Here is a 283,672-nt window from a genome sequence, read left to right as displayed (position 1 = left end):
AAACCACCTAGCAACCGGGCAATGACTCGGGGTCAGTATTGACCTCAACTGGATTGTAAAGGGCAATCTAGGAGCAAATGGCTCTGTAGTCCCTTGGACCACCTGTCGCTGCTTCTTCGTCTTCTCTCTTTCTATCTCTCCTCCTCTTTCTTTCCCATGTCCCCCCCTTTCCCATGTTCCAAGTGTTGTAACATCTCAAGCACCGGGTTGTTAAGTGAATTTGGGAGCAGAGCACGGTCGGGGAGGGGATGAGAGAGCCAGGGGCCTGGGTCTAGTCTCATTTATGGCTGTGTGAAATTGTTGTAACCCCACTGACTTCAGGGACGTTACGCTTGATTGACTGCAAGCGTTCAGTGCCTGATACAAAGCCCATTGACATCAGTGGGCCTTGGATTAGGCCAGTGGTTCCCAACCTTTTCGGCTCGAGAACCACAGATATCATTTTTACAACCCTGAAGGGCCACCTCTCTCCACCAGCAGCCCCCCTCCTCCTCCTCCCGTCACAGCCAGATGAAAGGAGTTCCTCGCTGATCTCCCATCCCCCGGCTGCAGCAGGGAAACCACGTGTGTCCTGTAGCCCCGTGAGCTCCACCTGGGTCCGTAGGCAGTGGCTCCCTTCTGCAGCCAGAGGGATGGGAGATCAGTGCTTCCCTCCCTCTGGCTGCAGCAGGGACCCCAACGCCTATGGACCCAGGCAGAGCGCTTTGCCATGCTCCCTGCTACAGCCAGGGGGAGGGGAGCACTGATCTCCTAGCCCCTTGGCTGCAGCAAGGAGCCTGCACCGGTCTTATAGCCCTGTGGCAACGTGCTCACCTGGGTCCTTAGGCAGCAGCTCCCTTCTGCAGCCAGTGGGCGGGGAGCTCCAGGCCACTTTGAAAGACCCCATGGGCCACTTTTGGCTCCTGGGCCACGGGTTGGGAACCATTGGATTAGGCCCTTCATAACAGGAGAATTAGGCACAAGGGATGACATTTTCCTGTGTAGATGCTGACAGCACATAAGTGACTTAGGAGCTTCAGTCCCATTGAAAGTCATAGAATCATAGAATATTAGAGTTGGAAGGGACCTCAGGAGGTATCTAGTCCAACCCCCTGCTCAATACTGGACACAATACTCCAAATGTGGCCTCACCAATGCTGAATAGAGGGGAATAATCACTTCCCTCAATCTGCTGGCAATGCTCCTACTAATGCAGCCCAATATGCCGTTAGCCTTCTTGGCAACAAGGGTACACTGTTGACTCATAGCCAGCTTCTTGTCCACTGTAACCCCCAGGTCCTTTTCTGCAGAACTGCTGTCTAGCCAATCAGTCCCCAGTCTGTAGCTGTGCATGGGATTCTTCCGTCCTAAGTGCAGGACTCTGCACTTGTCCTTGTTGAACCTCATCACATTTCTTTTGGCCCAGTCCTCCAATTTGTCTAGGTCACTCTGTATCCCATCCCTATCCTCCAGCACATCTACCACTCCCCCCAGCTTAGTGTCATCTGCAAACTTGATGAGGGTGCACTCTACCCCATTAATGAAGATGTTGAACAAAACTGGCCCCAGCACCAAGCCCTGGGGCACTCCGCTTTTTACCGGATGCCAACTTGACATCAAGCTGTTGATCACTACCCATTGAGCCAGATGATTTAGCCAGTTTTCTATCCTAATCCAACCCACACTTCTTTAACTTGCTATCAAGAATACTGTGGGAGGCTGTATCAAAAGCTTTGCTAAAGTCAAGGTATAACATGTCCACCGCTTTTCTTATATCCACAGAGCCAGTCATTTCATCACAGAAGGCAATCAGGTTGGTCAGACATGACTTGCCCTTGGTGAATCCATGCTGACTGTTCCTGATCACCTTCCTCTCTTCCAAGTGCCTCAAAATGGATTCCTTGAGGACCTGCTCCATGATTTTTCCAGGGACTGAGGTGAGGCTGACTGGTCTGTAGTTCCCTGGATCCTCTTTCTTCCCTCTTTTAAAAATGGGCACAATATTTGCCTTTTTCCAGTCATCCGGGACTTTCCCCAGTTGCCACAAGTTTTAAAAAATAATGGACAATAGTTCTGCAGTCACATAAGCCAACTCCCTCAGCACCCTCGGATGCATTGCATCTCGCCCCATGGACTTGTGCATGTCCAGCTTTTCTAAATATTCCTGAACCTGTTCTTTCAGCATTAAGGACTGCTCACCTCCTCCTCACACTGTGCTGCCCAGGGCAGTAGTCAAATGGCAGCTGCAGGATCTCAGCATGTCGGAGAATCAGTCTGCTTAGTTAGGTGCCAGCAGGCGGATTCAGGTGAAGAGCTTTCGGCAGCCACCTTTGCAAAGATCACCAAAGAAGATTGGGTGTGGTGGTGCTGTCACCGTCATGCCCAAATGGCATTACAAAGATCCCCATACGGTCCGATCTGACCCTCCAGCAACCACTGAGCTGCCCTTTCGACCTGTTTAGCTTCTGTCTTTCACTCACTTGATCTCTGCATAATTTGTCTAGCTCCAGCAAACCAGTAAGAAACTTTCTTAATTGCATTCAGGACAAGTTACAAATCCTAGCCCCTATGAGCCCTCGCTCCTGCTGAGACCTGCTCTTCCCCCATCTCCCCTCCCATCTTTTAATCTCTCCTTCCCTCCCATACTCTCATTCTAATTCATTATTGTTATCGTTTGATCATAGCCCCTAAGAGCCCCAGTCGTGGGCCAGGACCCCGTTGTGCTAGGCATTGTAGAGACACAAAGCAAAAAGACGGTCCCTGCCCCAGAGAGCTTACAGTCTTGCTCCCCCATTTTCCTTCTGTCTGCATCCCTGTTTCTCTACTCGTCTTTCTGTCTCACCATAGCTTCCCCTTCCAGGAGACATTGGATAATTTCTCATTAACATACAAAAGAGTCCCAGGAATGACAATGTCCAGGGAAGTTCCACTCCATATCCCTTACCAGGATTTTGGGACAAATGAATGAGAGACTGAGCCCAGTGCCTGCTGGGACAGGATTTGGAGAGTGTAGGGTCCAGTCCTATGAATAGTCCCAATGAAGTCTCCACTCCTGTGAATAAGAGCATCCCTTAGTTAGGGCTGGGTGAAGATCCAGGCCGTGCAGAGATGTTCAGCTAAGCTTATCACTATATACCTCATTAGCAAAGTTGAAATCCTTTCCCTGTTGAAGTCAATGGCAAAACTGCCACTGGGCCAGGATTTCACGTGGAATTTTCACTACTTTAACTCAAGAAGATCCTGGTGACAGATGATTTTACAGACCGCTTTTCCAGCCACTCTCCTTCAACAAATCACCAGCCATAAATATATGCTAATGGTTCCAGGTCCTTCTGACTCTGCCTGCCTTGCTCTCTGCATGTGAAAATCTTGCTGCTGGGTATTTGCTCTCTGAGTTGACAGCAATTAATGCACCAGGGACTGGAGTGCTTTGCTGTTAGTGTGTGTGTTTAATTTGCACACGTGCTGCATCTCACAGCATTGTGTTAGACATGATTTCAAGCAACTTTTGTGCCTCTAAACTGATGCAATATAGCACACAGATAGATCGAATGGTGAGAGAATTGGTACATAGGCAGATGATGATGAGAGCTGGATAGATGATGATGATTGGCGGATAGATATAGAGAGAGATGATAGATAATGATAATGGGGTTGCATAGATAGATGGATAGCTAGCTAATGATGATGATAGGGGAATAGCTAGCTAGATATAGATAAAATCACTTGGCTTGTGACAGAACCTTTTGGCTATTCCCTGCTGATCCCCAGCGTATGAGTACAGATGACAGAGTTGGACAGGTATCCAAAAGCAGTTTGTCATTCTCCCGGGCCATCTTTGAATGACATCTAGTTTCCTCCTCCTCCAGATCTACCCTAAAAGTTTCAGAGGATCTTAGGGCTCATGAAAGAGACACAAATGCTGGTAAAACATTTGCTTAGTTTAGCCGAAACACTTTGGCACTAGCAAAAGGTGATATAATAGCTTCATTCTGCTAATAAGCTCCTGCTATTTGCTTAGCACAGATGCAGGTCTGTCATACACTTGCTCCGGGATATTTATCAACAGAACACTGAACTGTGAAGGTCTCTGGACAGTTCTGCAGCTTTCAAGATGAGAAAGGCTGCATTCTTTCCCCCCCAGCCACAAAAACTGCCTGTAAAATCCCCTTTGAAGAATATTCCTTTTGTAGGGCTTTCTCTCAGCAAGCTTTCTGGAAGATTTTTTTTTCTTTCCCTCACCCTCCCCTTTGGAAGATTTACTCCTGCCAGATGCACCTGGCTTTTTAGCAAGATGGCTTGAGATTTCTGATAGAAATGTCCTCTAGCCATGGCTGCAGATTAATAATCCGCAGCGGCCAGCACAGTGAGTCATACGCAGGGATGCGGGAGGGTCACAGAATCCTCTGTAAGTAATGAAGCTGGAAAGCAGAGAGAAAGTAGCATCAGGCCACAGCAGCAGTGACTGGAGGATGCCTCGGGGTGGCTGGGATATACAAGGAGAGTGCTGGGGATCAGCAGGGAAATAATGAAGATGGTCAGTGACTGAGTGATCGAGTGAGAAGACAATGGCGCGTAGGTGTGCACTTCCTTGGCATGAGATGGATATGAAGTGATGGAGTGGGGCCTAACAACAGACTCCTAGCTGAGCTTAACGTAAGAACATAAATGCTGCCATCTGGGTCAGACTATGGGCTGTCTTGCCCAGCATCCTGTCTCTGACAATGGCCCATCCCAGAGCTTCAGGGGGAGTGCAATTTACTCCCTACTCTACAGGATTAACAGCCACGCACCTCTGCCTGCTCCTATAAGGCTCCATAGCCAGGGGAGATGAAGGTTAAACATGCCCCAGCGTGACCCAGTAGGCAGAGCCTGTAAGTTGCCCATGTATTTCTCAGGGGTGGTTTGGAGTGTGGGACCTAGACCAGCCAGTCTGTTCACTCCTATCACAGTCCATCTCCACGCCATACTCAGGATGCTTCCCGAGGCCCACTCAGTTCATCTCGCCTGTCAATCTCTCCTGCTGCCCCTCTGTGATCCAAGTGGTGCATTGGGCAAAGGAAGATTTTCTTTCAGCAGATCTGAATTTGCCTCCTTTCCGTTTCATTCAATGTCCCTTTGTTCTTGCCTTCCAAAAAACGCAACAAGTGCCTTTTTTGGGCATCTGGGATCACTTCCTCTTTCCTATGTATTTCAGTCAACACACTCCCCTTTAAGTGCAGATAAGAAATCTAGATCAACAGAGCCACTTTTACTCTGGATCATCACACAGACAAATCCAGCTTTTCAGGGCATGGCATTTAAATTCAGGTGTGTGATGACAGCAAGCTTAGGTCATATCTGAGGAACTCTGCATTTATGACCCTGATTCACAAGGATACTTATGCACTTGCATTCTCTGAAGCACAGGAGTTGTCCGATAGGAGTGAGACTGCTCATTGTATTTACATTTACGCATCTGCTAAAGAGCCCTTGCTCAACTAGTACCTATAGCCTGACACAGATCTGATCTTCAAAAGCACTCATCTAACCTTTAGACATCAAATAAGTGGTCAGGGTCAAGTGTGACTGGCCAAATTGAGGTAGAGGGTATTAACCTGTGTCTACACAAGGGAAAAGGTACTGGCTAGGTTAGGGCTAGCTGGCACATGTTAGCTAACCCCAACCTCTTTTCCCAATCTACACAATCCCATTAAGGGTTTGGCAGCTGGGGGATTGGTTTGTTCTAGCCAATGGAAGCAGAATCCTAACAAGGAATGTGTTCAGCTGGTTAATTTCTTACTTGATTTTAGAACCTCCATGGCTCCTCCTAATAAAAAGAGATTAAAAAGCAAATAAACTTTAGGTTTGTGCCTGCATAAATGGGGATAGACCTCGGTGTGCTATCCTCCCCACATGGTTCATTTACACTGCCCCACAGATGTGCCCCATCCTGGCTTGAAATACCTCCCCTAGGATGAGAAGGCCCATGGCCCATTCAATCACAGGACTCACTACTGTGTCTGCCAGAGATTTAGGGTCGCCCCAAGCATGGAGATGCTTCCCTGACCATCTTGGCTAATTGCAATTGATGGACCTATCTTCCATTAAATTATCCAGTTCTTTTTTGAACCCAGTTATACTTTTGGCCTTCACAACATCCTGTGGCAATGATTTCCACAGGTTAGTTGTGCATTATGTGAAGAAGCACTCGCTCTTGTTTGCATTAAACCTGCTGCCTATTCATTTCATTGATTTTTGTATTGTGGGAAAGGCTAAATGGCAATGATCTCTAAGATCTAAGACTGAGCTAGAGGTGAAAGGCTCCCCCATCTCCATCCCCTGAGCCTCCATCCAGACTCCTTGATGCATGTTCTAAATGTACCAGACAGCACATTACTGCGCCAGTTTCTCAGTATAACCCTATTGACTCCAAATTGAGCTGTGCAGCTTTCCACCAGCTGAAGGTCTGCTCTCTTGACTTCAAAGGAGTTGTGCAGCTTGACACCAGCTGGGGATCTGGCCCCCGGTAGATCTCCTTCTGTCATGCCACATTTCCAAGTATGAAAACTAAAGACCCGGGGAACCATCACAGGAATTCATGTCAGTGGAGGGGTTCCTCGCAGCTGGCTCTTGACAGCATAAGACAATGAGGTAGCGTTTTGGCCTTGCCTACGGGAGTGTCTCCTTCCTTTACTTCCATCTCTTTACTGTCTTTCTGTCCCTCTCTCTCTCTCCTCTTCCTGTCTCTACAGTCCCTGACACTCTGCTCCTGTTCGTTGTTTGGTCCACAGCTCTCTGCCAGGCTTCCTCCTCTGTGAACAAGAGCTCATCTTCCTTTGATTGCTGCAGGGATCTCCCTATGCCCTGCTCCTTAGTCAGCTGGCACTGTGTGAGAGACGGTCCAAGGTAAGGGGACTCGGAGGGTGGCCAGGCTGGTGAAATCTCACAGCCGGAGTCCTTTCAGCAGCTTCAGGCTAGAAGTTTGTCACAAATTAACTTCAGGTTGTTTTTTCACATAGCTGGGAGGACGGGGTGGGGGAGGGAAGCAGACATTAGCATAAAAATCAACCCCTCCTCCCAGGTCTCTTGTGCCTTGGCTAATTATCCCCTGATGATCGCCCCCAGAGCTCCAGGCACATTACCAACAGTACAATGGACTTGCCTCACAGTGCCAGGACAAGTTGCTAATGAAAGATTAATTAAAGTGCCAGTGATCCTCCTCACCTGGCCTTGCTGACTTTAACCCTTAATTTGCTGGCAGCTCCATTGCTCTGGCAGTCCCCCTCAAACACAACAGATGACATCAGTGTTGCAATGTTGTGGGGGTGATTGGTGCAGACTACACCTGAGGCTGACCACTTCCAGGGTAAGGTGAAACCTGCATGTAACGAGACAAAGCCTGAGTCTCGGATGGAGATCCCAGTGCTCTGAACTACGGAAACAGCTTATGGTTGAAATTGACAAAGGGTAGGAAAGGAAACAGAGGGATCCAGAATCACACAGTTAAGTGGTGGCAGAGCCAGGAACAGAACCCAGGTCTTCTGAGTCGTTGTTAAATGTCCTGTCACTGGTCTCCTGCCAGGGAAAGAGCCAACGTGTTCTCTGAAGTAGCAGTTCATCCTTTTCCAGAGAGATGGTCATCGTGTACTGCACCTTTTCCATTACTAATGGCATTGTCAAAAACTCCCCTTCAGCATAGCGGTTGGCACAGTGTTGGCCACGAAAGGAATCTCACTTTTCTACTGGAGCCAGCTTGAGCTTGTTGCAGACAAGGAAAGCAGGAGGTTGGGACCCAATATCATCGGTACCAATTTTAGAAATCTCACTTAGTCTGGCTGCTCGTTGACACGCTTCACTGGAAGAAGAGCAAGATTTTAGCATTTATCATTTTGAGGCGGCTTAGAATGGCTTCAGCGAATAAATGGGATAAGACTAACTAGTATTGACTGGAAGAGAATGGAAATAGGAGAGTAAAGCAAAACAAAAAAACCCAGAGCCTCGCTCGTGGCTGCTGCAGACTGCACTGTGCCTGAATGCCTATGTGCTGCTTCCACAAGCCTTTGGAGCTGCAAGCAGTTTTTGAATGTATCCCCATGTTCAATGGGACAGGACAGAAGTCTGCTGGAGTGCTGGATAGATGCAGATTGTACTCTGCTTTTAGCAACGTCAGCGCCCATTGCACCCTGGCCAGAGGTCGTTCCATTTCTTAGGGAAGTGATGCTCCAGAATTCCTAGCACACAGCTGCTAGAAAACGTTTCCTGCCCTAGTGCAGAGCCATTGCAATGGGAGAGTAGGGTCCCTCTCCTATAGCCTGATTGGTGACTGGGGGGAGAGAGGCCAATGACTTTCTAGCTCACTCGAAGACCCTTGGAGTTGGTGAACAGTGACCCTCATGAAGACAGACATGAACCTCACACTGAAGAAGGGCTCCAAGCTTTGCTGGAGAAATGGAGGTGACTGGGAGAGGCCCCTGCAGGGAGGAGGGTCAGATGGACCCCTGGAGGTTTGAGTTCTTCATCTCCAAGTGATCATAGCCAGGGTGGCTTCCTGCCAGACCATCCCTACTCATGCTGCCAGGTTCGGCCTGCACCCACAATGTGAACCAAAAGGTGTGTGATTTTCACAGCTTTGGGGTGTGGTAACCTGAAGGAAGGAGGTGGCTGGAGTGTAGATGAGATCTGTGGGACTTTTCCAGCACCATGATAGCTGAATAAAGTCTTGTTTGATACTGGTCACTTCGGCACTTGGCTGAAAAAAGTGTGGCTTTATGAAATACTGTCCAGCGCTGAGCAAATACTGCAAGATCGGTTCCCATTTCAAGCTGCGTTTGGTTAGCCATGTTCACCCTCCTGCGTGTTCACGCTCTGCAGACGTTGGTGTGACTGGCTTTTCCCAGCACTGATGTTCGTGGAAAGGAAATTTTAACCTCAAATACTCAGAGAAAGCAAACTTGACACTTCCCGTGAGATCTTGATCCAGGAACCTGATGATATGCGTTCCAGTCATCCACTCAGTGAAGAGCAACGGTACCATGTGACCAACCACAACCAAACAACACAGCTCAAAAGCAAAGAACCCAAATGCAGAGCCCAGGGGCCTATGAATTGGTAGAACAGCACAGTCACCTGATGGCTTCTGCTATTGAAACTCTGGCACCCAGCTGCTCACTCCTCAACACTGACCAAGGAGATTAGCACAGTTCAGTGATGAACTCCGGCAGATGAAGCACAAAGGGCAGAAATGTGGAAGCAGATGGTCCAAAACCTTGATCCGAATCCATCCACCGACAGCACGAAGACGTCTCACAAGTATACACCTTCTATTCCTCTGCCATCACCACAGCAAAATCCTGAGGGAGCTATTCCACAGAGAGAATTGGCTAATCTACCCAGATTGTGCAATCCAAACATCAGCTCCAAGCATTAACCCCTTCAGGTAGAGCACATCCTGCTTGGCTGAAAGGATGGACCAAGAGAAGCGGCTCTCACGCAGGCAGAAAACTCACCTGGCCCAGATCTTGGTAACTGCCTGCCTCTGTCACCCCTGATGGAGCCTGGCACCATCACACACACGGATGCTCCAGAAGCCCTGAGAAATATTAGACCACTCCCTGCAGTGTGACATCCCCCTCCCACCTGGTAGGAGCCAGTGGGGAATGACTGTACCCAGGGCTGATGGGAATTATCGCTGGCCAGCAACTCACCTGCTGACCTCCTTGGAAACTGTTGTGGTCTCCCCGAAGCTCAAGGATGCAATGCTAAACACCGGAGACCTCATCAAACTCCCCTCGTTCTCCAACTTCCCATCCCTAGGCAAAATCACTCCGGAAGGAGTGACAGCCAAGCGGCCACAACACATGGCATTTGCATTTTGCGGTCAGGCTGCAGGGCAGGGTGAAGCACGTGCCTCTAGGCCATGTCTCTGTGATAATATGACTCAATCTCTCTGCAGATTCAACACAGCCAACCACAAGGAGCTGCAGAGCCACCTACCTGGCTTGCCTGCAGACAGCACAACACTAAAAAGGTCCCAGTTGTGCTTCTCCAACAGGAATCAGAAGATAGCCATGGGCAGCTCCTCCTCGTTGTCAAGCCCTCACTCAGGGGTCCCTCGGGGAGCCATCCTCACCCCCATCTCTTCAACATTTCCTCAGTGAGAGTGTGAGATGGCATAGACTCTGCTGCCCACAATATCCTGATGACACTCAGCTGCCCTCTCAAACCCTGAGAGCTTGTCTAAATGGAGAGTGAGTGTGGGGTGAGCTGAGGTGTAAATCTACAGCTCGTCAGCTTGTTGGGGGCTCACTGGCTGTGTGGGCCCAGCTGCCACTCACTAAAAGTTCTCTAGGGCACTTTGACGTAGCAGAAGGAGATAAAAACACACTAGGAAACTTTTAGTGAGTGGTAGCAGGGTCCACACAACCCGGGAGTGCACAGCGGTTTAGTGCGTTGTAGATTTACGTCCCAGCTCACCGTGCATATCTCTGTCTTGATGAGCCCTCGTTTTCCATCACAAAGATGTCGCAATGCTTACCAGAGGTCAGTGCCGGGATGAGAAGCAGCTGGCTGCAACTGATCCAGGGGAAGCCGGCTGGAAGGAGGGAAATGCTTTGAAGAAGTAGCATAGTACTGTTGGCGCCTTCCAATCAAGGCATCACACTCTTCAAAGCTAGGAGGAGTTTTGGGATCATGTTGGATTCATCACTGAGTCTAGACAGCCACATGCAATCAGTGGCAAATGACTACCTTCTGCTTGCAAAGGATGAGGTCACCTTTGCTCTCAGACGAGACTGTCCATAGCAAGTGGGCCATTCATTCAGCACTCTGGTCCCTGGGGTTGAACATGGAACCAATGTACAGCTTCTGCTTGTGCAGAATGTGGCCATCTAGCACCTCGAAGGGATGGGCTGCTGTGAGCATATCACCACTGTGTTCTAGCAATTACCCTGGATCCCAATCTAATTCCTTCACCTGGTCCTGCTTTTCAAAGCCATTAACAGTCAGGTCCCAGCTCCTTCAGCACTGTCCATGACCCACCATGACACCTGCGCTCACATGGGACAATGCGACTTACAACATCCAGGAGGCAGCATGTGAGAGCTGGAGATAAAGCATCCTCAGTGGAGGGGACTCAACTGTAGAACGAGCTTCCCAAGTGGAGTAGATGAATCCAGAGCCATGGGCCATGCAGTCTTCCCATTTGAAAGAAACTTTCATAGCCTAACCAGAATGAGATTTTAAAATAATCATAATTACCAGTAGCAAACCAGGACACCCGTTGCAGGGAAGGGAGAAGAGCAGAAGGCTTCCCGATGTCCACTAGGTACCTCACTGTATAGGTCAGCTTTTAGATACTGTGGTGATGGGCACCCTAGAAAACACTAACATAGGCCCTGCTAGCAGAGATGAGGAGGTGGGGGTGGGTGGCTTTGCCTTTTGATTCGGGCAGTGTCGTTTGAATGTGTGGCATGGTGATTAGGACCGGGCCACCTTTACGGGGAAGGGTGACTAGTGATCCCACTGAATGGAGGGAGGTTGCATTTGAGTGCTTCCATCCAAATGGAGTGTTACCCACAAGGGGTGAGTGGAGATAGGACAGAGGCTCAAGCAACAATCCCCTCTTTCCCGCAAAAGAAGGAGGATGGATTTGAGCAGTGCTACCTACAGGAAGGAAGGGGAACTCAGGCAATCCAATCTGGACTCTGTGATAGATGGTCCCGGACACCAAGAATCACAACAAATATTCAGGTTACTGCCAGTCCCAAAGGACCAGTCATTTACCCCAGGTCAATTGCACCTAGGTCTCTCACCAAACAAGGCTTGTGGCCAGTCCTGTAACAAACTAGCTAGGAAAAGGAAAAAGAAATAGCGTTATTTACAAGTTTAAAGCAGGCAGCACACACCAGACAAATGAGTTACAGTCTTAAATTCCAAATGATAATAGAAATTTCTATAATAAGCAAATTTTGTATGTCTTTTAGGGCTAAGCCAAGCTAAACAGTTGGGGACTCCTTGCTTATGCTTAGGAATCCTAACCCGCCCAGACTCCAAGCAGCATAGGAATAATAAAATTCTCCTTCACAGGCATTTTTATTCCCCTCCCCCCAGTGTTCAAGCTGTGATGGGATGAGGGCTTGGGCCTGTCAGGGCTGTGGGGGAAGCAGCCAACAAAGTCTTTGTTCCACAGTGGCCTGTTTGGATTCCATAGTCTGTCCTTATGATGGGCAGAAGACGACACCTCTTGTGGTGAACGAGTATTTCGCACTTGGTAGTGCTTCTCCCCTGACTGGAGGGGATTTACAGCCTGAGCAAACATGGTTATCGTTATAGAGCAGACATTTAAACATTATCTTATACTGTGGGCTACGGAGGCTACAAGTAGGATTGATACAGGCAGCGTCCTACAAGCATCCCATAAAGTCTAAACGCAAAACACATTCTTATAACACTGTCTATTTTAGCTCTGCTAACCACAGGCAAGCCAGACTGCTTTCCAGCTCTGCATTTGTTAATGTTCAGTGAGCCCGGCACGAGCTGGCACCTGGTCTGCCAGCATCACCCCTGTAACCACTTAAAACCCTAGCTCCTGAGAGCTGTGTCCCCGGATGCTTTCAACCGACCAGGGAAAGGGGCCTTGTGTGTATTGCTGGGTGTATCTCCCTGTCCCGGAGCTGCTGTCAATCTACTCTGGGCATTCAGATCTCCAAGTCACTTGCTGTCCTGGGCTGGTGTCCTCCTACTGCACTGGCTTTCCCATCTTTGTCACTTTGCTGCACTCTCTGGTCCCAGCCCAGCACTATTAACTGCTTCTCACTCCCACTTGGGCGGGGGACAGAGGAAGGGAGGGGTAGACTTGGATCAGCCTGGCACTGGGTGAATCCCTCAGCCGACCTGACCCTGACACCCCTCCCAGCGGCCACAGGGATCTGAGGCACTTGCATGGCCCAGATCAATTCTCCCCTCTTCCCCCTTGCAACCAGACTTGCTCGTTAAGGATGCAGGGATGGCAGAGCCTTCTGACGGGCAGGAGGAAGCCAGGCACAGCCACTCCATCCATCAGGGCCCCCGCTTCTGCCAAGCACATTAGGGGATAATTAAGTAAAAATAGGCCTTCCGACCAGTGTAGCTCATTAAGGGCTAATTAAGTTAATTAGTGCCAGGTGTGGATTACGGCGCTCTCGCGCTTGGCTGTTGTTTGCTATAATTGCATTTTCTCAGCAGCTTCCTCCATCAGGCTGGAACGCGGCCAAAGGGAAAGGTACTCAACGCCTACCGCTGTTGGTGCAACAATGACTGGCTAATGGACATCTAATGATGGCTGTGCAGTATGGGGCTGTTAACCCTTTCTTCCCCGCCCGCCTGCCTGCCCACCCGCCAAGAACAATGTGCCATGAACAGAGAGCAGGCCCCAGTCTGAAGCCCCAGGCCTCAATACCCCAGAACTGATGGGGCCTCTGCACTCTGATCCTAATCAAAGGCTGATCAACCACCTACAGACAGGTTTATGGTGGCTGCTGGATCTTAATGTGGTGCAGACGGGCACTGCACCTGTCACTGGGACAGGCCGGCTGGCTCTGACATGGCTGGCTGGGAGCAAGCCCTCTGCGCAGATTGCTGCGTCGGTGTGCTTTGGCTTCTGCAGCCACATTTCTTTCTCTTTCTCTTTTTTGTTGTTTTTGTTTTTTGAGTTTGTAAAATAATTGTCGGGCTTGGTTAGCAATCGACCTCTTTTCTGCAGCTTTCAGCCCAAACACAGCAAGGTGGTGCAGAAGAATAGGGGTTTCTTCCCAGTGCCCTGGTCTAATCCACGGGTGAGTGTGTATGTGTCTCCCTCTGTGCCTGGTCCCCAGAGGATGGGAAGCCCAGATCATCCAAGATATTTGATGCCTAACTCTTAGATCGATACCTTTGGGGATCTGGTCCTGAGTCTCTTACAGCCCTGGCTGCAGAGCCTGGCTCCTAAGCTCAACCTGTAGCCACTTAGCTCTGGAGGTCCCCACCTGGGTCTCCCCCTCCTCCTGTAGAACAGAAGAGGGCAGTGTGCTGCCTCAGTTGCCCCATCCCTTCTTCCTCTGGAACCCTGCTGTGGATCTCTGGCAGCAGCGGCGGATGCAGGAGTTGGTGGGTTTGATAGAAATTAAAATGTTCTCTTTTTTCTACCAAGTTATGCAACAACTAAAGATCTTTCCTGGTCTCCAAGCTCCTTGCAAACGCACACACAGCTTCCTAAATCTTAACCTCAGCCACGAAGGGACCTGCTAGAGACTCGGCCCTCCTAACTCAGCTCAGGGGCCTGCCCTTAGTGGCGGCTCTCTTGCTAACTTCAACCCCTTCCCTCACCCCCCAACGTGGCATGCTTCAGATTCCATGCACTCCCCAGCAAGAAACCTCTCAGCCAAGATTCGTCATCCCATTCCCCAGCTCAGGCTGCAGATTAACCCTGTTGACCCTGGCTGGTTTGGTCTCCCCACACGCTGGCGCTTCAAACGGTTGTCCTGCCAATGTAGACAGGGGCAATCATGTATGGAAGCGGTGTTGACCCCCTCAATCGGAGTCTTCCATACACCACTTCTCTTTATCTGTCTGGGAATGCCTCAGGACAGGAATTGTCTGTTTGTTTTGTCTTATACGACACAAAGCACCTACATAACGGGAACTGCCCAGACTTCTGTGAAACAAGCGTTAAATGTGGTTACCCCTGTCCTCAACAGAGGAGCAACCATTTTCACACCGGCTCAGGAGATGTCAAACGCAGCAGGTCTCCCAGCATCGACATAGCCAGAAAGGCACACGCTGACGCAACAGACCATGCTGTCTTGGTCCAAGCCTGGCTCGGATGAACTGGATTTCTGTGCCCAGCTGGAATGGGACACCAGCTGAAGACTCCTAGGAAGAGAAAAAGAATTTGTACGGGGTTTCTGTGCCCCGCAGGCATGGGTTCTGGGGCCCTAGCTTAACTTGTGGCTTCTGAGACAAACCTGCCAGTTCCGGCTCTGAGCCTGGCCTGCTGGAATCTGCTCTGCTTGCTTCACAACAGAGATACGTATTTTCCATCCAGGAGCCTGTCACTGTGCACTGCTGGAAATGTCAGATCAGGGGAATATCACATGCTCCCGCTTATCTACCAGGAAACATCCAGCAAATGTCACAGGCTGACCACAGCGAGCCTCTGAGTTAATCCAATAATGGGGAAGGCGCAGGGGGAGGGAGGGAGGGTGCTGGGAGGGACAAACTGGAAAGAAAGGAGCAGCTAATACAGCAACTCTGCTGCTGCCCTCATTAAAATCAATGGGAGCTGCAATTCAGACAGGTTTGGACCCACCCAATTTATTTTGCACACAAATACCCTCTGCTGGCAGGGCGTGGGGGTCCCCTCACCCTGCTGGAATCGGGGATCCGTTTGCTTTGCAGGAGTGGAGGGATGACGTAGTCACAGTGCCTCACGCAGCTGGAGCTGGGGGTGCCAATGCTCTCAGGGACCCTGCTCCCTTGCTGTTGATGCCCATGCTGCTGGGCATCTTTAGTGCCGCCCTATGGCTGCTGCAGCAGCCGGGGGAGATGGGACAACTTTGGGGTTTGCCCTTTGCAGTCCCAGGGCACATCCGGGTGCAGAGAATGCAGGGCTCTTGCCAACCATCATGTAGGCAGAGCTAGAGTGTGTGAGCTGGGAGAGGGGTCACAGGTGACACAAAGTCTTCATTTAGGGCCAGGCTGTGTCTTGAAGCAATGTGAAGGAGCTCTGTGTGTGCTCTAGGGGATAGAGCACTGGACTGGGACTCAGGAGACCTGGCTTCTGGACACAGTCCTGCTACTGATCCACTAGGTGCTACTGGGCAAGTCACTTCCCCGCCTTGTGCCTCAGTTTCCCCCTCACCCTTTTTCTGTCATGTAATTGCTTTCGAGCAGGGACCAGCTGTCACCACGTGCATGTATCCCGGCCCTTGGGCTCAGCTGAGGCCTCTAAGTGCTACAGCAATAATGAAGCGGGGAAACTTACCTAGGCCGCCTGCATGTCATCTGTAAAATGGGATAAGTGTCTCTAGCTCCCTCCCAGGGCTATTGAATGACATAAGCGGCAGCTTCAGGTAGCACCACTCTGTGTCCCTTCACACTCACTTCACACACACCAGCCAGCCCCGGAGAAGGAAGGGTGGCATGCAGCATCAGCCATGCAAAAAGGGTCTGCGTGGAGAAGGGACCGAAGGCAAAAGCAGCCCTGAAAGTGGAAGCCAAGATCTTTACAGGGTCCAGGGCAGTTACAAAGTGCATGGAAGGAACTTTCAGAGCCTTTCTAGGAGAGTAGCTCTGGAAATTTGCTTTGGTGGTGGTGACCAGAGAGCAGAAAAGAGAAAGGGACAGAGAGAGAGAGACGATGGAAAAAAGCTGGAGAGTAAACCTGAGAGAAATGCAGAGAGTGTGCTGGTTTCTGCTCTCAACACTAGTGTGTTCCTGGAGTGACAGCCACAGATGTCAATGCAGTCCCTTATGATGCTGTAACTGAGAGCAGGATCTGGCTGATATTTTTAATATGTGCAACTTTCACAAAAGGTACAGAAAAGGGCAACAAAAATGATTAGAGGTATGGAACAGCTTCCATATGAGGAGAGATGAATAAGATTGGGACTTTTCAGCTTGGAAAAGAGCTGACTTCTCGTCTCACAAGAACTAGAGGTCACCAAATGAAATTAGTAGGCAGCAGGTTTAAAAGGAACAAAAGGAAGTATTTCTTCAGACAGTGCACAATCAACCTGTGGAACTGCTTGCCAGAGGATGTTGTGAAGGCCAAGACTATAACAGGGCTTAAAAAAGAACGAGATAAATTCATGGAGGATAGGTCCATCAATGACTATTAGCCAGGATGGTCAGAGATGCAAAACCATGCTCTGAAGTGTCCCTAGCCTCTGTTTGCCAGAAGCTGGGAATGGTCGATGGGATGGATCACCTGATGATGACCTGTTCTGCTCATTGCCTCTGAAGCACCTGGCATTGGCCACTGTCAGAAGACAGGATACTGAGCTAGATGGACCATTGGTCTGACCCAATCTGGCCGTTCTTGTGTTCTTATGTTTCACTGATGAGCCCCATCAGCCCTTACCACATATTTCGTGCCCCTTCCAGCATTAATGGCATTCTAGAGCCCATCCTCAGTGCTGCATGGAGCACGGCTGTGCTGGTAACAGCCCCGCTCGGCATTGCTAACGCTCCCTCTAAAGAGAGAAGATCAGAAATTATCCCTTGAAATATTGCTCAGAGCCAGTGAGGAGATGAATAAGCCGGGCGCGACTGCCATTTATTCATCAGCATTCTGCAGCTCTCTCCCCATTACCCCTGCGATGAATCAGAGCGAGATGAGGCAAGAGCCGAGCAAAGCTCCATCCATAATCTGTGCTCTAGTGCCGATGCACACATCAGCTTCCCAGGGGGGTGACTTGTCTGCAGGCTCAGACCGATGGAAAGTTACTGCTTCTTGCGCAGATGTGGCAGTGACAGGCCTGCAAGATCGAAGGGAAAAGGAGGGGAGGGGAAGGGGGACTGTGGGGGGGGGAACATTGGATTGTTACGTTGGCAGGCCGCTATCTCTCAGCAGCCAGATAATTGCCTTCCAGTGACAGCCGAGGTCAGGCGTGACTGGCATCTCTGGGAGCATCTCCCTGCTCCGGGACTCCTGCCTGTCATTGCCACACTTTAAGGCTACAACATTTCAAGGCAAAAAATAACCAAACCCAAACCCTTGGCTTAGTGTCCCGGTAGAGCTGGGGATGGAAACACAAACACAGCCCTGAAGTTCAGAGTCACGGCGCTCGATTCATCTGTGCCCCATGGAGACAGGAAGCTGCCAAAAACCATCCCCATACTACAGCCCCTGGGGTACCCCAGTTGTCGGGGGAATCCCAGCAAGCATAAGTCAGTATAGCTCGCTCTACATCACCTTGTTCAGGAGGCATCTCGGGGGCATTCCTATACCTGGGTTTAATCCCTGACTGCTGGAAGAGCCACCAGGACCTGGCAATCAAGTGGATGCCAGGGCAGCCCTTTGGTGCCACCGTTGCCCCGTCCACGTGCTGTGCTCAGCTCCATTGCAGGGCTGAATGAGAGCCTTGTCCATACACCTCCTGGCAGTCAGGCTCAGGCTAGAGCAGTCTGGGGGAGGCAGAAGCTCAGCCCCTGGTCTCAGGAACAGCTCCATTCCAATTAGAAGACAATCAATACCTGCCTTGCTGCTGCTCCTGCCCACCTCCTCCCCTCCAGGGCCAGCTCACGGCACAGCTGCCATCCATGCTCCCTGGTTTGTGATCTTGGGGTGGTCTCCTGTTGGGATGTCTGAGTCCTAGCTCCCTATTTCCTAAGGCCTGGCTCCTGCCTGGCTGCTGTTTTGCTCAGCAAGCCACCTGCTTGTGGTTTTACCATAGGGAACAACTCCTCTCTGACAATGCTCCCATGTGCCTCCTCTTCTCCTTGCAAAGAACAGCGGAGCTGGGGGTGCAGGTGGCCCTAGGAGGGAAATTCCCCCGGCTACAGAAGGCCGCAAGGGTGGGATGCAGTGGGACTGTGCAACAGAGCAGTGCAGTGACTGACTGGCTGCACGACGGAGGCCAGAGTTGATGCTCGTCCCAAACAAACTCACCTGGAGCAGAGATGGGGAGGGGAACAAGGGTGCCCAACTACAGGGATCCAGTGGCCATAGCCCCCCATGTAGGAGACGTGGGGTGGCAGCAGGGCTGTGTCCCCCTCGAATCCTGAGCAAAGCCCCAGTATTCAAGCTTTGTGCAGGAGTGGTGAATTTCACCTGGGGTGAACAAACACAATAAGTCCCGTTGGTGCTGCTGAGTCCCGAAACCTATGAATGCAACCTCTGAACAGCCCCAGCGCCATCTGATCTTGATTCCCTTGACGTTAGCAAGAACAGATTCTAGTCCAATGCCTCTCCTTACCTCCCAGCCCCACTGCATTCCCAAAAAGGATTCCAGTGGAAAATGTGGAAGTCAATCTCTACAGCAGCTGAGCATCCTGCTCTTTCCATGACAACAGCTGATCTCAGGTGCTCATCCATCCTTGAACAGCTGATCTGGCCACCTCCCTCCTTCCTGCCATGTTGACAGACATATGCACCTTTTTTGCAACGATGCAAGCTGAGAACTCAACCTTTTCCAGGTCTCTGGCTACAGAAAGCTTCTTCTCTGGCATTTGGAGTAGATATATTCTCCTGGCTGAAGTTCTGTGGTTCGGGTTTACATTTAGGTCCTGTTTCCACTGCAGGAATCAACCATGTGGGGATTTCTGTCATGGCCTGAGTTGTGTCTTAAGGAGCAGCCTGTTTTGTCTCTCTCTGTTTTTGGTCACTGGGTGCTATTGTTCTGGATTCTAAGAGCATTTTGTTGCAACCTTCCAGCAAGAGCATTTATGTTTTTAGCTGACTTCTCAGCATGTATGCTGTGAACATAACAAATGTAAGCGGCAGTAGGGGCGCTACCTGTCACTGGTGAACAAGGGCTCAGTCCATCTCAGCTGTCCTTTCCCTCACAGGTGCTGGCTCTTGGTTTTGCCGGTGGGTAGGGAGCCTTGGGGGAAGAGGTGGAGTGGGGGCAGGAAGATGCAGGGCAAGGGCAGAAACAGGTGGAGTATTGGAGGGGTTACTGTCAGGGCTGACCCTGATCAGCTGATCCGCGGTGCTTCCTTTGCACAGGTGCTCAGGGGCAGAGGCCATAGGAGTGGCTGCTGTTTGAGAGGGAGCCATGAGAATGCTTTCGGGAAGGCTCATAGGGCAGGGCTGTCTCTTCTTCCCAGCTCATTTTGATTTCTTGTTACAGACACTATGCCTTGAAGAAAAGACCTCGCTGCCTGCAGTCATGTTCTTTCCAGCTACGTCTTTCCACCAGCTCACCCCAGATTTATCCAGTTCAAGCTTGTGTCAGTGGTTACCATCCCTGGCAGAGGGAGATGACTAGTCCTTGCCTCTCTCAAACTGCGTGGGGTGGGGTATCGGGCCTAGATGCAGCCCTTCTGAGAGGGAGAGCTCTTCACAAGGACCCATGAGAGAGTAGGTGTGGTAGGTAATGTGGTGACATTGGTGCTTTTCCAGTGCTGTGAATTTCTTCATATGCCGGGAGGGGAGATGCAGGGAGGTTAAAGTGAACAGAGAGTTGTGTCTCTGATGAAATTCACCACCTCTGTGGAGGCTACTCACATATCCCTGCCAGAGATGATTTACTCCTGGATTGGATCAGGCTGCGTCACATGGCAGGTATTTAAATACCTTTTTCATTATGATTGTTTTTACAGCATCCCAAAATGTTCTTGGCCTTTCTCAGTACAGATGAATGGCTTGATCCCTGCATTCTGGCGCTTGCAGTATGAATGCTAGACAAAGCACAAGAAGTAAGTGTTGCAAACTGGCTGGAAGGACAAGGTTCCTATAACTAAGGTACTTGTGGTGGCATTCAGTTATCACTCAGTACTTACCGTGCTTGAAAGAGCTTGGCTCTTTTCTGTGACTGTGATCCGTTCCAACTGGCTGGGCATAGCAACAGGCGTGTTTGCAGCATCCCGCTCAGACTCTCCTTCTGGGAAGTCCAGCCCTTAAAGGCACAGTCCCTAGTGCCATGCTTGTCATGAATGGACACCCCACATGTAAAAGGCCTGATCCAGCTCTTGTGCACACTGGGTTTGCAGGCAGCTGTCTAACACCATTGACTCCAGTAGAGTTACTCCAGATTTACATCTGCGTGAGAAGAGAATCGGGGCCATGCTCTTCACACTCCCATTTCAAATGACCCCTCAACACACTGGGGAGATTTTTCTGGAACGAAGTCCCAACCCTTCCAGCAAATATACTTAATCTAGATGCATTTGGCATATGGCGCTGGGTTGGGAAAAGGTTATCTCAGTTATATAACAACCCCCCAGGAGGATTGAACCTAGCACATATAGAACTGAAAGCACAAACCTTTAGTGTGTGTGCTAAAGGGCTAGGTTGCACTCATAAAGGTCTTTCTTTACATGGTGTAACCAGGAGCGTGGGCCAGCGCCCCTCTGTGGGTTAATGTTGGTTACACAAACTGGTCTCAGTTCCTCTCTTCTCCTGGTCTGGGGATTTAATCACAGGCAGAGGGGGAAGCCTCTTATTTCAGATATTGGCCACACTCCTGTTTCGTGGCTGGAGCCATGGCTCTATCCGTGGCCCTGGAGAAGCTGGCAGCGCTGTTCTCTGCCACGTGGGTGCAGGGGGAGCTCAGGCCCCAGCCTAGAGGCTCAGGCTCAGCTCTCTGTTCCAGAGGTAATCTTCAGAAGTTGCCCACTGTGTTGGTGATAGGGCTGAGGGCTGTGTCCAGGGAGAACAAGCATATGCTGAGAGGCATTGGCTGAGGCCCTGGTGGCAGAGCTTCACTCCTGCTCTACCCATTGGGATCTAGGGGGTGCTGTAACGTCCCCTCTCTCTAGTGACAACTGAAGCAGATGTGTGAGCACCTTGGCATGACCCCACCCCCTCAGTCCGTGCCACCTGGATTGGATTACCCCGGCAGTGGGAGAGATCATGCTAACCTGCTATTGTCTCTTGTTCCTTAGAGATCATAGGACAGCTATTTGTTTCCTTTGTTCTCTCGCTTGACCCACCTAATGAGATTAAGATGCAGTGAAGGATCCTGGCTACATTCCTTGGCTTTCTGCTATGGAGAAACCTCCCAGGAGCGGAGCCAGCCTGTCCTGGTACCAGAGAAACATCTGGCTGTGCAAATTCCCAGCACCACGTGACCTCTGGATTTATACTTCCATCCTGGTACCAAGCATCAAACGTAGATCAGGAAGTGCTGGGAGGCAGGTCTGTTAAGCAGGCGTCTGGGTGGCAGGTGCTGGGCAAAGCCAGCAAGGAATGTTACTGCAGCCCAGCGTCTCTTTGTGAACCTGATGGGGTAGCAGAGAACTCGGAAGTGCCTCTGGGAGCCTGACTTATTGAAGGGAGAAATCTGGTGGGAAAGGCTTCTGACACACCTCCCAAACTGGAGGGTATAGGGGAGCCATGGGAGATGGGTCCAGGGTGCAGGTGAGTTGAAGGGAGGGAGTGGTGTTGGGGAAGCTCTGATAAAACAGGACCAGATTGTGATGCCTTTACTCATGTTGAATAGGATCATACTCAGCAACTAATCCTGCTGTAAGCTCTTTGAGGCAGGGGCTGTCTTTTTGTTGTGTCTGCACAGCACCTAGCGCACTGGGGTCTTGGTCCATGACCGGTGTTCCTCGGGGCTACGATAATACAAACAATCACTAATAAATTGAAACCTGGGCAGTAAGCTACCACTTAACACGAGCAAGGGTGTCAGAAACTGGGCTTTGCTGATCACCTCTTAGATGTCATTCGAAAGGATGCAGAAATACTTATTTAACTGGGTTCACTTCCTTCAATCCTGAACTGCAACGATCTCTGGGGTGGTGCACAGCAGCCATTTAAAGTGCGCCTGCACAACTCTTCTGCACTATAGTTCAGGACAAGATATGAGGAAGAGTACATCCTTCAATGGAAACTGCAGGGGAAGTTTAAGGACAGTAGAATAAATTACCCAAGATGGGATTTGACCAAGGCGGTAGCCCTGTGCAAGTGTTTTGGGAGTTTGACCAACCACAAACGGTCCAGATCTCGGTTTTTCAGCTCATCTATATTATACAGCCCCTTAATTCCAGGCTGGGGCATTGCTTCAGTGCCGACTCAGAAGGGAGGAGCCAGGCCAAAGCCGAGAAGGACAGGAAAGCCGTGAGCAGTGGGAGCATAGCTGATCGAGCCCAATGGCGGCTAATAAAGAGCAGTGGGCAGCAGTGAGTTCTCAGTCCAGCCAAACATGGCAGGAAAGGCGATGAGGCCCATTTGTTTAATACAGAACTGTTAACATTCTCTATAGTAAGGTCAAGTGATGGAATGGAAGATCCTCATTTTGTGCTTCAGCTGACAGAGGAGAACTGTGGGTATTTCAGATGGCCAAAGGCATGGGGCCCACCTGCGTTTGGTCTGATGGCAATGTCTCAAAGACCCTGAAGTGAGTGAGTGAGTTAGAGCAGGGCCTGGGAGTCAAGATTCCAGTGTTCTGTTCCTAGCACTGTTGCTGATTTGCTGGATACCCTTGAGAAAATCATACAATCCTTCTATGCCTCAGTTTCCCCACCTATAAAATGAGGATAACAATGCTCATGCATCGCTTCTATTATTACGAGGCTCCTATACTTGGAAATGCAATGGTGGGAGGCAGCTGTAGCAAAGTATAATTCCTGAGGGGTGTTTGGAGAAAAAGCAGGTGCATCCCAGAATAGTCCATTCAACAAGTGGAAGATTCGGGAAAATGTGGGCCCCTTAGAGAATGAGGGAGGCGACCTAGTGACAGAGGATGTGGAGAAAGCTGAGGTACTCAATGCCTTTTTTGCCTCTGTCTTCACAGACAAGATCAGCTCCCAGACTGCTGTACTGGGTGGCACAGAATGGGAAGGAGGCGAACATCCCGCAGTGCTGAAGGAACGGGTTCAAGACTATTTAGAAGGATTGGACATTCACAAGTCCATGGGGCCGGATGCAATGCACCTGAGGGTGCTGAGGGAGTTGGCTGAGGTGATTTCAGAGCCATTGGCTATTATCTTTGAAAGCTCGTGGCAACAGGAGGAGGTCCCTGAGGACTGGAAAAAAGCAAATATAGTGCCCATCTTCAAAAAAGGAAGGAAAGAGGATCCAGGGAACTACAAACCGGTCAGCCTCACCTCAATCCCTGGAAAAATCATGGAGCAGGTCCTTAAGGAATCCATTTTAAGGCACTTGGAAGAGAGGAAGGTGATCAGGAACAGTCAACACGGATTCACCAAGGGAAAGTCATGCCTGACCAACCTGATTGCTTTCTATGATGAGGTGACTGGCTCTGTGGATGTAGGGAAGGCGGTGGATGTGATATACCTTGACTTTAGCAAAGCTTTTGATACGGTTTCTCACAGTATTCTTATCAGCAAGTTAAAGAAGTATGGGTTGGATGAAAGGACTATAAAATGGATAGAGAACTGGCTAGAGCATAGGGCTCAACGAGTGGTGATCAATGGCTTCATGTCTAGCTGGCAACCGGTCACAAGCGGAGTTCCCCAGGGGTCGGTCCTGGGGCCAGTTTTGTTCAACATCTTTATTAATGATCTGGAGGATGGGGTAGATTGCACCCTCAGCAAGTTTGCGGACGACACTAAGCTGGGGGGAGTGGTAGATACCCTGGAAGGTAGGGATAGGATACAGAGTGACCTAAACAAACTGGAGGATTGGGCCAAAAGAAATCTAATGAGGTTCAACAAGAAAAGTGCAGAGTCCTCCACTTAGTAAGGAAGAATCCCATGCACAGCTATAGACTGGGGACCGACGACCTGGGCAGCAGCTCTGCAGAAAAGGACCTGGGGGTAACAGTGGATAAAAAGCTGGATATGAGTCAGCAGTGTGCCCTGGTTGTCAAGAAGGCTAATAGCATATTGGGCTGCATTAGGAGGGGCATTGCCAGCAGGTCAAGGGAAGTGATTATTCCCCTCTATTCGGCATTGGTGAGGCCGCATTTAGAATATTGTGTCCAGTTTTGGGGCCCCCACTACAAAAAGGGTGTGGACAAGTTGGAGAGAGTCCAGCGGAGGGCAACAAAAATGATTAGGGGGCTGGAGCACAAGACTTATGAGGAGAGGCTGAGGGAACTGGGCTTGTTTAGTCTGCAAAAGAGAAGAGTGAGGGGGTACTTGATAGCGGCCTTTAACTACCTGAAAGGGGGTTCCAGGGAGGATGGGGCTAGGCTGTTCTCGGTGGTGGCAGATGACAAAACAAGGAGCAACGGTCTCAAGTTGCAGGGCGGGAGGTCTAGGTTGGACATTAGGAAAAAGTTTTTTACTAGGAGGGTGGTGAAGCACTGGAATGGGTTACCTAGGGAGGTGGTGGCATCTCCATCCTTAGAAGTTTTTAAGCTGAGGCTTGACAAAGCCCTGGTTGGGATGATATAGCTGAGGTTAGTCCTGCTTTGAGCAGGGGGTTGGACTAGATACCTCCTGAGGTCCCTTCCAACTCTAATATTCTATGATTCAGTCCTTCCTCCTGCCAAGGCAGAGAAGTTGAGATCTGAGTTTATTTTCTAGGAATCTTTCAGAGGAAGCCTTTAAAAATTGGGGTGCTGTCTGCTATCTGTGGTCACTAAAAACCCCAGGACACATCTTATATAGGGAACTACAACTTCTACTACTACTACTTTTGGGCTGTAATTTCCCCTGTTGTGTCTCTGGTTACTAGCTCCCGCTCCAGAGCTGGCTGCATTTTTTTAATGACTTCAGGCCAAGAGTCCGACTGCTGCAAACGCCTCTCAGTGCATCAAAGCAAAGCGAGGCTGGGCATTGTAACTCTTGGTGTATGAAGGGGGGGCTGTGATGAGCTGAGGTGAGGAGCAGACAGGTGGCTCATGCTAAGATCTAACGCCACAACCTCCCTGTGTATTAACGGCTCTCGCTCCTTTCTCCACGGAGTGCGGCACAGATGCTGACAGGATCATTACAGCTACTATCTGGGCTGCTGTCTCTCCCCTCTCCCCTTCTCCTTTTGCATAATGGATAGGCTGTGAGTAATGGGAAATGGCAGGCCAGCCGAGCTCTCTGGCAGCCCCTTAATGAAGAATATGGAAATCTCATCAGTCCAATCAGGCCAGCAAATGAATCTGCCTTCCCCTGCTGATGTGAGCAGAAGGCTAAAGACCTGTGCTCCCCAGCTCCCTCCCTCCCTCCCCAGGGCGCCCCCACCTTTTGTGTTGACAACTGAGCTGTGAACTTTATTTTATGCAAGCGAAGCCTCCGCCTCTCCCCAACCTTCTTCCCATTTGCCTTCCCAGGCCTGTGCCAGCAGTTAGAGCTGGCTTGAGACTTTGTCCTGCTGTGCCAATGATTTTGACTTCCCCAGGCGAAGTTAGATTTGGGGGGATCTGCTGGTGCATAGCCCGTCTTGTCCTGCTGTCTCTGCTCCCCATCTATCTGCTTTCCCCAAATGCCATGTGCACTTTTCTCCCCATCGCTCCCGCCCTCCTCGGGTTCAGGCTCCACTTCTGTCTCTAGCAGCTGATTGCTCCAGAGCAGCTTGTTTTACACTCTGACCCAGGCTAATGGGAGTTGATCCATTGTGCCAGCACTGAAGGAGACTCATGGGAGCCCAGCTCCCCAGAACCGCTCAGCACCCTGCCCATCAGCGTTCTTGCTTTCACCTGCTAGCGCCCAGCTCTGTCTGATACACTCCACAGTTCAGTGGCTCCACCATCTAGTGCCATTTTTTAAAGGTCAGGTCTAAGGCGGCCGCACCCGCTCCAATTTATCCCTTTCCCTCCCTGTCCTTCACCTATGGTATCTTTCATTTGCTTGGTTTAGCTGGTGAGTCTCTAGGGCAAGGACCAGGTGTTCAACCCACACCTACACAGGGAGACCCTGGTTCTGAATGCAGGCTCTGGGTGTCATGCTCCTGTCGCAGATATGGACTGGCTACAGAGCTTGCTTCTGAGTGAAATACACACCAGATACTTCAGCAAAAAAACCTTTAATTGCCCTGCCCTATGGTTGAGGTTAGCTCAAAGAAAGTCTGTTATACACAGTGCCGTCTAGTGGCTGAAGAGTATAATACTCTTTAGCATTCCATTACATCTCCCCCTTTGAGTTCTACATTCCTGCCATTTACAAAATAGACATTAGCATGTTATAGCTGAAGTTCAGTGTCTCTGATTGGTGCTGGGTTTTTTTAAATTACATAACCAGCTTTCCATTAGTTACAATAACAGGCTATACTCAGTTTAGAAGCCTCATAAGGGAGCCTGCAAGTTTAGAACCTAGGCCTGGGGACTTTGTGACTGCTGAGGCCTCTACAGTGCTATTGGAAGCTTAGGCTAGAAGCTGATGGGAGAACTCTGAAGCTAGGCTCAGCAGGAAGTACCGCCCAACAGGGCCTGAGTGGCAGCCCTCACAGCCCACTGATTGGCCCATACTGGTATATAAGCCAGGAATCCATGCAGGAGAGCTGTTTTAGCAACAATGTAGACTTCCTGACTGCTTTCACTCCAGACCTAGGGTGATAGACTCTAGACTCCAGTTTTTGACCCTGGTTCATCCTTGACTTTGCTAATCAGTTGCTATCTGTAGCCTGGTGCCTGACCCCAGTTGCTTGGTAAGCTGACCCTGCCTGCCTCCTGATGCCTGGCTCTCAATCTGTCCTCTGGCCTGTGTTGGGCTCTGACATGACCTGACTCGTACTCTGACCAGTAGGTGAGACCATCTACATCCCAGTTGTCATTGTCTTGTTTTGCATCTGCCATCTGTAGAGGTTGCTCTGGTGACTGTTCTTTCTGAGGAACAAACTGTAGATGTCAACAGTTTTCGCTGAATGAACCACTATCAGACTTGATCACATAATGTGGGCCCTGAATTCTTTTACTGTATATTTGTCCATTTTTTTTCTCCATCTGGTTTGACATGAACACAGTCTTCAGCTTCTAGACCCGGCAGATCTCTAACTGAGTGATGTCTGTTGTAAAAGTGTTCATAAGCTCTTCTAGCCTTTTTATCCCATTTGGCTACTCGCTTCATGTCTGCCCACTTTGGAAAAAGAATGTGTCTCCAAGTTGGAACGGTAGTTCTGAGTTGTTTTCCTGTCAGGAGTTGTGCTGAGCTATATAGAGTAGCTGTTATTGGGGTTGATCTGTAGTTCAGAAAAGCAAGGAATGGATCTTCCTGCTGTAGGATTTTCTTGGATGTCTGTACAGCTCTCTCAGTCTCTCCATTCCATTGTGGATAATATGGGCTGCTAGTAATACGGTCAAAATCATATTTTGTTCGGAATGACTTGAATAGTGGCCCTCTGTCCATCACTAGTTGCTTTGGAATACAGAAGTGAGCAAAAGTGCACTTCAGTTTCTTGATAACATTGACATATTATGTTTTTCAAGTAGATTATTTCTATATACCTGGAAAAATAGTCCACTCTGACAAGTAATGATGTCCTCTGAACTTGCATAAATCTGCAGCTAGTCACTTCTAAGGTCTGTCTGGTAGAGGTGGTGTTTGGTCTATTAGTTCTGCAATGTTCACCACAGTGACTGGTTGGCCCATTCACGGCATTTAGTTAATCCTTGATGTCCTTCATAGATGAGGTTTTAGGATTGCTCCTCTCATTTCACTTGGAATGCAATTGCCTTTAATCAGGAGCATATTTGACTCACTTAATTGTCCGCACAGGGTAAAGTAGTTGGGCCAGCCAGCCATAATGGAATGTAGAAGTATGTATGTATGTCTGAGCTTTTTGTCTTTTTTGCTTTTTGTAGTTGTTGTAGTCTCTTTTTTGATGCTGGTCTGTATGTATGCACAGCATCCATGTATGCCTTTACATCCTTTTCAAGCTCACAGTCAGTTCAGTCGTGACAGAGCATCTGCTACTAAAAGAATTTCCCCAGAAACATATTTAGCAGTTGGGTTAAATTGCATAATGTTATCAAGAGACTTTGACACCTCAGCAGTGCTTGGTTCAGGTCTTTTTGCTGATGAAGGTTACAAGTAGTTTATGGTCGTATCTGGGGGGATTGGATTCACTTATACTGATATCTGTACAAGCTCTCACATGCCCCTACGCTTGCCAGACACTCCTTTGCAATCCTGTTTTCCAGCTCCTGTGAGTGTGCAAGAGCAAAATCCAGCTGGCTTCCACTCAGATCCATGTTGTTGCAACAAAACATCACCTAGGCCATAGCTGCTGTCATCCACATTGACCATTGTGGGCTCGTTCGCATCATAGTACTTGAAAACTGGAGCTGTTGATATAATTTTTTACCTTTTTGAAAGCAATGTTTTGATTTGGCCCCCACACCCTAGAGGTGTTGAACTTCAACAGCTGATTCAGTGCTATTTCTTCACTGTAGAAAGGTGATGTAGGTATCATAGAATCATAGAATATTAGAGTTGGAAGGGACCTCAAGAGATCATCTAGTCCAACCCCCTGCTCAAAGCAGGACTAACCTCAGTTATATCATCCCAGCCAGGGCTTTGCCAAGCCGCAGCTTAAAAACCTCCAAAGATGGAGATTCCACCACCTCCCTAGGTAACCCATTCCAGTGCTTCACCACCCTCCTACTGAAAAACTTTTTCCTAATGTCCAACCTAGACCTCCCCAACTGCAATTTGAGACCGTTACTCCTTGTTCTGTCAACTGCCACCACCGAGAACAGCCTAGCCCCATCCTCCCTGGAACCCCCTTTCAGGTAGTTAAAGGCTGCTATCAAATACCCCCTCATTCTTCTCTTTTGCAGACTAAACAAGCCCAGTTTCCTTAGTCTCTCCTCATAAGTCCTGTGCTCCAGCCCCCTAATCATTTTTGTTGCCCTCCTCTGTACCCTCTCCAACTTGTCTACATCCTTTTTGTAGTGGGGGGCCCAAAACTGGACACAATACTCTAAATGCGGCCTCACCAATGCCGAATAGAGGGGAATAATCATTTCCCGCGACCTGCTGGCAATGCTGTTCCTAATGCAGCCCAATATGCTATTAGCCTTCTTGGCAATCAGGGCACACTGCTGGCTCATATCCAGCTTTTTATCCACTGTTACCCCCAGGTCCTTTTCTGCAGAACTGCTGCCTAGCTCGTCGGTCCCCAGTCTATAGCTGTGCATGGGATTCTTCCTTCCTAAGTGGAGGACTCTGCACTTTTCTTGTTGAACCTCATTAGATTTCTTTTGGCCCAATCCTCCGGTTTGTTTAGGTCCTGCTGTATCCTATCCCTACCTTCCAGGGTATCTACCACTCCCCACAGCTTAGTGTCATCTACAAACTTGCTGAGGGTGCAATCTATCCCATCTTCCAAGTCATTAATGAAGATGTTGAACAAAACCGGCCCCAGGACCGACCCCTGGGGAACTCCGCTTGTGACCGGTTGCCAGCTAGACATGGAGCCATTGATCACTACTTGTTGAGCCCTATGCTCTAGCCAGTTCTCTATCCATTTTATAGTCCATTCATCCAACCCATACTTCTTTAACTTGCTGATAAGAATACTGTGAGAGACAGTATCAAAAGCTTTGCTAAAGTCAAGGTATATCACATCTACCGCCTTCCCTACTTCCACAGAGCCAGTCACCTCTTCATAGAAAGCAATCAGGTTGGTCAGGCATGACTTTCCCTTGGTGAATCCGTGTTGACTGTTCCTGGTCACCTTCCTCTCTTCCAAGTGCCTTAAAATGGATTCCTTAAGGACCTGCTCCATGATTTTTCAGGGATTGAAGTGAGGCTGACTGGTCTGTAGTTCCCTGGATCCTCTTTCCTCCCTTTTTTGAAAATGGGCACTATATTTGCTTTTTTCCAGTCCTCAGGGACCTCCCCCTGTTGCCATGAGCTTTCAAAGATAATAGCCAATGGCTCTGAAATCACCTCAGCCAACTCCCTCAGCACCCTCGGGTGCATTGCATTCGGCCCCATGGACTTGTGAATGTCCAATCCTTCTAAATAGTCTTGGACCTGTTCCTTCAGCACTGCAGGATGTTCACCTCCTTCCCATTCTGTGCCACCCAGTGAAGCAGTCTGGGAGCTGATCTTGTCTGTGAAGACAGAGGCAAAAAAGGCATTGAGTACCTCAGCTTTCTCCACATCCTCTGTCACTAGGTTGCCTCCCTCATTCTCTAAGGGGCCCACACTTTCCCTAATCTTCCTCTTGTTGGCAACATACTTGTAGAAACCCTTCTTGTTCCCCTTCACGTCCCTTGCTAGCTGCAGCTCCAATTGTGCTTTGGCCTTCCTGATTTCATTCCTGCATGTTCAAGCAGTATTTTTATAATCCTACCTAATCATCTGACCAAGCTTCCACTTCTTGTAAGCTTCTTTTTTGTGTTTAAGTTCGCCAAATACTACTTTGTTAAGCCAAGCTGGATGCCTACCATATTTGCTATTCTTTCTGCACATCGGGATGGTTTGCTCCTGTGCCCTCAATAAGGTTCCTTTAAAATACAGCCAGCTCTCTTGGATTCCTTTCCCCTTCATATTAGCCTCCCAGGGAATCCTGCCCATCAGTTCCCTGAGGGAGTCAAAGTCTGCTTTTCTGAAGTCCATGGTCCGTATCCTGCTGTTCTCCTTTCTTCCTTTTGTCAGGATCCTGAACTCGATCATCTCATGGTCACTGCTGCCTAGGTTGCCACCCACTTCTACTTCCCCTACCAAATCTTCCCTGTTTGTGAGCAGCAGGTCAAGAGAAGCATGGCCCCTAGTTGGTTGCTCCAGCACTTGCACCAGGAAATTGTCTGCGACACTCTCCAAAAACTTCCTGGATTGTTTGTGCTGTGCTGTATTGCTCTTCCAGCAGATGTCAGGGTGATTGAAGTCCCCCATGAGAATCAGGTCCTGTGAACTGGAAACTTTCCCTAGTTGAGTAAAGAGAGCCTCATCCTCTTGGTCTGGTGGTCTATAACAGACACCCACCATGACATCACCCTTATTGTTCTTACTTCTAAGCTTAACCCAGAGACACTCAACTGGCTTATCTCCAGTTTCATACTGGAGCTCAGAGCAATCATAGTGCTCTCTTACATACAGTGCAACTCCTCCACCCTTTCGCCCCTGCCTGTCTTTCCTGAACAGTTTATACCCATCCATGACAGTGCTCCAGTCGTGTGAGTTACTCCACCAAGTCTCAGTTATTCCAATCATGTCGTAGTTTCTTGACTGTGCCAGGACTTCCAGTTCCTCCTGCTTGTTTCCCAGGCTTCTTGCATTTGTGTACAGGCACTTGAGATAAGTAGTCGATTGGCCTACTTTCACAGTATGAATCGGGAGGCCTCCCCTGCTGCACCCTCCTCCTTCTGTTTCCTTGTGGTGTCCCTCTTCCCCACTTACCTTCAGGCTTAGGTCTCCGTCCCCTGTCGAACCTAGTTTAAAGCCCTCCTCCCTAGGTTAGCCAGCTTGTCTGCGAAGATACTCTTCCCTTTCTTCGCCAGGTGAATCCCGTCTCTTCCTAGTAATCCTTCTTCCTGGAACAACATCCCATGATTGAAGAATCCAAAGCCCTCTCTTCGACACCACCTGCGTAACCACGCATTTACTTCCAGCGTGATTTACCATCCCCAGTACATGTCTCTGTTATGGTATATTCATTGGTGCACTCAATTCTCCTCAGGGCTAGGACTGATTCCATCTTTGTTCATTTTCCCAAAAACTCAACTCAGAAAACACACTTTTCCTTGTTTAGCTTCAGTCCAGATTGACTGGGCTAAGGACTTCATTGAGGATTTTATTGTGTTCTCCCATCGAGATCCATATATTAAAATACCATTCATGGAAACTACAACTCCATTTGTATCCATTAAGCGTTCTGCCATCTTGCTTCAAAAATTTCAGGTGCACTGGTAATCCCAAAAGGCTTTCTTTGAAAGCAAAATCTCCCAAAGGGTGTGATAAATGTAATTTGTTTAGCATTTTCTTTGGCTAAAGGAATTTGCCAGATTCTGCTTGAAGCATCTAGCTCAGCGGATATTATAGCTCCTTTTGCTTTTGAGAGGAAGCCATCCAGTGCTGGGAGGATATAGCTTTCTCTCATAACTGACTCATTAAGGCTTTTAAGATCCCCAAGATTTGTGTATTCCCATTTTTATTTATACCTGGTACTATTGGGGCTCACCGTTCTATCAACTCAGATTTTTCTCAGTTGTGCCAATTTGTTCCATTCTCCCACTCAGTTTCCATGTTATGAAGCAACGGGATAATGATCCTGCTAGATGCCTGAACACTCTATTGTTCAGCATTTTCTCCTAAGGTTATTTGTACTGGAGCTTCTCTCCAAAGTCTAATCAAATATTCCATCAAGTTCTTTCACCTGCCTCACTAGGCGCATCATGGCTGCCATGCTGCAGCTGAAGGTTCTTGATTTGTGATCCTTTGATCACATACTCCGAATGCAAATCTCTTGTCTTTTTTAAATTGTTTCTATGATGAACTGGACCATGCAATTGAGAATACCTCCAGAATTAGTCATAGCTATTTCAGGTGATTAAGTCCTTTCTGAGATGACTGTAAAGTTGACTCAGGAGCTGACATCAGTCAATAGTCTTGCCATAAATGTTCAATTTCAACTCTCCAGGCAGGCTCTGTCACATGTGATAGATTGCAGAAACAATGGCTCTTGACTGTCTTCAATATGAGTTAACCCCTTGACAGCTTTAGTGTGGCAAACAGCTGCAAAATATCCATATTTTGCACATTTACTACACCTTGTGGCTTTGGTGAAACATACATTTGTTGGGCAATGACATTTTCCACACCTTGTGCGTGTAAGTTGCAAGGCTTTGGTTTTGCCTGGAATTTGTCACTCTTAGTTTCAGGAGTCTTATGAAGATTACAGCTTCTGAGCTAGTTTCAGGTTTTTCAAGTTGCTTCTGCCTTTTGTTCTCCTGTTTTGACTAGAACAGACTGCTCTGCTATCTGTATAGCTGTGTAGGGTTAAATGTGCCTTTAATTGTAACTGCTGTGAAAGGGTTTAATCTATTGACCCAATAACCAGCCTGTCTGATATTTTCATGTCTTGCCGGTCCAAAATCACAGCTTTCAGCCAGTGCATGTAGTACACTTAAAACATTCAACGTTTCCCCCTTTTTCCCCCCACGGTTCTTGAATTCTCTGGTGAAAACATGCTCTGTCATAAACCATGTTCCTCTGTGATATAAAGAATGCATCAAACACAGCCAGAACCCTTTCCTAGTCATTTTTTGACTGTCTTTGGTAAAGTCAAAGGATTTAAAGATATGCTCTGCTTGCTTCCCTATAGCATAAATAGGGATCATTTATGAAAGAAGATACCCAAATATCTCCAATTTCCTGGCACAGCTTTGTCGCAATTAAGTCTTGCAAAATACTGCTTCCAGTCTGTCCATTGTGAAGGTTTGTCAAAACTGAGGTTAGGCACATCTTGCAGACTGCAGATTTTTTGTTATTTTAAGTTATTCTCCAGATAACCTCAGCAATTAATTGTTTTGATTCTGCAGCCATCCTGTCTCTGTCGTGGGCCAGACTTAAAATCCCAGCTCAAAAAAATCCCCAGCTACAGCCATACTTTGTAGCTCAGGCCCACTTCTGAATGAAAGCAGGAATGTGTGAAAGCACTTTTCATCCTTCAGGAACTCTTGCATCCCACCCTAGGTACCTCTGTTTAGCCAACCCATTGACCCGGCTGCACCCCAGAATCAACTTAATACTGCCAGAGACTTCAGCTTAGTTTTTCTCTTTCCTTTTGAAAGTGACAGCCCTGGAGACTCAACTGCACTGCAAAAATGTCCCACAAGACATTGTGCCAGATGGTGGCATGGGGGACACCTACCCTTGGTGCATGTCAGTTGACAACACTGCCTCTCAGAAGGAGGGCACCTGGTACTAGCAAAAGGAATCAAATGTGCGCACACTTTACCAACACATCAATGTCAGCAGCTGTATGCTGGCAAAATTTCTGCTGGTGAAGCTTTCTAGTATAAACATGGCCTTGGCCATAACCGGTAGGGGTAGTACAAGCTTCACAACTTACAGCCTCCCAGAGCTGGAAGGACCCAACATTAGGACAGGGAAGACAGATCATACCAATGGGCCATTTGGTCCTTGGCCTCTCAGCTGAGGTTAACAAGGGTTCTGGTTAGTGTCCAGCATGGCAGTCATTTCACATCCACAGTAAAAGCCCAATTTGTCATTGGATTGCACCTCTGCACTGATGTAAACAACTGCATAAGTGGATGTTAAAATCTTGCTATTCTGATTGGGTGGCATTTGACACCCACTCTGCACTGGTGTAAATGATTACACAGGGGGCAGGGGAATGCTGAATCCAGCCCTGCGAAGTAGGCAGAGATCAGAGCTGGGTGAATATTGCAATAACTATCCTGCAGAATTTCTAAACCCATTTGCTTTTTCTGTCTGGGGCCCTTCCATGTTGGCTCTTCACAAGGGTTCTAGCTAATGCAAGTTGGCTGGAAGGGATGTTTGCCAAGAGTGAAAATCTATGGAAAATGAATTTCAAATCTGTAATTGTGCGGCATCACACCAGACAACCAATTCTAGGGGCCATTCCTATCCAATTGGGGAATGGAAACAAGCTGTGTGACCTATGTGTCCAATGAAAACATTCCACATTCTGAATTTTGCAGACTAGTTATGGACTGACATACCAAGAATGAATTGCTGAGATTACTTGGAGAGTAACTTAGAATAAAAAAGGAAATTGCAACCTGATCCTAAACGGTCTGTGGTAAGGGAAATTCATGGAAGAAATTATCTCCTGGGAAAGACTCTCCCAGGTCTAAATTAGAATGTAAGCTCTTTGAGGGGCAGGGATTGCCCCTATATACATGTACAGCCCCAGCACAATGGGCCCTTACCATTGCTGAGGTCTTTGGGAGCTAGTGCAATTTGTGATCAGGAAGTGAGGATGTTGCAGAGAAGCTAAATGAGTTCTTTGCATTGGTCTTCACTGCAGAGGAAATGAAGGAGATTCCCACTCCCGAGTCATTCCTTCTAAGTGACAAATCTGACAAAACTGCCTGTACTGAGATGCCTCCTGGATGGAGGTGCCAGTAGCAGAGGTTTTGGAACAAATTGGTGAATTAAACAATAAGTTCTCCCAGATGGGATTCATCCAAGAGTTCTGAAGAAATTAAAATATGAAATTGCAGAACTATTAACTCTGATGTGTGACGTATTGCTTAAACCAGCCTCTCACTGGCGGATAGCAAATGTAATGCTGATCTTTAGAAAAGGATCCAGAGGCGATCCTTGCAATTACAGGCCAGTAAGCCTAACTTCAGTACCAGGCAGACTGGTTGAAACTGTAGTAAAGAACAATTATCAGATACATAGATGAACATGATTTGTTGGGGAAGAGTCAACACAGCTTTTGTACTGGGAAATCGTATCTCAATCTATCAGAATTCTCTCAGGGGGATCAACAAGCATGTGGACAAAGGTGATCCAGTGGATATAGTGTACTTGGATTTTCAGATAGCCTTGGCTAAGATCCCTCACCAAAGGCTCTTCAGCAAAGTAGACAGTCATGGTATAAGAGGGAAGGGCCTCTCGTGGATCAATAACTGGTTAAAAGACAGGAAAGGGGTTAGGAATAAAATGGTCAATTTTCACAGTGGAGAGAAGTAAATACCAGGGGTTTCCCTCCCCCCCACAAGGATCTGAATTGGGACCAGTGCTGATCAACATATTTATAAATGATCTGGAAAAATGGGTAAACAGACTTTTTATATAAACTTGCAGATGATACAAAATTACTCAAAATAGTTCAAACCAAAGCTGACTGTGAAGAGTTGCAAAGATCTCACAAAACTGGGTGACTGGGTGACAAATTGGATGAAATTCAGTGTTGATAAAGGCAAAGCAATGCATAGTGGAAAACAGCCCCATCTATACATACAAATTAGGTCTAAATTAGCTGTTACCGCTCAGAAAGATCTTGGAGTCCTCATGGAGAGTTCTTTGAAAACATCAGCTCAATGTGCAGCAGCAGTCAGACAAGCTAACAGAATGTTAGGGACCCTTAGGAACTTGTTGCCAGGGGATGTTGTGAAGGCCAAACTTATAACTGGGTTCAAAAATATTCTATAAATTCATGGAGGATAGGTCCAGCAATGGCTATTAGTCAAGAGGGTCAGGGACGCAAACCCTCATGCTCTGGGTGTCCCTAAACCTCGGACTGCCAGAACTTGGGACTGGATCATGGGTTGGATCACTAAGCGATTGGCCTGTTCTGTTCATTCCCTCTGAAGCATCTGGCACCAGCCACTGTCAGAAGACATGAAACTGGGCTAAATGGACCATTGATCTGACCCAGTATAGGCCATTCTTATGTTCTTAATGCTTGCTGAGTTGCCGGAGTAGCTGCTTTTCTTTCTAATCTCTGGAACAATTCGCTTCTCTTCGGGGGAACTGCTGCCTATCATATCAGAAACACTGCCCATAATCTGCAGTCTATATGGGGCACACAGATAACAGCAGCACAGTTCTAGCTGCCCCTGGAGCCAAGGCTGGGCCAGGGTCTATAAGTAGTCAGTTACAATTCACTCTGGGCTGCAACTAAAACATCTCTCCCAAGGAATAGACTAAAACGGGAAAAATTAAGGTGGAAGAGCCAAAATCCCCCTCCCCCTGCCCAGCTTCCCTAGTATCTGTCCATGTTGTGAACCTGTAATACCGGCGTGAAAGGGAGCTATGCAGGCCTGGCAAGCTGCATGCTCCACACTGAGGATAGGAGTTTGTCTCTCATGTTCATCTCTTGCTTCTCAGGCTAGCAGGGGAAAATGGTGCTATGGAGGCAATGTAGTCAGTCCTCGGGGGAGGGAATACCTCATGTCTGGTCAACACTACCCCAAGCAGGCTCAGGTATGCCACTAAGGGTATGTCTCTGCTGCATGAAGGCATACATGTACTAGCTTTAATCTAGCTCGCATGGGTAACAGTAGTAGTGTGGGTGTCCACAGCACTGCATCTTCATTGCTACAGTTACCCCTGCTAGTTCAGTTTGAACTTGGTGGGATTGAAGATGTTATCAGTGCAGGGTTCTCAGTGAACCCTGGAATTCAGAGAAGATGGATGGCCTTTGGGTAAAGAAACTGGACTGGAACTCGGGAGATGTGCTGTCAATTCCCTGCTCTGCCACAGACTTCCTGGGTGGCCTTGGGCAAATCACTTGATCCCTCTGTGCCTCGTGATAGTATTTGTCTACTTCGGTTATAAACCCTTTGGGGTAGGAGCTACGTGTTTGTGCAGCGCCTAGAACAAAGTGGCTCTGTACTTCCCATTCTTGTTAAATTCCGAATGGGAACAGTGAGCCAACATTTCCCATGAAACACAAGTTCTGAAATGTCTGTTTTGGACCATCGAATGGTGTCATTCTGGCTATCGTTTTTGCTTCATTTTTTTACTTATAATGAAATGAATCCAAACACTAGAGCTGAAACAAAACATTTGTAACCTTATTTTCAATATTTTCCCACCAACAATGTCATTGAAATTGGCATGTTCCCACAAAAGTCTCAATTTTGATGAAACCATGTTTTTTGATGGAAAACTGCTCTATCAAACTTTCTGACCATCTCTAAGAATAACTCATTCCTTTTGTTGGTCCAACAGCACCTGAGTCTGCTGACTTTCAGGCAATGTGTAAAGCCCATCTGTTTACTTGGGCCTTAGCCTGAGGAGTCTTGGTTAGGAGAATGTCTGTTATTGAAGCATTAGTGTTGCTGGTTTAGGATAATGTTTAATTGCTGGCTCTTTCAGCCAGCACATGGCTGCTAAATTGATGGTGTTCTTAAGCTGTGAATTTGCCCACAGGGGCTCGGGGAGGGATAGATGTCTTTATAAATCAAAACCACTGAAATAAATATGTACTCATCCAGCATGGTATAAACACACAAATGTATACACTTTGTATAGCGTGCAATGCTATCTCAAGCTCGGGAAAGCCATTCATCTTCATGAGTTAGATCATGTCATAAAACACTTCTAACAAGCCATGACTGGTGCTCTGGCCTAGCTAGAGCTAAGCTATTCTCCTGCACGTGCTGGCTGTGTACAACAGTAATGATCAAAATGAGCTGCCACTCAATGCTCATCAACAGAAAACCATTGAAATTAAAGGCTGAGGAGGCACAGAGCATTTCAATAAATGTTTATGGCAACACTCTGTATCATCAGCTGTTTATTTCCATAGTGTCAAGATCTGCAGTCAAAATAATGGGAGTTATCAGAGGCCAGTATGAACAGTCCTTGGCGGGCAGCTATAGCGAGGCTGAACAATGTGCAGTGTATCGTTTGTGGCCATTCTTTTTTAAAAATTAAAGGAATTTGCTGCCATTATAAACCCTAACAGCAAAACTGGAGTCAATATAAACCTCCAAAATAAAATTGCAGCCTAAGAAGGTGTACGATTCAGACGGTGCATTATAAAATCCTATGTGCTCAAACAGCAATAAAAAAAATGGCAGGTTCCAAATGCAAAGTGTGTAACAAGTTGACGTAGTTTACGGTTTGTCTCAATATAGCTTTCATTTGTTTGATCTCTAAATTTTTAGCTCTTTTCTTCAGACAGAAAATCAAGTGTAGGAACATCCGAGGCTGTTTCGCTGTGGTGAGACAACTCAGCATCATTAATGATGATCTTAGGTTTATAGACCAGAAGCATTTATAAATCGTTCCATCCACCCCTGAAATGCAGGCACCTTTGGGGGTGTCATTCAGCTGCTTTGCTAACAGCAAACAACAAACCTACACTACAGGTTTGAGCAGGAAATGAAGACGCTTATAGAGTCCAATTGAAACTGCCTAATTGTCTGTGGTTGGGTTGGAAATATATAGGTCTACCAATGGCTATTAGCCAGGATGGTCAGGGATGGAACACCATGCTCTGAATGTCTGTAGACTCTGTTTGCCAGAAGCTGGGAGTGGATGACTGAATGGGTCACTCAGTGACTGCCTGTTCTGTTCATTCCCTCTGAAGCACCTGGCATTGGCCACGGTCAGAAGACAGGATACTGGACTATATGGACCATTGGTCTGACCCAGTATGGCCATTCTTATAGGTAATGCTCTTCCATGTATCTGGTGGGAGGATGAGAAGGAGACTTGAAAACCATCTTAAAATAACAAAGCAGTTGAAAATTGGGGATCATCTGATGGATTTTTTTTTATATTGATTTGAAAGTTCAAGATACTGGATTTTATTTAAGGGACTGCTAGGCTAATCCATTCTCTCTTTCAGAAGAATGATCCCAGTCAAATATTCCCATGCAGGAGCTATTGACCGATGTGCATACAACGTGTTGGCTGGTTGGTTAGACAGAATGGTTCTCATTAAAGCACTGCAAAAGACTTCAAAATTTCATTCAGGTTTTAAAAACAAATTGACATTGATTGTTTGTACCCGCATATCTCTCTTAAGCAACATTGAATCTGGTCCTGGATTCCTTTCACCCCTCCAAAACTCACTAAAGTCAGAGGGAGTTTTAGCTGCACAAAGGGATAAACTGTTGATCACTACTGATCTGTCAACATTCAGTTTTGTTAATATTGTAATATTGTTGTTGGGTTCCAATGCTGATAGCAGAGGACGAGGGAGGATTCCACTGCTGATGGCAGAGGATGCGGGACGGATAAAGCACAACAACCAATATGATTGCAAGCAGAATCGTTTATTCCATCTTGTTCTCCAGCTTATATACCTTTTTATCATCTCTGCATACAATGGTCACACAATTGCTGATTGGCTATTATATAATTTCACACACTTAGCAAGGGAACAGCTTACATATTATTGGTAGCTGTTTACGACCTTGGATACTTTCTACTGTGGATGGCTGTCAACTCGCCGCCAGTGACATTCAGTTTTGTTACCACCAGGCCTATTTCCACTTAAGTAGCCATCAGGTCAGTGTATGGATAATACACTCCCACATATTGTAACAAACTGGCTAGCTTTACTGCTCTCTGCGATCAGAACTCTCAGAGTATCATTAACCTTATATAACTAAGAGCTAAGGAGAAACTTCCTCTAGTTCAAGCAATAATGGACTGTTTCAGGGACAGGGAACTGAAGTCCTGTCCCAATTGGTCGTGAATGCCAAGTAGCCCCGGTATATGTCCTGGTGACAATCTGAAGTCCTAGATAGCCATAGAATGGTAGAATGTTGCATTGATATCAATCTATTGGTCTCCTTGACTTCAGTCTTCCTCCTCTGTAGCAGCTCAGTTGTGAGGAAGAGGTGGCTATAAAGAGGAAGGCTAATGTCTCATGTTTGTTTTTTTTAAAGAGTCTCCGAGCGACTTGGTGAAAACAGAAGCAACACCAAGTTGGAGCTACCTAGGCTGCGTTAGTTCAGGGGAAGGTGGGAGAGGGATCACTTTGGGTTTCCTGCTGCACTGGAGGTCCTAGGAAAGAAAATAAATTTGTGCTTTCTGTGTTCCAGCTATCTCTCCATCTGGCAAGTTGAATCTGCAGCAGCATGACAAGATGTTAATAGCTGCAGTTCTAACACTGCTTGCTTGCCTGGCCGCTTGTCATAGCTTCCCCTGCCTGCGCACCTGGTACTGAATTTCAGGAACAGAAGGCACTAGGTAGCCAGTGAAGAGCAAATGTCAGGGACAGGCACTTCCTTGAAGGGAGGTGTGATGTAAATATATTCAGTGTCTCTGCATTGCACAGATCACCTGGCACTTTGCAGAGTGCCATAAACGAAAGAGAAATGGGAGGTGTGGAATTAAGAGATGGAGGAATGTCACAAGGCCATGCACACTGGTGATCAGGGCTGAGTTGGGGTACTGTACTGGCATGGATTGGTTTAAAGACCAGTGGAGAGGTGGATTGGGGAATGGAAGATGGACTTCTAGGCTTTGTCTAAACATTGGTACAGTGGGTCCATGCTGGTCAGGATGTTCTGGGTGCAGGTCAGTTGCAGTTCTACCCTACATTGGCACTGAGGGTGCCACAGGGGTGTAGCACAAGAGTATTTAACACAGTTCCTGGCATGGCTGCTTGAAGGAAAGGCTTCTAGAATCCACCAGGCCTTCCAGGAGCCCTGTTGGAGAGGTGGCACTTCCATAAGTTCCTTGCTGACAGCACTATTTCCTACTCTTCCTCTCAAAAGCAAGGCCCATGTTCTTGCTCACTTTTTCTGCGGGAGCTCTTGGAAAGCAGTCATGAGGCATCTGAAATGGCTGTGATGCAGCACTGGATGGTGTCCCAGCACTATATTATGCCTTCAGAGAGCCAAAGGCTGAGCTGAGCGGTTGAGAGATCGAGATGTGATGGTCATCATACCCACTGCTGCCTGGATGATTGGCTGGGTGCTGTACTGGTAACTTTGAGTGGGTGGAGTGACACTTAGGAGGCATTCCCTGACCAAACGGATGGCACAACTTGCTTCTGACATCGTGGGTGAACAGCAGTAGGTGCAGAACTTCAGAGCGAGGAAGGAGACTCTTCTGTATTGCTGTGATCTTGCCCTGACACTGCGACACCAGATCCTGAGGATAAGATCTCCTCCTGGCATTCTTTCCATGGTATCCATCCTGGAAAGGAATGATGGCCCAGGGGTTAGGGCACTAGCCTGGGGCTTGGAAGACCTGGGTTATTTTCCCTCTTCCTCCACAGACTGCCTGTGTGATCTTGGTCAAGTCATGCTCTGTGCTATGGTTTCCCATCTGGAAAATGGGGATTAAAGGTTGTGGCATGCAGATACTAGAGTGGTGAGGGCTGTATAAATACCTCAGATCTTGTGGGAGCTGGCTATCCTGGATAGATACCAGTGAGTAGGGAAGTCCATGAGGGGCGTTGTAGTGGAGGTTTGCATGGGGCAATACACTGTGACTTGCAGGGACATACATCTAAGACAGCCAGTGTCCTAGATTAGTTAGAGATTGACCAGGAGCATGCACAGGAATAAAAATTTGGCTGCTTTTGGAGGGGCAATTTCTGTGCCCCCAGTAGCCATAGGAGCTGGCTCTTCTCCTTCCTAGCAGTCAGAGGAACTGGCTCGTTCCCAGCCCAGCCTGGGGTTGGAGGACCTTGCTTGCCCTCCCCCCCAATCCCTCCTGCGCACGCCCTTGGAATTAACCCATCTGGGGTAGCCAACTGTGAAGAATGCTGAGGGGACCCAATTGCTCATTCTGTGTTCTGCCCCCTCACTCTCACCTGCCAGCCCTAGAATGCGTGAACAGGAAAGGTTACTAGCCAGTGGTGATGCAGGCCTGAGGGGCTCACCAAGGAAGATTTGTGAAGGTGTATGTTGGATGACCAAGCAAAGTCTGTGATATTGCCCGCATATCACATTGGATTTTTTGTGAGCAGGCAAATGGGAACTCTGCACCTACTGAACAGCATGGACATTGAGGGATTTTAACATGCTGCACAAACTAGGCATGTTAAGGGTGTGCTTGGGTGTGACCCAGAAAAGTAACCCACCATTTCCTTCATTATGTATTGAAAGCAGTTATGATGGGTGTGGTGTACTGAGGACTGTGTTGGAATCGCAAATGATCACATTAAGTGTGGAGGGATTTCCTGATCTTGCATGCAGGTTAGGGGGCTCTTTAGGGAAGTGTGCCATCAGAGTCAGTCTGGGAAGAACCAGCCTAAATAAGGCGGGGTGAGTTATACCCCCCTTCCTTAGGGAGTAGCCTTCTTTCTGTTCTACTCTTGGTTAATGTAGGCTGTTCTGGATTCTAAGACGAAAAGCAGTGCTAAGTGGGCCTTCCAGCAAGAGTATCTGATATTTTTATCCGACTCCTCCGTGTGTATGCTGTGAGTGTAACAGGAAAGACTGCTACTCGTGGTGCCCTGCCTGAAGAGGGTGGCAGCTGAATAAAAACCTTTGTCATATGTACCTGTCCAGAAACCCAGCTTGCAACCACAGCACCCTTTTTTAGTCATCCAGCTCTTTATTTGTATGGCCAGGAAGCTTATGGAGGAGTGAATGGTTGAGATTGAACTTTTCAGGTGGTGGGGTTGTACTCTGTGGTTTTATGCTCTGGTGGTGAAGGGGGTTTATGGAGGAGTGAACTGATTGTATTGCTACTAAAGGACTGTGATGTGCAGAATATACGGTCTTTGTTTACCAGCTCATGATCCAGCTGCGATATCAAAAGTGCATGTACGAGGGCAATATAGATATTCTCTTGCAAGTGGCTGGAGTGCAACTCATTAGGATACACTTCAGCAGAGGGGGGTGTAGCCTGGGGAAAGGTTGTGAGGCAGCTGGAAAGTATAGAGTAGTCCAATAACTACAATCATTGTGGCTGATGCCATGGTATTGGTACAGGCAGAGTGGCAGGATGTAGTTGTTAGGTAAAACCAGCAGTTTTTTTCTTGTGCCTTGAATGTCCTCAGTGCATATTTCCCATTGGACCTGCCCTTTGCATATCCCCCTTGTTCCTTAAGAATCCCCCTAGCAGGGTCCTAGGCCCCAGGTCCTGAGTGCTTGCTGACCAGAGCAGACTGGTTTGTGTGTGACTCTCGGGGAGGGGGTTGCCCAAAAGTTCTTAAAAATTAGGCTGTTCAAGCATCTTAGGATCCTAGTTATTTCTGTAAAATCCTGCCTGTCAGAGAGACTATGGGATTTAGATGCCAGTTCCCATAGGGAGTTCGATGCCGCTTTCTTAGGTTCCTTTGATCCTGGCCTGGAGATTCCTGCTTCTGCCAACTGACTTGTTGTGCAAGTCACTTAAGCAAAAGGTTTCAAATGTCTGCTAATTTGGGGGAAGGGGTGACAGCAGCTTCAGTTTTAGGGAGCCAACACGGGTCACTTGGCAGGGGCTCAGAGGGGTTTAGTTACCCGCAGCTCTCACTGGCGTCGCCAGGGTTTGGCAGCCATCAGGAGCCCACTGGTTATGACGTGCTTCGCTTTGTCTGGTGAAGGTGCCACGGAAAGGCCAAGTCCTCTGCTGAGTGAATGCGGCTGAGTGCGGGGGAGCATGAGGCGGATCGGGAGGGTTTTGTTGTGTCCGGTAAGAGCAGCTGCAGTGGGTGTGGAGAGGGAGTTGCAGAAAATAAGAGATGGAAACAAAAGGCTCTTTTCTGATCGGTTTTTGCATTGGGAGGGGGGCAGGGTGGAATTTCTTTTCTTCCCCCTAAAGTGCTTTCTTTAGAGCCGCCTTCCCTGCATGGGGCCTTGGTCAATAACATTCCTCGCTCTGGCCTCGCGGAAGGAGACTGGCTGTTCAAGCGGCGGCTGAATGAAATTCCTCTCGCCTCACCCCTTAAGCATCCCGAGAGTCTGGTCCCATTATGACTGGGCACAAAAGTCTGGGTCCACAGCCGAACAAAGGGATGTGGGGGTGGGGGGGAGAGAAAGTGCCGGTTGCCATGGCAATGCTGGCCAGGCCGGCTGTTTCTATCAGCAAGGGGCCATGGTTTTCTTTCTGAGTTACAGGAATCCGAGGGGGGTTGGAGAGCGGAGGGAGGGTGGGCAGGGCTGGAGGAGGCCCTGGCTCAGCACTGGCGGGTGGGATTTCCAGCTGGGCAGGTGAGGAGCAGGAGGCTGACTCAGCCAATGCAGGGATCCCTGCATGGGATGGAGCCGAATGTTCCCGTCACACACACGGCAAGAAGTGTTTTGAGTAATCGCTCCTCATGGTGAGGGGAAAATGGCTGACTCAGGACCTGGATGGTTAGCACATTGGAGTGACGCTTTAACAGAGTCAAGTCAACTTCCCCCATTATACAGCACCTGATCCCTCCCTGCCCACCCCTCATACAACACGTGCTTCTTCCTAGCCTCCCCCTGCTCCGTAGCATCTGCTGTGCTCCTGCCCTTCATTTCCCCACTGATATAGCCCCTGTTCCCTCTTCCCCGACCCTTTGGGCTTTCCAGAGTCCCTCTAATCTACTTCTGCCTTCCCCCACACCTCCCAGCCCTTCCTGAGGGAACCAGATGCTCCTTCTAATGGCCAGCTTACTCTGAAGCATCTTGGTCTCATGTTAGTGTACCCCACTGTGCTGTGGGTGAGTGGGCAGCACTTGTCCCTGGGAGCGTATGGAGAACACCTGAACCAAGCATGAGGAGAAGGGGTCACTTAAGTGCCTTCTGAAGCAGCAGATGGTAGGAAGGAGCCAGCAGGTTGCCTGCTAAATAGGGGGTGTGGGTTAAAGTATCCTTGAGTTTCTCCGTCGGAAGATGGTGCAGATGAATGAGGTGGGAAGGGAGTTGTTGGACAGCAAGTTCATGAGGAGGGAAAGGGAACCACAAGACCTGTAGGAATGAGGGTTTCATGGTTTGCACATCCAGAATGAACCCTAACTCTCTCCCACCTCATGCCACTGTCCTTCACTTCCTCCAGCTGCTGTAGAACATCTCTTTTCACCTCTCCTATAAGCTCTGTGCCTTTCTATGACGGTGACCCTGGCCTTGGTGTTGTGTCCCCCGCTGTGCCCAATCCACAGAGGATTTGGGGCTGTTCCAGTTCACACTATTAGAGCTTGGCACTGTAGCAACATGCTTTCAGATCTGGAGGTCAGTGAATCAGTCCCCGGTGTTGGCCAACGTGGCGGTTGTCAACCAAGCTCCTGTTTGAGCAATTCCAGCCTCAAGTTAGCTTAAGCTGAAGGAGGTGGCAGTTGGTGAACATCCGTGTTTGCCCAGTCCATGGAACTGATTGGGAGAGGTGTACTCCCGATGGTGTGTCTTTGCACCTTCGCTGGCACCTAGCTCAGCCACCTAGAAAGACAAGCTGTGCCCTCTCCTCCTCACTTCAGAGTGACTGCATCTGCCCTCCCCTTCCCCACCTCTGTCAGCAGCTTCTGCCCTGCTCTCAATTTAAAGAGAGGGAAGAAAAGGGAAAAAACACCAGCCTGGGTCTTATCTGCAGAAAAGCAGATTAGGAGCCATGACATCCCCAGCTGGGACTTGAAAGTGGTGCTCAGTGAAGGGGAAAAGCCGGGGAGACGTTGAAGGAAGAGGTCGGCTACTGGGAGGAGCTGGGGCACTCGCCCAATCCTTGCTGGTGGAGTACAGCCCTGCCCCTTATGTCTGGCTTTCTCAAGTAGTCTTCCATCCACCCTGGAGGGTTTTTCTGCCTGACATCTTGCATCAGCGCTTTGGGAGCAGAGACCTTTTCAGTCCCTTTGATTTTAACACACACACAGAGCACAGGTCTCCTGATGAATCAGAAAAGCACTTGCCCAAACAAAAAGCCAAATCTGCCTCCCAGGAACTCCTTGGCAGTGGTCACTGAACTAGTGACAAGTATTCCTTGGTGTAAGGGCTGGGCTGAGATTAATAACCTCTTGGGCAGGGAAACAGCTGTGGATTGAAGTGAGGGGGATCAGTTTAAACCTATGCAATGCAAGGCACATGGCTATGGGACTGAGCAAATGCAGGGGATGAGCTACACATACCACTTCTGTTCATTGTTGCTATCCACCCACCTGAGCTTCCCTCTGGTGTCTTTGGCCTTGACTGATCCCCAGAACTCTGTTCTGTGACCAAGTCCATACCACAAAGGCCAAGGCTGTTTCTGGGCTCAGACAATCTGAATCTGCTGAGTTTGATCTGGCTTCCATTTGCAATTGTATCTTGGATCAGCTTTTGCCAAAGACGACTCCCCCGGCTGCAACAACATATCTTCAGGCCCAACTGATGTCAGTGAAAAGACTCCCTTAGATTTCAGTGGGCTGCGGAGCAGGCCCCTGCTAAATAAGGTATACTTGTGCTCCTGGGTGCATACAATCGTGTATGCTTATGAAATTAGCAAGGCACTGGCCCAACTTCCCTATCAGATGAACACAATGTGATCGATCACTCTTTGCACTTCTCTGCCTTGTTGGCAAGCTGTGTAGCTGAATTGCAAGTTCTTCAGAGTAGACACTTCTCTGTAAGGGACTTAGCACACTGTTGATTTTTAAGTGGAGGTTTTAGCCCTGGTGACCAGGCCAGATTCCAGTCTGGGTAACTACATTTGGCCTCTCTCTGAATTCCCCCTGCAGTTCCAAGCAGATACATTTCCCTTGATTCCCTGTCCTAAAAATGTCCAAATGGGTGTTTGATGTTGGTGAAGCTGCATTTCATTGGTGAGTGAGTGATCCTTCCACACAATGCCAAACTGTGCTCAGTTACACCTGTGCTACCTGACTGATTTCAGTGGTACTGTGCCAGTAAGGTGACCAGACTTCCCGATATTAGGGGCTTTGTCTTGTACATGCAACTATATCTCCCTGAAAGTGTCCTGATTTTTCAGCCTTGCTATCTGGTCACCCTGTGTGCGGGTGTAAATGAAGGTAACATTTGGCCTGTCTCTAAAGTCTGTTTAGAGCCTGCTGGTTGAAGAATGTCTCTGTCTTCCCCCGACCCCTATTAAAAGAACACTGAAGTTGCAAAGCCAAGCAGTCAAAGTTAGGAAATGCCAAAATTAAGGTTACCTGCACAACCATATTTCATGGGGGGAGTGCACATTATGAGACGCTCTCAAATTTTATTACCCCATCCTATTTGTTTTTGCCACAGGACCCCAGCTTTATTCAGTGCCTAGAATGGACCTGCTCTGGAAATGAATCAATTTTTTGTATTGAAGAAGGCTGTATGGAGGAGGCCCTGCCTCATCTGTTGCAAAAGATGGAAGGTATGGAGTAAATGAGGCAATGGATTGCAGGAAGAGAAAGGATAGACTCATTCCCAGTCTCCCTCCCGACCCTCAACACCCCACCAGCTTCCAGTCCCAGGCTCCACACACTTCCCTTTTCCAGCTCCTTGTCCTACTCCTCCCGGTAGGTCTGGCTCGTGTCTCCTCTGCATCTGAATCAAATGGCTCCCTCCTTCACTCTGCTAGAAGGGGAGTTATTGAGAACACAGGAGAGATGAGCTCCCTGTTCTCCTTTCTGGCACCTGGTCCTGGACCTCAGCAGCTCAGAGCTGTATTTCCAGAGAGGCCTGCTCAGCCCTGGTCTGAAGCATACTCATTGTGGACAGAATCTTTGGGGAAACTGTCAAGTCTCTACTGAGCATGTGCAAACTGCAGTTTTTCAAAGGCTTTTAATTTGGCCAAATGTGGGTTGATTTTTCACTGAGGTGGCAAAAGGCACATCCCGGACACAAAGGCCAACCCTCTGCTAAGTTTCATGTCATTATTCCAAAGTATGGAGGCACTGGAACTTTTCAAAGAAAAGGCTGCCAGAATTTAACCTGGGCAAAACAACCTCTTTTTCCCTAGCCTTCTTCTCAAAAATGGCTGCACTGATTTGGATCCTTTTTTTACAAAGGAAAAAAAATCAGCTTGAGGCAGACATGCTCCTTGGAAAATTTCAGCCAAACAATGTTGGCAAGTTATAAGCAACTGGAAAGAACCTCTTATAATGGGACCTGTACAGCAACCTTAATAGGTGGTGCTCCCAGCCTGCCTATAATATGGTATTATTAATTAAAACTGGAAGGATCTACATTCCTTATACTACCTTAGATGTCAGAGATGCTATTTGCTGTAACAAAGGAAATGCAACACTGTGATCTTGGGTCTTTCCAGGTACATGAAGGAGGAATTTAAAATGGCTTTTAAATCTGATTTCAAAACATTAATAGGTCACTTTTGTTTGGCTTGATCCTGTAGGCAGCAATGGATGTGATGCTTATTATTGTGAATATTCCAGTTAATTGTGAAAATGGCCAATTTACCAAATTTTGCAGAAAGCAATATTTCAAATGGCCAAAATACAGATTGGCAAGAGCTTTCACTAAATTATCTTTGCCAGTTTCTTAGCTCTTCTGCATTGCTGTCATCTTGCTACAGGGTTCTGGCTATCTTATATTATCCCTATATATTTATCACAGTATGGCCAAGGCATGTTAACATGCTTTGGATGCAATAGCATTTCCTAGCTATATAATGTGTTTATAACATAGGATTTGATAATATAACCATCTGTTATGCTTTATCTAGGCAGTGATATCCTGCTGTGTCTCACTATGCTATGAGATGTGACGTGCAACTTTTGCATGTTATATTGTGCACTTTCTCATGTCCCAGGCTGGTTCCCATGCTATGTGTGCATGTCCATAGACATCTGTGTATGCCCATGAGTAGATGCATGTGTGTGTCAGCATTTGTGTATGCATGTTGGTGGACGTGCAACTGTGTTTGAGTGGAAGAACCTGAAGACTAGACCCTAGGTCTGCAGAGCAGGGGGGGTGGCTGATATTCCTACAGTGCCATCGGAAGGCTTTGTAGAAGCACAGCTGAAGAGTAGGTGCTGCAGGAAGTACCACCCCCAAGACTAAGTGACTGTACCCTGCAGCCCTCTGATTGGCCAGGCGTCCCTACTTAACTCCAGGGGTTGCCCCAGGAAGATGTCTGGGCAAACCACACAGACCTCAGCCTGCTGCAATGCCAGACTTTGCCTTGTCTCCTGATCTCTGGTCTCTGACCCCAGCCTGACCCTTGTTTACAGGCCCCAGCCTTGCAATTCGTCCAACTCCTGCCTGGCAACTCCCATCCCTGTGGATGTGGGTAATTGTATGCATGTAAACACATTGGCATGTGTGGTGGGCACGAGCATATGTGTGAAATGTATGTGCCTTGGCCACACATTGCCTCTTATCGGGAGAAGATGAGTTTGCTTCTAACCTTCAGGAGTCCTGGCCTGTTTGGTTGCCATGGCAGCCTGATCATCCAGATTAAACAGCACTGGGCCTGGAATCTCTCTCGATTCCAAGGGCACGGTGACGCCCTGTGAGGCAGCAGAACAATAAAAGCCTCTTCTTTCTGTGCCTTAAATCAAGTGGAAAAGACAGTGGCAGCAGCGGGGCGTGGATTATGGTTCTTGTGGCCATTTCCTGTTGCCAACAATAACAAGGGGGCATCATGAGTTTCCTGGGCAACAGGCTTTGTATCTGTGGCTTTTCAAGGCCTCTTGCACTGGGGTCTCTATTGAGGACCCTATTTTTTCCCCTTTTGTCTGTTACACCTATTACTCTAGCTGATCCCACTCAACTCGCCCTTCTCTGCATCTTTGTCCTGCTCTTGGTGGCTGCTAGCCTTCCCATCTTTCATTCACAGGAGGTGTGGGGCAGGCTTTTAACCCACTCTTTCACACTACCTGCTCTGACCATTGGACTAAAACAGCTGCAGAATTCCTCCTCATCTCCCTGAAACGTCAGCTAACACCAGCTTCTTCTGGAAACCATGACAAAGGAGGGTTGAGAAGGCGCAGTGAAATGGCTTAGGGGTGGATTGGAGAATGGGGACAGCTGCCCTTTTGAAATGAGGTGGACCTTTGGAAACATGAGTCTAAAAAAAGCCCATTCCTACCCCCCATAATGGTGTCTAAGTCCGACCCTCCTCTAATTTACAGTGGCGTGACTGCACTGAACTCCATGGACATTCAACAGTGTAAATCAGAATCAGGCCACGCAGATGCAGAAGCCTCATCTGCTTATTCTCCGGGCACAGGCAAATCTTCACGCCTGTAAGCCTGCCGCAGCCCGTTCAGCTGTGGGATGCTTCCACTGCAGCTGGGAGGTGCAATCCTGGCTCAGGTAGGTAGCCGTGCATTAGCTCTGCTCAAGCTAGCATGCCTAAAATAGCAATGTGGCCGTGACAGCATGGACAGTAGCTTGGGCTAGCTGCCCGAGCATAACCCCCTCTAAGGTGCTACTTGTGCTCTCTGGTGCTAGCCCAAACTGTGTCCATGCTGCCATGGCCACACTGGTATTTTTAACATGCTTGATCAGAGCTCGCACATATACATCTACTTGAGCTGTAAATTAGACATCCCGTCAGAGCACAAGCTGGGTTCTGTTTTGTACCACGGTGCAGTAGTGTGGTGTGAGAATGTCCCAGAAGCTAAAGGACACAGCATAGCCTCATGAACACTGGACAGAATGGTAGATTATCTAAATGTTACATTTATGGGGCTAGATGTCTTGGCACTTTCTAAGGAACCGGCAAAAAGCTGAAAATAGCGGCCTTTGGGTAAAGTTGAACAAAGCTGAATATTTCAGGGGGCTTACTGAGAGAAATTTTCTGGTCTGTGTCATACAGGAGGTCAGACTCGATGACCTTAATGGTCCCTTCTGTCCTTAAAAATCTATGAAGCTGTTTGGTTTTTGTGGGTTTCGTTTTGCTGCCAAGGACCAATTTTGGGGCCAGAATAATGTGCAATCTCATCTTGTGGTTGCGCTTTGCCATCCAGCAAATAGGAGCGGAGCTTAGCCCTGTTGGTGGCTCCTGGAAGCAATGGCCTGTGAAAACAAAGGCACAAAAACTACAATCATTAGCAGGGACGTGCAGGGGCTGATTACCCCCTGGGATTTTCCCAGTACCCTTTCTCTCATAGCTTTATTTCCGTAATGGGGGAGGAAACAGAGCAGGGAATCTGATATTTCAGAGCGACCCCAGGAGACACAAATAAACATTCCAAATACACATACCATGAAATTGGATCTAAAAGAGACTGTGGGGGGAGGAAGATAGTACTACATCAGTCAGCTTGAATGGACCCAAACAGTTCCATATAATGTTACTTCAGCGACGCTGGCTAGGAATGGCCACCACAAGGATGGCCAGCTGTGCCCATTTAAGAGGCTGCCGCATAACACAGGGCAATTGAGAAAGCCATGAGTCTTGCACCCCTCTCTGCAGTGTGAAGAAGAGGAAAAATAGGGCAGAAACAGCTCCCCCCCCCAGCATGTGGGAGGGTGGAACTGTTTTTCCTTGGCATGCTCCCCTTGATTCCTTTGCAGGCCTCAGCCGGAGATCAATGGGGTTGGAGAGGGCATTGCACTGCTTTCAGAGAAGGGCGGTCAGATGTAGGGCATGAGTACCAGTGGCAGCACAGGTCCAAAGGAGGCTATGCCACTCAGCTGGCGAGAGCCCAGAAAGCCGCTGGAGGGGGCTGCGCTTCCACCAGGGATCCGTGCGTGTCTATGTTGACTTCTCAGTGGATACATGGGATTCTTGAGGGTTTTACAGTTTGTCTCCTCCTTCCTCTGTGTCGATCAAATCTCCTCCCCCCAAAACGGTCATTCTGGTGATAAGTCTATGAACTCCACAGTATGGAGACCATTTGACCCTCCCAAACATGGACGTGCAGGATGGCTCCAATGTGGCGCTTATGGCTATGACTTCCTAGCTACCTTTTCATGGATGACTTTATTCTGTCACCCAGTCATAAGGGATTTTCTCTTCTTTGCTGCTTTGTCTCTCCTTTACTCTAAAGACACTGGCAGGCTGATTTCAGTGTGTTTTGTGCAGCTGGATGGGTGAGCAGTGGCCGTTACCATGCTTTGCACGTGGTTGCATAATGCCGAGTGATAGAACATGGAGGCTATCGCATAGCGACTCTCCTGGAGAATCTGAGGTTTCTGGGCACTTGGGGTTATGACTGTGAGTGCTGATTTGGCTGTATACTGTTAGGGACATTCCCATAGCATATTGCGGTATTCTTTCAAAGGGACGGGGAGGTGGATGGCTGGGAGGGTAGGGACACAGTGAAGAAGTCTAGCTGGCAACCGGTCACAAGCGGAGTTCCCCAGGGGTCGGTCCTGGGGCCGGTTTTGTTCAACATCTTTAATAATGATCTGGAGGATGAGGTAGATTGCACCCTCAGCAAGTTTGCGGACGACACTAACCTGGGGGGAGTGGTAGATACCCTGGAAGGTAGGGATAGGATACAGAGTGACATAAACAAACTGGAAATCTAATGAGGTTCAACAAAGATAAGTGTAGAGTCCTCCACTTAGGAAGGAACAAGGAGCAACGGTCTCAAGTTGCAGGGTGGGAGGTCTAGGTTGGACATTAGGAAAAAGTTTTTTACTAGGAGGGTGGTGAAGCACTGGAATGGGTTACTTAGGGAGGTGGTGGATCATTGCTCCTTGTTCTGTCATCTGCCACCATTGAGACAAGCCTAGCTCCATCCTCCCTGGAACCCCCTTTCAGGTAGTTGAAGGCTGCTATCAAATACCCCCTCATTCTTCTCTTTTGCAGAGTAAACAAGCCCAGTTCCCTCAGCCTCTCCTCATAAGTCTTTTGCTCCATCCCCCTAAACATTTTTGTTGCCCTCCGCTGGACTCTCTCCAACTTCTCCACATCCTTTTTGTAGTGGGGGGCCCAAAACTGGACACAATACTCCAAATGCGGCCTCACCAATGCCGAATAGAGGGGAATAATCACTTCGCGCGATCTGCTGGCAATGCTCCTACTAATGCAGCCCAATATGCTATTAGCCTTCTTGACAACCAGGGCACACTGCTGACTCATATCCAGCTTCTTATCCACTGTAACCCCCAGGTCCTTTTCTGCAGAACTGCTGCCTAGCTCGTCGGTCCCCAGTCTGTAGCAGTGCATGGGATTCTTTCATCCTAAGTGGAGGATTCTGCACTTGTCCTTGTTGAACCTCATTAGATTTCTTTTGGCCCAATTCTCCAATTTGTCTATTAAAATACGAACCTGGAGAAGATGGCCCCTGCCTCAAAGAGTCCCCAATCTCATTGTAAGATGAAAGAACAAGTGGATCCACGAAAGAGATGAAGGAGCACAAGATGACAGTGAGATGATCTTGTTTAGTGTAGTAAGTAGTGGCCAATTCAATGGGCTTTGGAGCAGGCTCATACGCTTTGCACCCTGTTACACGACTTCTCCAGCTGAGACATTGATGTTTGTGAAATTTATTAAATTGCAGTTTTTCTTCCAGACCTTGAATGAAGATGCTAAATAAGATGGGACTGAGTGGTACCAAGCTATGTACCTCCACTACCCTCTCCCCCGTTTGACATGCATTGTCAGTTATTTCTGTTCCTTTAGCCTCTTTCCAACTCAAGCGCCAATGTTTGCATCCACATTGATTTGCATTCACTCTGGGCCTCTTCCTGTGAGGTACAGAGCACCGTTGGCTGCCAGGGCCTTCAGTAGGAGCTGAGGGTGCTCCATGCTATGCAGGATCAGTCCTGTATGAGAGTAAGATTTGGTGAGATTAGCATGCGTCACGCTAATTCAAGTATATGGTGACTTTTGTTTTCCCTTCAGTCCTTCATTTTGTAGTTCTAGCCAAAAAAAGGCAATCATGTGTCTTGCAAGACTCATCCTTTATAAACTCTTGCTTATCACATATGGTTCTGTGTTACCTTCTAGAAGGTTATAGATTTCCCTCTTAGTATTTGTTCTGGTTTATTCCTAAGGGCAGGAGTCAGATTTGTCAAACAGCAACTGCCAAAATCCCCTTACCTATTCTGTCTATAGATACCACGTTCACTCTTCTCTAATCTTCTTGGACCTTCCCAGTTCTCTGTAACTCTTTAAATACCATTGCCAATGGTGCAGTGAGGGCCAAATACTGATCTGCTTCCCCATGCAAAGTGGCCTCTTGGGCTTTATCTACTCGGGACAGAATTGTGCAGCAAGCTAGAATGTGAATCTACAGTCCAGTAGCTTGCCACATAATAACATCCCTTGTAGATAAGCCTTTACTTCACATCTTCATCCTTTGAAGTGGATGGAGGCTGGGAGGGTAAAGTACTATCCAACATGAATAAGGATCAGAATCTGGCTCTAAATTTATCTAATTCCTAACATCCTACACTGCCCATCATCCAGAACTAGACTGGTTTATGTATTTTTTGTTGTTTTCATGTGTTCCCTTAACTGCTCTTATCAATAGCTTTTTTTTTTTTTTTTTTTTTACAAGGCCTATCTCCCCCCTATTTCATTACCCCAAAAGTTCTTTTTGATATTTTTGCTGTAAATAATTTCAGCCATTTTTATATTATCCATCATTTCATCCTCCCTTGCTTATAAACATATTCTCTCTCTAGTTCTACTTTGGTATATTCTTAGGAATCCCTTTTTATTTCCTTAAATCTTTTGACTAGCATTGTCATTGTATAAAACGAATTGAAACACACACTGACACACACACACAAAAATGTACACACTGACACAAGTACTTCTTGCTTATGCAAATACTCTATCTGTGTCAATGGGCTTTCTCAGATGAGTGGGGATTGTAGGATTGGCTTTGCTAATTATCCTTGCAGGTGATGACACCAAATTATTGTGCATTGTCATGCTGTAACAAAGGAAATCTCAGGTTCAGACACACTGGCTTGGAGCATGGCCTATGCTCTGTGCTCATTCTGCCAAGCACTGCAGCCAGAAGCACTTAGTTCTCACCTGGAATATGCTGTGCAGTGTATCTGGAAATTAAGTTTTTAATTGCACTCGGCTTTTCTGATCTTCCTGCTGGTGGTTGGCTTCTTGTTTAAAAAAAAAATGCCACCCAGCAGCATGTGGACCCAGTGTCAGACTGTAAGCAAGTCACCATCTGGCTTTAATTACTAGCTTCACACTGGCAAAAGAATGTACTATTCAAACACAAATGTTTGATGTTTGCATAGAAACATTGGGATGGAAAGAAAGCTCTTGATGATCTCCTTTACTGGGTTGTGGGTTAGAACTGAGGTGCATTGTCAGAGCTATATCTACCTACTCACATCATAGTGTGAGTGCCTTGCTCTTTAACGTATTTAACCTCATAGCGCCCCTGTGAGGAAGGCCAGTGCTATTAGCCCTATTGTACAGATGAGGGAAACTGAGACACAAACTGTGACTTGCCCAAGGTCACACAGCAAATCTGTGGCAGAGCAAGGAATCCTTCGCTAATCCCTTTAACCATTGTACCACCCTTCCTTTATGAAGGGAAGCCCAGGACTGCAACAGCAAGAGATGCTGAAAATCAGGACTGAGATGCATTTGTGGAGCTGGGTCAAAACTCAGGATTGGAGTACTAAGAGGTGTACAGATGAGGAATTAATGTACATTAGGAGAGCTATTGCCTGTGGAGGGGACAAGGTCAGGAATAGGAGATAATGCAGGTCCAGACTTGGATGCCGGGGGCAGAGCTGGGTAGAGGAAAGTTGCATGGTGCAGTGAGTCCTGGAGTTCTGAAATGCACTTGGTGTGGACAGAAGGGACACTTGAGTTCTTACAATGAAAGAGCCACTCTATTAGGACATGGTCTGGGTGGGGCACTTAGAACAAAACATATGGACTATCTGAACGTGTAACTCTATACCTGGCATTATTGGAAAGCTACAAGTAGGGAAAGGTGAGGACAGAGAGGATGAGATGAGGAGAAAGAAATGAATGGAATTCCCTTCTTTTAAGCCAGCCTGTCTGATCCCACAGGCTGCCACCTATATGTCACATGGTTGTCCACGCCAGAGGCTGATGAAAGAGCTACTAAAATAGTATGGAGGCTTTATTTCTGTCCATTGCTTGGCTTGATCGTATCCCTACAATGAAGTGCAGTCATCATGCCCCAAACCTAAAGGCATTAATACACATCCAAGAAGCTAGAGGAATCAGGTTGTTCTTGGACTTGGCTTGCCAGCATGGTCTTGGTAACCTTCTCCCAAGAAAAGAATGTTAGAGACAGGGCAGGAAATGGAAGGTGTTAAAGGATGGCTTCTCGAAGATGTTCCAATTCCATTCCCACTGAAGTCAATGAAAGTCTTTCCGTTGACTTCATTAGACTTGAAGGGTTTAACCACTGCTTGTTTAGGGTGACAGTCAACTTCCCCTTGTGAGGCAAAGTGCTGATAATGGACCCAAAAGCCAGTGGAGAGCTTACTAGCCATGAGGGATGAGAGTCTGGTTTCACTAATTTAGCAGCCTTTGCCATCTTCTCCCCTCCCCCCCCAATCACCTATGGGTAATATGGGACTCAGGAGCTTTGGGTGAGAGAAGCAGACAGTGGCATGATACATCACCAGACTTGCAGCTAGATTGCCTGGTAAAGGTACATAGGAGCAATTGCTCCTAGGCACAGATCCCACGCACAGTCAACATGCATGTTGGTTGTGGCATCCCTCTTTAGCATTGCACAAGCATCACCCAGAACACATGGCCAAATGACGAATGGTGGGAAGTACAGCTCCTGGACTACCTCCCTTTGGGGAAATGGTGCCCAAGCTTACCATCGCTGGGAAAACGGATTGAGTTTCCTTTCTTTGCACTGTCTGGTGGATGCTAGCTGAGGCTGGCAGGACAAGCTCTGACAGCTAATTGTGACTTGTCATTTACTTTAGCTTGGGTGAGGCGTGGGGCATGTGTTACAGAAGATGTCAGCATAACAAATGTCTCCTCAATATATCGGCTGGCACCAGAGCGTCTGAATGGCAGCATGTTTGCCTGGGTTAGGATAGCCTTGTTGTTGTCCTCTCCAAGGAGCACTGCTTGGCTTGGCAAACTTTAAAGACAAAATGTGACAGACCAAAATAAATCAATCAATAAATAAATTGTCCGTCTCGTCTCTGGGATTCTGCAGTTTATTTCCTCAGCTCTGATGAAAAATAGTTGAATGCTTAGTAGCTTCATGAGACTAATTATGATAAACGGCCCCATCACTGTTAATATCCGGCCATTAATTCTGAGATGGCGCCGCGGAAAATGCCAGGAATGGAAATGTCAGCTCTGTAAGAGGACCTGGCAGGTGCTGAAATGGGGACTGTAGCATCAACACATGGAGGGGGAAGGGGCGAGCCAGAAATCAGCATGATGATGATATACAGTAGGAATTTGTAATTTTCTGACTTGATTTGCCATTCCTTTCCTATAAGGTGCACTTCCTGCAAGTCCACGACTAGGGTTTACTTCAAATCTTGGGTACTGTGCTGTTCCTTGCATTCAAATAAAAGAGCTTACATGCGTTGAGTGGGTGTGTTACACACTCCCTGCCAGCTGGGGAAGCTCATCTTGAGCTTCAGAAGTCCCCCAGATTCAAATCCCCATATGGACCACTACTTGTAATGCTGCACTTCACTCTGGGTCATCGGCAGTGGGGAGGGACCTGTGACCTCTAGATCTTAAAGAATGACTCTCTACTGCCTGAACTAAGAGTTCGTAATTGTGTCTCAGCCACCACTAGAGGGCGACAAAGCACTACACAGAATGGGTGTGCATTACCTAAACTTGTCACAACTCTAACACAGCAACCAGAGTTTGCTGAACCCTGCAGCTTGCTGATGTATCCTCTCCAGGCCTCTGCCTTCCAAGAAGGTGGATGGCCTTTGACAGGCACACTCCACATATGTGTAGACCAATGACATCTGCTGCATACAGCTATGTAGTAGGGGAGGAGGGACAGAGATTAGTTAGACTTGTAATATGGTTGCACCCAGGGACTGCATTGTCAGGCGCTTTGCATGCGTACACCCACTTGACCGTCCCTGCCGCAATTCATGTTTATTCCTTTCAATTGCGTATTGTAAGCACTGTTACAATGATCATTTGTACAATAGCCAACCGGAATGGTGTATAAAATTCCATTTATTGTATGCTTTCCTCAAATATTCTCCTCATAATTTGTGTGTGTGTGTTTGTTTCAAAGGGAAGCTCACCAGAAGATTCACTACTGAGTAAGCAGTAAGGAATTCCAAATATGCATTAACGTATACAGGTAAATGATGAAAAAACAGGGATATTGACTATTCAGTATTACTGATCATAGAAAACCACGCTGGTAATTGGTGCAATATATCAAGTGATAAGTAGCTGGAAGAGACACTTGGGATCCAGTCAATATATAGGACCTAGAATGGCGGCATACTACTTGAGTCAATTCAGCTGTTGGCATTGCTCTCATATTCCCCTGTAATGCTGGGATATTTCTGTAGTTCAAGGCAAAGCTGTGTTTCTGTAGATGCAAATAGTAGCTCTGTTAAGATTCCGCTCTGAACTGGTCCTGGCTGTGTCTGCTTTGAATCCTGGTCTATTCAGTATCTTGGGCCAGATCTTCAGCTGGTGTAGGTGGGTGTAGTTCTATTCAATTCAAAGGAGAGGTGCTGATTTAAACTGCTGAGGAACTGCTCCCTTGCATGTAGGGAGGCACATTTGCATTGTAGGACTGTTTAAGTCCCAGTAAGGCGATACATTTCCCTAGCAGCTACTGTTAAGATGTCATTTGGCATTTTAAATGGTGTGAGTGGCATTTCCTAGAAGAGAGCATATGTTCTATTTGTATCTTCCTGTGCATCACATTCTGCAGCCTGCATGGGTGGATGAGCATGGATCTTTTTGTGAGTTGCGGGCAGTGCCAGAAAATGCGACCTTGCTGGCCAGATTCTTTCCAGCAGAGACTGGGGGCACCTGGGTCCATTGTAGGCCAGATTGTGAGACTCTGATTTGCAGTGAATAGTACCTTACCACATGAATAATCACACTGCTGGGGAGCACTACTCGGTGAGAGTAAGGGTACTGCAGTCGGACTTTTGCTTGATGATCCATGCTTCTAGTCGCCAGTGATAGTTTCAAGGAGGTGGAGAACTGTCTGGAGGACACTTTCTATGGGACTCTGGAATTCTAATCCCCCCCCCACTCCTCTTTTTTCTTGGTGCAGTGACTTTTCTGTGCATCATCTGGGGCTGCATAAAAATCTGGCCGTTCATCCTTTAGGCTGGGACTTTGAGGGAACTAGGTGCCCAACTACCATTGAATACCCATAGTATTTTGGCTTCTAAGGCCAATGGGTGTTGGGCGACTGACTACATTTGAGGATCTGGGCCTTTGATCCCTGTAGGCTATCTTGGAATATCCCAGCCTCAATACTTTCTCCTTGCTACTAAACCTTCGCAGTTCAGTTTGCAGCGTGGACCTCAGCTGATGTCTGTTCCCAACTGCAGCCATGCTGGGAAGTTACGAAAACCTGACTCTTAGTTTGCATGGTCTGTAATCCAAAAGAACTGATCTAGGTGCTCTGTTCACCGTGGTGTTGTGGTAGAGATTGGGGGTAAAGTCTTTGCTCTATTTAGTTAACAAACCCATCTTTACAATTTCGTCATGATTGCAGTTTCATCATTAAGGTTGCATTGAAAAAGGTAGTTAAAGAAGAGGACTAGTTCCACTGATTTTTACACAGGACAAAACAAAAAGGGTAGGTCACCACTGCACTCTGGCTGCTCAGTGCTGCTCCAGCAAAACACAACACACATCGACTCATTTTAACTGGCTGGTTTATGGCTTCTTTTATCGTCAGAGCAGTTGAAAGCAGCTGGAACATAAAAGGGAATCTGGCTTAATATTGCCTTCCTAAATTCAAACAACCTCCTCACTGGAGAGTCTCTCTCTCTCTCTTTCTCTCATATACAAAGTCAAAATTGACATAGCCTTGACTCTTTCCTTTTCTAGATGACTCTTCCTGGTGATATTGTATCATAAAGTATGATTAAGTAGCTTCTGTCAGATGTATTGTTAGGGTGTTCACATGTTCAGCTGTGTACTCTAATGCCGTGTCTTGTGTGTGGGAATGCATGTAGTTGTGTAGATGGCTATCTAGGGCCTGATTCTCCAATGGCTTTGCACCTCATGTAGTCACTTACACCCTCTGCAGAAAGAATTTTGGGTGGGGGTGGGGGTGTGTGAGAGAAAATGCTACTATATCTGAGTGTTCTACGCCCACTTTCCCTAGGTGTAAAGGATGACACAAGGCAGCAGAGAATCCAGCTCAGCATATCCCACCTCATCTTTAAAGTTCATGGAAGTCAGACATTTTTATATTGAAATTTCTTTATTTTACTCTTATAGGAAGGACATTGTTAAAATTGTCTGGCAGTTTCAGGAATTGCTTTGAGTGGTGATGGTTTTCAGATACATCCATTACTGCAGTGTCATTCTACTGTGTGTGGCATGTATAGACCTGATACGCTACTGCTGGAGAATAGGAGTAAGTCAGTGGGGAGTTGAGGCCAATGAGATTACACTGATTTTTTTTTTCCACCTACCTGATGAGAATCAAGCCATTCATATGCTGCAGGTAAGCAGTGATTTGTACAGTATCCACTCAAGACAGAGGTTTACATGCTTGTTTCATGCATTTCTCCTCCAAGACTTGGGTTCAAATGCTGCACGCAATTCACACTGGCTTGATGATTCTCAAACAGAACCTTAAAGTTCTAGGCTAACACAGGAGTCTTAGCTCTGTTACAGGCTGGAGGGCCTACCCTAATTCATGCTTGCACCCTTAGTCTGCAAATCATCTCCTTGGAGCCAATGAGGCGACTTAGACCACTGTACCTGTGCAATCCAGCCTGAGTCAGGGGCAGTGAATGGCTGTGACAGAGTCTCGGGCTGGTTCCTGTTTTTCCCCCCACCCCTTACCTTGCTCTGTGGGTGATAATCTGCACCAGTCCTTTTGATGGCACACATTACTTCCCCACCTCCTCTGCATGGGCTGTATTGGGGCAGAGCCAAGACTGTATCTGCACCCTGCATGGAGGGGCAGCAAGAGTCAACTGGCACTGTTCCCACGTGGAATTTGGCAATGTGGGTGGCTCATAGAGGGGAGTCAAAGGGTACTGACTTCTCTGGGTGGACATGGACATGCAGCCGCACTAACCACTGAGCCCAGGGTAAGGTATTCATAAACACGTGTCTAGGGGCTTCAGACCAATGCAGCATTCTGTGTAAATATCATCAGACCCAAGACCCAGACAAAGAGGGGGCAGGATAAAGAACTGCAATCTGAAACACAATGCTAACGCTCCCTGCGGAGCCGCGCTGGAGCTGCCATTTGATGCTCACACCACATATCCCAGTCATAGCAGGATGATGTGAGAATGATAGTGCATTACGATGGCTAATGTGTCAGCTGCCAATCACCAAAGCTTTGTGTGATTCTTGCACACCCATTTCGACCTAACCTTCCTCTGGTTCAGCCAGGCCGGGCCAAAACCGCATCAAAGGGAAAGGGGACATCTGCTCAAGACTGTGGCAATCACAGTGGCAAGCAATTGTCCTGGGTGTGTATCTCCCCTTGGGGCATCAGGCTTTGCCTCTTTCAAAGGAGAGTGGGGAATAGGAGCAGTCAATACACAGACTTCGTTCGAGTACTGTCAGTCACGCACCCGTCTGATCTCTGTTATGGCTCGATAGCTTCTTGAAAGCCTAAAAATTTAACCAGCTGGGCCTTCATCTTCTGACTCACTGAAGCATTTTGTATCAACCCTTGAAATGCATAGTAAAGGGAGATGAACTGAACCATAGGGGCAGGACAACCTGCTGTGAATTCATTTTCTCCTTTTGCTGAGGAGACTGGGCCAAAGCTAGATCACCTAGGCTCTCTACTGGGAATACTCAGCCAGTGTTTACCTACCCAGCCTCTCTACCACCTTTCAGTGAGATGTGAGATCCAACTGCTCGGCCATGTAGAAAGGATATATACTGATATCAAAGACAATCAACCCGAGCCATTGCACTCCCTTTTAAATAAGGCACACGACCTGGGGTAACCAGGGGACACATACATCCGGGACTTTCCTAAGCACCCTCTGCTTTGGCTGGGGCATGGGGTAGCTCAGCTCTGGGCATGTCAGCTTCTGTGACCCTTTTTCTTCTGGGGAGTTGATTGTCAAGCTGCTGCATGGCAGGTGTGTGTTGCTGGAAGGGGAGCCTTTGTGCAGCAAGAGGCTGATGTGCCCCTTGCCTTGGGGACCACCCTCTGAAGCTCTGCCTGACCCTGTTTGCAGTGCGTTTGTAGCTGTGTCAGTCCCAGGATATGCAAGGGGCAAGATGGGTGAGATAATATTTTTTATGGGACCAGCTTCTGGTGGAAAAGCTCTTGTGTAGCTTGTAAGCTTTGTTCTCACTAATAGACGTTGGTCCAATAAAAGATATTATCATACCCTCTTTGGGTCTGCCTAACCTTGATGTTTTCTTGCTTGCACATTTTACAAATGCACCAATGTTTCCCTGGCTGACTCAACTACCCAGTACCAGCTGGCTTTGTACACAGCCCAGCTCCACTAGTAACATTTTTTTATGCTTGTGCCAGCTGTGGAATCCTGTGTTCATTGTGTGAGCTCTGCTGCCCCCATGAGGCCAGATTCTCTGCCCCCGTGATCTAACAGATGCCCCTGTCTATAGGAGCTGGAAAGGTCTGAACTGTTGCAAGGCTTAGATGTTTCCAGCACACTTTGTGTCCACACTATCCAGCGTATGGGGGTAGAGCAGTGTAGGCAGTCTGCTTGTAGCTCTCCTTTCAGCCGTTGCAGCTGTATATTATGGTACCTGTCACTTAAATTCTAGGTACAACTCTGAGTAGCTGAATTGCATGGTAGCAGCTTGCATATGCCAACAGCAGCAACTGCCCATGTAGCCAAAACCAATAGGGGAGTGGGTGAAGGAATTTGTACTACAGTATTATATGGAAGGTTCTAGCCCCAGGAGCAACACTGACCTTCTGCCTCCAGCCACCTACCCATCACCTCCTTTGCACTATGGCTTCTGATCCAACCTTGTATCTTTCTTCCTCCATGCTCCTCTGGAGCCTCTCTACTCTTCCATCATCCCCTTCCCATCTCTCCTCTCTTGCTTTTTACCCCGTTTCCCTTCTATCCTCCCCTACACTCCCAAAGAAATATCCATGGAGTTAACAAAATAGGTGGCAATTTTCATCTTGCTTGCTTGTATGTTATATCTCTTTTCCAGCATTTTCTGCCTGTTTTAGACTGCAAGTTCTTTGGGGAAATGGCCATATATTGGTATGAGCGGGCACAGCTCTATGGGCCTCTGATCCTTCTTGGAGCCTTTGGATGCTGTTACAGTATAAATAATAATGGCTGGCATGTTCCATGTCTTACACTTGTAAAATGTGTACCTGTTTAAAGCCTCTACAGCTGCATTTCAGAAATGAACCTATTCCTGGGGTCATTGCAGGGGGAGATGGAGTCTGTGCAATAAATGGCAGAATCCTGAGAAATTAATTAATCACATACTTTTCTGCTTCAGCTGCACTTTGCCTATGATTCCACTTCATTGAGTTTTATACTAAATTTCCAAATCCCCTGATCAAGTCCAGGAAACCCCCCCCCCCCTTTTTTTTTTTTTTTTTTTTTTTAAATCAACCTGCCTCCAGCATGTTTTTCCTTCCTACATTTTAAGGCCAGAAGGGACCATTATGATTATCTACTGCACCCATAATACAAACCAGAAAGTTTCACCCAGTAAGTCCTGTATCAAACCCATAACTAACTGATGGCTGAATAAGAGCATAGTTTTCAGAGAGACATCTGATCTTTACTTATTTAGAGAGTCTGTCCCCTCCCTGTAGACTTCCCCCCACTCTCAAAATAGCATTGGCCTGGAGTACAGGATGGGCAATGATGTGACCCGAATCAGCAGCAGATTTTCTTCATTACTTGTATTACAGCAGCTCCTAGAGGCTCCAGATGAGCAAGGCCCCACGGTGCTAGGCACTGTATGAATTCCCAGTGGGAGACAGCTCCTGCCCCACATAGCTTACAGTCTAAACAGAGAAACCAGAGTGGAGGGTTGCGTTAGCCTCATTCCCAGTGCCCCCCCGTGCCAGTGCAGTGCCTGAAACCCACATCTCCAGAGTGCCAGTCCAGTGCCTTAACCACAAGGCAATGGCCCAGAAACCCTTGGGCACTAACGCTGCTGGATGCACTAAGTACCCCTCTTTGCCATACAGACCAGTAGGCTGCACTGACCACCGAGTAGCCTTCCTAACGGCAAGAGAGGCCAACTTCCTGGTTGTCATGGGACGTTCTAGCCTGCATCTCTGCCCCACTCTACTCCTCTTCCACACTTCCCCTCCCATCCAGGGCTCTCTGCTGGGACGCAACCAAATTCACTAAAGGGGGGAGGGCGCAATGCACATTCAAACACCATACAAAGTGTCGGGAGGGGGAGTCAGACCTATGGGGGAGAAGTAGCGCCGGTAGGAACGAACCACTGACTTTAGGACTGTTAATATTTAACATGCGGGGGGGGGGGGCGGAGTTGAACCCCCCTCCCTGCTGGAATGGTTTTGTCCCCTAGCAACGGGCTCAGGCGTCTGAGGCTTGGCGACGAAGCCGTTCCACGGCAGCACCTGGAGAGGGAAGCTGGGCAGGCTGGTGCGTGCCGCCTGCCGCCGGCCGGCCTCAGGAGGGTCGGAGCGAGGAGGGGAGGCCTGGAGGACAGCCCACGGTTCAGGCCGGGGGTGGGGGCGCCGCCTTATCACGGCCTGGCTGGTGGAAGCCTCAGCATGCAATGCGTCCTGCCCCCAGAGGACTGGAGCGGGGCCTGGGCCATAGAGGGCAGCCCGGGCCTAGGTGTGAGACCTGGGAATTGCTCTGGGCCCTGCCACTGCCCCTGTCCTGCCCCTCACGGGGGCCGGCTGGCCGGCCGGGGAGAGCAGGCGGGTGGCGGCCTGTGTGGGGCCACGCTCTGCCCTCCACGTGGCGTCCTGGCTAGTCGTCGCCGGGCCCCGGAGGAGTTGGGGCAGGCCACGCTGGGGGTTGCCAAGGCCCCCCTTAGGCATGGAGGAAGCGGGTGGGAATGTTTTCGGAGGTCGCAGATGCCGATGCTGAAAAGTGTGGACGTTTTTTCACACCCATCTCACCCATGGGTACCACTAGATGCAGGAGTCAAATCCCCCCATCCTTCCTGGAGACTTCTAGACCTAGGACTCCTGTGTGCCCATCCCCCAGATGTCCATCCCGCTCCACATTCGAACAGCCGCTAGAAACAGTCACCTTGCAGAGAAGGGTGTTTTTACCAATCTTTGCCCCCTCATGAGGCCCCCTTCCCCTTTGGGTAATGACGGCAACTTGACCCTGTTTTGTATTCTTGATGTTGCATTTGGTATGATGTGCTAGGGCCCAATCCAATGCTTGTTGAAGACAAAGGCACTGGATCAAGTCCTTAATGCTTATTACTCTATTTTTTTGGTTTTGCAATATTCATAAACACCTAAGCAATGGAGTGAAGGGATTGCACTTTATGAATGAAAACAGTATTATTAGCGGCACTGTCTGAACGCTTTAACAAATTTTTGTTACAAGTAATACCCAAGACTGGTATTACTAAAGAAAGTGCTAGCTAGCTAACTATTTACTCTATTTTTTATTTCTTTGGGGATTTGGCAACAGTTTTTGTTTATAGTCAGTTTCACGGTTTCCCTTGTGTAGTCAATTTCCTTTGTTGTTTGTGCCAGTCTTTCCTTTAGCAACAGAGAGGGAAAATGCATTTAAAAACCCCTAGGAAAATGTGATGGTAAAATCACAAACATTGCCAGGGGGACAGGAGATAGTGTAGTATTTGAAACTATTTTTAACTCAGGTTTTTAAATGAACAAGATTCAAGTAGATTTAAGTTTAAAGGTATATGTAAGGTGCCCATCTCTTTCTTAAACTCATCTTATGTGGCTTATATTAAGGCAAGAAACAATTCCCATATATTTAGTTTCTAGAAACTGTGGTGACTGGGGCATTAGGAATGCATAAATAGATTGTTTTGAGAGAGATGAATACAAGTTTTCTATCTATCTATCTTTCATTTTGATTTTGTCCTTTTAACTTTTGTTGTTGGGATTGATTTTTTTAAAGTAATTTTCTCTTTGTTACAACCACTGAAGCCTTTTTAACCTGATTTTTTTTTAAATGATGGTTTTCTTAGTTGGTTTGATTGAAACCTTGGATCAAAGAATAGAAGAGGAGGCAATAGATCAAAAGCTCATACCAGTCTGAGAAAAATGTGTGGGAGTTTGACTTCTTGGATATGTAAAACCTGGATTTATTGAGAAATTGTAATTATAGTTTTGCCATCCTGCCATGCACACTGTAGCTAATGTTGTGTCAGCAGTTCCAATCTAATATGATCTCATTTTGCATAGTTCTATTTAACCACTTCTGCTTAACACAGTGATATACAGATATAGATAGATCCAGGAAATAAAGTTTCTAGGTGTGAAATGATGATAGGTCTTTGTTTTGCTGGATGATGAGTAGTGAACTGCTGCAAAGATGTGTTAAAATGCTTATTGTAGTTAAATGATTTAGGACTTGACAAAACCAGTTGTCAATTTGCCAGTGTTCTGCAGGGAAACTTTCCTTGACAAGTCTCTGGGGACTGGATGGGGGACTGTGTGCACATGGGTGTGGAGGCTAAACCATTAATTTCTGCACAACTGATGCTTTCAGGAGGAGATTTAAAAGGTACACATGGCAGTTAGGCACCCAACTCTCATTGACTTTCAATGAGAATTGTGTGCCTAACTCTCATTTGTGCCTTTGAAAATCTTCTCCTCGTCCTCGAAGAAAAGTTTTCCAGCCCTTGTGGTTCCAAAGACAATCTTCTAAATATGAAGTGTAACTTGCTGAGTCTGCATACCGATGGCTTCATTGCTTTAGCTGCAACAGCAGGAAAATGAAATTAACAAAACAACGGGCAGTTTCCTTGCTGGCATTCAGAACTCTTTTGGAAGCAAGGAAGATGTTCAAAATAATGTTAGTTTCACACTGGAAAAGCTGTGAAGAGCAGCAGAGGCAACTCTTGAGGAAAAGGATCCAAAAAGCAGAGGTTGAGGGAGGGTTAGAATATATCTTTGGACCCCCTATTCCTCATTTGCCTCAGTTAGGAGGCTGAGAGAGAGGTAGAGTATCTGAGAATCTGAGTATCTGGATGGGGAAGAAGAGACAGACTGCTACTCCCACTTTTCAGTAGCTGGGAGTGAGCATCTGATTTATCAAAGATCTAGTAGCTAGAGGCTGATATGAAATATGGAACCCCCAAGCAATATACAGAAAAAGTACTCCGGTATAAATCCCACGTATCCTCCAGCAGCTTGGGTTGCAGAGGACTGGATTTCCTCTGGATTTGTTGTTGCCCCAACCTTCTATTACCTGTATCAAACTCTGGCTAGTCATTTTAGTTCTCTGTTTGGTAGATGGCTGGAACATTTTTCCAAGATCTGATTTTGTTCTCTTAGATTTTGGACAGTGTGTCAATGTTGCATTAACCAGGCATATCATCTCCTGTGCATCTATGAGGGCCTGACAGATGGATGTTTTTGAGCAGGATGCCGAATAGGGGTTTATTTTAATTGGTGAATAAATTTAGTGATCATAAAGGACAATCTGGAGGTGTAAATGACTACGCAAGGTGTAAAGCAGTGGAGAATGAGGCCCATTGTGGGTAGGTGTGGTACACACTTCCTCCACACAGCTGTCAATGGAACTCAGCCCTGACCTGCAGCAGCTCGAGCTATTTCAGTCCTGGGCAGAAATTGCCAATTATGCTAACTTGTGTGGGGTTTTGTGATGTTTACTAGTATCGTCTATGATGAGACTTCCAAGATCACTTTTGCATTACACAGGCTTTGAACTCCGGTCTTTAGAGGTGAAAGGCTAGTGTGGTAACTTGCTATGGCACAAGCCTTCCCACAGACTACTGAGCTGACATATCAAGAAAGCCTCAGCAGGGTCATTTTGCATTACTCTTGTTCTACTGTATTAGTGCAGTGGAAATAAGAGTCCAGCAGTGATTCATCAGGAGTCCTTGGACGTCAGCTGATACCAATCAATCCTGCTGTGCTGCTAACACAGATATGGCCAGAGCATAAAATAACTAATAAAAACCAAAATCCTCCATGGAAAATCCATTCTTCAAGCTATGAACTCCCAGTTGCCAAACAGAAGAGAGGCTAGGAGGAGAAAGTGATGGAGTTTTTTGGGTTGGCGTGTTATTGATCCTCCCTCCAAAGTCTCCCCACTTCACTCATTTACTCACATCAGAGTCATCTTAATTTATTATCTGTTGATTTTTTTTTTAAAAAAAGGGTCACTCAGAATTGTGCACTGATTTGAACACTACAATAACAAACCTCTGTGCATTTATTCTCTGCCATCTCAGGTGTGTATGCTTTCCCTGCTATGTGTGCTTGGTTCATTCTTGTAGGCAGGCAGCTAGTTGAAATTTACAAAATTCATGCTTTCTGAACAGAGCAGATAGGATGTTTGTAAATTTCACTTCACTACCTTCATTGGAGAACAGAGCAGAGGGTCTCAGCAGGGAAATGTATGTGTGCTGTGATCTTTGACTGACAGTGAAACACAAAACAGCGACAGCACTAGTTTTGACAAGATCTTTTAAATAAAGATCAGCTATGGCAAGTCTGAAAACTCTAAACCAGCAGATTGTTGGGCAAACATCTTATCCCCCAGGATTAAACCAGACAGAACTACAGGTCTTTCATAGGATGCAGAACAGGCATCTCTGTAAATATGGGGTATTCCTCACTTATGGCTAGACTTTAGCTATGTGCGAAGATTGGTGCGTAAGCTGCACCACCCCAGAAATAGCCGTCAGAGGCGTTATGATGTAGAATTTCTCTTCGTTTATGGTGATGAGCTATACCAGGATAAGCATCTTTGTACCTGGATAACTGCACCAACACTAGGGGAGTTGTACTGCTTTAACTAGTCCAGTTAAGTTAGAGTAGTAAAATTTTTATATCTAGACAAGCTCTTACTGCAGGGGCTGAATTTTGCAGCCCTTGGTTTTACATTAGCATCTTGCCAGGAGACTGAGGGGTACACTTCATTAGCACCTGCAGTTATGTAAAGATTTTTTTTAACCAAAATTAAATGCACATACCTGTGACATTTGCCTGTGTTTATCTGTCCCCTGATGGAGGAATAGAAATTGTGAGTGTGAGATCACCAGCAAAAAGAAATCCCCTGCAGTAATAGGGAAAGGGGGAGCTTCTGGCTATATTTTAATATTCAATAGGCCTCACTTACACACCTCTGATTTAATTGTCTGAGGCGGCAAGTCAGGACTTGCATCTGGGACTAGCTGGGTGGCGTATCTGGGTTTAAGCTTGCTAGAATAAAGTTAAGTTTGGAGGGGACTGTCGTCCTTGAGGAATTTGGTAAATCCCCTACATACCTGACAGAGGCCTATAGCTCATACAGGTTTATGTGCTAGTTTCAGTACAGGCTCTGGTTGTTCCAGTTCTGCCGGCAGCCTCTTGGATGCAGGGAAGTCCCTGCTGTTTCAGGAAAGCAGCTTTTCACACATCCACGGTTGAGTTTTCTCCTCGGAAACCTGTGTGGAATAATGAAGCTCCTTCTTTGCCTTGGGCTAGTGAGCCATCCAGTCAGCTGTGCGAGACAGATGCCACCAGGCCATAAAAGTAAAGCGTGGTATCGTGGCAGGGGGTCAAGTGCACCTCGTTACCCACTCATCTGCTTAGCAAAAATCGCCGAGAGGTATTTTACTAGTGGTAGAGACACAGTGTTAACAGTATCAATTTGTTTCCTTTCCATAAAGGCCCAGGATCATTTCACAGACTCTCTCTCCTGACTGGTGGAGAGGATGGATAAGACAAAGAAAGAATTGACCAACTCGCTGGGGAGGAGCCCCTATCCTCCTCATCCCAACAGCCAGGCTCAGGTCTTGGACTCCAGCCCGGGAGCCAGCTCATCCCCAACAGAGAGCATCTACCGGGCAACCAACAGGAAATATCCCATGATAAAACAAAAGGGATTTTACTCTGATGTCCTCTATCCAGGAGCCACAACTCTCTTGGGGGTAAGTGCAAAGAGCTTCCTCTTTCTTCATCTTTTCTACTGGACATCCATGAATCAGCCTAGATGTAAGGATCCATGTGAAAAGCAAATCATCTGCAAGGCTTGCTCATGCGGAAAACAGGACTGCAGCATAGAATGACACCCACCAGTCGCAGAACTCCTTGGCTTTCTTGTCCTCCTTTTTTCTCTTGCCCATAATTCCCCCCCTCCCCTTGCTTTTCCTCTGTTCCATCTCTTTACCCACTCTGCTCAAAGCAAGGCAAGGAGTAGGCAATGATGCCATGGCCCCACATCCTGTCGCCCATTCTGCAGCTGTTCCCCTTGCACAGGATTTGACCCTTGCAGAGTAAAGCAGCAATGCTTTGTCTATCACAATTCATGATTTCCTTGAATTACTGGGAGGCCTTGCCCTCAATGCAGTCTCAGTGTTACATGTATTATAATTTTGTTGTGGGAATAGCACAGAACTCCATTGGACTAGCAAACATATGGGGCCAGATCTTCAGCTGGTGGACATAAGCATAGCCCTACTGGCTTCTTTGCTGTTTTGTTTTCTCTAGAGATCTCTGGTTACTTTCAAGCTGCATTGTCTTAGCAGTCCCCTGCCTCTGTGTGTGTGATGCTATGTGCCCTATTTCTTTCTGGAGGATGCCCCCTTTGCCTCTTACAGCCTTTATCCATGATGCTCTGCATTTCAGCTTTTCTCTAACTCTGGTACTTCAGGCCCTCACCAAAGTTTTTTCTTTCTCTCCTTGTACGGCCCTCTCTGTGGATCCCCTTATACCCTCTTTCTCTCTTACCTCGGTCTCTCCCTGATGATCCTCTTCTGTGCTGAATTTGCAGGATGTGTGTGCTGGCCCCAGTGTCTACAAGGATTTACTGAGACAGGCTGATCTTGAGCAGCACACACCAAAAGGTAAATGCACTGAACAGAATAATACCCCTCGTTTTAGGCATGCTGGGAAATGAGGCCTTAAAGGGTAAATGTTGGTTGCACTAGACATGCTAGGAAATTAGTGCTTCAGCTGATTTACCATAGGCAAGTCCCTAATATAGAAGAGCATTGGCAAGTCTCCCATCATTCTGTTCTCAAGGCCAGGGATGATCCCAAGATAGAATCACTTGGGAATGTGGGAGTGAAGTGAACCACTGAGTCAGAAGAATGATCCCATTCATGAGCAAAAAGCGATTTACCAACTGTCAGGGTATATCTGTCCCCTGTGATGTCCACAGAGTATTTGGGTCCATACCTAATCTTAGGAGGCGGCTCTTGTAGCTAGACCTATGGGGTACCCTGGGAAGAATAACAAGATTAATGCTACTCAGCGCCCTGTCGTTCATGGTGCGTTACAGTTGAATACAGGGCACAACCCTCACTCCATGAGCACAGAGGTTACCAAAGGCAGTGGAATGTGCCCAGTACTGCTGTGGGGTGAGGGGTGCAGGATTTGATCAGACACAAATACACCCCTCTTTTGCATGCTGTGGAGTCCAGCTCCACACTCACTGTTTAGTGGAGCTTTGTGCATTGTACAAAGGGATCTGCCAATCCTGTCCCACTTGCAAATGGTGCACATGTGTTGGAGGCTACTGCTCCAGCCACAAGGCTGGAGTACAGTCTGTGGCAAGTAGTCGGCTCCCCTCTAGTGGGTCTCACGCTTGTACTGTTTGTAGTGGGCCAGGGCATCTCCAATCACCCCAGCTTCCCCAAGGAGGGGGTAGGGACCCAGGCCCACCCGCTCCTCCGGGTCCCAGCCCAGGGGCCCTATGAGAAGCAACTATGTACTGCTGGCACCAGGTTTCCAACTGCACGCTCTTCCCCTGGGCTAGTTTTCCCCCTCCTTCAGTCCTCCTGGCTTCTTGAGCCTGGTTCCTTTCTCCTGGCTGCTCCTCTGCACGACACGACACTCCCACTCCTCCAGCTCACACAGTGACTGTTTGGAGCAGAGGGCTTTTATGAAGCACCTGGCTGGTCCTTAATTGGCCTCAGCTGCTCCTAATTGCTCCCTAATGGCTCTTAGTTAGTCAGCAGGGAACAGAGCCCTGAGCATTCTGGGGCTCCCATCCCTCCCTCCACCACTCTCCGACTGCCCTCGCTATATCATAGGTCATAGAGACTAGCTATGAGAGGAAAGGATCTTTTCCTTCTCCAGAGCCTGGCAGACCCCCAAGACACAGTCTGGTTATTTGGGGAGAGATGGAAGCCATATACCACCTTACTGTGCTTTAGATGTGGCATTTATCGTCATGAGTAAGGGAAAATGACTTCATCCACAAGTGAATCTTGACAAGACCGACTCATCCCTCACAAGTGGAGATGAATCTCTATTTATGATGTGCTGCTTATATAATGGGGGAAAAAATCAGGCTGTAAGTATAGATGCTGATGATACACTAAGTATTGACATAAATAACTGATAATGCACAAAGTGCTGCAATGAATAGCTTCATAGATTTCAGTATAGTGGAATGCCACAATGGGAATAATAGCATTTACAGACAATAGATATAAACTAGGGCAGTTCTGTGAAGAAACCAAACCAACATTTGTGCAGGGTTAAAGATATTATTTTCAAACCTCTGTGCTTTCTCGACTCTTCAGTAAGAGCAAATCTTCAAAAATATCATAAACCTGTACATTGATATGGGCAGTTCACAAATTCTGTAAAATATTTGATTAATGATATGAATAAAAAGGAGATTAAATATATGCAGCGGCCTGTTTAGGACTGAGCTCCATTAGTCTAAAGCAGGGGTGTCAAACTCATTTGCTATGGCAGGCCAGATTTGAATTAAATGTATTTCAAGTGGGCCATACATACCATAAATCGAAATACTAGGGACTTTTGGAGCGCTGTGTCTTGTGCACACAGCACTCCACGCACTGCCACCAGAGTACACAGATCTCGTGGCAGCACACAATGCCACAAGATCTCATGGCATCATACTCTCTGGCAGCAGCGCGCGACGCTGCGACATCTCGTGGCAGCATGCGCTGCCGCCGGAGAATATGACACTGCAAGATCTCACGGCAGCGTGCGCTGCCACCAGGGGCCGGACCAAAAAGCTTGGTGGGCCGTATCCAGCCCGCAGGCTGGATGTTTGACACCCCTGGTCTAAATGTTCTTTTCATAAAAAGTGAATGTGTGAGTGGTATTCTGTATTACAGAGACTTTGATCCTGAAATATCAGTGACATCAACATTTTTGCCTTCAGCAGAAGCTGCAGATGCTCTGTGCCTCACAGAATTGGTTTTAAAGGCCCCGATCCCACAAACTGCCCTGCACATTTGCTTTAATGTCTGTAGGGCTCTGTATGGACACCAAGATCCAAGTACACAGAGGAAGTTGCAGGATTGGGTCCAAAGTTATTAACAGCGTTAATCATGTCCCGGTGTCCAATTTAAGACCCCAAATCCAAAGTTTCTCCTTGACCAGTATGAAAGTTTCTCAAGAAGGAGATGAAAAGAGCCCACACTCCCGCAAAGTCCTTTATCTTATTTTTAGCTCTGTAATAGGCTCTCTCCAAGGGGATGATGCTCTTTACATCTTGCAGCCAATTACTTATTTCAGGCAAAACATCAAATTCCCAGCTTTTATTTGCAGCTAATGATGCTATACTTAGTCGTCTAAACATTTTTATTTTATTTATTGGTTATTGAAGATGATTTTCTTTGGGCCAAAGCCTTGGCGATCTTTACTCTTTGTTAAAGCACAATTCCCACTGAAGACAATAGGCCAGAGTCCTGAGATTGTCAGTCAGTTTGTATCCTTAATCAGACAAACTCCTGTTGAAGTGGATGGAAATTTTGCCTGAGTGAGAACTGAGTGGCTGACTCCTTTTGAGGTTTGCCTGAATAAAATATGAATAAGCACTTCAGAATTTACTGGTTATCTGACTTGCTCTCTGTCTAGATTTATATGCCTCTCATCGCCATAGTATCTGAGCGCCTGAGAATTATTAATGGATCTTACCCTCACAACAACCCTGTAGGAAAATATCTTCTCCATTCTACAGATGGTGAGCTGTGTCACTGGGTAGATTAAGTGTCTTGCCCAGGTCTCCTGAGTCCTGATCCAAAGCCCTGTTCACAATCCACATGCTTTATAGTAATTCTTAATGCACGTTATTGCTGTCACTGAGCCCGTAGTGTTATTTTCATATTATATAAGCACAAAAAAACAATAGAAAGCTAGGAAGAAAACAAGTCTGGCTTCCACTCACCAGGACAACTTGACTCGGGGCCTGCTTGACTCCTGCACTCACTCATGTAGTACCATCGCTCTACCTCCTGCAGATTGCCCCCAGGTGCACCCAGGGGGGTGGCATAGTTTGTCTGTGTGTATGGGCATGTGAATGTAGATACATTGTTTTATGAACTTAGGACTTCGCTTGTTTTTTTGGTTGATGTCAGTCACAACATTTGAGACTCCGGAGAACATTGGGTCTTATCTGGACAAACAAGTGATTGGACCAACCACTGAGATCCTGGCCAAGTCAGACTTCCCACTGCAAGCGTTTAAGCCAAAGGTGCAGCTTCCCTTTCAGGGGCTGCCAGGACAGTGCCCTCGGAAGATTGAGATCGAGAGGTAATCATCGGGAAAGGGGACAATGTGATGACTGTTGTATACAAAATAACTATCTAATGGCCACAGAAGTACTGGGTATTGAATTTTGTTTTGAAGATGCTGAGGTGCTATATAGATAATGTTTTGAGAGGGACAGTCTTTTATTGCTTTATCCTTGCCATCTGCACATCTCTGTTGATCCAGGCTGCATAAAGAGATGATCACATGTTGCCAGAACGATTTAAGCTTAGAATGCTCTGTAGATGTTAGAGATGGCAAAGACCACTAAGATCAGCCAGCCCACCTTTGACAATGCAGGAATGATTCCTAATATTGGAATTTTCAAAGTGCTCAGCTTTGGCCTAACTGGGCTTTCACTGGGGTCAATAGTAAAACACCCACTGAAGTCAGTGGGTGCAGTTAGGGCAACCCTGAGCACTTCAGAAAATCCCACCCATAATGTGGTGTTCAGTCTAGTTTTAAAAGTTCCATCAATCTGTTCTGCCTTCTGGGTAGTGTCCAATCATTACTGCATTGGTGCCATATTGAACCAATAGTTAGCGCAGACATCCTTTCCTGTAGCAGACTGAAAGCCAATTGAATAATGACTGTTCATATAGCTTCATTAAGCATAACCATTCAATCCCATTGACTCCTAACTAGGAGAAGACGACTGTATCTCAAACTAGATATTGCTCAGCTCTTAGCCAACGAGGGGATAGATTCCAATCAACTGATGCCCAGACACCAAGACCCTGACAATATGCCAACCATTGAGCAAAAGAGAGATCCTCTCTTTCCCATCTACCTCCCACTACAGGTAAGCGAGAGCCTCAGAACTGTCAACTGCATTACTACTGATGCTGTCGGGACTCACTGAAAATAGCAGGGCACATAACTACTTTTGATTTAGTAAGAAACAGAGATGAAATGTGAATATTTTAGAATAGAAGTCATGGGGGCTGGGGATTCTTTGGGTTCAATCCTGCGCAGTGCTGAGCACCTCCTGCAAGTTAATGAATGCCCACAATTTTCATTAGAGTCAATGGGACTTGAAGGTGCTCAGTGTCTCACAGGACTGTTCCAAAGACAGTTATTTAGGCTTTTTTAATATAATTATTACACAAATTCAGATTTCCTTCTGAATGCAATTGTCGACAGCCCTGGCTGCTTGGGATTTCTCCAGTTGAGAGTCTCCTCCCCGTTTTCTAATACCTAGAAGAAAAGGAGGAGTCTAGATGCCACTCTTGGAAGTAAGTCCTTCATAAGGCAGCACATTGTGATTTCTGCACCTTTGCTGTTTTCCCCCGTTCTATAAAAGTCAGGGAGTGTGTGTTTCTTTTCCCTCTTGTAAATTTCTATGCCATATTATTTTCTTCTTCCCCAAGCGGGGATTCATTTCCATTGCTTACAATGTCTTGCCTCTGTAGATATTTGATGATGAAGAGTATGACTGCCGAACTCCAGATGAGTGGCTCTTGCTGGGCTTGGAGCCAGGATCTCAAGACAGAAAACCAGTTCCCGGAAAAGCACTTTTACCTACAGATGATCTACTGGGACATGGTAAAACATGAATGAGCTATAGTTCAGGTGCTCTACACAGTGACATTGGGCTAATGACATTTACAGGATTGTTGCAGAGGAATGGTTAGCATTTGGAATGGAACATTCCAACTCAGATTAATGTAATGCAGATGAATGAAACAGAAAGATAATTAAATCAAAGTGAGTACTTGGGTAACATTCTCTAGTGGTTAGAGCAGGGGACTAGGAGTCCGAAGAACTGAGATCTGCTCTCAGATTTGCTACATATTCACTGGATCTTGTTTTTAAAAGTGGCCTCTGCTTTTGCATCCACATTTCTGTGCCTGGAAATAATTGCAGGCTAATTTTATAGTACTTAAACATTTACTCCCTGATCGGACCTGCAACTCTGCTAAATACTATGAAACATGCCTGTGTTTATTTGTGGGTGCACAACTGGAGGCCAAGTCGAGGCCCTTCTGTGATTTGGAGCCACTGGGTGTGTGATCCAGTCCTGTTGTTCCAGAGTTCAAAAAATTGGAAGAATACATGGAGCAAGTGTCAGGAAGCAGTTGAATGCATGACTATTTTGCATGGTTGTGCTGGGATACTTTATTTATTTAAAGAAAATCTGCGGCTCAGAGCAACTGAGGTTGACCTCAGGGGATGTATAACAGTGAAGAGGAATGACTTCAGCCCAGTTATTTTGATTGGGAAATCTCACCTGCCACACTACCTTGTGAGAATCAACTAAACCCTTTTTAGAACATAAGAGCCTAAGAATGGCTATATTCACTCAGACCAATGGTCTGTCCAGCCCACTATCCTATCTTCCGTTGGCTGGTGCCAAATGCTTCAGAGGGAATGAATAGAACAGGGCAATTTATCGAGTGATCCATCACATGTCATCCAGTTCCAGCTCCCAGCACTCAAAGGCTTAGGACACCCAGAACATGGGGTTGCATCCTTGTCCATCTTGGCTAATAGCCATTGATGGACCTATCCTCCATGAGCTTATCTAATTCTTTTTTTAACTCAGTTATACTTTTGGCCTTCAAAACATCCCCTGGCAATGAGTTCCATAGGTTGACTGTGTTTTGTTTGAAGAAGTACTTCCTTATGTTTGCTTTAAACCTACTGCCTATTAATTTAATTGGGTGGCCCCGATTTCATTGTTCATGTGTTATATGAAGGGAAAAATAACACTTCTTTATTCACTGTCTCCACACCCTTCATGATTTTATAACCTCTATCATATCTCCCTTATTGTCTCTTTTCTAAAGTGAACAATCCAGTCTTTTTAATCTCTCCTCACATGGAGGCTGTTCCATACCCCTAATCATTTTTGTTTCCATTTGCTATGTTTCTTCCCATTCCAATATATCTTTTTTGAGATGGGGTGACAGGAACTGCATGCAGTATTCAAACTGTGGGCAAACCATGGCTTTATATAGTGGCATTATGATATTTTATGTCTTCTTATCTATTCCTTTCCTAATGGTTCCTAACATTGTTCGCTTTTTTGACTGTCACTGCACATTGAAAAGATGTTTTCAGAGAACTATCCAATTCACAATGACACCAAAATCTTTTTTGAGTGGTAACAGCTCATTTAGACCCCATCATTTTGTATAGTTGGGATTATGTTTTCCAATATGCATTACTTTGAATTTATCAATGCAGTATTTCATTTGTCATTCTGTTGTCCGATCACCCAGTTTTGTGAGATCCCTTTGTAATACCTCTCAGTTCAGCTTTGGATTTAACTGTCTTGAGTAATTTTGTTTCATCTGCAAACTTTGCAACCTCACTGTTAAACCCCTCTTTCCAGATAATTGAACAGCACTGGTCCCAGTACAAACCCCTGGGGCCTCCCTGCTATTTACCTCTTTTCACTGTGAAAACTGACCATTTATTCCTACCCTTTGTTTTCTATTTACTGATGCATGAGAGGACCTTCCCTCTTATCCAGAGCTTTTGGTGAGGGACCTTGACAAAGACTTTCTGAAAGCCCAAGAACACGACATCCGCTAATCTTACTGAACACCCTTGTCCACGTTTGTTGACCCCCTTCAAGAATTTTAATGGATTGGTGAGACATAATTTCCCTTCACTAAAGCATGTTGTCTCTTCACCAATATATCATTTTCCTCTGTGCGTCTGATAATTCTGTTCTTTACTATAGTTTCAACCAGTTTGCCTGGTACTGAAGTTACGCTTACAGGCCTGTAATTGCCAGGATTGTCTCTGGAGCCTTTTTTAAAAATCAGCATTACATTATCTATCCTCCAGTTAGAGGCTGGTACAGTGGCTGATCTAAGCGATAGGTGATATACCACAGTTAGTAGTTCTGCATTTTCATATTTGAGTTCCTTCAGAACTCTTGGCTGAATACCATCTAGTCCTGGTGACTTATTACTGTTTAATTTACCAATTTGTTCCAAAACCTCCTCTACTGATACCTCAGCCTGGGACAGTTACTCAGACTTGTTACCTAAAAAGAGTGGCTTAGGTGTGGGAATCTCCCTCACATCCTCTGCAGTGAAGACAGATGCAAATACTTCATTTAGCTTCTCCTCAATGGCCTTGTCTTCCTCAAGTGTTCCTTTAGTACTGATGACTTGTCAGGCTTCCTTCTTCTGATGCACTTTAAAAAAGTTGCTATTAGTTTGTGTCTTTTGTTAGTTGTTCTTCAAATTCTTTTTCGGCCTGCCTAATTATACTCTGATGCTTGACTTGCCAGAGTTAATGTTCTTTTCAGTTAATGTTCCTTTCTATTTTCCTCAGTAGGTTTTGACTTTCAATTTTTAAAAGATGTATTTTTGTCTCTAACTTCCTCTTTTACTCTGTTGTTTAGCCATGGTGATTTTGTTGTTGTTGTCTTACTGGGTTTTTTTTTTTAATTAGTGGTATACATATAGTTTGAGCCTCTATAATGGTGTTTTTAACAAGTTTCCATGCAGTTTGCAGGTATTTCACTCTTGTGACTTGTAATGATTATATCTCCATCAGAGGATCCCAAAAGTCACGACTTGATCTATAAGTGGGTTAGTGTTGGCATCCTGGATTATGACAAGAAGACAAAACTCTACTTGGTACATAAGACAAACGAGAGGGGCATGGTGCGGGATGAAGAAGGGAGGCCTATCCTAAATGGAGGAGTAACTCCAGAAGGTGTGTTCTGACTAGGGGCCATAAAGGGATGGGAGGCATTCATTTACCCCCGTATGCTTTCTTTTTCACCACAAGGGACCTGCATTGTGATAATACTTTCCCCCTCTCCGTCCCCACCCTGAGGAGGTCTAAACATCATTCTTCCTGGAACTATGCCATTCAGGGGGTAATGTCGGTAATTTAAGGATATTTGAAGTTCCCACCATTTGCAGGGGTTGATGATGCCACCACTTCACTACTGGAATCCCCTGCCAACTGAGACCTAAACTCTGATCCCTCATTTGACAGCCTCTTGTACTGCCAGTACCCCATCAGCGTGACCATGGTTATATATTCAGTCTATTGGCTATAGTAAATAGGGAATCTGATTTCTGCAGTAGTGGATTTCTACATGAAGGGCCCCAGTGTGTTTTATTCATGTCTTCCCTTTTTCCCCTCAGGGAGAACCCCTCTTATGCCATGTCAGTACTGGGTGCCACGAGTCCATCTGCTCTTTCTTGCGGAAGACCCCCGTGTGTTTGCTCAGCGAGTGGTTTCTGCCAATAACCTGCGTAAGAAAACGCAGGCATTGTTGCGGTACAATCTGTATGTGGACTGCATGCCTGTGGATGGGCTGAGGAGGGTTGATGAGAAGAGCCTGGATAGAATGAAGAAGCTGGCAATGAGCACTTCACACCTGAGAAAGGAGACACGGTGAGTATCCCATTGATTCTTCCCTGGGGACTAGAACAGGCTCACTGAAAGACTAAGATCATGGCTGTGCTTTCAATGTACTGGACTGTATGTCTGCATAGTGGTACAGTATAGGGTAATCTAATGCTCAGAGATGGAAACTTTCATAGGGACTGCACACTTTGTTACAGAGACTGGAAACAGCTTCCAGAGCACAGATTGTCAGTGGTTTCTAAATTAATCTATGGACCACCAACTCTCTGAACAGTGCTTCTTGGTGGTCAGCAGAGAGCTGTCCAATTATCTGATGCCAGCTGTCTTTGTGCCTGGTCATAAAATTAAAAGAAAGTATGCATAGGGATCTTGTGTAATCAAATAGGAAAGGAAAGGAGCAACCTGGTTACAAATCAGGTATGAGGTGCCCATAAGGCAATTTCTTTGCTGAGATACAACCTACGCTAGGGAAAAGTTTGAGAATGCCTGGGCTTGCTGAATCCTCATCTACCAGTGGTAGTGTTGCCTTCAGTTCCTAAGAATGAACGACTGCTTTCACCTCATTCAGAAACGTGGAGGTGTGAAAGGCTGTGTGGTCCAGCAGCCTAGACTGCAGAGTAAGGTTCCTGTTTATGAACCGAGATGTAGGCAGAGATAAGTGCTCTGTGCTTGAAGTGAAAGAAAATAACATGAGAGAATAATGATAGCTGGAGTTCAGGATCAGGAAAACCAGGACTTTCATACGTTCAGTAATATTCTGAGGGGAAGTTTGGAAGATTGCACATATACCCCCAAGCATTCCTAGCATTCACAACAGCTTTCTTCAGTTCTCTAAATTGTCTGTCTTCCTCCTTTGTAGCTCTGGTTCATACCTTATTTCCCTGCCACTTTCTTCTGTAGCAGCAATTCAGATATGATGATCCTAATCAGCTGCTAGTCAGTTTCACTTTGCTGCAATCAGTGCAAGCAGAACAGAGTGGTAAAGAGACAGCTTAGCAACTGGAGGGCAAGGAGGAGAGAGAAAAAGGAGTGCTAGTTCTGGCTTGGAATCTGGTCCTCCTTCACACTCACACTCACATCCCACCCAGCTGGCTGAGGCACCTTTGCAATTTCACTATTTTGTCCTGTCATCCCACATAACTCGACCAATGAACCTCAAACCTGCAGCATCATCTGCTGTTCCATTCCTGGACCTCCATATAGCTCTGCTAATGTAATTCAGATCTTTTCAAGCTAAGTGTAAGTGAACCCAGGAGAAATAAATTGATGGTAAGATCTTTGAAGATTCATGCAGATCTGAGGGGTCACTATTAATTCGTTTTATAATCATAATCAGTGTATTGAACTGTCTGCAATGCCTGGAAAAGGAGGTGAGCCTAGACTATGAACGCACCATGAACAAGATCGTCTTTGACGGAGTTGTCACATCCAAGCCCCAGACATTTTCCTACATCACTCTGCCAGAGAAAGAGGAGGAGAAGGTGCCAGAGAGAGGTACAGGATCTGGTTGAGAAAGTTGGACTCCAATTGGGTTTCAAGGATCCTTCTGTGAAATGATTGCTTCCTTATTGTGGGAGACTTTCAGACACACATTGGTTAAGATTTATAATGCAAGAGTATATACAAGGTGGTAGGTTTACCAGTTATTCTGGGGGACCAACAGACAGCCGAATCAGAGGCATGCGTGGAGAACTCATTTACATTAGTGGGTTAGGCTATGATTCTTGGAAACTGGCCATGGAAATTCTTGACCTTAGTGCTTTGGGTGGGATTGCCCAAACTGAGGCTTTCCAGGGAGAGTCCAGCTTTATTAACAGTGGCTGCAACTGGGAGCAAACAGTGGAGATTTGAAGGTGATGTTTGGAAGCGAGGAGGCCTTTCCTCTTCATTCATGTGCAGGATCTTGATTTCTTCTTTGTGGCAGCCTCTGCGTAGTCCCATTGTGGGACCACTCATGCCATACCAAAAAGAACCTCATGATGGAGGCCCTATGAGCCAGACCATCAGATCTGTCCTGGGGTCAAGGTTCCATTTCTGTGTGGGGAAAGAGCAGATCTTTGTCAGTTTTGAAGTCCCCTAAAGTGAGGAAGTGGAACCTTTGGTGCCAAGACCAGCACTTTCATCCAGCTTCTAATAGGTAGAACACTTGGTGTCTGTTGGGACTACTTATGTACATAAGGACTACTCACATGAGTAAAGTGGTGTGGGATCGTGGCAGATGTTGGTCAAAACCTAAAAACGTACTGCAAATGCTCTTCCTATTAAAATGATGCTCTCTCTTTTTGCTGGCAGGGCTGGTCCAGATCCCAGACTATCCATTTGATGAGCAACGGGCATCTTTTATTTTTGTCTCACTCCTAACCAGGCCAGAAGTCATCCTCGCCTTATCACAGGTGCGGGATGAGTGCAACAAAGCTGCAGCCATGTCTCTGTTTCATTCAACCTTGTCTAAGTATGGCCGGCTAGAGGAGTTTGAACAGATCCAGACGCAGACCTTTACCCAGGTAAGAGAGGGCAGGGAGAGAATATATGCTTAAGGGGAGGGGAGATACTGAATGTTCAACAGGACTCTTAGCATATACCAACCAGGCCAGGCCAGACAGATCTTAGTAATTGGTGATTTATTGCAACTGGCCAAAGCTTTTCTAGAAAATATGGGGCAAAATCTGCATCATAAAAGCTCATACAAGCACCCACAGATTTCCAATTTTGTTATTATTCCTTCTCCCCTTATTGCGACAATGAACTAGAGCTTTGATTCCACTAAAAATACTGATTTTTTTTTAAGATCCTCTCTCTCTAACCAAACGGATAATGAAAAAATATAATTTCTCTGAGTTCTTATGTGTTTAATTAGATTTTTTAATTTAGTGAAAAAGCTTTGCTTACTAACAACAACAAATAGAGTGAAACAATAAAACCTTATAAATCTCTTTATCTTTCATCAGAGGATTTTCATACACTGTATACAAGGCTGCTTAATCCTCATTTTACAAAGTTGAGAAGACTTGGACAAGGCCACCCAGTCTGGGTTATAGACCAACCAGCAGAAGAGAGAGTGTCATTTTAATAGGCAGAGTGTATATAAGAACCCAACTCTTCTGACCCTCAGTCCTGTATTCCAACAATGAGAAAATGCTTTCTTTCATTGTACTGTTGAAATTTGATTTCTACACACACATAGCAGAAGTCCATATAACAAGTTTGACTCTTAGTAGCATTTTAATAAATCAAAGCACTGCAGGAGTCTGCTACCCTTAGCTCCTTCCCATCACTTTAATCAGTTCCAACAGAAGGCAAATTTGCATCCTTCGTTTCTCACTCATATTATACAGAGTTTTATGGCGGACCTCTGTGATATGCAGTTTTTGATACTGTTCTGTAGGAAACTAGGGAGTGGTAAATAATGAAGAGGACTGATCCAAAGCAATCTGGATCGCTTGGTAAACTGGGCACAAACAAAGAATGTGTTTTAATATGGCCAGATTTAAAGTCATGCATATCGGAACAAGGACTAAGCCATATTTACAAGATGGGGGGACTCTGTCCTTGGTAAGTTGTGATGGATGCTCCATCGCTGGATGTTTTTCTAAAAGACATACTCTAGTTCAAACAGGAATTGTTTTAGGAAAGTTCTGTGCCTTGTGGTATGGAAGATGTCAGACTAGATGATCATGGTGGTCTTTTCTGGCCTAATGTATGAAAACAGGGATAGAAAGCAGAAGTTAGGTGAAAAGGAGAAACACCGCTCTGATGTTTTCTTAACAGAAGGCTTTTTCATGACCCTTTGTTAATAAACTAGTATAATATGTTGGATGTGGATGCCTAAATATGAGGGTTATATTGTTCAACAGAAATGGACTGGAGAGAGCAGGGCTTGTTTCATAGCAGATTGGTATTGGATGGGCTCCAGTGGTCCCTGCCAGTGATCAGTGGTGGCCCTACTGCTTTCCCATCAGTACTCTGAGGAGAACGCATTTCACTGTATGTTTCTTTGTTCTAGGTTCAGATGTTTCTCAAGGACACCTGGATCAATACTCTAAAGATAGCAGTAAAGAGCAGTCTGAGGGAGATTGGTAAAGGGTGGTACAATTTGTATCAGTCCAACTGGGGCGTGTACCAGATGTCCAAGCTACATAAGCTGATGGAGCTCATCAAGTTCAACTTGCAAGACTCTGTGCGTTTCCTGGTCCAGGACTCACTGGTCAGCTTCACTCAGCTTTTGCTGGACGCTTGCTGCAGTGTCCTGAATTGTTCGGAGGATATGGAATGGGGAGAGGACCTCATCAACAGCCCATACAAGTAAGGAGGGGAGAGATGGGCAAGTCAGGCTGGGGGAGAACTGAGGAGCAGGGAAGAGTAGCTATCTCTTTGTATTTGTAATTACCATAGATATGTACAGCCAAACTTTGCATTTGGGTTGGGATTTAATGATGCTTCTTACGATGAAGAGCCACTCAGTTCCATCCCTCCCTCTTGCCATGTCTCCAGCACATACCCTGAAGTCTGGGGTGGATGGCACAGAGTTTGGAGAATCACCAGCTGCCTTATTGGAGGCCAGGATCTGGTTCAATATTTTCAATGCGCTTTACTAATGTTAGCTAATGAATTCTATCAACACTCTGGAGAGGAAAGCAGCTACTACTAGTTCCATTTTTAGAGCCTGGGAAAGTGAATTAGGCCACACAACTGGTCAGTTTCACTGTCGGGATTTAAATACACAGCACAATAGCAGTGTTGTGGGTGACATTCTTTCTACAAACAGCCACATACCATCTCATCTCCTCCCTCTGCAGACCACGAAAGAATCCTCTCTTTGTAGTGGATCTGATTCTGGATAACAGTGGGGTTCACTTCAGTACACCTCTGGAGAACTTTGAGACCTCCCTCGTGACTTTGTTAGACAAGGGAATCCTGGCGACCCACACCATACCACAACTGGAGACGGTGCGTTACTCTGAGGAAATATTTATATGACAAAGACTAAGTGACCTGGAGACCCAGAGTGTATGTCAGCTGGTGAAGATGGAATCATGAAGGGAAGTAGCATGTAGACTAATGGCCTCAAACCTATTTAGGAAAGTTCTTTTGGAGTATATCTTCTTCTCCCTGTTGAGAGGGATATTTATCTTTCCACATCCTTCCATCTTTCCTCTATATTTATCTTTTTATTGGGAGTGGAATAGGATGAATGAAGTAATTCCTGGTGGAATGCGGAAGGATGGACCACATAACCTTCTAGAGGTCCCATCCCTCCAGATGATGATTGTAGACCCATTTTACAGAACAATACACCATGGAGAATGAGTTCTTCATGCTGTAAAACCTGTGCCAATGCTGGAGACCCAGAAGCAACAGGGCTATCCCTGGTTATTTTGATTGACCTCTCCTTTTGCATTCTTCCAGTTTGTGCTAGAGAACATGTTTATCAGAGGCACACCACTGCTGGAGTCGGTGGGTCTGCATGAACCTGCTGTGGAAGAGCTGCGCAACACTATCCGATCTGCCATCCGCAATGCGGTTATCCCTCTCCAAGCTTATGCCAAGCAGTATGAGAGCCAATTAGAACTGAATAACAATGACATCCAGTCCTTTCTAAAGTAAGTCACATCAAGAGGGGACACCACAGATCTGACTTGCGTGTTCTTTAGAAACGTATTACTACAGTACAGCCCCATCTCATGTATCATTGCTTAGGTGTGTGTGTATGTGTTTGCTGTTCCATGCTCTCAAAAGGGTGTGGGAAGCACTTCAGTGGACAGGTACATGGGATTAGCCATACCAAATCGTAACACTGGTGCATCAAATCCACCCTTCAGTAGTGGGAAATAACTGATGCTTTCAGAGGAAGGCAAAAGAGCTACTGGTGCAGTGCTGCACATTGTTGCTAGCAGTGGGAATTCCTATCTGTCCCTGACAACAGTCAAATTCCTTTCTGACCTTCTTGGTCATAAAATTATTGATCCCTTTTGAAAATCCAGTTACTGTGTTTGACCTCCTGCAACTCTGCCTTTTTAGGCTGATCACATGGTGTAGTAAGTAACATTTCCCTTTGTTTCAACCTGACTGTTCCCACTGCTAAAAACCCCATCCACGCCTCACTCATCCTTTTGCCTCAGTTATTTTCACCTTCTTTTCAGGCCTCCTGTCCTCTCCAGTCTTTAAACAAAACTTTAAAATGCACTTCTGCCAGGAATCCCACTTTCCTGCTTCTCCCCAGTAATCTTTCCTCACTCTCCTTTCCTTGAACAGTTGTCCATTAGCTTATTGTGTGTTGCATCTCTATCATAGATTGTAAGCTCTGAAAGGCAGGGAATGTATCTCATGTTATGGTTCTAAAATATGTAAATTCAGAGAAATCTGTGGCTTTTAATAATAAATGCAACTGTCATTAATTTAATCTCCTGATCTTTTGGACAGAGGTCTGATGACATCTATGTGAGTGTGTATATATGGCCTATAAGGATGAGTGTTCTTGTGCACTGTATGGTATGTGTTGGATTGTCTTTGATTATATTTCTGGTTGTAGAGAGTACCACAGCCAGTGCCCCACTGCCCAGGATGTGAGAAACATAGTAAACCTGCACTTGTCTGAAAAGGAGAAGCTGGACAATACTCTGCCAAGCTCCATCGTCATCGGTCCCTTCCATGTCAGCGTGGAAGGTGTAAAGCAAAATCTCTCCAAAAAACGCAAAGCCTTAGCCACCTCTATGTTGGACCTACTGGCTAAGAACTTACACCTCCAGGTAGACAATGTAAGTTTCACAGTTCTATGGCTTGTCTTGCATCTGTCCCTCTACTTTGGGGGACACCACTGTAGAGAATTTGGGATAGCCAGCTTTTTTACTTACTCTTCAGGCTGGCATACTAGAGATTGGTGGCCTGATTTTCAGAGGTGCTATGCACTCACAATTGCCATTAACTCTAATGGGAGTTTTGAGCGCTCAGCTCCTCTGAAAACCAGGACTTAAGTCTCTGATGTAGCCCACTGATTAAAGGTAGTGGCCCCATAGGATTGAAACCCTGTAGACCATTAGAGAAGGCTGCAGCTGTTCCTCTATTCGGTGTGTGCGTTTATGCATTCTTTGTGTCCTCCTGCAGATCTGTGAAGCATTCAAAGCCATCAGCCGGAAAATGTATGAGAAACCAAACAGCATTGAGGAGCTGGCTGAGCTGCGGGAGTGGATGAAGGGAGTCCCTGAACAGCTGAAAGTGCAGGAAGTAAGGCATGCTTTTCTGATCAAAAGGTGGTGCCCAAGAGAGCTAGGGGATAAAAACTTAGGAATAGAGTGGATGGAATCTTGGAGGCGGATCTCCTACTATTTTGACATTTTTTATTATCCAGCTCCAAGTTCCTCCTGGGACAATAGCTCATTCCAGAAGCTGGTTCAGCTTCTTAAATTAATCCTACTTTGAAGAAATCAGATCTGGCCAGTCAGTTCAATTATCTGTTTGTTGCTTCGGAGATCTTGTCTCTGATCCAGGCTGTTATGAGGCTTTGAGAGTTTCTGTGGTGTTCATAAGCTTTGTAGCTACCCCAAGCCCCTTACATCCAGATTTTCAGCTGACATATGAAATTTCATCCCAATGTCATTTATGCAACTGGGCATGTGTGTATAAAACCAGTGTGTCTATGCAAATTGGGCAGTCAGATACTAGCTACCAGACTGGTATGCCATCTTCTGTGCATGCGAATGTCTGTGCAGGGCAAACTTGCAAAGGCAACTGAAAATGTTACATAATGTGTACTGTATATCCCTTCTACTTCTTGGTTATCCAGTCAATACTTCTGTGCAGATATTGGATCTTGACTTAGTCTGTCTTCTGAAAATTAATTACACGCTTTCAAACCATAAAAATGTTGCTATGATTTTCCTCTCATACCAGTTATACACTGGTGTGGCTTCAGGGACTTCAGTGAAGTTACTCCTAAATAGTACTGGCGCAGTATATTAATATTATCATTTAATTTGGCAGTAATACCACCTGTTATTAGATAGAGCTTTTCATTTGTAGATCTCAAAGCACTTAACAAAGGAGGGCTGTTTCATACCATTTTTATAAACAGGGAAACTGAGGCACCGAGCGGTGAAGTTATTTGCCCAGGGTCACTGAGGAGGCCAGTGGCAGAATAGAACTGGGTCTTCCAATTCCTAGTCCAGTGTCCTACCCATTGTCACACTCCCTTTCATATATGTAGTACGAGGTTCACTCAATAGCATAAGTGGTTGGAGACTCATACCCATTGATTGTATGGTATGGAAGTCCTCTGTGTTGGGGTAAGAGTGTGTGACGATAGCCTCACAGTGACTTATAAAAATGCAGTGTGTATCCTGGCAGACAATCCCAATAAGCAACATGTTCACTACATGTGATTCGGAGGGTGTCTACTTTTCTATCTCTGTCTCCCTGCATAGGAACTGATAAGTAAGGTCATGGAAGATTATGAGGTTATGGAGGAATTCCTTTACAACCTTACCCAAGATGATTTCAACGACAAGTGAGCATTTCTCTTACTGTCAAAGCAGTGTATTTTGGTATAATTACCATTCTTAATGCCTCAGGGTTTGATTTGTATACCAGGTGCTTCATTCAGATCTTTTCATGTGGCAGTTCAAGCTTAGATGTGCATTCAATGCCTTGTTCAGAAATAGAGTCTGTAGAGGTGTGCACATGCACACTGCCTCCTGGCCTGGCGTGAGGCAAACTTGTAGTGATTGACCTATTCAACAGACAGAAGACCTTATCTGACAGCTTATTTTTATTTATTGTTTCTATTACAATAGCACTGAGAGGCCTCAACCAAGATTGGCACCCCATTTTGCTAGATGCTGTGCAGACACATTCTGAGAAGTCCAGTGGGACTTTGTTACAATTATTTAGCAATCCACTCATCTTTTACTAATGTACTGGATTTCTCTTTTTTTTTTTTTTTTTTAAATTCCTTTCCCTTTCCTGGGCCTCTTGTTACTAAACAGGTTAGTCACAGAGACTGCATATCAAATACTAGAGCCCCCCAAAATATACTTTCAACCATGCATGTTTCTGTTGCTGGTCAATCTCCTTCATCGGTGTAATCTGGTTATGTAATTGTTAGCATCATCTTCATTCCAATAATATGCCTCAGATTGCTGCTTCTCATCTTTTTTGCATTCTCATTCCATTGGAGCTCAGGTGGGCTGCAAGTAACTGGCCTCTGAAGATCGCTGCGCAGACTGAGATGATTCGGCAGCAGCACCTGGAAGACGAGGAGAGGTTCCGCAAAATTCAACTCATGGATCAGAACAACTTTCTGGAACGGCTGGATGGTCTGCAGGTACTAATAATCCAGCAGTGTCCTAAATTAGCCATATTCACAAAGACTTGAATTTATTGCTGTCAGTTAGCTGGGAAATGTTCTTCAGGACCATTTGCAATTCTAAGCTCAATGGTAGGGCCAGTTACTTTTTTTTTTTTTTTCTCAAAACTGCTTTTGGGTGAGAAATTGGGGGTTTCATTGAATTAATTATTTTTGCTAGAGGTGTTTGAATTCCATGGAAGACTTTTATTTTTCAAGGAGAAACTGAACACGCGAAAACAAATATTTTGATTCTGAAATGCTGCCACGGTGCCTCAGGGGAGTTGTCGTTTGAGTGCCTCATTCTGTGCTATGGGCTGAGCTCCTCAAATAGACATCATCTCCCATGATGCACCATGGGCATGTCACTGCCCTGATTCACCACCTCTCCGCACCAAGAGGGAAGACCATGGTGCACCATGAGAGATCTAGTATGGACAGGGAACCTAGGCTAGAGAGGAATATGATACTCTGAGGCACCTGAACAACAACTCCCAGAAGATGCAATGACAGTATTCCAGAATTAAAATATATTTCTATTTTCTGCCAAAATATTTCAGATTTGATTTTTCACCAAAAGCTTGAAATTATCTTTTGGAAAAACTCCCCATTTTTGGACCAGCTCTAATCAGCTTGCTAACTTATTTTAAAGACTCTCTCCAAATGGGTATCACTAGGGGTAATGGGTTGAAATTAAGCAAAGAATTTCCTAACCATGAAGACTGGTTGTCTGTGGAATAGTCTACCAGATGAAGTGATAGAAGCCACCGACACTTTAACTTATTAAGAAACAAAAATGATTGGACAGGACCCTGGAGAATATAATATAGCAAACTATTTTGTGGGCTGGAAAAAATGACCTAGTAGATCTTTAATTTTTATTTATTGCTGGTGGTACAGCTCAGTACAGATACATTTGGGCATGGATTGATGGCTCTTATCTAGGAGGGTGGCTATTGGTTGCCAGAGAAAGAGGCAGCCAGTGCCCACATTTGTTCTTTCTGTTAGTTGATATTGATCGGATCTTATCATTGCCTCCTCATCACCTTCTCCATGGCCTGAAGAGAGCTGGAATTAGAGAAAATGTGAGATTTAAAATGGGTTTTAGTAAGAACTGTCCGATTCTCTGTGTGTCGGAGAGCAGCAAAGTGTGAGCACTGAAGCTGAGGTCCTAGAAAGCAGCATTCAGTGTTTGAACCTGTGTTCTACAGACTGCACCTGCCTTTTCTTTTCCAGCTGGTCGTGGCTGGATTTTCCGTCCATGTGGACATTACCCGAGCGCATGAAATAGCAAATGAAGCGAGAAGGGTCAAGAAGCAGTTGAAGGACTCTCAGCAGATGGCACTGCTTTACAACAACAGGGAGCGGATATTTGGATTGCCAGTTACTAATGTAAGTATCAGCTCATGGGTTCTGTTGTATTAGGCCCTGTGCAAATAACAGGGCTCTGGTCCTGAGGGGCATTCGGGTGCTACTGCAATGCAAACAAATTAAAATCCCTAGGTAGGACAATGCTTCCCATAGGTAATAATATCCCAGTTGTGAGATTAAATAACTTCTTCACTTCTCTATCATTTTGTCTAATCCATCAGTCCTTATGTTGACTAGAGAGGACCAGCAGTCCATTCTGATGGTCACTTCATTCCAATGCTCTTCTGCTCATCTTTTCTATGTTGTGGAAGAGCTGGTCCAAGAAGACATGGAAGGGTGAGCAATTCATAGGGCATTTTATAGCCACTTCTGTGGCAGAGCTCTACCTATCCATGCTCCTGATCAAGAGCTAATAGGGCAGTGTTAGCCAGGTGTATGGAAGGTTGGTTCCCAAATGGGAAAGCTCATGATGCATCAATTAGTTACATGCATTCATTAGTGTCAGAGAGTTACTGCACAGAATATGGGCATGAGTGGCTGTGATTATTTATATCAGTAGTGGTTTATAGTGACGTGCAGGAAAGTGATTTTGTGGGTTTGGAAGGCAGAGTGTTGTCTTAAGGAAATAATTTTAGTCACACACCCTAGTGGCTCTAGCTACTCATAAATGCCCATGCACATTTTCTCTCTCTTTCTTTAGGGCTATTGAGTAGAATTATTGTAGGCAATCATTTTATATATCTTAACTTTCAATAGCTTAATGTGTATTTTTTCTTTACTGTTAAGGACTCAAGTTGCAACTTGAGTCCTTAACGGGTACGTCCTCAAAATGTGCATGGGTCCTTTGCGCTCACAAAAAATCTGAGATTACTGATGCAAATGAGCATTTGCAAATGAAAATCAGCTAACTGTTCTTCAGACTAAGCGTTTGCATACACAGATATGAGCTTCTGCAGGTGCAATTGGAATGTATGCATTTTGGCCAGTGTGACTGTTGCTTCCTCCTTTGAGAAGTTGGCATGAAATGTCATAGGAATAAATTAAGTCATGGTTTTAACTTGGATTGAAGTTAAATGGAGTTGTGGCCATGTTTGCCAAGGTAGAATATGGCCCAGAGGGTCTCTGTTTTTCTGTGATTGTCCTGTCTCTATCTACAATTCTGTATCATTTCATGACTGATTAGTAAGGGCTAGGTTGTGTCTTGGGAGAGCACAAGAACTGCTCCCTCCAAGCACCCCCAGGGGAGGGAGCAGGCTGGAAGTGACACTATAGCCATGTGTCTGTCTGCTGTGGCCAGCAGTGCAGAGGAGAACCTAATGAATAACCTTAAAGGACATTGTACCATGTGCTTGCTTACTCAGGGGCTCCCAGGTGGGATTGTGTCTTTTTGCCAGGGCAATGTGGTTCTGTAAAAGATGCCCATTGTTCATTGATACTCTTTTTCTTCACAAAGTATGATAAGCTATCCAGGATGGTTAAGGAATTCCAGCCATACTCGGATCTTTGGACCACAGCATCAGACTGGATACGCTGTTCTGAGAGCTGGATGAACGACCCCCTCTCTGCAATTGATGCTGAACAGCTAGAGAAGAATGTCAATGAATCCTTTAAGACAATGCACAAGTGTGTGAAGCAGTTCAAGGATGTACCAGGTAACTGGGAGAGTTTGGTTTGTGCACCCCCCACATCAGGCTCCGTGGAGTTTCATGAAAATCTCATTCCTGTGCTGTACTGTGTGTGACGTGAACTTGGATGATCACATGCAGCTCTGCAGATCTGTAAAACTGCTTCAAGTAAATGTCCCCGCACAAAAATGAAAAGAGATTTCAATTTGTAGGTAAACTTCCCTGTGTGCCAGTCCAGGATTCTGAAAGACACATCCACCAGTCTTCAGAAGTAGTTCTAAAACCATCTTCCTGTTGGGTTAGAGTGAAAAATATGCTGCAGTGGGAGATTTTGGCTAATCCTTTTTAACTTGATCTCTCTCCTGAACAATGCAGTAAATCAGCCCCAGTGGAGGAGATGGCGAGTGGATGTGTGAGTGAGTGTGAATCATTATGATAAGTAGAAGCAATAAGAATACTTGCTTTTGTAGTGGAGTCTGATCTTTTCATTCCACTGTTCCTCCAGTATATGGTACAGTATCCGCTAAGGCCATGAGTCTGCCAGTCCTTGTGTGACACACAGCAGAGAGTGCAAAGTTGTTGCACCTCCAGTGTAAGTGCAACCAGAGGGCACCCGTGGCTGCAATTAAAGATAAGCCCTAGATGTAGTTGACATACTAAATGGAATGTAATCTTATGACCCTTCCATGCTCACCGCCTAGCTCTAAAGGTGCTAGAAAAGGGCAGGGTATGGGCAGTGAATAGGTGTGTCTGGGGAGACATGGGCTTAAGTGTGATTTCCAACATGCAAATTTGGCACTTGACTATGCTCTTCCCTTTTGGGCCCTTTATCTGCTACGAGGCAGGAGTATGGCCAAAAAGGGAAGAGCATAGTCAAGTGCTGTGAGGCAGGAGTAACTTTGAGGTCACACAGCTGCATCCTCATTAATACAAGCTTAGGTTCCCCAATGCCCTGTGTCCTGCTGCTCTTTTTTTGTGTTGTGTCTGAAGGCCCGGCACCCCTCACCTGCACTTTGCAGAATCCAGCTCTACATGTTGTTGATGATATCTTTTTTGGTTGTTTTTTTTTTTTTCCTATTCCTTTTAAGCATGCCAGGATGTGGCTGTGGAAATCCGGGGCAGGATTGAGGAATTCAGACCATATATCCCCCTGATTCAGGGCCTGCGCAATCCTGGCATGCGGAACCGGCACTGGGAGATGCTTTCCAAGGAGATCAACATCAACATTAAGCCTAAAGCCAATCTGACATTTTCTCGCTGTTTGGAGATGAAGCTGCTGGACCACATTGACAGCATTGCCAAAATAGCAGAGATAGCTGGCAAGGAGTTCTCCATTGAGAATGTGAGGAGAACATCTAATGAGGCTTTCCTTTCAGTGTCAGTTCATGCCCCAAAGTTGTCTCTAGATAAAAGCTCTTCTTATGACAGCTCCATACTTTCAAGGGCATTAAAATTCACTCTGAGTGTTACAGAAATCCCAAATAAAGCATAAGTCAGCTGAGAGTATTGATGTCCTCGCATGACTGGACAAATCCTCTATATCTGTGTCATGGAGATTAGACAGTGGTATGGTAAATCATCTACCATACAGTGTGTGTATGGAAACGGGTGGGGACTGGATGACTCAGGGGATTCATTGGTTATATAGATGTTGGTCTTTCCTCTTCAGGTTACCAGTTCAGATGGGACCTAAGATGGTCATGATTGAAAGTGACTATCATCTGGCAGCTTTTTGTTCTATGAAATGGGTTGGTGAGCTCAGTCCAGTGCCCAGTGGACAGATATCCATACTGCAAAAGCCACCATTACCCATGTCACTAATGGTGCTCTGCTGCCAGTCTCAGTGGAGGTGCCATGGCATCAGTGTGAATGGAAATGAAGTTACTCTCCTTTGAAGGTGGTCCTTCAGGATAGGGTGGAAGCACTTTTTCGGGACAGGGCAGAGGAAATCTACGCTGCTGCTGAATGTTCTGTGGATTAAATAGATTGCTGGTTTCCACACTGGAAACTACAGCCACTTTCGCAAGAACTAACATTCACTTAGTTTTTTAAATGATGGCATTTGAGAGATGTAAGTGAAGGAAAGCATTGTGCACCACCCATGGATTGAGACATAAGGTTAAATTGCTTATCCCTGTTTCTCAGGCACTTGATAAGATGGAGGGCGAATGGATCTCCATCCTGTTTAATGTGCTGCCCTATAAAGACTCAGGAACCTTCATTCTGAAGAACCCTGATGAAGCATCTCAGCTCCTAGATGATCATATTGTCATGACTCAAAGCATGTCCTTCTCACCGTACAAGAAACCCTTTGAAGACAGGATGAACACCTGGGAAAACAAGCTGAAGATGACACAGGTACTGATTTCCCACATGCTGCTGTGAGGTCAGGGGAGGGATTGGGGCTGTTCTGCTCTGTTTGAATAGAAAGAATATGCAGTTGCAATGAAGGAGCTTGGTGATATGTAGATATTCATAGCACATCTGTGTCCAGAGAATCAGAGGGACTCTCATAGTTCTTCTGCCTTAGTAAATGGAACAAACCAGGGGTCTGATCCCACAAATAGCAGGTGAAATCCTGGGCCTATTGCAGTCAATGGCAACGCTCCCGTTATCTTCAGTGGGATTCTAGATTCTACCCCAGGTGCAGTTCATCTCACCATGAATAGTTCTGTTGAGTTGCGTAGTAGTTAGCACTTTGCCTAGTGATATTCAGGCCCTACCACAGTCAAACTGCATGTTGAGGGCTTGATCCTGCAAGGTGCTATGCATTCTTGAATTGATCTTGCAAAGCACTGAAAGCACGTGCTTAACTTTCATAAGTAGTCCCACTGGACTTTAGCGGATTACATACATGCTTAAAGTTAGGCACATTCTTACGTACTTTGCTGGGTCAGGGGTAAAGAAAATGCTGAGCACCTAGCAGGGATCACTCTACTTGATATGAGTTGTAGCTGGGAGCAGGAAAAATATCCTAATTAGCTAATGTTTGTAGAGTGCTTATAAATTATAGAAGTGACAGCATTGTTGTCTGTTGTATAATGATTTCATTTTACTGTTGGGAGCTTACCCGCCTTTGTGTGATTGGACAAGGGGTTGCCCAACCTGCTGTGCTTGGCTAAGAAGGACACACAGAGGCACTTTAGACCCTATGGAAGCAGGTGATGTGGGAATCTGGCTATATATTGTGTGGTTAGCATGTGTTGGTTGTGTCACTGTGTGTGTTTTGTCCCTAGCTGTTCTTCCTTTTTGCCATTTATTCCTGTCACGAAAGGTACAGGATTCCACAGAGTGACTGTACTGGCATTTCTGCCAGGATAGCAAAACTTCTCCACATCTTTCTCTTTTCTCTGATGTAGCAAAAACTGTCTCTGAAGTCTTGAGAGTGAGGGAAATGGCCTTATAGACTTGAGTTGATCTAAGGCTTGAACAGCTTAGCTATTACCAGATGTACTTGTTATGCTGTCTGGAGTGGTTCATGACCATGAGTGCCAACCTCAGGGCAGATTGTCAAAAAGCAGGGAAGATCCCCCAAACTGATTGTATGTTCTATAATTAGATTTCACCAAGCCAGTAACAAATGTAAACTCCTGAAACATAAGGTTCAGGTTGCTTCCAGTCCCAAGAGACTAGTCATTTACTCCAGGTTAATATGTACCTCAGGTCTCTCACCAAGGACTGCCTGTGGCCAGCCCTATAGTAAACTAACTAAGGAATTATTAACTAGAAAGAAGAAATGAGAGTTATTTACAAGTTAAAGCTGGCGGACATGAGTTAGTTTATGGTTTTAAAAGGCAACAGTTGTAGCAATGTGTCAGCACTGAATGTCTTTTAGGGTTAACCCATGTTGACTCTGGGGATCTCTGCTTCTGTTCCCTAGTCCAGCCCTGTGAGAGTCCAAACAGCAAAGAGATGAAAATATTTTGTCTTTATTTCCTTCTTCCAGAATTCAAGTGATAGGATAAGTTCTTTTGCACATAGCCTGTACAAGGGCAACTAGCAAAGTCTTTATATGGTGATGTTCCACAAAGGCCCATTTAGTTTGAATAGTTCTTCCTGATGGCAAGAGGTAATACCTTTCAGAGGGATTTAGCACTAGGTAAAGTTTCTTTTTGTTTGGTGAGTTACATAGTTCAGGACAAACATTTTGCAGCTATATAGCAAACACTTAAGTATTACCTTATAGCATGGGACACAGACATTATAAGTAGGATTAATACATGTAGTAACTTACAAGCATTTTGTAAAGTCTAAACACTAAATACATTGTTATATGTCCAATACCTATCTTAACCATGCTAATATACAAGTGAGCTGAACTGGTTTCCAGCAATGAATTTGTCAGTGCTTGACTGAGGCCTAAAGTCTTGGCAGGAGCTGGCATCTGGTCTGCCAGGATCACAATACTGACTACACTTAATTGGGGTTGTGTTAGTGGTTCCCAACCTTTTTGGCTCGCGGGCCACAGATATAATTTTTACAACCCTAAAGGGCCACCAGTCTCTGCCAGCAGGGAGCTCCTCCTACCCCACTGCAGCCAAATGGAAGGAGGTCAGCGAGGAGGCTGCCTCCTTGCTGATCTCCCATCTCCCTGGCTGCAGCAGGAAAACTGCATGCGTCCTGTAGCCCTGTGCGCTCTACCTGGGTCCCTAGGCAGTGGCTCCCTTCTGCAGCCAGGGGGACAGAAGATCAGTGCTCCCCTCCCTCTGGCTGCAGCAGGGACCCCAGCACCTATAGACCCAGGTGGAGCACTTTGCCGTGCTCCCTGCTACAGCCAGGGGGAGGGGAGTGCTGATCTCCTATCCCCTTGGCTGCAGCGAGGAGCCTGCACCGGTCTTTTAGCCCCTCGGAAACACGCTCCATCTGAGTCCTTAGGCAGCTGTTCCCTTCTGCAGCCAGCAGGAAAGGAGCAGCAGGCTACTTTGAAAGCCCCGTGGGCCACTTTTGGCCCCTGGGCCACAGGTTGGGAACCATTGTGTTAGACTATTAAAAGACCATCTGCACCTTGAAAATACTTGGTAAATTCCATGACAATTACTGTGAGATTCTATTCAGCATTCATGGGAATTCTAAAAGAATTCCTTGTTGATGGGATCACAAACCAAAGCCAAAAGGGGGAATCCTCCTTTAATACTTCAGCAGCTTTGAAAATCTCAGCCTAGGAGATTTGGCCACTGAATTCCTAGCAATTTTAATTGGAATTACCTAAATCCTTTAGGTGACTTGAAAATGTCATATTTAGTGGGTTTCAACTTCATCTACACATTTATTTTATATATAGCTATGTGAGTGCTCACAGAAACCTCTCTTCTGCCTATCTTTATAGAGAAGACACTTAATTATACCCATCTGCCCATTCAACATGAAGAGCAGTGAGTAAAGTGAACCTGAGAGATCAGGAGCACCTGCAGCTGCCAGTGACGTTGAGTGCTCAGAACTTCTCAGGATCTGGCCCCCATGCTGTGCTTTTCTATTTTTTACCTGGCTAAAACACTTTACTGCATTTTTTTTGGGCCCTCCTGTCTCTAAGTAGCTCCTTTGTCCAGCTGCTCATATAATGCTTTCATATAAATGCAGGCATCTCTGAAGTTAATGGGAGTTTGGCCAGTGATTTCTGTGGGAGCTGGATCAGGCCTGTAGGCCCAAACTGTACTACCCTTCCTGCCACTGAGCAGTGCCATACGCCATGAATAGTCCCACTGATTTCCATGGGGTTATGCATGGCTTATGGTGCTAATCGCTGGGAGCAAGAGTGGCAGAGTCTGGCTCATTGCTTTTCCATCGCTCCCTTAAACTCAGTATTTTGACTTTCTAAATGAACACTAGGGGAGGGTATTTTCAAAAGTGCTCAGTCTTGGTTCAGCTCTACTAATGGGAGCAGAGTTCAGCCCATGCTGGTTCTGCAGATCCCCTCTGAATGGGATGTAAGGAAATGACCCTTGCTCTTTATACCCATGGTAGCTTCTGTCAGGATGTGGCTGGCACTGCTGCTCTTGCTGTAGTTGCACTCTCAGCATGTCGTCAGGTTGCATTCCCTTGCTCTGTCTCTTATATACATGGAGGATTTAGGTGGGATGAATAAATGGTTATTACAGACACAACTGATTTTTGCAGGGTGAATACACTGTTTAGCATAGCGTGCTCTGGAAGACCCAGGGTGAAGTTTCTTAGCCTCTGTGATCTTATATTAAAACCTAAGTCGCATAACACTTATGAGTTTCTTCCTGAAAGCGGCCATCTGCCTGAGAAGTGGCTTTGTGTGAGAGAATAGCAATATGGAATGGTCAAGTGACAGAGATAGTAACCAGAAAGGCTTGTCTACACTTAAAAAAAACCTTGTTTAACCGTGGCTGACAAACATGGTAGAGACTGACTAAATCCATGTTATAATATGACTTATTCTTGCCTATATGGATAGGACCATGTTTTAATTTAAGAATCTGCCAGGGTTAATATGTGGTTCTTTAACCTAGATATAAGATGGCTTTTTTTTTTTTCCCTGCCACCCAGCTGAGGAAAAACCAGGGTTTGACTGCATCCACATTTAATCAGCTTTTTGTAATTTTTGTCCGTCTTAGCCACTTAGGTCTTGTCTGCATTGAGAATGTTCTCTTCCCAACTCCAGTGCAGCTCCCCCAGTGCAAGTGATGGTGGAAGCACTGGTGTGGGTCAAATGCAGGCATTCTTATCATTGTGTCATTGACATCTGCTCTGATCAGGATTGGCTGACAGTAATAAAACCAGCAGTATCTGGTCTACAGTAGCAGGTGCACCATTGCTAGAGTTAGAGGGGCTGTATTGGTACCAGAGGAGCACAAGGAAAATTTAAGAACATTTCCTTGTGGACGCAGCCTTCAGTATGTATTGCCATCAGCTGAAAGCATGTCATGTCCTAGGGACACTGTACAAAGCTTTGCAGGATTCTGTGGAGCTTGGAACATCAAGTAAATGAACGCTGAACAATGAGATGATGTTTCCATTTCTTAGCTGGATCTTGAACTGTGTTCTGAATCCCTTTCAAGCAGGATTTCCTGTGTGTTTTCTTACCTTAAATGTTTGGAATTTATCCAAATATTTGATTTGAGATGTTCTTAATTGAAGTTTTCAATGAGCGTTCTGTGTACAAGGTCAGACTGAGGCAGTATTGATTAGAGCTGTGTGCCAGCACTTCTCTGGTAGCCACATAAGACTCTGCAGAATTTAAGATTTCATCTTAAAACATAGTAAACGCTTTGCACTTTTTCTTGCAAAGAAAACCACCTTAGAGTTTGCACACGCTGGGGGTGTGATTTCTAAAGTGCACTGTGTTGCACATTAATTGGTCCGTGTAGCTTCTGCTGGTATGCATTAAAGGTTCCCTAGTGTGCCTTAACATAGTATTGTTTGAAATAGCATGTTGTTAAAGCGCACTAGGGACTCTTTACTGTGCACTAGCAGGGTTTACAAAGACCAATTAATGTGTGACATGTTAGTGTGCTCCAGAAGTTGCACCCCATAGGGCACACTGCCCCAGCTTGTACACAAGTCTTAACGTGATCTAATGTAGTACTGCTGTCTGCAGACAGACCAACAGAAGGAATAGCTCTAGCAGCTTAATGCTGCACCATTACGTTCGTGGCTGGTTTTAATGTTTACTTCAACAAGAGAAGGATAGGGCCTTTGTGTAGATGTGAATTGCCCCCATTCATCCCAGTGGGTGTTGACTCTGAAGCCTATTAATAAGAATTTAAATAACAATGTTGTTGGCATGAAATAGGTAATTATTTTAGTAGAAACAACTCTGGGATTGTGGGTGGATCTTAGTACTGTGGGTGACTTTGAGGAGATCATCTTTTATCTCCAGTCTGAGCCCAGGGCATGTATAAAGGCACTGTTTTAGCCACTGTACTTACTGCAGTAGGCCTCTTGACCTGATTATGTGACTTCCCACCAGGATGTCCTAGAGGAGTGGCTGACATGCCAGCGCTCCTGGCTATACCTGGAACCCATCTTTAGCTCAGAGGACATCAATAGACAGCTGCCAGTAGAAAGCAAACGCTACCAAACCATGGACAGGATGTGGAGGAAGATCATGAAGAACGCTAATGAGAACAGAGAGGTGAGGTTGTGTGTGCATGTGCATACTTGTATACTGTATGCACGTGTCTTTGCCTGGGTATTTCTGTAATAGCCGCTTGAGTATGAATTACTGTTTTGTCCTTTTTTCCTCTTGGATTCTTTGTTCACATGCTTAGATTGCAGACTGCTCAAGGTAAGGACTATGGGTCAAATTCAGCCCTGATGGAAACAGATGCAGTGATAGTGACTTCCCCGCAGTTGTGCCAACTTAAACCAAAACTAAATTTTGCCCCTTTTTTTATACTTGTCTGTAAAGCACCATGTACCAATGTATGGCACTGTATAAATAACAACAACCTAGGTCAGGGGACCATGCTAGGATTCTTCTTTTAAAATGCTGCTTACATTCCAGAGCCAGGTGGTGTGTCTAAACTGCGTGCTGAGCCACTAGCCCTGACTCTGGCACTACAGTAATTTGCCCACATTTTCATCTCCCCACCTAGGGTGAGCTGCAGAGACCTACACCTCAGATCTGCCCTATGGTATACGGGGGGGGTGCATAGTCTGTTTTTTCCCCCCTACCCTCTTACATAGCAGAGCCACAGTTTTTAATCTGGTTTGGGTCCTTATACACAGGGCATCTTGTGACCTTGTTCCATAGGTTAATTCTGTCAGGTGCTTTTGCGGCATTGCCTGGCTGTCTCCCACCACCCACCTCCTGGTGCCTGATTCCCCATTTCACTTCCTCTTGTTGCCAGGCTCCCTCCCGTCACCCCAGCCTCTGCTTCCTCAGCCACTCCCCTGGTGCTGATACCACCATTCTACTCTCTCCCACGACCCGGCCCTTTCCTCCATAGAGACTGTGTCAGTGTTTGTATTCAGTGTTTGAATGTTGATCATCACTGTTTGTTTGGTATCTGGACAAATCCAAAAAATGTGGATTTGTCTTAACCCTGAACGTACCTTGCCCACAAAATTCATGTCTCTGTAGAGAGAGCCATGTGAAAAAGCTCCTGGGAATGAGCCATTTTGATCCCAGCAATAATATCTCTCTCTAATCAGCTTGCCTCCAATGTGATTATCTAACTAAGGCTTGGTATACTGATGCTTTTTTTTATTTATTTATTTAATGTTCATGTCCTTTCCAGGTGATTTCTCTGTGTCCTGATCCCAGGCTGCTGGAGAGCCTTCGGAAATGTAATCAGCTACTTGACCTTGTGCAGAAGGGGCTGAGTGAATACCTAGAGACCAAGAGAGGAGCTTTCCCCAGGTAAATCCCAAGACTCAAGGCCATTCTAATGTTCTACTGAATCATAGGTGTGAAGTCAGAGAATCACTCTGGTTACGTCTTCCAGGAACAAGTGCATCATTCTTTCTCATCTAAAGCACAATCTTAAGAACCTCTCATTAGTTTTCAGATCTCAGGGAAGCTGCTCCTTTCAACCCTGAGCTCTGATGGAGAACAAATAGGGCAGGCTGTGTGGAAGTGACAACGTGCCATGGCACAGGGTGGAGGCAGGAGGTAGTCTGATAGCATCATCGCCCACTTGCATCTTTAGCCATCAGCATGTCCCGGAAAAGCATGAGGAAGGGGGAATGAAGTGAAATAAGGGGAAATTAAATACTTTGGGCCTTATTCTTTGTAGACCTATGCCTAGAGTGGTGTTTACTGTGCAGTACAAAATGGGAGTAAAGTATTGCCATTCTGATTGGGTATCATTTTACACCCCCTCTACACTGATATAAACGACTACTCCAGTGGAAGGACAGCAGAGAATCAAGCCCTTTTTCTGCAGAGAGGCTTATCATTTAACTGGGCTACAGTCACGGCTCTTCTGCACCAAGGCAAATAATCCATGGAGACCAGCCGGATATCGTGAAGATGGCTGCAATTGCACTCACCAAACTGTTGCCCAGTACTGCCAGGATCCAGCACCAAACCACAGAACTTAGCCCAAAATGAGCTGCTCTCTCTCTTTCTGTTTTCAGGTTTTACTTCCTTTCGGATGATGAGCTGCTGGAGATACTGTCTCAGACAAAGGACCCCACTGCTGTACAGCCTCACCTCCGCAAGTGCTTTGAGAACATTGCACGGGTAGGTAAAGCAAGTTATTTCCTCTGAGGCTACCAGGCAGGTCCTGATCTTGGGAGTCATGTATTATGAAAAAGTAAAACTATTCCCAAGCATTGCCGTAAGGAGTGAAGAAGGGTAAGACACAAGCTCACTGCCCTGGGAAGACAGCACCTGGATTCTTTCAAATAGTCACTACATCTCCACGTGGAAGAGGAGGGTTGAAAGGGCTTTGTTCTCTTCTAAACTGCATTAAGGTGGCAGGTGGCTGGTGCATGGCTGGGGTAAATTCTGCACTTTTTCTCAGTTGGTGAATATCATTACAACACAGTTCCTCCATTCTCAGTGGAGAAGTGTCCACACCACCATCACCATAGCTGGTCACCTTATAGATGGCCTCAGGAGAGGCCAAGAAGTGAAAGGGCTGCAGAAGTTGAGTTACCGTCTTAGCCCTGGGTGTCCCATCTAAGTCATGGTTGAACTCACTAGCTGGGTCATAGGGGGAAGCTTACACAGGTGATTTGCCTGTTTTATTATTTCTAGAAGACTTTAAACTCAAGGATGGTCAGTCCTAATCTCACACCAGCACTAAAAATACATGTGATAGTCATTAGCCTGGGAAGAAGTAGAAAGGAAATGTAGTTGGGTGCCTGATGTAAATCCTCTTGGAGTCAATAGACAGACTTCCATTGACTTCTTTTGGGTTTTGGATTGGGTCCTTACACTTTTATTCTTACAACAAAGAATTCTAGCCACAGGGGCGGTGAACTGGAAGAACAGAATTGAGAGTTACAAGGATTTACTGATTCCTAGACATGCAATGAGACAAATTCATCCCACATGTAACTTGCTTCACTTGAGTCAAATTATACCAGAGATTAACGCGAGCCCCATGTTGTCATGTAATCCTCTTTCACTTCATGGAGAGGCATGATGATTTTGCACGTGTGGTACATTTAGTATCAGTAACCACAACCACACTGTGGGCCAGATTTATATCTAGCCTAAATCAATGTAACTCTATTAACTTCAATGAAGCTACACAGCTGTGCACTAGGAGACAATCTGGCTCTGGTCCTGAGTGGTTAATTTTGCTGTAACCTAGAGGCACACGGTTTTACAGTCAGCAGGACAAAAATATTGCAGGTATGCATGTGGAAACAATGTCTCAATTCCTCGTCTCTTGTCCTGTGTTGATAGGAAGACAGGGATAGAAGGGGAACTCTTCACTAATATCGTGCTGTGATTCTCCCATTAGCTACTCTTCCAAGAGGACCTAGAGATCACACACATGTACTCTGCAGAAGGGGAGGAGGTGAAGCTGTTTTTCCCTATTTATCCCACTGGCAATGTGGAGGACTGGCTGCTGGAAGTCGAGAAATCTATGAAGGCTAGCGTGCGGGACAATATTGAAAGATCCATCAGGGCTTATCCACATGTGAGAGTCTAATACCCCATATTGTTCTTCTGCTCTTCACCCACAAATACAGGTGGAGTTCAACAGGTGGTGTTTGGCATGTCTCGGCTCAAGAGAGAGAGGTTGCTGTTGACAGCCAGCAGAGTTTTTTCTTATGCTCTTTTATCTTCTCCTCCAGTGCTTGGGTCGATCACATAGAGCAATGAGATGATACTAGTAACATAGGGCCAGATTAATTCCTGAAGCCAATGGGAAGAATCTCAGCCATTGTCTCAATGTCAGATGGATGCAGGTAGAAAATCGACATCACACTTCAGTTGGTGGCTGGGAGAAAGGAAGATAAAAAACGATGGGGCATCAGAAATCTTAAGCATTATTATACTCTAGGAATCTGAAGCTCCAATAAACTGGAATTAGCTGTAGGAGTGGAAGCCTGTTCTGATGGCTCCCATGGATTCCCAGTCTTCATCTGCATTTGGCAGTTCTCCACTCAAATGCTTTGCAGCAGCATCTGGCTATGCAAGCGGAGACTGCAACTACAGCATCCATTGTATAGATACCCAGCACTGTGGGAAAGCTTTTTCATGGCAACTGGAGAAAATAGGGTAGACAACTAAGTAGAAATTTTTTTGTCTGACATGGAATTGGATAGGGGGCACATGGGGCATGAGAAGATGGGGAATGTATAGAGACAAGGGATCATGAAATTAAAGATTCATTGTGCTTAGTACTAGTATAATATTGTTGGTTTTTTTTAAAGACACCACGTACTTCGTGGGTCTTGCAATGGCCTGGGCAGGTGACCATCGCTGGCTGTCAAACTTTCTGGACAAAGGAAGTATCTGAGGCCCTGGAAGCTGGGGATTTGTCCACCAGGCTGTTTCCACAGCTGAGCGCTCAGGTAGGAAAGATGAATACGTGCAGACCAGGTTTAGATTTCTCCACGAAAAGCCCTGGTCTTATATCACCTTCTACATGGAAAACAATCCTGACTTCAAATCAGTCAACAACATAACCTGAGATACTGATGCAGTTGCACACAGAGAAATTTTCCAGAGTTAGGTCAGCTGTTTTCAACAGTTATGTTTCATTAGTATTTGAAAGAGTTGAACTTCAAAGGTAGTGGGGGAAAATAGTGAATGCAGTAAAATGAGATTTCTAGTAGCTCTTCCATTCTCCTCTTAACCTGCATATGCCCCATCTAGCATATGACCTTATCAGAGCTATGCTCCCATAACCTATGGGATACTTGCCATCTGGAGGTGTGGTCCTATGTAACAATGGCCTATTTCATCAGTGCATCCACACCCAGCCCTAAGTCAGAGTTCAGCATCTCATACGAAGAGTGGTACCTCCCATCATCTGAGTGCCTTGCAATCTTGAATGTATTTATTCTCACGACACCCCTCTGAGGCAGGGCAGTGCTATTATCCCCACAGTACAGATGGGAGCTGAGGCACAGAGAGACTGAGTGACTTACTCAGGGTCACAAAGGAAGACTGTGGCAGAAGAGGGAATTGAACCTGGGTCTCCTAGGGTTCAGATTAGTGCCCTAGCTACTGGATCATCCTTCCTCTCCTCCTACTTCCCTTGTTTAATACCTTATTGGTTAGAGAATTGGAGCCAGAATGCAGTTCTGAGCTGGTTCTGACTAGCTTCACTTTCCTTGCACAGCTGAGTGATCTGGTGGCCCTCGTTCGAGGAAAGCTGTCTCGGATGCAGCGAACAGTGTTATCGGCTCTCATTGTGATTGAAGTCCATGCCAAGGATGTCGCTGCTAAGCTGATTGAGGAGAATGTGATGAGTGAGAATGATTTTGAATGGATCTCTCAGCTCAGGTAAGGGAAACGGCCGTCAAACCTGGTCCAGATTCACTGGCTACCATCCATCACCATTACTGATTGGCATCATTAGTAACACAGGGAAATCAAGTGTGTTTGCATAGTGTATCTATGTAGTAGTATTTAAGATTAATCTTCGAGCCAAGTGGATTGAATGTCTTACTAAGGAGTAAATTATAGTCTGTTCCACCATCTTGATTGCTTGGCTGTAACCCAGCTCATGCCTGCCTTTGTCAGGGTGTGTTAGGACAGACCCAGACTCTGGGGCACATACTCCTGCATGTGATATATGGATTAGTCTGTGCCACCACATGCAAAAGGCATTGATCTGCCTCACCACTAAGAGGTGTGCCCATGCCCAATGGGGAGCCATGATGTTTGACAGTGTCATCAGCTGTCAGGACCAGTGAGGGTTGTCGACATTCCCATTGCACAGCACCTCCTGCTTATAATTGTTCCATGGCATCAGAGAGGTCAGGATTGTCCTTCCAGCAACACCACTGCCTTTCTAAAGCAAGTATTTATGATCTCTGATCCAGGGCTGAGGTGATGCCTGACCCTTAAGAGCCTGCAGTGCAGTGAATTTTATCAGCCACAGACAGTGGCCCTTTTGGCTCTTGCTATTATTGTACTCCTGCTAGTGCTTGTTCGTCTTTGAGATCCTGTTTTCACTCCTCATTAGATACTACTGGACAAGGAATGATCTGTACATCCGAGCAGTGAATGCTGAATTCATCTATGGCTATGAATATTTGGGAAACAGTGGACGCCTGGTGATCACGCCTCTCACTGACAGGTTACAGAGATTATTCTCTGAATAATAACTAAGCATCTAGGTAGTTCAGGATGAACAGATCTCATTGAGTTTAAACCGAGGGTCTTACTCTCCCAGCCTTACTCGTGCTGAGCAGCACTTCATTACACAAGTAGCCTTGGGACTGTTTGTATAGCCAGGTGTTACTTGAGATGAGGTAGACTGGGCCCTTATTGACACTGGACTTAAAGGATTCCTAAGTATCCATGCTCCCACTAGCCAGTTAAAGATTTATTCTCTGGCTTGATTCTTAGTGAACTGCTCTGAGACACACACAAAAAATCCATCTGAATAACAAAGGGACCATTCTATTCCTGGTGGTTACACATGCTTAGACAGGTAAACCAGTACCATGTAGTATGCCTATTTCCTAATAATGATGATGATAACTAACCCTCTTATAGTAATCATCCTCCTGACAGACAGACAGAGAGAGAATTTTCCATCAGACTATACAAGGGTTTAGCCATGCATCTCCCATTAATGTTAACAGAAGCTGCTTAGCTAAATCCCAGTGTGGTGTGCTGAATAAGTAAAGCTCTGAATAATTTGGGATGGATTTCCCAGTGATCATGCCAGGCAGATAGGCAAAGCAGATCACCTTAAATATTTGAAACGGGATCTACAGTTCTTAAGCCCAAGTAGAAATGCTTCTAATGATCATCGGTTTCTTCATTGCTGTAGGTGCTACTTGACACTTACTGGAGCCCTGCATCTAAAATTTGGAGGCGCGCCTGCAGGACCTGCTGGAACAGGCAAAACAGAAACAACTAAAGATCTGGGGAAAGCTCTAGCCATACAGACAGTAGTGTTCAACTGCTCTGACCAGCTTGACTTCATGGCTATGGGAAAATTCCTGAAGGGACTAGCCAGGTGAAGAAAGTGGTTTAAGAAAAATAAAATGTCACATGTGCCTTACAAGTGGGTGGGAAGGGGGCGAGTTGCTGACAATCAGAGTGGATGAGGGCGTTGCTGTGATAGCCACAGGGATAGCAGTCTGGGGCATAGCAGTCTGGGGGAATGAAGGGCCTTTTTGTGTTGTTTTAATTATCTAGGAGCTTTGCAGTTCCAGAACAAATGAGTGATGGGATGACCGCAGGTTGTCAGTGGTAGCCTTATGTCTGTTGGAAGGAAGGATAGAGGCATGTATAAAGGAACAGTTGGATTCTTGTCAAGCAAAAATAAAATGCTTTGCACCATTTTCATTTGGGGCTGTCTACAAATGCTACCCACTCAAATGTACTCATTTGACCCTTTACATAGTATCTTACATGTCAGACTAGGGTCAGTCCTCAGACATCTCAGATCTCCAGAGGAGAGAACCTGCTGAGCATAAGCAAGATTAAATAGCCCAGAGAGCCTGTTGTGATTCCCAAGGAATCCTTATAGAATTGGCCCCATTCTCTGCACAACAAACAGAGCTGGTTCAATTGTTCATTGCACACGTTCAGTGAATGCATTCCAGTATATTTTGTCAGACCTTTTTTTGCAAGTAGTTTTGTGTCCTTTTTTGACCATCCCTAATGATGAAAGGAACTCTCTCACGCACAGACTTCTCTTCTTGGAATTGCAAAGCAGGAATCTTAGATGTCTAAATTATGCCAGCTGCCCCCGCAGCATGGGTACAAAATGAGAGACTGAGTTGATGTCCCTTTTGATAGCAAGCCTGCAATATGCTGTGTTTGAATCAGGCTGTCCATGTGGTTACCTCCTCTGGTAACCATGGTGTAGAATCCTAGCAGCAATGCTGAGGACTGCTGAATTCATTTCCTGTCTCTCTCTCTCACATGGCCACCCACACACAGATATGATATTTAGGTCTGATTGAACTGCTAGCCACTGTGAATGTCTCCCTATCTCTGTGTACTTGACTCTGCCTTGGTTTTCCTTTCCCTGCTCAGCTCCGGAGCATGGGCTTGCTTTGATGAATTTAACCGCATTGACGTTGAGGTGCTGTCTGTAGTGGCCCAGCAGATCACAACCATTCAGAAGGCCCAGCAGCAAAGGGTGAGCCAAGAGTGTATGTCTTCAAAGATATAGAATGGTAATTTAGACTCTGGATTGGAAGAGTCCCTGACATTGTCCTTTATTTCTCTCCTCCTATATTTGGTTCTAAACGTAGAGCCAATGTGGATTGTGCTGCCATTCCTGTTGGTTTCCACTGCAATGCAAGAAGTAAGATGTACCGTTGCAATAGGTACAACCTAGGATGGTTGCTCATAAATGATCAAAGGAATTCACAGTGTGTTATCCAGCCTTCAGATAGTTCCAAAGGCCCCTCCCCTCCCCATACACACACACTAGAAGCTGAATTCTGGTCCCCATATGGAGACTCAGATTACAGTCAAGCACTGTGCTGTTCCTGGGAGGATTGATAAAGGTTTAGATCCAAAGCGATTTGACTTTAGCTTGGTATTAGAAACTTGCTTGCAATGAATTCTGATGCTTTATCCACCATCTGAAACTGGATTTCAGGCTTTTTCTTGCCTCATGCCACAAGTTAATTCTGCCCCCAATTCACAGACAGAATAAATATGAAGGCGGCTCCTTGTTTATAGCTGGGGGTTGGAAGCCTTTTCATGAGCAAAAGAAACATTGTAAGTGATCAGTAAATCATCTGTGTAAGAGCTGGGCTCTTCAGAAAGGGAGAAGAAATAGTGCTTGTAAGACTGGGTTTCTGTGTGGGAGGTGCTTTTTTTCTGGCACAGTGGAAGATACTGTCACCTGCTTATTTAATTCCAGAGTCCCTACCTTTGTCTGTTCGCATGGCCATGTTTTGGTTTTCTAGGTGGACCGCTTCATGTTTGAAGGAGCTGAGATCCCACTGGTCCCATCCTGTGCAGTCTTCATCACCATGAACCCTGGATATGCTGGACGCACTGAATTACCTGATAACTTAAAGGTAAGTAAGCACCATCATTGCACTAGCACAGAGAGGAAGGATGGTTCTGTGATCTGCTAGTCTGGGACTTGGGAGACTGGGACCAATTCCCTACTCTGCCACAGACTTCCTGTGTGACCCTGGGCAAATCATCAGAGTGTCTCAGTTCCCTATCTGTACAATGGGGCTATTAGCACTGCTCTGTCTCACAAGGATGTTGAGAGGATAAATACATTAAAGATTAATATGATAGGGGCAATATAAGGGCCTAAAATATCCAGATTATTACTGAAAAATGAATATATTCTGTACCTCACCCTCCCACCTCACATAGTATGGGAGATGGATATAGCTGTCCACTTGGGATTATGGCAAGTCACAGGAGTTGAACAGACAAAGATTTAAGGGGTGGAGAGGCCTAACATTAATAAGGGAAGCCTGTGGCGGCTGCTCCATACAGTACAGAGGCAGCTTAGAATGGGCTGGTCTGGGGATTTAGGAGCAGCCCAGCATGAAAGACTCAGTTTCTGGAACAGCTTAATGACTTTTTGGTTCTGTCTCTAGAAGGGATTTAAAAGAGTGACACAGCTAATGATTACAGTGTCTACAGTGCCTTTTGTCCATGCAAACTGATTGCCCAGGTATTGCGGAGATTTCTGGCTCCCTCCAGTGAAATTACACCACCTAAGCAGGAGTGTTCACATTATCTCCTGCTGGACCAGTACCTGCCGGTGTATACAGGAGGCCACGTGCATGGCAGAAGTCCTGGTACAGCTGGTCCGCATAGCTCCATCTCTCAATTCCATACCCCTTTATCAGGCATGAAAACTGAGGTTGGTCTCTGTCCTGCTGGCCAAATGGCTGGAAAAATACTCAGCACACAGTGGATGCAATAAGAAAAATAAAATGTAGTTAGAAACATCCACATCTCCATCTACAAAGAACCCAGCAAGTTTTTGGGGCTCAACTGGAGACACCTTAAAAGACCTGATTTCCTGAGCATGCTGAGTGCCCCCCTTTGAAAATCTCGAAAATCTGATCAGGCGTGTCAAATTGAGCTCCCAAAAATGGAGGCACCTAAAATCACTAGCTTCTTTAGAAAACATAGGCTCTTAACTTTATAATCTTCATTATGATTGTGAAAAAGGCAAACAGGTTTTCTTTTTGCTTGGACCTGAGCTGAGTGTGATCTGGCCTGGCTGATGGGTCCAGGGTGAGTTTGTGGCACAGATTGTTATAACTGACTAATTTTTAACTATCTGGTGGTGTTGAGACAGAGACACTAAACCTGCACCTCTATAGCGCCATTTTTATGCTGTACCTTTCCAGGATAGAACTACACCTTGGTATGTACTCTGTTAATGGTGAAACTATGGACGCTGCAAAGTCTGAGGCCAGAATCACTGAAACTGTAAATTGTTCCTCTCTGCATCATCTGGTGCCCCAAGAGAGCTGCTGCTCTCCTTCAGCATTTTGATTGGGGCAGGGCAACTATCAGTTGTGGTTGGGGAGCCATAGGAGCCCCTCCTCCCCCGTGGAAGCTGCCCGGGGGAGATGAACTGAATCAGTCTGTTCTCTGGCTGTCCAGACCATGCCTTTTCCTCCACCAGCATTGTGTCCTATGTGAATAGCACCAATCTCCAGCAGATCTCTTGGCAAAGGGGAACTTGCATGGTTTCTTTGTGCCACTGCAGCTTACCCACCCCAGCTTAGCCAGCCTAGACTGCGCGGTGTTAATCTGAACCATAGTGTCCTCCCTAGAGAACAATGTATCCAGTATTATAAGAAATGGACAACGCTGTGATTCTGCCAGTCAGTGCACCAGGATGGTTGGTGATCTGGGCATGCCCATGTCACAAGAGATAAAAGAAGATGCTTTTGGTAGGATTCTGGGATTGTTTCAATGTCAATAATCACATCTGTGAATAAACACTGAGACTGGGACAGATCTCACAGAAAGCTCCTTCTGTGTCCCCAAGCAGCAGCCTGATAGTACAACTCACACAGCTCTAGACCTGCTGGAGGAGGGAGCAGGGAATAAAGTGGTGTCTTCGTCCCGTCCTAATGGATTTGTATATTCCAGGCTCTCTTCCGTCCTGTGGCTATGATGGTTCCAGATTACTCCATGATTGCGGAGATCTCACTCTACTCCTTTGGGTTCAATGAAGCCAAGGTCCTAGCGAAGAAGATCACCACTACGTTCAAACTGTCATCGGAACAGCTCAGTAGCCAGGTCTGTGACTTCCTGACATTTAGCCTTTTCTAAAATTGGGAAGGCCCTGGAGTGTTGGGGTACCTCTCTAAATTCAAAACTCCTTAATAGCCGAATGGTCCAGAGACCTTTGAGCCTTCCCCCTTTCATAACCACATCAGTGGCCATCCTTCATCCATCTCATTCTTCTTTGATGCTGATTTGCATCCAATTGTGGCCCAGCTATCCCTCGTGCTGTACTTTCATTTACTTTACACGAATGTGCAGAACTTCTCTCACATGACTGTTGGACCCAGCAGCAGTTCCTTTCAATATCCCTCTTCATCCAGTTACCTTCCACCGCCTCATCCAGGATGAAGTTCCTGGGGCGTAAGACTAGCTGTTCAAAGAAGACGACTTTTCTAGTTTACCTATCAAACAGATTGGAGTGAGAGGGCTGCTGTTCCAAGGAAGTATCCCCTTCCCCTTACCTAATAGATTGAGATTGCAGGTTCGCTGTTCCAGGGTGGTGCTCTAGTGTCTAATTAGTAATTTCCTCCATGCCTGCTACAGGATCATTATGACTTTGGAATGAGAGCTGTGAAGACTGTGATCTCAGCTGCTGGCAACCTAAAGAGAGAGAATCCTACCATGAATGAAGCAAGTACACTCTAGTTTCATCCTTAATGGTTCCACGCACATTGTCCTATATTCACTGGCAGGGGTTGCTGCAGTCATTACGAATTCCATGGAGATAGAATTCTAAAGGGGCTTACAGAGGTGCAACCTGAGAAAAAGAACAAAATAGACATGACTTCTGAAGTGAAGACCCTGGTACGCCAGGCTGATGATGAGGGATGTATGTGACTGGCATCTTGTAGAAGGAAGCAGGAAGGCGAGTAGAGTCCGTTTAACTATTGGTCCTTAATTCTTTGCAGGAGCTGATCTGCCTTAGGGCCATCCGGGATGTCAATGTACCCAAGTTCCTCCAGGATGACCTCAAGCTGTTCAATGGTATTGTCTCTGACTTGTTTCCCAAGATCAAAGAGGAGCCTATTGAGTATGGCATCCTGGAAGAAGCAATCCGCAAATCGTGCATCAAAGACAACCTGAAGGATGTTGACGGTGAGTGGGAAAGCTCTTAACAGTGAATGGCAAAGTAAACTAAAACATGCGTGCCTGTGTGTATATACACATGCATGCGCTCTCTTCTCTATGGCATGTGAAAATAGCATCAACTTTTTCCCTAGTGTTTTACTCTTCGGTACAACAGAAATATCAGGCCCTGACTTACCTCTCTTTCACAGAGCTCCTAAGCAATGTTTGGAGGACTTGGAAAGTGACATCAAAGTTGGAGGTCAAAGCCCAAGTAGCACCCCTCCCACTCCCTATTGAATATGTGAGGGGTGTTGACTCTTATGGTGGGAGATCTGCACCTTGGATTTTAATCTCCAGCTATGGTGTCTCATTCCAAGGTCTCCAAAACTTGTCAGCGGCCTCCAGAAAAATGGAATAAATCCCAATATTTCCAATGCAAAATAGAAGTCAAAAACGTAAAACAAACAAAACACATCTTTGAAATCTTTATACATTATAAAGAAGCAAGCAATAAAGGGCTCAAAACAATTGTTTTATGTTGCTTTGCCATTTTCCCCTTAATACTACAGATGACACCAGGTATTCCCTTTATTCAGTGCCATGCTGCACAGGGAGACTGCTGAACAATGAAATGAAGGGTTCCAGTGCAGAATGTGGTGTCATCTGTTGTTATTGGATGCATCGCTCCTTGATGAGCTCTTGAAATATGATAGAGATGTTAAGTTATTGCTTGGTTGCTAGGAGCTGAATTACTCTAATGCAGCAATACTCAGACTGAGGCTTCTGAGCCGCAAGTGGCTTTCTAATGTGTCTCCTGCTGCTCCTTGCTCCATATGATATTAAAACACTGGGTGATGTAATTATTAACGGCTCTAAGTTATTAACCAATCAGGATGCTTTTATTAGGTTATTAACCAATTGTAGTTGATACAATAATAATACTTGGTCAGTCATTTTGCTGTGAAAATAAATGTGTGTGTGTGTATGGAAAGAGAGAATAATAAACAGTAAATGAAACAATGAATTCACACACACACACACTGCGACTCTTTTGGGTAATGTTGGTGGCTAATTTTGGCTCCTGAAGCACTGAGCTCTGAGTATCACTGCTCTAATGATTATGGCTAATGACTGTTTGGCCAAAAGAACCAACGATATGCTCACCGCTGTTGGGGCCCCGATCCAACTTAATTTTGTGGCACCTGCTTAACTTTAAGGATAGGACTAGTCTTCAGAGGCACTGCTTTTTGCTTAAAGTTCAGCACATATGTGAGTGCTTTGCTGGATTGAAGCCATGGTCATTACAGGCCAGTAAAACCACACTGGTTTATGAGATGTGGGCAATAAGTCCATTGCTCTGCCAGTCGGAGCATGCAGTTCTTGGATTTGCTGGCAAGTGAAATAGGTTACACTATCCATAGTGAGAATCTTGTTCCTTCTCAGGTTTCGTGATAAAGTGCATCCAGCTGTATGAAACCACTGTTGTGCGCCACGGCCTCATGCTGGTGGGGCCAGCAGGCTCGGGGAAGACAAAGGTAAGGGTGATTGAGAGGCTGCATTGGGTACAGTGTCTATGAATATCAAGATGGGAGTGGAAAGGGGAATCAGAAGTGTGTTAAACCTTGCACAAAACCCTAATGCTGCAGCATTTCCAAGCCTTTCTGTGCACAGGAATCATGGGAGTGAGAGGTTTTTGTTCTGACTTTGAATAGGGATGAAAGTATGGATTTGTAGCAGTGGTGAAGCATATTAGCAGCCTGCTCCTTTGGGCTTTGAGATCAGACTCAGGTTTACTAGTGGTGTCCTAAACTTCCACGCAAACATTTGAGGATGGCTTTGAGGCTGCCCAGCTTCAGCTACTATCATTTGGGGCTTCCAGATATTTCACCAGCCTCTAGTACTGGTGATTTAAGTTCCTTCCCTTCTTTTCTGTGATCGGCCTCTTTCTTATAGATCCGTTTCCCAGGCTACTTGCACAGAGTATCTCCTTCTTCCTCACTATCTTCTGAATCATGTCACTGTGAGTTACTTCCCCTCTGTGAATGCTGTTATGGAAGCCATACGATTTAATTCCCTTCCTTCCTTTCTTGGCAGTGTTACAAAGTCCTGGCAGCTGCAATGACCTCTCTAAAAGGTCAGCCTTCGGTCAGTGGTGGAAATTATGAAGCGGTCAACTACTTTGTACTGAATCCGAAATCCATCACTATGGGTCAGCTTTATGGAGAGTTTGACTTGCTAACACATGAATGGTAAAGGACAAAACCCACCATCCTCCCTCTCGTCTGGTCAAGGGCTTCTTGTGATCCCTCTAGACCTATGAACTCTCTAGGGGCTGATCTACGCTAGAGTTTTGTCGACAAAACAGTGGAGGTGTTCACCCTGAAATGCTCCTCCCGCCAGTGTAACTCCCCTGCTATGCCAAGATAATATAGCCACCTCAACGAGAGGTGTAGGGCTTATGTCAGTGTAGTTAGGGTGGCGCGGGCTGTGTCAGTGTAGACGCGGTGTTCCTTACATCAGCTGTTGGCTGTCATTCTTGTCAATTGACAAGAAAGCTCGGCAGCTGCCCCGCACTCCCTTGGAGAGCTCCCAGTGGAGAACGGGATGGGGAGAAGCCCCCAGGAGCCTATGGGGCAGCCATCCTCCTGGCCTGGAGCTGCCAGCGGAGCTGAGAGACCGGGCTCTCAGCTCTCCACACTTGCCCCTCTTAGGTGGGTGGAAGTGCCCCTGGTGAGGACGTGCACCACGGACCCAAGGAGAGTTGTATGGACATCAAGCACCACAATAATTAATGTGGTGGCTGTAAGTCGACCTATCTTGGTAATGTAGACAAGGCCTAGGATATAACACCTCAACGAGCTTTACATGCCTTATAGGCAAGCGTGAAGAATGCCTTTTGTGCTCTGTAAATCTGGTTTGTGCTGATGGGCTTCTATAATTAAGGGGAAATATTCAAAGAGGAGTTAGGCTCCTAATTCCCATTGGCAGTCAGTGCGAGTTGGGAACCTATCTTTGTGCCTTTGAATATCATCTTTGTATTTATTATTTCAGTGGCTCTCCATCCTCATTCTGCAGACCCCTGAATGAGAACTACTTTCTGATGGGCCATTTCCCCTTTCAACAGCCCAATTCCCTCTGGTTGGGTTTCTAAATGTTCCTCTCTGAGGCTGGTTCAGAAGGACATGGCACATTGCTGGAGATCCACATGCTACAATGCAAGATCCACTTGTGTTATTGTAACGTGTCCTGTCATACCAGCCAGATGCTTAGGAACAAAGTTAAAGAATGTGTGTTCCAGAAAACTATGAAAACCAATAAAAAAGGAACTCTGAGGAAAGCTAAAGCAAATAAATATTTCTCATGCTGTACCCTGAAGTTCACAAGCTCTGGGCTCCAGTGAATCTTTATTGAAGGATATTTCTATAGTATATTCCAGTTCAGCTTGACAGCTTATTTACGATGTGGTTCCTGCCCAAGGGCAGCACATAGACACATCAGCGTGAAAAAAAATACAGCCGCCATATAAAACACATTTAGAGACATAAATCCATCTGTTTTAATCAGCTGGGCTTCAGACCTAGTCTGTTTTCTTTTGATCTTGGTAACAATGGCCATGAAGATCTGTGGTGCTATATAAATAACAATCATTATTTAATAATGAGTGTGCAATTGAGGGTCTGAGCAGCAATTGCACTGTAGACTTTCACGTGCAGATTAAATCCCAGACTTCAACATCCCTCATGCTGTCCTCCACTGTCCCACTGATCTCCAGCAGTGCCACTGGCAGTGTGTGCATTGTTAGTATCTGTGTTGTACTGTGTACATAGGAGCAACAGGAATCAGGAATTTCATACGTAAAGTTGGGTTCATTCACCCATTTACTGCCTAATGAGATTATCCTAAGAAGCTGTGCAGATTCTAGAGATTTACTGGGGAAGGAGAGAGAGATCTTTATCTGTTCACATTAATAAACTTGTGAGGCACCCAGATGCACAGTATATGACCCCAGAGCGAAATCCTGGCTCCAGGGAAGTTGATGGAAATGTTGCCATTGACTTCAGTGGGGTCAGAATTTCACTTTGAGATAAGATATGCAGAATGTTACAGCTTCTCTTGCCTCTTTGCTCCCATGTGACAGGACGGATGGGATTCTTTCATCACTCATCCGGGTGGGAGCTATCGCCACTGATACGAATAAGAAATGGTATGTGTTTGATGGACCAGTTGATGCAGTCTGGATCGAGAATATGAACACTGTGCTGGATGATAATAAGAAGCTGTGTCTTAGCTCTGGAGAAATCATTAAGCTAACAGAGGTGACTAACCCTTCTTCTCTTGCTGTCCTGTTTCTCTCTCCTCTCTGTCTGCTCTCTCTTCTATTCCCTCTATTTCCTACATGGAGAAGAATTGTCTTTGCGTTTCCAGTTAATGTTATGTGCAGGATGGATTGCTGCAGAGAGTCTCATCTGTATAGCGGTAATACCTAAGAGCCTCATCATGGACCAGAACCCCAATGTGCTCGGTGCAGTAGAGACATAGAACAAGATGGTCCCTGCCCTAAAGAACTGACAGTCTAAGTCTGGTTCTTCCTCTTTGACTTCAGTGCATACTCCGATTATCCAAGGAGAGTTAGACAGGCCAAATGCTACAGACATTCAAGGGGAGTTGGGAACTCTTTTGCTTCTTGGACAATCCCAGTTTGAGTCTGTCGTTTGTTTCCCTGGTCCACTGAGATGGAAATACCAGGAAGCCCAGCATTAGCTTTACTGCCTGTGGCATTATCTGCTTCCCACCCCACACCAGTGGCAGAGAGCTGCACTATTAATGCCACATCCTTTGAGCGAGATAGGTGACATTATTGCTGAGCCATGCTAAGAGTCCCTATGAGCCTGTCTTTCCTAAGGCTGAGCTATGCTGACAAACCTTTGTTTTGTGTCCATGGCTTTCAGATGATGACCATGATGTTTGAAGTACAGGACCTGGCTGTTGCCTCCCCCGCCACAGTCTCCCGGTGTGGCATGGTTTATCTGGAGCCCAGCCTCTTGGGGCTCAAGCCCTTCACTGGGTGCTGGCTGAGGAAAATTCCAGATGTCATGAAGCCTTTCGCAGAGCAGTTAACATCCCTCTTCAACAGATTTCTAGAGGTGAGCTCCTGTAATGTTCCAGATCTCTCCCAGTCTGTCTGACAGACCTGGCTTTAGGATGCCAGTGCCTCAGAGCTTGCTGGGTTAGTTTCAGAGTAGTTTGTCCTTCTAAAGATCTAAGATTTTGGCCTCCTCTCAGATTAAATGCCCTTAGAGTACATTTCCTGCTACCAGTACTCAGAGTGAATCTGCTGGTCTTAATAAATTATTTACTCGCCGATTCATATAGATGTGACTTCTTCAGACTGGCCTGAAGGACTGTGTGTTTTTTATAATCAGCATGCCAAATTCTTTCCTTGGTAACTCTGTTTCCTTCTGTGGAGTTATTCCATGGAGGAATATGGCTCTGAATTATAAAACCAAGTCTCGCTATTTCTATCATTTTGATGGAGAACAACAGAGTACTGTCAGAAATGTCTTAAAAGCTATTTATCAGCAATGACTGCAGCATTGCTGTACAGACCCAAAGAGCAGGGCGGCATTATAATCTATTCAGAAGAGGTTTACTCAGACTGTCTCCTGGGCCTTCATTCTGTGGCTGAAGTGAATGGTATATGGGGCACAGCTTGACATGGCAGAGTTTTCAGCTGTGTCCTCCCTGATAAATGTAACATGCAGTGAGAAAAGGGGAAACTGAAGCCCTAGGAGGTAAATAAACTTTTGAAAGGAAGGTGACACAGGAGCTGAGCTGTGTTTGCCTGATCCTTGCAGGAGTCCATCAGCTTTGTCCGGAGATCAGTGAAAGAGATAATTGCCTCAACAGACAGTAACCTGACGATGAGCCTTCTCAAACTACTGGAGTGCTTCTTTGAACCTTTCATTCCCATTGAGGTAGGAATTTCTGTATCATCTGTTTGTTGTTCTCGCTGCTCCTGGCACTAGAGAGTTAAACTGTAGAGGATAGGAGGAACACGGGAGCTACCAACTGGTGCACAGTACAGGATGGAAGTTACAGGGAAACAATATGTTCTGCGCATAGTGCTGGAGGGAGCTCGGTCCATTACCCTGAAGCTCATCAACATACTGCATTGCCCTGACTCATGCTGAATGCAGGGCTATATTGAGGATTATCTGCAGTATACCAGGGAAGGATGACTCTGGCTCTGTACACAATAGAGAATTATACCATAAAGCAGGGGTAGTCAATTATCTTTTGTCAAAGTCCAGATTTCTTGGTCAAGGTCCAGATTCCAGAGAAACATTTTTCACATTGCAAGAGCCCCTATTCAATGAACACATACAATGCTGTGTAATAGACCCAGGCCCTGTTGCAGGGAATCAATAGGTGGACCGTGGGCCAAATCCAGACCGCCAGAGGCTTTTGACCGGACCATGACTCTAGGGGGCGTGGGCAGGTAATGCGGGAGGAGAGCTAGTGTGGGTAGAGGAGTGACGGGACTCATGTTGGCAGGCTTGGGGGATCCAATGCCCTGGGCTGACAGGTAATTCAGGGTGGCAGCTGCCCTCTTTAAATGGAGCCCCGCCCCCACAGGGCTGACAGCATGATTCATAACTCAGAGAGCAGGTGACCCTCCCCCACCCTTGCTCAATAGACCCCTGCCAGGTTCGCGGGGCTTCAGTCCCAAGCCCTGGTGCACCCCACGGTCCAGTGAAAAGCCTCTGACGATCCAGATTTGGACCACGGGCCACCTATTGAGTACCCCTGCTATAAAGCAAGAGGATAATCTGCTAAATACAATAGCTCCACAACTAAAGTGCTGGATGAAATAGGTTGCATATTTATATTTAGTAATATATCTAGGACTGTAGTTTCTTTCTAGTGATATTGAAGGAGACAGGAAATTCTAACATTAAAATCCACAGGCCAAATTCTGCTCTGAGTTACGGTAAGAAAAACCCAGAATAACAATGGCGCTTCTCCAGATTTACACCAGCGTAACTGAGAGCAGAATTCGGCTCACAGTCTGTAATAAATGGACCCATCTAAGAATCATTCAGAAAAGCAGTAAATAAACTAAATGGAGGAGTCAAGACTTTCAGTGAGGTGCACATATTTAACCCCTGTTCCGGATGAACTGTGTGTGAGGATTAAATTTGTGCTGTTTATTGGATGTTCAGGGAATTAGGAAGCTTCCCCTTGAGAAGACTGCTCGACTCGAAGAGCTGATTGAACCCTGGTTCATATTCTCTTTGATCTGGAGCGTGGGTGCAACTGGAGATGCCCAAAGTCGTGTGGCCTTCAGCTTGTGGTTAAGAGAGAAGATGGCAAGTGAAGCGGTAAGTGGCTGTAAAGGTGATATTAACTCATGCTGGTAGCACCTGTTACCAACTGCTACCAGACCTCTCTGAATTCCCAGAAGACTCATGAAAGGGTCCGTCCTGGGGTATTGTCTACAGGGGGAAAACTTCAAGCTTCATCAGATCATCTGCATCAAAACTGTAGGAAAGAGAATAAAGAGACATGAGCCATGTGGGCTGGACAGAATTTCATTGCTGAAAAGCAGTGTTCTCCACGCTAGTCTGGTTCATGCTGGTCAATTCATCTGGACCGGAGCTAGGTGTGGCATTCATACTCTGCTTTATTTCCCCAGATCCAGTTACTTTTCCCAGAGGAGGGGCTGGTTTACGATTATAAACTGGATGATGCTGGGCTCAGCAATCCTGAGGAAGATGTAGATGAAGATGTTGTCAAAGAGGTAAAGACTTTACCCACCTCTAATTTGTGGATTAAAAACCCGAGCAATTAATTAAACTAAAGAATAGAAAGGAGGGACTAGAGGGTAAGGCTAAGGTACTGCACACAAAATAAATCTACTTACCAAGGGCAAGCAGGAGCCTTGCCATCCTGATTGGAGATGTGTAAGGAGAAATTGAACGTTTTGTTTTAAAAAAGTTTTCTTACCCTTGTGATTGTGAAATAGGTCTTCCAAATGCAAACCAAGCATAGTCCTCAGACAGCTCCTGCTTCTGCCACTGTTCAGAGTTTTCCCATGATTGGGAAATATCTAAGGTCTGATCAATTTCGCTGCTGTTACTCAGAGCCCTGGAGGGGAGGGAGGGGGAGAGAGAGAAGTAACAATGACAAGATTCGTGTGGGTTTCATTGTGTTAATGCTTGGGAAAGCCATGAGTAAACTGAATATGAGTCCTCAATGTGATGCAGCTGCAAAAATGGCTAATGTGGTTCTGTGGTGTTGTATGTAAGACACCAGAGGTAACTGTCCTCTTCTAATCGGCACTGGTGAGGCCCCAGCTGGAGCACTGTGTCCAGTTCTGGGCACTTCAGTTTAGGAAGGATGTGCACAAATTGGAGAGAGTCCAGAGGAGAGCAACAAAAATGATAAAAGGTTTAGAAAACCTGACCTATGAGGAAAGGTTAAAAAAATGGGCATGTTTAGTCTTGAGAAAAGAAGACTGAGGAGGAACCTGATAACAGTCTTCCAGTTTGTTAAGGGCTGTTGTAAAGAGGATAGTGATCAATTGTTCTCCATGTCCACTGAAGGTAGAACAAGAAATAATGGACTTAATCTGCAGCAAAGTAGATTTAGGTTAGATATTAGGGAAAATTTTCTAACTATAAGGGTAGCTAAACTCTGGAATAGGCTTCCAAGGGAGGTAGTGGAGTCTCCATCACTGGAAGCTTTTAAAAACAAGTTGGAAAAACACCCGCCCAGGATGGTCTAGGTTTACTTGGTCCTGCCACAGCTCAGGGAGCTAGACATCATGACTTCTCAAGGTCCCTTCCAGCCCTACATTTCTGTGGTTCTCTGAGCAGTGGCAGAGGCAGCACTGGAGTTATTTGCACAGGGGAAGAACCTCAGAAATGGGATCTGGAGGAAGACTTGCTGAACCTCTCTGGCGGACCCCTGCCCTCATCTTTGGACTGATAGCTTTTGGCCTCTGACATTTTTCAAGTGGGATGGGATTCATTTCATGCACACATTTAACCTCCCTGCCTCATACATTTCAGGTAAATCTAGGAACAGAGACTGCATCAAACACAGAGAGAGGTTTCCAGCTAAACAGTCTTCATCCTTTTCAGTCAGATCTGTTTTCCCCTTATGGTTCAGGTCTCAGTATAATGGTACTATTCTTGCAACTATCTCAAATGTTCTGTCAGCATTTGAACCAAGTTTTCAGAAATAATTCAAGAGAGAGTTACTTTTTGGGCAACAATCTCTAACCCACAGGCTGCCCTTAGTCCACAGTAAAAGTGATAGCTGTTTGGGGAACAATAATAGAGATGCTGTAGAGAGGAGAGCAAGGGATTGGGAATCAGGAGTCCTAGGAAATACATTCCTAATATATGCAAAGAGCTTTGAAGAGGGAAAGCACAGCATAAGTGCTGAGTTTTATTATCACCGTTTTAGAGGCAGTTGCTTCTTCCAATAACTACTCTGTCTTTCAGGTGAGCTGGGTGAATTGGATGGATTCCACTGCCCAGTTCACCATAGTTCCTGACACCAGCTTCTGTGACATTATAATCCCCACAATGAATACAGTTCAGATGGCCCATCTGCTGGAAATGCTGCTCACCAATCGAAAACCAGTATGTGTCTTGACCTTGTTTTTGCTTTTGGATTTAACCTTTTTCTCTTTGCCTGTGATCTCATTTTCTGTCTCTTCCAAGGTGATAGGTGCCTTAGAAATACCTAATATAGTTCGATTCTCCCCCTGTTGCAGACACTCAGTCCTGTGGTTGGATGTGGTACCTGGCTTACAACCATCATTGTTCCATTCCCTCAGCGTCTCAGGTGGTGCCAATAGAGAAATACCAGCCTTCCATAAATAGACCAAGGCAGTGCAGATGCTGGGTTCTGCCTCACTTGTTCTAACAGGTCAAATGATGACCAGTCACCACCCAAAATTTCCCCGCTCTCTAGGGCTGCCTCCCCTACTTCTCTAGTTTGGTTCTTTCCATTGTGAAGAAGATCTGTTATCCTGATCTGCCTCCCTAACTAGGAAAGTTTTGTCCTTGACTGGTTTTGGCGAGCCCAGTAGGGTTGGAGTCTGCATTGTCCCAACTGAGCCAGTGAAGCAAACCAGTTGGCAAATGAAAATTCTGTCTGCCTGGGTTCACACTGCAATGGTGACTATATTTCATTTTTCTCAATGCAGGTTCTCTGTGTTGGTCCGACTGGCACTGGGAAGACTCTCACTATTTCAGACAAGCTGTTGAAGAACTTGCCTCTAGAATACATCACTCACTTTCTAACATTTTCTGCTCGCACCTCAGCCAACCAAACCCAGGACCTCATTGACAGCAAACTGGATAAAAGGCAAAACTCTTGTGTTAGCAAAGGCAGCACTCCTGTTGTTGATACACACCTCTCTGTGTATGCCTTTGCCCTTTGGTTTCATCGTGAGCACTGAAAGGACACAGTCCAAACATAACTCTGGCTCAGGGAAACAACGGGCATTCCAATCTTAGCTCCAGATCAGTGAGGGCTAGAAACATTGGATGCAATGTCCAATAAAAGACAATCAGTGGTGTGAGTCTGTTGATGTTACACCATTTTTAGTTATCCCACAAACACTACACAGTTTGGCTTAATTAGCAGTGATTATTCCTAAAAATCCAGGTGCTGGATCTTCAAGGAAACTGGTAAGGGTAGGAAACTTTTGCCATTGCATGCCAAGAATCTTCCAGCACTGGCTAGCAGCATTAAGTCTTAACCCCAAAGAGACCTGCTGTGGTACTGCTGCCCTTCCTTCATCATTCAGTCTGGTTTGATGCATCCAGTGATCAGTACTATGAAGCCCATATAACATATTCTCTCTGAACATGGCTCAGATTCACTTCAAGTTCTCCTGACTGATAATAGAACATGTAGGGGTATATTTCGCTACTTGAGACATGCAGGTGACTCCTATCATCATTAATGGGTCAGACTTGCATTCATCAAGGGGGCAAATGGACTCATAGGACCAAATTCTGGTCTTTCGTACACTAGTGCAACTGTACGGGCTTCACTGGGATTGCACAGGTGTAACTTGAGACAAACTTTGCCCCCTGGAATTCTGAAGTAAGCAGAAAGCTTCTCCTGAACACTGGGTGGTGCTTTTTCAGGAGATAAGTGGGTGGATGCAGAACCAGAGAAGGGGTTATGCAGTGGGTCTTTGGGACTGGTTTGTGTTAGGAGTGCTTTGGTGATGGAAGTGCTGGCCAATGCTCCCTTCAGCCATCTCCATTCTCAGATGCTTTCTCCGTCCTTGCAGGAGAAAAGGGGTGTTTGGACCTCCTCTTGGCAAGTACTTCATATTTTTCATTGATGACCTAAATATGCCAGCACTGGAGACCTATGGCGCTCAACCACCCATTGAGCTACTTCGGCAGTGGATGGACCACCAGGGCTGGTACGACAGGAAACAGATTGGTATGATCCAGGTTCTTTGCCTAACACTGTTTACATTCTCTAGGGTTGGCATGCTAGGCTAATGTGGAAGTAGCCAGCCTCTAGTATATATACATAGCTAGCGAGTGAGACATGGAATTCATATACGACATTTCAGGTTTAGTTTTGGCATGCAGCTATGCCATTACTCTCCTCTGGACTGTTTTTCAGGTACCTTTAAGAAACTGGTGGATATTAACTTTGTCTGTGCCATGGGACCCCCAGGCGGAGGAAGGAATGCCATCACTCCACGCCTCACCCGCCATTTCAACTACCTCTCCTTTACGGAGATGGAGGACAGCAGCAAGAAGACAATCTTCTCCACCATTCTTGGCAGCTGGATGGGTAAGTTATGAGGACACAAGGCTTTTCCTCTTCACTTCACAAGTCTCTGTCCACCTGTATTTCCATTTGGCTAAGAATTAAGCTAATGAGGTGATCAAGAAATGCTGGAATCTGTACTGCTGGGGGAATTCTGCACCAAAACCTGAAAATTCTGTGCACAATATTTTAAAATTCTGCATATTTTATTTGTCGAAATAACACACTGTAATCACGCCATTATTTTCGTAATTTATTTCAAAATACTTGTCAGCAAGTATGTCTTTGACAATACAGACCAAAAACGATTCAGGAAATGTTTTTTTGACAAATCGATTCCTTTCTAGGCATATTAATAAAGAATTTGAATAATTCATTTAAACTTCAGTACAGAAATGTATTTTCCTGCACCCCTCAAAAGCCGTGCAAAGGCTTAGGGGAGTCAGGGTTAACGGAGGAGCTGAGGGAGAGGAACGGAGCCTGGGAGTAAAACTGGAGGGTTGTTGGGTGTGGATGGGAGAAGTATGGAACAGGGGATTTTGGGGTTTTTGTTTTTTTTTTTGGAGGTGGTGGGTGGGAAGGGATTATTGGGGAGCCTTCCCCAAGCAGACCCTGGCTTAGCTCCTGGACTCTCCCATTCAGTCAGGCATATCTGCCTCTAATCCTGTGTGTCCCTGCATCTTCCCCAGTCCTCCTATTCCCTGCAGCCCCCCTCCCATTCAACCCATGGCTCAGTGCTGTCACCTACTAGCTCCTGAGCCCGCGCCCCAGTCTCTCCCCTCCTGTCCTTCTGAACCCCAGTCTGTGACCCCCCATTTCTCTCCCATGTGCCCTGCTGTATCCGTCCTGTGCCTCCTCACCTGGCCCTTCTGTGGGGAACACAGCCTCTCCACCAGCTGACTGCATTCTCTTCTGGTGCCACAGCAGCCCCTGGTGGGCAAAATCTATATTCTGCAGAGAGAAAAATTTGGGGGGACATGAATTTTGTGTGCACAGTGGCTCAGAATTCCCCCAGAAGTAAATCTGGAACGTTAATTGAAAGTGCTTCTGAGAAAATATCATTTGATTCTGAGCAACTAGGGAGCATTTCAGTCTTAGGACCAAATTCCCCGCTGGTGTAAATTTGGTGTAAATTTGGCACATTTTCATCATATTCAATGGAGATGTGCCACTTTCCAACCACAGAGAATCTGGCACTTAAAAGTGTACATAAAATCTGACACAGCCTAATCCTCTGAAAGAGGGTTTCGTGTGTGTTGGATGGAGTGCTATAGGGTATCATCTATCTCAGCAAACAGAAGAAAATTTTTGTTTTTCTTCTTTGGTTTTTCTAGCTGGACTCCTTGGAGAAAGAAGTTACAGAGATCCAGTCCGTAAGTAAGAGCAGCAGAACACAAAGCAAATGTTGTGAACAAGACAGAGCTCAAGGAGTGCACAGAAGGATTTTAAAACTATGGGTTACTTGTATCCTTCAGTAGACTCCAACATTTGCCCAGATGACTGGACAAGATGTGCTGCATGATCTCTGCAGTTGGCTTCAGACTTCATAGAAGAAGCAGGGGTTTCTTTTATTCTCCATCAGCTATAGCCTGTGAAGAGCTGAGCAATGAGTATTTGAGTCTGCAAAGGTGTTGTCTCCCTGGAAATGATTTTCAAAGTAGAACAGGTCACTTAGAATTGGTTTCATTTAGTGTCAAAGATTCATCATCATTTGTCAGTTTCCAGTTGCCTTCTTTCCCATCCATGGGCCTGAGCTGAGTGGTTTGGGTCCAAGATGTGAATTTGAGGTCACATCCACAGAGCCGAGCATTTTAGTGTAAACACTAGAAAGGAGAATGAACATCAGGCTATAACCAAGGACCAGAGCAGAGATTTCTGGGCACCTGCAAAGGGATTCTAAATAATGACAGGATATGTTGGCACTTACCTATGAATTCAGGGCCGTTAGCATGGCATGTGGATGTGAATTAAAGGGCTGTTATCAAGGTATTTTTAATAAGAAACTGGATAAAAAGTGTTTGGTAACTGGCATGCTTTTAATATTGCTATTCACCACCACATAGGGAAATCTTTCCTTAAGGACCCCACATGAACTGAGTTTAATTAATGGCAAATGTATCCCAGAAACCCACAATTACATAGTGCTGGTTAGGCACCCTATTCTCTTATTGGTGACATCACCCATTCATTTCTACTCCCTTTCCTTTATTCTGGTCCTGCACATAAGATATTTTTTCATACATGTTCAGTCTCCACGGATGCTTCTTAGCTTGACCCTTGTACTGCACCTGCTGCTTAGCAGGTCTGGGTTGTCCCCTGGGTAGGACAGGATTAATACTTCACCACTGATCTCACGTGGGTGGGGACAGTCTGGCTATGACTGGTGGACAGTCTCTCTTTGAGCAGTGGTCAATACCATGCCTGGCTGCAGATTCAGCAAGTGTGGCAAGCTGCAGAGATGGCCTGGGCCTCAGGCAAGGTCCACAATGGAGACTTGTAATGAAGAGGCTTACTGAACAACAGCATATCGTGTCAGCCTGCCTGCCTGCCGGCCTGTTGTGCTTGAATTCTGTCCATCCTTCACACCCCAAAGATGCTGCTGCCTTGTGTTTCTGTAGCGGGAGCCCCTGGAGTCGAGCACTTGAACGACCCCCTTGTCGACGCCACCATTCGAGTGTATTCAACCATCACATCCCAACTGTTGCCTACTCCAGCCAAGTCGCACTACACCTTTAATCTGAGGGACCTCTCCAAAGTTTTTCAAGGGATGCTCATGGCTGAAGCCTGCAAAATTGAGGTGAGCCCTCCCATTGTTTTTGTCTCCCTTTGCTCTACCTGTGCTGCCTGGGGAGCTCCACTTCACATTGTACAGAGGTCAAGGTTCAAAGTGGACATAGGAAAAGAGGCCTTGCATTATTAGCAGGGACTTGTTGTACTTCCCAGGTTATTCATACTTGTGCATGTTGACACAACGTTGGGTACAATGTGCAATGGCTGCGCAAAAATACCCTATTTGCTGGATCTTTCTGCACAATTATAAATCTGAAATCACCCCTATAACCTGGAATCGATGCTGCTGGAGGAGTTCCAACATCCAGGGTGCTGTCTTAGGTCAGTTCCCCTGGAGGGAAAAGACAACTTTCCTAGGGGTGTGGTGGATTCTCCATCATTTGGAGGCTTTAAATCAAGACTGAATGTCCTTGTAAACAAGATGCTGTAGCTGAGCCTTAAAATATGGATTTATTACAGGAATTACTGGCATAAATTCTTTGGCCTGTGTTATGCAGGGCAGGTTAGATTATCATAATGGGTCTTGCCGATCTTAATCTAGGAACCTGTGAAAATAGTAATAAAGGAAGAATTAAAATCTAATAAGAGATGGCAGGACTAAGCTCTAACAATGTGGATTTTAAAATGACACCAGTGTAGGGAAGAATAGCATAGATATTTATTGGAGCGGTAATTAACTCCTCTGTAGAGCACAGAATGCTGCTAAAAAGGGGCTTAGCGGCGTCCTCCCAAATTCTTCTTCCTTCCCAACAAACCTGTGAGTTAGAAAATCACTGCATGTCCTGGAGGTAACCTAGCAATCCTGCAAGAGGAATGCTTAGCTTAATGGGCATCTCCCTGGGATTCTCTGCTAGGACAAACTGCACCTGCTCAGGCTCTGGTACCACGAGAGCTGCCGCGTGTTCCGTGATCGCCTTGTTAATGATGAGGACCGCAGCTGGTTTGACGATCTGATGAAGAGCATGATGGCAGAGTGGGGCACTACCTTTGAGGAGGTGATCCCCTATCAGCCAGTTCTCTTTGGTGATTTCATGATGCCTGGTGCTGATGTCAAAGTGTATGAACTAATTGATGACCAGGAAAAGGTAGGATGCTTTTGATTTCTCCCCATTTTTATGACTTTCTTTTCCTTTTACTCAGCCCCGATGAACACTAAGAAGGCATAGCTAAGGCAGGCTATGGGGCTTCTCTAGCTGAGTGTCTGGAATATGTCACCTTTCCAGTGTTAACATTGCAGGGCTGTATTGAAGGGGCTAGGCTATGATCCCATACCAAGTGCCAGCCCTGTAAGGCTCTACTGGGTCAAGCTAGGCTGTAAATCAGAGGTCCCCAAACTGTGGGGCATGCCCCCCCTAGGGCGGGGGGTCGCGGCAGGGCCTGGCTCCTAGCCTCAGCCCCTGGCTCAGCCATGGCCCCCAGTCACGGCGGCTGGCTTCTATCTCTGAACGTGACCTTGTGCCCAGCTGCAGCGTCAGCTGTAGGGACCTGCCACAACCCTGGGGCCCCTGGCCACCGTGGGCTCGCTCCCAGCCTCAGCCTCACCAGCCCCATTCTCAGCCTTGGCCCCTGGCCCCAGCCGCAGCTCCCTAACCCTGGCCCTGCTCCCAGCCTCCGGCGGAGGGAGTTGCGCGGACAAGGATAAGGAGGGCACAGGGTAAAAAGTTTGGGGACCACTGCTGTAAATGCATGATGGGCACAATATAAACACCTGAATGGAATTGAACTACAAGGTGATGTCTTTCCAAATTCCCCTACTTCTTCTGGTATTTTGGCAGGTAATAAAGATCCTGCAAAGAGCTGTGGGTGACCTTCTGTGCCACCCCTCCTAAGCTGAGTGCAGTACTCAGACCTGGAGAATGGAATTGACTAGGAGGAATCCCAGCTTTATGTTCAATAGGACAATGCTAGCCAGTAAAGTCGTTACAAGTAATTATCATTACCGCAGGATTCCCTGTTTGGGGGAGCGTGGGAGTACTGCAGCAATGTTAATTAAGCAAAAGACAAAATTATAAAGATTTTAATGATGAGCAATGTAGTTTGCACTCGCTACTGGAAACAAAGAATGACATCATCATCCCCTCTGATCTCATGATTGCTAAGTGAACTACACTCATTAATTAATTTAGCCTCACAACATCCTCTCTGGTTGGTAAATGTTATCCTGCCCATTTTACCAATGGACAAAACACACAGTGAGGCCCAGATCCACAAAGGTATTCCAGCTCCTAATTTCCATTGATTTCAATCGAGGCCCAAGAGATTAAGTTACTTGCCCGAGTTCACACTGTGAATGCATGTCAGAACTGAGAGCAGAACCCATAAAATATTAACCCCGGTCCATTGCATTAATCCCTGGGCAGCATTGCTGAAGAAGGTCCTGATAGAATTGGTACAGGATACTGTTTAAGTAATCGTGTGTGAGACATTTTGGCTAGGGAGGTTAAACTCAGTGTTGTATTTCCTCTTTTCTAAAGGGGTAGATTCAGGTGCATCTGTCTGGTTTATTTCTCCTTTTCAGCTACTTTTTGCATCATGAGTCCAGAGAATGAGACCCAAGTGGCCCCTAATACACCACTCTGTGGCCTAGACAGCAGGAAATGATCAGATGTAGTGCTGATCACCCCTTTTTGAAGTGAGCACCACATCAGGTGTACGTTAGCACCAGCTACATGTGGTTCTTGAGGATGATCTCTGCCATGAGGGGCTGGTCATTCCCATGGATTGCCTCTGGGAAGCTGATGTGCTTGCCATGTTACTTATCTGTCTCTGTTTGCCCACAGCTTATGTGTGTGATTGAGGAGTACATGGAGGAGTACAATCAGATCAACATCACCAAGATGAAGCTGGTGCTCTTTATGGATGCTATGCAGCACATCTGCCGGATCAGCCGGATCTTGCGCCAGGCGCTGGGGAATGCTCTCCTCCTGGGTGTCGGAGGAAGCGGAAGGGAGTCTCTCACCAGGCTGGCATCTCACATGTAAGAAAAAGACTTCTGTGGAGTTAGCACCGAGCAGCCAGGGCTGCCTTTCTATGAATCTCACAGACTGTTAATGAATACCATAGCCGCTGTGGTAGTGCTAACTCTTTTCTGTCCCGTGAGAAAAACATCAAAGACCAATCCAGCCCAGCCCAGTGGTCTAGTGGTGTGCTCAGCATGAGACACACAGGTTCAATTCCTGCACTCTCCCATGCCACCAGGAGCTCTGGACAGCAGGAAGGCAATGACATGAGTTACAGAGTAGTAACCCCCTGGTAAGGCGTGGTATTGGCAAGCTGTGAAAGCAGTATCAAGCTGTCTGTCAGAGCCAGGGGCTGGGAGGTAGTGATCTTGCGAGCTGGGAAGTGTAGACTTGGGGAGAAAGGGTCCTCGGGACTGATGAATACAGAGAACAGCTATACATAAATACACATGGTGGTGTTTCTAAGAGGAATGGATTTAATCCTCTTGCAGGGTAAATGCATGTTTTATTCCAACCCTATCTTTCATTTATCTCTGATTACAATACAGTATTATGCTCCTGGTGGAATGTGCAATAAAGATAGCCACGTGCTCATCATTAGGAGGTATAAGAAAACATTTGCAAGATGTTCATTTCAATACTTAGGATTTCAAAAAACCACTGGTTTTCCCACTTCTTGTGAAAGAAGTGGAGTCCCATTTAGAGCATGATTTTGTGGTTTTACTTTGTCTCTCTCCCCTCTAGGGCTGATTATGAATGTTTCCAGATTGAACTTTCCAAAAACTATGGCATGACAGAGTGGCGAGAAGATGTCAAGAAGATCATGCTGAAGGCGGGCTTGCAGAGACTGCCCATTACCTTTCTATTCACAGACTCACAGGTATCAGAGTGGAAGGGCTGAAAAAGCAGGCATGGTTTTGAGCACTAGTTCCTGGGAAATTCTCCTATAATTTTAAATAAATGATGACCCCACTTTGAGCCAATCAGATCCTTCTTTTCCTTGGCATCACACCACTCTTTTTATGGTGTCATCACAGGAAATGAAAATTAGAACAGTTGTTTCCAGAAGACTCTAGGGTTCATTGCATGCCAGGGCTGATTGTGTCGCTGTGTGGAATTCTCTTTGACGTCGGTGGGTTCCACTTTTGGGGCGACTGAAAAGCTGGACCTGTTGGTCTAAGTTTTCAAATCTGGGTGCCTGAAGTTAGGTTCCTACATCCATATTTAGACACGTCCTTGGGAATTGATGTTCAAAGCTGCTGAGCAACATCAGGCTACTTCTGTCTCGGTGGCTAAATATGGATTTAGGTTCCTAACTTGAGGGACCCGAATTTGAAAATATTGGCCCATTTCTTTAAATGGTGGTTTAATAATCACAGGGCCATATTTCAGACTTTCCCTAGGGCTATCGGCTCCCTCCCATGGTTCTATGCCCTCAAGGAATGGTTGAACAGTGTTGTTTACATGCCGATACATCCCAGGCATTGTAGCACACTCCCCTGGAAGCCAATCAGCTTTACAAGGGATCGCCTGTCATGGAAGCTGAGCCATCCAGTTGGGATTTGGGGGGTGACTTAGATGACATCTGGAGAACCAACTCTGTTATTACCAGGGACACTTTTTTCATTCTTCCTTCTAGATTAAAAGCGAGTCCTTCCTGGAGGATATCAACAATGTGTTGAACTCGGGAGACATCCCCAATCTGTATGCCCCAGATGAGCAAGATCAGATCATGACTACTATGAAGCCCATCGTTCAGGACCTAGGGCAGCAGCCCACCAAGGCCAACCTGATGGCTGCATACACAGGACTAGTTCGCAGTAATATCCACATGGTCCTGTGCATGAGGTATGAGCCCTCCCAGCCTGAGGGAGTGAAGAGATGCTGGGGACCATAGAGCTGCCTAGATTAAACACAAGGCCTCCTTTTCACTCATACACAGTTAATCCTTTTGTTCAGGGTAATAACATCTCCACATAACACACTAGTGTATTTGAGCTCAATTACGCCACGCTTACTCACATAAGTAGGACTTTATCCATTGATTTCAATGGGGCCACTTGAGGAGTAAGGAGTAAGGTGCTGTGCCACAGGGTAAGGATGGCAGAATCAAGGCCTAGTGATATGAACTCTACAGTAAGCTGCTCCAGATAGACTTCATGTCAGTTTTGTTTCTCCGATACCATCTTATAGGCTGAATATTCCTCTACTGTTGTTATACTTCAGCAGCCTTCTGATGATCAAAGGAGGATTTCCCTGAATGCACCTTAAACCTTCCAATAAGATACCTACCAGTATAGCCATCCCTGCCAGGGGATCAGTAGTAACCCGAGTCTTGGAGACCTGTAGAGCACTGTATGTGCTGATCTCGCTTTCTCACCTCACAAATTATCCTGTAGCACACTCCCTTGCTAACTGCATCACCTCCTCCTTACGCTGTAGGTACATAGTATGCGTTTAAGTGAGAGAGGTGGTATTTCACCCAATTCTTTGAAACCTATCATAATGTGCTGTTCCCCATTCTGTCCCCATCGATCCAATTCTTGCTGCCTAGCCCTATTGGAGAGGTCTTCCGTGCACGGCTGAGACAGTTCCCCTCTCTAGTGAACTGCTGTACCATTGACTGGTTTAATGAGTGGCCTGCAGAAGCCCTGCAGTGCGTTGCGTCTTCCTTTCTGCAAGAGATCCCAGACCTTGAAGCCACCTCTGAAATTATAAATGGAATGGTAAGTGATGTCCTTAAAATGTAAAGCAGAGGTCCTTGTGTTCAACATGTATTTGTGCTGGATGGTTGTAGACACAAGCAATGCAGGACTCGTGTAAAAAGTGCTTATTTACCTTGTGTGGAGAAATATTTTCTGGCTGTCTGAGTCAAATCAGGAACTAACTTTGTTACAGTTTAAGATGGTCATCTCCTTTCCTTTTCTTACATTTCTGTGCTATCATGGTCTCCAGATGAAACTGCTTGGCCTTTGTCTCATTGTAGGCCCAATTGTGTGTAAGGAAATAGTAGTTTGGCTACTTTTGTGCTCCTCTTCAAGTTTCATGCCACTTCCTCCAACTTTGCTGGTGCCTATTCCCTACAGAGGACACTCCTAATAGGTTGGTTTCCCTGCTCCTTGTAGATTCAGATGTGTGTCGACATCCACCAGAGCGTAGCAATGAAGTGTAAAGTGTACCTGGCGGAGTTGGCCAGACACAATTATGTCACTCCCAAGAGCTACCTGGAGCTCCTTGGCATCTTCACAGCCCTGATTGGGAAAAAGAAACAGGAGCTGAACACAGCAAAGAAGAGGATGAAGAGTGGCTTGGACAAGGTTGGTTCCTCAGAATCAGGCGAGCTTTGGGCTCCCATCAGCTATTTAACCGGTGTACACTTTATAGCTAAATACATTGCAGCAATATCCCCTCCCCCCAAGCTGCCACACTGCTCTTTACTCATAGTTATGTAGCAAGAGAAAATATCTACATCAAACTTATGCTAATATAGCATGGATCCTTCCCCACCTCCTCTAGCTGCTAGGCCCTATAGAGGTAATATGAACCTGCAAGAGCTGGCTTTTTAGTTCAGTAGGGGCTCGTATTTTTGGATCCAGAACCCTGGGTTCAGGCCTATCTGCCAGAGGCCCATCTGGGATGCATACAAGGGTGTGTGTTAAAGCCTAGAGTTGGTTCTGAATTTCCTGGACTCACAATAGAACCTGAATGACTGTGGGCCACAAAAGTGCCTTTTGAGAACCCTGAGCCATATTACTGGGTTCATGGCTGTGACACACATGGGCAGTAGCTGCCAGAAGCAGTCTGCCTGGAGAGGAGAGCAGCCTCCAGGGTTGCCAGGAGGACTGCAGGTAGATGTGGCAACTACTAAACCTTTGCAAAGATGTAGTGTGCTCTCCTCTGGCCATATAACCTTTGGGGGTGTTTAGAACTGGGGGTTGCCCTTTCCGTGCTCTTGTGGAGTGCAAGCACGTCCATTCTGACTGGGCTCACTTTGTGTGGAAAGGACAAAAGAGGGATATAAAGGGGCTTCCTCTCCCCTTCACTCCCTGTGCAACTGTTTGGGGTAGCTAGTATCTAGCCCTGTGTCCTCCTGCCCCACCACTGTATGTAAACTTTATGCAATAATGGAGCAGATTGTGAGCTTTCGTGGACACACGCTTATCCTGCAGGCTTGAAAATAGGACCAGCATTTGAACTATAAACTCCCCCACCACAGCTTCAGGTCATTACTTCTGCTTCCAGGAGCGATACTGCTTGCAAGGCATGTTTTGCCAAATGTTCATAAGGGCCCTTTTACATAATGTGTGTTCCTGCGCAACAGACAGTGACTCACACAAGTGTTCATAGCACCACACAGATGCGAGTGTGTACAGCAGGAGCGCACATAGTTTGCAGGCAGCACTAGGCACTGATAGCTGAAATGTGACCCATCAGTCAGATACCGTGAAGTGATTTCACAGTAAGATTGTTAATTAAAAATGGCATTCGCCAGCCCCCTGCAAGCACCGACTCATTGTCAGACTCCGTGCAGCCAATACCATCCCTGGGAGCAGTATTCCTGACCTTCACTTCACCTTTTCAAATGCTATGGCATCTTATTACCTTGGAGTTCACTGAACACTACCTGAGGGACTGAATCTCTCTCGCTTCCTTTAGCTACTGCGAACAGCAGAAGATGTAGCAAAGATGCAGGAAGAACTAGAATCAGCACGTCCTCTTCTGGCAGAGGCAGCCAAAGACACACTGGCAACGATGGAACAAATAAAGGTACAGGATGCATATAGAGAGAGACAGCCTTTCCCCCAACAAACAGTGCAGTGGAGGACATGGGAAAAGTTAGATGGGGTATTTTACACTTTAAAAATAGATCCTTCTTCTTTCTCCCTCCCCACTCCCTGTAACACAGTGTAATTGACATGGGAGGCTGTACAAAAGAACCTGCCCTAGGGATTCATAGATTCTAAGGACAAAAGGGACCATTGTGATCATCTAGTCTGGCCCCCTGTATAACACAGGCCAGATAACTTCCCCTCAATAACTTCTAGAGCAGGTCTTTTAGAAAAACATCTCATCTTGATTTTAAAATTGCTAGTGATGGAGACTCCACCACAACTCTTGGTAAATAGTTCCAATGGTTAATTATTCTCACCATTAAAATGTATGCTTTATGTCCAGTCTGAATTTGTCTAGCTTCAACTTCCAGCCACTGGATCATGTTATACCTTTGTCTGCTAGATTGAAGAGTGCATTAGTAAATATTTTATTCTCCATGTCGACTGCAATCAAGTCACCCCTTAACCTTCTCTTTGTTAAGATAAATAGATTGCGCTCCTTGAGTCTATTACTATACGGCAGGTTTTCTAATCCTTTAATCATTCTCGTGGCTCTTCTCTGACCCCTCTCCAATTTATCAACATCCTTCTTGAATTGTGGGCACCAGAACTGACATAGTATTTTAGCAGTGGTCACACCAGTGCCAAATACAGAGGTCAAATAATCTCTCTACTTCTACTCGAGATTCCCCTGTTTATGTATCCTAGAATTGCATTAACTCTTTTGACCCCAGCATCACACAGGGAGCTGAAGTTCAGCTGATTATCCACCACCACTCCCAAATCTTTTTCAGAGTCACTGCTTCCCACGATAAAATCCTCTATCCTTTAAGTAGGACCTACATTTTTTTGTTCCTAGATGTATACATTTACATTTAGCTGTATTAAAATGTATATTGTTTGTTTGCACCCAGTTTAACAAGTGATTTAGATCTCTCTAAATGAGTGACCTGTCCTCTTCATTATTTAGCACTCTCCCAATTTTGTGTCATCTGCAAACTTTATCTGTATAATACTATGTTTTCTTCCAGATCATTGATGAAGATGTTAAATAGTATAGGGCCAAAAACCAAACCCTGCAGGACCCCACTAGAAACAGACCTGCTTGACGCTGATTCCCCATTTACAGTTACATTTTGAGACCTATCAGTTAGCCAGTTTTAATCCATTTAATGTGTGCTATATTATTTTTATTTTATTCTAGTTTTTTAATCAAAATGTCATGCAGTACCAAGTCAAACACCTTACAGAAGTCTAAGTATATTACATCAACACTGATACTTTTCTCAACCAAACTTCTAATCTCATTAAAAAAAGATAAATTTAGTTTGACAGGATCTATTTTCCATAAACCCCTGTTGATTTGCATTAATTGCATTACCCTCTTTTCATTCTTTGTTAATCGAGTCCCGTATCAGCCGCTTCATTATTTTGCCTGCAATCAATGTCAGGCTGACTGGCGTATAATTACCCAGGTCATCCTGTTTATCGTTTTTAAAAATTGGCACAACATTCGCTTTCTTCTAGTCTTCTGGAACTTCCCCAGTGCTCCAAGACTTACTGAAAATCAACGTTAACGGTTCAGCGAGCTCCTCCAGCAGCTCTTTCAAAACTTTTGGATGCAATTTATCTGGACCTGCTGATTTAAAAATGTCAAACTTTAGTAGCGTCTGTTTAACAGAGCTACTAGTGAAATGGAAAGAGTGTTATCACCATATGATGAGGCTGTATCATCTTTTTCCCCCAAATGCAGACAGAAATGTTTATTGAACACGTCTGCCTTTTCTGCATTAGAATTGATAATTCTATCATTTCCATCTAGTAAAGGACCGATACCATTATCAGGATTCTTTTTGTTCCTAATATATTTTTAACACCCTTTATTATTCAAATGTGTATTGCTGGGAACACTCCCCCATTTGAGCATTCTCTCCATACATCCCCAAGTGCTTGGTATAGAGCATACAGTGTTCTTTTACTTTGACCAGGACCAGGCACTTTACACTTAGAAGCCTTGAAAGTTAGGCTTGCCCTCTGCTGGAGGCCCAGTATAGATGCTGAGCTCTGTAACTCTAGCTCTACTTTTCTTGGAGAGAGACAGGTGCTCCTCCAATGGCTGTGTCCCATTTTGCCTATGGCTATACCAAGCAAGATCTGATCACACGTAATAAGCTGCTGAAGTTTGCAAACAAAGCAAGATCCAGAGTGGCCCTGTGTGACAGTCATTTTCAATCTGTTTGTTTTCCCCACATCTCTTCCTTTGTTGAGGGGGATTGATCCACTCATAAAGGCCCTGTCTCCATTATATTTCCCCCCCTTAGCCTTCCCAAACCATGCAAAACTGAAGCTGTTAAAAAGCCTAGGTATGATATTATGTGTCTTAAAAAAGAAGCACTTTGTTACTCAGAGCTGTTGCCTAGCTGTGTCCCAGTTCATGCAGTGGCATACAGAAGGTCTCCGGCACCTGGGAACCAAGCCGGCATTTGTGCCCCCCCAGTCCCCATGCCTTGTGCCCTCCCCCCCCCCAGGTACAGACACACACACCCCTGCAGGGCAGGAGGGGTCCTGGTGCTGCCCCCCAGCTGCCCTGGGGAGAGGGTCTGTACCTGTGGGGAGGAGGGGCATGAGCCATGGGGGGGGGCACAAATGCAGGCTTGGCTCTGCCGCCCCTGCACTTACGTAGTGCGTGACTCCCGCCTCTCGCCAGCTTGGATGGGGCAGCCTCACCCCCTGGCCTGGGGAGGGGGGCTGGTCCGGCCCTTCACAACGTGCATGGGGGAGGCAGTGAGGCGTGCCCCTCAGAGCCTCCTGCGCTCCCTGCCCCCCACCCCTCACAAAGGACCGGCCCAGCGCACCCCCGCACTTACCCACCGCCCCAGTCCCGCAGCCTAGCGCTGGCTCAGATGGGGGGCGGCCTCTCCCGCTGGCCAGACCACCCCTTCATGATGCGCTGGGGGGAGGGGGGCCCGGCAGGAATGGAAGTGGGAGCAGCCACCCCTCAGCCTCCTGCGCCCTCCACCCGGCGCCCTGCCTTGCACTTACCCGGTGCCGACTCAGATGAGGGGGCTTCACCCCCTCCCCCCTTGGTATGCCACTGAGTCCGTGTCTGCTCACTGTGCTGCCAAAAAGAAGCATTTACTGCCGTCTACTCCTGCCGAGTGAACGCAGCTAGGGGAGAGTGAGCTGGAGTCTCTTCTGGCTCATCTGTCAACAGAGCAACGGCATAAATGTCAACTGAAAAAATCTGTACTTTAGGCAGTGGTGCACAAACTAGAATAGACTCCCATGCTGCCGTTCAGATCCCAGCATAAGTCTGTGACGCTGGCAGTGGGAGACCGCTCTTGTAACCTGTGCGGATTTGATCAGGCAGCAGCGACACACACATGCTGTCGTGGTAAATGCTGGATGATGGTCAGGATGTTGTCCATGAAAACCAGGGCCTGACCCAAGCAGCGCAGGTGCTTCGACTTAGGTCTTTGGAAACTGGTGCCATTGTTCTGAGTCTGTGTCTGGCACTGCAGGTGGACACGGCTGTGGCAGAGGAGACTCGGAACGCTGTGCAGGCCGAAGAGATGAAAGCCAAAGTGAAAGCGCAGACAGCCCAGGCCATTGCAGACGATGCCCAGAAGGACCTGGCTGAAGCTCTTCCTGCACTGGATGCTGCTCTAGCCAGCCTGAGAAATCTTAACAAAAACGATGTCACGGAGGTAATAGAAGGTGGAGGGGTTAATGCTTTCCTAAGTCTTTGTGCAGCCCTCTCTGACTCGCTGTATCAAGAAGAGCGCCCCGAGGCAGCGGGTGATGGAGCACAGCTGCATCGTAGTTGTAAAGGACGCTAGCTACAGAACCCACGCATACGCACAAACGTACATTACACTTTTTCGTGCAGAGAAGCTAAGCTGCTTTACAGGAACGTTTACTAACGTGAATCCTTTGATTAAAGGAGATGAGCCAGGGAATAACCATGGGACATTGAAGTCACCATTTCAAAACCTGCCCAGGGAAACAATGGTCAAAGAGTTGGCTACTAGGTGAAGGCCTTTTAGTGGCCTTTGTGCTCTGAAGGCAGACACGCCCCCAGCAGCAGGGCAGAAGTAAGGGTGGCATGGCATGGCGGGGGGTTGTCACAGCTTGAAATACTTTCACAGGGGGTCCCAGAAAAAAAAGTTTGAGAATCCCTGATCTAGATGCAGACTCTTAAAGAACAGCTTTGGTCACTGTCATCTCACTCCTAGTTGAGACATGCAGTTGGGCTACCTGCCGTGTTTTAAGCTGTCTATGTAACATCAGGGATGATGTGTTCTTGTGGCCAGCTGTCCACACCATGATAGGCCCATCATTCAGGTTTGGAGGGTTAGTGGCAGGGCAGCGTAATGTAGCTTGTGCAGCTGCTACAGGGGCTCTCTCTTCTCTGGCCAGAGAGGACTTCAGTGTAGATGCAGGCTTGAGAGGGTGGACACTAAATGTCCTTTTATAAGGAAGAAGAGAACAGAATTAAGGGGTTTAACCGAGTTCAGTAACTGTCTTTGCTTTAGAGTGAACCACACAGAGAGGAGACTCGTTCCCACTTTCAGTAGGTGAGGAGTGCCAAGCGAATTCATAGTCAAAAAAGCTATGAGCTAAGCCACTCAGTTCAGCTCTGAAGCATTACACGAAGGAGGCCTTTAATAAGTGACCTTGGCTGGTGCCCAGGAAAACAAAGGGAAATAATCTGACCTAGAAGCCCCTGTTCCCCCCTCCCACACTTTCCTTCACAGGGTTGGGTTTGGAGTAGTGGGGGCGTTGCCAAAGGGGTGATGAGACAGATCCAAACAGGAAGGCCAGAGAGAGAAATGTGCTCACACCCCTGCCCCATGATTATGAATCAAAATCTCATTAGGAAAATACCATGAAACATGCCTTTATTTTTACCTGCCCATCACTGCCCCACTCATGTCATCTTGCCAGCAAATTCTTGCCCACCGCATTGGGGGAGGAGCGGAGAATTTCAGACACAACCCCCTCACCTGGTCTGCCCACACAGTGCCCTGCCCTGCTCTCCCCTCCCCTCCCCACCTTCTACCTGCATGCGCAGAATCTGGAGTCCTCCTGCATGGTTTCCCACTGTGAATCATGGAAGAGTGTTATCGTCTCTTCCCAGTCACCTGTACACCGTGACAACCCTTCCCCCCTCCCCCCCCCCGCACCCTCAGTGCTAGAGTTTTTATACATGGTGAGAGCAGGTTTCCATCCCAGTATCACCCCCTGGTGCTAGGCCCATGGGGGGATTTGATCTTTACACTGTGTGGAGGACAAGACAACATAATACACAACTTATCATCGTAGCACAGATCACTGGGATTCTCCTCCCTTTGGGGATAAACGGTCCAGTCCAGTCAGATGAAAAGGAAACAGGCAGCGAAAACCTCCTTGACCTGCCCCCTTGAGTGCTGGGTGGGGTTGTTCCATTAGTGGGCCCTCGGAGAAGGCTAAGGCCTGTTTCTCCAGCTGCTGCACCACCTCCTTCAACCGGTTGGCGTCATGGAAGAAGTGCACGTAGAGGTGGCGCTCCGTCTGCTGGAAGTGGCTCTGCAGGGACTTACGCTTGGCCTTCAGGTTGCTCAGGAGGTCCATCACCATCTGATAGAGTTTGGCCTGGGTGGCGTAGAGTTGCTCCATAGGGTTAGCCAGCTCCTGCAGGAAAGGGGGGAAAACCCAAACAACCGTGTGGTGAAACAGAGGAAAGGAAAATCCTCTTCCCCTACTGTAATGAAACAATGGAGCCTAAGGAGAAAGCAGCTCCACACCAGACTATCAGGATCCCAAAGAGGATGCTACAAGCAAAATAAAAAAGCCTTTGCAAATGACCCATGGCTGGCAAGACCACATGATTTTAGAAGACCCACAGAGAGGTCATGTGGGGGACGTAAGAACGGCCATATTGGGTCAGACCATGGTCCATCTGGCCCAGTATCTGGTCTTCTGATAATGGCCAATGCCAGGTGCTTCAGAGGGAATGAATAGAACAGGTCATCATCAAATGATCCATCCTGTCGGCCATTCCCAGCCTCTGGCAAACAGCAATCCCTGCTTATCCCAGCTAATAGCCATTGATGGACCTATCCTCCATGAACTTATCTAGCTCTTTTTTTGAACTCCGTTATAGTCTTGGCCTTCACAACATCCTTTGACAAGGAATTCCACAGATTGACTGTGCATTGTGTGAAGAAATACTTCCTTTTGTTTGTTTTAAACCCGCTGCCTATTCATTTCATTTGGTGACCCCTAGTTTGTATTATGAGAAGGAGTAAATAACACTTCATTTACTTTCTCCACACCAGTCATGATTTTATAGACCTCTATCATATCCCCCCTTAGTCATCTCTTTTCCAACCTGAAAAGTCTGTCTTATTACTCTCTCCTCATATGGAAGCTGTTCCATGCCCCTAATCATTTTAGTTGCCATTTTCTGTACCTTTTCCAGTTCCAGTATATCTTTTTTGAGATGAAGCGACCAGATCTGCACGCAGTATTAAAGATTTGGGCATAACATGGATTTATAAAGAGGCAATATGATATTTTCTGTTTTATTATCTATCCCTTTCCTAATGATTTCCCACATTCTGTTAGCTTAGAAAAACATGTGATGACACCACCCAGGGCTGGGGTCCTTGCACACCTGGGCATTCAGCAGCAGTTGGTTGGAGTCACTGTACATCATCCGATACAGCATCTCATTATCAGACTCCAGCATGGGGAGCTGGGATGGGGACACCGCAAGCTGCACCTCCAGCATCCTCTGTTCCTGGCACAGGCGTGAGCCACGGCTTGCCAGCGTCTCGTAGGTGCGGAAGAGTTGTTTCTCCTGACCTTGCTTCTCCAGCATCTCCCAAAGCCTGAGAGAGGGTAAAAGTCAACACAGGAAGAGTGAGGGCAGCAGCCAGAGCTAAGGAGCAATGATTCCTTTAGGGACTGGATGGACTAGCGTCCCCACCATCTCTGGGAGCCCACCAGATTTTGCAGAATTTAAGCTTTCATTTAAAAAAAGAGTGACTAGCTCTAATGGTTGTGAATAGGCATGTGCCCTGACGTAGTACTGTCTGCCTGAGCCTCTAGACAGAGAAGATAACAGCTTCAATTGGAGCCGCTCCCATTCATGTCAGTGGGGAGAGGCAGGACATGATCTCACAACGTCCCCGAAAGCAAATCAGACACACACAGGGACTGACAGACTGGATTGGAACCATGGTCCATTCACTCCATTGTATTGTTGCTAACAATAGTCAGCACCAGGTGCTTCATAGAAACTTCAGCTGTCCATTACCCAGTTGTCTGCCCACAGCAGAAGTTTCTGTATTGCCAAAGGGGTTCCAAACAGCTGTAGTACCCACAGGCAGGAGCATGCCTTAGTTGAAGCATAGGGAGGGAGGAGATGGTTGTGGAAGGTCCACACTCCTCCCCATGTCCCCAGCTCTGCATCCATCTGACCGAGATGTCTGCATCGTTGGCACTGAAAACTGGTTTTGGTGCAAACCTGGCAGAGGAACAGTTTCATTTTATAAGACTGATAAGTCAAACAGGGAGCTTAGCACTGCCTAGTTTCTGGCCCTTGCCCTTGTATTATGAGAGGGTAAAAAGAAGCAATGGATTCATCTTTTCTAAACTATTCATTGTTTTGGATCCATCATGCCCCCTCTTATTCTCCTCTCTTCTCTAAACAGTCACCATCTCTTCATATGGCAGCATCTCCAGGTCTCTAATAATTTATGGCTTATTCCCCCCGACTGACACAAGCACACACACCTCTCCACCTCCTCCCCAGCTCCAAGGCAGATCCCTCTTTACCGTATGGTGGTGAGATCACTGGGATCTATCAGAGTGCGCGGACAGATCTTGATGTAGAGGCTGGAATCCTCAAAGCAGGCGAGCCGCCTTTGTAGACTGGCACTGGTGTCGTGCAGGGCATCTACCATCTCATCCAGCCAGGTCCCCATCTGCTGCTGCTGCTTCTCCTCTAGCTTCAGCTGCAGCCCCAGCAGCTCCAGGCGGCTGTGCTGGGCCATCAGCTGCCCCACAACCTCTTCCTGCTTCAAGGTGGTATACCCCAGGTGAACTGCTTCCCCATCGAGCTCTCCACACAGGACAGGCAAGCGAAGGAGGCGGGCACTGGCCTGAAGCAGGGGCACAAGGTGTTGGGTTTGGATCTGGCCTATGTCACCTTGGATGGTGCGCAACTGCTCCTGGAAGATGGCTATGCGAAGTCTGAGCTCATCCTCATCTTCCACCATCTGCAAGGGGAGCACAACAAAGATATGAAAGATCTGCCCGAACTCTGCAGGGGAAGCCCTGGCTAGAGTTTTATCCCCTCTTGTAATAAATACTGCTCCTACCCACCCCTAAATCAAAGGTGACTGGCAGCTTTCCCATGACCTACATGGCATTGCTTCTGGAGGGGTGAGGACAGTAATGGAGGATAGCAGGTCCATACCTTGTTGTCTTTGCTTGTCTTCAGGGCCCTCTCTGCCCACTGCAGTCCAGACCGGATACCCTCAACTTCTGCTGAGCTGGTGATTAGCTCTTTCTGGCTGGAGATGTAAGCCAGCTCCATGCGCTCCAGCTCCTCCTGGTAGCTACCCGGGCTCTCTAGGAGCTTGGCTTCAGGACTCCCCATGCTCTCCCACAGCATTACATGGGCCGCTTCTGCTCGTCCCTGCACCATTTCCTGACAGCCGTCCTGACCATGCAGCGCTTCCAACCCTGCAGTCTCTGCTTTGGGGCTGCTGTCCTCTTCTGGCAAGGCTTTCCGGTGGAGCCCTGCCATTGTCCAGCTGACAAGTTCTCCCTGGGTCTCTACATCCACTTCGGGATCTGGCACGTGCTTCTCTGGCAGCACAGTCTGAGCGAACGCTGCCATGGCCTGGGTATCCAGCTTTTCCTGGGGGCCGCCCTGTCTCTTCCCTCCTTGTAAGCCGACACCCTCCACTTCTGGAGCATGGGTGGTGCCTGGCAGTGCCTTCTGGACGAATGCCATTAATGCCCCTGTGGCCAGCTCTTCCAGCTCCATGTAGGGGCCTAGATCTGCCTCAGACATCAGCCTCCCATTCCCAGATTCCCGGTACCACTCCACCAGCTGGCTGGTTGCCTTGCAGACCTGGCTCAGAACACTGTTGGTTTGGGAGTTCTCCATCTCCAAGTCCAGCTGGGTCTTCCTCAGCTCCCGGCCCACCTTCTCTTCCTTGTCCGCCAAGTGGCACAGCTCCTGCTTCAGGCTGGCTGCGCGGATCTGGAGCTTGTTGAGCCGTCGCTGCTGGCAGGCACTATGGCTATGCAATGCCTGGGCCTCCCGCTCCAGTGCCTCCAGGGGCAGGGCCTCATCCTCTGACATGGCCCCCTTCAGCTGCGGACATTGGCGGCAAGTTTGCAGCACCTGATCTAGAGCTTCACCTTCCAGAATAGGCTTCCCTGAACTTAGCAGGGTCTGATAGGCTTCCACTTCCCCAGGACTCAATAGGTTCTCCTCCCCCACTGTATTACAGAACCAGTCGAGGAACTGCTCCATCTCGGGACAGTCAAAGAGCCAGTCAAAGTCCTTCTCATGAAGAGCATCAGCCTTGGGGTAGATGGTCTTCAGGGTCTCCACAAACTCTGCCCCTCTGTTGACCGTGTCCAGTAAGAAGCCCCTGGAGCGTCTCCGGGTGAACATGGCAAGAGTGGTCAATGCTGAAGGAAACAAAAGACATGGCATGTGTCAGTTATTCCTCATGTGGCAGCAAAACACTCCCACAGCTCTGTTCAGCAACCACCAGGGCACCAGATCTACCCTGTGCATCACTCCCTGGCTCCAGCTGTAGGGGAGACTCAGACCTCATCTCCAGCTCTGAAGACAAAGCCCTGAGTTTAGGGCACAGCTTCCAGCACGCCCAACCCCAGGGGAGCAAGAGATCAATAGGAAAACCCACATCTCCGGTGGGGCCAAGGAGCAAACCCACCCTCGATGCCCGTTGGCTCAGGCCTATCAGCTGAACCCCTCTGAACACACCAGGTCTGCATGGGATCTGGGGAGGTTTCTAATTAAAGCAGACCATGCAGCTTCCACCTAAACCCTTCCACGCACTAGCATTTACAGCCTGAAGAAAACTGGAGAGACCACCCATCCCAAAGGGTCAAGGGCAGGCTTCTGGCAGTACTCACCAGCCCTTCCCTTCCCACTCAGATCTACCAGCCACCGAAGGCCAACAGCTCTTAGTACAGTACTTGAGGGCCTCATTTAAATGAATCTTTCCTCATCAGTCATGCTGATTTCGCCTGCAGCCATGAGAGAGCCTCACTCCCCAAATCAGAAGCCACACCTGCTGGCTCAGGTGAGCTGCTTTACCAGTCACTGTCATCAGCAATAATTGTGCTCATGGCCTTAGCACTGAAAGAAAAACAAAGCAGAAAACCCACCCCTTGTAAGACTGGGTAGCCTGAACAAAAATGAGGGATAATTACTTAGGGGTAGGAAATTATAAGATGCGTGATTAGGTGTAGGCACTAGTTAGGTTATATCGCACACCACTGAGATCACTAGCTAGTGATCTCCTCTGCCTCGGATCACTATCTTACAGAGTGAATGAATGACCAGTGTACATGGCACAAAATCTGCTTGTACGTTAAACACAAGTCAGCCCGTGGGTGAGAGCTCACCAGTGGGGGCGGGGCAGGGGGAATCGCTATAGCAATGAACCAAAGAATCCTGCCAAATAAAGACAATCAGGCCCCAAGGCTTGCTCTAGAGGGATCAGCAAACCCAGATTTAAAGGGACATTGCAGAGCTCACTATCATGGGGGGCAGTGGTGTCTGGCAATCTGCACAGCAGACTTGGTGTTTTCTGGGATGTGGTTCCTGGCTGTGCCCCTGACTCACTCTGTGGCCTTGGGCAAGTCGCTCCACTCCTCTGTGCACCGTATGGAAGGTTGTGCTAAGAACTTTCACTTTGGATAGTATTTGACAAGGATTCAGTCCCCTCCCCTGGGTCAGCAGCTGGGCTGGGCAAACGTGTTCCACAGGTGTTAAGGGAAGGAGTTATCCCTCCACACTGCTGCCAGAGATGGGGATGATCAGCCCCATAAACAGAGACCGCATTTTAAGGCCTACGCACAAAGGGACAGATACAAGGCCCTGGCCCTCTAGTGCCTGATCGTTCAGCCCTGATGTGGCATCAGCACCATCTGGTTTCAGCATGCAATAGTTGCCAGAGTGCAGTGCAGAAAATCAGGCCAAGGGCTGTGCTGACCCAGGGACCCTTGTGTTTCCTAGGTGCGAGCTATGCAGCGGCCTCCCCTTGGTGTGAAGATGGTGATTGAAGCTGTCTGTATTATGAAAGGAATCAAGCCCAAGAAAGTAGGTGGAGACAAGCCAGGCTCTAAGGTGGATGACTACTGGGAGCCAGGCAAGGGCCTTCTTCAGGATCCAGGGAAGTTCCTGGAAAGCCTGTTTAAGTATGACAAGGTAAGTAATGGCAGAAGTGGGGCGGGGATGGTCCTGTATAGATTTGGAACTCAGGGACCTGGCCACTCTGGAGTGCCCCAAAAGTGAGAGGGGATGAGCTAAGCCCATGGGTGATCAGCCCATGTTATGGATGATGGGATTATGCCGGAAACAGATCATTGGAGCCAAGCTTCACCCCAGCCATTAAGGGCAGTAAGTTTTAATGAGTGTGAAAGGGATGCTAGGGGATGTGGCCTCGGCTGGGGATTTTTCATTTGCTAGATCATCAGTGGTTCTTGCATGGTTTGGTTGTTTTATTGCCTTGGGCAGTGAGAAATTGTTAAAGATGTAATTTTCCCCCTTGTGAGTCTCTCCATGCCATCTACAAGAGCAGGGTTGGAGCACACATGACTACAGTCCTTAAAAGGTGGTTCCCTAGTCTTGTGCCAGGAGATGAACAAGGAGCCATCATGCCTCTGTGCTGCAACTATTTATTTTGTAAAGCTCTTAAGAGTCAGCAACACAGAGGCATAATTGTCCAGCCCAGAGCCCAGTGGCCTTCGTGCCTGGGAAAGCCAGGCTCCCAAGCAGTCTTGGATCTCTCACTACATAGCAAGTGAAACTGAGTTTCCATAGCGTTCTTGGGGTCTAGTAGGAAGGTAGTTATCTGCTCACTACACCCTGGGTCTTTGGTTAGCTAGATCAGTCAGCAGCAGTGCTATACCAGGAGTCCATGTATCCCCTCTCCTGGTGGGAGGAGAGCTGTAGCACTCACTGTGGTCTGGCAGGGGCGGAGGAGTTAGAGTTGAAGGAGGGTCAGTGAGGGCTGTCTGAGGATATGGAAGATCCTTGCAGCTGGCTTTGAACCAGCCAACATTTAGTACCAGACATAGCAAGGAAGGACCTTCACTTACAGGGTTTGTGACCAGGACTAGTAGAACACAAAGAGGAAGAGAAACACAATTATTTTAGCCAGATTTTCCTGTTCTGCAAAAACCTGCTTAACCACAAGATGATTTTTCTGGAACCACAAAGACAACCAAAGGGTGTGAGTAAGCAGAGACTGATCCACATAGAGCCCAATAAGTGAGGGAAGAAGGAGGGGCAGCAGTTTGGAAATAAGGGGCAGCCTTTATTACCATCACACACACTGTTCCACACAACAGCAGCATGGGATTTCACGCTGCCACGCCCATGGCGCTCTAAGCCCTTCGCTCTACAACTGCGGGATCCCCCAATGCTCTCAGCTCGTTGCTCACCATCACTCATTTCCCTCCTACCCCACCCCCTCGTTCCTTCCAGGACAACATTGCAGATACCGTGATTAAAGCCATCCAGCCGTATATTGACAATGAGGAGTTTCAACCAGCAGCCATAGCCAAAGTGTCCAAAGCCTGCACCTCCATCTGCCAGTGGGTGCGTGCCATGCACAAATACCACTTTGTGGCCAAAGGTGTGGAACCAAAGCGGGTAAGAGCTATAGCATTGCGTGTGTGTGACGTGGCAATTGGTGAGCCTTCAATAAGAACCTGTCTACACTTACAGTGCTGCACCAGTGCAGCTGTAGCGCTTAGTGAAGACACTACCTATGCTGGCAGGTAGTCCGTAGATGTAGGCACTCCTGAGAGGCGGCAGACATGGCTCTGTCTACACCAGGGATTAGGTCTGTATAACTGTGTCGCTCAGGGATGTGGATTTTCCATTCTTTCCCGGTGGGAGGGACTGAAAATTGCCAGCCACATGGGGCAGACCAGAGAGTATTTCAAAACGAACAGAACATACTTTCCAGGCATTGCATGGCTTTACCAGAGGGTCTGAACCCAAGCACAGGGCACAAGGTGTGAATTGTCAGCCTAGAACAGGCCCTCTGGGGGAATACAGTAATCCCAGCAAAATCCCTTGTCCCAAAGACTAGTACTTTGACCAATGCAAACGGTATTTGAAGAAGCTCTCCCATGTCCCCCTTGTGTTTTAACTTAATTCTCCAAAATGCTCGATACTGGGCGGGAAAGAAGGAAGGGGGAATGCTCCATTTTCAACCCAAAGCCAGCTCCTCAGCTGGTGTCAATCAACATGGAGCACTGCTGATTGACGCCCACTGAGGAGCTAGCCCCTGAACCTGCGTTACTGCTGGGCTGCACTAGTCCCCTGGAGACTCAGTAGGCAGTTGGATAGGAATTGAAAAATAACGCCATAGAATCATCGCATCCCAGCACAGAATCCACTCCTCCACCCTTTACAGCGACAGCAGTGAAGAAACCCAGTGCTCTTTCATTTGCCTGTAATCACGCCAGCCCAACTAGAGAGTGTGCAAGGTTCCCCGCCCCCCCATTACATCACGTTCCACCCCTGTGGAGGTTCTCAAGCAATGATCCAAGAGCACATGAGCCAGATCTTCAGTTGGTGAAACTCTGCGTCCTCTGATTGACATCAGCTAAGGAGCTGGCTCCATGTCTCCCTCCAGCTGTAAGAACCAGCTGTTCTTTTTTCAGTGTTAGAGTTCGTGTTAGTTTAGAGTGTTGCATTTTATGATTTGGTGGCTAGGTAGACTTTGCTTTGTGCCCATGGGCAGTTCACGTTCCACTCTTCAGCACACACAGTCTGCAAGCGGGGAAGGGAACAGGACCCTTGTGTATGCTGGTGAAAGTTTAGATACTGTGTTTGTCGTTGGATTTTATTAACAGAAGGTAAAATGTAGTTTGTGGTTTAGAGACAATTGTGGTTTAGGGGGTTAAACTGGGATTCTTTCCTTCTAATCCCGGCTCAGACAGCAACACGGGTAAGTCACCATGTATCTGCTCTATATCACGGGAAGATAATACTCACCTGCCTCTAGAGGACTTTGAGAAGTTGATGTTTGCATGGTGTTTTGAACATGGAAAGTGCTACAATTGTAGTATTATTATTATTTTAGTTCCTGTGGAACATTATCATTTTCAAGCACCTTATTGCTCTTGGAGAGATCTTGGTTTTCTTGGCACCATGTTTCCTGGTTAGAGCCCCCCAGACATACATTTGTCACTATGGTTTATAGTCTGTTTGCTCTGCAGAGTCAGGATTTCAGAGGGGGGAAAAGTAACAGTTTGAACAAGTCACCTAGGGGCTTAACTCATGTCTGTGGTTCAGACTAACAGCAGATGAGGCTCCTAGTGGCCAGTGGTTAATCTTGATAGACCTGACCTTGAAAGGTACTGGGCCCTCCGCCCTTTCCCCCAGTGGTTTCAGAGGGAGCTGGGAATGCTCAGCATCTTTGAACCTCAGGCCATTTATTTAGGTGCCTAGCATTCAGGGGTGAGGATACTGAATTCTGACTGCATAGCATGAAGAGCCTAGGTAGTTTCTCATGAATATAGACCAGCTCCAAGCCCTCTCCCTTGGTGGTGGAAATCTGCTCACACACGAGGGATCTGAAGTTCCAATGCGTCATGTCTTTTCACAGCAAGCCTTGCGGGAGGCAGAAGAGGACCTACAGGTCACTCAGAAGATCCTTGATGAAGCCAAGGATCGCCTGAGAGAAGTGGAGGATGGCATTGCCACCCTGCAGGCCAAGTACAGGGGCTGCATCGCCAAGAAGGAGGAACTGGAGATGAAGTGTGAGCTGTGTGAGCAGAGGTTGGGCCGGGCAGACAAGGTAAGGGATGGAGCCAAGTTCTGATGCCAATTCCATGGCAATCGTGCTTTTGGCATATGAGACATGCTGCTCGGGGGCCTAAGGGGCTAATGATAAAGGTCCCATCTCTGTGTGCTGCTTCTAAGGGCATTTTCTGCCATACAACTCATGCCAGCAACAGGATCCTGGCCCCAACTGTGACAACACAAAGGGGTTAGGAAGCCAGTTTAAATACCCAGCTGGAGATTGCTCTGGCATGGGAGAATCCCTGGGTGACAAAGCTGTTTTTCACCACCTCCCTTCCCAGCCACAGTGTAGAGAGTGTGCCTGAGATAGGCCAGGGGCATGACCAGAGCATCACTAAGCCCTGGCGATACACAGCACCTAGGGTGGGGGGGTCATTGCAGCTGGTCATAGTTTAAAAGAGTTCTTGGAGCTGTGGCACAGCTAGGGCCAAAGCTCTGGTCACTGTTCATCTGTGACGCTCCTCATCGGGATGTGGGTCATAGGAACGGGGTTGTGCTATGAGACAGCTGGCTGGTAATCTGCTGTGTGTGTCTATTCCACAGTTAATTAATGGCCTGGCAGATGAGAAGGTGCGTTGGCAGGACACAGTTCAGAACCTGGATTATATGATCAACAATATCGCAGGAGATGTGCTGATTTCAGCTGGCTTCGTGGCATACCTGGGTCCTTTCACAGTAAGCAGATAACAGGAACTCTTTCTTGCCGGAAGCTGAGTACAGTTTTACACCCCTCTTAATCCAAGGGTCAATAATTCAGCCACTCTTTATTGATAGATCAGCTTCCAAAACCTGAAGGGAAAAGCAGATCATTGAGTGACATTCACATCTCCACAATGCCAAGGCAGTTGCATTGAAGTTTAAATTGTGCTAGTGTTACAGCACAGAACTCTGTCTGGTGCCCAGGAATTGTCAGGCTCATTACAACTGCCCAATTCAACTAGTAATCTGACTGCCCATGGGGTTCCCAAAAGCATATTCTCTGCTTGGCTGTCAAAGGGAAAATTTCTGATGCAATTCCAAGGATGTCCCCAGCAAATCTAAACCCTGTAGAGGCCCAGCTGTGAAGCATGAGTGCAGCAACCAGGGAAATGGGCCTCCGTTTTCCCCTTGGTCTCTCTCCCTTTGCTGTGTGAAGAAGTTAGGCTGAGCCCTGGATCTGAATTTGAATGTGATCAGCCAGAGGAGGGTGGATTTTTAAAAGCAAATCACACCAATGCATAATTCACACTAGTGTCTAGCTAACGGAGCTTTGCGCCTCTTGGCAGGGTCAGTACCGCACAGCACTGTGTGAGGACTGGCTAAAGAAACTGGAGGAACATGATGTCCCGCACACCAAGGAACCAAACTTGATAAGCACTCTGGGAGACCCAGTGAAAATCCGATCATGGCAGGTATGTGGTAGCCAAGAGCCGTGATGCAAACGGATGCATTGTATAGTGCTAATCCATTCGGAACATCTGTGCAATGAAAACCAGCAAACTAAAGGACAATGCCAGGGACAACGCAAAGAGTTTAGGTCCCTGGCAGGATTGGCCAAGGGAGAGATCCCAGAGATCCCAGCAGGTGATCCAGCAGGAGCAGCCAAAGGCCAGTTATGTAGGGCACTGAAAAGAGCAGTGCAGCAGTAACTAATACCATGCTGTCTTATTGCTTGTTCCGAAAGCAAGTATCTGGAAGAGGTTCTCTCCCCAGGCAGTCCTAGTATAATAAAAAGGAAAATCAGCCCCGTCTTGTCCTGTGAACTAACTGCATCGTGTGTATGGGTTGCCTGTCTAGAATGATAACAGGTTCCCACCTACCCTACAGCATTGTAGTGCCTTGGCCACGTTCTAACAGTTTGGCTTTGCCTCTGTGAAGGAGACCAGGCCACGTAACCGTGTATTATGGAACGAAGCCAAAGCCCTGGACCCAAATCCTGAGCTGCTCTCAGCAAGGCCAGTTCAAAAGTGATTTTAAGCCACATTTAATCTTGGTATCAGCCAGCTGCCAGGCCTGCCCCTGGCATACATCAGAGCAGCATGAGGGTCTCTCTGCACCAGATGCCCATGGCTTCCAGAGGCTGTTCTCGCTGGCAGGACAGTGACATAGGGATGTATAGGCCAGGTGCCTTTTCCTTGGCTACACCCCCTGTGCTCTACGCCAGCCAGAGATCCCCCTTCACAGTGGGAATCCTAAAGTGCCTAGTTATGGGGACTTTACAGCTGCTTTGAGCAGCGTAAAGGAACTTCAGCATGGTGGAGGGTCTGGCCCCGTTGTCTGTGACATGGCTTGGCATGGCATGGTTCCTACCACAAAAGCAAGACCAGATCATGTTTAAACACTGCTGGTGCTAGCAAGATGTTAACGCAGCTTCCCTGGTCATGGGGAAAGGGAATTTTGGTGTGAGTGCTGTGTTCAAACCATGCGTGGGAATCTAGCCTATGACATGGTTTATCTAGCACGTTTCTCACTGTCCTCCCTGCTCGGAGAAGCATTGTTTGAGCCTTGCTAGCTGCAACAGTGTTTAAGTGCGTTTGTAGTTGGCCAGGTTCTGAGTCCAGTGTGTATCAGACCCGTGTGTGTTGCTCAGATGCATGTGTCAGACGGGAACGTGCTGACAGATGGATAGCGCTGCAGTTTATCAAACACTGAACTGTGGTAGGAAAGAATGCCTACGTTGTAATAAACAGTTGCTGTGAGACATCTGATGTGCTCTTTTGGCTGCGATCAGATTGCTGGTTTGCCCAATGACACCCTGTCTGTGGAGAACGGCGTAATAACACAGTTTTCACAGCGCTGGACTCACTTCATAGACCCCCAGGGACAAGCCAACAAATGGATCAAGAACTTGGTAAGGGCTTCTTCCACTCTTGACAAGGGGGTAGCCAAATTTGCTGGTACAGGTGGGATCTTTCCATTGCTCTAGCCTCAGGGTCTGAAGATTCCCAATGGTTCCTTCTATCTTTTCTCCTCCTCCTCTCGTTCTTTCCTTCCTTTTACAACAGACTCTGTCTGGAACTGTGTAGAAAGAGGCCTTCAATCCCATGGGGTTGGATGTTCAGAGAAGCTGGAGAAGAACAAGTTAAAAATACAGCCCGTCACTGCCACACCTCGCCCAGCGTCAGGCAGAATAGATGGGCTTTGCAGCTTACCTTAAAGGTCCACAGATTCAGGTTACTTAGCAGTAAGGTGGGAGAAGAGTTCAGGGCCTCGCTGATCACTCCTGGAGGAAGTCTGTCCAATAGGTCCCAGCTCATTGCAGGCTTTGAGAGACAGTGCGGCCTAGTGACTAATGTGCTGGACTGGGACCCAGGAGACCTGGCCTGTTGGGTGTCTTTGGGCAACTCACTTTAACTGCTCAGTTTCCCCCATCGGATAATGATGCTGCCCTTTTGTGTAAAGCGCTGGGTATTATTATTAGATCAAAAGCACTCACGGGGTCTTCTGCTCACCTGCCAGGTGGCAGTTTGTTCTCTCTGGCCTGCTCACATTGCTGTCTGAGTGGAGTGTTTCTAAAAAGCGCCTTTGGTGCTTTAAAGCAGCAGCAGCAGCCCTTTAGTTCCGGGGTGGGGCAAGGGGGAGGAGATTTAGCAGCTGCTCTTCCACTCCCTGGAGGCTCCTGTATCCCACCTGCTCCTGCCTTGCAGGCTAATCAGAGGCATGAGCTATGCAGTCTTTCTAGCTCCTCTTCCCCTGGCAGCTCCCAGCTCTCTGGGCCCCCGAGCACTGCAGGTGAAGGGATTCCAGCAATGTAGGAAGTAAGGAAATGCAGAACATACCCATGCTACCTTGGCCGTCTTGCGCTGACTGGGCATTTGCTAACTCTGACACAAGGCCATGATATGCAAGTCAGGTAGCACAGATGAAGCTTTTGTACGTATGGGTTTTTTGTATTTGCAATCCTAATGTTGCAGCAGCATGTTGTTGGTTCAGTTCATAAGCCGTTTGGCTTCCCTTTGTTCACACCTACGCCCTCTAGACTCTCTCTCACCATGTTGTCCTGCAGGAGAAGGAGAACGGTTTGGAGGTGGCTAAACTGAGCGACCGGGATTTTCTGCGCAGCTTGGAGAACTCCATTCGCTTCGGGAAGCCATTCCTGCTGGAGAATGTAGGGGAGGAACTGGATCCAGCTCTCGAGCCTGTCTTGCTGAAACAGGTTCTTCCCTTCTGTTTGTCTGATGAGATCAGCAGGAAGCCTGGCTAGCCTGGAACTAGGGTGGAGTGGGCTCTCCAGTGCTGGCATGAAGTACAGCTTTGTTCTCTCTTAGTGGGAACGTGTCTGGTAAGGTTGAGATTTTGGAGGTAAGGAATTTAGATGCTCAGTACAAATTAATGGAAATTGGGCCTCTAAATCTCCTAGACGGCTTTGAAAATCTTTATCTAGCCAGCCTCTGGTAGCCAGCATGCAGTGGAGCCAGGTCAATCATGTGACTCCCTCTTTAGCTGGGTCTCAACACATCTATGATTTTTAAACGTAGACGCTCCAACCTGCATTGTGCTTGTCCCTCTCTTGACAGACCTACAAACAGCAAGGCAACACAGTACTGAAACTGGGAGATACAGTTATTCCGTACCATGAGGACTTCAAAATGTACATCACCACCAATCTGCCCAACCCCCACTACACACCAGAGATCTCCACCAAGCTCACGCTGATTAACTTCACCCTCTCTCCCAGGTAACGGCTCACCCTTTGTACCAGTAGCCACTGAACTGTTGCAAACATTGGCCTCTCTCCTACTCCTGAACCATAGAAATCAAATTCAACATGGAGTGGGTAAGGATGGTCCCGTGCTCAAGGTGCTAGCCTGCAACTCTGGAGACCTGTGTTCAAATCCCTGCGCTGCCACAGACTTCCTAACCTTGGGCAAGTCACTTAGTTCCTCTGTGCTTCATAAAGATAATAGCTTTTCTCTACCACAGCGGGGTGTTGCGAGGCACTCAGGTATTTAGTGATGGGGGCCATATATGTGCCATAGATAGTTGCACCGTGTGGCTCCAGAGGAGATGTGACATTTACGTTCCTTTACATTTTGTGTGTTTCCCCTCCCCTCCTCGGCAGACACTGTCCTGATAGCTTTCGCTTAAAGCTGTTCATCTCGATCTTCCCTTTCCCTTTCAGTTGTTCCATCTCCCGTAAGGTTGTTAGTGCTGACCTCATTCCTCATCAGCAGCTGCTTTAGTTTGCAGGTTAGATGCTGCATCTGCAGGGCTCTCAAAAGCGTGAATTATCAGTTGTCCTGAACCCAATTGGTGTGATCCCACTGCTTGCTGCTGGGAAAGGTCTGGCATCCCAGCTATAACACCCTCAGGTTTTGTTACAGTGGCTTGGAAGACCAGTTGCTGGGACAAGTGGTAGCTGAGGAGCGACCAGACTTAGAAGAGGCCAAGAACCAGCTGATCATTAGCAACGCCAAGATGCGACAAGAGCTGAAGGAGATAGAGGATCAGATCCTGTACCGGCTGAGCTCTTCCGAGGGAAATCCGGTCGATGACTTAGAACTCATCAAAGTGCTGGAGGCATCCAAGCTAAAAGCAGGGGAAATCCAGGTAAGTGACTGATTCACACACACCCAGCCCGGGTCAGTTTACAGGAGCCTTAAACTGTGCAGCTGTGATGCCTCTGAATGTTCCCACAGGCCAAAGTGAAGATAGCAGAGCAGACAGAAAAAGACATTGACATCACTCGTCTGGAGTATGTGCCCGTCGCTGTCCGCACTCAGATCCTTTACTTCTGCGTCTCTGACCTCTCCAACGTTGACCCCATGTATCAGTATTCACTCGAGTGGTTCCTCAACATCTTCTTGTCTGGAATCGCAAACTCCGAGAGAGCAGGTACCCCCGAAGGATTAGGGTGCAGATGGGCACCCCCTCAAAGGGAAAGCTTGCTGCTGTGAAAATGTGATCATTGCATTTCTTTGCTCAACACCCGGGGACAAATTCAGCCCTAGTGTAGTGGTGGCATCTCCACTGAACTTGCTTATATCAGGTCTAAATCTGGCCCTAGTTGTTTACTGCCAGAGTTGCTTGAACAGGGTCCCATTGCCATCAAGCTCAAAAGTTCCTTCTCTTTTGAGATACATAAAGCTGTAGTTCAAGACAAGACATGGAGGCATCCTATGTCAACCAGCTTGCCATAGCCCGCATGAGAGAATTCTCTCTGGCTGGGAGCACTCGTTTTCCTCCAGTGGTTCTCTTCTGAAGGGCCAAATTAGTACCAGGTACAAAAGAGAGGAAAGCAGCTTGTCCTTACCAATCAGAGACTCTGCTCCTTCATCTGGTCATTGCTTTTCCCATGCAGTAAACTTTATTAAGCTCTTTGAGCCCCTCCCAGAGCCTAGGCATCTACCAGTTCTCTCCCTCCAGTGTCCATCAACAGGAAGTCCTCAGCAGAGGAGCTCCGATCCACTCTCTGACAGCACTTTTCCCTGCCTCTGGACCACTAGACCTGTCCCATGCGAAGATGTTTAATTTCTGGTCAGACTGCTCCTGTTAATTAGAAATACTGAATTTCGTGGATCAGAGCATTTGAAATACTGGCAGCACAGAGTAAACTTGAAACTGATGGCAAGAGTAAATTCACCTCCCCCAGCACCTCCCCCAGTCACTTTGCTGTCATCCCAGGAAGAGCACAGATATCATGGCCAGATGCATGCCAAGATACAAAGAGGGGGTGCAGTTAATTAACACACCACTGCAATACTCTTTGTACCTGTGCTTAACAGAAATATTGTAAGTGTATTTATAATGGGCCAAATCTTAGTACCCTAAGGTTTGGATACCTCATTGTTCCTCATGAAGAAACAAACTTTCCTGGGCCAGATCTGAAGGAAGCTGAGACTGATAGTGGGAATGAGATAAAGACTGGAGCTCCCTGCATAGTTTACCTGTGTCAACTCATACACTGAAACATACCCAGATCCCGGCTGGCAAAGGGCCGTGTTGGTATTGAATGTAGGTCCTTCTTCCTTCACTCTCGGCATTGCTGTGTTTGTGCCTGGCTCTTTTCAGACACCCTGAAGAAGCGGATAGTGAACATAAACAATTACCTCACCTTCAGTCTCTACAGCAACGTGTGCCGCAGTCTCTTTGAGAAGCACAAGCTCATGTTTGCCTTTCTCCTGTGCGTCAGGATCATGATGAATGAAGGGAAAATCAACATGGTGGGTAAACAACAAACAGTCTCCCTCATCTGTTTAAATAAGAGGATTTCCAGTGACAGCCAAAGTCCAAACTGCTCCTACTCCTGAAACTAGGAGACAGTGTACTTTGTCTGTACAGATGGTTCTCCAGCAGGGTCTGATTATTTGGATTATCTGTCCAAGTTTCTATTCATAAGGGAAGAGTTACTCATCCGGTCATCTATTAGGACCTGGCTGATGTTCTGAATCTTCCAAATGTTCATACATCAAAACACTAGTTAGATCTCCAGGGGTCTCTTCTGAGTAATGTAGTCTACAGCACACACCTTTCTACGGTATTTGGCTGTGATGAAAATGAAGGGAATTCAGGGTGATAAATTCTGGCTTTCGTGGATGATCTGCTGTCTGTCCCATTGAAACAGCTTTTCATCGCCGCACAAGAGGTTTGGCAGGTGGTAGAGTGTCCTACCGCACTTAAATAACCAGGGGTTTGCAAGGATTGGGCTTTCATAGAGAGCTTTGCTTCCAGAAAGATCAAGATGAATCTAGCTAAAGAGAAGGGATTTTACAGAAAATGGGCTAAACAAAGTAAGTCTTGCGTTTTCCTTTCCAAGTTAGCATCTGGTTCATGTCAGTGTCCTTTCTTTTCTTTCCTTTCCTTGTGTAGTAGGGAGCTTTCTACTTTAGGTATTGCTGCTGTGTGAGCCTAACACTGGATCCCCTTTCCCTGCAATCAGAACCCAGGCCTCTGCAGCAGGCAGTTAACCACCTGTTTGCCAGTCCTGTCGTAGGGTCTCTAGGGAATCTAATAGACTTTCTCAAATCCGAGAGAGATTGTCCCAGGAGGTAAGGATTGAGGTGCATTGTGGAGGAAATCTAATGCTCTGACCCTGTGACTGTATAGTCAGATCTGTCTTGCTGTACACTCTGTCACTTACCACTTGCGTCTGTTGGATTTGAACGGTAAGGCGCAGCAACACAGCATGAAGTTACTGTAGGACTTTTGTTTCTTTAACATAGCGTTGTTAATGCTGCGCGGTGTTGCTATTGCTGCTAGCTCTGCTGGTTTCAGGAGCGGAGAGTGCAGCTGCAACTGATCTCAGCGGGATTCATGATATTCAGCAGATCTCAATGGGATTTATAAAGAAAGCTCACAGGCTCAGTTCGGTGGCGAAGGAGCTTGGCCAGGTTTATTGTCAGCAAAGCACGGTGCTAGCCTCCTGTCCTGAGGGTCACAGGGACACTAACACATGTATGCCCCTGACAAGGTAGCAGTTCGGTCAGCATAACAAGACGCTGTCCCCTCGGCCAATACAAAGATATGCCTCCTGTGACTTCTCCTTTCATACATTGACACAAACAAGTGATGTATTACTGTCAGTGTGCTTGTCATTATTATCCTGTATCTTGTACCCGCTAATCTGAACAAATGTCCTCATCGTTATCCTGTCGTCCCCTCCTGATCTTTACGGTGGGGTCGCTGTGTTCTTGGACCATCTCTTAGGTAGGTGTTTGCGGAGTTACTTGTGCTCTCGATGTGTTTCTGTAGCGTCCTCTCAGGACAGGCCTGTGCTTACTTGGTTAGCTAACACCTGGTGTGTCACTGTTCTGCCAAGGCCAAACCTACACTGGTTCATGCTGTTATTCATGCCTACACCTCCAGCAAGGCCTACACATAGCAGTGACTGTGTCCCCCAGTATGAAGCTGAGATCTTCAAGGCCAAACAGGCTGGCTGTAGACGTGTGCTATGTGGTCCACAGGATGAATGGCGATACCTACTGTCTGGAGGTGCCATTAGGATGATGAGAGAGAACCCAGCTCCCGAGTGGCTGTACGAGAGAGCGTGGGGTGACATCTTGGCCTTAAGCAACCTGAAGAATTTCTCCAGCTTTGCGGATGATTTTGTGGACAATGTCCAGGAGTTCCGGGCAATTTTTGACAGTGCCGAGCCGCACAGGTGAGTCCTTCGCCCCTTTTCTGTGAACCTGAATTCTGATCCCTGCTTGGCGGGCAGTACAGATCCTTCTCCCACAGTAACACACTTGGAAGAGGAATCACTGAAAATCCAGGCACTGAGCAAAAATGATTTCAGAAGATCTTGGTGCATATTTGGGTGGTTTTTAGGAGAGTTGTTTTCCTTGGGCTGGTGTATGTGGCATCCATTTTAAATCCTTTCCATCCCCATTGAGTAACCCAAAGTCAGCGTGTCATTCCCTTGCAGAGAGCCCCTGCCTGGGAAGTGGGACAGCCAGCTGGACTCCTTCCAGAAGCTGCTGGTCCTACGCTGCCTGCGAGGGGATAAGGTCACCAATGCCATGCAGGACTTTGTGGCCAGGAATCTGGACCAACGCTTTATTGAACCGCAAGTAAGTAACCAAGATAATGCCACAGCGGAAGGCATTTCCATTGAGAATGGATAGGAATAATACAAACCGACTGCACGCTGCCCGTGATCGTGTCAGCCGGGCTAGGGGCAGATGCTTTAAATGGATGCTGTACAACATCTCTAGTTTTAGATAATACCTAGCTCTTATTAGTAGATCTCAAAGCCCTTTGTAAAGCACGGCAGTATCATTATCCCCATTTTGCTAATGGGGAAACCGAGGCACAGAGCAGTGAAGTGACTTGGCCAACGTCAGCAGGCCAGCGGCAGAGCCAGGCATCGAATCCACACCTCCTGAGTCCCAGTCCAGTGCTCTATCCTCCTGCCAGACTGTCTGCACTCTTTGAATGGTGATGGTGAGATCCACCCGCTGCCCTTTAATCTCAGAATTACCCTTAATCTGTAACTAACAGCCGTTCACTGAAAACTACCCTGTAGGATCAAAAGCAGACCGAGAGGTGGCCTGGCTGGAGGTTACAGCGGAAGTTAGGGAGGCAGAAGGCAGATTTTGTTCTCCACATTGCTCTGAGAACTTGAGCACATCACTGGAATGATGTGTGCCTCTGTTTCCCCATCTGGAAAAGGTAGATACTTGTCAACTTTTTAAAGCCATTTGAGATGGGGGCGTGAAAGGTGCCATAGGAATGCAAAGTAATTATCATCATCAACACTGTGCAGAGCAGAGTTTTCGGATGCAGCATCCTTAATAGATCACTTGGAAGCGCAAATCAGCACTTAGGCATCTATGGCCTTGTCTGCTCTAGAAAGCTGTACTGCTTTACCTATACCAGGATAATTCAGGTGGCACAACCCCCTAGTGTGGGTGCATGTATACTGCTATAAAGTTGTTTTATACCAGGATAGCTGTTCTCATGCGGGAAGGGAAATAACCAGTACAGCGACAAGGCATCTTCATACCTGCCTCTATACGATGGGTCGTGCCAATCTAACTCAAGGTACGTCTACAATTACAGCTGTGTGAAGAGTAGAGACGCTGCATGCCCAGCTAGCAGGGGTGTAGATAGCGATGCCCGGCTTAGGTGAGTAGGGTAGAGATCCTGAGTTACTAGGATATGTACTCAACACGGGTCTCTACGCACTCCACCAGCACCTTCCCCGTCCATGCTACTATTGTTAGCAGTATAGCATCCTGCTGCCAGAGCCTCTCCCCTCTGCTGCTGGCTTTCACTGCGGTATGTAGCTACACGTGTGCTACCTGGATGCTACAGGCTGCCATAAGTGTAGACATAGCCTATATTTGTGAACAGTCGAACCCCCGAGTGCCATAGTTATAGTGGAATAATGTAGTGCCAGTGTAGAACAGGCCTAAGTATCCCGTTTATGCACCTAAATGCCAGTCAGCATCCAAAGGTGGGATTTGAACCTCTTATCAGATGGGTCCCCCGTGTCAAAGCCCTGACAGAGCCAGGGCAGAACACTAAGGGGCTGGTCTACACTACACAGTTAGGTCAACATAATGATGTCAGTGTCTACAACACAGCCTTCCTCCCACTGATGTAAGTGTCCTGCTACATCGCCATCATAACGCCACCTCCACGAGAGGTGTAAGGCTTAGGTCGGTGTAGTTAGAGCAATGCAGTGCCCTAACATCCCTTACATGGGGTTGGCTGTCTAGTCAATTTCACGGCAGGAGCATTTTAAACTAGTTAGTTACACATCAGGCCAGAATCTTCAGATCTGGCCCTCCAGAGTTAGGCACCTAAATCCATATATAAGGGGCCTGATTTTCAGAGGGGCTTCAGTGATGGGACCAAGCAATGGCACATTGCCCATAGGCTGAGCGAGCGATGCAGAGAAAGGAGGAGGGAGTTCGAATGAACTAAGGAAGAGCCCAGCGCAATGAATGGAGACGCCCTTTGGCTTTGCTGAGCTTTGGATCAGGCCCCAAGGGATACAGGGGCAAATGAGTTAAAAATGGAAGAAGCGAAGCAAAGGCCTCTCTGCATGGGGCCTCCTGAAGCGTTATCTGGGTTAGAGACCTGGCTGTAGAACAGATTATTTCCACTCCTCAGACATGACAGTGATCGTAGGGGCAGAGGCGGTCCATTGGACCTGAGAGAATGCATTTCCTTTTTCTTGCCCTCCCCAGCACAGGTCATCAGTTACTCCTCTAAGCGAGAAGCATTCCTGTCTTTCAGACTTCAGACCTCACTGCAGTGTTCAAAGAATCCACCTCCACTACCCCTTTGATATTCGTGCTCTCCCCTGGGACAGACCCAGCTGCTGATCTCTACAAATTTGCTGAAGAAATGAAGTTCTCCAAGAAGCTGTCGGCTATTTCCCTGGGCCAGGGTCAGGTAAGCCACTGGTTCCCCTGCACTCATTCTGAGCAACATAGTCATCTCCATACGCAAGGGTTTACTTACCCAGCTCTAGGAAAACCAAATCCTAGCCCAGCATTCTGAAAATACTGGGAATCGAGGCTGGGTGTGGGGTGGGAGCTGAGGCCCTGGAGACCGGGGGCTCCGGGGGCCCGCGGACAGACACGGGAGGCCGAGACTGTGGCCGGGAGCTGGGACCACAGTTGGGCCTGGAACTGGGGCCACAAGTGGGCCAGGGGCTGTGGCAAGCAAAACTAACTTCTAAGCAGCAGGCATAGAATTAATTGCGGCCTGGGTCCCTCTTCTCTTGGGGAGATGCTTTTCTAAGACAGGGGTTTGGCTGGAATTTTACCATTAGGTTCATAGGGGTGTCAGACCAACTGTGGAGTGGAAATGTAGCTGAAATGGTCTGAGCGGCTTTGAGCGCTGTCATCACATACAGGCCTTCCAACAAACATGGCAGACAGTAGGCATGGTAAGTTGGGGAACTCCAGTGATGAAGAAGGGGACAAATGTATGTGTAACCCACTGGGCAGTGTGTTAAGCATTCCCCACTGTGCCTGATCCACTGAGGAGCGAGACTGTTACAGCCCAACTACAGCGCCTGGTTCTTTAGTACGAGATGCAGAGACTGGGGCTTCTAGCTCTGTATGGCCCCACTTCAATCCTCGGTCTTGGCCAAAACGGTGGCTGTCCTACCCGTGTAGCCCACCAGTTCAAGCTGAACCCCATCCCTGAGTACAGACTGCTCTTGGTTTTCTTCCGCAGGGCCCCCGAGCCGAGGCTATGATGCGAAGCGCTATGGAGCGTGGGAAGTGGGTCTTCTTCCAGAACTGCCACCTCGCCCCGAGCTGGATGCCTTCGCTGGAGAGACTTATTGAGAGCATCAACCCTGACAAGGTGAGAGAGAGAGACACACACGCACACACGTGTTCTTGAATCGCCGCCTGCAGTTTTATTCCACAGCTTTGCCCAGCCTCCTCTGCTCTGGACTAGGAAGGAGACTATCTTACCTTATCCTGTGATCTCTTTTCCCACACCCATTCAGTGTGGCCAGGGCCAGCTGTCTATTTGCAGGATCTGGTTTACCAATCCCATGATGCACTGCTGCCCTGTGCACACACCTCCTCCTCCAGCCCAGTATTAACAATACTTAGTACTTACCTTTTCATATATCACTCACTGACATCACTTTCTAATTGCTCCTCCTCCGCCCGTCCCGTTAAGTAAGCTCACTCCATCATTACCTTGCTTTCCAGTTACACCTGCTGTTCCCATTCCTGTAATGGAACATTGCACTGCAGTCCTTGTCACTCATTTGCCTGGTTCTAGGAGCCATCACCCCTTTACTGCCATAATCACTCGCTGACGTTTCCAGTCTGGGGTCAGAATGTAGCTTCTATGTGACCCCAACCCTCTTAAGAAAGTCACAGCTGTTACTGGCCTGATGGAGGAATGATGGCCAGGCACTGTCACTCTAGAGCTCTCTTCGCAGAGCCACCCCTGTGACAAACAGCTCTAGGAAGCGGGTAGTTGCTTACAACACTACAAGGCGCACAGCAGCATGAGGGCCATTTCCAGTGGATTAATTGTCAAATGGACTGGTTTGAGAAAATGTTTTCTGTCTGCTAGTTTTAGGAAGCTATGCAGATAATAAGAGACCTACACCCTAATTATAAAACATTTTTGATGTTATCTGCTTAGCCAGAGACATAGGTCTAAAGCATACCTGGTACAATTGTAATTATCGTTCTATCACTGAATATGACAATACATGTAAACTACTTATATAACAGTAAACTGTCTTGTATAAACGTTGTCTCTGAATAACAAAATATAACCATACACTCTTGTATAACCCTTACATCTAAATCTGAGCTATTGACTGTTTATTGCAACACCGCCTTGAGCGATAAGTAGTCACAGCAATTTGCAGATAGTTGAACCATTTCTACTCCCCCACAGAAGCTGTGTCTGCTGCATTCAATGCTCTGTTGCTATTCTTGTCACTCTCACAGTTGCATGCACCACCACCCACCCCCACACCCACTCTCTCTCTCCCTGTGGCATTTGCATGTCCTTGTTGCACAGGTGCTTTCACGGTCACATTGCACAAAGACCAGGATGGCTTCTGGAGCAGGAATAAGATGCCCTGTGCTCTCTATTGCCCATCCATTGTTGACAGGGGACAGCTGAAGATACATAATTCTATGTATGGCTAGTAATTTGCATGTTTCAGGTGTTGCCCGAAGAAGGCCATTGTTGGTGGTGGTTTCTCACTTGTTTTGTTCTTCGTAGCAAACAGCTCATGCCCACCTTATCCAGAGGTGTTTGCTTCTTCCCGCAGTGCAGTAAAGATACCAGAGAGAGACAGGCTGCTGACTCTGAAAAAGCTGCAGTGGGGTTGAACTGCAGTTACCTACCTTCAAATCTTGCTAGTGATACTGAGCAAGGACAACTTGATTCACCTACTGCTTGGTTCTTCAATAACTCTCTGCTTAGGTCAGGTCTGTCCATGTCATGAATTCAAAGCAGTGGTCCTAATTTATGAAGCCATCAAAAAGCAAAGATGTAATTACCTCCTAGACTGTCATATCATCTTTGTTCTCTGACTCTGTCTGAATGTTTTTGCTCTCGGACCTCCAAACTGTTCACATGTGATATAGAAAAACAGTACCACTTCCAGCATCTACATCCAGCCTGGCGATGACCACCAGATATGTGCCCACCATGTGACAGCAATTACATTTTTCTACCTCTTGGATTACCTAATTCATTTATAAGACCCTTTCTAAAATGTGGCAGGCAGCCTATTGAATTGTATTGGAACTTTGGGAACTAGCAAGGGGCCACGCATCTTGGTAACTGAGTGCTAAGTGTTATAAGTCTAATTGTCAGCAGAAAAGCCTTTTACGGGGCTGGGAAGGCGAGCAGGGCATCTCTGCTGAAAGAGTTTCCAGAGGTTCTGAGCACAGGAGATCTCAGGAGGAAGGGATCCTCTGGAGAGGTTTGTTGCTTGGTCGTGAGGGCGGAGGGACCTACAGCTAGGAAAGCTTGCACTAAACTTCTTTAGTAAATGCGTATCTTAAACGTAACCTCAGTGCACTTGCTGTCCCTTTAATTATCTAGGTGCACCGTGACTTTCGCCTCTGGCTTACCAGTTTACCCAGTAACCAGTTCCCAGTGTCCATCCTCCAGAATGGCTCCAAGATGACCATTGAGCCCCCACGAGGGGTCAAGGCTAATCTGCTGAAGTCCTACCTTAGCCTGAGTGATGACTTCCTGAACTCCTGCTCCAAGGTAAGAGCCCCGTCCTTTTCCCCCAGCTCTCTGCCTCGACCCATTTGCTAGCATTACTCTCCCCGCTGCCCTTGGATCACTGAGGAACACACTGGCTTCTGCTGAAGGGTTTTGGACCTTACTGGCTGAGTATTCCTCTCCCATGCTCTGCAGCTCTCCTGGCGTGGAACCTCGGTATTATGGGTTCTGTCACATGCTTCAAAAAGGAACTAGCTTTATTTCTCACCAGACAAGGTTGCCTCTGTGGCCGCCTATTAGCCATAGCATGGCCTGCCTTGTCAAATTGGGATATCTAACATTCACCCTCATATCCTTATGTAGGATCATAACTTTAGACACCGAAATTTGAAAATGTTGGCCCATGACTCTCCCAAATGGCATAGCCGGAGCCGGTGTTCCATACTTTCAGGCTCCTTGTCAGCATTAATAAATCAGCAAGTTAGGCACTTCAGCTTTCCACCTGTCGATGTGCCTACGAGAATACATATCCCATCCAAAATCGATCTCCATAAAAGCCAACCACTGGTCAATGACACTTGCTCCTCTTACTGTCCCCATGTCCTGTAGATCTCAGAGTTTAAGGTCTTGCTGCTATCACTTTGCCTGTTCCATGGGAATGCACTGGAGCGGAGGAAGTTTGGGCCACTGGGGTTCAATATCCCATACGAGTTCACGGATGGAGACCTCCGCATCTGCATCAGCCAGTTAAAGATGTTCTTGAATGAATATGCAGACATCCCATACAAGGTGGGAATGGAGAGCTGGTCTGCCTTCCCTCTGAATGGGCACTGGACAGGGGGCTGGTGCATGTACTCTGGCCGTGGGTGTGGGAATAATACACAGCTGGGAATGTCCAGGGAAGCTGTAGAGTGTATAATAATGGGAGGAAGCCTAGGAGATGTTGGTTGGAGAGCTGGGATTCCAGGAGCTTGATCTGCCTGCGTTTTCAGTTTCATTCCATTGGACTGTTGTGGAAAGTTGAATGGAATTGTTTGCAGTCTCACACAAGTCCAGGAGCAGCAAACTATACAAGCCCTGATCTGCAGAACCTGAGTGGAATGTCATAACTCCCATTCCATGGGGCTCCATCCATTCTTTGGCCATCCCTAGGCTTCTGGTGGGTCCCTATGTTCGCTGGAGTGCCCCTCAAATGACTGCCTTACCACTCCCAAGTCCAAGAACCATATAAATGTAGTGATGTTGCATGCAGTAATGTATATCCCTACCATTGCAGGCTTGTTCCCAGCAGTAATTTCCCTCATGCGATGGATTAGAAATGTATAACAGAGCATGCAGCCAGACAGATTATCCCAACGGTTAACCAAGTCATCCTTCACTTCCTTTCCTGCTGAGATTCAAGTTCATGGGCTAGCTGGACATTTGCAACTAGCTCTTTGGCGTGGGATGTCGCTTCTAGGGTGACGCTCTCTTCCATTTTTCTTTGCAGGTTCTAAAGTATACAGCTGGCGAGATCAATTATGGCGGCCGAGTAACAGATGACTGGGACAGGCGCTGCATCATGAATATTTTAGAAGATTTCTATAGGCCAGAAGTTCTAACTGAAGATTTTGCTTATTCTGAGTCAGGGATCTACAAACAGATCAGCACCACCTATGATCTTAATGTGAGTACTCCGCTAGCAAAGCCACATGTTCTCCTGGCCTCACAGAGACAGAGCAGAATGCTCAGTGGAACCCGGAGACTCCAAATGGGGGGGTCATCTTCTGTAAGAACGTGGTGATGTCTCAGTTCATCAGCAGAAAGTACAAGGTAATAAAAGCCTGCAAATCTTCCCCTTTTATCAGATTCACATGTGCCTCTAACAGCAAGAGAGTCCATTTAAATTGTAAGCTCTGTGAGGCAGGGACTGTCTCTTTGGTCTGTGTTTGTACAGCACCTAGCACACTGGGGTCCTGGTCCAGGACTAAGGCTCCCAGGCACTACGGTAATACAAATAATAAATAACAATAGTACAAGTATGTCTGTCTGCAAATAGAAGACTTCCTACTGAGGACTTCTGGTGGCAATAGAAGTGAGATGAGTGATTCTGGAGTTTGTAGCTATTGTCAGACTCTCCCAAGTAAGAATATGTAGTTTGAGTATAAATTATCTAGAATATTTGCCTACCAACTGAAATGGACACAGAGTGTAACAGTTACCATTGTTAGCCTACAGCTGTTATGACACTTGGTTGCCTGTCTTAATGAGTGTACACAGTGTTGTTGTAGCTGTGTTAGACCCAGGGTATTAGAGAGACAAAGTGGGTGAGGTACATCTTTTATTGGGCTAACTTCTGTTGCTGAGAGAGACAAGCTTTCGAGCTGCACCGAGGTCCTCACCCACCTTATCTCTTTAATGAGTATATGTGCTGCTTCTCCAGATTGCTGCCCTCACATCCCTTCTCCTTTAGTGCAGAGCTGAGCTACACCCAACAGACTGCATTCTTGGCACCTTCCCTCACAGCTCTGCCTTTCCAAAGCCGGTTACTGTTCTCTGAATCCTCTCGGTTGCCTTTCTGGTACTGGGGCATCTCAACCTAGCCACCTACGACAACGTTCTGTTGATCTAGTTTGGGACATCGCCTTGTCCCAAAGAACCGAGGCTGTAAAAAGCCAAGAAGTCCAAATGTTCTTAAACAGGCCTGTGTTTATATTCATCTCCTCTTTCAAACTCTCCTGGGCCAATAACAACCAGATTATAGCTGTGCCGTTTCTCCCTCCCCCGTTCCAATACACACTCCTCACCTCAATCTCGTGGCTGATTTCACCCTAGGGATACATCCAGTACATCAAGAGCCTGCCGCTCAATGACATCCCTGAGATATTTGGCCTACATGACAACGCCAACATCACCTTTGCTCAGAACGAGACCTTTGCCCTGCTCGGGGCCATCATTCAGCTGCAGCCAAAGACATCCACCTCTGGAGGCCGAGGCAGGGAGGAGGTGTGTAATGTGTACTGTGGTGTGGTTTGAATTGCTACGCGGGACAGCAAAAGGTAAAGCCCATCCTCCACTGGTTACCACTGCCCACTACAGCCGTATTCCCTCCAGCTGTGCCTTGCTAGATTTTATAAGCAAGCAGGACCGGGAGTAGTCAGTTCTTGGAGGGAAGATCCTCCCACTCCTGCTCCCCAAGGAAAACCCAGGCACTACAAGATGGACTATTATTGAGTCAGTAGCTGGCACTCATCTCTCTGAGTCAGAACTGAAGGTAGCAGTCAGAGACCATAAAATAGTGGTCCTAACACCTTCTGCTCATTAAAAATATCGTCGTGTCTCACACAGGCATTAGCCTCTGTCCTGGTCTGGGGACACATAACTCACCCTTGTAGTTTCCACAGGCTAGTGTTCTTCACATCCTGACCTGAACAATTGACCAGCCTTGCTGAACGCTGGTAAAGCATTGTTGCCTCCCATTCCCAAAGACTCCTCCAGTAAAGCATCATGTAATGGAGCGAAAGGGGTGGGGGGAGGTGTTGATTATAGGGCTGGAATCTAGTTCCTTCCTGTGCCCATTACACCCTTCTTGGGAACGAGATTCCCTGGGCAGTCCTGTAACAGCTGATTTGGAGTTAGGCTCTTAGAGTCAGTGCTTCCCAACGGATTAGTGCCCTGTGTTTAAACAAGAAAACGTCCTCTCCGACAGCTCTGGCACAAGCTGAGCAGGGTGAGTCTGTGCCACCTCCTGCTGGATGAGAGAACAACAGTGTAAAAGGAGCTAAATACATAAGCCCAGCTCCTCAAAGGTTTTCAGGTATGTAACTCCAGACCTGAAGAAGAGCTCTGTGGAAGCTCCAAAGCTTGTCTCTCTCACCAACAGAAGCTGGGCCAATAAAAGATACCACCTCACCCACCTCGTGACTCGAGTCGCTCTTGACATCCATCGTGTCCTTTGCTTGTGGTTTATCACCTCAAATACATTGTCATTTTTTTAAATTTCCCCAACAAGCCTGTCCATTCAGTTCCTCAAGTAGTCTCCTAAAGGATGAGCTCCAGGGAGAGGCCTCTACATTGCAACTCAAGAATTCCCCCCTCAGGGAGCATTTTTCAGAGGAAACAAACCAAAGCAAAGTTACTGCTAACTAAGGAGCAGAAGCAATTCATTTTCCCATTAACCTTGGTCAGGCTCATTCCTTCTGCTGCCCAGTTTAAAAGGCAGCTGCTTCTGAAGTTCTCTACCCCGAGGCCCTTTCCAGAGCAGCTTCTCATGCCTTGTTCCATCTGCTTTCTAGCTTGTAGAGGAAACATCAAAGGACATCTTGAAGAAGGTCCCTGACCCAATTAACCTGCAGGAGGTGATGCTGAAATACCCAGTGTTGTACGAGGAGTCCATGAACACAGTGCTGGTGCAGGAGGTGATCAGGTAAAGCTCTTACTCACACCCAGCCTTCCAGTCTGCAGTGACACAGCCCCTCCCTCTTCAGAACCACGGGGGGAACTGGCACTTAGGCTTCTGCCCCCAGCAGGAAGGGAAATGGATGTGGAGGCTCCCAGAGCAACCATTCTTGGGAAGAGAAAAAACAGCAATCCCCTTTTCAGCTGGAAGGTACCAAATGCCTCTTGTAGCACATGCAGTGGGACTGGAGTTCCTGCACTGGTTAGTTTAGATGTTGCCTTATTGATAGCAGTTAGGGCCTACAGCCTTAAAATGCCACCGGTCCTGCAAGGATTGAGTATCTTTTCAATACAGGAACTCCAGGTTATTCAATGGAATTCACCCTGCAGCTGACGTTTGAAGGCTCCGACACCTAAAAGAACCACATAGGCAACAGGCGTCATTTATTGGAGAGAACTTACTACAAGTTCCCATTGTTAGCGGAGCATTCTGATAGGATCAGAGTTTAGAGACATTTTCCATCCTCTTCAAAAGTCTCCAGTAAGCTAAAGTCAGGCAGCACATCAGACAGCCCTTGTTTTTACACCCTGATGGTGAGGGTCTCATTCATCAGCACTGGAAGACCTCAGCCAGTGTTCAGAAATCATGAGCTTGGATCACTCTGCTCCTTCCCCAGAACTCCTGTCTTATTCGTTGTTGCTCAGGTACAATCGGCTGCTGGAAGTAATTGCACAGACACTGCAGGATTTGCTGAAAGCGCTTAAGGGCCTGGTGGTGATGTCTTCCCAGTTGGAGCTGATGGCCAACAGCTTGTACAACAATATCGTTCCAGAGCTGTGGAACGCCAAGGTACTCCTCCACCAGCCTGTTCAACTAGCGCTGCCTTTCTGTGGTCTTCACCATGCTGGGCCATGCAGTTCAGGAGCACTGGCTCATCAGGTTTTGAAGTCACCTGCATGGTCCTTCCTTCATGGTGAAGAAGTTCAGGACTTGAATAAAGGAGACTTAACAGTAGGCATAGGGGTCAGTGAAACTAGCCCTTCCCCATTAGAAGAGTTTTGGTTCTGAGTGTCACACATTGAAATGAATTAGCGGGTCTTATGCTAGTCCCCTGTGGACTCTGATCCTCACCAAAAAAAACCACCCCCCAGTCTGACATGCATACCCTGGCCTGAAAATGCAGGCAGGTTGTAGGTCAAGATTGAGGAGCACGAGCAGAGCTTTGCATGTAGGTGTGCAAGTCTGAAAGCTCTCTTAGGTCCAGCTTAGGAAATTGCAGCTATTTCTCTACTAAGCCAAACATTCTGCCATATCTTGAAAAGCAGCAGGAGCCTCATCGTGATTCCCTAAGGCAAGAACCCAAACAACCCGGAACCTTGCCACACGCCCCCTCTTCAACACCTTGGCATCACTGATTGTACTTGCCTGGAATTGTCTCAGCCTCTTGGAGGGCAGGGATGCTCCATGAATGGCACTGGTTCTCAGAGAGGCAGTTCCCTGCTGTGATGGGGTGTGGGCGCCTTATTTGCATAGAATCACGGTACAGGTCATTTCTCAGCCTGATAGAGCACAGGGCCCTGTGGGCACTAGCTGAACGGCCCTTTTCAGTCTCAGTAAGAAACCCCTTTCCCACTCCCCCCAGCGCTGGAGGCTGCTTTCACATCCACAACCACTGGCTGCCTCTGGTGGGTTGGTTTGCCGGAAACTGCAAGCAGTGTGTGCATCCTGTTAGCGATCGAAAGGTGACTGAACTAGGCTCAGCATTCAGGGCAGTCCAAAGCACCCCTTGTTGGTCTCCTGCAGGCATACCCAACCCTGAAGCCCTTGGCCTCCTGGGTTAATGACCTGCTGCAGCGGATTGACTTCCTGCAGCGATGGATCGCGAAGGGGATCCCGCCTGTGTTCTGGATCAGTGGCTTCTTCTTCCCCCAAGCCTTTCTCACTGGGACACTACAGAACTTTGCCCGGAAATCAGTCATCTCCATCGACACCATCACGTTTGACTTTCAGGTCAGTGACCCAGGCTGAGTTACTTTGCAGCTGTACTGTCTGGCGCGCCAGACGTCTCAAGCTCAAGGAGAGTAAAGCCCCACACCCAGGTGACATGACTGCCATGCAGTGCAACAACTGTGTGCAGCAGCTCACCCACAGGTGAGAGCTCGCCTGAGCCTCCCCTTCGCAGAGCACGCAGGCTACACTGACTTCTGGAAGTTAGGGATTCAGTTGGGGGGGAACTAGCATCCTTCCCGTCCAGCCTTGTTGGGAGAGAGCCTAGGAGCAAATCCCCGGCATGCTCTTTAAAAAAAACCTCTGCATGAGGGCCCAAAAGCCTGACTGAGGCGTTTTTAGCCACCTTCAACTGCTAGCAAGCAGCATCCCAAAGCGTAGGCCACGTTTTCACACCCCCTCCACCGCAGGGCCTGCTTGCAGACATGCAGACTGCCCCCAGCTTCCCTTGACTGCAGGTGGAGTTTTGCATGCTCAGCGTGCCTGGGAAAAAAAATGACCTGGCTCAAGCTGGGCACACAAAGCCGGGTCCGCTCTGGGCTGTTTAGACACTATGGCCACCATTGTTAGAGCCTTTATAAACGGGACTGTGACTGGCTGCACACAGCCCTTCCTGGGGAACAGCACAGCCGTTAGTTCCTGGTGCTAGCTGTCCTGCTGTTTAGGGGCAGGTCTCTTGTGACATGCTGCTCTTCCTTGTGCCCTGCTAGGTGATGAAAGAATCGGTGAGCGAGCTGACCCGGCGCCCCGCTCAGGGATGTTATATTCACGGCCTATTTCTGGAAGGCGCTCGCTGGGATCCCTCCTCCTTTCAGCTAGCAGAGTCACGCCCCAAGGAGCTTTACACAGAGATGGCGGTGATCTGGCTCGTCCCCGTTCCCAACCGCAAACCTCCGACCACAGGCTTCTACCTGTGCCCAATCTACAAGACACTCACTCGAGCAGGTAGGAATGCTGGGGAGTTCTCCAGAGGCGAAGGCTGTAAGGAACTGCACTAGCCCCCTGTGAGTATTCATAGCAGCTTAGCAGGGACCCCCATGGGCTGTCTTTTAGTCACCGCAGGGCTAGTGCTCATACTCACAAGTGGCCCCAAACTAAAGTCCCAGGACAGATGACACCAGCCCTGTTCCCTGCTGGCCCCATGGCAGGATGAGAGCACCCAGCTTTCTTACACGTCACAACAGACCCGTTTGGGCTGGCAGTGGAAATGAACCCAGACCCTCTGGCTCTAAGAGCACAAGCCTCTGCTGCTTTATCAGCGATGCTCCAGCATATGCAGGCAGAAGCGACTAGCAGGCTGCTAACAGCCAGCAGGGGTGTTTTCTCATCAGACAAACACTTAGCCAGGAACTTCCCAGGAACCAGAGAGTAGCAGCAGGGCCAGGTGTATTTCTTTGGCCATGCTTTCGCTCATAACTATATATGCGGCTGTGTGTTTTATATTGAATATTATATTGTATGTTGAATACACTTCCACACCACTGCTCACACTTCTCCCTCCTAGGAGAGGCTGAGAGATGTCATCAGGCTGCTTTAAGGCACTCTCTCCTGGAGGGTGCTGAGCTCCGTAGTGACGAGCGCTGTGTAAAAACTTAGAGCGGAGACAGCAAGTTCCCATCTCTTGTGCAGAAATGATACTAAATAAATCTGGCTGGAGACTGTGTAGTAACTTTGCTGATAGATCAGCCAACAGTTGTCCATGACTCAGGAGGGGCGCTGGGAGAGGGATGAGATTTTTTCCATGTATAGAAACTTACCAGCCTTGGGTTCGTGTTTTAATCCAGCTTTACCTGTTTCCATTACAGGGACGTTGTCAACGACAGGTCATTCCACCAACTATGTGATTGCTGTGGAGATCCCCAGCAGTAAGCCGCAGCGGCACTGGATCAAACGGGGTGTAGCCCTCATCTGTGCGCTAGACTTCTAGCCCCTGAAACTTTGCCGCATCTCGGACGCCATGGCAACAAGGGGGCAGCGCAGTCCAGCTGCTCTAGGGGGTGTTTGCATGCAGCGCTGGAGAGCGTGGTTGGTGCCCTGAGCGAGGGTTAGCGCTGTCTTGTAAGTAACCCTGCTCTGGCTGTCCTTTACCCTTTGTAAATAAACAGCTGTTCTGTTTTACCACTCCTGGGGCAAGAAAATTCTTCTCGGGAGGTGCCCCCTTCTCTTCCCACTAGGCTTTCAGGACATGCGGCGACCACCCTGGCTTCCGTCACTGGGGAGTAGCCAGATGGACTAGAGTAGATTAGGCCATGTGCAAGGAGCAATCGCTGTCTCCCTGCTGCTTTTCTGCCTGCTGCACCGCCTGGAGAGAAATGTAAAATGCTCAAACTCTCCCGCTCACACAGCTTCTCCCGCCAGACAGGTAGTATGGGACAGCTTTATTCTTTCCAACAGGGGGGCTATTTACAGCATTTGGTCTTAGGCAAAGCAAGAGCCAGAGGGATCTCACCTGCCACAAAGACCAGAAGTAATTTCATTCTCCAGTCAGTCAACCTCTGCCAAACCAGGATGTTGGGTAAATCCAGTTCTTCACGGAGGCAAGTCTGCTTTCACATGCATCAACACCCTGGGCTGGACTGGCAGCCGGCTGCCCCCTCCTCCACCTAGCAGCATTCAACACCCTGTCTTCCCTTCAAGTGACAAACCTGAAAGCTGCTGCTTGGGTGGGAGAGGGAAACTGCCTCTCAGCCATGCTTACAGGGTCACTATTGGGGTGGGGTGGAGACAGGACTGTTGCCGTCAGTCTGGTGCAGTATAAAAGATAACCCTGCTCCCAGCGTGGAATAACTCACCCAGGCAGGCACGAGACAGAGGGGAGAGCAGCTTTGGGCACTAGCTCTTTCTGCTGCTTCCATCTCCCCTCAGCTGCAGCGCCAGGGTTTGTTTGTTACCGAGATGATCGAAATAGACACAGCATTCCTCATGCAGTTGACAGATCTAGTTCTCCACCCCCAGCCCTCCTTTTAAAACCATTTGCCAGCCGTCAGCCATTCAAAAGTCACACTTCCATGAAGTCTAAGAAACGGGCTGGAAGGGGAGAAGAAGAGGGGTGAGTTGCTGTTTCACTAACATTTACTGCCCAGCTGCCGCTTCTGCAGCCATCCCCCCCCTTAGTCCAGCCATGCTCTGACCGAGCGGAATTCAGCTGGGGATGAAGCCTGGTGCAGCAAGGGCACTAGCTTCTCCGCCAGGAATGACACCAGCACTTCCTAAAGAGGCTGCCCTGCCGTGACATCACCCTACCCGAGGGCCCACTTCGTGTGAGGCTGTACAGACTAAATACCCCCAGCAGAACAAGGATGCCTGTGACTGCAGTGATCTCCACTGCATCTGGAACCCATGACTAAAGGACTGTAGGTAGGCCGAGCCAACACAGCAAGAAAGGGACAGCAGGTGAGCCTGAGACAGCTTCAGGGAAAATCCTACCACCCACACCTGGTGATGGGCCACAGCCAGAGTGACCAAAGCAAGCAGGGAGCCAACCCAGCATCCAAAACACCAGGAGGCACCCTAGCCCGCTGGCCTGGGGCTTTACAGCCCTGCATGACTAACAAGGGCAGCAGCAGCTCAGAGATGCTGCATGGCAATGCAGGAGCCAACTGTGCTCAGGGGCCATGATGGCACCATCGGTCAGAACCAAGAAATCGATGTCTGTGAAATAGAAAACAGATCTGAATGTCCTGGAGCAGCGTGGGGCTGAAGGCTGGATGCTGGGAACAGTGAGTCGTGGCCAGCACAAACCCCCCTTGGCATCACTGGGGGAAACAGGCGTTCTCACCACTCCAACTCCAGCTGCCTTTCCTGCAGCAGATCTTTGGGGTTTAGCTGCTCCGCTTCCTGCTGATTTCCATCAGTCCTGGGCTGGCATGCCATGGAGTGTGCAGAGCAGCCTGGGACACCAAGTGTCGCTGTAGCACTGCGTCAGGCAGCAGGACACTAGCGCCTGCCCTTTGAGGATGGCATCATTGCCCCTTCCCACACTCCACAGGGCGCCCAGGCTGGGCTCCACCTCTCTTCTCAACAGTGAGGACACAATCAGAGAGGACCCAGCCACAGGGTTCTTGGGGGGTCCCATCCCTCTGGGCAAAGGGTGACTGTTCCAGCCGAGTGCTGACCTGAGCAATGGAGGTGTAGGGGTTCTGCACCCACTCTTGACCACAACAATGACACTACTGGCGCTTGGCTTTATATGGCCGGGAGCGTTTCCGGCGATCCGGCTTCCTCTGCTTGTGGAGACGCCCAATGCTGACTCCTTGCCGCCTGCGGACAGAGATGTTCTGCTCGACGAGGCTGGCCAGCATTCCTGCAAGGGAGAGCAAACACACTGGAGAACCAGCTAAGGAGATTCACCTGCTAACACCTCTGCTGCTCCCTTGTCTCTTAGCCACCTCCCAGGGTGGAACGGGGACACTTGATACCCCTTTGGCACTCATGAGTTCATCTAACCCCCTACCACTTCCCCCAGCTTTAGGATTCTCATACCAGCAGCTTAGCCCTGACTGTTTCTAATCCGGAGACCCCAGACAGTGGCCTCTCAGGTCCCAGAGGACAAGGCCCATGCTTTCTAGGGGCTGATGTTCCTACTTCTCTCCATAGACCACACCCTCCTCTCTCCATAGACCCCCTTTCTGCTGGCACAAGGCCATGAGTTAGTCTTGAGTCGTGTCTCTCAAGCGGAGCAGAGCGGACCCTCAAGTGCGGCAGCAGTGTGCTAGGATCCCCAGCAGAAGCAGCTGATCAGTCCCAGTGAAGTCCAACAACCCCTCAGAAGTCCCACATCTTCAGAGAGGCAAGGGGCCAGGCCTTCCCTCTGAACCGCTTCCAAGGGGTTTCGAAACAAAGGTGAATCCCCAGCAACAAGCCTCCCCCAGCCGCACTGCAGGGAAGCAGCCAGCCTCACCTTCCTGTGCCAGCATGGAGATAAAGGTGCAGATGAACTCGTCATAGTTGTGGGTTCTCCTCTGGTCATCAATCTGCAAAGAGGTGGAAGAAGAGAAAACAAGGTGAACAGCTACTTCCCTGGGGCAGTCAGCGGAGCCAAGAACCCCCCATTCCTAGAGCCAGGAGCCTGGCCGCAGCTCTTGGCTGGTTTGGGTTCTAAACTGAGTCCAAAATGGATGTGAAAGCAACGCCCCAAACCCGGCTCAGACAGGAGGGGTCAGGGAACAACAGGGTCACGAGGCTGAATCCAAGAGAACTCGTGTCTAAAAGGGGAGTGGAGGAATTCTGCTACGCAGCCTGGCACCCCCAGCACGTCTCCTGCCGCTTTCAGCCTCAGAGCAGCTGCGCTGCTTGCTCAGAGTTCCCGAGATTTGTGATGCTGCTCAGACAGTTTGTTTTATCCTGACTGAGCTGCTGGGTGACAGGAAGCCTTCCTAGCTGGAAGGAGAGGGCTGGCAGAGACCATTCCTTCCTCAAGAAGTCTCTCCCTCCATGCTGGCACGAAGGGCACTCCCCCCAGGGGCTGGAGATTGGTTTAGCCTTCTAAGGGCTCCAGGGACCCAAATACGCAATCAGGGAGCACACCTTGAATTTTTTCCTCTTCTCCACCTCCTCCTTCAGGCAGGCCTCATAGTTCACAATCTCGGCTTCCACGCACTTCAGCAGTGCCAGCAGCTCCTGGCAGAGGTGAGCAGAGAGAACATGACCCACCCGGCCTCTACTGCAGCTCAGTGCAGGGCAAGGGTGCAGGGAAGGGAAGGGCCCAGGTAACGCCCGCTGCCGCCATGCCCAGCAGCCTGCCTGGATTAGTAGAGCCGGTGCACGGCCATGCAGCTCCAAGACACAGTGCCCCGCATGAGCAGTGGGGCACGGTATGAAACGAGCTGGTGCCTCGGCCCTGTTCCTAGTGGATACGTGTCCCCATGAGGAAGCAAGCTGCAAAGCCTGACCCAGAGACGGACAGTGACACTCGAGAGGGCAGGGTGGGTAGCTGCACTGCTGCGCCTAGCTCGCAGGCCAGCCCCTTTCACCAGTTTCAAAGAAACCTGACTCCTGGCACCCAGTGGTTAATCCAAGCACTGCACCAGCAGAAGCCAGCTCCAGAGAGGCTGTGCCCCCCACCCACCCCAGCCTGGCTCTGGGATCTGCTGCCTCACTGGGCTGACACTCACTTTGGGCGAATACTTCTCCCCACAAGGGTGATCGCTGGGCCTGCAGAGAGCAACCTTCTCTTTGCTGTCACTTGGCTCGCTCGCCTCCTTCTCGTCTGCCCTGACAGCCGACTGGGCCTCTTCACTCGGCTTGGTGGAGGGAGGGGAGCTTTTCCCACTGTCTGGGCACACCAGGGAAGAACCAGTTAGGTACCATGGCCCTGTGCACCTCGGCATGCAGCTGGAAACAACATGCCATCTCCTCCTCCCGCCCTCTCTCCCACGGCAGAACCAAGATCTTTCCCTTCAGCCTGCAGCTGGGAGAGCTTCAGGTGCCCGTCCCGTCCCGTCCCGTCCCCCCCACAGCCAGAATAACTGGGGCCTGTCCCCGCCTCCTACCTGCGATGGCAAAAGGGCAGAAGGCCCCTTCCTCGGTGAGGTGCAGCAGGCCCGTGCTGATGATGGGCCCCAGGTCCCTCACGGCCCGGTTGTAACGGATGCAGTCCACGCGCAGCAGGCTGTCCTCCTCCCCGAAGAGCACCTTGGAGATGTGGGAGGTGACGGGGCTGGAGGGCCGGGTGGGGTTGGCCGAGCGGATGGGGGAGCGCAGCGGGGAGTTGAAGGCACTCCCGATCTCCGAGGCGGTGTCCGTGCTCTCGTTGCTGGGCGTGGGGGAGGGCTGCGAATGGGCAACAGCAGCAACAGTGGGGCCCCCGCTCCCGGTCTTGATGCAGAGGGGGATGGAAAGGTCCTTCTGGGACTCCTTCAGTTTCTCAGCCAGCACGTTGATGGTGTTGGGCTGGAGGACGGAGAGCTGGCTGGCTGCAGCCCCCGCCACCGCCTCCTGCTTCACCTGCCCCTTCCTCTTATACCTGCCCAAGGACACAGAACAGGAGATGGAGCACCGAGAGCAAGGAGAAGCCACAGCACCTATGGGGAGGCAGCATCCCGACAGCTGGGGAAAGGGGACGTTCGCACTCAGACCATTAGCTAGGCCAAAGAACACAGAAACACGGCTGGCAGCACCTCCAGGAGCTCAGGTCGGTAAGTGCTTCGCCCAGCCCGGAGGCGCAGCCTTTGTGCGTTAGCTGTTCAGGGTGGGGACCGGCTGTCGTTATTTACAGAGCGCTGCGTGCGGAGTGACAGTGTGGAAACCCGGAAAGCCTGGTCTGCACTACGAAATGGGGCTGGTATAATTACGTCGCTCAGAGATGTGAAAAATCTATAGCCTGGGCGACACAGTTAAACCGACCTAAGCCCCAGCACAGACAGCGCTAGGTCAGCGGGAGAACCCCCCCGGCCGGTGTAGGTAGCCTCTACACTGAAGCGCTGCAGCATTGTAAGTGGAGACGAGGCCAGAGTCTGTTTTTTCACTCTCTCTCTACGAGGCGGCGTCTGAACTGCAGTGCAGTGGCCACTCGCAATGTCATTGCATCTCATGTACAGTGTCACCGGTTTTGAACTCCCCATAAGCAATTTCCACCACACAAATAACACTTTGCACTTCTCTGGTCCCTTCCCTCTGAGGATCTCAAAGTCCTTCACAAACTCATGGATTTAGCCTTTCAGAGCCTCCTTCAGTATTTCATGGATGGGGAGACAAACACAAAGAGGTCATGGCCCAAGTTTTCAAAGCCATCCGCTAATTCTGGCTGCTCGCCTTGTGCCTCCAAAGTGCCCAATTTTCAGAGGGGCAGGGCATTTGCACTGCCCACAGACATCTGTGGGGCTCCCAGCCCAGGCAGGCTGGCTCTGGGGCCCTGGTTGAGAACGGTAGTGTTTCACACCCACTGGGGCATGTGTCTGCACAAGGTGAAGGGCGATGGGGAACCAGGTCTTATGTGCCTCAAGCTGGGCACCTAAAATTAGCTGACCCTTAAACGTGCACATCAGGCATTTGCCCAAGGCCAGAGATGGTGTCTCCTGCCTCTGTCTTCTGTTTAAACCACAAGATCATCCTTCCCCTAAACAGTCCCTAACTGATTATCCTTCAAACACAGCATTGGCCCCGCCACTGCCAACAAGACCCAAGCAAGAGCGCTAGTCTCCCCCCTGCCTAGCTCCTCTGGCCCTCATCCCCTTTCCCTCTTCCGCCACAGTCCCACAGCCGGCAAGGTGTGAGCACAGACTGATGAAGAATGAACTGGCCAGGGCTGAATGACTATCCCTCAGGGCCTCTTTACCAGCCAGTCTGAGTTCAGCACCCTGCCCCAAGCACTCCTTCTGCACAGGAGATCTTCACTGGCTGGCACGATTGACCTATCTGGGGAAACACTTCCCCAGGGCATCTGCCACCTAGGGAACTCAAGAGTCTGGGGTGAAAAACTCACCCCATCCTGGTGGTGTGCTCTGTTTAAGCAAAAGGCAAGGCCTTACGCTCCCAGCAGCCTGAGATCTCAGCTCAATCCATTACCTAATGGCAGGGGTGGTGTTACGAACTTCCTCCTCCTCCTCGTCGTCATAGTCATCCTCATCGTCGGAGTACTGCTGGTGCGGTCGGACTGGAACCCGGCTACGGCCCACTCCCGCTGCAAGGTCCTCCTCTTCCTGCAAAACACATGCTCACGGCCTGAAGGGCCTCTGCCGGGCAGGGGGCCAGACGCAGGCAGCCCTCCTTGGAGACAGGGCAAAGAAGCCTCAGGCTGGCTGCACCACACCCCTAGCCACAGCCAGGGGGGCAACCTCTTTCTCGGGGAAGGCATTCAGCCTCCTGGGTCTCCCCAGCACGCACGAACCCTGCACTGGAGGGCACAACCTCCCCCCACAGCCACAACTGACTCTGGCTCCATGCTGACCAGACGTGCCCTGGGGCACTTCTAGGTCCAGCCAAACATGATCTCAACATAGATCTGAACCCATCCTAGCTCAGCTACAAAGATCCCAAGGCTCGGTGCTTTGGGCTCCATTTTCCCATAGAAACTAGGTGAAACAAGCGTGCTTAGCGCATGGCTTACCTGGTCCCATAAATCCGGAACAGGCTAAAAACCCAGCAACGTTTCCCCAGAGGGGACAGCACAAGAGACATTTTAACAGATCAGTGGAAACAGAGAGCGTCCAACTTCATCTATCTTGTTCTCACTGGTGCCTACAACTGGCTTTGCCCGTATTCATTCGTAAGGAGCTGCGGAAGGTCTATGGACCTCCACACAGACCTGCAGCGCTACGGGACCTCACCCTGCACCCTGGTAGAGCCAGCTGCTGGATTTTGAGGGGTAGAAAGCTACCCCATGAGGTTTAAGAGGCACAGCCTAGAACAAGGCAGCTCAAGCCATTGGCTCTCTGGCCTGCAGCCCCCCCGTGTGAAGAAAGGCCGGGCCTCACGTACCTGCATGGGCGACTTGGCATAGTTGTGGTTATCCAAGAAGGCTGGAAGTCTCTGCACAATGGGATTGGGGTTTGCGGGAGCCCCATTGGTGCAGCTCACAGATGGCTTTGCTACCGGTTTGGATTTGCTGGGCAGACTCTGTGCGGAGGCAGGGTAGTCCTGGCCTGTGGAGTCCTCAGCACCCTCTGTAACACACACACCTCTATGTCAAAGACTCTAGCTCCTTTGATTCTAGATGCTCAACTTAACCTCTTCCTGCCCCACAACAGCAGTGGGGCTTTCAAGCCTGTACCCCTCTCCAGCCCAGTACACCATCCAGGGCAATAATAAGCATAGCTTAAGTTCTAGCTTTTTCAAATTCTGCAGTCTGCCTCCCTGCCAGCAGCACGGCACCAGCCAGGCAATGCTGGATCCAGGCACGGAGGTACAGCCCAGAGTAAGTACATGCCCCAAGGCCTGGGACAGCACGTGGCACTGCACCTGGGAGCAGAACAATCAAGGCCAAGCCAGCCCTGCTCCACCCTCTTCCATGGCTCTTTGACCCCAGGACTCCAGAGTCAAATGATCAGCCACACCTGGGGGTCTTTGCGCCAGGCCTATCGTCCCGGCAGGCTGAGTCCCATACCTGGGTGTGAGCTCTCCGGGGCCCCTGGGGCTCTGCCCGTCTCCAGCGCCAGACAGGCCTTGCTGCTGGCCAACTTGGACTCCTCGGCAGGCTGAGACTCCTGGGACTTTTGGGTCTGGATCAGCTCCGGCTGTGTGACTCGGATAAGCTTGAAAGCAAAACACAATCAGCGCCTGACTGTTGAACCAGATGCTTCTGAGCGCCAGTCGCTCAATTCTCAGCGCTGTGGGAGGGAGGCAGGTGAACCCGCGCTGCTGAGCCGACTTCCCACACCTCTGAGCAGCCAGGAAAGGAAGCAGAATCAGCCACTCACCCTGCTGGAACGGTACCAGGGCACAAGTGATGGGCCATGGGGCTAAACGGTCAGAGAGTCAATTGAGGAAACCATGGGAAACACAGGGCATGGGACTGACAGCCTACGCAGGGAAAGCAAACACACGGGTAACACTGCGCTCAGCTACAGGAAGGAGGCACGGAGCGTGGTACCAACCACGGGCAAAGGGAGACTGAAGGTGTTCCTCCCATACGTCCTAGGACAGGGACAGTGGAGCCAAGCTGCCCAAAGGGTGGAGTGAGAGAAAGCAGGGTCCTGTGGTGCCCAGAGAAGCCAGAGTTTCCAGGCAAACCCTGCTCATTTGTTCAGCTGGCTCGTCCTCTCCTACCTGCTGCAGAGCTTCCAGCACAGTCTGCCTGTTCATCTTCAGGGTGTGCAGCTTGGATTCGTACTTCATCCTCCGGTCGGGCACCACCGCCATCAGGTTGAAGCGGATGTCGTGGTACGGCTCCCTGTGGCAAACCGCACGCAGCACGTTAGCCTCGGCACAAACAGAGGAAGGAGCCGCCCTGACAAACCCCTAACAGGTGTTCAGATGCCACCAGCACGCAATGCAGGGCCTGCAGAACAGCAGGTCCCAGGCAGCCGCACAGGTTAAACGTTACACTCCTGGTCCAGGCAGCATTCCGTGAAGAGCAGATGTTACCATGGGGCAGTAAAACAGCCTCACAGCACCCAGAGAAATGTGCAGCCACAGTGTGAGAAGACACAGAGTCATGCGTATTGTGCGACTTCCACTCCACTATGAACGTGACACAAGAAAGCCAACTGGCTGAGCAGGGCTCCAACGGTGTGGCTAGCTGGGCAGGGGATTCCTGAGCCAGTTGGGCAGGGCTGCACATTGTCACAGTGAGTATTTGGGAACAAACAGATGATTTCAAGTCAGGTAAGTCCCGGTTTACCTTGTCTGGCCCGCTGGAGACCTGCCCCAGCCGGTACATCCTCACTGCAGTGCAGGGGTGGGAAGCTGGGGCTGTTACTTTCAGGGGGCTGGTTGTGGGGCAAAAAAATACCTACCAAACTTGACCCCCCGTTTGGGTCCCAGAAGTCGTGACTAGGAGGGAAGGGACGTTCTTACACTCAGGAGATGTAGGTTCAGTGCCTGCCTCTGCTATGGATTTCTAGTAAGACCTTTAGACAAGTCACTACTGCAGTTCTCCTCCTGAAAGTGGGGACTACCTTGCCTCCACCCCAGGGTGCTGGGAGGAGGACATCCCCGAGGCGGCAGACACTACCCCGAGGTACATCGTTTGGAAGCCGTTAACAATTCATCCGAGCAGCAGCACGCTTGAAAGAGTATAAAGCTTTGGTGCTGCGTGCTTGCACAGAATACCCACAGGCTCTGCAGAGCTGCCCTGTTTGGGTCACTTGGTACCTGAGGAGCCATGCAGCAGCCAGAGCACCAAGGTCTCGCACCCCCTTTGTTAGCCCAGGGGTTCTCCTAAGGTAGATGGTAACGGGGAAACGGCTAGCCCCCATTCATTCCTGCCAGAGACACTTCTGGGGGAGGCGTGGGTTCTTGTTCCCAGGCTGGGAGTCAGAACATCACTTCAGGGATCCCTCATTCACAGGGAAGCGTTCTGACACCACATGATAGACTGTCAGTGTCTGTCCTACAGCAGTCAGTGCCTGCTAAACCACTACCTGAGTGTACAGCCGTTACGATGCTTTGGGCCCTCACACAGCAGCTTTTGCGGGCACGCTGAGCTCACAGCTGGGCCCCTCTGCAGGCTTCCTGAGAGGCCCAATTCAGTCACAACAGGGGTCAAGTAGAAGGCACCTAGCTGGGCTCCAATGATATTATGACTAGGGATCTGTGCAAGCGAAGATCCAACGTTACCATCCCTTCTCCTGCATTCTGACTCACTGCATAGCTATTTGGAGAAACATCACGTTGCAATGAGAGAACAACTTCCCTGCATCTTCAGACAACTAGTTAGATTGCAGAAGAGACCAAACAGGATAACAGGACCCATGCCCTACACATCTGGGAAGCGTCTCACACTCTTATGGCACTATCGGAGTTACACTTTCCCCTCTGCATGAGGCCCAGTAATCCAGGTCTGAAAAGCTTGCTATTTGCTAAAATGCACCCCCGCGTTGTCACACTGTAAAACAAACACCAAGGTGTGTCAAGGGAAAGCCTCGTCGCTCAGCCAGTGCCCACCCTTAGCTCATCTGGGCATTTACCCTGCTGTGGCCAGGCCAATTCGCTCCATGATCACTCTCCTGGCTTTGTCTGTCCACTCTTCATCCTCAGCCCAAGGCCCTGGGAAAACAGGAGAGAGCGAATTAGTAAAGCGGGCCAAGATCCCCAACTCAGACTAGGCCAGCACAGCAAGTAGGCCGCTTGAGTCTAGCAATCCACATGGATGAGCAGCATCTTCTGCACAGTCCGTACCATCAGCAAGTCACTCCAGGGACTGGGGACCCATTCCCGTCTCTCTCATCAGTCCTGCCTTGGGCTTACTTTACCCAGTCGATGCAACAGGGCTCAATTCTGGTGTGCATTGCATATGGTTACATACAGCGCATAGTCTCCTGCCGAGGATGCAAGGGCGCTGCCCTCCCACAACAGTTGGGGGCTGGGATTTGTGCTGGTGAATAAGAGAATCAAAGATACACTTCAAGTACGCTTGCCACCTGCCAGAAGATTCCCTCCCTTGTAACCTCGCTCTAGCTGAAAAGTGCAGTGGTAGTTATGATTTCCTCCATGGGAACAGGACTGGAGTTGAAAAGCCCAAAGCCTGACCCATCAAAAGGAAGACAGATTTAGATCCTCACAGCATCCGTAGAAGCCCAATTCTCCGGGCAACACAAATGGATTCTCGTGAGAATGGTATACTTGCTGCCTCTTTAGAGGGGGCACACACACTGCTAAGCAAACCCGGCTGAAACAGCATGTGACACGAACGTTTGGTGGAGTCTGAACTTGGATCTCAGCTACCAATTTTGTACCAGTGTCGGCCTCTACTCAAGGTACACCCAAGACTGGAAGAGCAGCAAGGCAGGACTGAGCTGGGCTGGCGCAGACGGCAGACGGACATTACAAGAGGAGCAGAGCTATGTAAGGATTCAAGCTGGGGTATAACCAAGGAGGCGCAGTCACAGGGCTGTAAGGCAGCCCAGTACTGGGCAATATTCAGGACGAAGGTGAGTGAGGATCTTTGTTGTGGGCTTCTCTGTATTGTGTGCTGTTTGAGCTAGTGCCACGGCTTCCCAGTGCCACATCTTCTGTGCCTCGTGTATCCCTATGTTACACTGGGGAGACGGATTTCACCTACACACCAAATGCACACAAAATAAGAACAAGTCCATGGATCAAGAGACTGCCAGACGGAGATGCCCATCGGGAAGGTCACTTCAACGAGCCTAATGAGACGTCAGGCTTGCTGTGAGCGGTCGCTGTGTGCACGCCAGCAAAGCCAAGGAAACACACAAAGCAGGTGTCTGACCCTGGAGCCACACGCAGGCAAGACCCTGCTGAATTACAGAGCATCTGTGAGCACTGGGGATCCTTACCATGGTCGATGGGATAGACCTTCAGCCCGTCCAGCTCGAAGAGCCGCCCCTTGATGGGAACGTAACTGACGAAGTGAAAAGCCTCCATGGTCCGCACGGCGCTGATACCATTCTGCTTTTCCGGCAGGTGCCGAGGCTCTGGCCTGCAAAGGCCACATGTCCAAGAGGTCAGAGCTGCAGAAACCTCCCTTCTCCAGGAAGCAGAGTTGGGGGGAAGGGCACCCACACTCACCTGGCATGGCTGTTATGGGCCTTGGCCAGCTCTGGAGCATTCCCGATGGCATAGCCTTTACTCTGCAAAACGCAAAGGGAAACTAGAAAGACCCCTGAGTGGAGGGACGTGATGACTGAAATCCCTCAACTCCCACGTCTCTGGAAACCCCTCCCTTATCTGTGGGCACCTCATTAGCGCATTTCCACAGGGCTTTACAAGCATGGATCAGACACATCCCATGCCCTGGAGAGACAAACCCAAGGTAAAGGCACAGCACAGCGCCACTTCCAGAGGAGGAGGAGGGTGAGAGCATTATTAGGGGGAACGAAGGAGGACGTGCTTGAAGGGGTGGCTTTGAAAGAGGGAGCGTGGCTACGGAGGGTATGGAGAATACTGCAGACCTAGGGGAAGGCACAGGAGAAGGCACAGAGCTAAGCAAGAGAAAAGGCAATGAAGACTAAGCGTGAAGAAAGGAGAAAGGTTTAGGAAGAATGCCGGAACAAGAGGAGGGAAATGAGAACAGAAGCTTAGGAGAGGGCCCAACAACCTAAAGCCTGACAGTGCCATCCCTTTACATCACAAGAAAGGAGCAGGATCCCTGCAAGACACGGCCCTCAGAGGCTCACCCAAAGCCGCACCGCACCAGGCCACCCCTTTCCACGCCATACCTCTGGGCTGAACCCTTTGGTGAAATCCTTCATGCGGCTCAGCGTCGGCCCCAGTTCCACATTGCTGCAGTTCAGGAGGACGCTCAGCAGGGCGTGGGTGGCACAGGAATTGGGAATCAGCTACAGGACAAACAGACCACGTTAAAGAACAGAAATAAGATGATTCTTCAGCACCACCACCTGGAAGTTACCCAGCAGCCTGCGGTAAGTGGTATAAAAAAAGAGCACAACAGCCGCCTTGGAAAACACTGAATTAACCAGCACAACCCCTGTCCCACGCTGTGGGGGCAGGGCCTTCAGTTTAATAGCATCATCCCCCTGTGAGCAGCTATTCATGGCAAAGGCCAGGGCTGGTGCAGATGAAACAGGACCTCAGCGGTAACAGCTACCTTGGATTCCCTCGACCGACCTCCTACCCCCCACAGTCTGCTACCTAGTCCCAGAGCTAGATACACAACCATTTACTCAAGTCTATAGAAAACATCACACCAGGAGAGAAGGAAGTTCCACAACATTCTCCCAAAGTGCTGTGACACCCCACTTGGGATTCACCTCCAGCAGGGGCCTATACCAAACACATCAGCTGATGCTCTGCAAGACGACAACACTGGCTCCCTTTCTCCAGAGCAGACTGTAAACACGCCTTGTGCACTCCACCCAGCGTTCCAGGCTCTGAAGAGACGCTCTGTCCCAAGCAAGTCTTCAGGCCATTCCTACTAGCCATGTGATAGGAGTGGAGCCAGGAAAAGTGTTAGTTTCACATATCACCACTCTACAGAGGACCCCCACCTCTCCCTCTTCGCTGCCAGTCCCAATTTCCAACTGCCCCTCAGAGATCTCCTGCTGGATGGCCAGCTGCCTTCTCAAATTCATTATGTCCCAAAATACACCTGGGTGATGAATATAAAAGCTAAACTCATGCTGGGACAAGCATTCCTGATCTGCAATAGGCTCAGTGTACAATCTCCACAGCACCGTGCTTTCTACCACCGGGGAACTACTGCACGCCACGGACCACTCCTTCCTGATTCTTACGGATTGTGGATTGTTACTGATAGTATCAACGCATGACAGCGTCCCCACTACCCACTCTCCCCCAACAGCATCACGAGAGACACTCCTCATCTTCCACCCCCCAGCCAGCCTACCTGATGAGCAAAGAACATATTATTGACGATGTCATCGTCAATCACCGATGTCTCATCCACCAGGGTGGAGACCTTCCGGCGGGACCGGCGCTCTTCAATCCATTTGAAGAGAAAGATGAAGCCGTACACTGGGCTGGCAAGGAAAGAAACGCAGTGGGGGTGCAGTTAGCAGCTGCCCCAGTTTAGAAAGATTTCCATCAGCATGAACTGTGCTGCGCTAGTCAGTCAAGCGCCAGAGGCTTTTGCAGTTTAAACCACAACAGGTGGGGAAAGAAAAGGAGAGGCATTAAAGCCAACCCTATTATACTGGGAAGTGCCACTGCTGTCCACACGCCAGCTGATTAGCCCTGTCTGATACTCAAAACAGGGACCTCAGAGAGCACCGAAGTCTGTAAACTTTGTGATTTAATAGAAACCCACGTTACAGTAATAAGGAGACCCTATGGAGCAGGGCAGTTACACGACTCTCCCATGCATGCCTCTGAGTGTCCCGTAGTGTAGCCAGGTCACCTCCCACTATTTCATACTACATTAGGCTTTCAGTGTAATGTTTTGAGCAGGGTCAGGTACTGGTTTTATGGGCGCATCCTGGTGGCACTGCATTCTTAGATGTATGATTTTATTTCTAACCACCAAGAAAAACAACATCAGCCACCATATGCAGATTTGAAATTGCCTTTGTCAGGGGAGAAGACAAAAAACATCACTAAACCTCTGAAATCCATCCCGTGACCCTGCAATATCTTTCTCTACACACAGTTTATTCTGGACCCAATCTTGAGTCTCAATCTCTCTGCACTGCTATGGCTTAACTCACTACTTCTTCTTCCACCTCCTCCTGACCAAGCAGGAAGACTGATCACACGTCCTACCTCCTAAGTCTGATTACATACTTTTCAGGACATCCCTGTTAAGTGTCTATGATATGAACTGCTGGAGACATCTGATATAGTGACAAGCAGGCCCTGGAGAACTGCTCGGAGGGAGCTCGCCAACTCTCAGGGCACGTCCGCAGGGAGCAGTAAGGTGGACTACGGGGGTGTTTTCATTTCCAAGTCATGCTGCTGAGTTAGCAACTTACCCCTGGCATTTGCTTTGTAGATCATAGATCTCTTCAACCTGCACCCCTTTAACACCTACAAAGAGAGAGCACAGGAATCGGTGTGACAAGACCAGCAGAAGGGAGCCACTGCCCGTGTCAGAGATGAAACCAGCCTTGCAGAAAGGCTCTTGTACTCACCAAAATCCTCTACTAACAGGGTGAAGAGACCTGAAGGGGAACAAAAGAGAGAGATTACTTCTGGCTGAGAAGTACATGCTGCTACATGAAAGACAGACAAAGAACCGTCTGCCCCTAACCTCTGACTAGTGCTGTAGGGCTCCCCTGATAAATTTTGAAGGAAACTACAGGTTTAGAACGGTGATTGAAAATCATGAAACACAACAAGCCTCAACTGATTCCCGTACAGATTTGCTAGGGAGAGGGTGGGACGAAGAAGCCCAGGGAAGCCGACTACAGTCCGGCTGAGCTTGCATTGGCTGTGAGTCAGCGTGTTGCGGCCGGAGCACCGCTGACCCAGTGACAGGACACCCTGTCACTGACAGGGCCCTGGGCTGGGAGGCAGTGGAGATGGGTGGGCCTGCGTCCCCCTCCCCTCTTCCTACCCCGTCCTAGGGGTGAACGCCCATTGAGGGCCAAAGCCTGTCCCTTGCTGCCGGCCATGCCCTGACGAAGGGCTGGGTGTGGACTAGAGATTTGCCCTGCTAAGGGCTAGAGACGGCTGCCCCTCGGCCTTGCCCTGCCTAAGGGCCTTGGACCCTTTTCTTGCCTGCTCGCGCCATAGACTGCTACTCGCCCGGCCCAGGGCTAGAGTCGGTGTTTGCCTGCCTGCCCTCCAATAGGGCTAGGCAATAGACTGCTACTCGCCCGGCCCAGGGCTAGAGTCGGTGTTTGCCTGCCTGCCCTCCAATAGGGCTAGGCTATAGACTGCTACTCGCCTGGCCCAGGGCTAGAGTCGGTGTTTGCCTGCCTGCCCTCCAATAGGGCTAGGCTATAGACTGCTACTCGCCCGGCCCAGGGCTAGAGTTGGTGTTCCCCCATTGCAGGCCTGCCCTGCCAACAGGCTAGGCCTGAGACTGTTGCCTCGCCCTGCTGAGGGCTGAGGCCTGTTTCCAGCTGCCAGCCCATCCCTGGCTGAGGACCAGGTCATAGACTGTTTGCCTGCCCTGTGCGGGCGAGAGACTATTCCCCTTTAGAAGCGGCCTGAACCCAAGGCTCGCCCTATGAAGGGCCAGAGGTGGCCCCTTTAATTTGGGCTCCTCGAAGGGCATAGGCGCTGGGAGGTGTGGCCTCCCTCAGAGATTGACATCAAGGGAGAGCCACCAGCACCGCCCCCTACAGGGGATCTTCTACAGGGAAGCTGGGTCAAAGAAATGAGTTTGTCTTTTAGATCTGAGAGCTGTGAGACTTGTCTCCATTCTTATCTCTTGTGGGAGTGAGTACCATAGACTAGGTGCGGCTGCTGGAAAACTTCTGTGTCCCACACTTACAAGATGAGAGACTATATCCTGGAATGCAGTGACACAGAGATGAGGGGTATGATAGTTAGCCAATCAAACATGAGCTCCAAGTGTAATGCTGTAGCTAAGAAGATTAACATGAACCTCAGGTGTTTAAGCAGAAGGAATATCAAGTAGATGTAGGGAGATGGTACTATATCTGTATGTGGCATCAGAGAGACCATTCATGGACTACTGTGTTCTGTTCTGATGTCCATACTTAAAAAGGATGTTGACAAATTGCACAGGGTACAGAGAACTACAAGAACAATTCAAGGACCAGAAAATAACAGAATTGAAGGACATAACATAAATGTGAGGTCCTAACCTAATAAAAGGGTTCCCTAACTCTTTAATTTGAAAGCACAAAGATAAAAGTTATGGTACATCAATTACAACAAAGCTTATCAGAGCACACAATATAAAAGATGCAATCCACACCACAGCCTCAGGTTTGAAGCAGTGCAATATTTGCATGTCTCTGTCCAAGGACAGGACAGGACAGGAGCCAGGACTTGGACCAAGACCCTCTATACATGAACAGCGCTAAGTGCTGCAGACAGAACTTTCTGTAACTCAGCCCTGAGGAATGCAAGCCCCGAAACACACGAGGGGGCCTTTCTCCTCATAAGTGTATGTCTACACTGCAACTGCGGGGTGCAATTCCCAGCCCGGCTAGACATACACATGCAGCTTAGCTGCTCAAGTACATACCCAGGACCTCGGATGGGGCTGTGCTTGGGCAGCTAGCCTGTGCCGCTGCCGCAGCCACACTGCTATTTGTAGCACACTAGCTTGATCAGAATTACACCTCCCAGCTGCAGTGTGGAGGGTACCCAGAGAGGTTACGGCCAGAAGGGATAACCAGATCGTCTAGTCTGACCACCTTTTGAGGCGCCACAATGCTGTGTTGTACAGGAGGTCAGACTAGATGATCACAGTGGTTCTTTCTGACCTCAGAATCTGTGAAAGACTAGGATAAAGCTAGATGGCCCAAACAATCCCACCGCACGTCTGTAGAATGCAACTGCAGTTTACCCACAACTGCACTGAATCCTAAGAACTACACTCTAACCGTGCATGTAAAGGGATCTTCCCAGACTCTAGTTACAGTAGAACCTCAGAGTTATGAACACCTCGGGAATGGAGGCTGTTCATAACTCTGAAATGTTCGTAACTCTGAACAGTATGTTATGGTTGTTCTTTCAAAAGTTTACAACTGAACATTGACTTAATGCAGCTTTGAAACTTTAGTACGCAGAAGAAAAATGCTGCTTTTTAACCATCTTAATTTAAATGAAGCAAGCTCAGAAACAGTTTCCTTACCTTGTCAAATCTTCTTTAAAAAAAAACCTTCCCCTTTTTTTAATAGTTTAACATAATACTGTGCTCTGCTTGCTTTTTTTTTTTTTTTTGGGTGGGGGGTGGGGGGGTCTCTGCTACTGCCTGATTGTGCACCTCTGGTTCCAAATGAAGTGTGTGGTTGACTGGTCAGGTCGTAACTCTGGTGTTCATAACTCCGAGGTTCTACTGTACATGTCAATACAAATACTAGTATTTCCATCAGTCATCTTATGTGTCTGTCTGTCTCACACACAGACCCAGGACCCACACCGCAAACCCTCAAGATTAATTCCATTGAAAAAGGGAGACTCCCAAATAGGGTGAAGGAGAAACATTCCGTGGGAAGCCCAGCACTGACTCTTCCATGCTACTCACAGACACAGTGGTGGGGCCCTCAACGGCAGGGACCCTTGTCTCTTTTAATAGCTTCTGGCTGGGAAGGGGCCCATACGTTTTTGAAGCCCAGCCCACGTATGATTTTATCACAACACAGGCAGGTGTGGGACAGCGAGGAATCCCCTCGGTACTCACTGCCTGATGGCTCGTCAAACCCCTGCCACCCTGAGCCTTCTAAAGATGCCGGGATCGGGATCGACTGCAAGTTCAAACGCCGGTTTCAGGATGCTCCTGATGTTTCCAACACTGGTCCCCAGCCACCCTCCACTTCTTGGGAGCCCGTCTCCCAGCCTTGGCCAAGCGGTATTTTTGGACACACCCGAGAGCTGCTCCTGGGTGCGTGCAGGATTCAGCCGTGATGCACAGGGACACACATCGGCCCGGGGAGGCCAGTGTTCAGGGATAAACAGACCTAGAAACAGGCCCAGGCTTCAGCTCTGTGTAATGGCCTTTCTTGAACGGTCTCACCCGCTCGGAGCCCGTCCTGGGGAGAGTGGCTCATCCCAGCCCCCTGCTGTACCCAGCCCCTGCCCAGCCCCGTCAGCCCCTCCTCCCGCCCCACACCTCCCCAGGAACCTCCTCCTCCTCCCCCACAGCCGCAGCGCACCACGGTGCCCTCCCCCCACAGCCTCGCCCAACCCCCCCCCACGCCCCGCAGCCTCGCCCGCCCCCGTGCTCCCCCCACGCGCCCCTCACCGGGGTCGCTCTCCAGCTCCAGCCAACCCTTATTCATCTTCCCGCGGGCCGGGCCTCAGCGCCATGTCCGGCCCCTCCCCCCCTCGCGGCCAGGACATCCGGGCCCGCCCCCAGCCCCGGCCCTTCCGCCTCCGGTCCCGCCCACCATTTACGTCATCATCGCGCGGCGCCCGGAGGCCGGAAGGGGCGGGAGCCGGCTGGGAGGGAAATAAAGTCCCGGACGCGTGAGAAAAGTCTCGCGGTTGCAGGGGCGGGGCCTCGGCAGTCCCCACCCAGCTCCCTGGGGGCGCGCGCAGGTCCCTCCCTCCCCGCGCCAGCCCATGGTGTGGGGCGCCCAGCCAGGGCCAGCGAGCGGCGCCCCCTGCCCGACCCCCAGGACCCGGTGTCCGGCCATGCGGCGCTCGCCCTGCGCCCAGCTTCCGGAAATCGGGCCCTGGGGCAGCGCAGGCTTCAGAGCGCAGCGCCCGCGCAGCAGCTGCCCGCGCAGCGCTGGGGCCAGGGCCTCCCAAGGGCCGGCTGGGCCCTGCGCCTGCACGTCCAGCCCCCCAGTCCCCGATACCTGGATGGGCGCCCAGCGCGGCTGAAAATGGGGCCTGACCCCACCGGGCGGAGGGAGCGCAGAGCTGCCCCCTGCGCTGCCAGTTAAAGCCACGCGAGGGGCCCGCGCCCGGCAGCTGGACGAGGCAGGGAGGCTGTTAACGAGGCGCAGAGCAGATGAAAGGGCAGGACGGAGCCTGTTGTAACAAAGCATCTTTCAAACCACCACACGATGGCACCAGCCCCGAAGGGACCATTGAAAGGCCTCTTTGTCCAGCCCTTGATCACACCCGCCTGACCACAACAGGACCCCGAGCCGAGCTGAGCCGAGCCGGACACACCGGCCCGATGGCAGGCGGTGGAGTCGGTCCGCATCACTGTAATAGAAAGAGTCTCCCGGCTCGTCAGTGACCTGCCACGGCGGGGCAGAGGGGCCCCGAGAACGCACTGGGGGAGGCTGGTGTGGAGGTGATGGGTGCTGGGCCTCGGTGTGGGCGGGAAGGGCCGTGGGGCGCAGGTATGCACGGTGCTGGGTGGGGCACTGGTTGGTGGGAGGGGGCTGGTTGCTCCGTAGGGTATGGACAGGTGAAGGGACACGGGGGTTGATTTAGAGGACACGTCAGTGCAGGACGGGGGGTCACTCTGGGACACATGGATGAGGAATGGGGGGCTACACACTGTAGTTGACAGCCCTTAAGATGTTAGGCCAAAGGTACTTAGGCACTGATGTCAATGGGAGTTAGGAGCCTAAATACCTTGGTGCTTGACCCTGCACAGTGTTTAGGACCTTCGCTCCCCTGGAGGCCCATGGAACGTAGAAGCTGCCCAGTGGTGCAGTGACACCTAAGGGCTAGCAGCTCCCATCCCATCTAGGAGGGACAGGCCGCAGGGGGGAAAGACACCAGTGCTGTGAGCTGGGGTCAGCCCCACTAGTGCTAGCCCCACTTCTTCCCATCTGCACTAGGGTTTGCAGCACCGGAGCTACCTCCCCACGACAGACTCGGAAGAGAAGAGAAGCCTAGCCAGAGACGAGGGAATGGAAGACAGTGTTGGATGTTTCCTTTCTGTGGCACTCAGTAGGGTGACCAGATGTCCCCATTGCATAGGGCCAGTCCCAATATTCGGGGCTTTGTCTTACATAGGCGCCTATTTCCCCCCACCCCGTCCTGATTTTTCACACTTGGTCTCTGGTCACCCTAGAAGTTAGTGAATTGTCTGTTTGCAGACAGGTGTGACTGTTTCCAGCTTTGCATGGGGAGGACCAACCCTGCGGACAGCGTTCACCCTCCACCCCTTACTGTCTCGTAGAAGTTGTGGCAGATGCAGCGTTGCCAATGCTCCTGATTTTATTGTGACGCTCACGCTATGCTGTGTTATTCCGAAAGCCCCAGCTCCTGGTCTCCTGTTATTTTGGGCGAATGTCAGCTTTCCTTATCCCTCCAGATCCTCCCTCAAAGCTGCAGCCGTGGCAGGAAAATACCATTCCCATGGTAGGGTTCTGAAAAGTTATAATGAGCGATTGTAATGTCACACCGGGTGCCCTGCTCTCTCCTCCGGGGCTGTTTGCCGGCTGTGTGTTGGGATGACATTGTGCACAGGAATAATACTTAGCCAGTTAGGAGTTGTTTTGCCATGGGCTTTGCAGAGGCAAATAGTCTGGCTGTGAAGGGAGAGGGAGCAGAGACACAGCTGGCTAAACTGACAGCCAGCTCTCGGATCGCTACAAGCGTTCCACCATTCAGACCATGCAATGCTGTGCACAGATACGGCCCAGAAGGTTTTCTGATTATTTTATTATTTTTTGTACAAGGAGCAGGAAAGAATCCAAGTCCGTGTCCCCCAATTGGCACTTCCACTTATGTGGGTGCCACTTCTACATGGTTACCCACTGGTGTCCACCCACTGAAACCTCTCACACCACTTCTGCATGGCAAGGCTATTCTCATGTGCCCAGGCCTCCCCTGCTACTTCTGGAGTGGATAGCCCTGGGTGTTCCTACTGCTGCATGTGCAGCAGTAGCTCGTGTCAGTGACAGCAGCTCTTGGCATCTCTGCTGCTCAGGGCTGCTCTCAGGACACCGCTGGGTGAAATTCAGGTGGGATGCCCAGCCAGCAGGGAGAGCCACACTCCGTTTGCCGTGAGGTTTATGGCGGATATTGCAGTGGGGTGAGAGAGCAGCTTGCTCCATGCAGCCTGTTTCATTTCAACATGCCCTCCTACTTTCTCCCCACAGAGACAGGGGTGGCAGCATTTGCAGGGGGAATCGAGGAACGGAAGAGTTCAATGTGCAAAAGAAAAGCTGCACCCCTTTCAGATACTGCCCGATCATCAGAATCCAGAGCACAGCTGCACCTAGGATGGTTTGCATCCCAGCACTGGCGGGGCCTAGGAGGAATTTCCTCGTCACACCCCGGAGTGTGAAGAACAGAACAGGAGGCTAGGGATTGCGGCTTTAGAGCACTTATAGTTTGCAGGGCAGCTGTCCTGCTGGGTAATTAGTATAAGCATTGATCGATAGCTGTTGTTACCCTCCCTCTCGCCTAAGATCAGAGGACATGCAGCCCTGGGGTCACCTTTCCAGCTTGCAGCAGTTGCCAGCACCTGATCAGGTATTTCTGCTCAGCATAGGCAGAGCCTGGTATTCTGTTACTGGCCCTTATTTCAAATGAGCTGAGTTAAGAAGCCTGCCCAGGATGGGTCCTTCTGCTGCTGGATTCTCTTCCCTCCACTGCCAGGTTTTTGCTCTGAGGCCTGTTTACAGAGGGAGAGCTGTTGAAGAGAGCTGGGGGCTTGGTGGGTGATCCTAATGGAGAAAGGTAGCAGGCTTGCTGGTAATCCTTTCAGCAATGTGAACAGCTGGTTGAATGCTGGGAGCCTGAATATAGCAGTGGTGTGGTTTACTACAGCGCCGCATGAGCCCCTGCGTGGATGAAAGGAGGGAGCTGAGCAGCAAAGGGGAAACAGGAGGAAGGAAAGCCAGGGCTGTGGAGTGTGTGAGCCTAACTGACAAGTGCAGTGGTGGATTACAGTGTGGCCTAATGGGACACTAGGGAGTCTTGAGTTCTACCCCCGACGTTGTTGTCCTGCGTGCTAGTTTACCTGTGCCTCGCTTTCCCCATGGAGATGACAGCTTCTGCTCCACAGAGGGGCTCTGAGATTTGTTGTTTGCATTCCAGTAGCACTGGGGGACCTAGGCAAGGCACTGGGCCCCACTGTGCCAGGTGCTGTATGTTTTAGCTGGTGCTTTCAAAGTAGCGTAGGGGAGGGGCGAGCAGGTTTGCCAAGTGTGGGTGGGATTGGTGGTGAAAGGGCTGCAAGGAATTATAAACAAGGGAAGGAGGAACGAGCTCTAGGGATAAGACACAGCCGGAGATGAGGGGCGGTGGGATTACCCCAAAACCTCGGCCTCCAAAACGCGCCCATCCCCTGCCTCTAGAGGGTGCCCACGGGGGCGGGAGGAGGAATAAGGGGACAGCCCATCGCCCGCCTCTGCCTCGCCTCGTCTCGCTCCGCGGCGCCTCCCCCGCGGCCGGCGCCTTCTCGCCTTCCCCCGCTAGGTGGGACTGTGGGGCTCGATCCGGGCTGCGGGCGCCGCCGCCGCGCTTCAGTGCGACACCAGCCCCGGCCGGCCGGGAAGGAGGCGGCCGCTGCGCAGCGAGGCTGACTGTGAGTGCGGTCCCCGGGGAGCGGGGCCTCTCGGAGCCGCCGGGCCCCGCCTGCGCTGGGCTCCGCGCCTTGGGGAGGCTGGGGCGCGCTGGCCTAGGGGAGCCGGGGCGCAGGCAGCCAGGCTGGGCCGGGGGAAGGAGGGATGACCCGGGGCCAGCTGCAGGGGCCCGGAGTCGCTCCAGCAGCGGGGCGATGCTGCGGGGACTGTCGGGGCGAGGCTCTGGCCGCCGGGTCCGGCCTTCCCGCCGGCTTCCTCGCTGCGGCTGGAGGCGGGGACGTGGGAGGGGAAGCGCCTGGTAAACAAAGGTGTGTCCCGGACACTTCAGCTAGCGAGGGGCAGGGCTGGGCCCGGCAGCCCGGAGCGTCTCCCCGCGTCCGGCCGGGCACCCCGCAGCTCTGCGCCACTGCGCACGGGTGACAGACAGACAGACAGACAGACTTCTGCTCTCGAAGATGCCCAGGAAGGCCCAGGTGACAGGGCCACTCTCGGCCCACGCAGGCGAGCCTGGCACGCTCCTGTCTGCAAGGGATGCCCTGCCAGAGTGGCTGGAGCAGGTCGTCTCGGAGCAGGCCGCCCTGGGCCAGGCCCTGGCCTCCCTCTCCGAGGAGCTGCATAAGCTGGCGACCTGCCTGGAGGAGACGGCCGGCGGGGTGGAAGCCCTGAATGCCAGTGTGGCGAGCACCCAGAGCTGCGTGGTGAAGCACGCCGGCCTGATGAGAGAGCTGGCCCGGAGCAGCCTGGAGACGGAGCGCTGGCTGGAAGATCTGGAGAACAGGGTGCGGGCCCGGAATGTCAGGGTCCCGGCTACTGTGGGAGACGCAGACCTGATCCCATTCTTGGAAAACCTGGTGCTGACTTACCTGGGCTTACGGGCGAAGGAATCTCCTATGCGTATAGAAAATGCATACCGGCTTCCCTGCAGGGGAGCAGGCGGGAGTGCCCGGGTGGATGGCGGTGGCACTGTGCTAATGACCCTCTCTGATTTCTGGGCCTGAGAGAGAATTCTGCGGGCGGCCCGGGCCTGCCGAGTGGCTGAATTCCACCGCCACGAGGTGGCCTTCTTCCCTGACCTCAGCCCTGCCACGCACGCCAGGCGGCAGCGCCTCGTGGCGCTCAAGCAAGAGTTTGTGAAGGAGGGGGCTCAGGCCTACATCCTGTACCCTGCCAAACTAAAAGTCCTGTGCCAGGGACAAACCTATGTCTTCAGGGATTGCGCGTCTGCGGCCTGCCTGCTGGATGAGATCAGACAAGGTAGTTGGTGCAGAGAGCAAGGCAGAGGCTAACATGAAAGGCAGAGGGCCAGTCTGCCCATGAGCATTAAAGAGCCTGGGAGACTTGCCACTGTGCAGTGCAGATTGCGAGTTACCTAGGGACACACTGAATAAGGGGGAGTGGTGTGCGCCCTCGTCTGTTACGTGGACAAGCTGCTCAGGTAATAGGGAGCCTCAGATAATTGAGGTCTGGAGTGTCCAAGGCAGTTGCTTTCTCCCTGCCCAAAGCCTCCCCTGTTTTTGGTTCTACTCGCCACAGAATTCTTCCTCCTCTGTATTTACGTGCTTCGATTGTAAGCTCTTGGAAGCAAGGACTGTCTTTTTGTTCTGTGTTCCTGCGGCACCTAGGACAATGGGGGTCTCGTCCATAGCTGGAAGCCCTTGGCCCCACCACAATACAAATAATAAATGAATGTTGCTGTGCATCATTAAGCAGCTATTACCTTTCACCCCAGAGGTGGCTGCATGTCAGAGGTGGAAGAAGCGAGCTTCCAATGTCACTTGCAAAGTGCAATGGGGCCCTTCTGGATCGGGCATGTCAGTTACCATCACGTCACTTACTCGCCTCTTGATGCCCCTGCAGCTTTCAGCCTGAGGCAGGAGATCTGCCCTACAGGCCAGTGCCTGTGGGGAGAACCGGCCCCTGTTCAAAGGCCTCATTGCCTCTGGGTGTTTGTGCTTTGAAATGCTGCTGGGCAAGCTTTCAAAGCCCTGCACGGCTGGCAAATAGCGTAGAGCACGTGCCCAGCCTCTGGGCTCTCACTGCACCTTGCGTGGTTTGCTGCCTGGGCAGGCCTTGGAAACTTGTCCCTGAGCCTGAGCTGCTGCCTGCAGGACATGGAATAATTGGAGCAGCTCCCAGGTGCTGGGCCCATCAGTGCTGTCTGAGAACAGCAGAGTGCAGCAAGCTAATGTAGCTCTGATGTGCCAGTCACACGTGGCGTTCTTCACGTTCACGCCAAATCTTTCTCCGATTACAGAAAGCATCTCCCAAGCAGCAAGTACGGAGTCGTTTTCCCTTGCAAGCGTGTCTCTGCTTGTGAGCCTCCTGCCCAGTCAACTCTGTATGTGCCCTTTCATCCCCTCTGCCCTGCGTGGGGGGAGCTTTGCGCCGGTCGGGGCCTGCCAAAGACTCCTGACACATTGAACTCCTGGTGGGGAGAGTCCCTCTATGGTGGGGTGGGGTGCAGTGCATTGCTCTGTACATCAAAGGGGTGTACGGGCTGTGCAGGGAGGGAAAACCCAGCCCAGCGTTCTGTTACTCTGCTAGTGCTGGAAGCACGGAGCTCAAGGCTGCCTGTTCTCTCGGGCCGTGCTCTCTTGTGACGTGCTGAAGTTCAAAACCTGTCTGTGGAAGGGGCTGGATAGCTGAGGAGATTGAATAATGGGCTGTGGAGCCTCTCACCTCCAGGTCACCTGCTCAAACCCTGCCCGGGTTGGTGCTTCCTAGCAGGAAGCTCTGTGGGCCCTGGAGATGGGCCGGCTGACGTGGGTGCTAAGTTTCCTAAGTAGTAGAACATGCATCTGGGAGCAGCTCCCTACAGGACCAACCAGGCACGTGCAACAGCTGTAACTGGAGGGGAGGGGGAGGCTGGAAGGGGGGCTTTTTGCCCCCTACCATGCTGGGGGATCTGGAGAGAATCTGTCACCTGCCTCTTGGGATCGGGGCCATGTTTTCTCAGGGCTGTTGCATGTCCTGCAGGTGGGCTGGGGGTGTGTGTGTGTGTGTGTGTGTGTGTGTGTGTGTGTGTGGAACATTCAGCCCGGAAGATTCTGGGCGGTTGGGAGACATGGGCTGGGGGGGGGCGCAGCAGGGAGGGTAAAGGGGAGGCTGGTGGCGTGCATGGGAGGAGATCAGTGTCAGGGCCTGTGGGGGTTAGAAACCCCAGACTCTGGGGAGTGCCTAAGGCTGTGAAAGCCCCGGGGGGGGAGGTGTCCTGTGGCTGCCATTGGCCTGGGTGGGCCAGGCTGGACTTGCCTTTGCACGGGGCACTGGTTTGTTGAACTCTTCCTCTGCGCAGGGAACCCCCAGCACTAGCTGGTTCCCAGGGGTAAGAGGTTCGGGGCGGGGGAGAGGATCAGTGAGGTCAGCTGTCGCTACTGAACGCAGCGTGGGTCCTGGAGTCGCCGGCCCGGCCCAGCCTGGAGTGAGCTAGGAGTGAGCGGGGCAGGGACACCAACGCCAGCGGCTCCCCTAGACAGGGCGGGACCCGGCCTGAATTGGCCTGTAACCCTGGGCCTGCAGTGCCTCGTCCTAGTGACCGTAGCACCAGCCTTTCTGCACCCCGCTGCGTTCCCCCAGTGTCTCTTCTGGCCCATGACCATGCATGAGATCTCAGGGGTAAAGCAGGCTCCATTCCCCTTCTGCCCCCAAAAGCTGGGGACCAGAATCCACCGTGGCTCCCCGCGTGGTGTCCTGGTGTGTGGGCGGGGAAGGGCGCATTCCTTAGCGGGAGGCTGCCCTGGGGGAGAAGCAGGGCCATCTTAGTCTGTGTGTGTGCGTGTTGATGGAGTATCCGTCCCTCTCCTGGTCATTGCTGAACTGTGAGGGCCCCGGTCTCCGCTCCGGTGGCTGGGGGTGGCCTTGCGTTGTGCTGTTGGCGCCGCAGCGTGGATCCCCCTCTCGGCCGCTCACTGTCTCTCTCCACTCCCCTTTCAGAACGGCGGACAATGGCTTTGATTCGCAACAGGCTGGGGCTGCTGGTTCTCGGGGTCCTGGTCACCTTTGTCCTCTACCTGCTGCTCCCTGCCATCCAGCACGAGAGGTTCACCTCCCGAGCAGACAGCCACAAGCCGCAGGCCAGGGCAGAGGAGAAAGGCCAGCGAGACGCCAATGCCACCGTCCTAACGGGGACGCTTGCCGGGAGCCCGTCCATCTTGTATAGAGAAGGCTTCCTGCTCCAGAGAGCAGGGACTCCCAGCCCCAAAAGGTGGGTTCGTCTTCTGGCCGCCAGAACTGGTTCTGGGGTTGCCCTAAGCGATCTGTGTCTGGTGGTGGACACTGGATCAGCTGTTCCAACTCTGTGCTCTTATCCCAACTCAGAGGATGAGCAGGGCCTGGCTCACCTGGGACGTGAGTGGGGAAACTTCCAAGGAGAACCCAGGGGCTTGTGATTCAGTAGCTGGTGCTACTCTGTAAATCAGCCCTGTTTGGTGTTGGGGTGGGGGTGAGCTGTGCCCCTGAGGGGCGCGTGGGGGGGGAGGGGGGAATGGACCATAATGCCCAGTTCCTGACCACTTGTAGTCACTATATATCCTTTGCCACTCCTTGCAAGACTTAGGGGTCTTATCCCAGGTGCCCATCCCAAATCTTAATTACTCTTAAATGGCTGCCCACTTGAAACCCCCACAGGGGTGGTGTTTGTTTGGTGAGCTCTGAAACAGCTGCTGGGTTCCACCCCAGAGGTGGCTGCACTTCTCTGTTGGGGGAAGTGTGTTCAGCAGGAATCAGTCAGATGTGAATCTGGAGCCAATGATCCAGAGGCCACCATGAATTTGAGACGATAAAGGGAACAAACAAAAGAACTTATGTGGCATCTCTCATCCTGAAAACCCTGAGCTGTCCTGCTGGTCAACTAGCACAGAAACAGCCTCCCCTGCAAAGATTCTGGGGGCCCAGCTGCAGCGGGGTGGGTCCCACTTCTCTCTTGGCGGGTGCCCCTCTAACTGCTGTCATGTCCTCTGCAGGCTGGAGGTGGTTTTGCTGCACGGCCAGGCTTTCACTTCCAAGACGTGGGAGGAGCTGGGGACGCTGACCCTGCTTTCAGAGGAAGGCTATCGCTCCGTTGCTATCGACCTGCCCGGTAGGAATATACTACCCACGTATCCGAGTTAGTGTCTGCCCACAGCCACGGCTTCCCTCCCCTTCTGCCCACCTGGCACGTGCCGCAGTCACTGTACAGCCCCGTGCCCCTTTAAGCGGTCAGTTTCACAGAGTCACGCATTCTAGTGCTGTTCCCTGCACAGACCGTGCCTGTGCCCCCTGGATCTCTTCCTGTGCAAAAGGCTGGGGCTTTAGCAGGGATTTTGGTTTTGCGACACTGTTACCTGCTGCGCCAGAGTCATGGCAGGACTTGCCAGTGCGAGTCCTGCTGGATCCAGACCCGGCATGTCTGCTAATTGGGCCTGGAGGCAGGTGTCAGTAACGCCCTCGCCTCCGCATTGGAGCTGGGGGGAAGGTTACGATGGTGAAACCTTCCTCCTGCCTGGGATGCTTTAGCCTGGGTCTTTGGGGCACACTAACCCCTCCTCCTCCGCAGGCTATGGCAGCTCCCCGCCTTCTGAAGCCGTCTCCACCGAGCAGGGCCGAGTCGCCTTCCTGCAGCGTGTGCTGAAGGAGCTGGGGATCCAGAGGCCAGTTCTGATCAGCCCGTCCATGAGTGGCCGCTATTCCATCCCCTTTGTCCTGGTGCACGGGGCGCAGCTGCGGGGCTTTGTGCCCATCGCGCCCGTGGGGACCCAGGAGTACACGGCGCAGCAGTACCAGCAGGTCCAGGTACGGCAGGGGATGGGGGAGGGAGACGTCTGCCCTGCATTTTCCAGGCAGGCCCGTCTCAGGGCCACGCTCTTCTCCAGGTCACTCGAGTCCCTTGTGCCATGCCCTCAGGGCAGGCGGGGCTCCGTTGCCCGTCTCCCGCACCTCCGGCTGTTGACGCTTTCCCCATCTCTCTGCAGACGCCGACGCTGATTGTCTACGGCGAGCGCGACACCGCCCTGGGCGCCCAGTCCCTGCAGAGCCTGCGGCAGCTCCCGAAGCACAAGGTGGCGGTGCTGTCCGACGCCGGCCACGCCGGCTACCTGGAGAAGCCTCGCGAGTTCCACAAGGCGCTGCTCGCCTTCCTGGGCGAGCTGCAGTGAGCGGGGGCCCTCCCGGGGCCGGAGCCGCGTGGCTGGGACGCTGACTCTCTGCCCCCATCGCGAGGGGCTGTGGGACTCGCTGCCGGCCGGGGTGGGGACTTCTCACCGCTGCCGCCCTCCTGGCTGGCTGATCCCACAGCGACTGGGGCTGCCGGGGAGGTGAGAGCCAGGAGCTTCGCCGGGGACTCCTTTCCCAGCTGGTTGAGGGGCTGCAGAATGTCTGTGCCCCAATTTGTTCCGCCCCCTGATTCTGGCGGGAGCTGATTGCTTGTTGGATGTCGTCAGCCTCTGCAGAGGGGGCGCGCCAGCTGCCGGGGTTCTGGCCCCGGCTCTGCCACGTGTGTCAGGAGGTATCCCGTCCCTCATTCAGCTTCTGGCTGGGCTCTCCTCTGACGCGGTCCTCGCATCCGGAGCTTTCTTGTCTCTCCTGCCCTGTCTCTCTGCAGGGAGCCCGCGCTAGGCCGCAGCCCAAGGGGGCTTTGCTGCTGAATGGCGGCTTGGCGTGTCAGCCTGGGGTGCCCGGGCATGAGAGCAAGCCGGGGGTGGGGGTGGGCCTGGCGCCCTCCTGGGGCTTGGAATAGCTTTCCAAATGGCCTCGCTGCAGAGTAGCTGAGCATCTCCTGCGGCAGGGACGGGAGTACAAGGGAGCTCCGGTGGGTGAGTGCTTGTGTCCAGTGGTGGGTTTTGTTGTTTGTAGGGGGCGTTTCATGGGGTCGTTGCCCACGCAGCAGGTGCAGTTGGCACGTGCTTGATCGTACCCCTCTCCTGGGGTGGGTGAGCTTCCCCTGCCAGGCTGAGGGGAGGGGTCTTCGTAGGAGTCTGTTTTGAGGCCAATAAACCATTGGTACAGTGCGTGCTGGGCGTCTCTGTCTGGGACAGGCTGGCAGAGTGAGGCCCTGCCGGGCGGGGTCTATTGGCCCACCCCCACGGGCAGTGGGCGGCTCCTGCACCCCGAAGCTGGGGCTTCGAGCGGGGAGGCTGGCTCCTAACTACCATGAGCCGTTGGTGCTGCCCTGGAGCTTTGTGTCCATAGCTGCCCTGTGTACAGAGGCAGCCAGCTGGCTGCATGCAGAGCCGCCTCGGGCGCCCCGAGCTCTCCTGGCCCTGCCTCTCCTCCCAGGCAGGTCCCGTAGCAGCCAAGAGGGCGCTGGCTGCTTGAGCCCATCCTGCAGTAGCCTGGGGGCCTGGCAGAGCAGAGACCCCCTTTACGTGCTGCTCGAGGGCCGATGGAGCTGTCGCTGCTGGGCCGGGGGCGGGGAGGGACCTCTGCTCTCAGGGACAGGGATTGCCATTGCTGGGCAGCACCTACCCCAGTAGGCCCGGATCCTTTAGGGGTCCCTACCAGCAGTGGGCTGCTGTCTGTGCTCCTGCTGGAATCCCAGGGCTGGGCAGGGTGGAAAGGCAGCGTTTGCTGGGGAGCAGTCAGGCAAACGCCCCAGTCCATGACAACACGTTCCCATCTCTGTTCTCAGGGGGCTCGTGGCCTGAGTTGAGGCTTATCGCTGCAGTTCTGCTTGTCCCGGAACAAGCGCAGCCCGTCCAGCACTTGGATTGCAACCACCTGGGCCAGACCCCAGCTGGTGTCCCTCACTGCAGCTCTGACTTCCTTGGCGCTGGGCTGAGTTTCTGACCTAGAGTGATTCCAGGCTCATGGCTAAGCCTCGCCAGGGCGCCCTGCGGCATTTGTTTGGCCAGAAAATGATGTCAGTTTCTGCCACTGTTACAACTCTGCCAAGCCAGTCATTAGCCTCTCTGCAGGTGTTCCCAAGAGCCAGATAAATCATTTCCCGCCCTCCAGGGCTGGCTTTACTGCTCCCCTCTCCCAGTTGAATAGAAAGGACAAATCATTACATGGTGCACCCAGCTGCCTGAGGGGAATTGATCAGACTTCATTCATCCCCTGCGTGTGCTGTGTTCCACCCCAGACCTGGCTGCATTTCGAAGAAGTGAATCTAGCTAAGTCTTATACCATGGCTTCTGCGATACAGCCACCCGAAGGGTCCCAGACAGGATTTAACTAGCCCTGAAAGGCAGCACTGTGCGGTAAGTTCCCTGCCCCTTTGTCCCCAGCGAAGTTGTTCTGGAGGGAAGTCATGCTCGTCTACTTCCAGGCGCCCTGATTTTCTCCCATGTGTGTAGGCACCCATCTCTTGATCACAGCCCCCTTTTTTAGGTGGTCATGGGATGGGACTCCCTTTGCCGCTGTCCCTGGATCAACCAGGAGGGGTCACTGCACAGCAGTGCAAAGTGGTGTCCATGCCGGTCAGATCTCCTCACAGCCCACGTGCATCATAGATGCTCCCTCCCCATTGCACGCACGGCTTAGTGTCTGACACGCCAGGATCTGCAGCGGCAGCGTGGCCCAGCAGTCAGGGCGCAGTTAAATTCAGCGGGACGTGGGCCATGATGGCGCATTTCCAGGCAGCGAGGTGTAAATCAGTCTGGGGCGTACGCTGGCAGTGGCGCATTGCAGCTGTGGGTGATCTGCAGCCCTGAGTGCCCCTGCCGGACCGGCAGCTACAGTGAGACAGCAATGATGATCCATGCTGCCTTCGGGGCAGGGGCTGGGACCACTAGGACCCCACTGATGGAAGCGGGAGGAACTGTTTAAACAGTTACAGTGAATAGTGAACCAGTGTCCTCACCATGCTGCTGGGGGCAGGGAAGAGCATTAATCCTGGTTTATAGATGGGGAAACTGAGGCAGGCTGTGACATGACTTACTGATGGCTGGAAAGGGGAGTGGGTGTCCAGTCAAGGATCAGAACTTGAGCTCTGGCTGCTGGTCCTGTGCTTGGACCGCTCCGATGGGCCTCTCCACTGAAGTTAAGGTGCACCCCGCATGGGGCTTTTGGTTTGGCCTAGTCTCCCTGGGCTACTGCCAAGGGGGACACAGAACAGAGTAGTTAAGGCAAGTGTTGCAGGGGGACTTGGCCTCTCTAAGGGGCACAGGGACGCGCTCTGCCTGGGAAACTGGGCTGGGCTGGGCTGGGGGTGATTGGGGAAGGTGGTGGTGGTAATGAACAGCTGGAGAGCTGAAGTGAGCTCCTGAGATGCACCAGGAGAGAGTCTGGCTGGCTGGATTCTTATAATGCGGGGAGCCAGCTAGCTCACTCAGGAGAGAAGGGAAAACCTCCACAGGCCCTTTCTGGGGCAGAGAGGGAGGGCTGCGTGCAGCAAGGTGGTCCAGGTAGGAGCCTGAGGAGGGGTTAGGGAGAGGTCCAGGGTCTGGAGGCCTGGAGGAGTTTGAAGGGGTAAAGGCTAGAGGGAAATGGCCCTGTGCGCTGGAATCCTGAGCAAAGCACAGAGGAGCCCTGAGCTGGAGTGAATTCTTCAAGCCAGAGGCGTGGGGTGAGCTGTTCTGTATGTGAGCGACTGTCCCGGGTGAGGAGGTGGGAGCTGCAGGAAGCCCCCAGCTGCAGGCGGAAGATGGTAGTTTCATTACCTGCGTTTAATGCCGTTAAAGGGCATTAGTGAGGCCGCTGATGCCCCAGAAGGGGGGGGTGAATCTGGGGCAATCTGGCTGGAGGGCCAAGTACCCGGCCGAGCCAGCTGAATGACAATACCACCAGGGGGCGCTTCAGCGAGGTGAGCCAGGGCTACCTCACAAGGGGGGTGCTCTGGGACGGGGAGGCCCATCACATCCAGTTATAAACTGACCACCAGCAGTAGCCAGCCCTGCAAAGGGCAACGAAGGCCATGTCAGCCTTTCTCGCCTGGTGTCCTTATTCCTTCCTCAGCTCTGGGGCTTAGTTTAAGCAGGAGGGGGGAGGCCCGGCTCCTTTTCTGCATGTCTCACTGACGCACTGCGTTACCTCGGCCTAGTCCCCTCGGCTACCATTTTCCAACTCTTATGTCTCAAATGTGGCACTTAACTGTAGAGAGAGACGAGTACGGGGGAATGGCCTGATTCTTTCAGAGGTGCTGCCGCCGCCCCGATGCAGTCAGTAGCGCTAAGGGCTAGACCCTGCCAGAAAAACGGGCCGTGGCATTTATGCACCTGTACTGAGGCGCCCACATCTAGAAAATGCGGTTGCCTTTACCTCTCTGAGCCTCAGTTTCCCTGTCTGTAGAATCTGGCTGCTGATCCCGGCCCGCCCCATAGGGAGGATGGGAGGCTAGTCCCTTTGAATTCCTCCGCTTGGAAGGGGCCATGGGAGGGTCGGGGGAATGGTATCAGCTGGGGCAATTCAGAACCTGCCCTCAGCCTCTTTCCTTCTCTGCCCTGGGTTTGCAGAAGGCAGGAAGTGACCCTGGGGGAGGATGTCATGATCCCAGTGCAGAGGAAGAGAACCTTGCAGGGGATCAGGGAGGAATTTTCCAGGGCAGCACCGCCAGTGCGTGGCAGCCGGGCAGAGGCAATCTGCTCCCACAGGACCAGCAGCTGGTGTAGCATGGCAGGAGTCCCTTGAGCTGGGCTGGTTTACGCCAGCTGAGGGCATTGGCCGCTGGCAGAGGCGGGGCTTGCCCCCCAGTGGATGCCCCCGTGATGTGGTCTGGTGTGTCCTCTGGACAGCTGCCTTCTTGCTTCTGGCTGCAGTGAGCAACGGGGAGGCCTTGTGACTCTGGGAGGCCTCGTGACTCAGCGAGGTGCCAATCCTGAGAGCAGATCCAGGAGCAGCCGAACAGCTCACTTGCTGCTCTCGATGGCTGTGGGAGTTAGTGCCAGGTCCGTGTGCCGGTGGGCTTGGCAGCGGCCGTGCAACGCGGCTGTCGCTGAGTGCAGGGCTGTGTCTGACACCAGGCTAGATCTTCCTAGCGCCCACAGCAGCCTGGCTAAGTGCAATGCTGGCAGGCTGGTACTCCCGGCTCCTCTGCTCGCCCTGCAGTCGTGGGTGGCCCCAGCTCTCATGGCCTCTGCCCTGAACTGAGAGGAAAAGCTCCTGCTCCCCTCCCGATCCCAGCCAGGCCCCGGCAGGAGCAGGAACTGGCTGCCCCCCCAGGGCCAAGCTTCTGACTGACGGCACGGCGGAGAGGAAATGCCCCTGGCTGTGCTGCAGCTGGGAATGTGCTCAGTAGACAGCAGGGTCCCTGCTGCTGGGCTGCGTTCCCACACTAAGGCCTGGCCTCCGCTTAAAACATAGGTCGCCGTAGCGACGGTGTTCCCCTTCGGGGCATGAGGAATTCACCCCCGTGAGCACCTGAGCTATGCCAACCTCACCCCCGGTGTAGAGCAGCGAGGTCACTGGTCCCTCCGTCGCCCCAGCTACCACCACTGGGAGAGGCGATGTTCCTATAGCAACCGGAACCCCCCTGCTGGCGCTGTAGGAAGCGTATAGCACCCGGCGAGTAGACAGGGCCTAACTCCGCAGGAATGGTAGAGCCCAGCTCTGAGCTGCTCCTGTGTTTGCCAGGGGTGCTGCTCCCACCTCTGCTCCAAATAATCTTCAGAGGGCTAGCTGAGCAGTCAGCAGCCGTGCAGGTGGTGGACAGTGCAAAGTCCGGGTTCTCTCTCCCTTTTGCCCTGCAGCTGGTTAAACTTTCTGCTGACCATCACGCCCGGGTGGGAGCGACGCGGCTGGGTCGTCCGTCGGGGCACAGCCTGACCGCTGGGCAGCCACTGCATTTTGGGGGTTGAGCACACGACCCATCTTGGCTCTCACCGGTACTCAGGCCAGGTAATGCCCAGCCCCAGGGCAAAGGAAACCAGAGCCTATTGGGGATCCCTCATTTCCCCCCGTTCCTTCTGGAGGGAGCTCCCTGCTCCCCCTGCAAGTCCAGGGGAAGGAAGTTAGTGAGATTGCTTCTCTTCACTCTGTCTCTGGACTCTCGCCCCGCACCATCTACTGGGAACCTGCCTTCTGTGTGGTTCCTCTGTGTCTTTCCATTGATAACCAGCCCCTTCAAAATAACCAACCTTCCCTCAACCCCCTGTAACAACAGAGGGACTCAAGGGAAAGCTCCCCAGACATGGCTTGACGCACAGCACTGACCTCAGCCAGGAAGCCTCACTCAAGTTATTTTACCAGCCTTCCAAGCCAGGCGGCTGTTTACTCCAATGCACAAAAGCAAAGATGCTCTCTTGAGCTCTGCAGATGCCCAGGGGGTATCTGTGTTAGCAACCTTTTCTGGGATGTTTACTGATGAGTTGTATTACAGTAGCACTTATGGCTATTACCCGATGCTGTCATAACAAACCAGGCCCTGTTTGGACGAGCTCCCACGTTGGGTTAATGACAAGATGCAGTAAGTGGATGAAATAATTAAAAGGAGGGAGGGGAAAGAAGGATGAGATTAATCTGTTCTTGCATGGACTTGTGGCGATTTTACTCCTGTGGGCAGTGTATAAAAGATGGATAAAACACATGGCATCATTAAATCCATTTCCCAAGCCAGCAAGTGTAGGCTAAAACCCACTGTCTTGCAAATGGGAAAGAATGGGGAATCAGAGCGGGATGTGATCTCAGCTGCAACAGATCCACCAATGACCTATTCCCCCTGCAGGAGATGCCCTGCAGGGCTAGCCATTCTGCGAACATACAGGGAGAAAATGCTGGCTGGCTGCCACTGAGCTGTTAAATCGTCATCTATGCCAGGACTTAGCCCTGCTAAACATTGACTGCATTACCCCTGGAAAAATCAGATTCCACTGGCTGGAAAAGCACTAGGAGGCCTGCCGTGCCTTTAAAAAAAACCACTGCATCGTTATCACCCTCTCCTCAAACTAGCTGACGGTCTGATTCAACCCATTCTACTTTACAGGAGCAAAATCGGGGCCCCAAATTTAAAGGCTAGTTGCAAGAATTGGGACAAATCCCCAAGAGAGACTTGACTTCCGCAATTCAGATATGCCATGTACGCAGGGACCCCCAGCAATAATGGCTGTAGAACTGAAATGGGTCACTTGTCTCCCCCTAAACTTGTGGTGGTGTCACAACCAAACCAGCGCCCTGTAGCTCGAAGACCTAAAGGATCAAGAACTAAGTCCAGATGAGAACAGTACGCTCCCGTGTGTCATCCCGTCCAAGCCAAAGCGTGCTCCACACACCAAGCAAACACCTCCGCCACCGTGTCTGAGTCACTTGAAAGGGTAAATCCAACCCAACCATGGTACAGGGAAATACACAGTCTTGGTGAGTGCAAACCGTGGGTGGAAACGAGACGCAAAATACACCATGCAAATCTCAGAGAGGCGAGCCGGGGCAAGCAAAGGAACTGAAGAGTCTTAAGCACAAAATATGAGGGAGCATGAGCGGCATTTCCTCAGAGGGTAGGAAACTCTTACTCAAAAGGCAATGAGGAAAAACTGCATTATCCTGGGAGAAAGGAAGGAGGTGGCATGGTGGTACTTAGAACCCTCCCCGTGGATGAGGAATGGAGACTAATGCCATATGAACCCATGAGATCAAACGTGAGTGGGAACACCAGAGCAGCCAGACTGGGTCAGAGCAAGGTCTATTTTGCTCAGTATCCTGTCTCCTGACGGCGGTCCATAGAAGGGCTTCAGGGGGAGTGTACAGAACAGGGTAATGATGGAGTGATCTACCCTTCTCTTCCACTCCTGGCTTCTGATATGCAGAGGTTTAGCATCACCCCAAGTATGGGGTTGCATCCCTGACCATCTTGGCTAATAGACATTGATGGACCTATCTTCCAGGAATGTATCTAGTTCATTTTTTAACCCATTTATGCTTTTGGCCATCACAATGTCACAGAGCAATGAGTTCCGCAGGTTAGTTGTGGATTGAGTAGAAAAAGTACTTCCTTTGTCTTAAACCTGCCTATTCATTTCAGTGGATGTCCCCTGGTTTTTTTTGTATGGAAAGCCCCATCCTGAGCAGATTGTATCTACTTCCCAGGATATATAATAATATCTAGTTCCTCTATAGCGCTCTTCATCAGTAAATCTCAGAGCAAAGGAGGTCAGCATCACTATCCCCATTTTACAGATGTGGCGACACGATTTGTCGTGTGGTCTGTGTCCCTCTTTTACACTTTGGCAATGCTTCTATGATTTGTCTTGCCAACACAGTAGAATTGAATTGAAAGTATGGGGGTAGAGGGAGTGAGAAAAGGGGCGGGAGGGGGATGATGTTGGGTAATTAAAAAGGCACTAGGTTAAATGTTGGTCCTGGTCCACTGATCAATCCTTGGAAGTGATCCTCGGTGTTTAGAAAAACTACAGTTGGTTTGTAGAAATCCAAGACCCAGCGTGGAACAGGGGTGGACTGGAATAGCAGGGCTGTGGGGCGGATGGTTGGGTTGAGGGGCACTAGCGGGGTACAGGTGGAATAGGAGGGGGTGCTGCAGATGGTGGGACGCTGGCAGAGCTGAATGCGGATCTCAGGACTGGAACAGCAGGTTGGGTTGCAGGAGCCCCCCCCCACCCCCCCATGTACTCTCCCATTGTTCTGATTCTAGGGGCAAGAATAACAAGGGTCTGGTTTTGTTCTGCCCGTTGCCTTTTGAAGAGCGCAATGCCATTGCCTTTCACACACACCCCCCCCTACACATCCCAGGGGCCACTACCCAGAGTTGCTAGGCTAACTCAGCCACCTGCTCTGCCTGTGGAAGCCCTGAGGAGTTTGTCTTGCAAGACCAAAGGAGCCCCACTCCTGTCGCTTTCAGCTCCTTGAAACAACCCCTTCCAGCACTTGGTGCCCCCTTCCCTGCCCATCCCTTTCACCATGCACAGTGCACGGGGGGTGGGGCGGGCAATGAAGGGGGCAAATGGACCCTGGCTGTGCACACTGCCAGTGGCACAAAGATGTCTGGATTTCTATTTTAAACCCCGCATGTTGGTAGGGGAGATGATTTTCTTCCCCAGCAGCTAACTATGGGCACAGAGCGGGCACCACATGTACTCCTGGTAGCTGATTTCATTTCATGTAGACAGCCCCAGCTGTGTGCCCCTTGGATTTCCGGTGGGCAACAGGGGTTTAACTGCCTTTGTGCCTCTGAAAATCTCCACATTAGCCACTAATGAGCCTTTCTAAGCTTTCCCTTAGGAACTGGCCATTCAAAACCTTCACGAGCCCTTTACCAAAAAAAAAAAAAAAGTCAGTGGCGTTACTCCAGATTTCCATCCATATAAGTGACACCACATCTGAGCCACAGCTGATCTTAAGACAACAGTATTTACTGGGCTTAAAGCAGTGGTGGGCAACCTGCGGCCCATCAGGCTTCTGAGCGCGGCCCACGAGACGTGTTAAAAGTTGCTCACGCGCGTGAAAGAATCATACCAGAAGCACACTGATTGGACAAGTTGTTGTCGAATTTTTGGCAGCTAAAATATTTTTGGAATTTGGATGTTATATTATTGTAACATTAAGTAATTTTCTGTAACTTGTTATGAAATATTTGGCCTGTATTAAACGTATTTAAGATTCTTCCTGAGGTGGTGGTTAGTGCATCATGGCTGATTTCAATCTTGTGGCCCATTGAAAGAAAGAAGGGCCACTCATGCAGCCCACTCACTAGCCGAGGTTGCCTCTCGCTGACATAGAATCATAGAATATTAGAGTTGGAAGGGACCTCAGGAGGTCATCTAGTCCAACCCCCTGCTCAAAGCAGGACTAACCTCAGCTATATCATCCCAGCCAGGGCTTTGTCAAGCCTCAGCTTAAAAATCTCTAAAGATGGAGATTCCACCACCTCCCTAGGTAACCCATTCCAGTGCTTCACCACCCTCCTAGTAAAAAACTTTTTCCTAATGTCCAACTTAGACCTCCCACCCTGCAACTTGAGACCGTTGCTCCTTGTTCTGTCATCTGCCACCACCGAGAACAGCCTAGCCCCATCCTCCCTGGAACCCCCTTTCAGGTAGTTAAAGGCTGCTATCAAATCCCCCCTCATTCTTCTCTTTTGCAGACTAAACAAGCCCAGTTCCCTCAGCCTCTCCTCATAAGTCCTGTGCTCCAGCCCCTAATCATTTTTGTTGCCCTCCGCTGGACTCTCTCCAACTTGTCCACATCCTTTTTGTAGTGGGGGGGCCCAAAACTGGACACAATATTCTAAATGCGGCCTCACCAATGCCGAATAGAGGGGAATAATCACTTCCCGTGACCTGCTGGCAATGCCCCTCCTAATGCAGCCCAATATGCCATTAGCCTTCTTGACAACCAGGGCACACTGCTGACTCATATCCAGCCTTTTATCCACTGTTACCCCCAGGTCCTTTTCTGCAGAGCTGCTGCCTAGCTCGTTGGTCCCCAGTCTATAGCTGTGCATGGGATTCTTCCTTCCTGAGTGGAGGACTCTGCACTTATCTTTGTTGAACCTCATTAGATTTCTTTTGGCCCAATCCTCCAGTTTGTTTAGGTCACTCTGTATCCTATCCCTACCTTCCAGGGTATCTACCACTCCCCTCAGCTTAGTGTCATCCACAAACTTGCTGAGGGTGCAATCTACCCCATCCTCCAGATCATTGATGAAGATGTTGAACAAAACCGGCCCCAGGACCGACCCCTGGGGAACTCCGCTTGTGGCCGGTTGCCAGCTAGACATGGAGCCATTGATCACTACTCGTTGAGCCCTGTGCTCTAGCCAGTTCTCTATCCATTTTATAGTCCATTCATCCAACCCATACTTCTTTAACTTGCTGATAAGAATACTGTGAGAGACAGTATCAAAAGCTTTGCTGAAGTCAAGGTATATCACATCCACCGCCTTCCCCACATCCACAGAGCCAGTCACCTCATCATAGAAAGCAATCAGGTTGGTCAGGCATGACTTTCCCTTGGTGAATCCGTGTTGACTGTTCCTGATCACCTTCCTCTCTTCCAAGTGCCTTAAAATGGATTCCTTCAGGACCTGCTCCATGATCTTTCCAGGGATTGAAGTGAGGCTGACCGGTCTGTAGTTCCCTGGATCCTCTTTCCTCCCTTTTTTGAAGATGGGCACTATATTTGCTTTTTTCCAGTCCTCAGGGACCTCCCCCTGTTGCCACAAGCTTTCAAAGATAATAGCCAATGGCTCTGAAATCACATCAGCCAATTCCCTCAGCACCCTCGGATGCATTGCATCTGGCCCCATGGACTTGTGTATGTCTAATCCTTCTAAGTAGTCTTGGACCTGTTTCTTCAGCACTGCGGGATGTTCGCCTCCTTCCCATTCTGTGCCATGCAGTACAGCAGTCTGAGAGCTGATCTTGTCTGTGAAGACAGAGGCAAAAAAGGCATTGAGTACCTCAGCTTTCTCCACATCCTCCATCACTAGGTCGCCTCCCTCATTCTGTAAGGGGCCCACACTTTCCCTAATCTTCCTCTTGTTGGCAACATGCCTGTAGAAACCCTTCTTGTTCCCCATTCACGTCCCTTGCTAGCTGCAGCTCCAGTTGTGCTTTGGCCTTCCTGATTTCATTCCTGCACGTTCAAGCAGTATTTTTATAATCCTCCCTAGTCATCTGACCAAGCTTCCACTTCTTGTAAGCTTCTTTTTTGTGTTTAAGTTCACCAAAGACTTTTTTGTTAAGCCAAGCTGGACGCCTACCATATTTGCTATTCTTTCTGCACATCGGGATGGTTTGCTCCTGTGCCCTCAATAAGGTCTCTTTAAAATACTTAAAGTATCATATTTCTCGGCACTTACTTCCTCATTGCCTACAAGAATCGTGTTACTCCAACTCCAGACCCACAAGTGAGGTTGCTGGCGGCCTGTTTTTCCTAACCCCAAAATAATTTTCATTCATCTAAATTGGGGAGCCCCCTGAATGAAGTGGGGACACAGTGAGCAGCAGCTGGGAACGGGAGCCCACAGCTGCTGAGCTATTGCTCCGGTGCACAGCAACTTCCTAAGGAATAGACGCCAGCTGTCCATCCTCCCAGCAGGGTTTTAATAAAGGGCCTGCTAGAGGAAAAGAAAACAATCTGGGCGTGGGGGGGGGGTGTGTGGGGGGGGGGGAACTCAATCCTGACTGCTGACTGGCTCGCTCAGTCAGAACCCAGCTACCCAGACAGCACCCATCCCAGCACCCACCCGCGTCTCCCAAATAGCACCCACCCACACTGGCAACCTCAATACCCACCAGGCATGCCCCAGACACCCTCCCCCCAGCATGGCCACTCTGTGTTCAAATGTCATGAGCTGGACTCCCAAATCATATCATCTTAAAAATCACAAGATTACTTTAAAAAAATGTTGGTCTCTTTTTATTGTCTTCTTGTGTTTGAATCTTTAGGGTTGACACGGGTCCCATTTTCAAGCTTCCCTTTGCACCCACGAGTGCTAGAAACTTGTTTTCAATTAAAATGAGATTCTCACTTGCTTCGTTCCTTGAACAACAGACTCCAGCAGCTCAGTCTATTAAGTTTAACAAAGAAGGTTAAGGGGTGACTAGATTACAGTCTATAGGTACCTACATGGAGAACAGATATTGGCTCTTCAGTCTAGCAGATAAAGATCTAATAAGATCTACTGCCTGGAAGTTGAAGCTAAACAAACTCAGACAAGAAATAAGATGTAAATTTTTAACAGTGAGAGTAATTCACCATCGGAACAGTGGAGTCTCCATTACTGGCAATTTTCAAATCAAGACTGGATGTTTTTCTAAAAAGTAGGCACCAGTTCAAACAAGAATTTATTTTGGGGAAGGTATATGGCCTGTGTCATAGAGGAGGTCAGACTAGATGATGGCCTTGGAATCTATGAAAAACCATATCACATGACTCCAGGAGCTGGGGCCTTAAGAAAGACACCAAATATCATGAGACTTGCAATAAAATCACAAGAGTTGACAATGCTGGACCTACCCCAGCACAGCTGTCAAGTTTTGTACAGCTCCACATCCTACCCCTGCCACTGCTTTGGTGCAGGTTGTGTTGCCCGTTAGCTGACATACATGGTTAGACGTGCACTAGCTTATTACATAAAATGTCACACCAAGTGTTGCACAAAACTTGGCAGTTGTGCAGTTTGGCTTTAGCTACACTATGAAAATATTAACCATGGATTCTCCGCCCTGCTGCCTGCGCCATCCTCAACTGGTGATGGAAAGTATTCAACTGCTAAGGTAGATGGAGCTAAAGAGCTTCACCACCCATTCCTGAGAGTATAGATCTACCATGTTGTCAGCCATGGGTCATTGCCTAGTGTAGGCAGGTATGGAAAGCTGGGCCATATGGGACAGTTTTGCTTTGTGATTTGCAAATTTGCAATTTACTTTTCTAAGTCTGGTCTCCCGATAATTCAGCTGTTCTTAATATGTCCAACTGCCTTTGGAGTTCACCAGTAGGGGAAATTAGTGAGATCTGTAAAAAATTGGTGAATGAGATTTTAAATGTCTCATGGAATCAAGTCTCAGAGTGTTTCAAGTTTATGCATTAAATAGATGATGCAGCTCCTTGGTGCAATGAGGATCATTGCTGTGTTGAGTGTGAGTTTTGGTTTTGGTTCTTTAAAAGGACCTAGGCCCCACTCCTGCAAACAAGTGGTGCATCACTTTACTCACACCAGTAGACCCATGGGAGTGTTTGCAGGACCTGACCCAATACTCCAGATGGATTAGATCCAGAATTGTATATTCATTATTTTTAGAAGGTCTGTCAGATGAAAGCCTCATATTAATGGATATGCATTCATGAATTTTTATTTTTAAAACAAAATTTGATTTAGATGAAAAAGGCATTGCCACCTCTTGCGAGTGTATGTAAAGTCCCAGCTCCTGGAGTCAGGTGATTAGCTGAGCATCTTAGCGTTCATTAAAAAAAAAAAAACAAGGTTTCTAGCTTTAATTGTTGTTATGGGCAAAAGCTTGCAAATGCGACCTGAAGGCTCAGAACACCAGAAGACAAATAAAAAGAAACTAAACGCATTATTTTAAAAATAAATCTCATGTTTTTTCAGCCTGTCTCATGGGTGTTTTGCTGGACTCATGATTTTTGAATGTTTTGGGTTGGCAATATTGTGTAATTGTTGCCTTGCAGTTTGCAACCCCAAAGATTGCGACAACCGAGGAGTCGAGGAGAATTTGAAAGTGAAACTAGCCAGTAGTTACTTTTCATGGGCCAAGCTGACAGAGTTCTGTGGGGAACAACTAAATGTTCTTGGACGATGAAAGAAAAATTGGATTTGGAAAATTGTTTCATTTTGCAGTAATCTCAGATGTTATTAACAGAGGTAAGAACAGTTTGTAATAGTGTTTTTAGGCTAACAGAGACATGCTAAAAAATGAAACTAACTTTTAAAGATTTTAGGCCCCAGTCCTACAATTGGATGTGTGCGTGGGGGGAACATGCAACTGCCTGGAGTCCTGCGAAAATCAATGGAGAGCCACCCAGGTACAGGGATCTACAGGCAGAGATCTAGTTGCAGGATTGGGACTTGATTTGGTTTGCATAATCTATGTTTAATGCTTCATATGCTGATTGTTGTTATCATTTGTGTTTGCACAGGGCCCATGGCACCTTAGTCAAGTGGAAGACCAGTTAAAATATCATTTATTTTTTCATCTTGTTTTTCATGATAGAAAAAGATATTTAATAAACTGGGTTTTTGTTTCCAAAAACTAAACCCTTATTTAAAGCTGAAGTGGGACTTGTCAGCTTGGTTTTATTTTTTCCTACATGTTTGAGCAGAAAAGTTGCTGGGTGATTGCAAAAAAACTTTGGAGGGAAAATGGTAAATGGTGTCTCAATCTGAAGGGAGGCAGGGGCAGCTAGGTTTGGGCTTGCAAAACCAGCAGCAGTCTGGATCCAGGGATTGTTTTATGGGGCCAGTGTGGTTTGAGGGAAAAGGCTCCCGTTTATGGGCCCATCTCTAGCTTTTAATGAAAACAAACACACTTTTGGTATTGGCTACAGTGTAGGGCAATACAAATACTAAATGTGTATACCGCTCCAGCAATCGCAACTGTGTGTGAAACCCAGGGCCTGGGTCTCCTCTTAGGCTGGTTCCAGTGGCACTTCCCTGAGTTTATAGCAGGTGAGAGCAAAGCAAGAATGCTGTGGAACCGGATCCTGGATCCCTGAGCTGTGCAATAACCTTGGACTTCGGAGCCTAAGGAAAAGGCTGCATCCTGCCAGGTGCTGAGCACCTCCGGGGGACAGGGTTTGGGGTGCACGGACCTGATCTTGCAAGTGCCCCAGGACAAAGTGTGGGGTGCAAGGGCCCGATCCGGCAGGTGCCCCCCCCCGGCAGGATGTGGGGTGCAAGGGCCCGATCCGGCAGGTGCCCCCCCGGCAGGATGTGGGGTGCAAGGGCCCGATCCGGCAGGTGCCCCCCCGGCAGGACGTGGGGTGCAAGGGCCCGATCCGGCAGGTGCCCCCCGGCAGGACGTGGGGTGCAAGGGCTCGATCCGGCAGGTGCCCCCCCCGGCAGGATGTGGGGTGCAAGGGCCCGATCCGGCAGGTGCCCCCCGGCTGGGTGCTCAGGGTCCGGCCGGTCCTCGGAGGGGGAGGAGTCGGGGGGGGGGGGCAGTGCCTGTCCCTCGCGCTGCTGTGCCCGTGCCCCTGGCCGGAGGCGGCTCCCTGCGGGTCCTGTTCCAGGCGGGCCGCGGCGGGATTGGCCGGGCGGACTCAGCCAGCCCAGCCCCAGTGCGGGGCCGCGGGCCGGGCGCAGCAGAGCCGGCCGGAGGGGAGCGGAGCCGAGCCGAGCCGCGGGGCAGCGCGGAGGTAGGGCCGGGCCGGGGGCGGTCGCACGGGGCAGCGGCCGGGGACTTGTTTACGCGGAGCCGAGGGCGCCCCGGAGCCTGGCACTGCCCTGCCCCCCCCCCCCGACCAGCGCCGGGCACGGAGCTCGGGCCGGGAACTCGCACATAGCAGCGGCGGCTCCAGGGGGCCCCGCTCCGAGCGCCCCGGGCTGGGACCTGCCCCCCTCCCCACGCCGGGCCTACCCCTGACGCCTGCCCCCTTTGCACCCCATTGACCCCAACCCCCACCCGAGACACCCCCTCTGACCTCCAGCCCAGCCGCACGGCCCCCACCCCACACTTCCCTCCCCCCGTGTCCAGGCATTGCTCCGCTCCGCACACCCACCCACCCACCGGCTTCGGCGCCCCACTTCTAGCCCCCACAGCGTAGACGTGCCCCAGCCCCCCCCTCTTTGCCCCCCTTGCACCTTCGCTAGCTCAGGGACCTGCTCCTACACACCTGCCCCATGCACTCCTGCCCACACTTCCCGGCTGCCCCTCCCCCCCCTGCACTGCCATCTGCTCTGGGGTGGTGGTGGTCAGGGTTTTAGTTTGCCACATGGGTTAAGGGTGTGTGTGTGTGTGTGTGTGTGTGTATGTGTCAGCCACGCTAGAGCCGACATAGGGTAGGCAGGGCCACTGGCCCAGGCCTGTGTCCTGTGCGGGTGGTGGGTGATGTCAGGATGTCTTTCTCCTATGCCCATGGGTGTGTGTGTGTGTGTGGGGGGCATCTAGGTGTCTTGGTCCCCCACCTCCAGAAATGTGTGTGGAGTATCTTGCATTGGCTGCGGTGCCCAGGATGGGTGCCAGTGGTACATCCGGGAGTGGAAGGCTCAGCGGGTGCTGGCTGCTTCCCCTCCCCACGTGAAGCTTTATTCCTCATTGTGCCCAGGCTCTGGCAGCGTTTGAATATCTCGCCTTGCCAGTAATGTCCCTGAATGGCACCTGGCTCCTGTTTGTCCCTCCAGCTCGGCACATCCTGGCGTGGATGGGGTGCCATGATGGGCATGCCTCATCTGGAGCATTCTGCATTCCCGTAGAGCAAGGGATGGGGGAAGCGCCTCTGTGGCTTGGTGAGATGAAGCACATCTATCCAGATGTCTGCGCCTCTCCCTTCCTTTAAGGGGAGATCCCAGGCTCTTCTCCCTCACTACTGCATGCTGCTGCAGTCAGCTGGTAGAGGGCCCTAGGCACATTACTCCCTTCCCAGGAGGGGGCAGATCTAGGGGAGTAAGCTTAGCCTGCTCCCCACCACAACCCCTGACAGAGGAAGGGAAGGACCATTATCCTTCTTTGCAGAAGGGGAAACTGACATGAGTCACTTGCATGTTTAAACTAGTGTAAATGGTGGATTCTCTGTCACTTGAAGTCATTAAATCATGATTTGAGGACGTCAGTAACTCAGTCAGAAGTTATGAGTCTATTACAGGAGTGGATGGGTGAGATTCTGTGGCCTGCGTTGTGCAGGAGGTCAGATTAAGGCTATGTCTTCACTGAGGGCGGCAAATTTGCCACCATCAGATCGACTGAGCGGTCAGTGAAGACCTGCTCAGTTGATCCAGAAATTGACGTATTAAGACCGCCTTCTCAAGTGGCAAAGCGCTGCGTCGACGGGAACTGGTGCAGTGCAGTGAAGACGGCGCGCAGAACAGAAGCAGAGAAGTTGACAGGAGTTACACAAGTTTTTTGCGTAGCTTGCGTAACTCCGGTCGACTGGCGCCGAATCTCCGAGGTACGTGAAGACAAGCCCTAGATGATCATGATGGTCCCTTCTGACCTTAAAGTCTATGAGTCATTGGGCCAAGCTGCCCGTGGAGTGATGGACCACCCCGTTCTGGGGGGCACGTCAGCAGTCCCACGAGCAGCTCTAGCATCCTCTGATCCCTGGTGCTTACTGCCTCCTGGTACCATGGCAACTACTCCTGGACACTGTGGCACATGCTCCCTTCCGGAGCTCTTGGGATTCTTGCTGTTGCGAACGACCCCTGATGGGGATTTTGGCTGCTTCCCCCTGTTGGTGGCACCCGTGTCTAGTGCTGTAGAGTCTGGCTGAGGTTTCCAGCACGGTTGAGTTAAGCCGCGGCTGTCAGGTGGGGCTTCTGGAGAGGCATGCCTGGGTGCTGACACGTTGCCGTGGCTTTGGAGCGAATCCTGCCTGGGGAAGCTTTGAAAGCACAAACCAACGCTCCCATTAGACAGACAGGCCTAGACTCAGCCCTGCTGCAGCTGCTTCATTGGAGATAGTGGAGTCGTGTCAGGGGAAAATTGGGCCTGTGCATTTGATGATGAAGTCTATTCGTAGCTGTTCAGGACAGTGATTTTATTCCTTTTTCCTGGGCATCCCCTCTCATGCCCCAGCAGGTGGACAACATGCTGCCTGAGGGAGACCCTAAAAGGACAGGGGAGGAGGTCAGAAGTCAAGATCCCGGCGAGGACCCTTCAGTCACACTCTTCCGGGAGTACCTGAGACTCAAGACTGTCCAGCCTGAGCCCAACTATGGTAAGGAGGCAAGCTGCTTGGTCAGTCTGGGCGCTGGGGGAGGGCTATGCCACCCAGCCGGCGAGGGAGATGGCCAGGCAACTGGCTCTCTGCTGCGCCAGCTGGTGGCAGCGTTCTTCCCTCATGCGCCAGACAAAAAGCTCTTGGCATCCTTCTGGAGCTCCGCTGGGCTTCTGCTCCCAGCAGCTCTCCCGCAGGAGACGGGCCGGGGTGGTAAGGAACAGGCCGCCCTGCGCTGTTGTCTGCAGAGAATCCCACGAATGTCTGGTAGAACCACTTAGTTCTTAAAAGCGTCCCCGCCCTGCAAAGACACCCACTCTTGGTTGGAAGCGAGTGGGTGGGTGTGAATCCAGAGGAGGCCAGGTCACCCACACCACCTCCACCATTGGCTCTGCTTGGTCTCCTCATCGGTGGTTGCAAGCGGCCAAAAGTGGAGTTGGTCTCTGGGGGCCGAAACACCCGGCCCCGCCGGCTCGGGGCTGAGGAACGTGCCCAGGGCAATGTGGCGGAAGCTGGGTGGCGCTGCTGCTGCTGCGTATGCGGGGTCCGCACTGTGCAGAACCTCAGTCCTCCATCTCTGACTGCACATGAATGGTGAAAATATTGAGGTGGGGGGAACCCACTTCATCAAAGAACCAAACATACCAGACAGATTTCCAACCTTAAAAAGAAGAGAGGAGTGGAAATGGAGTGGGCGAGGCATCAGGGGAAGGTGTGGAAGTGGGCGGGGCAGCTCACAATGAAAGGGTAGGTTAATCTCTCCTCCACCATCAGAAAGCTCCCTGACCTTGGCAAAGGAGCTGTCCCCTGGGTGTAGATGGGAGCCGAGGGAAACTTGCGAGTGATCACGCAACCCAGCCAAGAGACTGATCGGGCCTCAGAGCGCACAGTGGCTCCTAGAAGGAGAAGCTTCCTGGTAACGTGAGATGGAGACTGAAAGCGGAGCAGCACTCCTTGCCCACGCACAGGGCCTTCCGCTGCCCCTGGGGCTGCCTGCACCTCCTGCTTTACCCAGGGCTGTGATGCTACTTCGACTGATTCTCCGCTGCCTCACACCTTGTCATTCGGCCCTGAACGAAGTGGGGGGAAAATGCTGCCAGATCAGACCCCTCCATTCACTCACGCGGGTGAGGAATTGGACTCTGAGCCTCCCTGTCTGCCTCAGACGCACGTGGCTGCTCTTTGGACGCGACATGCCGAGTAAAGTCCACTTTTCGGAGCTCTACTCCCGGTGGGGCAACATCTCCCTGTTGTTCTGCGCGTTAATCAATCACAGAGTAAATGGATTTGAGCCTTGGGTAATGGCAACATCAGCTGTCCAGCGGGCGATCCAACAGAGCTAAGACAGAGCATGATCTTCTGTTTATAGTGGGTTTTCCCCAGGTGGAGTTGGCCAGCCAAACCCGGTTGAAGCTATTTTAGCTGGTTCTATATTAATCCTCGTCTTGGATGCACTGGGAGCTTGAACTACAGTTCTCACTAAACCAGCTTGTAACATCGCTTGGCTGGTCAGTGAGGTGGGGGCTGAGGGGCAGTAGGTCTGTGTGTGAGAGGGGGAATTAGTATTTTTCCTCTCTTTAAACCACCTTCTGTGGTGGAGACAGGGATTTTCCTCTCTTGTAACGTTACGGGCTTTAGGGTTTTCTCCATCCCTTTCCATGTCTCCCAGTCCTGCTGGAAACGTGTCTTTCACGGCTCTGCTTCGAAGCCCGCTGAAGTAGACGGGCAGATTTCCATTGACATCAGTGGTGGTAGGATCAGGATCTCAGTCCAAAAGCCAGAGTGGGAGCTGATGTAAAGCTCCCAATTCAGTTTCTTTACTGAGAGGACATAAAATGGCTCAGCCCAGAGCAGCTGGAGGGAAGTGGGGCTGAAAGAGGAAGCTGGCAGCTCCTTCCACCATCCAAAATAGCTTTTTTTTCTGGCTATTTTAAATTGACTTATAATTAATTGCCTCGTCTCCGCTGCCCCTGCCTCCCCCCCCCCCCAAATACACACACACTCAGTTGGGAATATTAAATAGCTCCTAATTAGGGGACAAATCCTGCAGTCATTACTGATGCAGGCCTATTGGCTCCGTGGTCATTTTCCCTGAGTTAGGACAGGAGGACTTAACACCCAGTTCCACAAATGTACTGAGCCATAGGCCAGGTCTACACTAAAAAGTCGGGTCAACCCAGCTATGTTGCTCAGGGGTGTGAAAAATCCAAACCCCTGAGCGACGTGGTTAGGCCAGCCTAAACCCTGGTGTAGACAGCGCTAGGTAGAAGGGAGAAGGCCTGGTGTATGCTAGAAAATCAATTCAGTTTAACTACGCCACTCGGGGGGGGGGGTGAAAAATCCGTACCTCTGAATGGTATCATTTATCTGACTAACCCCATTGTAACAGTGCTAGGTTGACGGAAAAATGTTTCTGTTGACTTAAAAGCCTTTGCTCTACTATTCTTATCTCCTCCTCCCAACTGCTCTCCTACTGGCAGATTATGATTATTCATTATTTGTATTCCAGTAGCCCCTCAAAGCCCCAGCCATGGATCAGGAACGTGTTGTGCTAGGTGCTGTACAGAGCGGAGAGTTGTTCCTTGCCCCGATACGTTGCAGATCTCTCTCAACCCTGCCCGTCTTGGGGCTTAGTGTTGCATTCAAGGTCCGTTGCTAATGGCACCGTGTTCAGAGCTGTGTGCTTAGCTGCGTAGACGGTGCACTTGCCTCTAGACCGCATAGGCTGTGTGCCGCATTGTTAACCAGCACAAGGTTTGTATTTAAAAAAAAAAAAAGAATAGATTCTGGAGAAAGTCTGCTGGAAATCTCCAGATGGAGCCCAAATCCTGAGAATGACAACCTTTTTACGGTCTGCGCTTCTGACGTTGCAGCTCCAAAGTGTCCCCCCTTGTGGTAAGGGACCGCTGGAGACGGGACGAGAGGGGTAGGGTGTGCAGACAGCCCCTTCCTAGTGAAGGATGTGGATTCCCTGACAGGAGAGATGCAAGAGGCGCAAGAAGCAGCAAGGAACCAGCTGAATGCCTATAATTTGCCTGCTTTCTCCCTCTCTCAGATGCAGCCGTGCGGTTCCTGGAGCGAATCGCAGCCGAGCTCGGCCTGGGGTGTCAGAAAGTGGAGGTAAGAAAAGGGAACCCACCCCTCTGCCCCCATGTTGAAATTCATTCTCCATCTGTCTGAGCCTGAATCCACCAGGTGGTGTCTGTAATGCCCCCACCTGGTATCCTCCATACAGAACAACTGGGCAAATCCTCAGCCCAGCCCCAGTCACGGTGCTTCTGGCTGCCCGGCTTGTTCCCGCACCATCTCAGAAGCATTGGTGGGTCTCAGCGGACACGTGTCCACAGCACCAAATCACCAGCCTTGCAGTGGGCACTGCTTGGTGCCCCTGCGAGCAGCGTCCTTCCAGATGAGGGCTGAAGGCCGTTGGCGGCAGCGTGGGGCTGGCTTGCACGGCTTGTGTGACTCTTCTTCGGGTAAACAGAGAACTCCTATCTCCAGATGCCAGTGCATTGTCTTTCGGTAGCAATAAATCCCCGTCAAAGCTGTGTCGAGTGTCCTGAGCGTGTCGTACTGGAATCCAGCCTGTCCCTATGGCTATTAGCGTCCCCTGGCATGGAGTGAATACGTGGGTTGACACCAAAAGCTAAATCTCAGCCTTGTTGAGCAGAGCGAAGCCTAGATCTGTCCTAGATACGCTGGGGCAGAGTCAGAGCTCGGTTACCCCAGTGCAAGTCTGGAGATGGTGGAGTCGCTCCAAACTTGCATTGGTGAGACCAGCAGTTGGCCCTTTATCTGCTTCCTCGCCTTGGTGCACTCCTGGTGCTTTGTCCCTGCCTGCACTGGGCAGTCTAGGACAGTATTGGTGTTAATAATTAGGTATGTGAGTCCTCCCAGTCTTACTGGGTACGTGCCAATGCAGCGCAGCACAGTGCCAGTCCTACTGGCTGCATTGCATTGGCCTGTGCCAGTAGGACTGGGAATGGGAGCCCTCCCATGCGGGGCGCTCTCGCTGGCTAGGGGGAGTTCTGGGCCAGGAGAGTCTACCATTGGACCCCTTGATCAATGATCCTTGCATTGGGAGTCAAGGGCTGAGGCCAGGGTGCAAGTCGCTACCCACGCAGTTCATAGCCGGAGAGACCCCGCGAACTGTGATGGTGCAAGTGGTTTGTTTGCCATTTGTGTACAAATCCTCTGCAGCACGGCCGGTAATCCCCTGCAGACTTGGCCAGCCCATTAATCTGCTATTACAAGTTCTCGGTCTATTTTCGAGTTGATCCACCCTGACCTTTGCAGCTGTACGTGCTGTAATTAGACTGGGAGTTAGCAAGGTCACATGCCTCCGAGGAGGCCTTGGGTGACACGACTTTCCTTGTCCCGTCTCATGGGCGCGTGAATCCTGATCAGCAGAAATCTGGGTTAGGAAAAACTGGGAGAAGTTTGGTTATGTGCATGTTGGCTGTGCCATTCAGAGACTCAGGGCTTACCTGGATTTCAGTATTTGTAGTGATTGCTGAGCCCATTTTCTTTAAAGGCCTGGTGCTAACTGCCAGGCTGTAGCCATCATCCGCTGTGTCTGATGTCCCCAGCCTTCAGCCCAGGAGGCCCTTGTGGGGGGGTTGATCGCTGCCTTATGTCACTTGCTTGGGGACTGGATGGTTCAGGAGACAAGGTGCGTTCCCTGCTCAATCACCAGCTCCCATGGTAACGCGCTGCCCTTCTTCAGCGCTCCTTGCTGCAGGGCAGTGATCTAGGGCGTTACTATCTGGTGATTCTTCAGTGAAATGAAACGGGGAGCTCCTTGCTGGCCCCTTTGACCATCTGCACGAGCCCTTCAGCGTGAGATTTGATTGCTTCTGTTCTGAGCGTGTGCAGCTGTCGCCGTTGCTGCTGGTGGTAAAATGATCAGCCCCTTTAAAACCATCTGGGGTGGGTGGACTCCCCTATGAGTCCCCACCAGACCCCCATTCAGGCTGGTTGCAGAGACCTGGCCTGGTTTGTGGCACGTAAGGGCTTCTCTAAACGAAACAAACACAACAAGAGTCTTTTCCCTCTCCTGGGCGAGGGAGAATCCGAGTAAAAGAATAGGGCCAGGATGGCCAGTCTTTGAAGGCAGTCTTTTGTGTCACCCATTCGGGGTTCAGCTTATTTGCTGCTTCTGGCGTCCTTGCTCAGGGTTAGGGTTTGCCTCCAGCCCCTCCTTTTGGTCTCCCCTGCTTCATATCTGGACCGTGCAGTCTCAAGAGCGGCAGGGTCTGTGTCTGTCTTCCTCTTCCCTGATCTCTCCCTGTAGCCAGCGGTCTCCGAGACACAGCAGCCTTCCCCAAGTCCCCCTCCAGCAGAGCAAGCCGTGCAGGTTCTGGCTGAGCCCAGAAGACCATAGCCTTCTCCCTGCCAGCCCATCCCGCTGGCATCCTCACACCATCCCGCCCCAGTGTTTGCCACCCTGCCCCCCGCAGCCAGGAGTGCCACATGCTGCCCCTGCCCCATGGGAAGAAGCGTTTCCTTTTTGCTGCCTGTTCACTGGCCATGAAGCGAGTGTTTCCCCTGTGATCTCTGGATTTGGGGAGCACAGAAAGGAGGACGAAATCCACTTCTGGATCTTTAAGATCCCAGGTGCAGCATTTGGATCTGGCTTTGGAACCTGTATGGGAAAAGGCTGCGATCCGCCTGGGGTCATTCAATCCGATTGCTCGCAGGGCCCTATTGCTGTAGTATCGGCGTGCCGTATATTTACTGCCGGATTTAATCCTTGCAGCACCCCTGTGAGGGAGGGAGCTTCTATCGCCATTGCACGGATGGGGAGCTGAGGCCCTGGGGAGATGAAGTGACTTGACCAAGGTCGCTCAGGGAGTCGGTGGCAGAGCTGGGAACTGAGCCCAGGTCTCTGGTTCCCAGTTCAGTGCCTTGTCCATGTAACCCTCCTTCCTGCCCTCCTAGACGAGAAGGGAGTCTCTCGTCCTTTGAAATCTGTGCCCTCTCAGGCGAAACAACCCCTCCCTTTGCAACTGCATGTTGTACGCGAACTCTGGTGCCCCTTCTCATCCTCACCACGCATGTCTGCTCGGCACTTAGCCAAAGAATCATAGAATCATAGAATCATAGAGTTGGAAGGGACCTCAGGAGGTCATCTAGTCCAACCCCCTGCTCAAAGCAGGACTAACCTCAGCTATATCATCCCAACCAGGGCTTTGTCAAGCCTCAGCTTAAAAACCTGTAAGGATGGAGATTCCACCACCTCCCTAGGTAACCCATTCCAATGCTTCACCACCCTCCTAGTAAAAAACTTTTTCCTAATGTCCAACCTAGACCTCCCCCTGCAACTTGAGACCGTTGCTCCTTGTTCTGTCATCTGCCACCACCGAGAACAGCCTAGCCCCATCCTCCCTGGAACCCCCTTTCAGGTAGTTAAAAGCTGCTATCAAATCCCCCCTCACTCTTCTCTTTTGCAGACTAAACAAGCCCAGTTCCCTCAGCCTCTCCTCATAAGTCCTGTGCTCCAGCCCCCTAATCATTTTTGTTGCCCTCCGCTGCACTCTCTCCAAATTGTCCACATCTTTTTTGTAGTGGGGGGCCCAAAACTGGACACAGTATTCTAAATGCGGCCTCACCAATGCCGAATAGAGGGGAATAATCACTTCCCGTGACCTGCTGGCAATGCCCCTCCTAATGCAGCCCAATATTCCATTAGCCTTCTTGACAACCAGGGCACACTGCTGACTCATATCCAGCTTTTTATCCACCGTTACCCCCAGGTCCTTTTCTGCAGAGCTGCTGCCCAGCTCGTCGGTCCCCAGTCTATAGCTGTGCATGGGATTCTTCCTTCCTAAGTGGAGGACTCTGCACTTGTCCTTGTTGAACCTCATTAGATTTCTTTTGGCCCAATCCTCCAGTTTGTTTAGGTCACTCTGTATCCTATCCCTACCCTCCAGGGTATCTACCACTCCCCCCAGCTTAGTGTCGTCCGCAAACTTGCTGAGGGTGCAATCTATCCCATCCTCCAGATCATTGATGAAGATGTTGAACAAAACCGGCCCCAGGACAGACCCCTGGGGAACTCCACTTGTGACCGGTTGCCAGCTAGACATGGAGCCATTGATCACTACACGTTGAGCCCTATGCTCTAGCCAGTTCTCTATCCATTTTATAGTCCATTCATCCAACCCATACTTCTTTAACTTGCTGATAAGAATACTGTGCGAGACAGTATCAAAAGCTTTGCTAAAGTCAAGGCATCGTGGGGACCCTCCGTCAGCTCCTTCCGCCTGCCCAGCCCTCCCGACCCACAGAAGGGCGGAGCGTGCCCACCCGCTCTCACAGACTCCCTCTCGCTTCGCAGGTGAGCCCGGGCCGGGTGGTCACCATCCTGAGCTGGCAGGGCACGGACCCGCGGCTCCGCTCCATTCTGCTGAACTCGCACACGGACGTCGTGCCAGTGTTTGAGGTGAGGGGCGACGGTGGTGGGGCTGGCGGCGGGCGCTTACACCTGTGATTTGGCTGCTGCCCGTGGGGCGGGTAGGGGGCTCTCATTTGTCCCGAGGAGAAGTGGGAGCCTCCCCCTCCAGGAAGTGCTGGGGCACCGCTGGGCCAGAGGGAAACCCGTGCCATCTCCACCGGGGACCTGCCCATCTCGGCACCCTTTGTGAATGCAAACCCAGCACCACCTACAGCAGAACGCGGGGAATGCGAGCCTTTGGCGGGATTCCTGTTGCCCGTGGTGGGGTCTGCCCAGGGAAAACGCCTTCCGCACCCTCTGGGGCTGCCCCTTTCCTCATCCCCACCCTGTGCCAATTTTCAAGCCAAGAGGCTGGTTTGATCCCAGGCCCCATTTAGCCCTTGAGACTGAGAAAGGCGCCCGTCGGGATGGCGCTGCCTTTGGCGCCTGTCGCCCATTGGCATCACAAAAGGCCGCAGGGGGTTTGCTGGGTGGATTCAAACGGCTGGTGAAGAGCTCTGGGTGCTGCTATTGGTCTCCCTAGCCAGCCTCGCTTCTCTGAGATGGCTCATGACAGGAGACGGCCATCTCCCTCCAGGCTGTCATGGGGAGGTGTCCACGTGGCCAGCTGGCCCCCTCCTGGGTTGTCAGCGCTGACACCAGGGATTGGATGGGCCATGGAGGCTGAGTTCTGCTCCCGGCTCTGTTTCATTAGCAAAGAGTCAGGCTGGCGGCAGGTTAAGTTGAACAAGTGGCACTTTATTAAACGCTGTGTCTTGCTCTCTCCGCGTGGCTGCGCTGCTTCCATCCAGCGCAGCTCCTCCTAGCTCCTGTTTTTTGGTGGCCCTTCAGTTACAGCCTTCTAGGGAGCCTGGGTCCTCTGACTCCAGTTCACTGATCAGGAGACTTCATCCCTATGGCACAAACATTTCAATATAAACCTTAAAAGAAATAATTGATGCCCAGATGTCCCTTCAGCCCGAGGCTGCTAGCACCTAGCCGAGTAGGAGTTTCGTCTTAACCACAGACTCAGCTGGTTACGTAGTTGTTGAGATGCTTTGGTCTCTACGCTGGGCTGGGCGTGACCTCTCTCTGTCAGCTGTCCCTGAGTCGAGAAAACTCTCTCTTTGGGTCTCGATGGGGCTGGGGCTGTCTCTCCATTCTGTGACGATCTCTGTAGCTCTATAGTCTCGCTCTGGGTATTGCGTCCTGTACCTTCGCATCACTTGTCCCTCTTGCGTAGTCACCTTGTGTGACCTGGGTGCCACTGCACCCCGGGACTCCTTTAGTCTACGTTTTCTGGGCACTTCTCTCATGGCTGAATGCTCACAAAAGTGCTTGTCCCAAGGCTGGTGGGTTCTTGGCTGAGCTGTAGCTCCTGCTTTCTCTGATTGCTGGCCAAGAGGCTCAGTGGTATCTCCATCCTTCTGGCTGCAGCAGGTCTTCCCTCGCTGCTAGCAGGGTTTGGGTCCTTCGTCCCATCTGGGGCTGCACTGTACTGTTTGGACATCCCTGTGATGGAATAGTGCTGTGTGCCAAAAATGCTACCAAGGGGTCTGAACCAAAAGAAACAGCCTTGTGTAGCAGCCTCGCAGCTGTTTTCACAGCTGATTCCACCTTACCATTACTCCATGGGGGGTATGCCGGGGGAGGAAGTGTGGCAGGCAAATTCATTGAATTCTTCCCGAGGTGAATTGGGATCCGTTGTTGGTGAATACAATGTCTGGAAGGCCATATCTTGTAACGTGGGCCCTCGGTTTGCCAATCCCTGATTTGCTTCTGTTATCAGGCAGGGCATCGACCTCCCGAAAGGTAGAATACTAGTCCACTGTAATCAAGCACTGCTTTTCACGGAAGGGAAATAATTCCACTCCCACCTTTTCCCATGGTTGGGTGGGCAGCTCACGTGGTAAGAGTCTCTTTCTGCTGGCAGAGCAGGTGTCACACAATTCTGTCCAGGAGCGGAGTTGTGTATTCATTCCTGGCCAGTAAACACACTCCGGAGCCCATCCCAGATGGTGTCAGTGCCCAGCTGCCAGGCGTGTATTTTCTGCATGACGTTGTTACGTAACGAGGAGGGAAAACGGCGCTCTGCCCTCGAAATAGGATTCCATCCTGCACACTCAGCTCATCTTTAATTTGAAAGTATGAGACTGTTCCTACGTGGCTTTTGTCCTCTGGCCCCCCTGCTAGTATTGCAGTCTGGATGCTTGTAGCTGGATGTCCTTTTCCGTAGCCCCTTTGATTTCCATCAGCTTCACTGTTGCATATGAATGGATTCAATGTTCTGATCTCCCCCGCTCGCCCCATTACGCTGATGCTGGGTATATATACCCTGGTCTGGATGTAAGCTAACACCAGTAATCATCCTGGACAATATCTGCCTGGTAGCGCTGGAGGCACATCAATATGTGCTGCCATCTCTTTGGCGCCCTATGAAGCGGGGTTTTGCCATGATTGTTTCATTGCCTTGGAAAACATCCTCTTACACTTTTAAAATTGTCTCCATCGTCCTGGGACTCCCTCTTTTTGCTTCTTGCACTACAGCTTTAAAATTCTGACACTTGCCCCTGATCAGATCCATGGCTTGTACGGCTGTATTCCCCAAGCGGGATCTGTGGTGCTTGCCATCCGCCACCGCGATCTTCAGTTGCCACCACGTGTTATTTTGCGGGTTAGTTACTAGGAGGTCACATTTTCCTATGGGCTCCCCTCTGCTCTCATAGTACACGCTTCGATTTGCACCTGCTCTTTGTAACGAGCGTGTTTGAGCCCAGTTCACCCCGAGAAGCCCCATTGCAGGAGGCCCCGCTAATACTGAGCTGAAATCGCCCCGGGCATTTCCCGTTGCATGTGCGGGGGATGGCATGGTCCCTTATTGCTTTCCTATCCCGAAAGCCGGCAGTCCCCTTGGATCTGGACAGAGGCATGTTGGCGGCAGTGCGCTGGAGAAGCTTGCTCTGCAGCTGCCCATACGGTGCCTGTCCTGCCCTTCAGTCTGCAGCACGGTCAGGCTGGCACTAAATTGCACCCCCATCCTGTTTGTCTCCCTCCCCCGTCTACCTCCAAATGGCTCAGCTGCTACCTACCACATAAGCACTGTCTGCTGCTTCCTCCCACCAACCCCGGCCTCTCTCCATCTCCCAAAGAGGTTGCTGCCCTGTGCTTTTATGGGAATGGGGATCAGGTGGGGGGCAGATTAGCTCCCCGTCCGGCCCCTCTCCTCACTGGAACATGCTGGCAGCCAGCCGGACTGTGCTCGTGCCCTCTGGCAGCGCCCGCCCTCCATGGGGAACCCTTCTGCGTGGCTCAGCGCTGGTTTCTTCTCTGCAGAAGCACTGGACCCACGGCCCCTTCGAAGCCTTCAAGGACTCTCAGGGTAACATCTACGCCCGCGGGGCCCAGGATATGAAGTGTGTCTCCATCCAGTGAGTGCCTCCGGCCTGGCCGGCCTCCTCCGTTCTGTCTTGTCTCAGTTCACCACAGCCCCTCTGGGAAGTTCCCCTCTTCACTCAGCTCTGTCCCTCTATGAGCCCTGGGGCCAGATCATGGCCTTGGTCACACCGGTGTAAACCTGGAGGACCTCCCCTTCGCTCAACGGGCAGGTGCTCTGGAATTGTCCCAGGCAGGGCGCCTTGGCCCAGGCTGGGCAGTAGCTGGTCACAGCTGGAGACAGGAGACGGGGCTAGGGAGGCTGGGCCAGGCTGACAGTCCATGCCAGTAGCTGTGTGATGCAGTAGACAGTGGAGATCCTGAAAACTGAGCAGATGTCTCTTATCGTGAAGTCTAGTCATTTTATATTGTCCCAGCTGGTATCTGCCTGGCCATAAAACTAGCACCAGTCTGGGCGGCTCTGCTCCTGGAGTTGGCGGGCTGGGGTAGCCCAAACCCCGTGGGACCTGCCCCCCCATTCCTGGATACTCGGCATGTTACCTGCTCCACACTTTGAATCTTTGGGTGTGGGAAAACCAGGGGGTGCTGGTGCCGGCTGGAATCTGGGGGTGCAGCTCTGTCCGGGCATCTCAGCCTAGCCTGCAGCACTGCCTGAGTGCAGAACGTACAGCTCCGGGTACCTGGGGCATCTGACTTCCTAGTCACTCTCTCCCTGGCCAGGTACATAGAGGCCATCCGGAGGCTGAAGGCTGAGGGGAAGCGCTTCCCCCGAACGGTTCACATGACATTCGTGCCCGGTAAGTGACTGGTCGCTAGAGTTTGGCCGAAAGGGGTGGGAAGGTGGGACTAGAGATGAGAGCTGTCCTGCCTCGTCCTTAACTGTGGGAATCCCCTGACCAGTTGTTCCTGGGAGTGAAACACATGGAGAAACCAAGTGCATCAAACCCTGAGTGTGTTCATGGGCGGGCATAATTCACGTTGAGCTCCTGGCCTGGCCAGGAGCAAACCCTGATGTGCCGTCCTCACTCGCTGGTCAGCCCCGCTCTGCGAACTCTGCGCTGCTTGGATTGAAGGCAGGCTGGAGTGGGGCGTTCTGGCCGTGCCACTAGCTGGGCTGGCAGGGAGGGCTGGGCTCAGCCGCGGGGCTGACAGAGCCGGTCACTATCTGTGTCCCTCCTCCGAGCGCAGACGAAGAGATCGGAGGCCACATGGGCATGGAGCTGTTTGTGAAGCGGCCCGAGTTCCAGGCTCTCAACGTCGGCTTTGCCTTGGATGAAGGTGCGGCTCCCCGGGCGCGACGGCGGAGGAGGAGCCAGTGGGGGAGTGCTGTGGGTGAGGGGAGGGCGGGCAGGGGGGGACTAAGCTGTGCCAGGGCTTCCTGCCCCCCTGCAGAGACAAACTTGGCACCGCGGCCATTAGGAGGCGGAGGAGCCGAGATCCAGGAAGGGCCGCCAGTGAGATGGGGATAAAAGAGGATCCCATGTAGGCACAGTCCCGCAGTCCCTTTGCCCAGCCCTGCACCCCCTCTGGCGGGTACCTCGATTCATGGGTGCGGGGGTTGAATGGCTGGGCCCTCTGCACTCACGGCGCCTGACCAGGGCAGGGCTGGGGATCTGGGGATTTCTCTCCAGGCCCTAAACCCCAGCCAGCGGCTCCCGCTCCGCCACAGCGACCCCTCTTCTCCTTCCCTCCTCCAGGCCTGGCCAACCCGACGGACGCCTTCACTGTGTTCTACGGGGAGAGGTGCCCCTGGTGTGAGTAGGAGCCAGGACCCGTCCCCCTGTCCCCTCGCTTTGTGTGTCTGTCTGTCTGTGCGTTTCTAGCATGCCCATCGCTGGGGTGTGTGGGCGCCAGGCTCTCCCACTCCCTCTCCGTTAACACGTCCCCTCCCTCCCCCCCCGTTGGCACTTGCAGGGATTAAAGTCAAGTGCGAGGGGAACCCAGGCCACGGATCCCGGTTCATTGAGAACACGGCTGCTGAGAAGTTGGTAAGAGAGGGTGCCCTCTGCGACAAGGCTGGGGGGCTTGCAGTGTCACCCACCCGCCCGCTGGGTGGGAAGGGCGAGTGAGCGTGACAGAGCGAATCGCAGTCCTCTCGCGCCAAGGGAGAGACCATCAGCTTCTTACCCAGCCAGCCGCTCTGGCCAGGAATGGTGCCGAGGAGATCCCTGCCATTCCAGCCCTAGCCTCTCCCAGCAGGGGGCGCTGGCTGTGTGGGGAGCACCCAGCTACTGTGTCCCCAGCCTCTCCCAGAAGGGGGCGCTGCAGGGGAGGGGGGCAGGCGCGCTGGCTCCTGGCTACTCCAGCCCCAGTTTTCCCAGCCAGAGCTCCTGTGTGGGAGCTGGTTGGCTTGTTTCTGGGCAACCCTGGGCGCCCCGCGGGTGCAGGCCTCCGGGGGAGCCGGGGTGTAGCTACGATCGGCTGCTCAGGGCACTGACGCCCCCTGTTCCCACCACAGCACAGAGTGATCACCTCCCTCCTGCAGTTCAGAGCGAGCGAGAAGCAGAGGTAAGCGGCAGCGCCAGGTGAAACCCCGGGGTCTTGTTCAGTCCCCAGGGAGCAGACTGACATCCTAGCTCCAGAACGGGGGCTTAGGGACGCACGTGCGGGACGGGGACTCAGGACTCATGGAGTCTATGACCTGGGGCGAGTCACATCCCTTCTCTATGCCTCAGTTTCCCCACCTGTGAAATGGCAGTGATGACCCCAACTTCCCTCCTGGGCAGGCAAGGCGTGAGGGCGAATTCCCTGATATCGGTAGGGCGCTTGGAGACCCATGCAGGGGACATAGGAAGCGTTGTGAGGCCAGGATCCAGGGCCTGGGTCCACGTGGCGGAGCGCGGGGCCATTCCAGTGACCCAGGCGTGTTCCTGCGTACCGGTGCAGGTGGATAGCACGTGTCCCAGCCCGGGCGAGGGACTGGTGTCTCTATGTGGGGTACCCGTGATTAATCCCTCCCCTGAGCAGTAAATGGCGGTGGTGGTGCGCAGAGTCCATTCCTGGGGGAGTGGCTGGGGGTGAGAGGCTCCAACAGACACACATACGGGTGCTGGGTGTGACGCCCCCTCTCCCGCTGCAGATTGAAGTGTGACGAGCACCTCACCCTGGGCGACGTCACCTCCCTCAACCTCACCATGCTGAGCGGGGGCGTCTCCTTCAACTTGGTGCCCCCCGAGCTGGCTGCCGCCTTCGACATCCGCATCCCGCCCACGGTCAACCTGAAGGTAGGGGGCCCGCCCTGCAGACAGCGGGAGGGCAGGGGTCCCCTTCCCCGGGGGTGGGCAGCGGGTTCCTCCGGGGCGGCGGGCTCTCGGTCTGCCAGCTGTCGCCCCAGCAGCACCCGCCGGGAGTTGAGAGCTGGCGCTGGCCCTCTGCGGACGTCCCGCGGCGCACCGCGTCGGTTTCTGCAGTGCCCCTGGGGCAGAGCCGCCGGCAGCAGTGCGAAGGATTCTGGGGTGCAGCCTAGGCAGAACGAGGAGCAATGGCATGGACCCCAGCCTGAGAGAACTCCCCCTTTCCCCCCGCTCACGCCCCCCGTTGGTTTTCCCCCTCTCCTGCAGGCTTTTGAGGAGAAGCTCACAGCCTGGTGCCGGGAAGCCGGAGAGGGTGTCACCTATGAGTTCTTCCAGGTAACTGCAGGGAACCGGGCATGGAGCCACCCCTTGAAACCTGCTTGGCTGGGCATCTCCATGCCCCGGCCTCCCATGCCCCTTGCTCTGCCGTCACCCGAGCCTCCTGCCTCCACCCCCCCAGAAGGATTTAACCCTCTCCCCCTCTTTCCTTTGGTGTAGAAATTCATGGATCAGACGATGACCTGCACGGAGGACTCTGACCCGTGGTGGAAGGCATTCACTGGGACCTGCAGAGACATGTGAGTACGACCCATGGCCATTCCCCCAGCCACGCCACGCAGCTGGCACTGCGGCTGGCAGGCTGGGCTCACCTGCCTGCCCACCCACGGGCTCTGCTGCGCCCCCCAGGCCCTGGCTGCCCATAGCAGGGAGAGGGACTGGCCGCATGGAGGGCGTGGCTTACCCGGCCTCCGTCTCTGTTGGCAGGCACATGACGCTGAAGTGTGAGATCTTCCCGGCCGCCACGGACAGCCGCTTTATCCGAGCGGTGAGTGCTGGCACCTCTCGCCGGTCTGCCCCTTCCCCTTCCCGCCCCTGTCCGCAGGCGCTGGCTGGGTCTTCCTGGTTCTTCCAACCCTTCCACGTGCCGCTTCCAAACCCCCTTTTTCTTTCTGTCGCTCTCCATCTTAATTTAATTTGTCTCTGACTCGGCTCCGTTGTCTAGTGGTGATGGCCTCGGACTAGGAGTCAGGACTCCTGGGTTCTATTCCTGCCCCTGCCACCGATTCCCTGGGTGGGCTTGAGCAGGTTACTGACCTTCTGTGCCTCAGTTTCCCCACCTGTAAGATGGGAACTGACCTGCTGTCACGAAGTGCTTTGACAGTCTCGGGCTAAAGTTGCTGTATTATTATTATTCCCCTTTATTGGCTGTATTACAGTGGTGCCTGGAGGCCAGCGCCCTATTGTGCCCCACCCTCAACAAACATTGTTTCTTCTTAAAGAAACAGCGTCCTTGGGGGCTGCTGCTGGGGCTCAGCTCTGGGGACAGGGGGATTGAGGCAATGTGGGGCAAGGAACACAGGGAAGCTGCTTTCCCAGTGGTGCAGATGTGGGGTCTGAGTGGTGCCGACCTGGTAGAAGAGGAGATCGCTGCCCACCCCTGCCCTGCTCTTGATGGACGTCTGCTAGCCACGGGAGCTGCCTGCTGCGCAGCCCCCGGTCCTGTCCCCTCCCCCAAAGACACTAAAGAATGGGCGAGCGGCTGTGTGTTCCCGTGATACCCAGTGCAGGATGTCCCTCTATCTGTCCTGCCCCACGGTATCCGTCCGTCTTGTGATGGCCGTCATTGCTCTGGGGTGTCCATTGCACGGCAAAGCTCTGCTGGGGAGGTGGGCACGTTGGCCAGATGCCGTCTGGGAGTCCCCACTGCTGGAAGGACCTGGGGCTCCCGCAGTTCAGGCTGGGATGGCACCTGAGGGGGGACAAGTGCCAGGGCCTGTGAAGGGTGGGAATGCAGTAATGCCGGGGCTGGCCAGGAGGGGGTGCTGCACAGTGGGGTCCCCTTTGCACCGTGTATTCCTGCCATCTCCTGTTTGCGGGTGGCTCTGTCCAGCCGCACCCCCCATTCGTTTTTTCCCCTGCCCCACTCCACGTAGTTTGCTGCAGCCGCAGGGCTCTGTGGGCCGGCAGTGACTTCCCCTTTCGCTGCCTCGCAGGCTGGGCACCCGGCCCTCGGCTTCTCCCCCATGAACCGGACCCCGGTGCTGCTGCACGACCACAACGAGTACCTCAATGAGCGGGTCTTCCTGCGCGGCATCGAGATCTACACCCGCCTCATCCCCTCGCTGGCCAGCGTCCCCCCACTGCCGGCCGAGGGCTAGGGGCACCGCGGGGGGGGATACCACAGAGCGACGGGGAGTGAAAGTTCACGGCGGTGTGGGGCTGTGGGCAGGCATGGGCAAGACGCAGCTGCTGGAGTAGCCAGGTGTCGGGTTTGTGACCGGACCGTCGGTGGGAAAGGGAACCCGGCAGTGTCCGGTCGCGCTCCAGGTACCCGCCGTCACCGGCCTACGCCACCAGGGGCAGGAGGCGCAGCAGCGGCTACTAGAGCCTGTCGGAGGGCTCAGGAATGGCTCCGGTAGAGAGAGGTACTGGGGGGCTCCCCCGCCCTGCCCCAGTCAGCCCTCCACCCCAGGAGTGCAGCTCCCCCTCCCCCGCCCTGCCCCAGTCACCCCCTCCAACCCCAGAGCATGGCTCCCCCTCCCCCGCCCCGCCCCAGTCAGCCTCCCACCCCAGGAGTGCAGCTCCCCCTCCCCATCCCGCCCCAGTCACCCCCCCACTCCCAGGGTGTGGCTCCCCCGTCTTGCCCCCGTCAGCCCCCCTCCCAGAACATGGCTCCCCCTCCCACATTCCTGCCCCAGTCACCCCACCCCAGAACACGGCTCCCCTTGCCCCGCCCTGCCCCAGGCACCCCTCCACTCCTAGAGTCCTGCTCGGCTGCCAGGAGTGGGGAGGTGGAGAGAGCAGGGAGCAGCCGCCGGCAGGTGCTATGTACCTGCTCTCATTAAACCTGCAGAAGGCGGCAGGAAAGCAGCTGGGACGGCTCCTTGTCCTGAGTGCCCCGCACTGTCCCGCCCAGGAAAGAGGGTTTGGGCTAAAGTCAGTTGCTGTGAAATCTGCAGGCCAGGAAGCTGCTCCGAGCTGGCAGGGTCGGTGGGGGGAGGTGGGAAGGGAAGGGAGTGCCCAAGTCCCCCGCCATGCTGTGAATTTTCCTCCCCTGGGGCAGGTGCGCTGGGCGCAGCGCTCTGCCCGCACGGTGGAGCTGTTTAATTGCTGTCTTAATGAATCTCTGCATCAGTGAATGCAAGTCAGAGCACAGTGCGTAGAGGGGCTGCACACGTGGCAGCCTGGGGGTCCCAGGCTGGAGGACTGGCCCCGTCTCCCAGGAGCGGGTCTCAGAGCACATCAGAAAGTCTCGGTGGGGACTTTCTGATCTTCAAAGCTGTCTGTGTGCCTGTCTCCACGGTGCTTGTGATTTTACTAAATAAAGCCGTTTGATTGGAAAGAATAGCCACGGATGTGGCAGCTCCTGGGCTGGCCTCTGCCTGTCTGTCCCACCTTGAAATCCACCTCCCTTCCCTGCCACCCACCCATTGATCTCTCGCTCCATCACATCAGCCTCCCAGCTGCTTGCTCTGGGGTCATCTGTATGCTCTGTAAGAACTGGTGCAGCCAGCCCCGTCATTGGGTCAGGGTCCCTTCCCCGGCCGTGCTAAGCTGACCTGTTCTGGGGTCCTGTCTTCCCCGCAGCTCAGGGCTGGGTGCTTTGGAGGGTCCCGCTAGGCAGCGCTGCCCCCAAGGCTGGAGGTTTCTTGCTGACTCCCGCTTGCATCCTCGAGCATCAGCGCGGAAAGCTCCCAGTGTAACCGGACAGGTACCAGCTCCTTTGCTGACACGTCCTGAGGTGCCTGGGCCTCAAGGTGGGCACCTAAATCCCTACGGACGTACATCAAGCTTGGTATTCGGGCGAGAACGTGAGGCACCCGAGTTTGCGTCTGTGTCACTAGACACGGGGGCCCTGTGCTCACCAAGGCGGCCGCTGTGCGGCGGGAGGCCTAGAACCGTCAGCCCTTGTGCCCCCGCCCGGCGTGCTGCTCCCGGAGCTTGAGAGGAAATGATGGGGTGCTACCAGCCCCGTGTGCTAAGCTTTGCCTGGGTGCTTGTGTCCAGGAGAGGGCAGCAGTGCAGCCCAGGCTGTGGACGTGAGCCCTGGGCTGCTGGATCGGTTCCAGGCGGTCTCTCCCAAAACGTGGCAGGTTCCCCCCGCAGGCTAAAGCTCCGTAATGGGTCCTGCAAGAGCAGCCATTCGCCGAATGCTGCCTGGCCTATATCTTTGTAGATGGGGCTTTATTTAGGGTTTCCTGGAAGTCCTGTGTGCACGGTCCCTTTGCCAGCTCGGCCCACGGCCTGCCGGTGGTTCTGACACTGGCCCTTCCACCTGGGGCTGGAAGTCCCCTAGCCAGGGCCAGCGTAAGGACTGCAATGTCCAGGCATTGGGGCTGTGATTGGAAATGGCGCGCCAGCCCCTTCGCTGCAGAGGGGAGACTCTCTCGGAAGGTCCCCGAGCGTGGGAAGTGGCCCCGTTGTGTCTTCTGGAAGTGGCAGAGCCAGGGCTGTGCTAATGCTGCGGAGCCGTCAGGGTGGTGGAAGGAGAGCTGGATTCACTCCTGCAGCACCAGCCACCTGGCCTAAGCTGTGGCTTCCCACTCTGGACAGATGGTGATGCTGTGGACGCGGCAGGGAGAACAAAGAGGATGTTTTCTACCCACTGGGGCTGAAATCCCCTTGGGAGCCGAGCACCTTGGGCTTATAGGGAACCTCACGCTGGCGTTAGCCCCTGTTTGGAGTCTGCCTGCCCTTTGAAAAATGTCACAATCAGCGTCCAAACGAGGGCGGCTCCCTCTGGCCAGCCGAGATGAAGCTAAATCTGCCCTTAACTAAGTCTCCGTCTCTGTTTCCTCCCTGCACAGAGGTGGTTCAATGAAGAGAGTAGGAGCCCGGCGCACTGGGGTAGCGATGTCATGTCAGGCACAGGGGCCAGCAAGGAAGAGTCACAAAGCCAGGAATAAGGGGGCCGATGCTGGCTTGGTTCGTGCAGGGAAGCAGGGAGGGGGGCTGCCCCGTAAGAGGATCTGAGCTGGGCAAACAAATAAGGACGTGCCTGGCTTTAGCCGGCTGGGACCCGGCCTCAGGGCTGGCCATGGACTGGAGCACCAGGCACTCATTTCATGAAGATGTTCCTCTCAATAAACGGTGCCAGGCCACAGAGCTGGGGTGAGCACCCAGGAGCGAGATGAAGGAGCGGGCGGTGGTAGGTGAGTTCTTAGCCGGTTAGGTAATAGCCAATCCCAGGGTGGCTGACGTGCCGTTAGCGAAAGGCCTCGCTGGTTCCAGGGGACGCTGGTGAGCTGGGGAAGTGGCGCAGCCACAAACCAGACAGAGTCCAACCCCCGCCGACAGGCAGCGAGGCTGTGAGCTGCAGCTGGAAGGTGACATGGACGAGAGTTAACCGGGCATGCTGGGCTGGAAAGGAGGAGCAGCATTTGGCACTCGGATGTGGGCAGGAGACACCTGGCAGCATAGATGTGAGGGCAGCAGGACAACAGTGTGGTTGTGTCACAGCAGCCATGCTTAGAGGCTAGGTGCTGTACGTGCGTTAGGTGCTGTACGTACCCATGGCGAGAGACAGCCCTGCCCTAAAGAGCTTGCTCTCTAATGAGACAAGGCGCGGCAGAGTAAACAAGCTCAGCAAGACAGAGGTAAGTTCACATGGGACGTCAGCGTCAGAGCCCAGCCCCAACCTATTTCCCTATCCACTAGGACACGCTGCCTCTCGGGGAGCCACCCACGGTGTGGGTGCGAGCCAGCAGCTTACCTGTGGTGCGAATCCTCGCCTCTGCCAGGTGTGGTGGGGGGACGCAGGCCCAAGCACGTAGCCAGAGCTGGCGGCGTGCTGCGTTAGCCCCCGGCGCACACTTCTGCCCCCACTTGCTTCCCAGCACGTCTGCTGAGCACCTGGTGGCCACTGAGGCATAGTTGCGCAGTCAGAGGGCCCTTGGTTTTCCCCTGGGGAAAGGGAAGAGTTAATCAGAGTCTCAGGACTGGACGAGCTCTCTCAGAGGACAGGCAATGGTCTCAGCACCGCCTGAATGGCCCCAAGTTCTCCAGCCCCAAGAAGCTGCTGTCCGCACCCAATTCCCTTGGCAATTGGCCACTCCAGTATTTGGCTACGAAGGGCCATAGAGCCCAGCATCCTGCTCTCCCATGCAGGGGTGTAGCATGCCTGGGCTCTAGCAGGGGCATAACATGCCTAAAAGCACACTGGATTGTGATCAAATGCCTCCTGGATTCCTTTGAGTGCCCAGAAGCGCCAGTAGCTACTGCTCTGGCCATATCCACCATGGTAACCTTTGCTGCTGCGGGTATAACCTAATGACTATTTTTGTGTAGGCCTGGGCGATACCTAAAACTTAGATCAGCCTGGCTACATCCCTCAGGGCGGTGAAAAATGTCCTGCTCTGTGTGCCAGAGTTGGACCAACCCAACTTTCAGCGTAGCCACTGCTAGGGCAGCGGAAGCATTCTGCCTTTGTTCTAGCTACCACCGCGTGGAGAAGGGGATTAACTGTGTCGATGGCAAATCCCCCCCGTTGAAGCAGGAAGCAGCTACGGTAGGTACAGGGCGACAGCTGTGCCGCTGTAGCATAAACATGGCCAGCCGAGCCTTGGGTGGTGCCCTCCCTCCACGTCTGATGAGTGGCACGTCTGCTGCCTCGACCCTCACCCGTGCCAGTCCCACTGCGCTGCAGATGCTCGTAGCGGGATCTGAAACGAAGGAGTGTGCATACAATGCCGTCCCCAGCCCACCAAGCATGCCACGCCCCTCCACCAAAGCCCGGGTGCATGGCTAAGCCAGAGCATGTCCTAACAATCAGCAGCATCTCCCTCTGCTAGACCCAGGGGAGGTGATTCAACAGCAAGGCCCCTGCTGGGAATATGCCCTGCCAGCAGCCCTCTGGAAGCTTTCAGCTCAGGCGCTTTCCCCACGGGGAGCTGCCCAGTGTTTGCCCCTGGAGAGAGACACCACTCAGCCATTCAGGGGGTTGAGAGGTCAAAACCAGACCCTAAATTCCGGCAATAGCTGGACTGGCTTCCCACTAGGTGGCGCAGTGTAACTAGCCATTCCCCCTGGCCTGGCCGGCTGGCCAGGCATCTCTCTAGGGGCCCTGATGTCGGAGGGAGGTTAGCTCCAGCTGGTGCCTGACTGTGTGATGTACAAGGAGCCTCCCCGGCTCGCTCCAGGGCTGGGCCCTTGGCTCCCCCATGGTGTCTTGCTGCACGTTTACTCTTCAGTGAGCGCCACTGCTCCTGCCCGGGGAGACACCCGCTGCTCTGGCAGGGACAGAGCCCCTCCAGCAATGCTGCGTGCTGGCGTTGCTGCCTGTGTGTGTGCCGAGTCAGGAGCAGCGTGAGCATCTCTTCCTAGCCGGCTTCCTTGGGTCCAGTTCATGGCTGCAAATAAACTCGCTGACGCACGTCGCCCGTCGGTGTCTCTGACGCATCTCACGGGAGGAAGCCTGGCCTCAGTGACTTCCCCCGGAGTTTTGCCATTGACGTTAACGGAGCCAGGATTTGCCCTCCCCGCCCCAAAGCAGACTTGGTTTGGGGAGCAACGATCCGGCGCTGGGTGGTTTGCAGCCTCTTTGCTCTGCGATTGGTCGGCCAAGTTACGTGGCACAGTTTCTGTTGCCTGATGGGCTGGAGGAGGCTTTTTTAAAGAGCGGCTAGTTCACAGAAGGGTCAAGCAGTAGGAGTTACCAGGCCAGGTCAGAGCAGGGGGCCTGCCCCAGTGGTTTCAGAGGAAGAAGGCAAATACCCTGAAGTGGGCAGTCGTGGACAAGCAAGTCAGGAGGGGAAAGCTCCTGCCTGACCCTCTCCAAGATGGGGTGGGCTCTGAAGCATGAGCATTTCTAACCCTTCCAAATTCCTGGGCAGGTTGTTTCTTAGCAGCTTGTTTGCGTGTGTCCCTGGGCACTTGTACAAAGAAGAGCCGTCGCCCAGACATTAGCAACCAGTTAGCATAAAGCAGGGGGCAGAGTCCGAGCAGCCATGGGCAGAGACACAGCTATTTGGACCCAAGAACCGCCCACCTTTGCTAAGAAACACGCACTCCTCCCCCTACATCCAACTGGGAGAGTCTGTTAGGGCCCCAAAGCATCATGGGGATTCAGCGGGGGCATTGCTGCTGTCTTTTTATTACCTCTCCTTCCAGGTAACACAAATGGACATGCAGACAGCCGAAGCGACAAGCCTACCCACCCTATGGCGTGGGGCAAAGCATGGCAGCTCACTGTGCCGCGTGTGGGGAACAGAGCATGACCCCTCCCAGAGGGGAAAGCTGCTTTAATAGCCACCCGTTAAGCGTGCGTGCAAACGTAGCAGAGCCGCCCCAGGCCCTGTCGCCCTGCTGGTTGCGATCCACTCAATACACAGCAGCCAGCGGAGTCGCTTGGTGGGAACGGTTGAAACTGAGGTCAGCTGAGATGCGACGGGTAGTAGTCTGTGTCTGAACGCCCCTCCCCTTCTCCCAGGACAGCCAGGACAGCACACCCTACCAGCCTGCTCCAGCTGGAATTTCTGGGTCCCAGCTGCAGGAAGGAAAGGGGGGAGCCGATGATCTGTTATGTATTGGGGCCCAGCCTGTTGTCCAAGGGCCTGATCCTGGCTAATAGCCAGGAAGAGAAATAGAGCAGGAGAAATGGATGTCCTAGCTGGGATGTGAAGCTGCAAGAGGCTTCCCAGCTGGTGCTGGGCTGTATGCCATGGCACCCTGCCAGCCACAGGCACCTGGGACACAGCCGTCCCCAGCTCTGGAGATTGTCATAAACTGAGGGACGTGACCCAGGAATATTTTGGCCTATCTGGCAGCTGCTATCCGGGATGGAAGAAGCTGCTTCCTTTCACCAGTCCCCCAGCCTGAGCGTTGAGTTGTGTGTGACACCTGGGTGTTAATTTGAGGCCAGGGGGAACAGGCTGGTTAGAGCATCTGCTGACACACAAATCCTTCCTATCAGTAACGCTAGGTGTTACAAAGTGTGCTGAGCCCTATGAAAACCAAAGGGGTGACGGACACGCGGTAGCCCAAATATGACTGAGGCATGGGCCTTTACGGCGATGGAATGCTGGGAAATGTAGTCCAAAGGGATGCTGGGCATTGTAGCCCAGGGGTCAGGTGACTGAGGTCAGGTGGGGGCTGTATAAAAGGCACACCCTGTGTGGTCAGTTGTGGAGAGTGCAGGGTGGGGGTAAGAGGTGGGGAAAGACTCCAGAGTGGCTAGGCTGGAAAGGGGCTAGGAGGGGCTGATGGAAAGGGGTGCAGGGTGTGGCCAAGGCCTCAGTTAACACCTGCCCCTTATTCAGGAGGCGCAGATGGGTGCTTTCAGCGAGAGCGGCCCTGTGTCATGGGGTGGAATACCCTGCGGAGGCTGGGGAAGGGGTGACCTATTTTGTTATCCCTTGAAGGGGAAAGAAGTGTTTGAGGTTGTTCTGCAGGGCTGAACCCCAGCTCACCAATCCACCCGGGCGACACCAGCTGGCTGAAGGGGAAACTGAGGCAATGATGGCGAGAGGTAAGAGTCTGTCTCACTGGGGATGGGAAGACAGAGAAATGCTGATTAGTGATTGGGGTGAGGGGAGCCAATCAGATCTAAACACGGGCAGACATTAGACCTGGCGTTCGAGTACTTTAAAGTCTGAGCCAAGCGGACTCATCTCTAGTTCTGAGGAGAAATTACATTTGGGTGAAACACAAGAGTGCAATTCTTCTCTCTGCTCCCTTAGCGTTAACAGAGATGCAGCTACACCAGCGAGCCTGGCCTTTGAATCAGACTCAGCCCATCGTGTCTGCTGACCTGGAGCCTGGCTGTCCAGCAGCTGCTATTGGCTACCCTGTCCCATTTTGTAATGTTACATGCTTGCACCAGATGATCACCCTTGTATGCTCTCCATGGCTCTGAAGCCATTTCCTCCCTAATTCTCTATGTTGGGGCTGTGCAGATCAGTGGTGGGTGCATACTCTCTTCTTGTGGGCCAAAAAGGTGGCTTCTCCGTCCACCTCCAAAGGAGACACTTGCCTCCCCGGAGGAAGAACCTATTGCGGTGTCAGCTCCTGACATCAGCCACTGAGTGGAGGAAGCGGCTCATGAATTGTCACCTGTGCACTCGTGCGATGTAGCCAGCTTCTGCTCAGAGCTGAGTGCCGTGTGGCTTATTCGAGTGGCCTGTGGAAAGGGCTGCCTTGCTAGACCGGAAGACAGAAGGAGTAGGATAAGCTGAAGCAGATAGAGGGTAGGATTTCCAGCCGGCTGCCAGATGAGTTACCAAAACCACAGGTCCTTGTTTCTGGGCTTGCTAGTTAAATAAACGCCTGTCTTCGAGACGGGGCTAATTGGCTGGGTGCAGCCTGGAGAAGAGCTGTTCTTCAGTTCAGAGGACACTTACCAAGAATAACAGTTTAGCATCTGGAAACGTAGCAGCCTTCCGAGCTAAAACTAATGCAAACCTTCCCCTGCTGGGATGGCAACGCTCCAGGCTAATGGCATCACACCGCAGATGGGGGTTCCTGATGGAGCCGGTTGTTGTCTGCTTTGAAAGGGGGGGCACTGGCATTTTGAAAGGGGGGGGGGCTAACTGAGTGATCAGAGGGAAGGAGGCAGAGAAAGGGAGCGGGAGACCGGGTAACAGTGGAGGAAAGGGGGCCAAATTCAGCAGTGATATAGGAAAGTGTTCTGCCCTGGGGAATTGATGAGCCACTTAGTGTTGTCATGTAATGCCTGTAACTTAATATCTGGCTAGCGTGTGAGTGGCTGGAACCGTGTCTGGTCAGACGGGGAACTGCCAGATCTTCGAAAGAACAAGTTTGTTCAGCACCAGTCTTGCCTCTGACCATTTGGCTAACATGGCGTGGTGGGGTGATGGTCCCCCATCCTTGTAAACTCTGCCAGTCCCAGCCTCCGTTCTATCCCGCAGATGTATTGGAGCAGGCAGCTATTGAGTCGACCTGGTCAAATATTTATCCAGTCCATTATTTAAACACCACTGTTCTCTGCCACAACTTCTGAGGTCCAGACTACTCTAGCTGGGAGAGAGACAGCTCTGGTGACCTTCGTGTCGCACTTCGGCAGGGTAGATTGGAGCCTGGCCTGGTGGCTGGGTTAGCTGGGCTTACCAGTCGGACGTGGGGATGTCTTGCTGAGTAATCCGGGTCTGCAGAACCGGCCTGGAAGCTCCTTGCAGTATCGGGGTACTGCAGATCGGGTCCTGCTGGAACCAGGACATGGAGAGGAAATGCACCTGTCCATAGAAAAAGGGAAGGGGAATTAGTTCAATACCAAGCCAAAAAGTATAACCAGTGTGACAGGGTCAGACTAGATGGCTACTGGTGAGTGCTAGAAGGCTGATATACCAGCCCCAGGCTCAGCAAGTCCCTTTTCCCCTGGTGGCTGAGCAGGCGTTCAGGTTAATTAACACACCTGGAGCCAATCATGGCCCCACCTAGGACTTGTTGGAAGCCTCCCCTCCAGAGAAAGGCTGCGGCTGGAGTTGTGGAGTGAGGGGAGCTACCAGCGGGTGTGAGCAGGCCAGACGCTGTCAGAAACCAGGCGGTTACAAGGAAGGAGCAGAACGCTGGCAGGAGAGAGCCCTGCAGGTACAAAGACGGGGGGGAGGGAAAACCCTGCCCGAAGAGGGCAAAGGACCTTTCCCAGGCCTGGAGACCTGAGGGAAGAGACCCTGCCAGAAGGGGAAGATCGAACTGGACATTTGCGTGGGGCACTACCACACCCAGTGGGGCTGCCAGGGGTCAAGAGCCTCCCCTGGCAAGGAGGCCAGGATCGGCCCCTGTCCGAGCAGGGTGCAGACATTAAGTCAAGGGCATGGGGCAGTAACCCAGGGAAGCCAGCAGCTTTCCTGAAGCCATAGCACAAGGCTGCTACTTGTAGGGTCCCTGGGTTTGGGCCTGGAGTCGAGGGTGGAACCGGCCCCCCACCACCCTCTACCAGCCATTCACTGGAGGGGCAAGAGCCCCAGTGAAGAGACAAGGGCCTGTGAGAACCAGAGACAGGACCGGGACCCAGCAGGGTGCGGCCATCTTAGAGCGGTTGCATTACCCTCCCCCACCACTAGAGGGTGGAAGAAAGCTAAGGGGTGAAGCAGTTCCCTGACCGGCCGCGAGAGGGAAGCGCTGGCCCCAGCATGGCCGAGGAAGAAGAGCTTTGCCACACCATCCTCTCTGGAGGTTGGTGGCTTTGGAGCCGTTCACCACTAACCACCTAGCACTCTAGGTAAGTGCTGTGATACGCGGGGTCTAGGCTGGAAAATTCCCAGCGAACGCTAGGAAAGTCGCCAAATGGGGAGACTGGGAAAAATTCACCACTGGAGACCTGGGTTCAAATCCCACCACAGGTACCGAGTGAAGGAGGCTGGTGGCTCAGCGTCCCGTTTCTACACAGTGAAAATCATTCTGCAAACTGGCAGGGCGGGCAGCCTGTGCTCAAGATGCCTGTGAGTCCGGAGGGAGGTGCCTGGGGATGCTGGACAGCGAGCCAGGAGGGGACTTGCCGGGGGAGCTGTCACGGAGAGTTGAAATGCAATGGCTGAGCTCCGTGGCTCTCATGCGTGCTGTATTCCAGGCTCTGGCGCGGCCCTTCTCTCTCCATCCATGTACTGGAGGACCAGGGGGGGACCAGTGGTAGAACAAGACACGCTGCCTTCCTCACATCCCTGCAGGAGCTGCTCCTGTGCCATGCTGCCTGATGCGCCGGGCTGTGGAGCCTTGGCAGATTGCGACTGGCACCAGCCAATGCCCCAGACCTCCCTGGAGCTGAGGCGCTGCTGAGCAGATGCTGACAATTAGCACGTCCCCTACTCCCCCCTCCCACCCTCGGCTCCGATTTCTTGGAGACCTGATCTCAGCAGAGTAGGAAGTGAAGAGTGCTGGCTGAGCAGTGGAGAGCGAGGGAGCGGAGCCGTTTCCTACACTGATGGCTTCTGTTGAGATTTCCGAACAGACGTCCCTGTTATCTACTCTCCCTACCTCCCTGGCCTCACCCATCTTTCTCCTCCCGCCCATCGAGCGTGAGCAAAATCCTTGGTACATGAAACCCCCTTGTGCCTTCCCCGTTTCGTTTAACATCCCCCCCCCAAAACCACTTCAATCCAAAACCTTCAAAGTACCATTTTTCCCGGAAAAGGAGACGAAGAGCTTTCACCCAGCTTTACTGAGATGCCGGGCCTAGATGTGAAGTAACAGTGCAACACTGGCATACGCAGCTGCGTTGGGCTGGCCGCCTGGCCGCCCTCGGTGGAAAAACTTGCTCTTGCAGACACGCTTCTTGCATGACCAAGGGCGGTTGTGACATAGCTGCATTGCAGCACCTCGATGCTGTGTGGTCATCGAGTGGGGTGGTGCCAGGTGACGACGCTGCATTGACCCTTGTGCCGACGGGGCCGGAGCCAACAGCACTCTTAAACTGGACACCGCCCCGCCAAAATCAGGAGGAACCAAGAAAAACCGAAACCGATGGACTCGCAGCTTGCTGTGAGGAGAGGAGACTGGCGCGCGGCTGGAATGATGTGGACTATTCGGCCCGCCGGCCGGCTAGTGGATGGACCATGGCTGAAGTGGAGTTTTCCCACTTGCTGGCTTGATTTGCCCTGAAGCAGCAGCCTCCCCGTCCATAGCCATCTGTCCCATCTGTGGAGCCAAAGGGAACCTCCTCCTTGGGGCAGCTGGCTGGAACCAGGCTAAGCTCATCTCAGCCAGAGATTCCTCTTGGCGGCTATTTCCCAGACATCCTTTCTTATGCCAAGTGGCAGGGTGGCCAAGTGGCTGAAGCACAGTAGGAGGGGCAAACCTGTGAAGGCAGGTTACAATAAGTGGCCGTGGTAGCGACCCGCAGAGCTGCCTGAGTCTGAGCAAGAGCGAGAGGCCGTCCGGTGCTCACAGCCGCATGGGCAAAGCTGGAGTATCACCCTGCCTGCAGACTAGCCGTACGCTTGCTACGTGCCAGCGTGTCAGGCTGACAGCGCGTCTGATTAACGCGCACCAGCCTGCGGGGGATGCTCTCGGCCCAAGATAACACGCCGGCCACCAGAGCCTGCGGTGGGTCAGGATTATGGGGCACTGGCGGAGCTGTGTGCGGGAGCCCAGGGCTGGAATGGCAGCTCCCCCCCCCCCCCATCAGAAAGGCTTGTGATGGTCTGGCCGTTGTGCTGGTCAGGCCTGAATCCAAGCAAAACACCCAGCCTGCTCTCTCCCGGGGAAGCTGTGAGCTGACGGGCTCGGGGTGAATGAAATCAGCCGTTGGATGATGAGCAGATTCTTTGTGTTGGCATCAGTCTCTTGGTGGGGAAAGGCTGGAGTTGGCTGGACGACTGGCTGGGATGCCATGGAGGGGCGGGCAGGCGGGTGGGGGACGCTGGGTGCTCCGAGATGGAGCGGTCGTGCTTGGAGGTGTCTGGGAGAGACTGGCAGGGGCTCTGGGAGCCTCTCGAAGGGGAGGTGCGCTCTCTGGGCAGGGTGGTTGGGGAATAGCTGGGGCACCTCGTGGGCGCTCACTGGGGCTGGGGGGTAGGAGCTGGAGATCAATAGCCTGGAGTGGGAGCAGGGAACTCAGCCTTCACGATGTCTTCCGCGGTGCCTGAGGGCCTCCAGCTATCCCCCGGCAGAGAGCACCAGCGGTAGCGGTACCAGCTCCCTCCACTCCCCTTGGTGGTTCTGGAAGGGCCCCCCAGAGCGGAGTGGGGAGCTCAGCTCACCCTCCCCCAGCTCCTTCAATCCTCAGCCTCTCCACTGAAGCTGCCAGCGAAGTCACCCAATGCTAGCTATGTTTCTGCCCGAGCTGCCCCGAGAGTCCCCGGCACTGCCCAGCCCACAGACGGGACCTGCCTGCGGTTACAGACCTGGGTTAGATTCCAGCCAGTGACCAGGAAGCCCAGAGTTTGGATCCTGTTCCCAGTGCCGAGGAGCCCTCGACCAGCCCGGGACTGAACGCTGTTTGGCCCAGACCCATCTCTGCCCCTGCGTTGTCCAGACCCCGCCCCTCGCCGGGTGCCGCGGTCAAGCACCACACCCGTCTGCAGTGCCCGAGCCCTGGCCTGGGCCAGCGATGCCCATCCACTGCTGGCGGCTGCTCCTCCCTTTCATCGCCTCTCCGAGGGAGCCCCGGGGCTGTGGGGAGGGAGAGCGGACCTGTGGCGTGCCTGGCTGCAGAGGGATCCTAGGCCGGTTCGCTGGGAGTGGAACCGTGAGGCCGTGGCCTGGGTGAGCTGACTCGTCTCCCTGGGTCGCTGACCTGTGACTTTCAGCTCTGCAGGTAGGTTAGCAGTGTTAATGGAAGGCCTGGCACCTCCTCCCCGGGGCATCGTGTCAGTGGATGCTCCCAGTCCGTTCCCTGCAGGCACTGAGGCCCACTAGCCCGGGTCCCCCTGCAACCAGCCCATTCCTCGGTCTGGTCCGGGACAGCCAGAGTGACTGACACCTCTTCCCTGCTTTCCTGGCTCAGCTCTCCTGCCTCCTCAGGGCAGAGGGACGACCACTGCCTGCGGCCCCCTCCAGCCTGCAGCTCTGCCAATGCAGCGCAGTTGAGGCGTGCAGCTCCCTGCACAGCCGTGGTCTGCAGACCCCACCCACCTCCGTCCTGACCTGCAGCTGCCCCCCATTATCTCTCAGACAGACTGACACACGGTAGTTCTGGGACAGATCTGCTTTAAGGAGCATTCCCCTCGCTGTACCTGGGATGGGGGCTACTTTACTCTGCGAAGCAAGCTGCCTAGTGAATTCACCCACTATGCCACCACGCCTGGTTATTGCTTAATCATAGTCCTCTCCGTCGTTAGACCGCTCCCTGTGTCCGGTCCTTAATTTGTTAGCACTGCTAGGCAACGACTCTCGCCTTTGTATTTCTTTGTACAGCGCCTGGCACGCTGGCGTTTCAGCCCTGGACAGGAGTCCTTGGGCACTGGCACAGGTCAAAAGACTTGTGCCCCGGGGTACATGAGCCACAAGCAGGAAGAGAGATGGACATGGGGGGAAGGGGTCTTGAACAGGGTAGGCACTGGGACCCCATTGCTGAAGCATGACTGCTTCCTCCTGGGGCCAGCTGGGAGGAGCCCCACATTCTGCAGGCTCCATCCTGCAGCCTGGCTGGCAGCTCGGGTGGGATCTCGGGGAGTAGATGGTGGGATGTAGATCGGCTACACCGAGCCTGCCGGCAGACAGCTGGCTGGGAACCAGCCTGGGTCCCGGCACAAACTCTGACTGGCCTGGCCCGCCGTGGATTGTGTAAGGCGACTGTGCCAGGCACTCGGGCCATGTGAAGGGAGGGACTCTGCTTGGTGGGCCTGCCGCAGCCCCCGCCTGGCCTGAGCGGCCTTTGTGTCATCATCTTCCCTTCCGCAGGCTCCTTGCCCACTGTGCTGCCTGTCCCGTTTCCCAAGCAGTAGGGCCCGGGCAGCCTTCCCTGCGGTGCTCCGCGCGCCGACAATAGAGGCAATGTGTGCTGCTTCATGACGGCATCTGACTCCAATTACCGCTCGCTTGGATTTGCATTTCTGCTTAATTGAGGAAGTGAGAGCAAGCCTTTCATCTGCCTAATGTGGGTTTAATTAGCCTGCAATTGCTTGGCTGCCCACGCTCCTCAGGGGCTCAGAGAAGCCATCGCCTCCCCCCTGCTACAGACTTCAAGTCCTCTGTCTCGGGGCAGAAGCCAAGCTGATGGCAGTGACTTGCAGCATGTGGGAGGGCCCCGGGGCAGAGGCTCTTTCCACCCGCTGCTAATACAGTGGGGGGGCTGAAGGGTCGGGGACCCTGGGGCATGGAAACGGCACAGGGAGAAGCTGCTGGATTGCAGCTGCGGTTTTGCTGGAAGGGGAGAAGCTCTGGCGAATCAAGCCCACGGCCCCCAGTCCAGTGTGGTCTGTGTAGTCACCGAGAGCCGTGCAAGGGAACATAGCATGCTGTAGGTCTGGGTAGTCCACACTCGCTTTGCACGAGTGCGAAGGGCTGCACAGGGTGCCAAGTGGCGACGCCTAGGGCGTGGTGTGTAAGGATGGGTGCCTCCAATGTGACTAGGAGGAGCTGGGTAAACTGGGAGGGAATGGCAGGCTCGCGGATAAGTGGGCAGTGTTGATTTTGCAGCTGCCCCCTGGTGCCGGGCAGTAGCTAAAACTGCCCTGCCTCATGCTGACCGATTGCCTGCCAGGAGAAAATGAGCCAGGAATGCACAAGGATCCTGCAGCCAGCTGCATGAGGCAACCTCTCCGTGGCAGAGAGAGCGTGACGGGGACCTGGCAGAGGGAAGGGGGGAAGGGAGGGCAACAGGGAGAATGGGGGGCTAGAACCTAACGCTTCACTGGGAATCACGGGGGCACCGGCACTTGGAGAGGAGAAAGTGAGTCAGCAGGTGCTGTATTTACTGAGCGCACGTGCTGGAGCTGTGCCCGGCTCTGAAAGAAGCTCAGTCGCTGCCCCAAAGGGCTAGCCAGCTCGGATAGCCACGCTGCCGACCTCCTGTCCGCGTCAGCAGGGGAGGTGCGCTGGATTGGCTCTGGGCGCACGGCGTTTGAAAGAGATCCTCTTCGCGCGGGGATGCAGTTCCGAACCGACTCCGCGTAACAGCAGGGCTTCGGCCCTGCCCCGGGCTGCTTGGCTGAGAAGCGAAACCACTTCGCGATGCCACCCCCGTGGTCGGGAAGGCGGCCGTGTTGGAAGACCGTAGATAGTTCTCCTGCTCTTTTCTGGCAAAGGTTTGTTCTCCTGGTGACTTCTGGCTGAGGAGACTCCACCTGGAAGAGGGCTTTGGCTGGAAATGTTGGCTGGTTGTTCCACCTGGGGGTGTGGAGCAGAGAAGGTACAAGTGGAATAAGGCTAGAAAGGGAGTGAGAAGAAGCCTTGAAGCTCAGGGCTGGGGCTGCAGGTCGGCAATGCCTTGCTCGGTTGCAAAATGGGAACAGACGACTGTGCCACGGGCAGGCGATGGTAAAATGGGCCTGCCTGGGGACCTGAGCCTGGCACAGAAGCCAGAGGTTTAAAAACTGTGTGGCCTGAGCAGCGAGAGAAACCTGTTCCCAGCAGCCTTTTGGGGGGAGGATAAGAAGCGGCTCCAAGGAGGTGTGACCTCCCGCTGTGAGATGGCCAAGGGGAGGCAAGGGCAGGGGGAAAGGACGTGGCCTGGGGGTGTTGTCGTGGAACTGGTGGGATGTGCATGAGAAGTCTTGCTCCGAGGGGTACCTATGCTACTGACTGACCTGGGCTGTGCTGGGCTACAGGATGGCAGCTGCTGTTCAAAAATCTGCCCCTAGGAGAGGCGTGTAGGCTTGGCTTTCCGCACAACGTTTGCTTCGGAGGTGATGGGAGATGTGATGGGAGAGACCCAGCCACCACTCTGAGCTCTGGAGCTAGCCCCCTCATGTCCCTGGCATGGGATCCTGCTGGAATAGGTGTGCCTTTATCCAAGCAATAAAGAAGATCGGCCCCATTGCCCGGGGTCAGACAGCCAGATCTTGCTTATCTATCAGAGCAGCCAGAGGGCCGGCCCATGTTCTGTCCAGACACCTTCCCTCTCCTCTCTGATCTCTCCCCATTCTCCCGACTCTCCCAGGGTCTTATCAAACGCGCCATAAAAAGTTCAAGGGGAACTGCATCTGTACAGACAGCATCTGGTGCTCCTGGTGCCTTCCCTCTTTGTCCTTATCTGCTGGCTGCTCCTCTGATCCTGCTGGAAGGAGCCCAGGTCTATGGGGGAGACAAGGGCTTTGAGACTCCCACTGCAAAATCTCAGCAGCCTGGGATTCCCTCACTTCTGTTGTGGCAGCGGGACGACTCCAAGGTGCCTGGTCTGTGCCCATCTCCTCAGACTCTCTGCCTTTAAACTGGGATTGAGTCTGGTGCAGGGGTCACGGCACTGAATGGCCTCTCCGCTGGACAGGTGCAGCCTGGAGAGCGCAGCACAGCCATCGCTGTATTGCATCCCTCGCGTCCCAGCCAGCGTGCCCCATCCCGCCTCTGCCCAGCTGTGCGAGGGCAGCTTGGTCTCTAGGTCCCTTTGCGTGCTCTCGGAGATGCCACCAGAGGCAATGACAGGTATTGCTGACTATGGGGATACCCCTTTATTTTGAGCAGGGATTTGCATCCCCTGCCACAGCCTCTCGCTCTCGCAGTGGAAAGAATAAAAGGCCCCCTCTGAACTGTAGGCAGCAAGAATCACGGGCCATCAGTACCATCCACCCGCGCTCCACTCATGACTGTCACCCATAACTCATGCTCTGCCTGTGTCGCCCAGAGTAACCAGTGCCTGGAACCCATCCCTGCTCTCTCCAGCCTGGGGAAGCTTTGCACCGTCTCTGCTTCCAGCTCCCACTCCTCCATCTTTCTTCGCCAGCTAAGGATGCACCCACCGAAAGGTTTTCACCTCTCACAGTTGGGGCAAGAGGCTGACCCGTCGCTGTGAGGTGGCTGTAGGGCAGCGGTGATAGCGCGGCTCTGCAGAACCACAGAACGTAGACGGTCCCCACCCTGGGCGTTCACTGTCGAAATAGACAAGATGACCCGGGGTGGGAAGGGAAGCGTTTGAGGTCACGCAATGGACCTGTCGATCGCCTCCCGACACTCAATCTACCCAGACCTCTGGACGGTGCAAGTCTCTGTCCTAGGCATGTTCCATCTCTCCATATGCCCTGCGTGGCCTTAAGGAGTACTGTCCCTCCTGCCTGGGGATGCTCTGTCTCCCAACGCACCTGCTCTGCTAGTGGGCTAGAGTTGGGACTCCCGCGCGTCCTGCCCCTCTCCAGGCCCGTGTTCTCGCTCAGGCCCTTGTGTGTCCCTCGAGGAGTCAGCAGCAGGTGCAGAAAACAGCAGTCCCAAGCCGCCCACGAGCACGTGTTGTTGCTCCTTCTGGATGGGAGCGTGGGAACTTGGGTGAGCAATGCTGCCAGTGCTCCCTTCCTGTCTTATCAGCACCGGGGCTGTGGGATGGAAAATCAGTGCTACAGCAGGATCACGCCAACGTGTGAAATCTAGTAGGAGGCTTTCACATGACCTGCCACTGCATCCTTGGCTTAGTCCCTATCTCCGACTCAGCGCGCATGCAGTCACACTGTCCCCATCCTGTCAGCCTTGGTCCTAATGTTCAGTGCCTGCCCTGCTCTTAGTCTTACTGGCTTCTCCACTCTGTCCTTCTCGGTCGTCGGGGGCCTGGTTCTCCCCTGATCTCCTCCCTCACTTCTCTGCCATGGACTGAGAAGAATACTGCCCGGAGATGGGCAGTGGGAGATCTAGCAATAGGGACATAGTGCCAGCGGCCCCCTGAGGCTTACCCACACTCCTGCCTGGCCCCCCACTCATGCCCTCATCACTGGTGCCTAGCCATTCACCACGCGTGTTCCTGCTAAAGCTCATTTTTCCCTGTAGGCTTTTCAGCCAGGCGTGCGATTGCAGGTCTAACTGTTGCCGTGTTTGTGCATGACACGCATCGGGCAACTGTGTACAACTGGAAGGAAGTTGTCACTAAGGACTATGAAGAGCTGGGTTCCAGGCTCTGCTGAGGACTCGTGGGGTGACCTTGGTCAACTGGCTTCATCTCTCTCTGGACCTTGGTTCCCAGCCTCTCGGGCTAGTCGAAACCTTCCTAGCAACCTTTTTTGGCCATAAAATCGTTTTGGGACAAAACGAACATTTTCTAGGAGAGACATTTTCTGCAAAACCTTTGGAGATTTTTTGTGGGAAAATGGACTAAATCTAAATTGTTTCAAAATTTTCCTGGGGGGGAGGGGGAGTTTTCTTCCCAACCAACTCCACCACACCCTGTGTCTTGACTCTTTAGACCATAAACTCTTCGGGGCAGGGAGTCTTGCTATGTGCTCGTAAAGCACCTAGCACATCCTTGATGTGCTAGTTGTGATACTCCAGTGTGTAACTGCACATAAATCAGAGGCCCAGTTGTGACCTGGATTATTTGAGAATAGGACCACAAGTTTCTAACTCTCTCCTGAACATAATGAGTTGCCTTTTTCCCACTTTCCCTTTCTTAGTTTCTTCCCAGCTTCACCCTTTCTGAAAAAGGCTGTGCTCTGAACTCCTCTCCAAAGCCAGGGTCCTTCTGCCTTAGTTTCACGTTACGCCCCTCTCTGATTGCTCTCTTCCCTCTGCACACAGCAGTAACCCCCATGCCCTTAACATCCTAGGTGCCATCCTTCCCACCTGTGCCAGTTCTCTGATTCTCCCCGCGATGCAGCATATCACAAACTCTGCCCTCTCCTCCAGACGGGATGTCTCACCCGCTGTTGTGTAGCACTCACGATCCCGTCTTGGTCTCTGCCCTGTTAACGCATCCTGGGGCCGAATTTGCTTTGCTTACTGCTACCAGACATGGAGCAGGTAGAAGAAGAGAAAGTGACATGCTGAGATTAATCAGGAGATTGGTGGCAATGGCTTGAGTTTCTCACCTTGTCAGCCAGCATGTTCTTAAGTTAGGGTGGGTCAGAATTCATGGCTCCGAGGGCTGTTTGGCCTGCATGAAATAACATGTATTTTGAGGTCAGCAAATGAGAGGCTATAGAAGTGCAAATTACCTTAGGAACCTTAATCTGAGCCCATGTGAGTTCTAGCTGACAGGTGGGGAAACTGAGGCAGACATAACTTGCCCAAGTTCTCACTACAAATCAGTACCAAAGCTGAGATTGGAATCCAGAGGCCCCAGTCTTGAGCTCTAGTGAGTAGCTGGTCCAGAAGGGAGGACCTGGCCATCTCAGCCGATTCTAACAAGCAGGAGTCCTTTATAGCAAACAGCACCACCGCTGTTGCGACGCATTGGCACCTATGTAATGACAGCATAGGGTAAGCCGGCTGATCTCTTCTGCAGAGCCGAGCAGTCAGGCCCCAAGAACTAACTTCTCATTTTAAAAACTGCATGGAAATGACAAAGCCAAGGGGCAGCCAGCTGGGATTCTGCAAGCATGCAGCCCCTGAGAGCTGGGACTCCTGAGCTCTGCTCTGCTGTGCCTGGAGTCAGGCTGAGCTGCCGGCAGATGCAGAGAGCGTAGCTGCTGTGGCAGGCTGGTATCCTGATCTGAAGCAGGGCTGCGGCGGGAACGGGTTTCCTGACCCAGGAGAATTTTCAAGATTTCCAAAACTTTCACGTCCTGAATTGGGACAAAAAATCAAAAGCTCAGATCTTCACGAACCAAAAAACTTCAGCTCAGGTTCTCAGAATGGGAGGTTCTGACCCTTGGAGAGTTTTGACTTGATTTTTTGACTCAAACAAGAGTTCTGGGTTTGGGTCAAAACAACTTTTGGTTTGCACGGTAAGTTAATCGATAAGTAAAACCCCGTCATGGCCCATTCCATTTTGTCTGGCAAAGGGAAAATAAAGCAAAACGGGCCCTTTCCCAGGGCCCTTTGCCGTTTAAACAAATCTGCAATTTTCCAACCAAGTTTTGTCCAAACAAATTCTGCCCAGTGATTACGCCTGTGGCTGCAGTCGCTTCTGTGGCTGCCTTGTCCCCAGCCCTGCTTCCACACTGACTTGCTGACTCTGACTCCCGCCTTTGGTTCCTGATAATCAACTCCTGCGCCACCTACTAGGCATGACCACCCCTATCCCAGGTCAGTGTACCCAGCTAGCTGGCTCTGCAGGAGCGACTGCAATGAGACAGGAGTGGAGCTGGCTTGGAGCACTTGGGAGTGGAGTGCAGCTTAGCGTAGGCCTGCCAGGGAAGATGAAGCAAAGAAGCAGGAGCCGTGGTCAGGAGGAGCAGGCGCCAAAGTGATCTGAAGCTGTATCCCGTGACCCAGCCCCTCCAGGCCGAGAACAGCGAGTCACCCGTTCAGACCTGCTCCCTGTGGCCCTGCAATGCAGACATGAAGGAACAAGTCATAGGGCAGAGCTAAGAGGGGACCGATCCTAGTGTTGGAGCAAGAGCGGAGCTGCTCCCTGTCTCCATCACTCTGGATGGAGACTGCCTGGGCCATTGATTCTTCATGTGCAAGCGGGAACTGCCCATCAGCTGGCATGGTGCGGCGCTGCCCGGCTAATGGCACTGGGGCTGTCTTTTTGAAGCACCTGGCACTCAGCGCAGTTGGAGCCACGATGGCAGCTGAGCTGGTCGATGGGCAGGTGGCTGGGCTGGGGAGAAGGGTCCGTTCCACCATGGAGCAGGTCTGCCGTGCTGCAGACGTCCTGCACTACCTCCACCCCTTCCTTCTTTGTCGGCTGACCTTTTTGCTAACACGATGGTGACCCAGCCCTCCCCCTCCCCACCCCCCGGAGCCTGAGGTCCCCTTGTGCTAGTGCTGTACGGATGCACAGTAGGGGACAGTCCCTGCCCCAAAGGACTTACTGTTTACATCTGTAAAAGGTGGGAAGCAAACTGGCGCAGGGAGGGGAAGTGACTTGCCCAGGGCCAGCTGGCAGCGCTGGGAATAAGACCTAGCTCAGTGCTCTAACCAGTGAGCCAGGCTGTCTCTCTAGGTCTTAAGTGGAAGGGGAATATTCCTCCCACTCAGCGGATCTGCCAGCCCCTGCAGCAGAGCTGGCAGGTGACGTGATGAGCGGGGCACTGCCTGGCCCGGCGCCAGCCTCCCCGCTTCCTGGGGAAACAGCAGCGCTATTGTTCATTATTCAGAGCTGAAATGACCGACGTGGCAGAGAGCTCCCTCCACAGACGCCCCTGGGGTCCCGTTAACTCCACACAGCCAGAGAGCTGCCAGCCTGCATAGGCCAATCCATCCGCGCTCTGCACCTGAGCAAGCAAACGGAGCCGCCGAGAACTTGTGTCCCTGCCTCCATCACCTGCAGCAGTCACGATGGGCTGCCGCTGGGGCCTGGAGAAACCTCTGTTCCCCTCCTAACTCCAAGTGACCCTGGCCCGTCCCTGACTGCTGCTGCCCCTCTACTGGTCCTGACTGGGAGACCGTGTCCATCAGCCACAATCCCCATTCGATAGAGGGGGACCTGAGGTGCTGGTTGCTGAAGTGACTTGCTCAAGGAGTTGGCCTCAGAACTCTGAAGTTCCTGGCTCCCAGTCCTGTGCTTGGACTGTTAGGTCATGTCGCTTATCTCTCGGCTCTAGGAGAAGGGACATGTGGACATCCCCCCTTGGAAAGGATCACTCCTTAGAACGGTATTGCCTCCAGCCTTGGGCCAAAGCTGGAGAGGTTTGGTCTGGCAAAGACACCGAGAAGCCAGGCTGCTTGTATATGGCATTCCAGCTTTCTTGGGTGCCAAGAATTGGGCTGGGATAGGAAATGTGGCAGGAACACATCTCCCCTGCTGCATATTTGCACAGCTTTTCCTGGCCAGAGCCCAGAAGTGCAGCGCTCGGGAGAAGTGAGTGAGTCTGGCTGTAAGGACTGCTCTTTGGCCCTGAACTGGAACCAAAGACTGTCCAAATGTCCAGATCAAGGCTTTTCCCCCTCGCTCTTACCCCCACATTAGTTCCTGGCTGGGACCAGAAGCCGAAGGGGCTGGAAGTTTGAGGGCCTGTTCCTGGGCGGGGTTTGTGAATCTAGCCCCACGCCTCAGGCTTGTATGGAGAACTGGATCCAAATGGGACCTTGGAACTGTCCGAGAGTCTCGTCTCTCGCAGAGAGGCTCAAAAATAAAAAGCAAGGTTATGAAGTGCCGTACCCACATCTTCTGCGTGGCCAAGAAAGGTTCTACCCAAATCTTGATAGTGATTCCCCTCTCCGGAGCATGAAACATAGTTCATCCTCAATCACTTTCCATTCTGTTCAGGTTTGCATTCCATGCTTATCCTCATGGTATCGGATCATCAAAGGCTAATTATCCCCTGTCCCACTGATGGGGAAACTGAGGCACAGATGAACTGACCTGCCCAAGGTCACACAGGTCACAGGGAGCATAGGTACATAATCCAGGGCAGTGCCTTACCCACTGGACAACACTGCCTCTTGATATACATCTGGGAGAGAAAAACTGAGCAACCAAAAATGGGCCAGCTAGCTCCTGTTGCATCCTCCCACTCCTCTTCTGTCCCCGGACCCCACTAAACTCAACCTGAGTGTGACAAGTTTGGGGTGGGCAGAGTTTACAGCACAACATGATGAAATTTGCACTGCAACATCCTCCTCCTGGAAGGCCAGCCTGTGCCTGCTGCAGGGAGAAGTCTGGCTGCTTCTCCGTGCAGCCATCTCAGAGCACCGGCCTCGCGGATGTTGTGATGGCGATATATGGATGCAGTGACCTGGTCATCGCAGGGTGCAGCTGGGGCATCGCAGCTTGAACCCCTTCTTCTTTGGGGCCACTTACCCTTCATTTGGGCAGCTGTTGCAAATTAGCAGCAACTACTTGCCCTGATCTTTGTTCCTGCCACTTGGCTGGAACACCCGGTGCCAGGACCATGTCCCACCAACTAGGAATCCCTCCGTGTTCAGAGACGTGCACGAGAGGATGCTCTCTGCGGGAAGAGAAGAGGCACCAAAGCCCCCCCAGACTCCAGGACACACGGGAGCTGTTGGGAACACGACTTACAATGTACACTCAGCGCAGATGTTTCAGACATGGCCCTCAAAACCCAGGCAACTCAGTCCAAATGCCCTGACTTAGCTGGATGTCTTCACTGACGTCGGTAAGAACTGTGGGTTCACGGTGCCTCTGAGCATCCAGCCCATTTCGGTTCAGCTGTCTTATAGACACAGGTGCCTCTGATTGCTCTGAGCCTTGGTGCGCTCCCATGAGGCAGGGGTCCCTTGCACTTTGCAGCCGGGCATGTTGGAAAGTTGGCTGCTCGTTGCGTTAACGTGCCTTGTCTGTGGTGTTACTGAGCATCAGGGCAGAATCCGAGTCCTTTGTTAATGTTGCATCCCGCAGCTGGATGGTGCATTGCTAAGCGAGGACTTTTTTTTTTTTTTTCCCCCTTTCAAAGCACACAGCCATGGAAGCCAGTTTAGGACTCCTTTTCCTCCCCTATCCCCAGCCTCACCTCCCTCCACATCTGTCTTGTTCGCTTCTTCCTTCCGCAGAACACGTGTTTTCTCTTAGGTTTCCAATGAGTGGAATTGCTTCCAGACCTGTTAATCTCTGTCAAAATATTAGTATTCTGAACCTGGAGGTTCCCTCTCATTTAATCATCAGAGACGTTCTCCCTCGGAGAGGTAATGTCTCGAAACCAGCAACAGCCGGGCGCCCCAGGCGGAGAGGCGCTGCCCCAGTGTAGCTTCCCCTTGGCCCAGCCCTCTGCCAGGTCATTGCTGTACTGAAATTCAGGCATGTGTGAAATCCCTGCTTCCAGGGAGTGAAGAACCCAGAGGACTCAATGCACTACTCAGTGTGGGGAGAGAAGGCTGAATTTCTGAGCTGAGGGCAGGTAGGGCTGATTCTGGGCCCCTTTCACCATCACCACACCCCAGTCCATCCACTGTGCCTGCTTGCTGGGATGGCCGAGGTGGTAGCAGGCACAGTGGATGAACTGGGGTGAGGTGGTGATGAAAGGAAGTCAGTTACCAGAGGGCTGGGGTGCTGTGGAGAGATCCTGGGTGCCCCCGCTCCATTGTCCTATAGGCAGGGTTGCAGGGACCGTCCCCTCAGTGGGTTTGGCTGGAGCCCTCCCTCCACTGCCTGCAGAACCCGTGGCCCAGTGGAAGGGCCGCCCGTGGGCTGCCTGGCCCTGCTCCCCACACCACTCCGTTAGTCAGCCACGAGGATTCCTGGCTGTGATCAGCTGCCACACCTCGAGGTTCTTCCTCCAGGTGTCTCGCCCTTCGCCGCTGCCACAGTGCTGGCCCTGTTGGTACTCTCATGTCACAGTCCCTTTAAACCCGCTGCTGCAGTAGCTTGACCCTGGCCACCCTAACGTCTGAGGGGTCACTTACACATGGCCTGCATGGGCCACCTGTGGCAGTTTATAGCCCCCGTATGTCCCTGGGTACTCCTGGACCAGGCGCCCTTCCTACTCTTCCCTCTCTGAGGATGTGGATTCCATGGAGGAATTCTGCCTCCCTCTTTAGCTAGCGCAGTGGTTTAAAGAGCTCCCTACTGAGCTGGGACATGGCAGCACTGGACCAATCTCTTCCGCCAGCCGAAGAGATGAGGACCTTTCTCAATACCACTTGGCGGTTGGCCAACCACAGGGGCCTATGGAATTCTCTCCACCTGGCCTAGGGCAGAGCAGTTCTGGAGCCGGCTGCAGTGAGATCTCCACCCTAGCTATGTCTACGGCTTCTGTGGAAGGCTTTATCCAGAGGCTCTGCTTCCAAAGGACATCCACACTCAGCGCTCCGCGCTGCTTCCTCTGATGTGCTTGGGCTCTGCCAGCCAGACCATGGCATGGGCTCAACCTTGGAAACAGTCTAATCTGCAGCTCTGGGCTAAAGTGATCTGGTTCCAAAGAGCCTGGGTGAATGCCCTTACCAGGCAAGGACTTCCTGACCCAGGGCGAGGAAGGATGGAGTGGGGCAAGGCAGGACGGAGGACAGAAGCAAAGCAGGGATGCCAGAGACTTGCACAGTGCCATAAACAGAGGTTGGCTGCAGAGGGAATTCTGTTTACTTAAATGTCTGATGGTTAAGTTTAGGTTTCCATGGGTTATAAAAAAAGTGGGAGCATTCACGCTGCAGAGCCACAGGCAGGTTTGGCTTTCCCGGCTAAACACTACAATGAAGACATGCCGTAGGGATTGCTTATCATGGAGTTGCTTATGATGAATGTGCACACCAGCTTGTTTTGGTAGGGTTTTGCTGAGTGGTGGGCTGTCAGAGTTCATTTAAAGCAGCATGAAGTTGTTTTGAATTCAACCCTATCGGGGAGAAGGAATTAAGTGGATTTTGCAGACAGATAGTAACAATTAACTAAAACCCTTGGCTGATCCATCCGTGTCCGAGTCCAAATAAAGCCCAAATAAATTAGTACAACATCCTGACAACTCTCCACAGCTGCCTCTCCTTGGATCAGTGTTTCTGGCTGCCGCCCTTTGAGCAACTGCTATGTTGTATTACACACTTCATTAGGAACGCTAGAGGATGCAGCTGCCTCCTGCCTGGCTCTCAAGGGTTCTTTGGCTGGAGAGCAGGGGTGGATCTCCTCTGAGAGATTCATACGAGCCCCCGGGCTCTGTCACCTTGGCTCCTGCAGCTGGCCTGATGGATAACCCTGCCTTGGCCAGGTGCTTTGTGTCCCTTGTGGTTCCTCCTGAAAGGAGGTTCCCTCCCATGACCCAGCCTCTCTCTGCCTGCTAAGAATTCGGAGGCTCTCCCTGGATGTAAGTCTACTAAAGACCATCTCCCACCCGCCTAATAGGGGATCATAAAGGGAACAAATGGATCAGTGTTGGAAAGTGGAGGAGACATTTTCTCTCTAGTCTAGCAGGCGGTGTGGTGTCAGGCGCACCAATAGAATGGGAATTAGATAACTCACCATCCAGCTGCACCGTTGTCCCTCCTCTTTTCTGTGGACGTGGAGGAAGACCTGGCCCATTGGGCTGCCGTGGGCGACCTTGGGATGTTCCAGAGACGTCCTAACGTTCCATTGCTCCCAGGAGCCGGTTAACAGAACGGCAGCAATGGGGGCGGTGCAGAGCCAGCCGCGTGTGGGGTTGTGACTCTTTGTTGTTTTTCATTCCAGTTGCATGATTGCTAACGCCCGTGTGATCCCTTCAATACCACTGACTTACCAATGGTCGGGGGGGAAATCCCACCTCCACCTTGCAGCTTCTGTCCCCTGCAAAGGACCAGGGAGCGGCTGCACTCTACCTTGCCAGTCTGCACCAGCGTGTTAATGGGGGATCCTTGTGCTCCAGTCCGCAGCAGGTGTTTGGGGGTGGACTGGAGGGAAGCAGGAGCCATGCTGTTTGAGTTGCCGCTGTGCTTATTCATCTGCCAGTTTCCTGGCCAGAGTGTGGGGACAGGAGCTGCAGGGACAACGGCAGCCCTCAGGCTGGAGCAGCAGAGCCAGTTCCACAAACTGGTGCAGGAGGACTCTGGGGAGATCCCTAGTGTTTGCTTGCTCAGTCTGCGTGCTAGGGCAGACTTTTCCACCAGAACGTATCGGCTGTGGGGTGAGCGCCTGTTAATCTGACCACACATTTCACAAAGTGGAGCAAGTGCGTGTTGGGCACTCTTGAAAATCAGGTGCTGAACACTTGCAGATCTGCCCCTTAATGTTCAATACACCATAGCTCTGCGGCGGGCAGTGACTGGAGCAGCGCCACCCTCACCCCTGCCCTCGGCAGTGCTGCCAGGTCTCAGTGGCGAGGCAGTCGTCAAGCTGAGGAAACTCACAGGCGTGATCCATGCAGCAGATTGGGAAACTCTCTCCTTTCTAATCCTCAGGCTTTCATTTCATTTCTACTAGATACTTAAACTCCAGTTGTTTTCGGAGGGTTTCCTGCCACTCGTGTCTCTTCAGTATCTGAACTTTTGGAGAGAAGTTAACGTTACTCAGGGCTGAAGGGTAAATAACTGAAGTTAGGGTAGGACACTGCTTGGGAATACTTACAGATGCAAACTGGAGCAGGGACAATATAACCCTGTTGCAGTTTCCTTGCTTGTTCCTAATTGTGTTATCCCCATACCCCAGTGGGATCACTTTACACAGTATTATTTTGACTTTAACAGCCAGTGGCTCTTTAATAATAAGCTATGTAAACAGAGGGTATTAACCCCCTCGGTGCTGGATCTTGCTGTAGCTCCTGTGTGCTGTGTCAGTGTTCGTGGCGAGCCAGCATTGCAGTGGACAGTGGGCCCAGATCACCAGGACTTTGCCTTGCTATGAATTATGGAGTCTTCGCGACCCGCTCTGGGCCTGCGCTGCCCTTAACCTGATGGCAGGGGCTCCTGCAGGACGCCTCTTTGTTCCGACGTAAAAGGTAAATTGACTTTCCACGAAGCAGGAGTCCTCTGACAGGATTGGCAGAGTCTCTGTCCCACTCACTCACTCCCCCACATAGACACACCGGCCCTGGCCAGGACGACGCACCGTTAGTTCAGTCTCTGTGACCCATTCTGGCCACGGTTTCTTGGGTGAGGTTACAACCAAAGGCCAGACTAGTTCCAGGCGGAGAAGGTGGTTGATTCCTACCTACTACGAGCCAGGCAGAGCTCGCCAGCCCGTTCCACAGCCGTTACTGATCAGCCAAGGCTGCCCGTTGGCCACTAGCAATCTGGGCAGGATTTGAAGCAGTGACCTGGAGGTGAAAAGCTCCATAGCCCCATTTTCTGTCCCCTGAACCGTCTGCTCCCACAACCCCCCTTCAGACGCGTGGCTCCCCAGCCGTGAGGGTAGAGGGAAGGAGAGGGCAGGTTGAGGCAGGCGGCTGAGCAATCCATCCTGCCAGTGGCAGGGAATGCATGGCTGGCTTTTCTCTTGAGCGCTTACGGATGTGCCCGCCGGGCCCTGGCTGCATTCAGTGAGCGGGGGTTTGCATGGCCATGCCCTTCCCCCTCCCACCATTCGCTCCCGCCTGGGGCTGGAGCAGGGGAAACATTCTCCAGAAAACCAGCTCCCCCATCATTTGTGATGGATGGAAGCAATCTCCGGCCGCCTCCCAGTTCCACTCCTGGGCCCAGGGGGAGGTTTGCTATGTTGAGGGCAAGATTCTCTGCCTACATCCGTGTGGGCCAGGCCCAGAGAAGGGCAGGAGCCATGGCCTCCTTTGCTTCCAAGAGCTTCTACATCTTTTCCGGGGTAGTGCAAGGGCTTGCTGCCAGACTTGTGCCTTAATCCAGCGAGGAAACGGCCCTGGACTGTCGTATCTCATCAGTGGCAACGCTCAGGGCATGGTCGGGGCAGGTGCGGCGGCATCAATCCTATGCAGCCCTGGAGGCTTTGCTCAGGGGGTCTTCCCCTGGGGCTGCCCCCCTCCACCCCGAAGGACTCTATTCAATTGACTCCTGCTTGGAGGGAGACTTTCCCAAACAATGAAACAGCTTGGATTCTTGCAGGGACCCCAGCAATCACCTCCCCCCATAGCAGAGAGGCTAGCTGGCTTGGGAAAGCTGGGTTCAATTCCCCGCTCTGCCGCAGAGGGCATGTGACCCTGGCCAAGGCACTCAAGGTACATCTGCACTGCAATGAAACCACCTGTGCCTGGCCTGGGACTGCGGGCTCATGAGGCTCTCAGATTGCAGTTTAGCCAGCCAGGCTCCGGATGGAGCCCAGGATCCGGGCCCCTCCTCCTCTGTGAGCGCCCTGAGCCTGGTCATCTGCACTGCAGCGTTACAGTCCTGCGTCAGCTGCCGCGGGCCAGGCAGGTCGACATAGCGCTAGCTCTGCTTGAGTGAGCACCTAGGAATAAGTGTGTGGCCACCGCAGCTCAGGCCAGCGCTCCTGCCTTCTGCAGCAGCTGGCCTCATGTCTCCCGCCCACCAAACGTCACCTGGTTCCAACAGTCTCCCAGCCATGGCTTGACTGAATGGCCTGCCCACAACACCTGAGTCTGTAATGCTCAGCACTGCCCTGCGGGGAGGGGCTGCTCCAACCTATCCCCTGGCTCTTGAACTGCCATGAAATCCCACCTGGCCCTTGCGTCTCCAGAAACCCTTGATGGCTAGGTAACGTTGGAGGTAAATCTATGCATGTGATTACCATCCTGTCCCTGACAGGAAGCCGGTGGATCTGGGCATAGCCCTCCTCTAGCGAGGGGGATCTCTGCTTCCCTTCACTGAGAGACATCCAGTAGCCAGAGATGTGAAAGCAAAACCCAAGACTAATGAGTGGAGGTTCTCTTCTCTCTCCCTTCCCCCGGCTCCTTTCAAGTTCTGTTCAAATTACAGTCCCCCGTCTCCGCCGAAATAACTGTCCTGGCAGCAGGATCAGAGGCAATTTTCACTCCCGCCGTGCAGCTGTGGTTCTGGGATGGATTACAAAAGCAATATTAGGAAATGCAAGAGGAGGAGCAGCTCTTCCTAGGACAATCCACCCGGACCCTGCTCGCTGCCAGGGGGCCCGGCGCGCCATCAGTCAGCGCTCTCCCCGGGCTGCGTCAGCCAGAGGTGAATCCTGTGCTCCTGGCTTTTATTTTAATTAGGGCTGCTGAAATCCTATAGGGAGGGGAAGGGGCGGGTGTGGGCAAGTATTAATGAGCCTTTTATGAAGTCAGTGGTCTCTCCTGTCCTGGAGAGGGTGAAGGGTCAGGGGAGCCTTGAGTGTTTCAGGGAAAGGGAAGCTTTCTGTTTTTCTCTTTGACCTTGTTGGCTGGAAGCTTTTAATTCCCGCCGTCCCCTCCACAGGGGTTGGACATCTGGCAGGCAAGGAGCGTGGAGTCTGGCCACCTATGAGGGCAGCGCTGGTAATGCCCTCCAGTGATGGCGGGAACGGGGCTAGGAGAGAGGAAGATGCACAGATGAATTTGTGAAAAGGAATTTAGTGAGAGAAGCAGGCCTAGAACCAGAACCCCTGTGGTCCGGTCCCACCGGTGCTGCTTCTTGGGCATCTCAGCAGGGTCGAGCACTCCCGTAGGAGCTCGGGGGTAAGTGTTTGCAGAGGTGGGCTCTTAGGCTGTGTACGCTCCATACCTCTGCAAAGTGCCCGGCATACTTGTGGAGTTCGAGAAATAAGTCATGACTCCCAGAGAGCTTGGTCTAGGAGGCAATATTACGGTACAGCAATGCCTAAAAGGCCTCAGCTGAGATCAGGCCCCACTGTGCTTAACTCTCTACAAGCAGGTAGAGGCAGCCAGTGCCCTGAATCAAAATAGAGAAGACAAAGGCTGGGAGGGGAAACTGAGGCACAGAGGGGCAGTGAGGTAACCCAGCAGGTCAGTGGCAGAGCTGGGAGTGGACATGAGACCTTCTGAGTCCTCCTCCTGTGCTTTGTCCAGTGTGCCGCTTACAGCTTCTCCGCTCTAGAGCTCAGAGAGCTTTAGAAAGCCCGTTGTATAGCTAGGGAAACTGAGGCACAGTGCTTGAGGCCCACGGTTGCCAAAGCCAATGTCCACTTTGGACAGGTCCAGTCTTTGGGTGCTGACCCTGGGACAGCTTGACGCTGCTGTCCGAGGGACTGAGCGCGGCGGCCCCAGCTGAAGTCAGCAGAAGCTGCAGATGCTCAACCAGCCTCGAAATTCAGGCCTCCGGGTGGGATTTTCACAAGCCTTCAGCCATGGCCTCACCCCCCTGCCCTGATCCTGTGTGAGTTTTACCACTGGCTCAACAGGATCAGCTTCAGGCCAACGCTGAGCGCGCTTGAAAAATTCCACCCTTAATGGCCCCAAGGGCTCTGGAATTAGTTTGAATTTTAGGCAAACGTTCAGGAGAAAGGGGGGGACCCTGCTGTATCTGCACAAGTTCATCTGCCCCTGGAAACATCCCTGACAGTGTCCTTGGATCTACACGTGGTGGGTGGCGGGAAGGACTGCTCTCCCTTCTGAGGCTCTCAGGCGTGTCCCACGTTTGCAAACCTGGAGAATCGAGTCCCAAACTGATTTCAAGAGTTAGTGTTGTGACACTGGGTTTATTGCCGCTGCCGCACACAGCTGCTGTGCTACTGATGTCAATGGGAGTTGCATCATCTGTACATGAGGGCAGAAGTTTGCTTGTCACATCTAGATGGGCCAGCGTTACTTCAGCCTACCACGATGACGATCCTCTGAAGTGAGAAAGGACACACACCTAATGCACCACCACCACCACGGAACGGGGCGGGAGACCCCTGAACTGGTGCCCTTTGCATATGACACATTTTCTGTATTGGCAAAACAAGATTGTCTTCAAAAGGCAAAACTATGTTTTGTGGCAAACCCAGCTTTATTGAATCATAGAATCACAAGGGACCACATGGGTCATCTAGTCCAACACCCTGCCACGCTGCAGGATTTGTTGTGTCTAAACCATCCAAGACAGATGGCTATCCAGCCCCCTTTTGGAAACTTCCAGGGAAGCAGCTTCCATGACTTTCCTAGGCAAGTTGTTCCATTGTCTGTTCTTACAATAACCGAGGGGGCAGGAATTCTTACCCAGCAAGGTCACAGTCTCATCATTCTCTTGCATGACATGGGCAATAAAACGATACCTCAGCTGCAAACTCTGTGGGGCAGAGATTACCCATTGTTTTATTTAAGGCCAGAAAGGCCCATTAGCCCGTCTAGTCTGCCCTCCTGTGTAACACAGGTCATAGATTTCAACCAGTTACTCCTGTATGGAGCCCAATCACTTGTATGGGACCAAAACATGTCTTCCAAGAAGGCAGCCAGTCTTGATTTTGACGACTTGCGTGCCTGTGATGCCCCAGGAGGCCCTCATCTTGCTGCTTCTGCTATATAAATAATATTGGAGCCAGGCCTGCGCTAAGACCTAATTTTTAACATCCCTTTCCTCCGGTGTCCTTCGGAGAAATCGGGTCTAGAGCAGAACATCAAAAAGCCTCCAATTTAGAAGTTCCAGTTTGGCTCCAAATTCAGATGCAAACGCCAGGGCTTGGCCCCACTGTGAGTTTCAACATCTGATGGAAAGTGACTAAGTCTGCATCCATCTGACTTCTCGTTTTTAAGGTGAATTTTCCTTAACTCCTAGCTGGAGAGTTCCCATAGGCCCTAACCTCTGCAGGGAGCCAGCCCCCATTAACGTGATTCTCCCGGGCTCCAGGAGCAGAGGGCTGAAACGTGCCAATGGGCATTTATCAGGTTGCAGTCCTGCCCCTATGAGCTAGGCCATCGCAGGTGACGTGGGTGGATGGCCGGGTGAATGCTGCCCAGCAGCAATGCTCTTTTGTCTGAAGTCACACCGAGGGCGGGGGGAGAGATAGAGGCAGCTCCTAGTCCCAGGCAGCTGTCTGGGGCTCCCACGTACTTTGGATTTTGCAAACGCAGTGGATTGGGAGAGGAGTGCTGTATTCCTGCTCTGCACCAAGCAACCCATGGCTAGCCCTGTTGGAGGGTGGGTAGGGACACACTGCTCACTGGAGGGGGGTAGGTTGAAACCAGCAATGACGGGGAGGAATCTATCTAAGTGCAGGGGAGGGCAACGGGGCCTTGAATCTGGCAAGGATGGAGTTGTACGGTGTCTAACCTGCCGATCTGAGAGTTGACAGAAGGGCTCCAGGTCGGACCCGGGCCTGGGTTGTGCAATTGCAGGTAGGTCCGAGTGCCCTTGTGCAGGGAGATGCTCTGGCACAGCTTGTGCCATACCCCGCTCTATGGCCTAACGGGCAGAGCTGGGCAGGGACTGGCGTTTCCTTTGTGCAGGACATTCTGCGATTTTGGAATGCGCTCTTGTTCCAAACGAGCGGCCCGTCAGCGTGGTCACGGTCCTTGGAGCCGGTACTCAAAGGCAGAGCTGTGTCCTGCTGAAATACCAACTCGTAGCATGTCGGACACAGCTCAGTGAGGGGAGGGGGGCAGCAGGGATGACACTCTGTGACAAAGCACTGTCAGGCTTTCCTTGCATGCCGCTGTCACCTCTTCAGGTCCTGGCTACTCTATGGCCCCATGTTTTAGAATAGATGGTCAGCTCTGTGGGACAGGGCCTGGCCCTTCCGCCTGGGTTTGTACAGCGCCTGGCACTTGGGTGCTACCACGATACGAATGATGACTAAGAATCAGACCTTAGTAGTGAGAGCACCATGATATTTGCCTGTTCACCTTTCTGAGCCATGAGTCTTTGCCCATGACGCATCGCGCTGGGCCTCACACTGTTTTCCTGTCCTCGTTCTCAACCCTTGCCCTTGCTTATCCTAGATCCTTTGCCTGCCAGCCTCGCTGTCTTGGCTTGTTCCAGGGCTATATTTATGTCCCTTACACTGCTCCTTTCTTTCCCTCTAGGCCTCTCTCCCCCTGCCGCTCCTGAAGTAACCCAGGCCCTCCCCTGACCTTCCTACGCTTCAGTATAAATATACATTAGGGTGAGGCTCAGTTCTGCTGCCAGAGCCGAGGGGATTTTCGGTACGTGTCAGTCCCGCCCTCACCTCATCCAAGCCAGAGTTTGAACCTGCTGCCTGCATATGATTCAAGACAAACAGCAAGTGGGTGGGGGCTTGGAGATAAGCGTGCAGACTGTGTTCACAGAGATGCACTGGCGTTAGCGAGGTAGCCTGCCTCTAGCATCAGCCCTGTAAGCAAAGGTTTGGGTGCTTTCCTGAGGATGGTTTAACATTAATGTTGGGGTGATACCTAAAGGTCACAGCCTGGTTGGACCCCCAGAGTGCTAGGTGCTGTACAAACATAAAACAGACAGTCCCTGCCCCCAAAGAGCTTACCATCTAAAACATGAGGTGTAACAGCTGGGTGAGGCAAACAAGTGGCAGAGGTAGGGGGAAACATCTTATAGGATGTGTGTTCCTCGCAGCCCTTTTCCCCGGAGGTGTAACTTCCCACCCCCAGCTGCGCTGGGCCAAGGGCTGCAGCTCCCATCAGAAGCCGCGTTCCCGGAGTGGCAGGCTGCTCAGCAGTCTTCTCTTTGGAAAGCCCCCTGCTGCAAACCTATAAGGATCAGCATGGGGCATCCAGGTTCAGAGCCTCCCACCTGGCGGAGAACCACCATGTGGAGTGGAGAACACAGACACTGGCGCCTTCCCAGCTAGCATGGGCTCTCCTTCCTGCTGGCTTAGGCTTGGCGAGTACCGGAGGCAAGGCTGTGGGGAGGTGGTGAGGGGATGCTGATCTGAGCCTTGCTGTTGAGGCGGCTCCTCAGTGCTGGAGGAAGAAGTCGGGGAAGCGAAGAGGGTAAACTGAGGCTTGTCATTTAGCGCAGTGGTGCCCTGCTGTGGATGGGGCCCAGCTGGCGGATGTGGGCTCTGGCTCCAGTCTCTCCTGCGCTTCCATTCGCTCCACCGCCGCATGCGCTCAGGCTGGCTGCTTGCTGGCCTGTGGACGGGACAGGCGTTCCCTGGTGTGCTCAGTTGCCAGTGCCCACAGGAAGATCGTTGTTAGAGAAGGGCCATTCCCCTGCCACAGATGATGCAAGGGGGGGCACTCACTGCCTGGGAGACCATCTTCCCAAACTAGGCTTGCATCCCTTTCCTCTTATTTCTAGCCTAAAGCCTCAAGACAGGCGCAAATCATAACTACCCACTAGTTTTCTCTAAATCTTCCTTCCTGGTCCAGGGGCCTGGTACAGCAGGTTCTGAGGGCAGGGAGGAAAGCTGCTCTGGGCCTTCTGTGGTCTCTTGAGTCGCACTCCACCTCCTAAGCCTGGCTGTTTCGCTGAGATCTCCAGTTGGGTGATTTAGGAGCCAACTTTACAGTCAAGTTCTGCCTACGCCAGTCCTTTCATTAGAAGCTGTGCCCCGGGGCTATGCAGTGGTGAATGCTTATGGCAGGATCTCCGCCCCAGACACTGACATAAGCTGTGCTGTAGTGGGTTTTAATAGCCAGATTTCTGTGGGGAAGGGAACCTTCTCTGCTTTGTTCGAGCATTCAGCGCCAAGCTGTTCGAGGCGGTTGGCTGGGAGAAGCCGCTTGTTGGGCAGCTGAATCCCAGCTCCACAGCAACACCGCTCGTGTTTCCCAGATGACTGAAGATGCCCGGTCCCCAGTGGTGACTGGGAAGTGCAATAATTCTGGGAACTTGGAGACACTTGGGGTCGAGAGCGTCATGCGAGATGAGGTGCTGGCATTGATTGGACTCTGGTGGCCGTCTGATAGTGCTTGTGGGGCGCTATGTAGCCTGAGTGTGAACTCCCTGTGCAGGCTGCTGGGGTCTGTGGTGCAGGGATGGGGGAAGGTGACGGGCTGGTTTGATTTTTCCTCACTCTCGAGTCTCTCCTGCAATCTCCTGTCAGGATGAGTGTTACGGTTGGGCCTGTGTTTTATTTCAAATGTGATGCACCATGTTATGGCTGCAAAAGTTCTGTAAACACATTTTCTCTGCCTCTGAGAGTCTTTTCCGCAGTAAAATTTAATACTTTGTTTGAAAACCAGCTGTGCAGGTTAAGATCCACCCTGTATGATTTTTTTTCTCCTTTTAGTCCCTACATCTTAACAGTAAAGTTAATCATTTAATTTGGAGAAAACTGCTCGGGATATAAAATAGCTTCTGATGGCCTGACCCAAGGTGAGAGCATGACTAACACTGTCCCTTAAATGCCCTCCACCTGCAAAATGTAACTATTAAATCGGGAAGTGGGAAGTAGTCGTCTTGTCAGCCTGGCGGGATGTATCAAGGCAGAAAGACCTGAGCTAGAGACATAGAGTAGAGAGGTGACAGGTGGCTTCTCCAGCTCTTTGTAGGTGTGTTCTGGTTTGTTTGCTCAGTGGTTGTGTAAGGGGCGTGTTGGCCTCCTACTGACACTGAGCGAGGGTTGGATTTTTTGGTTGGCATCTCTCAGTACCACAGGGGGAGGGTCAAGCGGGAAGCAGGGCCCTGAGATGGACAGCCCACAGGGCCAGTGGGGAGAGGCCAGCACTCCAGGTCAGCTTGATTGACAGGGCAGACAGGCCAATGAGGAGACAGGAGGCTGGAGAGGTCCCGTCCTCTGTGAGCCGGAGCTGCTTGGGCAGGGGCTGAGTTAAGGACAAAGTAGCCAGTGGCTGGGAGGCTGGAGAAGAGGCCCTGGGGGCTGGGCTGGAGGCAGAGCAGAGCTGCGCTGAGGGGGGCTGGGGCTGGGCTGGAGCTGTCCGGAGCTGGTGCGGTGAATGAGCGGCTGGGGAGAGCAGGGGGGGACCCTGGGCAGGGCCCGGCGCGGGGAGACGCCCCCAGCCCAGAGGCCACGCAGGCCGGAGTGGGAGGGGGTTGGGGGGCATGACATGGGGGAGAAGGGTCCTGCCCTCGTGCAGGGCGTGTGGCCAGCGCCAGAGCAAGTGTCTGATCTGCGGCCTCCCTGAGCGCAGCCAGGCCTGGGCAGGGGCCTGCGACGTGAGACAGACGGGGAGCTTCCCTCACACCCCACAGACGCTGGGTGGGGGCCCCAGCCCCAGGGGGCAGCGGTAGGTGTTTTCTTTCACCTTTCCCATCTCTTCCTTGTATTTGTTAATGGGTGGCTGTTTAATAAATTGTATTTGCTTTGAACCATCTGCATCGATCAGTGGGTCAGGGACGTGCCCAGTGCGGAGAGAGCCCCCCGGAGTGGGGACACCCAAGCCCCTCTCCTAAGTGACCACGACAAGGTTGGGGGTCGAGCCCCCAGGGATCCGTGGCCCAGCATTGTTGGGCTTACAGAGACTGCCACACAGGTCAAGGGGCCTCTGGATCAAGGGGGGGAGCAAGGACTCAGCTCCTTTTGCTAACCAACTCCACCAGGGTGGTGTATGAGCCAGGAAAAACATTCCCCACAATAGTGGGGTCGTTCCCCCACTTACCATGTGCCCCCATGTTAAACAAATGACCCCACCCTCTGATCCTTTCATCCATAACTCAGCTAAAAAGAGCCCGAACTTTCCCTTGCTATCCCGTGCCTCTGGCCTCAGCGCTGATCTTCCTGTCCTGACATAGCCCATGTGGTCATGTTGCGTTTCTTGCAGGACTTATCCTTAAACCGGCAGCCCAAGGGATGAGAGAAATGCCCGATTCATCTGTTGGAGGGCTTTTTTAATAGCACCCATTGCTGGAGCATTATAGAGGTAGGGAAATATTTGCAGGGTCTGGGCTTCACGGTGAATAAAGGCTTGTCTGATTAATCTCTGGTGAGCTCTGTATTGAGAGAAAGAGGCCGAGATTCCTAGATCATGGCCAGACGGGACTATTAGATCATCTGCTCTGACCTCATTTATCACACAGATACATTTCCACTTCTGCTGAGCAAGGGAAAATTTACCAACTCCTTCAACAGACTTGCGGGGTGGGGGGATAGGGGAGCAGTGCTGTGAAATATCCCACTGGCTATATTGCCCTGCCCCATCTCCTAACCACTCGACTAGTCAGGGCCGTGTCTACACTGCGGGCACGACCGTGGCACAGTTATGGCCGCAGTAACGCCGGAGCGGAGATGTTTCCCGCCGCGCTGGAAGGGGTTTTTCCGTTGCTGCAGCTGCGCTGCTTCTCCAAGTGGCAGGAGCTAGCGTGGCAAAAGAAGCCCTCTGTGGAGTGAGCTGCCTTGCTGCCACGGCTACGCAAGGGCAGTCGGGATGTAGCCAGGAGGGTGGGTCTCGTTTTTAAGTGTACACAAGTCCTGTATTCTCCCCTGTTCGTGATCTTTCATCCCAGCCTGAAGATTTCTTCCCCACTGCAGCTCCCCGCTGCAGCCTAATCGCTGGTGGGCACTGGGGTGCTGGTGAAGTGACATGCAGAAGTCAGCGACTCCCATGGCCTCTCAAGCACCTAGCCAGACAGGAGAGGCCACGGCTTCCGATCTGCTGTTATACACAAGCAAGCCTGGGGGTATATGGGTCTCTGATTAGATCAGTGGGGCCACCTCTTTGCTGGCAGCTAGTAACAGGAGTGCAGAGGGAATTGGTCCTGAGTAGCCCCACTGCATTCAATGGGGCCGGTCCTGAGGTTTCCTCTCTGCTCCTTTGGCCCTGCCGGCCCGTGCTGCTGCCTCCCTCTTCTTACCCGAGGGATTTGTCATGAGTGCTGTACGGCTTCCTCCCCACCAAGTCTTGCCCCTGCTGCTCATGTGATGAGAGGCTGGTGGCCAGTCCTGGGTCTCTTGCCCCACAGCTGAGCCCTCTGTAACAGTTCGCTTTCCCAGACAGCCAGAGGGAGGTGAGTGAAGTGAAACCACAACTAGCGGAGGAAGGCTGGTCTTGTGATTGGGGGCCCTGGCCTTCCTGTATGACCCTGAGCACGTTGCTTGATGGCTCTGTGCCTCCGTTTCCCTGTCTGTAGAATGGGGGTAATACTCTGTCCCTTTACACTGTCAGGGGCCGAGGCTGTTTGTACCATGCCTAACGCGCTGGAGCCCTGAGCTCAGCTGCAGTCTCTCGATTCTGTCGTAACATGGCTGTAAGCGAGGGCGCGGCCTCTGGCGTCCTGTGGGTTATTTTGCATGGCTTCCCCCACAATGCCCTGGGGTGGATGTTTTCTGGCTTAATAAAATCAGCTGTTCAAAATAAGCCCCGTGGCCCCTCCTGAGGCCAATGCCTTTGCGAGTGCGAGCCAAAGATCGGGCAGGAAGCTGACGGCAGAAAGCTGGCTGAGGCTGAAGCTGGCTCTTGTGCGGCCGTTGGAGGGGAGGCGTGATTCCTGGCACCACTGTGACCTCGCCAAGGATGAGGTCATCTCTGTTATGCCAGCTATGAGGGCCGCCACGCAGAGCAAACGACAGGCTGGGCAAAGGGGGATTACGTGGAGGTCCGGGGACCTGGCAGAAGCTGAGCTTGGGCTCCATTCCTGCCACTGCCTTAATGGAAAAGTGGTTGTGGGAAGGGGTTTAGGAGACTGGCCAGGGATGCATCTTTAAATCAGGATGGCCCAGAAAGAAGTGGGAGAGGATATGGAGAGGGAAAGCCTGAGGAAGTGAAGAGGGGCAGAGGTAGCCGGAAACAGGGACTGTCTCTCTCCTGCGGGTTTATACGGCACCTATCACACCAGGGCTAGGTGGCGCCCTCTGACGCTGCTGGAATAGAAATCCAGTGCTGCTAAGCTGTGAGATGCTGGGACCAGTGTGACCAGCATGAGGGACCAGTGCCCGTGTTAAGCTGCAGGGGAGGTTGCTGGGGCTGGGCTGAGTGGGTTCCCTGGATCTGGGTCCCACGTGCTCTCCCAGCTGAGCCCCTGGGAAGGAAAAGCAAGAAACTGCACCTGCCATGCCCTGGCTTGAGCCTGGAGCCCTGTCTGCGGCTGGCAGCATTAAGGAGACGCTGTAGGTGTGGGGCGTGGAGGCAGGTGGCTTTCGGGGCATCAACCAACAAGCCAGTCAGAAAAGGAGCCGGCAGGCAGCTTGGTGGAAGAAGGGGCTGATCTTTCACCACTGAGAGCCGAGTCTTGTCCTAATTCAGACCCTGTGTGAAAGGAGATCTCTGATCTCATGCACGGCCCTGCCTGCTCATGGAGGTTTGACATGCCGCCAAACCCCAGCACACGCGAGGAGGACTCGAAGCAGGGCAGAGGTAGCAGGAAACAGGGACTGTTGCTCTCCTGTGGATCGATATGGCAGGGATGGGGGCAGGTGTATAGGGAGAGGAGGTTTGTGCAGTGCGATGCCCTGGTGGGGGCAGGAAAACGGAGGTGCCATGGGGCGGGTCTATGCAGCGGTATGCCACAAAGGAGCCAGGGTGAGTGCAGGACGAGGCTGGGCAGGGGAACCGGGTGGGGGCAGTGCAGCAGGCGAGACTCTGCCTTGTTGGAGGGGGCGGCACGTGAGCAGAGTCACCCGGGCCGTGTCCCCAGGGCTCGCCAAGGGCTGTCCGGGCCCCGGTGACCCTGACCCGACAGTGGCTTCTCCTCCAGGGTTGACTCTGCTCCAGAAAGGTCCAGTCCCGAGCTCTGCTCCATGGCTGGGCAGCAGCCAGTGCCGGGGCCCGGGAGGATGAGGAGTGGGTCTGCCCTGGGTTCTGGGCACCGGCCCAAGGGTGGCTTTACCAGCCAAGAGCAAGGAACCTCCGCAGCGCTGAGCTCCGTGCTCCTGACGTGCGATGCAGCGAGCCTGGCCTTTGGAGCTCCGTCCCGCTTCCTTGCCCAGCGTGCCGTGTGGAGCCGGGGAGCGGCAGCAGGGCCTCTTTGCTGAGCCCCAAGGAGACGCAGCCTGGAAGCCAAGTCTTGGGCAGCTGCTTTGTGGCAGGAGGCTGCAGGCCATGTCTTGGCATCTCCATCGAGGAGGATCAGCTTTCCTGCCAGCGCTGGGGGGTATGGGGGGCTCCCCTGGTGCACAGCAGCACAGGGCCACTCCAGCAGGAGGGGTTGATTTGGATGGAAGAGGGAGCTTCTGTGCTGTGGTTTGGCGGGGATGCAGACGCAGACACAGCCAGGCAGCAGGGACTGGTTAACTGTCCTGTTTCACCCACCAAGCAGAGAGAGACCAAGGAGAAAATGGAGGGGGCAGAGAAAAGAGACGGGGGAGGGGAAGACCGGAGATGGCTAGAGGTGGGTGGGAAAGGGGTATGGGAGAGGGAGTGAAAAAGACGAGGAAGGAGGCACAAAGAGAAAGAACTAGAGAGAGAGAATGGAAAGTGGAAAGAGGAGAGATCAGGAAACTATGGGAAAGGAGAGGAGAGGAAAGTGGAGTGGCTGAGAGGGGGGAAAGGCCCTGAGGGTTAGCTCATGCTTTTCACTGCTAAGGATCGCAAGGCCTTTTTGCAGACTGAGCTCCAAATGCAGCCATTTCTTGAGTGGAGCATGTCAGCTAGCAGTAGTCCACTGCAACGTGACCCAAGAGGTTAGGACAGGAAGTGATCTTCTCCCGTTGACACTACTGGAAGAATTGAGGTGGGCCCAATGTAGTGGTTGCTGGAGTTGGAATGGGGCCAGGGCAAAAAAAGGCAGGAAAAATGCCAAGAAACCTTTGATGATCACAAGTCTCTTTCTCTGGAGGGTGCGAGGCTCCCAGCTCCCCCAGAATTGTCATTCCCTGAAGAGAGAGCAGGTGGTAGCGCGGCAGATCCGTGGTGCTGTCCCCCCAGCCTACGCAATGCACAGCTGGCGTTCCTTGCCCTGTGGAGCTGGCCCTTCTGGCTGCCTGATCGCATGGGGGGAAGCTGCGCATTGTGCTGGTAGTAAATTGCACCGCTGGGGAGGAAATTCAGGCAGCGGGACATAAACACATCAGCCTTGGGGCGTGCTCCCTCTTCTGCAGTCCCAGCTGGCAGGCCGGATGCAGAGCATATACCCAGTCCCTTGGCTTCCCCCGGGACAGATCTTCCAGGAGGAGGCTGTGGGGGAAAGCATCCTTCGACTGCCCCCAGTCCCCAAGGAGACCGCTTCCCTCTCCTTGGTGAAAAGCTCCAGAGGGGTAGCCGTGTTAGTCTGTATACAGCAAAAACGAGAGTCCTGTAGCACTTTAAAGACCAACAAATTTAATTTCTGCAGACATAAGCTTAAACTTCAAAAACAGACTTCAGCAAGAAACTGCGGAGCTGGAACTCCTATGCAAACTTGACACAATCAAACTGGGTCTGAACAGGGGCTTGGAATGGTTCTCTCATTACAAGAAGTAATTGTCACTGTTCACACATTCTGACCTTCTAATCAACGGTTGTGAATAGGCCTCATCTACTCTAACCGAATGGACTTTGCTAACACCTACCCTCCCCATTGGTGTTCCTTACCCTTGGATGTATATATATATACCCCCTAACTGATTTCTATTTCTTGCATCTGACCAAGTGGGTTGCAGCCCAGAAAGGTTACGCCTGCAGAAATTAAATGTGTTAGTCTTTAAAGTGCTACAGGACTCTGGTTGCTTTTCCCCCTCCTTGGCAGCTCTCAGTCTCTGCCAGCTGCATTGGGCTGGACCAGAAGATCTGGCCAGAAGGCTGCGGTGTGCGGAGTACCAAGGAGGCTACTGCTGTCTCCTTCCAGGATCGGTGAGCATGTGGGGCCCTTTCCCTAGTGGCAGTGCTGGATGCCCTGTTGCTTGCTCATGCGTCGAACGAGGCTGGAGAATGGGCTGTGGAGAACACTCCAGCACTGGCCAGGGGGATGAACTTTGATGCCCAAATAGGTTCTTCCAACTGTAGCTCCCTGCTGCTCTGCCCAGCCTGAAGGCAAGGCCTCTGCCTCTCTCATCTTCCCCAGACTCCTCCCCTGGGCTTCTGGGGCAAGCCCTGAACTAATTGAATTCAATTAGCACTCCAGCTCCTGTGCTCCCCCGCGGTAATTGATTGCATGCCGGCCCTCCTGCACTCCCTCTGCCAGCCCCGACATCTGGTGAAAGGCATTCCTCGCTCTTCCAGTCCTGGAAGGAAGCAGATGAGAGGTGGGATCCCAGCAGCCCTGGCACCCCTGGGTGGGGGAATTAATGCTGGATGAGCTGGCAGGTAACTCAGTCAGTAGGAGAACTGAGAATAAATCCCAGGAGTCCTGAGTCCCAATCCTCTGCCTTAACCACGTGGATCATTTTAAACCAGGGCCAAGGCCAGAAACCCTTCCCGAGCTGAGAGCTCTCCCGCAACGTAGTGCTGTCTACACTAGTGCTGATGCTGGCAAAACTTATGTTGCTCAGTGGAGGGGAGGGAGGAGGGTTCACCCCCCCTGAGTGACAAATGTTTTGCCAACATCAGCACCAGTGTAGACAAGGCCAGAAAAAGGCCACTTATACTAGGGTCTTGTCTACGCTACAAAAATGTGTTGACGTAAGGCCTGGTGGCTGATGTCCACACTGCTCTCCTTGGGTTGGTGGAGTGCGTCCTCACCAGAACCACTTCCACTGATCTAAGGGGCAGTGTGGGGGGAGCTGCTCATCTCTCAGCTCCCAGCTCCCTGTGGGCTGCTGCCGGGATGGCTTGCCGGCGTCCTGGGCTGCCAGTGGGGCTGCAGCCCCCTGCGCCTGGGCTTGCAGTCAGACAGGAGACAGGGCAGCAGCCTTTCCAGCTCTGGGTTGCAGCAGGCGGCGACTTCCCACGCCCCGGCTGGCAGCCGCTCGCGGCTTGCTACTTAGAGAGCTCTAGGGAGCAGTGAAATTGACAAGTGTGACAGCCCCTCCCCCGCTCTAAGGGGATGCAGTGTCTACACTGACACTGCGTCGCCCGAGCTCTGCCGACCAAAGCCCTACATCTCTCGTCAGGGTGGCTTTATTTTGTTGACAAAACGGCAGCATTGTCGGCCGGGGGTGACTGTAGCGTGTACACTAGCACTGTTTTGTCGACAAAACTCTAGTGTGGACCAGGCCTAGAACAGGTCGACAGAAGAATTCTTCCGTCGACCTCATGGTGTCTTCGTCTGGGTTAGGTCAGTTTAATTACATCGCACAGGGTGTGAAATCTTTCCCAGCGCTGAGCAATATAGTTAAACCAGATTAGTTCTGTAGTGTATGACAATCCCGGGGCCCATTTCACACCTCTCTGGCAGTATGAAGGTGCCTGTAAGTGAGCAAGAATTACATTGACACCCATTTAAAGTGGCCTCAGTGTAAAAGAGAATGAGCCCAGTAGTGTGTTACCTCCGTGCTGCACTGGTGTAAGTGACTGCCAAGCTGCGGAGCACCAGGAACTTGCACACCTGAATAGATGGCCTAATTTTCAGAGGGTGCATGCACTCCACTGAAGTCATAGATGCTCAGCATCTCTTACAGTGGGGCCACATTTATTCTGGTGCCCAGCTGGGGCTGCAGGTGTCTGATGTTAAAACACTTTTATGTTCGACTCTCTTATAGAGTGGGACCATATATGCTACCGGCCCATCCTTACCAAGGGGTTCAAGAACATACCCCAATTATAAATCATTTTCAAAATGCGTCAGACCTGTGGTCCTCACTAGAACACCAGAGCTGATTAAAACAGGAAGGAAGCTTAAACTTTCATTTACATTCCCTGGCAATGCTGTTTGTTTACCATTTGCACTTCACCCAAGTTGGAGGTTGAAACTAAGCTGGTCAGTTTCACATTATGTTTCTAGTCCATTTCACTTTGGGTTTCTCCTACACTAGCACAAAGCTGCAGCTTTGTTTGTTTTTCTAGCCTTGCTGGGGAAGTTTTCACTATGGGAAGAAAGGAACCACCTGAATTCAATGTCGTGGGGGAAAGGACGTGGGGGTGGCGGTGGAATTTCATCCTTGAATGTGAAATCCTTTCTTTTCATATTAAGATTTGTAAATGTCTCCATACTTGGTACCTACAAGAAGCTAGCTGACTCAATCATCTACTCATTTATTTCATTTAGTGGTGAGTGATTTATGTAGAGGAAAGGGTGAATGTTTGGAGGGCTGGACATAAGGATGCTGGAATAGAAGTGAGGGATTATTACACAGAGATAAGGATGCTGCATGGTGGAAGTTGACAGAGAGAAGGGAATTTAAGGAGTGGGTAATTTATTGTGCTTGGAAAAAAGACAGTGTTGCGAGCTGCTAAGTTTTTATGTTAGTCTTATTGTGTTTGGTGTTTTTTCTTAAAGCTTCAGATCCTGGAGTCAAGGGACTATGGGAGAATCTCAGTTTTCATTTCCATTGAAAAAAGTAAGTTTCTAGCCCTTGACTGTGGAGCAAAGGTTGAAAATGTGACCTGTGTGGGCTTGGAAGGCAAAGGAAAAGAAGTCAAGTTTTTTTGTAGTTCTTGTGATTTTATTTTTTTAAACTCAATCTCGTGAGATTGCTCATGATTTTTGAACACTTGGGGTTGATGACAGTGGAAATGTAACAAGATGTGCTCCTATGAACAGCTTGACCACAGTGTGTGTTGTATCTGGTATCCCTGAGTCCTTACCTGCCTTGGTCTTTGTACCTGCCTTGTTCTTTGGGGGTGAGGTTTGTATCTGCCTCCTTAGCACGCTGACTTCAGCTGGAGTGCTGAATGCTCCGCGTCTGTGAAAACCACCCAGGTCCTAAGTAATTTGTATGGGACACCCCAAAATAGAAGCCTCCACAGCTAGAGGCTCCTTTTGAAAATGGCAGCTCTAGTCACTGGCATGAGATGACACTGTGAGGATGGAAAGGTTGTATGCCTGACAACTGAGAGTCGATAGTGGTGTGGGGCCTAGTGGAAGGATGGGCCAGTGGTTAGAGCCCCAGCCTACCCCTTGAGAGACCCACGTTCAGTTCCCTGCTCTGCCACCGATGTCCTTTGTGACCTCAGGCAAGTCACTTAGTCTCTCTGTGGCTCAGTTTCCCAACTGTAAACTGGGGATGTTAGCCCTGCCCTGCCTCACTGGGCCTACAGCCGTAAAGAATGCAAAGTGTTCAGAGACTGCGGGCGCGGGAGGGGGGGTCATATTAAATACCTTAGACGGAACCTTCCCCTGTTTCTTTAATGCTGGCACGGGGCTGCTTCTTCAGCAAGTGGGATATCCACCTGTTGCTAGGATGGGTGCGGCATAAAGCCCAACCTAAACAGGCAGGCTAGTGGGCTGAGCAGCGTTAGTGATGGGTTCTCAAAGCTTGTAGCTTGACTATTTATTTTTTCACCTGAATATAGTGCTTGGGGCTGAATTACCAACTGAGGGGGCGATTCACAGGACAGGGACAGCCTGGATGTTGGCAATAAAACCTCCCTCCCA

At 50.4% G+C, this 283,672-nt stretch overlaps 5 protein-coding genes across 8 annotated transcripts; 3 read left to right on the top strand and 2 right to left on the bottom strand.

Annotated features, from left to right (window-relative positions):
* The first annotated feature begins 70,605 nt into the window (after positions 1-70,605).
* DNAH1 (dynein axonemal heavy chain 1) lies at positions 70,606-174,554 on the top strand. Its single transcript, XM_067561180.1, has 78 exons — positions 70,606-70,821; positions 71,664-71,736; positions 75,235-75,409; positions 76,052-76,208; positions 76,819-76,951; positions 79,925-80,086; positions 80,527-80,779; positions 82,089-82,246; positions 83,045-83,256; positions 84,756-85,054; positions 85,549-85,699; positions 86,159-86,352; positions 87,282-87,507; positions 87,854-87,973; positions 89,170-89,252; positions 89,927-90,068; positions 91,326-91,481; positions 92,914-93,112; positions 94,174-94,427; positions 95,231-95,443; positions 101,019-101,183; positions 102,292-102,413; positions 103,133-103,238; positions 104,473-104,652; positions 105,392-105,532; positions 106,306-106,469; positions 107,155-107,268; positions 107,971-108,159; positions 109,188-109,293; positions 110,075-110,188; positions 112,251-112,400; positions 112,932-113,018; positions 113,297-113,483; positions 114,900-114,991; positions 115,551-115,705; positions 117,595-117,772; positions 118,406-118,600; positions 119,312-119,431; positions 120,680-120,838; positions 121,153-121,257; positions 122,969-123,109; positions 123,679-123,839; positions 124,780-124,937; positions 125,127-125,300; positions 126,611-126,649; positions 127,895-128,073; positions 128,921-129,151; positions 130,847-131,043; positions 131,771-131,906; positions 132,666-132,874; positions 133,581-133,752; positions 134,152-134,343; positions 135,683-135,793; positions 139,380-139,565; positions 147,137-147,328; positions 148,610-148,777; positions 150,747-150,938; positions 151,487-151,618; positions 152,209-152,334; positions 153,654-153,773; positions 154,929-155,078; positions 155,440-155,600; positions 156,247-156,472; positions 156,562-156,757; positions 157,934-158,085; positions 159,826-160,022; positions 160,287-160,431; positions 162,608-162,766; positions 163,559-163,690; positions 165,920-166,090; positions 166,658-166,837; positions 167,538-167,714; positions 168,863-169,033; positions 170,323-170,453; positions 171,131-171,275; positions 172,230-172,436; positions 173,144-173,378; positions 174,239-174,554. The coding sequence occupies exons 1-78, from the start codon at positions 70,606-70,608 to the stop codon at positions 174,358-174,360; spliced, it is 12,678 nt and encodes a 4,225-aa protein (XP_067417281.1). The 3' UTR covers positions 174,361-174,554.
* LOC137161742 (HAUS augmin-like complex subunit 3) lies at positions 141,031-146,063 on the bottom strand. The gene is made up of 5 exons (XM_067561181.1): positions 146,029-146,063; positions 144,326-145,557; positions 143,683-144,125; positions 142,517-142,733; positions 141,031-141,531 (listed from the first exon to the last, which is right to left on the bottom strand). The coding sequence occupies exons 2-5, from the start codon at positions 145,538-145,540 to the stop codon at positions 141,190-141,192; spliced, it is 2,217 nt and encodes a 738-aa protein (XP_067417282.1). The 5' UTR covers positions 145,541-145,557; positions 146,029-146,063; the 3' UTR covers positions 141,031-141,189.
* A 13-nt stretch (positions 174,555-174,567) lies between the features above and the next one.
* BAP1 (BRCA1 associated deubiquitinase 1) lies at positions 174,568-193,433 on the bottom strand. The gene is made up of 17 exons (XM_067561182.1): positions 193,357-193,433; positions 189,602-189,631; positions 189,443-189,497; positions 188,362-188,494; positions 187,214-187,333; positions 186,564-186,625; positions 186,332-186,474; positions 185,000-185,078; positions 183,138-183,261; positions 182,476-182,623; positions 181,851-182,035; positions 180,939-181,072; positions 178,925-179,397; positions 178,547-178,707; positions 177,960-178,052; positions 177,334-177,406; positions 174,568-176,736 (listed from the first exon to the last, which is right to left on the bottom strand). The coding sequence occupies exons 1-17, from the start codon at positions 193,391-193,393 to the stop codon at positions 176,603-176,605; spliced, it is 2,184 nt and encodes a 727-aa protein (XP_067417283.1). The 5' UTR covers positions 193,394-193,433; the 3' UTR covers positions 174,568-176,602.
* Positions 193,434-198,447: 5,014 nt separating this feature from the next.
* On the top strand, positions 198,448-204,540 carry LOC137161739 (protein ABHD14A-like). Its single transcript, XM_067561179.1, is given in 5 exon segments — positions 198,448-198,811; positions 201,491-201,761; positions 202,519-202,634; positions 203,091-203,326; positions 203,506-204,540. Coding segments are annotated over 5 exon segments (1,170 nt in total). The 3' UTR covers positions 203,689-204,540.
* Positions 204,541-217,627: 13,087 nt separating this feature from the next.
* ACY1 (aminoacylase 1) lies at positions 217,628-239,779 on the top strand. Of its 4 annotated transcripts, none has more exons than XM_067561175.1 (15): positions 217,628-217,742; positions 221,611-221,752; positions 224,808-224,872; positions 229,092-229,196; positions 232,521-232,615; positions 233,301-233,377; positions 233,769-233,858; positions 234,278-234,334; positions 234,495-234,568; positions 235,039-235,088; positions 235,660-235,804; positions 236,141-236,209; positions 236,372-236,451; positions 236,639-236,699; positions 237,868-239,779. In XM_067561175.1, exons 1-15 carry the CDS (start codon positions 217,728-217,730, stop codon positions 238,030-238,032), a joined length of 1,290 nt encoding a protein of 429 aa, XP_067417276.1. In that variant the 5' UTR covers positions 217,628-217,727; the 3' UTR covers positions 238,033-239,779. The 4 variants fall into 4 exon arrangements, with proteins under 4 accessions (XP_067417276.1, XP_067417277.1, XP_067417279.1 ...); XM_067561176.1 differs by having other exon boundaries at positions 217,637-217,742; positions 221,614-221,752; XM_067561178.1 differs by lacking the exon at positions 217,628-217,742 and adding an exon at positions 219,115-219,235 and having other exon boundaries at positions 221,614-221,752.
* The last annotated feature ends 43,893 nt before the right edge of the window (positions 239,780-283,672 follow it).

Source organism: Emydura macquarii, unplaced genomic scaffold (genome assembly GCF_026122565.2).
Source record: "Emydura macquarii macquarii isolate MOO-44397 ecotype Brisbane River unplaced genomic scaffold, CSIRO-AGI_Emac_v2 contig_2369, whole genome shotgun sequence".
NCBI classification, from domain to species: domain Eukaryota; kingdom Metazoa; phylum Chordata; order Testudines; family Chelidae; genus Emydura; species Emydura macquarii.
The sequence above is the reverse complement of the archived record's forward strand: the minus strand, read 5'-3'. Positions and strand labels throughout refer to the sequence as shown.

Excerpts from the sequence above, each read along its gene's own strand:
- DNAH1 (XM_067561180.1), top strand. The coding sequence starts at position 70,606 with ATGGATAAGACAAAGAAAGAATTGACCAACTCGCTGGGGAGGAGCCCC. Across the intron at positions 83,257-84,755 it reads AGACGCAGACCTTTACCCAG|GTTCAGATGTTTCTCAAGGA; the intron begins GTAAGAGAGGGC and ends TCTTTGTTCTAG. Across the intron at positions 152,335-153,653 it reads TGAAAATCCGATCATGGCAG|ATTGCTGGTTTGCCCAATGA; the intron begins GTATGTGGTAGC and ends GGCTGCGATCAG.
- LOC137161742 (XM_067561181.1), bottom strand. The coding sequence starts at position 145,540 with ATGTTCACCCGGAGACGCTCCAGGGGCTTCTTACTGGACACGGTCAAC. Across the intron at positions 142,734-143,682 it reads AGTGATCTCACCACCATACG|GCTTTGGGAGATGCTGGAGA; the intron begins GTAAAGAGGGAT and ends ACCCTCTCTCAG. Across the intron at positions 141,532-142,516 it reads AACTGCTGCTGAATGCCCAG|GAGCTGGCTAACCCTATGGA; the intron begins GTGTGCAAGGAC and ends CCTTTCCTGCAG.
- BAP1 (XM_067561182.1), bottom strand. The coding sequence starts at position 193,393 with ATGAATAAGGGTTGGCTGGAGCTGGAGAGCGACCCCG. Across the intron at positions 189,498-189,601 it reads CCTGTTAGTAGAGGATTTTG|GTGTTAAAGGGGTGCAGGTT; the intron begins GTGAGTACAAGA and ends CTCTCTTTGTAG. Across the intron at positions 178,053-178,546 it reads GGGAGAAGTATTCGCCCAAA|GAGCTGCTGGCACTGCTGAA; the intron begins GTGAGTGTCAGC and ends CACCTCTGCCAG.
- ACY1 (XM_067561175.1), top strand. Across the intron at positions 221,753-224,807 it reads CCAGCCTGAGCCCAACTATG|ATGCAGCCGTGCGGTTCCTG; the intron begins GTAAGGAGGCAA and ends TCCCTCTCTCAG. Across the intron at positions 229,197-232,520 it reads ACGTCGTGCCAGTGTTTGAG|AAGCACTGGACCCACGGCCC; the intron begins GTGAGGGGCGAC and ends TCTTCTCTGCAG.